Source organism: Drosophila suzukii, chromosome X (genome assembly GCF_043229965.1).
Source record: "Drosophila suzukii chromosome X, CBGP_Dsuzu_IsoJpt1.0, whole genome shotgun sequence".
Lineage (NCBI taxonomy): Eukaryota > Metazoa > Arthropoda > Insecta > Diptera > Drosophilidae > Drosophila > Drosophila suzukii.
The window spans coordinates 5,566,067-5,809,859 of NC_092084.1; the positions used below are offsets into that span (position 1 = coordinate 5,566,067).

Genomic DNA, 243,793 nt, shown 5'->3' on the forward strand with positions numbered 1-243,793 from the left:
AGGGGTCAAGGTGTGAAACCATTGGCTAACATTTAAATTTGGTCCCATTTTTACTTTGTATTATAAACTTATTATACTAATGTGACTAAAGTGCAACTAAGTAAGTGCTTCAATTTATTAAAGCCTTTGAAAAAGTCTACAATCAGGTTTTTGTTTACATTGAGCTGTATCTAAACTGTGATGCATCGATCCTGCAATCATTTCTCGTTTATGGGATTATGACGGACCCAGAAATCGAGTGGCCGGCATTATCGCTTGGCCATTTAGCGGCGATTTCATACTTAATCCGCCGACTATTGCGGCTAAAGCGACTTTCTGTCAGTTATCTCATCGTATGGTATCTCATGTTATCGTATCGGATCGGTTGGCAAATTTAGCACTCGAATGGCCAACTGGGTAAGTGGGCCGTTTGGCGCGGATTTGTCCGTTTGTCAAGCACGAGGTGCGACTGTACCCGAAATCGATTGCATAAGGCCCGCGGGCGCTTTTAATTGCCAACTAAACCAACCGGGTTGCATGCCTCACGGAATTGCGGGGCCAATTAAGATGCAGTTATTAAAATGCCCGCAAAAACCGAAAAACTTAAAATAAAAAAACCCAAAAGCAAAGAAAAAAAAACAATAAGAAAAAACGAAAAATAAAGAAAACTTCCGCGAATTTGAAATTGAAACGTTTTTGCAGTCACTGAGGCACAAGAGCAGCTGGCAGCGATTACAAATTACGCATACGCCGCTTTGTACCCACCGCTTAACCCCCTACAGCCCCCACAGCCCCCACCATCATCGCCACTCACTTGCTGTTAATTGTAAAATTGTAAAATTGCAAACGCTCGCAATAGCTGGCAAAATGCACTTAGACGGAGCGCCGCAGACAGAGACACGCTCGGCCAAGCACAAAACATTAATAAATACCTGCGGTTTAATTCGAAATAATTTGTTTAAACATTTCCTTTTGTTTCGCTTCCATCTTCTCGGCCAACTCATTCTCACCCAATCCCGATTTTTAATTGCATGCGGCAAACGGCGGCCAGCGAAATAGGAAAAAACAAATATTTAGTACAGTTTGCCGGCCTAAATGCACAGTGAGAAAATGCAGCCAAATTCTTTGGTCGGTCTAGAACAAGTGGTCAATTAATTTGTCATTACTCTGTATTTATTTATTTTACTTATTCCATTATTTATTAAATGGCAATGTTATTTATTACTTATATTCCTCTAGTTTTTATAATTATTTTAAATGCAGTTAGCCATAAGTCAATACCTTTTATTTATTTATTTTATTCATCTTTTCTAACCCTTTATTCATTAAATTACAAGTATTATTCATACTTATATCCATTTATTTGTAATCATTATTTAAAATGTATTTATTTACTACTTAAAATGATGCTGTGAGACTCTACATTTTATATTTAGAGTTTTGTATCGGATGTTTATGGTTACCTATTTTTCTCTCAGTGCAGGTCGTAGTCGCGTGTGTGTGGCTCAGTCCCCGCCCCCTTTTCCACTCCCCCGCGTGGGTAATCAAGGGAAATGAATTGCATTCGCAATACAATACATAAATTGCAAATTATATTGGAAATTTTTGTTCTCCACGCGGCTAATAATATTCGGGGGGAGTGGGGCTAATCTAGAGATCACCGCATCGAATTGCAAATTGATTGAGGTTTGGTGGGGGCGGTGCAGTGGGGGCGTGGCAGCTGCATGGGATACAAATCAAGGTCGCAATACATTGTTTTTCTTTTTCAACGGCAATGGGGGAAAATGTGGAAAATCGTGCAGGCCACAGAAAGTATTAACAAGATTATAAAGAAAATATACATTCGACTTAGAGTTTTGTCAATTAAGAACCGAATAAAGTTTTTATAATATTATTATAAATTATAAACACATATTTAAGAAGCCAGTAGTCTGACCTCTAGTTCGTAAGTAGTGAGTATTATTTTCGACTGCAAGGACTTTCCCACACGAAATACATGTGAAGTAAGTCCCACTGCCAAGGCAAACGCATTTAAAGTCATTTAGAATGATATAATATTAATCGCATGTCCGATTTAATGACTCTTAGCACAGCGCCGACAAACGACAAGATTTGTGGGTACAACTTTACGAATTTATATTTAATTTCAGTAATAATCGTAGGGGGAAGGCAGGAATGAGAGCGAAAAACTTTAATTAAATTGCTGAGCGCATTGAAATCGAATTGAAAATCGTTTTTGTTCTGCTTTTTTATGTCATGATTATGGCCGCAACGAAATCTGTTTTGACTCTGCGCAAATAAGCATTAAATCTCACAGTTTTCGTAGCGATCGTAGCGATCGTAGCGATCCGATTCCGATTCCGACTCCGATCCCAAACGATCCCATATCCCAGGTCCCAGGTCCCACTCCCTGAGATCCCGCTTTGATCTTGCCCCGTCTCCTGTCGCTGTCTCTGTCTCTGTCTCTGTCTCTCCGGATCGCCCCCTCTCTTTCGCCCGATTCTGATTTCTGATTTGAATTTTTATGCATTTTGACAAGGCTTCGGTGTCGCTTTTTACTTGATTTTTTTTAGTTGTCGGCGGCGTGTGGCCAAAGTTGTTGGGGCCTCGTTATTTGTCTGTTTATAGAACGTTTCATTTGTCTCAATCAGCAATCAAAATAAATGTTGTTGTTGCCCTCGCGTGGATTAACATGGTTTTTCAATTTTCGAGCATAACTTTTTACGGCTCTATTCATTTGTCGAACGGTGTGTTGTCCGCCGGTCGCTCTAGTTTATGAGTTTGAAAATAATTAAGTGTGCAAATTAATCTGCCATTCCCACGAAAGTCGCAGCCCCATTGGTTGCTGTCTCTTTCGCACTCTATCAGGCCGTCTCTTTCACTGTCTCTGTCTCTTTGGCAATCCCATCAAGAGTCACGAGTGTCACATTTAAACCTCGGACTCAACATTAAAGACGACAAAAAGCCAACAAGTTCGCTTTGCACTTAAGAAATCTGATAAAATGAAGAGCGGCGCAGAAGCGGCGGGAACACTGCGAGAAAAATCCATGATTTAAAGGAATCGAGAAACACTAGAAATTAATAGAAGCTCTAAGCTAACACAGAGGTGGGCTACATTTAAGGAACCGGTAAAAATTATAGGAACTAAAAAAATCAAACTATATTATTACCTATTGCAAAATAACCTTTGTAAAGTTTTTAGAAAATTCTTCAATAATAACAAATGTTAAATTTTTTTGTCAGTGCAAGAGACTGCAAACCTTTCTCAGCTTCGTCGTCGCTGCACTCGTCACGTGAGTTTTAGCGCAAAACAATTTGAACGATTGAATGCATCGGGCGATGCGATGGGACGCACCTCAGGACCTTAACCCCCCTGTGGCCTAACCCTTTTAACCCCCTCCCCCGGCGCAGGCGCCGTAATTTACCTTTTTTAGCCGCTCTTCAGAAGTGTCACACACAATCCGCTTGCATTTTGGCATTTGTCAACTTTTCCATGCGCTGCGCATGCGCAGCAGCAGAATGGAAGAAAAAAGGCACTTTTAAGCCGCTCGGCTGCTCACTTTACCCGCTCTTTGTTGGCCATTTCGCTTTGGTTTTTCGTCCTTTATCTAAAATGCTTTTTGCGTAAATTGCGTATTGAGTTTAAATTAAATTTGCCAAGATTAAGATAAGGAAATGCAGTTTTTTCGCAGCAGCAGCACCTGGCGACTGCAGCGATCGCTGCGCATCGATGCGTAACCAAAAAGGTGTCTTAAACGTTTCCCGCTCTTCGTTTTGGGAGTGGGGGAATCCTGGACAGGTAAAGATACTTTGGCATGAGATACTTGCTCGTGAGATACTGGCTTCTAAGATACTTGCGCTTAAATGCAAATGAAAGCGAACTGGACAACGAAGATATGGAAAATGGGTACAAGGTGAATATAAATATGAAAGTAGTCATGGATCGACAGATATTCAATCTAATCAGATATTCATAAGTTATTACCAAAGCTGAAATTTTGCAATATTACAATTAATTTATAGGTTTTTGTAATGCCTTTGATAATACATTTTCTAAGATTCATTATCTAAACTGTATTTTTCATTTAGTAAACCAGTTTCATCATCCCATATTATAATTGGTTCTAGATCGGTTCTCTGGTTATTATTAGGATTCTTGTTTCAGTTTATTCTGTTACTCATCTTGGATTATACATTTGGAATAATCTCATAAGAGGGTGGAACAAAATATGATGGTAGGCATTCTTATGAAAGTACTGTGCATTTGAAGGACTCGTATCTGCAATGACTTAAGTGAATATGATTTTAGCCACCTTATAGAAGCCATGTTGCTTTTTTGGGCAAAGGTTGCGAAAGTTCGTAAATTGTTGTATGTTACTGTTTTACGCGATCATAGTAAGTTTGGTCTACTTTCAATAACCCCAAGCGATCCTACTTGAGAAAATACACACGAAAGGGTATTCCCCGTTTCAGTTTTTTCGTTTCGTTTATTTTTTCGGCCTGCTCACTCAGGAACGCACTTCCTCTGCAGCGGCGAGTATTTAGTGGGGCAAGTTTACCTTACTCAAATGTTTATTTTTATATAGACCACTGCCCCTGCCCCTTTCCCCTTTCCCCTCCCCCTGCCCACCCCGTACCCTTCGTAACGTTAACGTGTCAAATGTCTGAAAACACTAATCCCCTAAGCAGCTTAAAGATCGCGATGCGTTGCGTCTTAAGGGCCCCGAGCGAGATGGTAGCGCTGTCTGCTTGACCGGACGAGAGTTCGATATATAAGTATACCCCATGTATATATTTATGGGTTTTCTTTTTCTCCATTGACTGCGGACTCACACACGTTCATTCATCGGTTCGCGCTTGCCGTACACATCACCCCTGCGCCCTGCCTTTTTTGGGCCTTTCTTCTGGCTTTCTCCCAACTGTTTTCCGTTTTTTGTTTACTTTTTTTTTGGATCGATATGGTGGTGCTACTTCTGGTTGATCTCTTCATTGATATCACTTTTGATTTTTGTCGTTTTAATTTGATAAGTTGTCAGGAAATCATAAGTAGCCCGTCGTCTTGGTAATTGAAAAATGATTTCTAATATGCAAGAAATTAATCACATTTTGGATTTTGCTCTGCCCGCGATCACGCCACATTTGATCGCCAGTTTGAGCGACAGCTAACACAGTAGCCACTGTATCGATTGGTCGGGGGAATATTTTACTAGAGGGAAGGGGTTCGGATCGGTTGGGGAATGACTTTACGTACGAACAACAAACTGGCACTTATCATCACACAGAAAAATCGATAAAATAGCGTTCTGGAATAGTAAGATTACGGAAAAGTACATATTCTTTCTTAACTTTATTTTATAGTATAAATTATAAATTAATTTATCCCTAACAAGTATTTGTTAGAAATATTTTATTGAACAAGTTATCACTTTCGAGATTTAATACATGAAAAAAGATATACCTTTTTTGGGGCATCACACCAGAATCACACTTTTCGTAGGCACTGTAACGCAATGGATTTACTTTTGGCTTTGGAGCTGTGAAGCTGGAACTGTGGTGCTGGAAAATTAACTCGCTCATTGGTGTCTGTCAATTGAAATGTCAGAAACGATTTATAATTTCTGTCGCTCACCGTTGCCGTGGCTTTGGCAACAAGTTTATTAAGCACTTTTGGGGCCTGATCCCGAAGTCGCCGAGCCCCAGGTCTCCAGATTCGAGATTCGCTGGGACTAAGCCAACTTTAGCAAAAACATAATGCTGTTAATTGAAAAAGAGAGAAAATGTCAAATTGATTTGCGTATTGATGATTTATGTATGGCCAGGAGGCTTCTTAGCCGAAGATTGTGCACTAAGAGGAAAAAACTGATATAAGCAAATTCGTTAACTAAAATCGGATAATGAAGGCCAAGGTTTTTTGAGTTTTGTACCTACTACTACTATTACTACTACTATTAATTAATAGCTTTTAAAAACACTATTTGCATTGAAAAGTAACGTTAACGATCGTAAATGTCTAGTAGGCCCATCAATGCCATCATATATGATTCCATCCAGGTATCCCCGATTATCGCTCTGTGTATAACTCATTTAACGCAATCTCGGTGCAGTTTTCGCGACTTCTGGCTAAGATCATTAAGCAAATGTCCCGGCTGTTGTCAGGTTTGACACTTTAGCCGGTGGACGAGCTTAACGAATACTGACAGCCAGCCTAAAAGTTCGCCATTTGTCGGAGGTGCGATCGCCGATCGTCGATTTTGAGGAGTCAAGATGTGTCTGAAAGAGATATGGAGGAGGATGAGAGGGGGGCTTGCAATCAGGCGGCTTAAAGAGAGATGCAGGCGATCATGAACGGGTGATCAGGTGATCAAGCGATCGTTGGATTGGGCACACAAAATGTGTTAGCGTGTTAATGCCGGTGCTCAATTAATGCGATCGATAAAATCGATTGGCCGCAGAACTGCAGCATTAATAAATCGATAAGTTGCTAACGATCTCGAAGCGGATCAGTCATAAAAAAGATTGCAGCTTATAGCGAACAATGAAATGGGTTGATCAGTTGGTTCGTTGATGATGATGATCAGAACATCCTTAACAACTAACCTAACGATTAACCTTGCATAAAAATCGATCATTTTTATCTCACGATCATGGGCGATTTCATCTTGATCACACAAAGTACAGTTGCCCCAGCCATTCACGGATTTAGCATAATTATGACTTTCCACCTCTCATGGAAGCAAAGTGGTGTAAAATGTTATGCAAACAATTCGCAAAGCGGGGCAACTGAATGCAGCGATATGTAAATACATTTCAGCGAGTGATGCGAAAACCGCAAGCTTGAAAATTAACTGCAAATTAAGCGCTTTTCTTGCTCTTTTCCCGCTCCCCCACTCCCAGCTTAATTAGTTACAATAGATTAAATTTCAAAGGAGATCTGCAACCGCAGCAGCCTCGCTTTGGATTAGAGATGGAAGTACTGTTCTTGAATCTGAACAAAAAAATATTTCTAATACTATTATTACATCAGTTTATTTTGTATTTGTTACTTCTTTTAATCCAAGTTTCCTCTGAAGATCTATATACTTATAGATATAGAAAGGATCGTGTCACGTGGCCATCGCCAGCTGATTTTGTTGCCGGCAAGGCCGCCTCAGCTGCTACTAAGTATGACTATGACTAATTATGAGCGAGTCCCAGAACCATTCGACGCTCATTAGCGCGGGCCGAAGGAGGATCGAGGAGCGAAGAATGGTGAAGAAAGAGCGAAGACTGAAGAACGAGTGTGCACTGGGCAGAAAAGAGTGTTCTTCTATGAGAAAATTTACATTTGCCCTAGGTTACTCATTTTAAAATGGTGTCTTAAAACCTTAAGACTTAAGAACCTTTCTTAGAGGCTTACTATTTTTATTTTAAAGATGAATTTAAGTTTTTTATTCGATCACTATTGTGTCTTCTTAAGGCCAATCAACACTTTAAATTTGTATATAAAATCACCTACTTTTTCCCAGTGCCTTAACCGGAGGCCCAGTGCAGTTTTGCATCGCTGCCAGAGTCCATGGTCATGGGCTTCCTCCTCTGGGAGTCCGGATCCCGTCCCCCTGCCACTTGCCACTTGCCACTCGGATTCCCATTGCCAGTTCCAGTTTGAGGCCGAGCGGAGAGTGAATTAAATTGCGGTGGCGTCAGTTCATTACAGGTGGTTGACTTTAATGCCGCACTGTTCTAGCGAACTGCCCCTGGAGTTCTTCACTCCGATCTCCGATCTACGATCTCCGATCTCAGGTTATTTTGTTCGTCACTCTGTTGTTTCGCTATGTATTTCTTCTTGGCTGTATTTTTTTTGTGAAAAATTTACGAAGCGTTAACGAAGCATTAAAGCGCGCATTTAACAAATTTACTTAAAACTGCATAAATTTCCAGTCTCAGTCTCAGTCTCAGTCTGCGTCTCCGTCTCCGGCTTTAAGTCTCAGTTAAAGTCAGAGTATTCAAGCGGAAGTCGTCGGAGTTGCGCATGCGCAGACATCGCAGCCTGGAAAATGCTTACCATTTTCATTTTCCTGCGCTCGTTTGCTCCGCTTTTCGCCTGCTTTGTTGTCGGTGCTCAGTCAGCCGATCCGGCGACATTTTCACGTCTTGTTAGCTTAAAAGCCCAGCGAGGAAGTGCTTCCAAAGAGGCCATGGTAAGTGTAGATTTCCCCCGTCTTCTGGCGGGAGAAAGGGCACTTAGAATATATTTTGTAAGCCGAAGAAGTAGCATCAAAAAATTATGTTCATTTTTAGATTTTCGTCAAAAATGCGAAACGTTTTTTTCGCATTTTCCATCGTAGCTTAGCCAATTTAAGGCGTACAGCTAAAAGACCGACTGTTTTGAGCAGCTTGCTAGATATCCTAACGATCACTATCACTTTAAGGAAAATTAATTTTTTGGCCAATTTTCGCATTTTTTGTATTTTTGCGAAAAATGAAAAAAATAAAGAATTTCCAGGTTTGAATGTCAATCGATTGGAAATTAAACAACGAGCTCAACGAGATATGACATTCCTCATTCTGACTTTTATTTATATTTTGGCAGCCCGAAAACTGAGTTTTTATGGCAAAAAATAGGGTTACAATTTTTGTGAAAAATAGAGATTCAGATTTTTGTCAAAAATTCGAATTTTTTTTCGGTTTTTCAATCGTAGTTTAGCCAAATCAAGACGTACAGCTAAAAGATCGACTGTTTTGAGCAGCTTGCTTAAAATGCTAACGATCCTCATCACTTTTAGGAAAATTTATTTTTGAACAATTTTTTCAATTTTTGCAGGGGTTGCATCACTTTTTTTTTTTCGAAAAATGGCAAAAAATTAAAATTTTCAGGTTAGAATGCCAATCGATTGGAAATTAAGCAACGAGCTCATCGAGGTATGACATTCCGCATTCTGACAAATACTTCTGTTTTGGCATCAAAAAAACTGAATTTTTATGTCGAAAAAAGGGGTTCAAAATTTGTCAAAAATACAAAATTCAGATTTTCGACAAAAATGCGAAATTTTATTCGCTTTTTCCATCGTAGCTTAGCCAATTTAAAGCGTACAGCTAAAAGACCGACTGTTTTGAGCAGCTTGCTTAAAATGCTAACGATCCTCATCACTTTTAGGAAAATTTATTTTTTGAACAATTTTTTCATTTTTTGCAGGGGTTGCATCACTTTTTTTCGAAAAATGGCAAAAAATTAAAAATTTTCAGGTTAGAATGCCAATTGATTGGAAATTAAGCAACGAGCTCAGCGAGGTATGACATTCCGCATTCTGACAAATACTTTTGTTTTGACAGCCAAAAAACTGAATTTTTATGTCGAAAAAAGGGGTTCAAAATTTGTCAAAAATACAAAATTCAGATTTTCGTCAAAAATGCGAAACTTTTTTTTCGCATTTTCAATCGTAGCTTGGTCAATTTAAATCGTACAGCTAAAAGACCGACTGTTTTGAGCAGCTTGCTTAAAATGCTAACGATCCTCATCACTTTTAGGAAAATTTATTTTTTGAACAATTTTTTCATTTTTTGCAGGGGTTGCATCACTTTTTTTCGAAAAATTGCAAAAAATGAAAAATTTTCAGGTTAGAATGCCAATCGATTGGAAATTAAGCAACGAGCTCAGCGAGGTATGACATTCCTCATTCTGACAAATACTTTTGTTTTGGCAGCCAAAAAACTGAATTTTTATGTCGAAAAAAGGGGTTCAAAATTTGTCAAAAATACAAAATTCAGATTTTCGTCAAAAATGCGAAACTTTTTTTTCGCATTTTCAATCGTAGCTTGGTCAATTTAAAGCGTACAGCTAAAAGACCGACTGTTTTGAGCAGCTTGCTTAAAATGCTAACGATCCTCATCACTTTTAGGAAAATTTATTTTTTGAACAATCTTTTCATTTTTTGCAGGGGTTGCAACACTTTTCTTCGAAAAATGGCAAAAATATAATATAAGGTAGAATTCTAGGAACCCAATACATTGTAACTATAATGTGTTTTAAGCATTTAATAATACAAACATATAACATAATACTTAAATAAAAACTGTTAACTTTCTGTTTGCTTAAGCTTTTTTTCTGAAAGGTTTGTAATCTGCAGAATTAGAAGTTAAAATATTTTTAAAATGCTTGCTTATGAAATATAATATTTCATTCATCCCAACTGTCCCTTACCATATCTCTACCGATCTGGTAGGACATGGTCCCGTTTAGATAAGTCCCTAACCTAATATGCATATCAAATATTTATGGCTGCTCATCATCTAATAATGCGTACTTGGTCCGTGTGATTAATTAAGGCCGGAAAGTCGCTGGACCGTAAAAGACTTGGAAAATTCGGCTAACTAAAGGAAAATAATTCGCTGGGTCAAACAGAACTAGCTGCCTAATTTATGGGGATGTTCTGGACCCGGCGAACAAGTGTTACCCCCCGCCCGGTAAAGTCGAGACCCCGAAAAGTCGAAACACCAAGTCGGTCATTACACCAACTGAAGCGCGTCTATTATTACCGCATTATTTAAATTTTGCCCCGCTGTTGTTGGACTGCTTGGTTCGCTGCCCAGATGGGAGGTCCATCCCAGAGAAGGTGAAAAGTGGAATTTTCGAATGATTTATAGTAATTTGGTTTAAGAGTTATGTTCACACTAGACCCGAGCTTCGGCCGAGCATTGCATTTAATCTAATCTTCTTCCATTCTCGATTTTTTCACTGGGTGTTTTATTCTTCTTCTATTTTGTGGGTTTCTTTAGTGCGAGGGTGAACGGCGGGCACTGAGAGAAATTGTTTAGCTGTTGCTTATAGGGAAGTTGTAAAAACAAAATTAATGCTTACATGCATTAAGAATTATTAAATATTGTTAAAGCGCAACTCCAGATATTATTAAAAACTTGGAGATACAAAACATCTTTTTTTAGTCTTAAACAAACGTATCCATTATTTTTCTTGAAGCATTTACAGGAACTTCTTTATAATTTAACTACACATGTTTAATTTTAGAAACCCATATGATTAGTAGGATCTTTTCTCCCAGCGTATAGATCGTCTTCGGTCCATTTCCATTTTTTGGGGTGGGTCCCGGCTCCTTGGTCGTATGCAAATTAATGACAAATTAAGGTGTGTGTTTTGCAGTCTCGAATCCGTGGCGCGTTAATGAGCCACAAGTTGTGGGGACGTAGAAAGGGAGGGGTATAGTCGGCTAGAGAGAGATAGAGTGGCTGAGGTGGCTGTTATCTGCTGGCTGGGCTCAAATTGGGTGTGAGAATAAATTTCTCAGTTTTATGAGCCGCTCGCTTCTCGCTTTAATAATGGCCACTCAATTGGTTTTTAAGCCCTTTAAATACGGACTGAAAATCAAGAAGAAAACCGCCTCGAAAAAAAGGGAACGAGAGATATAGGCGTATAGAGAGATCTCTCTGAACTTAAGGGCCGTTAGATTTTTCATTCAAGATTAATTGTTAATTTTTTATTGCCTGCCTCAAAGAAATTAAGTTGAGTTTAAGTAGGCCTCCGACTCGCCCCGCGAACGGAAATGTTATCGCCGAAGCAAAGTACCATAATTTGTAGCCATAAATCTTTTAATCTAAACACCAAATAAAATACAATTTCGGAGCTTCAGATGGTTCAGATGGTTCAGATGCCTCGATGATGGCTGGAGATACTTGGCCATAATCCCAGCCCCTTGCGTGGGCGTGGTCTTGGCCAGGTGTGGAAAGTGTTGTGATGTGATGTGTTTTATGTGGCCACTTGAAGTGCGTTGAACAGTTTTTATTTGGTTGGAAATTAGTTGGATGCCTTTTGGTTGGGTTCAAATGGGTTTAATTCGTAATGCGACTTAATGGATGGAACTGGGGAAAATTGTTGCGGTTTCAGAGTTCCAATTTAATTCCAAACTTTCTTGTTTAACTAAGAACAACTAAAATCAAATGTTGCCTAAACATAAAATTATTTAAACCATTACTCCATTTATAAAACAACTGTAAGTTAGGAGAAAAATGAAGTAAGTGTACTAATCATACATTGTTTTAACGAAAAGCAAAAAACTAAAGGTGGAAGTGGGACTTGGAATTCGTAACGCTAATCCAAAATCGCATGCCAATGAAATCCAAAAACGGGGAGGAGCAAAAGGGAGTTCGGTGCAAACCATCAAATTAAATTCAAGAAAAAACGGAGCGATTAAAAAAGTTTTTAATTGTTGTATGTCGTGTTGAGATTGCGCCAGCCGCAAACAGCAACAACACGCATGCCATGCCAAAAGGGGGGCGTGGCAAGGGGGCGTAGAGGGGGCGGTATGGGGGGGGGGGGGGTGGAAGGGTGGAAGGGGGCTACATACCACCTTGGACGGTCCGAACATTTTTGTGTTAAATGCGATTAATTGCGATATTATATTCTTATGTAATCGTAAACGTAATCGTGGTTGTAAAAAACGCTACACAAAATATTATAGTTGGCCCCGAAACAGAAATGGAAAAAAGAAAAGAGGGGGGGGGGGGGGTCTTAGTGGGTGGCAGATGGTATATAAAAGGGGAGCAGGTGGGTTTTTAAGTGGGTGGTGCAGCGGCAGGAATGCATTTGGACTCATAAATGGGAAGCCAAGTGCAGTGGAGCTTGCTTTTTGTGTTTTTAAATGGACTAAATCGCACATTCAATGCACTTTTAATTCAATGTTATTAAGATATAGATTTAGTTTTAAAGGTGGTGGATAGAAATTTATAAAGGGGAACTGAAAGGTAAGTGGGGTTTAAATGAAGTGCTTAGATATATGTTGTATAGTATTAACAATATATCTATATTAAAAAAAATGTTTTGAATAAATTATATGACTGACTATATTGTGTTATATCATAGTTATAATTATATTAGTCTTGGATAGGGTATAGGCACCATTCCCAATTTATTCCGACCCACAAAACAATCCACAAAAACTGCTCCACTTCCGCCTTTATGTGCTTATATTTACCATTTTTTGTTTGTTCGTTTTTGTTTTTTTTAATTTCTAATTTAGTTTTAAGCCCGGCTCTTTGGAGACGTGCTACCGTGGATGTTGCTGTGGCCCGCGGACATGCAACTCTGCTTTATGACTCATGACAACATGCAACATGACGTTCGCAGCTGATTCTCTGATTTTCTATGTTTTTTGTATTTTTGTGTTTTTTGTATTTTTGTGGCCTTCTGTGGTGTGTGTGGCTTTTAATGCTCCTCTAACGAGCATAAATGGCAGATAGAGAACAGAACAGTTAGGCATTTTGTCTCCCACCCGCCGGCAGTTCGTTGACTCCGCTCGCGGCCCCCGATAATTGCCACTAAAAATGTCAGGTGCTAAACGCTATCAGCCAACTAGAACCAGCTTGCTGGCAACACCGGGAACACAAATTATAATGACAATAAAAACAAATTTACAGATTTCCATTTCCATTTCCCCCCCGCTTTGGCCCGGGGTAAATTAAGTGTAGGCACCAAAAATTAGTATCGCATTCTACAATCGCAGAATCGTACCGTACAGTCGCACAATCGGGGGAGGATCTGTGCTTCTAGCCAGATAGATAGACGACGCATTTTTATGGCCCTGTTCTGTTTTTTACCAGCGGGGATGGAGGTGCCACAGACCCCATTTGATACACCCGACTAACCGCGGGCCAGTTTTGGTCGGGTTTTTAAGCTGGGCTCGAGTTTGAGCTCGAGTTCGGGCCAAGAGCAACTTCAACGCCAGACCGGAAGCGATGCTTATCGGGCCCATTCCCTGGCCAAGTCCGCTTCCACCCCACCCCTTGTGTATATATTTTTTTCCCAGTGCAGGCCACTCGGGATTTGCCAAAAACCCACGGGTAACTGGGCTTTTCCCCCGGCGATGGTGATCTACTCTGAAAGGTGAGGTAATTGTCCGATCTTGAAAACTACCCATGCGCAAGTATTTGCACTCTTAAATAATATATTTAAAAATATAGAAGTCCATAATAAGTAAAAAACTACATGAATGAAAGATACTTTCATAAATAGGTAAATAAAACTATGCCTTCTTTTCATTTTTAAGGGGAATGAGTGATAATAACATCTTTTTAGCACTAAATTTTAGAGCGTTTCAACTTCGTTTCGATCTTCCTCTCCGCTGACTCACTTTTTAATTACTTTAATGTACTTTTTTTTTGTGGGCCGCCACTAAACAAACCGATTAAAATATTTAAATTTCGTTTGTCGAGTGCGAGAACAATTTCGTTTCACTCCGGATTCGTTTATTTTGTGCGCCTGCGCGCCTGATAAATGAGACAATTTCCCTGCGCCGCGGCATTAACATATCCACACCGTATATAGGCACATATAGAGCTGGACAACTGAACAGTTGGGGTTGGGGAGTCATGGTCGGCTGCTCGTTTAATTGTTCCTGTCGCGCGAATTTCGGTTCCTGGCCTGGGCACTGTGAAAAGCGTCAATTCACCGCGGAATTTCCCGCCTTCGCCCCGGATCGGAGTTTTCCCCCGATCACACAGCTTGCGTGCGTCGTCAGCTGCCTGCAATTATTTAAATCATTAAACAGAACTTAACCAACTGTTAAAATATGAACTAAAATGCATTTAACTGTTTTCGAGCTGTTTTGTCAACAAAGCGCTGTCATCATCATCATCATCGTTCATCCAAGTTCCCCGTTTCCTGTCACTGATTCTCGACTCTTCGTTTTCGTGTCGTTCGTTCTGTCAGCACGTTCAACGCAATTACCTGGCCACACTAAACGCACTCCCACACACACTCAGGCACACTGTAATTGTCATAATCGCATTTTGAATGCCATTTCATGGGGCAGGAAGTGCGGCCGGTCCTCCACAACAAAAGCCGAGCCACACTAATGCCATCGATCGAGTTCTATATTATTTTTGAGTAAAAAATAAGTTAGGAAAAAACAGTAGAGAAACCATAAAGTGTGTAAAAAATACATTACCTTAAAGATAAATATAAATTTAACCATGTGAAATTTATTTATACACTGCAACCTTAATTCTTTTAACTTTGCCATAAAAGGTTATCAAATTATTTGTCCTATTTCAAAATTTGAAAAAAACATCTTGTTGCAAGTATCAATACATTAATTAAAATATATAACTCCTGATTAATTATATCAGTTTGGAAAGTATCAAATACAAATAACACTGTTTTAAGTAAAAACCAATATTTTAAAGGACTTTTCCCATCGAAAAATAACATATATTTTTAGCAACCCCTTTCCCACATCAGCTACAATTTATTAGCATTAGTAATTCCAAATAAAACTGCCTTAGCTGTGGAAAGTCTGTTTTTTTCTTTGTTAAGATACATTGTGGTCGTGTGATAAATCTATTTTAATATTTATACACATTTCCAACTTGTGCACACTTAAAAGTGAATTTAAATAAATTTCACGCTTGGTTAAGTCCGACAGATACAGATACAGATACAGATGGGGACTCAGATGCGGAGATACAATTGCAATTATAATAATCATTTACATTTGACATTGGCCGGTCGGCTGAGTGACTGGGGGAGTGGATAATTTATCATTTAATTTTTATACATTTTTTGTCGAGCGCTGACTTTTGAGCTGCGGAATCGAATTAGCGGCGAAAGAGCATGCTAATGATCCTGGCAGGACCTGCATTTGCATAAAAAACGCATAAAACCAATCGCGGGGCACTCGAGTGGAAGATAGAACGAGAGCCGGAATGACATCTTCCCTCCTCATTTGCTGGCAATTAATTAGGAGCAACAAAAAGGGGTTACAATTGTTGCATTAACTGCCTTTTCAGAGATCTCAGGGTCCGGCGCTTTGATTCGCCCCGTAATTGCCACCGGAGCTTGTTAGACGCGTTTTGCGGTCTGTACTACAACGCTTCTCGTTTTTTCCCCATTTATTTCCCTATTTTTTTCGACGGTTCGTGGTAGTAGCGTAATTATAATTATATCAAATTTTGAAACCATTTAAAACGCATTAAACGCGCCACAAAAGCCGGCTCCACTTTGGCCAAGACAATGGCTAACCACAAAGAGTTGAGCGGGAAATGTATATCCTACACTGAGAGAAAATGTTGTCAAAGTACAAATTACAAAATAAATTTTAACAATATAAAAACCTTGGTTACTTAATAATGGAGCTCTTAGACATTAAAGTTGTATTATTAAATAAATACGAGATTTCTATAAATAGTAATATTGAATTTCTTGGCATTTTGGATACTGATGTCCAGTAAATTAAGTATTTTTTCAGTGTCTGGACCGAGGAAAAGGCAAAAGACAAAAGACCTAGAGTCTGTAGCGTAATTACGCCAACTCTTTTCCGTTCGAGTTCAATTATTTATGGGCTAGTTTATTGGGGAGCTGCGAAGGAGAGAACCAAATTAACTGAAAATAGATGTAATGGGGCCCCCGAACAACCCCCACTCCAAAAACCCCTTCTTTTTCATTCATAAGAGCTGTTAATCGATGATGAATGGCGTAGATGTGATATGAAAGAAGGGGGAAATAATTTATATATCTTAAATCTTGTGGTAGGGATAAGCATAGTACAAGACAATGGCTCAGTACTATTAAAAACTCTACTTTCTTGAATCTTACACAACTTACTAGAAGCATATTTGAAGAATTTGACACTTTACTTAAGGAGAACATTATCCAAAGAAAAGATTTGTGAAATATTTCTCAATTTTTGGTTAGGATCATTTTAAGGTCTTTGGGGAAAAGGTATAAAAACGAAATGAAACTGCGACATCGGTTCGCCTCGGTGATTCCCATGACATTTGGAACAGTCGGTAAGCCGGAAACGTTGGCCACTTAAGTGATAGCTGCTCTTAAGACCCCTCTAGATCCCCAACCCCTGCTCGAAAACCCACCCATTTTTCTGGGAGGTGAACAAACAAAATGAAGAACAAAGGGTCAGGGAAGGGAAGGGAAAAAAAAACTTCATTAAAAACCGGCGCAGAGATTGCTTATGAAAAGCCTTAAAACGTTTTCGTTTACGAGAGGAGTTGGCCAAATGATGTGTGGCTCAAACACAAGGCCTCCATTACAGAAAGAGACGGGGATAGACTGGGGTAGCCACTAGGGAAAGAGACGGCTGCTTTTGGCAGCCATCATGGCCAATTACAATAACAATTGCGAAATATAGTATGCAAACGAAACGAGTCGAAACGAAACGAGTCGAAGCGATCGAAACACTATATAATTAGGCTAACGACTTTTGGTGAGTAAATGCAGCTGCGTGATTGTGATTGGATTAAAAGCTGAAAACGAAGCTGAAAACCGAGCCGAAAACCGAAAACAGAAAACCGATTTCAATCCCACATCGATCTTCGGCATTGCGATCGCTAATTTTTCGCGTTTATCTCATTATTCCACAGTTTTTGAGCATTTATCTGGCGGATCGGGGCAAATGCATCCAATTAGGGCTAAGATCAGCCCAAGATCTCTTTGGGGAAGTGATCGTGCTAAACTTCATTAAATCTTTGGGCTTTCCTTTCTCGTGGAGCATTCTGCAGCCCGTTGATTATTGGTTTGTGAAAACGGCTTCCTCTCTCACTCTGTGATTTCTCTGGCTACTCTGGCTGCAAATTTATGCAAAATTTTTCGAAAAATGGTTCCCCCTTTGGCCACAGGCTTATTTTCTCTTCGTTTACTTTTATTTCTTTATGTCTAAATGCTGGCTACTGGTTTTCCTTTCTTTTTTTGTGCGTGTCTTAAGGGTTATTATCAAACAAAGCCCTATAATTATTCAGTTTTTATGGCAGTTCAATGATCAAAAATTATTTAAATACGTTAAAAAGCAATATTGGTGAAGATTTGATGGATTGTTTTGCGTCCAGTAGCTGAAAGTCTTTTGATGAGTTAACGGTGTCACGGTGTCATTTATAGAAATTGTGGCATTATTTTAAATAATAGCAGGAAATCTATTAAAATAGACAAGATCTGCATATTGTTTCTTGTAGAAAGGCGGCTTGAATCATCAGTTACCGATGCCTAAGACGGCATGCCTCTTAAAGCATTTCGTTACAAGAACGTTAATCAGCCAATTGATTGGCTCACTGATCACATTGATCTCGAGACCCCAGATTGATCCTTTCGACATTCCTTCGCTACGAACCAACCCATCCATCTTTCCATTGAATCGGCGATCATACATTTTTCGCACCTTTATAATAGGCAGCCGAATAAAAGCTCCGCGCAATTAACAATCCGCATCATTATGGGAACAGGCTTTTGAAGTTTCCCAGAAGCGATCCCTCAACGGGTAAATGTTCCAACAAAAAACAACTAACGAGGTGTTATAATTATCACAGAGATATGATGGTGGTACCTATAAGTACGTATAGCAATACGTGTCGTTAATCTGTTACAAGGGTTCGAGACCAGGGATCCCAGGCGCTTGTCATTAGAATACATTGTTCCCCAGCGATCTGTTGACTTTGTGGATGTGTCTAATAGTCGCGTTCGGGTATTTTGCCATTTCATTGATCGCCTTTTTCATGAATGAACCGAGAGTTTTCATTGATCGCAACGTCGATGGAACGTTTCAATTCGTCTCGACATTTTGCTGCGTAATTTGTGTTAAGTGGTTTCGGCCCACTTCAGATCCGAAGACTCTCTTCCAGCACCATCTTCTCGGATTCAGATTCAGATTGGGATTCGGATTCGGGGCTACTGCCTCAGCTTCCGCATGGACTTTACCTCTCTTCGTTTAATTTTCTTTGATGGTTAGAAAATAAACCACAACAAGAGGTGAGTAAGTGCACTTAAAGAAAGGGGTTGATATATTTTAAAACAATGCCTTGAAGAAAAAAGGCATATGTATTACCCAACACCAAAATAATCATATGAAATATGTTACATTTTTATTTTGAGGTATATATTATATTGTTTATCCGAAACATCAAGATATTTCTCATGGTGTAGCCGAGGAAATTAAAATGCGGCAAACTGTGCATTTATCCCGTCATGCCACGCCCCCAATCCGGCTCCCGAACAGATTGTAGCTTGACCAAAGTGGAGAGATCACTTTGATCTATGCCGTACGATTTTGTTTATTTTTGTTCATAATCGACCCCGCGCCCCCACCGACTATATAGATGATCTTTCGTTTGGGGATCGGCTGTCTTTTGATCAGGCGCGAAAATTGTGCGGAGACTTTGGGATGGGGGATCTCGAATGGGGTGTGGGGCATCGGGAATCGAATTCGGAGGCAAGATCGGTGGTTGCTACCGACAATGACGCACACTATTTTGGCCACGATGACGACGATGACGCAGTCGTTTGTGCAGGAGGCGAGACAGTAACCGACATGGGCATATATCCACACAATGGCCAATCGCCAAAAGTGGGCAGAGATCAGCGAAAGATCAGCGCACACCGATCACAGATGATGATGAGTTGGGGATTCTGATTCGGACTCTGGCGGCGGAACGGTTCATTAGCCTAAATGGTAAGCTGGAATGTGTGAAATCTAGTTTGGCGGTAATCGATTCATTTAGAGATCGTGGAACGGAACTCGAACAGAAGTTACACAAATGACTTTTGAATGATTGGTGATTTCGGATCATCAAGATTTGGGATAATGAGATTTAATCATCTATCTCATTCTGGGTGGGTTTTTACTTAGTTATCGTTATTTTAAACAACATATGTATTGACTGAATAATATTACAAAATGGGTATATGACAACTGAAATTTGAGTCTTTAGAATACATGCTTTGAAAATTAACAAATAGTGAGAAAGCTCTATTATAGCAGTTTTCATAAGCCACAATTTGCCTAAGCAGCTTTAACAGTTACCCAGTGACTTCCCATAGACACCTGCGTTGATGAAACCGCAGAATTCCCTGCCTTGCGACTCTGAAACTATGTCAGTTGTCCCATTCCGATCACCATATATATAATTTGCTACGCACAGTGTTCCACCGACCACAATGCCGTGGGTGGGTGCATTGCCACGCTTCACTGTGCCCAGAAATTGCAGCACTTTGGAAAATGTTTAGGCATTTTTTCCACTGAATTTCTGCCCGATCTATTGCTCGTAACTATTTTCTATACCCTGCGAAAGCGAAACGGAAACTGGCAATTTGCTAAAAAGAATGCCGAACCATATAGTTCCCGGGCTTTAAATAGAGGGGGGTGTGCGATATGATATGATGCGATATGGTGCATAATGGAGGGGTAGAAATCGGTGCATTGACATTATGCGTTTAGTTACGCACACGCATTCTGCCGGCATTTATTGCACGCAATGCGCAATTTTGATGCCTAAACTGGACAATTTAGACTCTGTCTCCGATTTCCCCCCTTTCTCGCCAGCTTTCTGTGACTGAGGAATGCGAATGTCCCTAATGTAGTCATTTTAAGCAGAGACAATCCCAAGTAATTTGCTAAATAAGCAGCTTAGGCCCCCACATTGTTTTCGCAATGCGTCACTGCGTTTTCATTTAAGTGTCGTCTTTGGTTTGTTTATGATACATTTTTATATAGCGGGAAAACCTGGGTTTCAGGGGTAGAAAAAAAAATCATTTTCGAAATTTAATATATAATATATATACTGATCTTAACCTTTTCATAAAGAATACATTTTATATATTAACAGTAAATTATTAACAGTAAATTTATAAAATTTAAATACCTCCCAGAAAGCCATAAAACGGTTCGAAAGACTGCGCACCGCCAGCATCCCATGTTAATTTCTCTTTAAATATTATGTAGACAGTCCGTGATTATCTGCCGGCTGGTTATTTATATATCTCCCTGTTTATGCACATTTCTGCCTTGTGCGCCTGAGATATTTAAATGAGCTTTTAAAAATGGTTAGCTACTGTTTGACGCACTCGGCAGAGAGACGAAACCCGAGACGGAGATTGAAAACACGCCGAAAAGACCCAAAAAGAGTCGAGATCTGTCTCTATCGCCCGAAGGGGCCTTTCAAAACGAGGGATATGGCGCGCGGGGGGACCTCGGTTCTCTCTATACGAAATTATGAAATTGCTATTATTAATGATTATAAACGTTTTTTGTACACTTTACTGGAAATTGACAAGCGTTTATTAACGATTTTATAATAGCCGCCGAACGACTGATCGAATGACCTCCATTGTCCTCCAATATACATACTATATATGTTCGAAAAACGTGACGTGACTTCAGGGCAGCTTGACGTTTGACTTTGAAAACGCCAGCAGGCCGAAATCGAGGCAGATATAGGAGGGGATATACATATATCATATAAATATGCATTTATATTTATGGAAAACGAGACAATAGAAAACTTTGAAATATTTTGCTCAAGACAGGAAGCCTCTTTACATAATTAATCAGTTTATAAATGCTTTCTGTTTTCGTAAAGTCATTGACTTTACACTGAGAGACAAAGTTGGGTAGTTGCACTTGACAGAGTTTTTGTATGAATAGAAAAATAAAAAACATTTGAATTTCCAATGATACCATTCTTGGGTTTGTAAAAATATATATGTTTATTTTAAAACTTGATCTTAACTTTTTATTTAGAAAAAATTGTAAATGATTTTTGTGTTATATTACCAATACCAAATCAAAACCAGAATGTTTTTTATAGTTTGGGATATTGTTTTGGTATTTTTCTGGTAAGGACCTGATCCGATCATATTCCACATAGAGATCACAAAACCGTTTAACACGTCCAAAATCCGCATCCCAGAGGTACTCAAACCTGTAGAGGGAGTCGGGGCAGCGGATCAATGAACCTGAGCGGCTCAAGGCGTTGCTGTCGGCGAAGTATAAAGTAGAAGGTAAAAAGGAGGGAATACGAGGTCCGAGGTTTGTGTTTTCCAGTAGTCCGGCAATGCGATGCGATGCCAGGGCGCCCATTTAAAAACCTTTTAAGTCATCAGGCACGCCCACTTTTTTCAAAGGCCAAACCAACTTTGCGCAGGCGCCACCCTGACGCCGTCCGGAAATAGAAAGAGAGGGCAGGAGGTAGATGGAAAGAGACGGGGCGACGACGTGCTGGAAAATGTGTAAAAACCGAAATCTAATACGAGTACGGGAAAAATGCCGAGGGGAAAGTCGCTGAGCTCCTTGACTAATTCGATTGCAATTAGTTTCATGGCAAGGGGGCCTGCGACGGTGACAGGATTTGGCTTATAATCCAATTAAATGGACGGCACTAGTCTCACTCCCCCGATCCGAAAAATTCCCAAATTCGCTTCCTGCTCGCACCTGTGCGGCCTTTGGTTTTTAATTTTCTCTGGGGATTTTCGGTTTAGTTTTTTTATTTTCGTTGTTTTTATTTTTTTTTGGCACGGCAAGCGGCGGCTATTGATCGATCGACCAATGATTTTGCATAAATTACGCTGGCCCCTGAAATGAAAACGTAAACTTCGATGGCCTACAACAATGCCAACAGAAATGCCGACCCCAGCAAATAAATATGAATTCATAAAGATTAAAAACTCATATAAGGGAGATGGTGAACGGAAGAATATTGTAAAATAATCGAAGCATTAATGCACTATTTTTTATCAGAGATACAAGTATTTGGGGTTCTTTTAGGTGCCTGTTTTATATTATTACTACATAATGACTCCACTTTTAAGATATTTTTTTAGTTCGACAGATTACTATTATTATTTTGAAAATATTATAAAATTTGATTTTGACATTCTTCAGCCCCAGAATATTTGTAAATTAATTTCAATAGAGCACGCTCTACTTTCAACCGCTTTTCTTTCGAATCATTCGATTCGATACAGTTCGATTCGCTCCGAACTGGCTGATGAAGTTGTTAAGCTCTTTCGGCCGGGAAGAGTCGTACAAAACAGTTTATATTTTTCGGTGGATGCCACACAAGCGGAGCTATTAGATATAGATACAATGTTACGCCGCGATACAGATACAAACTGGTGGGGATACAGATACAGATACCGATGCGTGGGCCTTTATTTGGAACTGGGCTTCTATGGCGTTGCTAATTCGCATTTTTGCATGCGACAAACCCATTGAGAAATTATTATTCAATTGTGCGTCATCGTGAGTCAGCGGCAGATGGATGTGGTATATAGGTGTATACAGATGTATGTGGCACGGATATATTCCCGATTCAGCACCCGATTGTTAACAAGCGGCTATCTGGCAGTGCAGATCTCCGGCTTTTGTGGCCTTAATTACAATCTTTTGAATACATTTGGCGCTTAATCACGAGGCCGTCCTCTGAGCTCATCTCTCACCTGCCCGGCAATTTCATTTGTGGACTTACTCGTATTCTTTTTATTTATTTTTTTCGATTTTTGTATTTTACTCTTTTTTTTTGGCATCCCCGAGCTGCAATCATCAATCAAAGAGTCGCTCGGCTTTCGGCTTTCAACACATTTAGCCGCGCTCCAGCGGTTTGAAATTTCAACTGGCGACGTCTCCTTTTTGGCCGCGTCTAAATGCTTGACCACTGGCCATAATAGTTGAAGTTGTTGCCGTTTTATGGGCCCGGGCCCAGCGTCTTCGCTTTTGTGGCTTCATCTTGGCCAGGTTCTTCGCCAGCTCCTTTTGCTCTCCTTCTTGGCTTTGTCAAGTGGAAAATGCTGTAGAAATGCGTGGTACTTAAGTCCGGCACCACCGCAAAAACCGCACAATTTAATACCAAACAAGAAATTAACAAAACTCAAGAAAAAACGGTCACTCAGATGAAATAATGACACGAATTCGAAATTCGAAAGGATATTTACTATATGCATTCGGAAATTAATATTTATTTACTCAGTTTAAAATAATTTCTATGGTTTTACTGATTTAATATTAAATTTTATAAAACTATTTTTGGAAAATTAGACTAAGACTTGTAAAGTAGTTTTCACTATTTTTTTTGACAGTGCATGTGAGGCGCAAAAAATGTGAAACGAAAATTTGTAACTAACTGCGAGTTATTGTATCTGGCAGATACATTTTGAACGACACCCGATGAGTATCTTCTGACACGTCTGCGGGTGGTTGAGGAACAGGTTGAGGGTGGTTCGGACTCGGATTCGGATTCGCCGTGGATACTCTGTTCGGAAACCCGATCGCCCGATGGCCGCCCTGAGGTATTGTCCGTCAATCAATGCGCCAATTGAGCAATATCCACCCGGGGGTGAACGTATCTAGATTGCTGCCAAGTGGCTGCAATCAGCGTCTCACAATGGGGCATATGTTCGGGATATCGCCTATAATAATAAGCCATTCACTTCAAAATTGACGATGTTTATCTGGAAATATTCGTTAATCAATTGGTTTATTTTTGAGTAATGGGGATTTTTAAAGTGTATTCTGGGGCAAATGTATTTTCTTTTATGTTGCTTGTCCTTTTTTTTTAAATTGCAGCATTATATATACTTTTTTTGTTAAAAAAAACGATGTATTATTTGATATTTTAATAATAACTTTCTTCAGTAGCTTGCTAGGCAAAGGTGCAATCATAAGCCGACAAATCGCCAATGGTCCCCTCTCAGTGTTTTTTTTATCACCAGCCCCTGGAAACCCTCGCTTCCAAAGCTTGGTGTTGTCGTCACCACAAAAACCACACATCATCGACTTCAAGAGTCGGACAGTGGCCAGTTACCCCCCTGTCCGCATTGCGACCCTGATCCTCACTAAATTGGTAACTAAATACTTAAACTAATTTTAAGGTTTAACAAAGTCCAAGAGAAGTGGTCGAGGGGTGAAGTGAGGCGGTTGACCGCAAGCGATGAACTGTGTGTGACTATCGGTGTGTGTGTTAGCCCTAACAATACCCATACTAGAGCATGCCTGTGGTCAAACTTCGAGACTTGGGCTTTGAAAATGTTTAAAAAAATATAAATCAACACAAATGTATTAATCCAAATTACAGAATTTAAAAACTAAAAGAAACCTTAATATTGTGAAAATATATTTTAAATTGTTAATTGTTAATATTCATCATAATATCGACATGTATCGAAACTTCTAGCCACCACTAGTGCGCATTCTTAGTTTTCTTAGGGTGAGAGGTGACTTCTAAAGAATGGGCAACACTTAAGTATCTACTAACAGTTATTTACATTGCGTAGTAATTTTCCATACGAAATACGCTTATTTCTATGGTTTCGCGAACACACGAAAAAAGTGAGGAACGAAAATTCCGAATATGAAATCCAATAGGGCGGCCAAAAAAGCGCAGAACAGCGTGAAAAATGCAGAAATCCAAGGGAGTGAGGGGTGTGAAAAAATCAGTGGAGGGTTTGGCTGACCAAAACCCACAGAAAGTAATAAAATAAGACCCTAACTGAAAAGTTTAAAAAGTCTCTTTACAATAATTAAAATATATGGCCTTATTAAGTAATAAGCCCATTTCACATGGAGCTCAAGAATTCGCTGTTTTGAAAATAGAACGTTCCCAGTCACAGTTTTCACAACGATCTCCCGTGATCGCTGTGATTAATGGCAAGTCACTGTTGGCGCTATAACTATGGCCCGATATCAGCGTATATACATCTGGTTGGCTCTGCTAATTATTCATCGGGTTCATCACATCGTGTGAACTCGGTTTGTAGGTTTTTGTTATAAGTTGTTCGTTTTTATAATGTATTTTTCCATTTTTTCCCCGAAGCTTTTTACCGCAAAATGTCTAATGAAGTTGGCCCGCTTTGATTGAGTGGGTGCAATTAAGACGGGCATGGAGATGGAAATGGGGAGGTGGATGCATTTGCGACAGATACAGATACACGTAGCATGTATCTGGCAGATACAGTTGCTCGCCGCGCATATTTCTCACTCATAATTAAGTCGTTTTGAGCGCGTTTAGAAATTGTTTTCGCTGCGTGTTTTGCAGCCAGTCAGCCAGCCATCCGACTTCTTGTTTGTAAAGCGACCAGCTAATTGCAACAGATTTTCCCATGGAATCCCATGGAACAGCCGGCAAAACAAGCGATCCCAGGCGAAAGTCAGGGGCCGAAGGGGCCCCACCAAATTGGGTTATTATGTGCATAGTTATGGCCACGATGCCAACGCCTCCAACGCTTCTCGCATGCGACACTTAATTGCAATGGAAAATGGAAAAATGAAAAATGGAAAATGGAAAATGCACCATCCCATCCCATCCAGTTTGCTAGCCAAGATTAGGGTCAGAAACTGGCACAAATCTCAGCGCAAATTTCCTTGTTTAATTACTGCCGTCAGAAGACAGAAGAAGCGAGCAGATAGTGGTAAATTCCTATGCTAATTGGCAAGTGAGTGAGTCTTCCAAATAAATAATGGTAGGCGTTCTGTAGGTCAGTACTTGTGGGAACCCTTCGTTTTTCCACTTCCACGCGAAGGGTTTTATAGAAAGTAATGGCGGAAATATTTTAACTATTTCGAAAACTTTATGTTTTTATTGTGCTACAACTACTAAACCATATAATATGCTCTTATAAAAAATATTTGTAAATTGAAATATCATATAATATATTAAAATCACTCTCTCAGTGTTGTCTGTTTTTAATTTTCGTGGGTTGTATCCGGTACATAGCATAAACATACTTCTAAATTCTTATAAAATAATTCTCAAAAAACGCCATTTAAAACAGTGGCTTTCAGCCATTTTTGTACGCCATTGGGCTGACCATAAATTAGTACGCATACGACATGTGTGCCGCGCATAATTACGCCCAAAGTTATTACGTCGCTTTTGGTCGGTGGTTATTTTGTTATTTCGAAAATTGGCCCATGAGACTGAGCACGCACAAAAGATTGGCGATTTTAATGTCATGATCAGAAGCGGAAATCCATGTTGAAATTTCCATTTAATTTCTGTTAGCGTTGGACTATGGGATATGGTATATGGTATATGGTATATGGTATACGAGTGGTATTTGCAGATCGGCCATACAATTCAACCCCGAAAAGTGGCAACTGAAAATCGGTCCAACGCATAAATTGTTATGCCTCATAAAGAATACAAAAACCGGAGCCAAAAGCCAAAAGCGTTTCGTGACCAAATATGCTAAACAGTGACAATTTCACAAATGCCCATTGTTGTTGTTTCTGTTGCTGTGCGAGCTGTAATTATAAGCGGCAGATACAGATACAAAAAGTATCTGTAGAGTTTGCCAATTAATTTGTGAAAAGCGTCGGGCGTTGGGCGTCGCGAGACAAAGGAGAAATAAAAAGGGGTTGGCGGCTGGGGGTGGTACATGAATCTAATTGAGTTGGACGACTCCAAGCCGAGACTCAACTCAACTAAAACCGATCTGAACTCTACTCAAACTCAAACTGAAACCCAGTCCCAATTATGCATGCACCCCCTAGTCTTATTTTATCTATTGTTTTAATGCGACTCTTTATCTGCTTTAATTAGTTTGTGCGCTACCTTAATTCCCATTGTGATGCAGATGCTGCCAACGCAAAAGCAAATGCAAACGCTTCCCCTTCCCGTTTCATCTCGTTTTTCTATTTTTTTTCCCTATTTTTTCCATTTTTTTTATTTCGAAAGCAAATTAGTTTGGAAATTATCGTGTTACACTACTTACGGAAAAAATGATTTCATTATTCACGGCCCGAAAATGACTTCCGTTTAGGTTCGACTTTTGTTTTAATTTGGGCAACGGCAGCCCGAAAGCGGAAATCTTGTAATCACCCGCGGATCGGAAATACCACAGGGTAAGGAGAGATTCGGAGCAAGGGTTAATCGCATTTTGATGGCTTTATAAAGTTCCGTTTTTCGGCAGACTTTGTCGGCCACATGTGTGCACAGGAAAAAATTCGGGGAATTAGCATAGTAACTATTAATTAATCGCAAAAAATATATATTTTTAAAATTCTAACAATTTTAAAAGATATTTTTAAAAGTTTTCAAAATAAATACCAGATCTGTAGAACAGTATAAAAATAAAATACTACTTATACTTATAATACTACTACTGTATGTCCTTAAAAATTTTTATTTTTATACTCAATTTTTACAATTTTAAAATATATTTTAAAAAAGTTTTAAAAATAAATAACAGATTTACAAAAAAATACCACTTACTTGCAGATTCTTTATTCTTAAGTACAATGCATTTAAAACTGTAAGTACTTAGACATTTTAAGTTTTAAATTCAATTTTCTTTAAGGTTCTTTAGATTTTTCCCATTTTTTCTCTGCTGGTTGCTGTGACAAAGTTTCTGTGTGCTGTTCGCCACCCTCCTCATGGAATATTGACAAAATCCCACATGAATTGCTGCTAAAATACTCCACTCTCTCTGCTTTGCCAAGCACTTAACCAGAAATTGTATTTTGAATGTTACTCTAATGTTCGATAAATCACAACCGATGCAAACACACATATCTACACGAATAGTTGACTGGGCACTTCCGTTTCGCCCTCACCCGAATTTTCCACAACCTATATCTATGGCACATCAATTGAATTTTAATGGAAATCGACGAGGAATAAAAGAGACTAAAATGCTGTAAAAAGAAAATCCATCGGAAAAAAGAGAACATTAAAGGAGCTGGGCGAATTGGTAGGGGGAAACTGTTGGAAAAAAGGGAAAATTGTACGTGAAATTAAAATGAAAATGGCAATGAGCAAACGGTTTTTAAAAGTGCAACGGCTCGTGAATTTGTCTAAAATGATGTTTTACTAAGGGTCAATGAGACTAGGACGAATTGGGGAAGATATACTTAATATTATTATTATTATTAAAAAAGTCTAAGCTTTTGGATTATGTAAATTCAGCCGTACAAAATTAACAGTTTCAAGCATTCTAAATATAATACTACAAATAAAATACTTATACTTGACAACTTTTAAAAATATCTTATGTTATTTATTTTTTATATGTTTTAAAATGTTACTACGTAAATGAATCTTAGTATTATTGTCTATATGTATTTATAACCTGTAATTAGTTATGATGTTTCTTGAAAATTAGAATATTTATTTTCCAAAGTATTACCCATTTCCGTTTCCTTTTTCCGGTAAGTATTATACTTCCCTTGGGTACAATTACAGGGTATCGCCAAAAAGCGTCTCGTTCGATTCGTTCATTTGCCAACGATTTTTTCCAGCCGCTCAGCGGCTACGTTCTGCTTCAATGCAGTCAAATTCTGTTATAGAGAGAATCCCCAGGCAGCCAGAAATGCCCCCCGAAAATAGTCTAGCCAATCGGCAGGATATACCAGGACACCCCCCTCACCCCGCGAATCATCAGCCATTGCCCAGCGTAACCAAAAAGCTAAAATGGCCAATTTTACAATTTCAAGTCTCGCCGATGACAATTTTTCTACACAATCCTGCTCCTTTTTTGGCGAGGACATTTCGTGGGGTGGGTTGTTCCGCTTTATTTTCGCCTTTTTTCTCGATGTTTCCCTCTTTTTGCCGTTTTTAAATGGGCTTTTTATGCGCGGCAGATCAATAATATATATAAAAGATAGCGCTTCGGGGGAGGATGGGTCGGTCGAGGAAGCGTGGACAGGATATGCGCGCCAAGCGGAAATGTGCACATTTATTTATCCTGTTTCGATTTCGCTTTGATTTCGTTTTATATTTTCTTTTTTTTTTCTTGTTGTTTTTGTTATTTGCCTTGTTTGTCCTGGCGACGCTAAACGAAATTTTCAAATGGTTTTGCCCATGGGGAATTGGCATTGGATGGGCGCTGTTTAGTGGCTTGTGACCGACTGGGTTTCGGATCTCCTTTTCATCCCCCCCCTCAAAAAACACACACGTGCTGCTGGACTGGCTCTATATAGGCCCGATTTTTTGAGAGGGGTGCAGACGAGAAGGACTCTGGTCCATGTTTAGGCAGGCACAAAAAATGCTGTGTAAAATATTTGAAAACGAGATTTTTCACGGCTGGTAGTTTGCATGTTCAGCACCGTTACTGTCGGCACCGGAGACGATGGCGCTGGGCATTTGCATAAAGGAATATCTACGGAATATGCGGGACCGCCTCTGGTTTTGGGTGGATATGGATGGGGATATGAGTCCGTATCCAATACCCGAAGTCCCCCCTCCATGTTGCACCTTTGAGCGGGGCTCATGCAATTATGCGGCTGCAAAATACAATCAGAATCGGCAATGTCGACCGCTAATTGGGTTTCGAAAGGTTGCGAATGCAAATCCCGGGGTGTTATGATTTCAAAGCGGCTGCTGTAGGTGAAGGCAAGGTCAGTGGCGGATCTAGGGTTTTTGTTGTCGGGATACAGATTTTAGACAAAACTACTTTATTTTTATTTATTTGTTCACGAATTCAAGGCATACAGCTAAGAGACCGACTGTTTCGAGCAGCTAACGTCGTAAGCTATCGATTTCCATCACTTTCCGCAAAATTAATTTTTTGGCCAACTTTCGCATTTTTTGTAAGGGGTTACATCATCTATTTTTCCGAAAAATGGAAAAAATAAAAAATCCAGGTTTGAATGTCAATCGATTGGAAATTAAACAACGAGCTCAACGAGATATGACATTCCTCATTCTGACTTATATTTTTATTATGGCAGCCAAAAAACTGAGATTTTATGGCAAAAAATAGGGTTAAAATTTTTGTGAAAAATGGAGATTCAGATTTTTGTCAAAAATGCGAACTTTTTTTTCGGTTTTTCAATCGTAGTTTAGCCAAATCAAGGCGTACAGCTAAAAGACCGACTGTTTTGAGCAGCTTGCTAGATATCCTAACGATCACTATCACTTTAAGGAAAATTTATTTTTTGGCCAATTTTCGCATTTTTCGTAAGGGGTTACATCATCTATTTTTGCAAAAAAAGGAAAAAATAAAAAATTTCCAGGCTTTAATGTCAATCGATTGGAAATTAAACAACGAGCTCAACGAGATATGACATTCCTCATTCTGACTTTTATTTATATTTTAGCAGCCCAAAAACCGAGTTTTTATGGCAAAAAATAGGGTTAAAATTTTTGTGAAAAATGAAGATTCAGATTTTTGTCAAAAATGCGAATTTTTTTTTCGGTTTTTCAATCGTAGTTTAGCCAAATCAAGGCGTACAGCTAAAAGACCGACTGTTTTGAGCAGCTTGCTAGATATCCTAACGATCACTATCACTTTAAGGAAAATTTATTTTTTGGCCAATTTTCGCATTTTTTGTAAGGGGTTACATCATCTATTTTTGCGAAAAATGGAAAAAATAAAAAATTTCCAGGTTTTAATGTCAATCGATTGGAAATTAAACAACGAGCTCAACGAGATATGACATTCCTCATTCTGACTTTTATTTTTATTTTGGCAGCCCAAAAACTGAGTTTTTATGGCAAAAAATAGGGTTAAAACTTTTGTGAAAAATGGAGATTCAGATTTTTGTCAAAAATGCGAACTTTTTTTTCGGTTTTTCAATCGTAGTTTAGCCAAATCAAGGCGTACAGCTAAAAGACCGACTGTTTTGAGCAGCTTGCTAGATATCCTAACGATCACTATCACTTTAAGGAAAATTTTTTTTTTGGCCAATTTTCGCATTTTTTGTAAGGGGTTACACAATCTATTTTTGCGAAAAATGGAAAAAATAAAAAATTTCCAGGTTTTAATGTCAATTGATTGGAAATTAAACAACGAGCTCAACGAGATATGACATTCCTCATTCTGACTTTTATTTATATTTTGGCAGCACAAAAACCGAGTTTTTATGGCAAAAAATAGGGTTACAATTTTTGTGAAAAATGGAGATTCAGATTTTTGTCAAAAATGCGAATTTTTTTTTCGGTTTTTCAATCGTAGTTTAGCCAAATCAAGGCGAAAAGCTAAAAGACCGACTGTTTTGAGCAGCTTGCTAGATATCCTAACGATCACTATCACTTTAAGGAAAATTTATTTTTTGGCCAATTTTCGCATTTTTTGTAAGGGGTTAAATCATCTATTTTTGGGAAAAATGGAAAAAATAAAAAATTTCCAGGTTTTAATGTCAATTGATTGGAAATTAAACAACGAGCTCAACGAGATATGACATTCCTCATTCTGACTTTTATTTATATTTTGGCAGCCCAAAAACCGAGTTTTTATGGCAAAAAATAGGGTTACAATTTTTGTGAAAAATGGAGATTCAGATTTTTGTCAAAAATGCGAATTTTTTTTTCGGTTTTTCAATCGTAGTTTAGCCAAATCAAGGCGTAAAGCTAAAAGACCGACTGTTTTGAGCAGCTTGCTAGATATCCTAACGATCACTATCACTTTAAGGAAAATTTATTTTTTGGCCAATTTTTGCATTTTTTGTAAGGGGTTACATCATCTATTTTTGCGAAAAATGGAAAAAATAAAAAATTTCCAGGTTTTAATGTCAATTGATTGGAAATTAAACAACGAGCTCAACGAGATATGACATTCCTCATTCTGACTTTTATTTTTATTTTGGCAGCCCAAAAACTGAGTTTTTATGGCAAAAAATAGGGTTAAAACTTTTGTGAAAAATGGAGATTCAGATTTTTGTCAAAAATGCGAACTTTTTTTTCGGTTTTTCAATCGTAGTTTAGCCAAATCAAGGCGTACAGCTAAAAGACCGACTGTTTCGAGCAGCTAACAACGAAAGGTATCGATTTCCATCACTTTCCGCAATATTAATTTTTTCACCCATTTTCGCATTTTTTGTTTTTTTGAAAAATATGTCAAAAATTAAAAATTTCCAGGTTTGAATGCCAATGTATTGTAATTGAAATAACGAGCTCAACGAGGTATGGCATTCCTCATTGTGACAATTTTTCTCGATTTGCCAGCCAAAACACTGATCTTCTATGGCTCAAAATCAGGACTTAGATCAGTTTTGCTGTGATATTTTTTGTATGGCTATAAAAGTATGGCTACTTTTCATAATTTCCCCTCCACTAATTGAACGCAATCGCTCTGCGCCATCGGCTTGGGCTCGTGCCCTCCCCCCAAATGCAATTGCACACATTTTGTACCATCGACGGCTACTGGCCTTAACTCTTAACCCTCAACTTCTTGGCCAAGAGCATAGCGCAGTGGTCCGTGTGCTGGGCGACGATTAATGAATCGTGGTGAAATTAATGATCAATGCAAGAGTTATTAATGAAGAGGGGCATCTCTCCGTTTGGCCGGGCATCTGGAATCGACTTCGAGTTCGACTTCGGCAGCTGCCGGCCTGCGTTTGTTTTTTATCAGAATCTTTTAGCCGAATGTGGCTACTGTGCATTCGTGGCTTCGCTGGCTTTGTTGGCCGCAGTTCTGGGAGTTATTGGAGTTCCTCTGGCACTCCGATAGCATCTCTTTTCCTGGGCCTGGCCGCCAACGCAGCTTAGCCATGAATAATGTTGGCATGTATGCATTTGGGCCACTGCCACAGAGGCTGCCACCCTGAAGCTGCCACAGATCTATGATCAATCCGAATCAAAATGCAATTAGTTGGGCGTTGGGTGGCATGGTTGGCCGGCAAAAGTCAAAGGAAACAGCCGCAAAGTGTGAGGTAAATGCAGTAGGTCCAAGACAATTAATATAGCGGATAAATGGATTTGAGGCCTAGCCTGTAATTTCGGTATTTTCGCGCTTTAATGGAAGTGTACAGTTTTTGGAGCTTATCCAGCTTTGCTCTTGGGCATAAATGCGAGTTTTTGTTCTTCCATAACAACATTTTAAAACCTAAATGGTGTTATCATTACATTTTAATTTAAAACTTTGAGCAATCCAAACAATTTTATATACAATTTATTTACTTTGCGATAAGAAAATACTCAATGACTCATATCACCATAAAGCCAAAACAAGTACAGTTGCGCCCAAAGCAGCCACCAGTAATTGCAATTGATATACAGGCAGCACATATAACTTGCCCAACCAAGCCATTTAGCTCGATTGCCTAGCCGCAGTTCCCAACGAAACCAACCCAACCAACCCAACCAAACCGAACAACCCAAGCCGCCCTCACTAGATCATCATCATCGATCCTAACGCTCTCCGATTTCCCTCATTGGCGGCCGCAAAATGTTATAATTTATTGTAAATTTGTTAATAGTAAATGTTTAAGCGCTTGATTACATAAAAATTCGCAATTCCCGCCAGACCGCAGAGCCCTTCGTTCGATTGCCAAGTGTCTAATGAGCTGCGATCGATTTACACGGGGAGCTCGAGATCATTATGAAAGCCGAACCGCCGATAACATAACCCAAGCGATCTGGAAGCCGCAACAACAATTACAACAATGAGATTTGTTCGTGTTGTAAGTAGCTGGAAACAGTTTTGCGGCCTAAACTGTTAAGGATACACTGGGGAAAACTAATATTAATTTGTGGATTAATGCTATTCACTTCACAAAATGTTTACCACTTTCAGATTCTCATAGTTATACGCCAGAAAAACAAATTTGGGTAACCAATTTAAATGTGAATGACAACATATAGAGCAAAGATTAAGGAATACTTAATAATATCTGTCTTTAAAATGGTCTAAAAATATAAAAGCAAACGTTTTGATCCTGATAACTTAAGAATTTTTGTTTAAAAGTGAAGTCTGGACCCTTTCTGCGATATTTTCTTACTTTAAAGGGTTTTCTCTGCCATTTTTCGAGTGTACTTTTGGTGATCCACTCCCAACTCCATTCGCCGACTCTGGATGATTAATGCCAGGCAATCAGGGCCCTTACTACTGCGCTGCCGCCTCCAACTTGGGCAGCTCCATCCGCAGATCCATCGGCGGCTCAGGATCCCAGTGGATCCGCGGATGGAGCTGGAGATGGAGATGGAGATGGAGATCCATTACAAATGAAGCCAGTTGACTTGTTTTGTTTGGCGACTGATGAATGCAGATAAAGCGACTGGCCAGTGGAATGCCTTTGAAGGCTGCGCCGTCGGCGATCGTAGGACAAAATGCAACAATGAGCCCGAAAAACCACTTGACGAGCGGCTGTTAATGAAACCGCTTCTTGGATCTGTATATCTGTGGATCCGCTGGATATGAAACTGGAGTCGGGGACGGCGATGGAAATGGGAGCTAAATGATTGATGGACTCGCAACTCGCAACTGGCAACTGGCAACTGAGGAGCGGAATGAAATGGAAGCGCAAATTAAATCGAAATTAAATTAACGCATCTTGGGCGCAGTCGTGGAAATGCGATCAAAGTGTGAAATTAACATTTTGCGCTAATCAGACGGGGCACGCGTTCTGCATCCAAAGGATCGCCCGCTGGGCGAGATCACACCTTTGTGGCCACCAGCCGTGTTACTGGATACCTCCGGTCCTCAGGAGTTCCCCAGGTTCTCCAGTTGATTTGAGCGGCTGCTAGAACAAATCCGCCGCTTGATAGGCATCTGCCATCTGGTGTGTGTACTTATATATGGTATATGGTATATGTTGTGTGATATCTGGTGTCCCTCACCCCTTCGACGTCGAAATCGAAACAGAAATCCCCTGCCTGCAATTGCACTTTTTGTGGTAATTTACATTTCGCTGGGCGATCTTATCGCAGCGATTGTATCTCAACATGAAAAACTAACTGAGAAAAAAAAAACATTCAGGTCAGGGTCGATGGGTTGGTAATTGCTAGGGGTTGTCGCCAGTTTGCGTACACCCTAAAAAATGTCATCTAAATCTAAATAGAATCTCTGTATACCTTTTTGTAAATATGATGATTGTAAGGTTTAAAATAAGCTTTTCCTTAATATTTATTTTGCATTGAAATAATATAACAGTTAAGTTAAATGATGAATATTTTAACATTTTTTCCAGTGTATCTAGCCACCCCAATTGAAGGTTGGCGGATTTGTTGCGGCGCTTCTTTAACGGTTCGTCGCTTGGGAGCGGGTTATTTGGCTGATTGAAAGGGTGACTGAGTGAGCGATTGAGGCGGCAAATGAGTGAATGAGTGAGTACTTGAATGTTTAAATAAATGAGTGATTATTCAAGTGGTTGCAGTGGGAGTTTCAAGTGGCCAAATGGGTTATTTTTAAGGGCCCAATGAAGCAGCAAGTGAATTACTAGCCAACACAATAAGTGCATGGATTATACAATTCCAGCTCAATTTCCAAATAAATATAAATTTCACAAAACTTGTTCAAAGCAAACTTGTGCGAGTAAGTGAGTGATTGCGCTGGCACTCATTCGCTTATTCGTTCACTGGCATTGTCTCCGAGGTTTTCACACAATTAAATTCATTTAAGTGCTTCATTACGATCATCTCCACCTGCTGCTCCACTAAGTAAATCTCGTTTGCAACTAGCAACTAGCAACATCAACCAGCAACCAGCAACTAGCAACCTGCAACCTGCAACTTGCAACGCGGGTTGCTGCTAATTGTTGCACAAAGTTTCACCAAACAATCCACGACTGAGTCTCATCTGCTGCAGCGTCATCGTCTTGGCCGATATTCCAGTCTTTGCGGTTTTCAATACCCTGCAGTTCTAGTTGGGGGATATATTGCTCAAAAGCAGAACAAATATTATAAATATTACTCATAACTTGGGATTTTACGTTACCAAAATAAAATACCATTCTATTATTCCTATTTTAATCAGTACATATTATTTTACACTTCATATGTTTCTATAATAACTTACTATAATGTTAATAATAAATTAATTTTAAGTATTTTTGTTCATCATTTTAGTTCTAGTTCTACATAACAAGGCTAATCAACATGGGTAAAGATGGCTAAAATCTGTAAACTAGGTATCTTCTGGCCCAGAAAGGTGGCCTAACCAGCATAATTGTTGTTTTGGCTGTTTGCATTTTCAATTAGAGTGCCGAGCATCCATCGCAGCAACCTCCGCGTGCAGATCTCCCATTCATAATTAATTTTTATCGGGCGCAGATCTGGCCGCGATTAGACCTAGACTCCATGGCAATGGGAAACGATGTCAGAGCAGATGGAAAAACCAAAGTGCAGGAACTGCAGGGACGGGGAAGGGGGTCAAAATAATGCCCGATCGCCAATTGGCAATTGGCGATTCCCCCCAGCAATTTGGGCCATTTAATTTTCGCATAAATTCCTCATCGTAGTCCGGTAATCGCTGCCCAGAGCCCCGAAACATGTCCGGCCAATTTATGTTTTGCTAAGTTTTCTCATATAAAAATGGTCGAAAAATATGGAAAATTACAGGGCTGCTAACGCCAAACTATGGTCTGTCTGGCCTTTTATTTCATTTCATTCGATTCAATTCGAGTTTCGAGTTGGGGAACGATGGTTTGATGGTTTGATGGTTTGATTGTCTGATTGATGGCGGAGGCATTTAATTTGCAGCATTACAACCGATAATCAATACAATGAAGAAATATTGCAGCGGTCCTCCATCCTCCAACCTCCATCCTCAATCCTCGACCAATTCATAACTCCAAACTCCAACCTCCGTTGGCAGCATTTCAAAATTGTTGCATTTGCAGCGTTGATGGCCGAAACGTGATTTCTATGTTTCCCACTCGCTGACGAGCGGTTAGCAGTGCCATCGACATCGACATCCATCCACCATCACCATCACCATCACCATCACCATCCAAGTCCACATCGCGTTCCAGACCCAGCGATCTGGGTTATAGCAGGTTTGCCTCTTTATAGGGGTTGTCAGCCCCAAGACATTGGCCACAACGAACTGAAAATGAGCTACCATATCCCAAAAAATATATTGAAAATCTCTTGAAATTCAATATTATTGGATTTAATGCGTTTGTGGAACAATACCGAATTTAATAGTTACAAACTATATATAGTTTATAAAATGTATTTTAATAAATGATATACTTCATTTATTATTCCAATTTATTTAATTCCAATATCTTACCTCATTAAAATGTTAATAAATAATTTTTAAGACTTATGCCCTATAACAAGGGTAATTTTATGAGATTCAACATTTCCAAGCAATTTAAAAAATTGTTAGACAATAATTTTAAGTGAATTAAATATTTTTAAGTTACAAAAAGTTTTTAAAAGAGGGTGCTTTAAATAAAAAATGAACTTTCTTACATAAATAGGGAACCAGAAAATATTTGTATATTTCTTGATTTTTGTTTTCATGTATTTTCTTGTTTTGCGATTCCCTTTATTTCTCTAAATTGCAATTTGTGCAAATTATATGGCAGACAAAAGGCCACAAATGCTGCCCAGCCAGGGGCGTTCGGCAAGGGGGGTGTGAGGGGATCGGACGTGCTGCAGAAATGCATTTTATTTGGCCAACTCCTCAAAAACAATTGGCCCGTCGCTGCAAATTATAGACGGGCCAAAAGAAAAATGTCTGCAAAACGTGGGCCAAACTGCCCGGGGTTCAAACTTCCAGGACGGGGCTATCGATCGATCGACCATTATCCGATCTCAGTTGTCGAAATGGGGGATATGTCCAGGGGCGTAGTGGGGGGGGGGGGGATATACAATATACAATATGCGATCCGCACTGCGGGCCAACTGCAATTGCCAATTGGCAATTTGGGGCCAAAACGTTGGAGGACCATAATGCGATTGGTGCATTTACTTCTTCCAGCTTGGTTGGTGGACCCCCACTCGGTTGGTGGACCCCAACTTCCACTTCCAGTCCGTTCGGGTCACGCTTTGTCCGCGAGGCGGCCATTTTGGAAGCGCCGGCAGCTGGAAATGGAGTTGGAGATGGAGTTTGATATGGAGATGGCGATGGAAATGGCCCTGGAAATGGGACTTCAGGATGCGGGGAAGCTGCGGATATGGCTGGCCGTAAAATTAACAATTTCCGCGCATTTAAAAAAAAGAAAAAATGTAATAATAAAGCAGGAACAAGGGGGCATCATAACCCTTTCAGGAAAAAACATGAAAAGGGAAGGGAAGTCAATTCGTTTCTAAACCAAATTTTATGCGAGTTTTGGCAGATAGTCAAGCTTAGCTAAAAGAAAAAAATGAAATTTGAAAATATATTACAATATTTTGAAAGTCAATTTAAATATATATTCCAAACAAGACCAAGTGGTATTAAAAAATATTGTTTATCGTTATATTTCCAAATAAGCGAACTTGGAAAAAAATATTAAATACACATGGTACAAATAGTTGTAGGAAAATATCACAGCATTTTGAAATCACTATTTTCCAAGACTCCTCTTCAGAACTATACCACGAGGCCCCACTGTACCATCTCCTCCGATTATATATGCCGGGATTATGTGTGCCAAAAAACGCCAGAAATATCAATTTCCCGTCGACGACATTTTGTGCCCCATAAAAAGAGACAGAGACGGCAAAGGGCGAAAGAGAGCGTAAATGTTTAGCTTTGAAATGGCAGTAAATTGTATGTGAAAGGAGGCTAAAAGCCCTCAGAAAGAGAGGGGCATAGCGGGCGGGAAAGAGACGGTCTTAGGCACTAGATGGTGGCCAAGAAAGTGGCGAGGGGGGGGGGGCTAAAAGCAGCAGACTTTGGCCAAATGCCGGAAATGTGCGCTAAAGCGAGATGGCGCTCTCATTGTTGACGGTGGCAAAAAGGACGAAAAGTGGGAGGGCGGTGGGTGAAGGCCGGTGGGTGGTTGGTGGGCTCAGTGGGCTCAGTGGGTGGTTGCTGCGTGCGTGAAAATCCCCCGAACATCCACGATAAACTTTTGCCAGCCCGCATTTACATATTTCTGGCACATAAGTGTTATTTTTCTGCGCTAGAAAATCGGAATAATAAACGTAAATGACGACAAAGACGTAAAAACAAACTGGCAAAGTCTGCCTCAACCCGTCTCTTTCTCTCACTCTCTCTCTCTGTCTCTTTCCTTCTTTTTGGCCCCATTCTATGAAACTAAATCAGCGGCACTTTGTGCAATTTATATGTTAATATAATTTGGCTTTGTTGTCAAATTTGCGCTCGTAATTGGCAGGATATAAGCTGATATATATATATGTATTTGCATGGCAAGGATATGGCTCGAAAAGTTGATGAGCTAGAAGATTTCGATGCGACAAAGTTGCGACACCGAAAATTCAGTTAGCTGCCAAATTCAATTAAAAAAGAACATCCCAGGCAAAACATCTAAGGAAAAAGGATATCCAACAGACATTTAGATAAAAGGAAAGGCATGGCTCACATGTGGGCCTTATGTTTATTTTATGAGCCTGAATAAATTGCGAGTAACCCGCAATTAATGAAGTGTGCAGAAATAAGAAGAGCACACATAAAATAATATTAAGATAACTTAATAAGAAATCAGTGGGTAAAAGTAACTATTGGATAGGATAAACAAATAAAAACGTAAGAAAATAACGAACGAATAGAGATTTCAATTGGTTTGTTTATTTTGTACATAATAATTTGCTAAGCCTTTATGAAATTAAATGTTTTTTTTATTTATTTTATTCAAAATGTATAGCACATACCATTTTATTGTACTTAACAAAGTCCTTACAATCGAATTACTCAATAACTAGGTCTAAATAAGTTAAGAAAGTATTGAAAAATAAATTAAATTGGCTTAACCATTACAAAATATTTTACTTTGTTTATCTAATATTCTTATTGTACTCAAAGTCCTTACAATCGAATTACCCAATAAATAAGTCTATATTGCCTGCACCCGCTAGCTAAACACCATAAAGCCCGGCTAATTGCATACTAAACAAACAAAGGTATTAAATAAACAGTCGGTAAAATATGTCCGGAAGTTGCGTATGCGCCGTGTGGGACTAGCAAATAGTAACTAATAACCAGTAGGCAGTGGGAAAGTAAACCATTGGCATGGGCAACTATAAATACTGATGACGAGACGTTGGCTCCGGAGACACACGACTGGGGGCTGCAGGGGGTTAAGGGCTGGGGCAGATGAGGAGCTGAGGGGTTAAGGGTGACAGGGTGCCAGGGGGTCGAGAACGTGCGGGGCATAAAATGTCGCACACACACACACACGTGGCAGGAAGTCAAGTGGTTGGTCATAATGCGGCTGACACTCATAAATCTAAACAAATGCCAGGGCAAACAAACGCCGGCTCGGGCGAGGGGGGGTTAAGGCGGCCCAGCCGAGGGTTAAGGGCGGGGGTGCGTTTGCATATGCGTTGGCCATGACTAATTTGCATTATGAGAGGCAGCACATAATCTGCCTCAAATCGTTTTTATTGTTCGCACTTAAGTTGCGTAAAATAAAAATCATGTTTCTAACGCCAGGCTCCAGGACGCCTTAACCCATGTGTGCCAGGGACAGGGACAGGGCTTCGGCTTCTTCATCCTAAGCCCCATTTGGCTTGAATGCCATAATTTTTATGTGAAAGCATCACGCATGGGTCCTGCAACCTCAGCTCCCCCCAGCTTTATCAGACTTAGTTGCCCTTTGTTTGGGCCAAGAAAATCTGCGAAAGAGCGTCGGGATTTTCTGTGCGGCGGTGAGAGGCCATGGGTTAAGGTTTTGGGGGGTTAAGGGCTCTAAAAGGGAGTGGTCGCCCCCGCCTACTCTTTATGACCATGTTTGTGTGTTATTTTGCTTCTTTTTTTTGCTCTTTTCGGGCACAAAGTATTTTTATAGCTCAATTAGCATATGCAACGGCGGTTGGGGGTTAAAGGGGGCTGCTCTTTGGCTGCCCTACCCTTAACCCTTTCGCCAGAGCCACGCACACAAATTCGGGCGGTCTATTAATCAAAGAAATATCTTGTTTTGGATTTCGGCTAGGGAATTTAGTCACGGTTATTAGAGGTATTAGGACAAGTTGGTTTCTTTTTTAAAATTTAAAGTAATTTATCTGAGCCAAAATATATGAATATATAACATTTAAAAACCAAATGCACTATTTCCAACAAATTTAAGACACTAAGATTAAAATTACCATGGTGGTAATAAAAAATGTACTTTTTAAAATGAAGAAAATTGTTATAAAATGCTTTATTACACATATTAATAAGTTCTTAACTATGATTTATAAATATCATTTCCTTTTTTGGCTTTTCCTTGTTTCGAGCCCAACTTCGATCACTAATTTTGAGACCCATTAGGACCAAAACTTGGACGGTGGGAACAGTGTGTCCTTAACCCCCCGAATGCCCACGAACTATGACTCACATTGCCTACATTTGTGCGCAATTAGAAATTAATTTCAGACCGCCTCGTGCGCGCAGAGTGGGTTAAATGACTTTAATCACTTCCCATGGCACTCCGATTTGCACCACACGAGCCACTTGAGCCGCCAAAAATCCACCAAGACCAACCAAAACCACCACCACCACCACCACCACCGAGAGTCAAGTGGTCCCGGGTCCTGAAACCACGGAGTCCGTACTGCTGGGTGTACTATATAGATGATTTATGCTCGGCTGTGGCAACAATAACAAATCAACGACAAGCGACGGCGACGTCAGAGAAAAAGTACAAACGGAAACAAAATACCGTTGGAAAGCACTTAAGGACCTTTTCATTAAGTGCCCGCCGTGCGAGCGGGAAAACTTGGGAAACCTCGGACATGAACGCTGAACGCTGGCGTAAAATTTACTTTGAGGCTGATTTGACATGTTCACAGGCAAATTAGTGTCGCCCTGGCCGGCGGCACATTAATTTCAACGCCCAGCAAAGGCGGAATACACTCGAAAAAAATGGTATGATTTTATCCATACAAGATCTAAATGTCTTAGAAAAATTCTCGGCACTCATTAAACTTTTAAGAGAGGAATGCAAATGTTATTTAGTATTGGTTATGAAAATTTTAAATAGGAATCTTAAAAAAAAATTGACATGCCATTGAGATTTTATTATCCACAAAAAATATAAATATTTTAGAATCGCTGCAATCAATAAACTTTCAAAATATGAACAACCATATGCTAATAAAAATCTTGTTTTACTAATATAATCGTTTATTCAAAATATTTTCTTTCTTCAAAATATCTGGTAATTTCTCTCTGTGCAGCTTGTACACCCCCGCAGTTTCCTGTTGGGGACCAGCCTAAAAATGTTATTTAGCGCATGTTTTAGCGTTATTTATTAAAGCGAAATTATTGTTAATGAGGTGAGTCGCGACTGAAGTTAACTTCGGACGCCTTTTCGACGTCCACAACAATAACAAACTAATTGCGTGAATTTCCCCGGGACCGCAGGTCCTTTTCGAAGGCATTTGCCTTATCGCTCGTTTAAACGAAGGCATTTGATTTTTGTGCCGATAGTGCCACGGAATGATTTAAGCGAATGCCTTCAACGCGGCCACACAACGTTGCAGGACTCACCGAAAAAAATACGAAAAAAGAAAAACAATAATCATAACTATGGCTGGCCGGGGTCGGGGGTCAGCCTATAAGAACTGGAACAAAAGGAAACTCATTTAAGATATTTATGAAGTACTTAAGCGAAAGATTTGTAACAACTTCGGGCAAAGTTTCTCTCCCCTAATATATGTTTACCGATAAATAGGGTGTGGGCAAATCGATTGGGTTATGGTTTTGGATAAGTGGGTCTGGCGAAAATTTTATAATATCATAACTTTCGCTGGTAAATTATTTTCTAATAATTTTCTCATTATTAAAATAAATTAAATAAGAAGATCTCAAGATGTCACATTATCTAAAATGTATTGTTATACATTTGTAAACTATACATTTAGCTTTTTTATCTCTCATCTCTCTTCGTAATATGTTATCTATTGACTTAAGTGAAACTAACATTTCCTTTTGCGTTTTCCCGGTTTTTTAGGGTCTTTTGTTCGGCCTGATATTGCGTGCTGGTGGGGAAGAGCTTCCCACACGACTGGCCACGCCCACCAATCAACATTGAGCCTATAGCCAGATATCTGCATAAGTACTCCTATCTTTCTTCGTATAACCAAGATGGCAGCGTATTTCCGCGCCCAAAGACAATGGCACTCCAAAGAGATGCAAAGATACATAGATACACAGATAGATCTCGGGGAAAACCACACACGGAGCTTGTAAAAGCGACGGAAAAAGAGATGGGTAGTCGAAAAGTGAAAGAGAGGGGCAATTAAAAAACCGCCGTCGAACAAGCAGGAAGATGAGAGGCCCTAATGGCCATGGCAAAAATGAAAATAGCAGTAAAAATTGCCGCATCATTTGAAATTCATTAGTTGGCCGATGAGAAAGGGCGTGATGTGGCCCTTGAATTGCTTCCTTTTTCGGTATGGTATGCTTATGGTTTCTATATTTTCCGTTGCCAGCTTACTTTTTTCCCGATTCGCCTTGTGGAAGGGCATAAATAAATCAACAGCCTCGCGTGCTCGTCAAAGAGAGGGCGACATCGTCAATCATGACAGCGAGATGTGTCAACAAACGTCAAACAACAGCCATGGCCACAACTCACTCGGGTCCCGAAAAAAAGAGCTGGGACTTGAAGCCCAGATCCCAGATCCCAGATCCCAAATCCCAGAACTGGGAACCCAGAACCCGATGCCTGGACCACAGCTTCATCAGCTGTCACAGGACATCGCGCACAGGACCTCCGTCAGAGCCGCAAACTTTTGACTGATGATCCGGCGATGATTTGTCACAATTTTCGGGGCATCAAATGTTGCGCTGAGTGGAATCATTTAATAGTCGTTACTCCCCTTAAATAATGTCGTAATTACAGAGTAATCTACAGTAAGTATTATCTTCATTTATCCACTAGGCTGAAGTTGTTCATCACCGGAATAACTTTTTTTTTTTTGCTAATTGTTTTATTTATGTTTTGAAATATGTATTTTATTATATTTTTTTAATTTATAAAGTATATAGGTTATAGGTATAGTATAATATGTTTTAAGCAATTTCTGCTTTATCTTAAATTAATATTAAATAGCTTGTAATTGTTTTTGTATTTTAATCAATTTATTTAAAAGTAATGTTAAAGTTACTAAATATACTTGCCTGCTTATAAATGCCATAACATATCACTTAAATAAATAGGTACAAATATGTACATTAAATAAATCCACTTAACACTTGTCTGGCCCGTCAGGTGGCACTCATAAAAACCCAACTATTGCTGCATAATATATTTGAAATAAATATTATTATAATATATGCAGTTTACACGTTCCTCCAGATAACAGGTGCCACTTTTCGCTGCCCTCGAGTTACACTCTGCGGATCCGTCGTTCTTATCGCCATGGTTCGTGTTTCGTTCTATTGATATCCATCCGTCTGTGCTTTTCCGGCTGCATTTGCAGTGGAAAACTGCTAATACCGGGAAAACTGGGAAAACAGGCGAGCTCACAATGAAACGAATTTAATGCGTTTTATGCGTGCCGCTGAAAATGCTAATCAGACAAATTAAATGCCACGCAGACGCGACTCCCTTCTTCAGGGTCCACTAAACGCCGGTTTGTTGTTGTGCACCTCGCACTCACCCCATCCCGCTCCCTCTCTCCTCTCTCCTCTCTCTCTTTCTGGCTTACAAGGCAAAGTAATGCAAATTGCGATAAAGATAACACTCGGCGAAAATTCGCAAGATACTACTAATAATCTAAGAGCTACTAACTTTAAAGCAACCTTCTAGATAATTTGGAAAAATAAACATCTTATAGATAGCTTTTTAAAAAATTATAAAATAGGAAATATATATTTTTGAAAAAACATAAATAAAATATAAAATATAAATACTTGGACTTAAGATTTCCTAATTTTATAGAATGGACTCACTTACGATAAAGATGGGAAGACAGCACATAAAAAACAAACTACAAACTTTAAAGCGACCTTTTAGAATTTTGCAAAAATAAACATCTTACTGATAGCTATATATTCTTGTTGTTGTTTAAAAATATATATATATTTATTAAAAGAGACTATCTTAAATATAAATAAAAATAAAAAATTATTTTGAGTACATGCTATAATTGTTAGATCTGTTCTTTCATTCAAGAGCTATATTTTCTATATTTATATTGATATTTACTTTTTAGCTCCCTAATATTCCCATTTTTTTCAGTGCAAAGGTGAGGGGTCGAGATCGGCTTTTGCATGACCAGCAAACCGTTTGTTTTGCTGCTGCTGTTGCTGCCGGGGTGTGTGAATTATTTTATGTACATTTGATTGCGAGCGTTTATGGCGGAAAACGCCAGAGAACCGCAAAACAAACTAAAACCGAAATGAAAATACGGCCAGGAGAAGCGTTTCTTTCCTTCATTAACTTGGCTTTTATTTTTTATTTTTTGGCAGCCACTAACACGAACTTTTGCTTCCGAATGCAGTCCCCTATTTTTCAGGTTTCTTTGTTTTTTTATTTTTTTCATTTTTCGTTTCAGCTTTTTCCCCCGTCTGTATTAATCATAATTATGCAAATTTGCGGCTAGGCGGGCTGGCCGTTGGTTTGTTTGCACAATTTTCCACCTTTTATAGTACAGTTAATTTTCGTGCTCGTTTTCGTTTTCCTTTTCTGCCTTTTGCACTTTTCTTGGCTTTTCTGCAAAGAATTTCCCCATTTACCGCCAACGTTCGGAAAACGTTTTTATGCAATTTATTCAAGTTGCGATTAGCGTCGTCTGCGATATTTGTTAGCTTAATTGCTTTGGCAGACGAGGAAAATTCGTTAAGAGTGGGGGAGGAACTCAAACTCAAAGTGCGTGAAATGCGTTTGTAAAAAAGAGGTGAGCTTCTTTTCCCCGGCGATGATAGACAAAATATCTGAGCTGCATTCCGATATCGTGCGGAATGGGGTGTATATATGCCAGTACTTCAACAGCAAATGGACAGGCACGCGAGCCACTTTCAACAAGTTTATTAGGTAAGTTGGGGAAGTAAACCGAGTTGGATGAAGGAAAGTAGGATGCCAGAACTATGTTAGCTTCAGGGCCTTACAAAAAAAAATGTAATTCTAATAATCGATTGAGGAGTACATGGTCCTTCTGAAATGTAAATGCTTTGTCAATTTTAAGAGATACGAAAATATAAAATAAAATTTAACAAGGAAAGTAGGATACTAAAATTATGGTAGCCAGTCTTGAGCCTTAACAATAAAAATTTGTAATGCTGATAATCGATTAAGGAATACATGATCCTTCTGAAATGTACATATTTTTTTTTTATTTTTAAGAAATAAATTATTTTTATATATTTAATAGTTATACTTTAATACATACATTGTTAATTTAAAGAAATAAAATATATATACATATGCCTTGTCATAAATTTGTTATTATTCAAAGGTTTTCCATCGATTTGATTGGTTTTCCTATATATATAGGTAATATTACCTATTCGCTCTCTTCCTGATTCCACTCAAAGTTTTTCACATCTTTTCCTTGAATTTTCCGCTTTTTCCAGCTTTTGCCGCCCCGTCAAAACTGCTTCAAATTGCCTTAGTTAGCGCTCGAAAAATAACACAAGCAATAATCGCAAATAGTAATTAACTAATTAAAACCCAAACGGGGGGAAGTGGGCGGCTGTAATGGCAAATTATGGACTGAGCTTTTCCCGCAACGGGCAAACAATGTGTGGCAATATTTTAGGAGGGAAAAACATTCGGCTGTGAATAACCACAGTGATTTTCACACAATTTGCAATGCGAACACGATGAACTCAGACTCACAGTTTTCCCCTATCTCCGTCTCATTTGCTCGGAATTAAGCTTAACTTATGAAAGTTAATTTATCTGATTTCACCCTAGGATCCCCTTCATTTTATATAATTTGGTCTGTGTTTATTCTGCAGAAAAAGTAGGTATGTCTTGCGTTTATTTAATTCGACTCTCAATTCAATTATTTCGTTGTATTTTAAGCCAACCTGTGTAAAAACTTAAAACTCCTAATGGAATAAATGTTTGACCCTGGAGCCTGCCACTTAGCCACACATTAATCATCCCGCCCGAGGGGTCAAGGGGTCATGGAAATGGAAATTCCATTGGCCACCTTCCCGCTGATTGATTGACTCATTGCACTTGGCCACGGGTCGCCTAATGCGATTCCGTCATTAATCACCGGGGTCCAATACGGGAATTCCTATCGGCTGCAATCCGCCCTTAACCCACGACCACCCCCTTAACCCCTAACCCCCTGACCACTCGTTGCCCCCGAGGAAATGCAAAGCGCAACTAAACAGCGCTAAAGAGTACAAAGTTGAGTGCCTGTGAGCGTTTGTGTGTGTGTGCTTGGAAATTTGCACGCGGTCACGTTAAACGCTTGAAATTAAAAGGAAAAAAATAAGCCCCAAACGACCCCCATCCACAATTACCGCCCCCTGGCGGCCGTAACAATCCACTGACGTGACACCAAAAGGCCGAACCGTACTTAGGCTAACAACGCAGCGACAATCAGCGCAGCAAACTCGGCTCTAAAATGCCTATTTTGTAGTGCAACAACAGCGCGAAAAGGGTACGCGAGGGCACTGAGAAAAACAGGGGGAGTGTCCTTGAAGACCTCTTGTTGTCAGATTTTGGGGTACGTTTTGGAGCAGAGCACTACGGCCTGAAATCTTATTTTAAAATAAAGTTAAAATATAAAAGTATTTCTTATTAATAATATATAGCAACACATGTATCGAAATACATCGGAACATATCGGAATATATCGGAATACATCGGCATATATCAGAATATATCGGAAATGTTTTATTTTTATCAGATTTTGGGGTACGTTTTGGAGCAGAGCACTACGGCCTGAAATCTTATTTTTAAATAAAGTATATATAGCAACACATGTATCGAAATACATCGGAACATATCGGAATATATCGGAATACATCGGCATATATCGGAATATATCGGAAATGTTTTATTTTGGTATTTGTACGTGGGTTTCATTTCCATAGTTTTGTATTTTTATTTTTAAAAAATAATACATTTCCACGTATACTATTTTTTCGATTTCTCTCAGTTGCAGTCCTGGCACTTCCCCTTAAGCCAGTGCCCCTGCTTTTTTTTTACCCGTATACCCCTTTGAACAATTATGAAGCTTGCATGCTAACATTATAATTGATTGCCTAAGCTGGCGGGGAATGGGGATTTCTGGGGGACTTGACTGCCGAGGGTGCCTGGTAATTTGATTGCGCAATTTGCGCGCATTGTGTTGCATAGTTTTTGGCGCGCGAACTTGCCCCCAACCGCTTCTCCTTGGGAAAATCCTTTAGAACGCACGAAACAGAAAACAGGCAACGAACATGACATGCATTTATGTCACGTCACATGTGCAACACGAACACCCATACCAACACCCCTCCCCCCGTTCATCTGACTGTGTGTGTGTGTGTGTGTGTGTGTGCAACAATTTTAATTGGCGACATTCCGCAATTTTATGACTTTTAAAATTCTACATATATTTCACATGCCCCTCACACATGCAACGTTGCCGCACTTCAATTGGCCTCCTCGAAGGACCTACACTCGAAGAAAAGGCGGCGAGCAAGGACATGCCTGGCTGCCACTTGCCCGTTTGTTAGTGGTTGTTGTAATTAGCGCACTGCATTTCTTTGCCACTTTCGGCCATGGCAATTAAGCCCCGACTCTGCGTTCCTTAGGTTCCTTTGGGGGGCAAAGGTGTTCCTTGTTCGGGGCTCGGCAAATGAACAAAGGCCGAAATGGGGGGAAAACCAAGAAACCGAATATGAAATTATGCAATTAAGCAGCTAGTTCGGGGGGGTCCGGGGCAAATTCTGCACCCAGGCCAAGGACAAATGGGCGTTAACAATTTTCATGGGCTGTAGGCCGTAGAAGGCTGTCAAAATAGTTTCAGGTGCTAGAGGACTTGACCCACAGTCATTATCAAAACTACATTCTCAATACTCAATTATTTTAGATATTTTGAAATTGTCAAGCGATAAATAAAATATTTTAGGATGCCTAGATAATCATAACTATATAATCTTTTCAAAACAGTTGTTCTTTTAGCTGTACGCCTTGATTTAACCAAACTACGATTGAAAAACTGGAAAAATATCGAATTTTTGACTAAGATCGGAATCCAATTTTTTCGCCCTAAAAATTCAGTTTCTTGGCTGCTACAAAGAAAATAAACGTCAGATTGAGGTATGTCATACCTCGTTGAGCTCGTTATTTAAATTCCAATCCACTGGCATTCAAACCTGAAAATTCTTCATTTTTGCTATTTTTCGCAAAAATAGATGATGTAACCCCTTACAAAAAATGCGAAAATTGGCCAAAAAATAAATTTTCCTTAAAGTGATAGTGATCGTTAGGATATCTAGCAAGCTGCTCAAAACAGTCGGTCTTTTAGCTGTACGCCTTGATTTGGCTAAACTACGATTGAAAAACCGAAAAAAAAATTCGCATTTTTGACAAAAATCTGAATCTCCATTTTTCACAAAAATTTTAACCCTATTTTTAGCCATAAAAACTCAGTTTTTTGGCTGCCATAATAAAAATATAAGTCAGAATGAGGAATGTCATATCTCGTTGAGCTCGTTGTTTAATTTCCAATCGATTAACATTCAAACATGGAAATTTTTTATTTTTTCCATTTTTTGCAAAAATAGGTGATGTAACCCCTTACAAAAAATGCGAAAATTGGCCAAAAAATAAATTTTCCTTAAAGTGATAGTGATCGTTAGGATATCTAGCAAGCTGCTCAAAACAGTCGGTCTTTTAGCTGTACGCCTTGATTTGGCTAAACTACGATTGAAAAACCGAAAAAAAAATTCGCATTTTTGACAAAAATCTGAATCTCCATTTTTCACAAAAATTTTAACCCTATTTTTAGCCATAAAAACTCAGTTTTTTGGCTGCCATAATAAAAATATAAGTCAGAATGAGGAATGTCATATCTCGTTGAGCTCGTTGTTTAATTTCCAATCGATTAACATTCAAACATGGAAATTTTTTATTTTTTCCATTTTTCGCAAAAATAGATGATGTAACCCCTTACAAAAAATGCGAAAATTGGCCTAAAAATAAATTTTCCGTAAAGTTATTGGGATCGTTAGCATAGGTAACAAGCTGTTCAAAACAGTCGGTCTTTTGGTTGTACGCCTTGGTTTGGCGAAACTACGATTGAAGAACTGGAAAGAAAAATCGAATTTTTGGCTAAAATGTGAATCTCGAATTTTTGACGAAGAGGTAGATACCAACATACGTCTTAAAATGATATTTGATTTTAAAATGTTTATTCAATAAATGGTACTGCTGTTCGGATATAGTTCTTAAAATAAAGCAAACCTTTTAAAAATATATTTAAAAAAAAACAAAAAGCTTCCTCATCCGAGGAAAGCCATCAAAATAAGTGAAGGTGTTTTCCTGGCTCGCTGCTTCCACATTTATGGCTAATTGCTTTGCCAGTTAATCCAACCGTTCCCAGCTGGCCCACATATAACCCAATATCTTCCGCTTTCGCCAGCCTATCGGCCTAAGCGGCTAAGCAGCGGGAAGTCCGAGGCATCTGCATCCGCGTATCACGAGGTATACGAGATCTGGAGTTCTGGGGCTCCAGATGGGTCAGTTTTGGATGGGAATTGGGGTTGGGGTTCAGCGCTAACCCTTTGGATCGCTGACAATGAGCGATCAGCAGCTGGCCCCGACTTCAACACCTTGCCCACTTTTATGGCCCGTCAGCGGGGCACTCTTTTCGGTATTCTTTCCGTATTCACAATTTTTCCCCACATTGTTGCCTTCCTGCTGCCGTTTTTTTATGGCCTGCCTGCGAAGATGCATTTTGCATTTCACTTTAATTCGAAACGACTTAATTTCTTTTTCGACCCGGCGAGTGGTAATCCCAAGAAGGGGTCCCACACTTGCCTTGGTCAGTTACTCTGGTTGGAGGCTCTGTTGGTGCGAGAAATGCTTATAAATGCTCAATGGCGTAGCCGATTAATTGCACATAAAAATTAACAACAATCAGCCGAGCGGCACAATAACTATCGAACTGCAGTTGCCCCAACCACCTGAAGAAGTTATGGGATCTCTAAGGATGGTAGCGTGATTTGGTTGGGATATTTACATATTTCTTGCTTAAATATATCTTATGTTGGTTTAAATATTTTATTTTAAGAATTAGGATACTTTTCTATGCAAACAAAATATATGGGATCTCTAGAGATGGTATCGTAATTGGGTTGGGGATATTTTGTTACATCTTGCTTAAATATTTCTAATGTAAGTTTAAATATGGGGAATTTTCAGAATTAAAGACTTGGAACATTAATCTATGCATATTTGGAAATTCTACTGGTTTTTAGTTCTTCAATCACGTTGCCATCGCTAGAGATCACACCTTTGGCATCGTTATATCGTTATCGTTTCTGGGGGAACCCAGACAATGTTGCACTTTGTATGGCTTAGGCCACAAAAATACCCCTCCCTCTCGTTTTTTCCCGTGGTTCGTTTTATGTGCACCAAATTGAGTCATAAAATACATATTCACTTCGTCGCCAGTTTCGAGCCATCGGAATCGGGCATTTAAGTGGTTGCATTTGGAAATGCTTTAAGCATATTTTTATGGCCAATGCAAATGTGGCAAATGTCGCCTGGCCGTCGTTTAGCCAACTTGCGCTCCTAATTAAGAGGCCCATCCGGAGATAAGAGAAGTATGCGAGAAAACCATTAGTTTATCTACAAATTGGACACGAAAATTTCAAAGATACACAGAAAATTGGAGATGGGGCATTTAGGCTTTGACACGAGCGAAAGATAGAAGTGGAAGTGCGAATACTATCTCAAAATATTGATAAAAAATACAGTACAATATTTATTTTAATTAAAATAAAATAGTAGTGATAATATAATAAAATATGTAATATATGATTATAATAAATAATAAACTCAAGATTGGTCTTACTTAAAAAGTGTTCCATCAATCGGATGAAGTCATCAGAAATCCTCTGAGGAACTTTTTTATAGTCATCCCCCTCAAAAGGATTACCTTTCCCGCTCGCATTGAGATATCAAATCAAATCAAAGTGCGATCGCAGCGAGGTGTTGATTAGTCGGCCGGGCTAAGCTGGGCCATAAAAAGTGAAAAAGGCCCGAATCCGGGCAGGTGCCAAAAGGGGGAGGGCCGATCGAAGTTGGATTTAACTCTTTGAGATCCTATAGGATCTCCACATCAAAACCTCCAATGGATTTATAGGTGCCGGCAGGCAGTAAAAATTTAAATAGCATCCATTTAGTGGGGGACCCGGGCGACATCAATTTTCAAAACGAGCGCCGCCTCGGAAAATGGACAGGGGCGGGGGGCAGAAGGGGTAGACTTGGAATTGGAATCAGGGTTTATGTTTATCCTGCAGTTGTTGCTATTGTTGCCCTTGTAGCTGGCATGCTGACTGATCTGGAGCAGCGATAAATCGCGGGTAAGCAGGGGGTTAAGGGGGCTCCAGAGGGTTAAGAGGCAGGGGCAGGGGCAGGGGCAGGAGAACACCTTTGTTGGCCACGTTGTTGACAAATCAGTTGGCAACAACGCTGGCCATCGACGGCACACGCGACCAACACAAACAAGAGCCAAATAAAACAAGGCAAACAAACTAAAAACAAGCCAACAAGTCGAAAATCGAAAGTTTTGATACCCTTTGTTAGAAAAGTATTAAAAATAACATGATAATATGATATAATAAAATATATTATATAATATAATATTTTTTAGTTTTCTAGCGTTTTGATAAAACCTAAAAATGTGAATTTATACAGACTTTTTCTTTACATTTAAACTTTTTTTTTCAATTTCAGTGTATGCATAAGGAATTTTTATTGATAGGTTTTTGAAAGCTTTTCATTTTTTTAAGGAAACTTGCAAAGAAGTATAGCTCTGACAAAATAAAAACGAATATATTTTTAAGGAAATCGCAGTGCTCCAATTTAAATAAACCCACACTAAAGGGTATCGGGGAATCAAAAGAAATAAACCGTGGCAAGTCAGAGCCGCGATCTTGGAGCAGAGGCCTTGTTTCGGGGCCCCATATTCGAGGCCCGGTCCAGCGAGAACCTTTGTCACCTCCGAGGTCCGAGCCCATTTACCCCCACGTTGCAAGATCGCTGGATCTGGATCTCGAGGGTTCGGCGAGGGCAGCACATTAAAAGTAAATTAACTTATCAGCGACAACGATCAGTTATTTTATTACGTTTGTCCACGCAGTAACACGAACATTATAATATCAAAGATGCCGATTAAGATTCCACAGGCCCCGCAAAGTCCACGGAAACAGATCAGAAATGGGAATGGAAATGGACGTACTTTGGGATCAGCTTGGACAGGAGTTGTGCCCCGGAGGTGCATGTGGGTTGCAGTTGTACATATGAGTGTATACCACCGGAAAACTACACATTTGTATAAGCACATTTCAAAAATCGCAGTAAAAAGGGATGGTTTTCTTGTACTATTCTACCATTTGATAACTATTATCGAATTCAAACCTTTAATCTAAAACTACAAGTAACATTTTTCTAACAACTTTCTGAGGATATTTGCAGTGCAAACAGAGTAACTGAGTGAGTGGACATTAGGCCAATTAAGGTAACTTTCAGATGGCGAGATACGCAGATAGGTAGATCGAAAGATAGATAGATAGATGGCTAGATATCCGAGAGATAGAAGGCTGCATATGGACAGCCGCTAAGCAGTTCGCAGAAGAGACCGGAAAAACGCTGCCAACTGTCCAAGTTCGCTGGCAACTGTCCAGTAATCGAGGGGAAAGGGGGTGTGGCATTGGGACAACTGCGCATTGCGGTTTCTGCATTCGTACATTTCTTTTTCATAATTTCTCGCAGTTGCACTGAAAAAAATATCATTTTCTTAGGTTCACACTTACATTTGCATTTCCATTTCATATACCTGAAAAATAGGGTTCAAAATTAATTTTTAGAATGATACCTCTATATAGTAAAATTGTACATGGAATATTTATGCCAAATGTATGTTAATTGTAGTATATCGAGTATTTGTGTTCTTAGTATTCTTAGCATTCTTAGTATTTTTAGCATTCTTAGTATTCTAAGTGTTCTTAAAATTCTTAATACTCTTAGAATTCGTAGTATGTTTAGTATTCTTAGTATTTTCCGCAAGTATAGTATAATTACAAATACAATGTTTCTTTATATTTATATTTCTTAGTATTCTTATTCCTCGCATTATTTTTAGCATATATAATATAAGTACAAATACAATTTTTTATCTATAAATATTTATGGCTTACAAAATAAAACTAAAGTAGTTATTTTTTTCAGTGCTGGCATTGCTGCTCGAGTGCAATTATTTTAAGCATTCAATTGGCATTGGCAGTTCGAACTCGAATCGACCGCAGACCGCAGGATATGCGACTGGGCTGGCAATTATATGCATTTAAGTGCAATAACCGTCATCAGGACGAAGGACTCGGACTCGGACTCGGTTGACTTTTCCTCGCATTTGATGCTCCGGCAGACGCTAATTATTTTAATGCGCTCCGCAATTGAAGCGCGCGCTTGAGTCCGCTTTCCCCGCCCCCCGGCGCCCTAATTTCCCCGCCACTAATGACCTTTGCAGGTCACCTGACCTTTTCCCCCCTCCCCGTTCCGTGTTCTCAGTTCTCAGTTCTTAGTTCCTCGACCGGAATCAATATCAATCAAACGGAAACCGCCGCTCTCGACAAATTGCATTCGTTCATCCCGCTCCGCTTCCCTTCCTGCAATTAGTCCTTGGCTAACATGTGGCCACCGAAAACCCGAAAACCAAATGGTGACCCTAACCGGGCTATTGGCGTGAAATTTTAATTGCCATCTTGTTGTCTGGGAGCGTGGAATCGGAATCGGAATCGAACAGAGAGACGCCCATTTGTCGGGGGTTCAAATGTCTTCAAGTCGACCAACAGAAAAATCGAGCACTTGACTGTTGACTGTGGTGCCAACAAATATGGCAATAAAATTATATAGTATAATAGAACAATGTAAAAATTGTATCATATTTAGGAGGAAAACTATTTTTTAGAGAAGTAATATTTTTAGATTGCTAAGGTTATCCGAATTAAGATCATTTTGGTATCCCTCTTAAAAGAAATATGCCATATTACATTTTTTAATTTTATGGAATGGTAAATACTTAAATTTAATTTGTTGTGTCAAATAAAATGTTTATTAACTGACTACCTTATATTTTTTAAATAGAAACATCAATATACCCTTTAACATTGAACAAACAAATTTTTAAATGTAGCTAATTTTACCATAATTCAAAAGAAAAATGTTGATTATTTGTATTATAACTTAAAAAATAATATATATAATATATTTTCAATGCAGTGTTATTAGTTCTTTGCTGTGAACATAAAACTGTTTTACATTTTAGTTCCTGGTGATTCAAAATATGAAAAATATTTTTTTTTGGATTTGTTTCCAGGGTCTGAAGACTCGCCTCCACCCTACAAGTCCACCGACTTCCCCGTAGCGCCATTTTGGGCCACTTTCAAGGCCCCGAAGAGCCCAAAGAGCCAAAGAGAGCGAACCGAAAAAGCCATTTGACCGACATTTGGTGCTATAAAACGCGGCGAGAGACTGCAGTTCACCACGGCGTGGTGGATTCACCACACCGCCGGCAACATGGCGCTGCGTGCGAGCAGGACGGCTGATGAGATGGCGATAGCCGGAGAGCGAGAGCCGGCGACGGGGCGCGACTGGCCGTCCTTCTCTGGCTTTCGGGGGTTAAGGCGGCCCAACCACCGCCTATGACAAAGTGGCAAATTTGTTGCCCGCCGCCGCCGCCGCAGCCTCAGTCGCCGTTGACGCCGGCAGAGGCGTCGGCAGCGGCGGCTCGGGCAGGTGCGTTTCATAAACGCTCAGTCTCGTTTTGGCAGCCAAGTCGCTCACGACGTCGCTGGGTTTTGAAACTAAGATAAGGCCAAAGAAAAAAGATACAATAGCTAAGAGAACCTGACATCCTAGAGACAGAGAACTTCCAGTGACTGTGCATTTTTTTAGTGAAGTGTTAAATAAATATTAAAAATATACATATTTAAAAAAGCTATAAGTAAGGGAAGAGAGAACCCTTAACCCTTTGGGGCTGGCTATGAAAGACTCGATGAGCATACTCACCCAAACGCCCAGCGAGCCCAACGCAGCGCATAACCAGCTGCTGCAGCAGCACCACCAGCTCCACCACCACCACCACTACGGCCTGCAGCCCCCGCCGGTGGCTTCCATTGGCATCCACATCCACGGCGGCACCACCACCATGTCCTCCGGCGGCGGCGGCGGCAGCACCACAACGGCAGCGGGCCTCAAGCCCAATCGATCCCGCTTCATGATCAACGACATTCTGGCGGGCAGTGCGGCGGCCGCCTTCTACAAGCAGCAGCAACAGCAGCAGCACCACCAACAGCAGTTGCACCACCACCACCACAACAACAACAACAACAACAACAATTCGGGCTCCAGCGGCGGCAGCAGTCCCGCTCACAACAACAACAATAATGGCGAAAGCTTCGAGGCACCCACTGCCACCGGTGGTGGGGCGGCCTTGCCACCTGCCCTGCACCACCCACAGCCACATCCGCATCCGCCACATCCACATCCGCACCAGCTGATGCATCCGCACGGCAAGCTGGGGCACTTCCCACCCACCGCCGGCGGCAATGGGTTAAATGTGGCCCAATATGCGGCGGCCATGCAGCAGCACTATGCCGCTGCCGCTGCTGCGGCTGCTGCGCGCAACAATGCAGCTGCGGCTGCTGCTGCTGCGGCCGCTGCTGCTGCGGCTGCCGTCGGCGGGGGACCGCCCGGATTGGGTGGCGGCGAGGTGGGCGGAGTGGGCGGAGTGGTGGCGCCACCGAAGAGCGGCGATCTGGACGACAGCAGCGATTACCACGAGGAGAACGAGGACTGCGACAGCGACGAGGCGGGTGGCAGCGGCCACATGGACGATCACAGCGTTTGTAGCAATGGTGAGGTGAGCCTCTGTACTATGCGGGGGGAGGGGGAGGTAGGGTTTAAGGGTCGGGAAAGCCCCTCTGTTCCTGCCTCAATTCAAATCACATTTCTTGACAAATCTGCATAATCAAAAACAGCAGATCAATTAGAGAATCCATAACAATTACGATTCTCTCTAACTCACAAATCTCAAATTGTTCCAATAAGTTTTGACAGTCTTGTAAAATCTATTTAAGACTTAAGTCCCTTTAATATATTTTTAACAGCCAAAAATAAGTGAAAGAAACTAGTGTGTAGGCAAATTAAAGTTCTGAAATGAATCTATAAAAGACCATACTCAAAAAGTGTGCCCAATCAAAAAGTTTTCAAAATTGGCCTGTTTTTAAAATGGCTTACTTAAAATGAAATTTGTTTATTCTTTCAAGATTTGGAATTTAACAAGTTCATAAAATAAGAGTTAGTTAAACTAGGTAATACCAAAAATAAAAGTTAGATTAAATTAGCTTTGTTGAACTAACAGAAATTTAATTATAATCAGAACGGTTAACATGACCGACTGTCTCTTTTTATCTATTAGATGCAATTGTAACAAAACGAAAAGTATACCTAATTAATACTGTTGCCTAAATTATAAATCGATACAACTTAATTGTTTTGTAATTTCCCTTTCAAAACATTTTGATAGAAAGAACTCAAAACTTTAACGTTTAGGTTATATTGAATATCATAATTGAGCGTTCCAATAATTCTTCAGCAAGCTCTTGAGCAGAATAACTCGAATTCTCCTTTAATTCGTGCTAATGCTTTTGTTGTGAAACGCATTTCCCCATAGCCAATTAAAAGCCTAATTGAATTAAGTCAAAAACCAAGTAAGTCCGAAGTGCTGCAGCCAAGTTCGTTGCCTAAGTCTTTTGTTTTGGAGCGTGCGCCTGAAAATGGGGGAGGAGCGGGGGTGCGGCGTTGGCGGCCCTCGTCGATGTCGCTTTGCAAAACAAACTGTAAAAATTATTGCATGACCATTTTACATTCTCGTTCTTGCTGTTTTTGCTTTTGTTGTGGTTTAGTTGTATAGTAAACAAAAAAAAATGCATTTTCACGCTTTGTTTGCGTCATTGCGAAGCTTCTAAAGACCCCCCGCCCACTGCTCCCCTCTCCTCAAACTGGGGGGCATGCACCTGCGGATCTGCGAGCTATTATGGCAGTATGGGGGGCGTGGCACTGGCCTGGGGGCGGGGCGGGGGGAGCTGCCTGAAATGCAGCAACAAAATGCAGTTTAAAAACGGCCACAGCCGCAGAATAAAAAAAATCTCAAATAATTACACACATCTCACTCGCGTCTCGCCCCCTCTTCTCCCCCTGTTATCTCACGCACCGGCCCCCCCTCGCAATCATTTAATTGTGGAAATTGTTATAAAAATGCATTTAACCCCCTTTAATAGACGCCCCACGGCAATGGCAGCCGGGCAACAGAAAAAAATGTTGCAGTCTGTTTGCTCATCTCATCACTGCTCTGTTCGCTTTTGGCCAGGTTTCCTTGAGCTCCGGCTCCAGCTCCATATCCACATCCATCACTCCATCTGGGCCCTGTTTTGAGCCATTTATTGCGGCAATTTCCTGTTGCCAATTGCACTTTTATAAACGGTAGTCGCGTCGGCCTGCTCCTTTGGGAAGATGGCCAGCGGGCAGGGAAGGCGGCAATCCGCCAATTCATCGGAATTTCGCAATTGCCCTGAACTTCAGTTGCAAAAAAACCAAACGATTATCGACCACTAGCATTTGATTTAAAAATATCCAAGCGAACTGTAGTAGAAAATGTCATACATACATTTGCTTTGATTAAATATTTAATGAGAGCTTCAATTACAAGAGTTTAATTTTTACAACACGTTTCTCCATTTTATTTGGCCTTTATTTATGGCTTTCCAGTATTGCCTTTTTCAAAAATGTTCCACAAATTATCGCCCGCAAATCGATAATTCACTAAGTCGGCGCCAACATTCGTGAGTAATTTACTTTAATTGAAAATTAATTTTATTCAATTGCGGCATTATCGCTCATTTATCGCTGCCATTAATCATTTATCGTTTTCGTTTTATATGGTAAGCGACTTTCGCCTTGGCGGCAGCTCTTGATTAAGCTCTTGATTAGCGATGATATGTAGAAATAATTAACATGTATTCTTATTTGTTTCATATTTCAAAGTTCAATACTAGGGGCAGTTGTTAAACAAATACTAAAATGTTGTTTACTTTCGATTTGGGATGACAAACACTTTATGAACTACTACTGCTTCTACTGTTTTAAAGCCTAAAGGTAGTAAAAAAGTTATTAAGACTATAGTTGTTTTCAATCAATTTAAAATTACCTCCAAATGCTGTTGAATTTTTGGGGTAAACAATGGCCACTTCCCCCTTTCTATTCTAAGCCAATTCACCTCCACTTTGCAGACCAATTTTAAATGCGGCACTTGGCAAATTTTCGCTTTAAATAATTTAACGCTTAAGAGTTTACTTAACCCCCTTGAGCCCCTTAACCCCCTGCTGACCATGGGCCAAAAACTGGCTCTCGCTTATCGGGTAACCACAATCGGTTGAATTTACATAAATTTTATGTACTAAAAGGCCGCTTTTCCACCTTTTCTGGCCAAGAACACTGCTCGCCGAAAAGGGGGTGAGTTGGCCGGCGTGGCTATCTCTCGTGCGCCTTTTTGTGGCAAGTTTAGACATTTTGCCATACGGTTTTATTACACTTACACACACGAACCGCTTTGTGAGCGGAAGCGGCAATTGCGTGGCCATAAACGAGCCTCTAACTGTTTCTGCAACTGTTTTAACAGATCTGAATCGAATTAGCCGTACTTTGGCAGATGGCCTTTCAAAAGTCGCGGTTTTCTTTATTTAACATTTACTTTTTAAATAACGTAGTAGACTTATAAGCCTCTAGATAGTTTTTAGCAATGTAAGGAGCTATTACCTTTAAACTATTAATATTTATTATCAATTTATTAATAATAATTATAATTCTTATTTCTTCCAGGCGGCAAGGACGACGACGGCAACAGCGTGAAGAGCGGTTCCGCCAGCGACATCAGCGGCCTGAGCAAGAAGCAGCGGAAGGCGCGTACCGCCTTCACGGACCACCAACTGCAGACGCTGGAGAAGTCCTTCGAGCGGCAGAAGTACCTCAGCGTCCAGGAGCGGCAGGAGCTGGCCCACAAGCTGGACCTCAGCGACTGCCAGGTGAAAACCTGGTACCAGAACCGCAGGTGGGTGTCACGAAAGCAAAGATTAATTGTTTTTCTAAGGTAGTTAAAAATAAATAGTTTATAAATTGGTTTTTATAAATGTCTAATTTACACTGCCCTAAAAACTGAACAAATTAAACACTAATAATATTTGGAATATATGGAAATAAATCATATATATATAATATAAATTAGAAATATTATCTACTCCCAAAAAAAAGAAAGTACATTTACTAAATTATGTTTATTTTTTAAAGTTTAAAATTCCTGAAATCCAAGTCAAATACTTTTTGAAGTGTATAAGAGGAAATTCCAAACAGCTTTGAATTTGTTAAATTTTAATTCTTTCCAAAATGTTTTTATATTTTTTCTGAATAACTTTAAGCTTGTAAAATATGATTTATAACTTAAACAACTAATTATTTACTCAAGTTTTGCAAAGTAAAAAATCTAGTAAATAATATTGGTATGTTTTTTTTTGCAGAACCAAATGGAAGCGGCAGACCGCCGTGGGCCTGGAACTGCTGGCGGAGGCCGGCAACTTCGCGGCCTTCCAGCGGCTGTACGGCGGATCGCCTTACCTGGGCGCCTGGCCGTATGCGGCCGCCGCCGGAGCCGCCCATGGGGCCACGCCCCACACGAACATCGACATCTACTACCGCCAAGCAGCCGCCGCAGCCGCCATGCAGAAGCCGCTGCCCTACAACCTGTACGCCGGCGTTCCGTCCGTCGGCGTGGGCGTTGGGGTGGGCGTGGGCCCAGCTCCGTTCTCCCACCTGTCCGCCTCCAGTTCGCTGTCCTCGCTGAGCAGCTACTACCAGAGTGCGGCGGCCGCTGCTGCCGCGAATCCGGGCGGACCGCATTCGGTGCCGCCGCCGCCGCCTTCAGTGGGCGGTGGGGGATCGCCGCCGAGCGGAATGGTCAAACCGCTTCCGGGTCGCTCCGACCCCGCCTCCGCCTCCCCACCGCCAAGGCCGCCGTCGACGCCCAGTCCGACGCTCAACCCAGGCAGTCCGCCCGGGCGGTCCGTCGACAGCTGTTCGCAGTCAGACGACGAGGACCAGATTCAGGTGTGAGCGGTACGGAGGTTGCAGTCCGGCGATCGTGTGTGTGTCCATCATCATTGGGCTTGTGCTGTCTCAAAAACGTGATATTTAAGGGGATACCAACTACATTTCAATCTAATACCTATCAAAAACTAAGAAATCAAGAGATTATATTGGGGGCTTTCAGTTTGGAATTTAGCTGGCTACATATCATGTTTTTTCTGTTTTTGAATTGTCTTTTTATACTAGTTGATTGATATTTAGTTAAATTGTTCACAAATTGTATTGATCAAACACCATATCATTCATGCTTTTCATGGTTCCAACTTAAGTACAAAAATATTTGGTTTAAATTTATTAGAAATATAATTCAAGGCATTTATAAACTTAAGATCAAAATCACAAAAGCTTATATTTGTATAGCTTATTTATAGGTCAAAGGTGGCACAAAAATGTTCAGTATTGAAGCGAGATGGTATGGATGACAAAAATATATTCTTCGAAACACCATATCCCCAAGAATTCACGTTTTTGAGAATGTGCCAAAACCCCGCTTGTCTGTGTGTGTGCTTGTGTGTGTATATAATCATATATCTGTGTGTGTGCTTGCTTAATTTATTTGATTTGCTTTTAGTAACTTATTCAAAATGTTTTTTACACCTTTTTTTAACATAAGATAATGGAATAAAATTAAAACGAAAATATTTATTTGAATGTTGTAAAAACTAGCAGCCAAAAAAGCAAAAGAATTTTGTATAGTTAAGCCTAACCACGAAATGTATTATCGAATAAACCTTTTTTTTTGGTAGCCTAGACCCATAAACGTTGTAACTGTAAAATGTAAAGTATATTTAACCGCATATTTTTTTGTCTTAATAAAAAATAACAATACTATGAAAATAGAGCAATCGTTCTGTTGGACTTCACTGGGGGATGGAAAGGGGGGACCTAGGTTGGACGTGTCCCGGGGCAATTAAAATAATGACCAACAGAAACAATTTACAAACGATGTGAGGGCGAGGGTGGGGGATATACGACGACGTGCGAGCCAACCCCTAATGATAATAATTGCATGCAAAATGCATTTAACCGCAATTAGTGCATTTATTAGGCCAAAAGTTGATATATTGAATAACTGCCACCGTTGGCCACCAGTTGGCCAAAAGCAGGGGCGTCGTTCGGCGGGGGGCAGGCGTCGAGCGGTTATGGCCATGTTCGGCATTGCGTGCTCGCATGCAAGCGGCGCTGCAGGCCAGTCCCAGCAAACGATCCTTGAAGTCCGATTCCGAGTTCGAGTCCAAGGACCAGGCATTCGCTGAGGGACCCACCGACCAGCTGACTGAATCCAAGGGGTTTACGAGTACTCCAAGGTGATAAAGTTCTGGGCCTTCTTTGTATACATCTTTTGGGGAATTTTCAAAACTGACATCCTGAATTATTTATTTTTTCAGGTAAGTTAAAGAAACATTTTTTAGCACCCATTTGATTTTTATTTTCAATTTTCTTAGTTAGTTTATGGATATACAAATTGATTGGATTTATACTATATTTAATAAATTTAGTTTTTTTCATATTTTTAATAATTCAAAAAATGTTTAGGTCCACCCTTTCCAGTACGGTGTCCCAGGGTGGACCATGTTTCTACCCTACTTCAGAACTCTTCTGCTCTGCGTTTTTGTTGGCAGCACGCGTGTTCTGGGTTCCCAGCCCGGAGTTTCGGGTTTCGAGTTTCTTGTGCTCGTGTTTTTGCGCCTTCATCGACAAATTGGCCGCAATGTTCAAATTGCTGTTGGCCTAAAACAAAAGAAACGCTTGGCAGGACAATGAAATGACAACAAAAACACGTCGCTGGCCAGCGGGCAACCGTTCATTAAAGACAAATGACACAAGACAGAAACGGCACGTACTCTCTCTCTTTCGCTCCGCTATCGCCGTCCCACTCAATTAAACACGACCGTTGTTTCAGTTTCAGTTTACTCAGATGCTTGCTAATTATGGTCAGCAATGAAAATGAAAACCATTTTGCAGAGGCATTGGAAAAGTGGTAAGAAAAGCGATGTATAATACGAAATTTCCACTAAGTATTTTACAAATTCAGTTTGGTATTTATCAGCTGTAATATGTTAGTAATATAAAAATTATAACGAAATTCCTACTAAGAATTAAAAATGTATATCTTATTTATCATCTGAAATATGCATGAATTTTAACCACTTCAGGGAATTCTTTTTTCGTATTCGCACTCTTTTCATTTATAAATTTCGTAAGTAAACACGAAATTGGCTGCGGATTCATGTATACATTAAAGACACATCATCAGGCGTTTGATATGCAAACTCATGGAATCCAAAGAGCTGGAAGTCAGCCATTGGGGAATTGAGGACTGGAGGACTGGAGGAGTCGACCCCGGACGCATTTATGAAATGAAGCAGAAATATTGCCTGCTTACTGTGCTGTAACCAATTTGCATGGAAATCAGGCGCCGACTGTCAAAGTACCTGCCACACATGGCCGCCATCCCCGCACACAGACATCCAATTAGCCGCACATTTTTGTGGGTGGACCAGCATCGCCGGCATCGGGATCACCCTGCTCCATCACCATACCATCATCATCACCATCGTCCTCATCTGCAGCCACCACAATCCGCTTAAGCAGCCAATCAGCCAACAGGGTGGATAAATCAAAAGGAAGGAGATTTATCATGGAACTGGGATTTATAGCAAAGATTCTTATAAAATGTATACAAATCGTGTAGCTTATATGGACTTTATACTTATTGTAATTAAATTCTATATAAAATAATATAGATAAGCTAATTACTAGCTAATAATATGGATATTTCAGTATATTCAACAATAATTCAAAGCTAATGTAAATATTATTATATTATAATACATTATTACTATTACTATATTTGTTATAATAAGTAGGTATACATACTTACTTAAATACCCAAACTATACTCTGCTGTTGAATGAAAATGGTCAAGATATAGTATGGTTTGTTGAACTTGGGCTATATTCAAACTAAAGAACCTGATTTACAAAATGCCTTTCATGCTTATATAATTTAAATTTGAATGAATACTTTTCTTAAGCATCCAAACATTGGTTAGTTCCCTCCCATTTCCATTCCTGTATTGATTTTTATAATTATTTCGCCACGGTTTTTCCTGAAAACTCTGATAAACACAGGGCAGAAAGCGGGGGCTGGACGAGCGGACCGGAAGAACGCCCACGATTCGCGGATTTTCCCCCAAAAATTGCGAACGGATGTGGCCAACCGACCAACCGACCAACCGACCAACCCTCAACCACCCACTCACCTGCACTTTCCACCTGCAATTTTCGTTCAGCGAAATGTGTAATTTACAAATAAAAGGGAAAACGAAATTAAAAGTTTATGCTCGCAGGAATGGGAAATCAACTTTGTTTGCATTTAATTTGCACTCTGGTTTTTTACCTTTGATTCCTTGCTGTTTTTTCTGTTTAATTTCATTTTTTTTGCATTTTGTTGATTTCTGTGCGAGTGACACTGGACATATGCCATTAATAAGTGGCTTGTTTTTACTGCTTATTTAATTTAATTCTGATTTTTTTCCCGATTTCGATCCCGATCCCGATTCTTGTAACAAATAGTTCGGGCGAGTTAATCTCCGTTCTGTATAATTTGTCACATTTTGCCATGGCTGCATTAACTATTTACCCTCGCCCACCCCGATTTATATACATATGTATCCCATAGATTGCATTTTAAATAATCATTTGACAGGGAACGGAAATTGCGCTTAATTGCCAGCAAGTTGGGTTTTTCATTTGATTTTTACCCTGTTTTATCTGTCGTTTGCTTTTTTTCCAACTCGTGTTGAGATAATTGCGCTTAAATAAATATTTGCCCGATAATTGCAAAATGTTTGTTATTCTCTGCACTCTACCAATCGCTTTGTTGGGATAATTGAACTTGGTCATGGAGTTGCCGAAACGGAGGATGTGAAAACCTGTTAATTAATTCTATAATCTGAAGATTCTTAAAAAACATAAATAGATCTTAGTTGTTATTATTAACTTATATTAAAAAATATGATCGATTTAATCCCATATAATATGATCGATATAAAGCGATATAATGAAAACCACATTTTTTTCTCTTTGCCAATTTTTTTAATTTCCCGAAATTAGGGCATTCTACTGGCGGTAATTTTGCGAATTTCCCTCGTTTTGCGAAGCGCAGGAACGCCTAAAAGGCGGCATGCAAAAATTGTACGTGTTTGTTTTCGCTCCCCTGGCTTTCGGCCTCGGCTTTCGCCTCTTCTGGCGGCGATTATATTCAATAATTGTGTGCATTTAGATAAGTTACAAGCCTCGAGGGCCGCAGACAACCGGGCCGGCCACTCTGGGCCACTTTCCCGGGCTTTTGGGCCAAATGGAGGCCAGTCACGCCATCGCAGTGCAACTGGGCCCGGCAGCCACTGGTGTGTAGGTGTTGAAAGCGGCTGCAGGCCAGGGAATCCAGGGAATCCGGGCGATCCAGGGAGTATTCAGGGGATCCAGGGAATCCGGGGAACCGCCTGGCAAATTGGCCGGCGCAGAAATGTGTCGGAAGTCTTTAGTAAAAGTTAAATAGAAAGCATATAAGAGATTTATATGCCCTCGCCGGCTGTAGTTATGCAAATTATTCCCCGAGGGCCTCTCCAGATGCTTAAAGACTTGGCTATTTCTTCGAATTTAATCATTCAAGTGGATCTGAGCTTGGGCTACATATCAGTTAAAAGCCTATAGATCATCATTGCCAAAGTATTGTAGTAGTAGTAAATAATGAAATAAATGCTAGAACCATTAAAACCTTTATAGTACAATTTAATAGTTAACAAATAAGGAAATGAGGCAAATCCCAAGTTACATTTAACAAATTTATTAATTTTAATTTCAATTTATCCGCTCAAAAATATTAGGCAAATTAACTTCTCCACTATGAAAAGTATTTATAGTAACAGGAAACTATTCAATGAAACAAACCAGTTCTAAGATAATAATACATACATGATTGGCAGTCGACAATTGAATGACCTTAAGCTTGGAATAAAATGTAGGAAATTAAAATGAACACAATCTGTGACAAATATGAGCCATTTATCTCTGCGGTGGCAAATTGAATGGGTTTCCGAGAGGTGTAACCTCCGTTGTCCCTTTCAAAGACCATAAATCTCGGTTACTTCCGGTGGCTCGCACACCCGAAGTGCCCGAAAGTCCTTGGCTTCCTCTCTAATGGCTTCCTTGGGCCGCTCTAAACTGCATATCCTTTGGCCCTGAAAGTGCATTGGGTGGATGGTAGACCCCATTTCTCTACTGCCAACATTTTCCGCGGACTGTCATCGTCTTTGTCCATTCGGCAGCCGTTGCTTTGATTTATGTGCATTATCCTGGCCACGTGTGCGCACAAATTGATCCTTTATGAGCATTTTGCGGTTGATAATGCAGCGGCACGTGCCGAAATGCCGAGCGTTAAGTGTAAATGATAAGCTCGTCCTTGGGTCCTTGAGTGGGCGGATAAAGTGGGTGTACATAGGGCCCTTCTTGGGGTTAAGTGTTAGTTTGTTTTCGGGCCGCTTCCGAGTGACTCGGAGTGCTTGACATGTGACACCTTTTGTGCGTCCTGCTCGCTGTTAGTTTTTCCTTCTCGATTTTAAAGCGCTTAGTGCCCGGGATAAATCCCAAATGCCACTTCACACTTAATTTGCTCATAATGCCCGGCGTAATCCCTTGACTGGGCCGCAGGACAACCCCTGTTAATATCCTGCCAATTACGCCGGCAACAACAATATTTTCCCTGCCATTTTCCACCACCACGGCAACACAATCACCACCGAAAAGCAGTAGCGAAGTCTTAAGAGATTTTACAAAAACACAGTGAGGATCGTATCGGATCGGATCGGATAGTATCGGATCAGATGGGTTGGATCTTATCACTCCGCTGGCCCGTTCACATATGCCGGGCCTAATGTGACAAATTCATCGAGTCCCAGTCGCCGATGTCCTTTTTCCAGCAGCAGCATCGCTGATAGGGCGCCAAATCCCCGTTTGTGTATACTTTTTTTGCCGCACTCTAATTCCCCGGAACCATTGACAAATTGAGATGGCTGGCCGCCGATAGAAAATGGCAACAAATGTTTTAATTTGGAATTTAGAATTCTTCCTCCTCGCAGGATTAGGACAGAAGTGGCGGAAAAAGGACACGGGCAGTTGTTCAGCTGTGAAAAGCGTTTGCCAGTCCATCTGATCAGTTAAATATGATCTCAAACTTTGAGTATTAGTCGATAGCAATCGGTTGCCACAAGGTCTTATACAGAGAAAATATTCAAATTGGCTTGGGGTTTTTTGTTTTAAAATATATGTAATGGTCTGGTGGACTTTACAATTGTATCACTGATAAAAAACTTGGTAAGTATGAGACTATTATATTTGGCAATTATAATTCATTTAGGGACTTTAAACTTCTGCTTTATTTTTTGGCGAAAATGCGATATTTTTCATTGTCCTTTTTTGATGTAACTTGGCCAAAAATGGTATGAAATCGAAGAGGCATACTGTTTTGGAAAGCTAACAAGCCGGATAATAAATCGCAGTAATTTTCTGGCCGATTATGAAGACTTTAAAATTTTCGAAATTTTCCCTTTTTTTGTAAGGGGTAGCATCATCATTTTTTGCGAAAATTGGTCAAAATTAAAATTTTTAAGGTGTAAATGCCAATTGATTGAAAATTTTATTACGAGTTCAACGAGGTATGACATTCCATTTTTGGACCAATACTTTTATTGTTTCGCCCAAAATACTGAATATTTTTGGGTTGAAAAAAGATCTTATTTTTTTGGCGAAAATGCGATATTTTTCATTGTCCTTTTTTGATGTAACTTGGCCAAAAATGGTATGAAATCGAAGAGGCATACTGTTTTGGAAAGCTAACAAGCCGGATAATAAATCGCAGTAATTTTCTGGCCGATTATGAAGACTTTAAAATTTTCGAAATTTTCCCTTTTTTTTTCATCATTTTTTGCGAAAATTGGTCAAAATTAAAATTTTTAAGGTGTAAATGCCAATTGATTGGAAATTTTATTACGAGTTCAACGAGGTATGACATTCCATTTTTGGACCAATACTTTTATTGTTTCGCCCAAAATACTGAATATTTTTGGGTTGAAAAAAGGATCTTATTTTTTTGGCGAAAATTCGATATTTTTCATTGTCCTTTTTTGATGTAACTTGGCCAAAAATGGTATGAAATCGAAGAGGCATACTGTTTTGGAAAGCTAACAAGCCGGATAATAAATCGCAGTAATTTTCTGGCCGATTATGAAGACTTTAAAATTTTCGAAATTTTCCCTTTTTTTGTAAGGGGTAGCATCATCATTTTTTGCGAAAATTGGTCAAAATTAAAATTTTTAAGGTGTAAATGCCAATTGATTGGAAATTTTATTACGAGTTCAACGAGGTATGACATTCCATTTTTGGACCAATAATTTTATTGTTTCGCCCAAAATACTGAATATTTTTGGGTTGAAAAAAAAGATCTTATTTTTTTTGGCGAAAATGCGATATTTTTCATTGTCCTTTTTTGATGTAACTTGGCCAAAAATGGTATGAAATCGAAGAGGCATACTGTTTTGGAAAGCTAACAAGCCGGATAATAGATCGCAGTAATTTTCTGGCCGATTATAAAGACTTTAAAATTTTCGAAATTTTCACTTTTTTTGTAAGGGGTAGCATCATCATTTTTTGCGAAAATTGGTCAAAATTAAAATTTTTAAGGTGTAAATGCCAATTGATTGGAAATTTTATTACGAGTTCAACGAGGTATGACATTCCATTTTTGGACCAATAATTTTATTGTTTCGCCCAAAATACTTAATATTTTTGGGTTGAAAAAAAAGATCTTATTTTTTTTGGCGAAAATGCGATATTTTTCATTGTCCTTTTTTGATGTAACTTGGCCAAAAATGGTATGAAATCGAAGAGGCATACTGTTTTGGAAAGCTAACAAGCCGGATAATAGATCGCAGTAATTTTCTGGCCGATTATAAAGACTTTAAAATTTTCGAAATTTTCACTTTTTTTGTAAGGGGTAGCATCATCATTTTTTGCGAAAATTGGTCAAAATTAAAATTTTTAAGGTGTAAATGCCAATTGATTGGAAATTTTATTACGAGTTCAACGAGGTATGACATTCCATTTTTGGACCAATACTTTTATTGTTTCGCCCAAAATACTGAATATTTTTGGGTTGAAAAAAAGGATCTTATTTTTTGGCGAAAATGCGATATTTTTCATTGTCCTTTTATGATGTAACTTGGCCAAAAATGGTATGAAATCAAAGAGGCATACTGTTTTGGAAAGCTAACAAGCCGGATAATAGATCGCAGTAATTTTCTGGCCGATTATAAAGACTTTAAATTTTCGAAATTTTCACTTTTCATCATTTTTTGCGAAAATTGGTCAAAATTAAAATTTTTAAGGTGTAAATGCCAATTGATTGGACATTTTATTACGAGTTCAACGAGGTATGACATTCCATTTTTGGACCACTACTTTTATTATTTCGCCCAAAATACTGATTTTTTTGGGTGGATTAATATGAACGTTTTACAGCTTGTTTGTAATAAATATATAAAATAAATTCTAAATCTAATTTCCCATACTGAGAAATATTTTTTATTAATCGTGCACCTTTATTTTTCACCTGATCACGATTCCCATGCGAGTTAATAGAGTTCACAAGGCCGGTTAGAGCGAAACGGCAAGTCAGAGCCAATGATGCCTTTTAATATTTGATTTGCTTTTTTTCTTTTTATACCATTGCCATTTTATGGCAATTTCCAATTTCCAATTATAACGCAATGCGATTGCGTGCTACAAATGACAAGCTCTTATGAATTCGCGAGACGTTGCCCCGGAATTATGATTTCCTATGCCGCAGCCTTGACTGTGGGAAGCCCTTGAAAGGATCGCTCCTTCGGGGGAGGCACCCACACATTGGACGGGAAAGGACAGGAAACCGGCCAAAAGGATGAGCTCGAATTATGCCCATCGACATCGACTTCGACCACATCCTAACCAATTATGGTCATTAAATTGGCATTTGAAATGCTGAAAGGCTGGCGGGCCAAGGAATACCGAAACTATTTAATTCTGATTTAATTCTTTGGCGGCGGTCAGCGGTGCAGAATGCAGAATGCCAACCGTACGGTGAACAACTGTCATAAAAATCACGCAGCGGAAATTATTTTGTCACCATTTATAATTGCATTGTCACAGCGCCAGTCAATAGTGCTCGGCGCTGCTGTTATTATTGTGATTGGAGGGTGTTGAAAGTAACACCCCGCACATTAAATCAAGTGCCACCCCAGCCACCCAGCCACCCATCGTCATACATAAATTATTGAAAAATCATTCTACAAATAAACCCGGCGGAGCCAACAAGGACTCGCCAGACAAGTAAATAAAAGCCACCACCTTTTGGGCCACGGGCAAGAAAAGGACACGCTCTGCCTGTGTTGATTGCTTTGACAAGACCGCAAATAAAGCAGTAAATAACTGGCAAGTGGGTGGATGGGTGGATGGGTGGATTTTACTGGGTGGCTTCGTGGGATTTCGGGTGACACCGGACCCGGTTACATTGCGCATACGCCGCGTGGTAGAAAGCAGCGGCAGAAACCGTAGATCCACTAGCAGATTCAGGGGAATCTTCATAAGTGCACAAATAGCTACTCCATTTTGGTAATATTTTCTTTTCGTTCACAGATATATAAAATATTATAGGAGTATGGATTATATTAACTTTAGAGGGTTTCTAGATCTATACAATATTCAACACCAATTTTAAGTATTTTATCCTTGGTATGGTAAAATTGTTTTTAATATAGAATGCCTATACTAAGTATAAACATTAATAATCAAAGATATAAAAAATATATTAAAATTTATAGAAGTATGCACAGTTTTATTTGGATTATATTAAATTAAGAAGGTTTCTAGATCTATATCATGGCATGGAAAAACTAGCTATTAAATGCAGAATGCAAATACTAGATATAGACATCAGTTTTTAAAGAGCTACAAATTTAAAATAATTAATCTTTATATTTAAAATACATTACTGCAAAAATGTAACATTTTTTTTTGTTATGCTATCAGTTTACTTTTCAATTGATTTTGTCCCACTGTGCACGGTTGGCCTCGCCACAGGCAAATCCAATTAATTTCATAGCGCCTAAAAACTTTAAGCGCAAGCGTCGAAGCAGAGCTAACGCAGCCTCCTTGCGGCGCTTGAAACCCCCTTTTCCCAGCCACTGCCCTCGCCCACTCCACCCCCCTTGGCAATTGCCAGGATTCGTGGGTCGTCAGCTTCCGTTTCCGTTTGAACGAGTGCCCGTCTATTTATTTGCAAATGCAACTTGTCCAATTTGACAGTTGTCGCTTGCGAATGTCACCCAGTAAATCCCAATCCCAATCCCAGTCCCAATGCCAATCCCAATTCCAAGCCTCCTCCTCCTTCAGTGAAGCGGAAAGTGTGAAGGCCTGTAACGAGGCATATTGCGATTGGATTTGTGTAAATTTATTTATGTTAATTAGTTTCAATTTGATTTAATTTGCCCGGCGAGGCAAGCCGAAAGGGGAAAAGGGGAAAAGGGGCAGGGGGCCTGCCTGGCAATTAAAAGCACGTTAAAAACGCATTTAGCAAGCCATACGGATGCGGGGTGGCTATATCTTGGGACCCGTTTAGGCCGAAAACGAAATCGGCTAATGACAGCCGCATCAATCCGCTGCGCTAACAAACCGTTGAAGAAATCACTTTACCAGCGGCGTCCCATAAAACGCAGCTCGCCGGCTGAGAAATGGGCCCCGAAAAGGATCTGAACGATCCATGGATCGTGGATTGTGTATCCCAGTTCTTAGTTCCCAGTTCCCAGTTCCCCGTTCTCAGTTCCCCAATCCCCGATCCCAAGACGAAATGACAACGAGACATGCGAGCAAATGAAATCAAATCAAAAGCAAATGACTCGGGACCCGCGAGCCCGGCTCCTTCGACGAAAACTCTAATTTGTTGATAATTTGCGAGCGCAGCTGAGTTTGGATACTCGGATACTCGGATACCGACTTCGACTTGGGTATATATCAGAGGTCCGCTGACCGCCAACGATGCCCCACGGGTGACTCTCGGGATCAGGCTGACCGTATGCTATAGAATGCTATATGTTCTGGCGGATCGGCCGGCGGCTGGGCAAACTCACCAAGCGGTACTTCCGCTGGTTGGCCAAAATAAAAAGGAAACTTGGTGGAAACGCAAGTCAAGACTAGGAAATACCCAGCAAAAAATATATTTAGGTGTTGCAAAAGGTTACAAAGACGTATTCTTTGGAAAAAAAATAAAAACAAACATTATAATCTATCTATATATTATGTAGTTTCTTTAAATTAGCAAAATAACATTCTGTTTAAGTCCACCAATACATTATATTGTTTCCTTAGACTACTTTTTGTTACGACATCTTGAAGATATTTTGGGATTTGAAGAGCATTTCCATTATAACGATAATACAAAAATAAAAGAATCATAAGATAAGAAAATTATAAAAAATTATTTAACATTTTCTTCAAGATGACACCATTAATAAATGATAGAAAATGCAGTGTTTTTAAATTATTTAAAGTTACCAAGGTGCCCAAGGAAGAAATATACTCCAAATGCATATTTCCCAGGGTAGCAATACTTCTCGAATCCCAATAAGATGGGGCTAAAAAGCCAGAAAGAGACGCGGACTGGTGCTGCTTGGATTTATGGCGCACAGCGCCAACTGCCAATTTAAAGACAATTTGGCCAAGAGGCGCGATTTCAGCTAAATTGCAACACAAATGCAAACAATTAGGGACTTCTCTTTTTGCCGCAGCAGTGCAGTTGCAGCGGTTGCAGCGGTTGCAGCCGCCCCAAACTGGAAGGTCACCAGAACTCGGAGAGATCCCACAGATGACAGATGATCTTTCAGTACCCTCGAAATATCGCCCCAGTTGAGCGTCGAAATTAATTGGTTTTTAACGCGGGGCGACGATGGATAAAAATGGGAATAAGATGGTTTGGCTTCGGGTTGGCTGGTTAACTGCTCAGGTTGCGTAAGAACAGAAGCAGAAATGGATTAAAGTTGAAGAAGCTTCTTTGGGGGAGAACACCCACGGATCTAGGCCTTTTTATGGCCATACTAAAGATGTAAAATTATGTTATAGAACGGAAATAAATATGAAACTTACTAGTCAAGAGCAAAGTATACGTTTATTGTTATATTGAAAATAAAAAAAACAATAGCTCAAGCAGACGATACATTATAAATCTATACAAAGTCGGCTAACAGCCAACATCTGTTGGTAATCCCCTTTCAGCCTTCCGATTGATTTAAGCCCAGTGTTCGCATGTGTGATTAGGACCGATCTAATTGGATCAACTCCTGCTGCCAGGATCGCCCCCGAGGAAAGTGCCTTTTCACCACCCTCTCACCCGGCAAAAGGGTTGGCCGCGGAAAATTGCTAATGTGATTGCACTAATGGCTCGAATTATAGACGCATTAGGGTAAATTAAAATCCTCCACTCGACGGGACGGCTGTGTCCAAAAGGGGGTGGTAATAAAGTTGTAGTGGCGCCCTAACAATGCCCTTTGTTGGTTGGTCAGGTGCAAATGTTGCATGTTTTTTTTCTCGGACCTTCCCCCAGTTTTCCTCTACTTTTCCAGCTCCTTTTCATCGAAATAAAAAGGGGGCAGGGGTGTGGGGAATTTTCCGTCATTGAGTACGACCCAAAACAGCTGTCAGCTTTTTTGTCGCTCGGAAAAGGGAAAACTCTAATGTGGCCCACGGCGTTGACAACTGGGTGGAGCTGAAAATAGGGAGGGTTTTCCATGGGTGTGGGGAAGGGGGGCTGTGAAGGGATTGCCCCCTGCTAAGTGACAATTATTCGTGCTAGTTGTTGGTTCGGTTCCCCAAAGTATTGGTTACGTTACGCGATTGGTTAGCGCTAAGTGGACGCCAATCGCATTTGGGGATCAGAGCGGAGTAACTATCCGTTTTCCAATCTGTTTTTTTTTACACTACGCTAATAAATTATTTATTTTACGTTTCGAATAAAAATATACTTAGAATATCTGTAAAACTGTGTTCTTATTTTTCTTTCCCTATATGTTGGTAATAAAAAATAAATTTGATCTTAAACAACTAATAATTGAACAATATTTTATACGTTATGTACTATTTGAAAAAAAAAAAATATATTTATTTTTGTTCTCATTTTTCTTTCCATATAATTAATAAAAATATAAAAAAAATTGTGAGAGCTAAAAAAATAAATGACACTTTAAAAATTAAAAAAAGTTATATCTATAGATTGGCAGAGTATTTTGATTATACTTAAGCAAAATCTCGATTAACAGATCAAAGCATATAAGCCACCACACTCACCCTTCCGGAAACGCCTGACCACAAGTCCTCGAACCCAGTACGCCCCACTTCTTCTATGGCCAACCCCTGTAAAAGGGGTTTGGGGGACTGGTTCCTTTTAATGGACGCATTTATACCAAAATATTATTTCATATGTTGACACTCGCACGTAATTAGGAATCGACTGCGGCCCGATGGTTCATGCCTGATTGACTTTGACTTTGAGTGACATATAGACGTGGGCGTGGGCCAGTGGCCTAATTAAAAATCAATCGCTGACCGTCTAATTAGGGGCCTTTTCAGTCCCATCGAGAATCGAGAGGCCGCAATTAAGGGCCATAATACTTCTGATATCACGCCCCCCCGCATTCCCCATTTGCCACGTGTCCTGGCCGGGGAAAGAACAAAAAATCGTTTGTACAGTGCTTATATGTATCCGATATTTATTTATGCCTTGTCCAACAAATTATGCGCTTCAGTTGCATAAAAAGGCAACACGTGCCGACCTCTGACCCCCGCCGCCGCCGCTTGTGACATTTTCAAAACTGAATGAATCTGCAGTGAGCGGAAAATGGATTTCTAATATTTTCCACACAAAAAATGAACGAACATATTACGGCGAGTAATCAAAAACAAAAAAAAAAAGGAAAAACAGTTGGAAAAAAATCTAAAAGGAAGCTTAAAATATGCTGGCGGGCGGCCACAACTTTTCCCGCAGGACGTCCGGGCTTAAAAGTTGAGAAAAATGAAACTTTTATGAGCGCATCTCCTTGGGTTTTCTTAGATTTTCACTCGGCTATATATATAATATATATGGAGCAATTTTCTTTTCGATTAAATGCTTGAGCAGGCACAGCGGACAGGCAAAATGGCGCGCATAAAGTGCCGCAAAGTGCTCCGAGCTGCGAGCTCCATCCGGACCGTGCTGCTCCTCCATCTCCTCCTCGTGGTCCTCCTCCTCCTCCGCCTCCAAGTCCTTCTAATATTTCCAACTAACATCCTCCTCCTACGCCTGCTTGCGTCGCTTGGCGGGTCCCTCGGCCGGCAGTCCGCTGTCGAACTCGGACATGTTCAGGGCCCTCGATTTGCCCAGGCTCTTCATGAAGCTGACGCGGCCCACACCGCCTCCCATGAAGCCTCCTCTGGAACCTGGCGGTCCTGGCTTCCGGCGATCGCCCTCCGGCGCTCCTCCGTCCCGCTGCTGCAGCTGACGCACTTCCCCGGTGACCGTCGTCGTGAAGCGCCGCTTGGCCCGCTTCTGCGCCTGAATCTTCTCGGGATCTCTGCAAGAAAGCAAAAGGATGGATATGAGATTCAATTTATGGGATAACAAAAGGAAATATATGACCTCCCTTTAAATATATTGAAATACTCCCGCTTGGGTGTTTTCTAAAAAATAATGGAACCCTAAGATCGTTTAAGGGAACACTATGTCTTTCAAAATATCATTAAGCACCAACTTGAATAAAAAGCTAAAAGACTTTGATTCCCATAAAACTATTTGATATTAATTCAAAATTTGTTATAAAATCCTAAAATATTATATGCTGTTGCATCTAGCTTAAACTTTAAAGACCTTTAGCTCCCTAAGTTTAAAAAAATAATTTTATAATTGCAAATAGATATTTTAAAATTCCTTAAATGATATAGTATATCTTTGGATCCCCGATCCGGATCTCGAGTAGTATCTTACCTCTCCGTGTAGGTCAGTCGGTTGGTGGGCGGGGCCGCCTTGGGGGCGGCGTGCTGGGCGGCGAACTTGGAGGGCGCCTCCTTGAGGGCGAAGCTCTTGGCGAAGTGGCCCATGTGGGCGATGCGCACGTTGAAGATGGGCTTCAGCTCCTTGGGAAACGTCGAGTAGAACTTCATCCAGGACACAAAGGCTGCGAGGGCGGGGCGGGGAAAAAAGCGGAGATGTTAATGCCTTTAGAATTAATTGATGTCTTGGCTTAAGTGCCATGTGTGTGTGTGTGAGCCGCATTCATTACAAAATAAATTTGTTAAAATGACAAATGAGCAATGTCAGCAAAGGATTTCACATCGCATCCACAATAGACCCGGGCATTGTGCACAGCACATACCCTGTGTGTATGCGATTGTGGTTCGCTGTTGTGGGCATGTCCTTGCTAATTACGCAGCACTTATGCCAGGCAATCCAAATTATACAACAATGATATCAAATTACCAACGGAGCAGCCACTCAGGACCGCAATTGTTACCCCGATAAGCATCTCGCCTGGCGGAGTTGGAGGATTGGGACTGGGATATGTAAATGTGATGTGATGTGAAATGAAAAATGCAATGCAAATGCTCAAAGAACGACACTTTCCAAACGAAACGAGACAGATGCGAGTGAGAGTCGCGGGGCGAGTCGAATCCCGAATCCTTTCTAAGGATGTCCCAGAATATCAAAGATTTCGGAAGACTAATGAGCATCAGCAGAAATTGATACAGGTCTCGAATAAGATGAAAAGGATAGTTTTGTAAAACCTATTTCGTTTTCCTATACCAATCTTAGTTGGAATATGAAATATAATGCAATTTTGTACTTAATATAATACATTTTACCATTTGAATTTAATTATAAGAATTAAAATATTTCCATTATAAAACTTGCAAGCTTAAGTGTTATAAAAACACCATTCTAATAAAAACTTCTCACTATTAATAAATAAAAATAAATATACATCATTTATAAATTATCTTTATTACTGATCAATTAAAATTTGAAAAAATCATTCTAAGGGTTTCGAATAACAGATTTTTCATAAAATGCTTTTCCAAGCCAGCAAGCCTGCATTATTCATCACATAGTAGGCCACTAAATTGGCTTTAATAAACTAGTCGCCCTTCCGTTAGCAGGAGTTCGTAATTGACTACCGAAGAGCCACATTTCCCGGCCACACACACCGAAACCTCCAGCTCCAGGACGATTCCGGGATGACTCCCAGATGAACTGCAGATCCCAAGAGCAGGAAACAGAGGAGGAGGATGGATGAGGAGGAGGCATACCCAGCCGAGATGGATGCGAAGACGTTCCTGCCCCGGCAATTAACTCACAGCAGTCCATTCTGCATTCCGCATCCCTCATCCCAGTTTCAGTTCCACTTCCATTTCCACTTCCAGTTGCCGTGTCCTTTTTTGGGGACCAAAGTCTCGAAGTCAAGCCCTGGTCTTGGGCTTTCTGGCTCTGGCTTAATTGCCGCAAATGCGATTACGGCCAAGTGGCAGACATTAGGCAAACAAAAAGTATGACGGCAGCGGATGTTTAGAGACGTCTGCCAGCCGGAAGTGGCGAATAAAATAAATGTCATTCGGGGGAGGACGACGTCGGCTGGAGAGTTCGGAATCCACCGCAGAAGCCGCACAAAATGGCTTTTTATGCCATTGTCTCGGTGGTTTTTGCTTTTCTCTGGATTCTCTGGATCCTGGAGTGGGGTCTTTTGGGTGTGGATGTGCCTTCCCCGGATTTTGTGGTTGTTTCTTCAGCGCGTGTCCATGCGGTTTGTGTGTAGGCGTGGCAAATTGTTGTGATTGTTTTTCAGTCCACCCATTCGCAGTTCCATTGCCATTGCCATATCCCAACCCCCATCCTCTGTGGGTTTTTCTCACCCAAAACCCACACCGCAGAGCTAATCGGGGGTGTCGCCCGAATGCGGGGGTCTTAAGGGCCATCAGGGGCTTAGTTGTGCAGGGCATTAGCAGAACCCTTTTGCAGCGGGATAGGGCCAAACAATGGCTGGAACAGCCAGCGAAAATATACCTTTAAATACGCCAAAAATGATTGTAAGTCAAAAGGGAACTATGAGGATCAGCGTGGATGTCAAAGGATTATCCTGCATTTAAAAACAGATGTTTTTGAAGAGAGTTAATTCAGAAACGGAGAGGCCCCAATCGAACTTAGTTAATAATAATTAGACCCAATATCATAATAAATAATGTATCATCTGCAATCACTCCACAAGCTCGAATATACTTCACACAGATTCTGGTCAACTGGCTGTAAGCCCCTAGCTCATGAATTTTAGCTAGAACAAATTGGGAATTATAAGTACCCATAGATATCATTTTATTTTATCAAAATTATCTATGACGTGGCCAATTGTAAAATTAATTATTATTACAATAACATTAATTTAGTATTATCAAAGAAAGTTAGTTCCGCCCCAATAAGGTAAACTAAGTATTTTATAACGGACAAGAAAGAAGCTAGCTAGAGCTTAGTTATTTCGCCTGTACCATTGTCTTACTGCCTTGAAACGCACTGTAGCACGAGCTACTGAAACTTTAAAAAGCCGGCTGAAGACAAAAAGTGAATTCTGAGTTGAAAATTGTTTCAATTACCGATGCAATGCAAGTCGCAGATGTTCTTCCCTCTCTTTCCGAGCGCGCTTGTCTCCGCACTACCCGTCTCTTTCTGCCGCCCCGATGCGCTGTCCCTTTCTGGCTTTCTGGTCTTTTATCTGCTGCTTTGTACAGTTTTGTTCAAGCGTAATACTTTTTAATGGCTTTTTGATTGGACGCAGCAGAGCAGGAGCAGTAGAAAACTGCATCCTCCAGGATACTTTTCCCCCCTCCAATTCCGGGCATTCCGTATCGCCCGTCTCTTTCGTCCCGGCTATTGCCGTCTCTTTCGGCCATTTTGGCTGTTTGGCATTTTGGCTGCTCTGCTCTTAAGTTTTGCCAAGTGGCTTCCTGTCTTGACGCTTGACTCGGCGCTTAAGTGCAATTTGCGTTGCCATTTTGACCGACCCGCCCGCCCCGTGCGTCTATATGTGGGTAGATACATCCTTTATCCTTTATTTATCTTGCTGTTTTGCCATTGTTTTGCGATATTTCGCTCAGTTTCCGTTTCCTGTTTCGAGTCGCCATCTCAGCCATCAAAGGAGCTCCCGCCACCCCATTCAACCATTCAAACTGCCATCCTTTTGGGTGCCTTTCACCCCATTTATGATTCATTTTGGGTGCCTCTTTTCGATTAGAATCGTTTCCACTTGCCTGCCCCACCCCCCCTCGAAGGTTCTTTATGTTTCAATCGCAGGAAAATGGGGAAAACCCTCGCCAGTACTTTCTCAACCCTTCACACGCGCCTTGGTAACATCTAATTAACTTTTTTTCTAGTCTTTCCAACGCTGCAATTACAATTTCAGCAGGATAGTAAGGGAATTACTAGCAGGCAGACAGGGAATTACCTTATAGAGAGATTTTATTGTAAATATAAGGGGATACCCTTTTAATTCGATAGGTAGACTGGGTTAGCACTTCTTCTTTTAGAATAATAACTGATTTATCAAAAAAGGTCAGTTTGAACGAAGGTTATTATTAAGTATTGCTCGAAAAATGATATCATATCAAATTATTAGTTCGCTTTTTATATTAGTCAGTAAGTTTGATTATTTCATGCTTATAAATATGTTTTCTAATAAAATAATATTGTACTTTTAAGCAAGGGAAATATTATTTCAATTGGTACTTATTATCTTAAAAGTGATATACCCCCTTTGAGATTTTCCTAGGGTAGCTATACCCCATCCCCGTTTTGAAAAGCAAATAAAATAAAATGTGGAAATAACTGAAGGCAGAAAAAAGGATCGGGCGATGAAAGAAGTCGCTGGTGGTCACTTGCCGCGTTGAAGGATGGGGGTGGTGGGAGATTGGGGGTGAAAGAGGGTGCTTCTGGGGTGGTGGGTGGTTGGAGGTCGGCGAGGGAGGCAGAAGTGGGGGACCACTCAGTTGACACGCAATCGAAATTAACTTCAAATATGAAATAATTTTTGTGTTTTTAACGCGCGCTGCCCCGTGGATGATAACTGGGCCTGGGGGGCGGTCAAAAGAGCGGGGGCGTGGCTCGGGCTACCAACTTATAATTGGAAAAATAGCCGAGCGTTTGTGTGTTTGTTTCCCCCTCTTTTTTTCCAGCCACCCGAGTGTTGTAAAAAATCGTAATTACAAAGTTAATGTTCTTTGGTGAAAGGATTAAATTGCTAGTTTGTCCAGGGATCGGAGTTGGGGCAATTGGAAAAGTAAGCGCCATGGGAACTCGTCCAATGGCACGGGATTCAAAAGGGGTCTGGGTCCCTGGATATTCTAAATATGACAAATCAGACAGGGTCCTAGTGGTAATCGAACGATTAAATGGTATTGATTGAATTGAAAATAAATAGGGGGCATTTAAAACACACAAGTATTCTAAACTCATATATTTAACTTAATAACATTAAGTTAATTGAATATATTTAACGGATATTCAACAAATGCTTTGTAGTTTTCTTTTAATTTTTAACCAATTGATTTGTTAATCAGACAGGGTCCTTTTTCTTTGGGTAAAAGTAAGAAAAAGCGCATTTAAGCCGCCTAAATATTCTTAACTCTTATATTACAAATAAGTGAAATATATAAAACGGACACCTAACAAATACTTTTGTAATGAACCTTGAGTATAGGAATAGCTTGAATAGCACCTACCTTTGCAGGACTTGTCGTGCAGCTCGCGATCATCCTCGAGCAGCGTCTGGAACTTGTGCTGCAGGTTGGAGGCCGCCTCCTGGACCGTCCTGGCCTCATCGTCCTTGGGCAGCAGGGTCTGCAGGTAGGCGTACATGTCGCCCTGCTGGATGCGAATGCGCTTCTTCTCCAGATGCCGCACGAACTGCGCCTCGCTGGGCGCCAGGAAGAGCACGGCCCTGCCCTTGCGCCCCGCCCTCGCCGTTCGACCCACGCGGTGGACGAAATCGGCAGTGGTCTGCGGCGGTGTGTACTGCACCACCAGCTTTACGTCGGGCACATCGATGCCGCGACCCACCACATCGGTGGCCAAGAGGACGCAGCTGGGGCAATCGCGGAAGCCACGGAAAACGCCTTGTCGTTCCGTCTGCGTCATGGAGCCATGCAATCTAGGGCGAAATACCAAAGGATTAGGAGGAATAAGTCACTGGGAGATCCACAACCAACTCACTTGAAGAAGCGCAGACCCTGGAGCAGTGGTGTATCCCCGTCGCCTTCCGAATCTCCCTCCTCCTGCTCGTCCTCCTCGTCGAGAACTCGCCTTGTCAACGCCTCGTTCAACATGTCGTGATGGAAGTTCACCATTTCGGTGGTGCTCATGAACACAATCGCCTTGAACTGCTTGGGACTGGCGTCCACTTCCTTGGCCAGCAGCGAGGAGAGGGCCACTAGGCGCAGCTTGGGCGGCACCACCACATAGCTGAGCTGCAGGTTCTCGGGGATACTCAGCACACCTGTCACATCCTCCTGGTACTCGCCCAGTCCGTCGTCCACCTCCAGCAGGGTCTCGATGGTCTCCTTCTGGTAGCCATCCTTCGTTTTAAGGGCCACACTTGCCGCCTCATCGCTGTTGTCTATGTACAAGGGATTCTTGAGGGTCAGACCAGCCAGCTGCTGGACCTGCGAGGTCAAAGTAGCACTCAGCAGCATACGTTGCAGTTGCGGCAGCTCCTTGTCCTCGCTCTCGGCACGCTGCTTGTCGATGGCCTCCACCAGCTGCTTGACATCGCGCTCGTAGCCCAGTTCCAGCAGGCGATCGGCCTCGTCCAGGATCAGGAACTGCAGTTTGGTTAGCTTGAAGGAGGCCGTGTGCAGCAGGTGATCCACCAGGCGACCAGGTGTGCCTATCAGTATGTTAATGCCCTTCCGGAGCCGGGCCTTTTCGCTCTTCCTGCTCTCGCCACCCAGCAGGGAGCCGGGCACAATCCAAGTGTAGGGCTTGACCAGCTTCTGGATGAGTTCGTATGTCTGCATCACCAGTTCCCTGGTGGGCACAATGACCAGCGCCAGCACGCCGTCTTTCCGCTGAATCCTGGGCTGCTGTTTCTGCAGCAGTTCCACTAGGGGTAGAGCATAAGCCAGGGTTTTTCCCGAACCCGTTTGCGAGCGAACCAGCACATCTTTGCCCTGCAGCACCTCGGGTATCGTCTTCTGCTGCACGCTGGTCAGCTCACGTATGCTGAGCAGGTCTTCCAGGTTCTTTACGGCATGTGGATGCAGTCCCAAGGTGGATATCTTGGAGCCCGAAAAGATGGTCTCCTTGACGGGCTTCACAGCTCTCTGTCCGAGTTGCTTGAGTGCCTCGACATCGCTTTGGTCGAAGAGGCCTATCTTCTTGGTGCGAAACCGGTTTCCCGAGGTTTCCTCAGCTTTTGATGGCGTTTTCGTAGGTTTTTTGACGGTCTTTTGAGGTTCTTCTGCCTCCGGTGAGCTTTCCTCATCGGACTCTGCTGAGTCTTTGTCGGATTCGGCTGAATCTTCACCGGATTCTTCTCCAGATTGTGGGGCTTGCCTTACTGATGTCTTTTCAGGTCTTTTTCCCGCGGTAGCTCTGGTTTTTGCCGGCAAATCTGACCCGTACTCCGCCTCCTCCTCGTCTCCATTCGATTCCTGATCTTCTCCTCCCTCCTCCTGCCTCTTTTTCCGCCTCTCCTCCTCCATTTGAGCCCGGAATAGGTCGCCTGCCCTTGGCATTTGATTGGGATTCTGGGGTTTTCGGTGGTTTTTCAAGGCCCGCGTGAGCTGCTCATCGCTGAGCTTCGCCAGGGGCTTTCCCGGCCTCTGTTTCTTGCCCAATCTCTCGGCTCTGGTGATTTTTGGCTTGGCTTTTTGGATGACCACCGGTTTTGTGGTCACATTCAGCATGAAATCATCGCCCAAAGGGCTCTTAGCAGGTGGTTTTGAAGAGCTGACATTGAACATGAGATCTCCGTGGGATACATCATCTTTTTTAGAGGAAAAAAGGGCGGAAAGTGAAGAATTCGCAGAAGAAACTGGAGGAGTAGAAGGCACTTTGTTTGAAGAACTTGTCGAGGGATTTCGAGGGCCAGAGTTTGTGGCTGCTCTCGCTAAAGGCGCCTTTCTTCGCAGCACAATTGCCTTTACCTTGGGTTTGTCCACATTGAATTGGAAGTCGAAAGCCTCAGAATTTTGTGCACGTTTTTTAACCGATTGCACTGGTCCCTGCTGAAATATAATAAACAATAAATGAAATCCTTAATTTATTACTGAGACATTCACTTACCTGTTGTTTTTTCTGGGCCGCCGGCTTTACGTTTACATTCAGCGATATATTATCCACCATTTTTGCGCATTTGTGTCACAAAGTCAAGGAAAACTAATGAAATTTTTGTAAATAAAATAAAACGTGCGCGTCTTTTCTTCTTTTTTTGCCAGTCACAACGAAGCGTAACCACACAGCTGTTCGCGAGCCAATGCGGCCCATAAAAAGTGGCACGGCGCTGCCAGACTAATGGGAAAAGGTGCGAGGGCGCCGAAATTTGAATTTGCACGTTACAAGAAAGTACAAATAAATACATTTTCATTGGGTGCCCTTTGTTTCAGTTTATATAATTTTGTAATATTTATTATGTGTCTTTTAAGAGTTGTATCTTTCAGTATTGCCTTCTATATCAAACTGGCAAATTAAACAAATATTATTTTTATATTTTTAGGGTATTTGTATCACAACCCATTTAAAATAACAACCTTGCACCTCGTTTTTAATATTGTATATTAATATATTTTATATTTTGGCAAATTCAGTAACATGGTTTGTTATTAAAGTAACTTTCTCTAAATATAATATGCTTACAACGAGTTTCGCAGGCGACACAAAAAAAATTCAACGCATTCAACTGCCTTGGGCAGCGAAGTGGGTTCCATGGTAATTGTGGTTGTGGTTGTGGTGGGTGGTTGTGGGTGGTGGTGGGTGGAATGGGGTGCTGCTGTGGTCTTGTGGGTGGGTGGCCTTGGTGGTTCGGGTCTTCCTTATCATTCAGTTGCGTCAGCCCCAGCTGCGTGCGCCACAGATGTCAACCACAGTCCAATGCATGACGGTGACGTCGCCTCGTGATCCTGACGGCGCTCCTGCGGGATTTCCACGGGGTGGCACAGGTCCATCTTCCCCGCCCGACTTCCCAGCACCCTCCTCCATTGCGATGACCTGGTCCGGGGGAGTCCCCTGCTCCTGCTGCTCCTCCTGCTCCTCCGTCGTTTGGCAGGCCGCGTACAACAACTATGCGGTCACGTAGTACTCCCGCTGCCGCTTCTGGCACTTCTCGCGGGCAATGTAGCACAGGGCGATCGTGATCAGGAGCACTATGGTCACGCCCATCCCGATGCTCACCCACATGATCTCCTCGTTGATGCCCACGTACGAGCGTCCTGCCAAAAATACATTCATTTTAATAAATATTGTAGTAATCAATATTTAATATTACTTATGACTTTTAACTTATAGAAAAAAGTAGTAAGTCCATAAATATCATTGTCAATTTAAAAAGCTGCTTTTATTTATTTTAAATATGCAAATATTAAGCTAAATAGCTTGATAATATTCTTCTTGAGTAAAATATTTTAAAACAAATTGTTTTCTTTTTGAAATATCCTTTTGAATTTAAATTAAATATTAAAAACGACATTTTTGATTCATTGTGTGGATATTTATTTTTACCATTCCATTTTTTATCAGTGTTGCTACAATTATATGCTATATGACCATAAAAAATATTCTGAGAAAATAAAACAAAATGAAAATTGATTTCAGCTGTTATCGCTTTGTGTGCACTTGGTTGGGTTCAATTAAATTATTCAAATAGAATGGGCTGTGATAATGGTGATGTATTGAGGGCATCAAGGGATAAAACAAATGAATTGAAGAACTCACCATTGTAGTAGTGATTGGAGTAGCCGGCTTTGCCAGCCACTCGACCCGCTGGCATTTTGCGAAAAGTTCGGCCAACTAATAAATAAAAATGTGCGTTCCTTTTTTTTTCTCTTTTTTTCTTGGCTCGCTGGCCTAGAAAGTTTTACGAGTTATTTGTTGCTTTTGCAGCTTTTTCAAATAGTTCTACTTGTTTCCTCCTTCTGCTTCTTTTTCAATTTGTTTGCCCTTTTTTAATTACAATTTATGTGCTTTTGCCTGCATTCCGCATTTGTCAAGGTCGTTGGGTGGCGCCAGTTTCCTGCCATAAGGAAAGAAGGAAAATGAATAGGGGGTTATACCATTAATAAGACTTTTCCCAGATTTTTCCAAGCAATTTAAATTTGAATTCTCGCGGTTAACTTAGTGTTTTGCAACACTGCAGCGGTCAAGTCCCATTTTACCGTTTGAAATATTTTTGGTATATTTGACTCTGCGGTCACACTGGATAGTCAGCTGCTTGCAAACATAAATAATACATTTTGTCAATTTTTTGCCGGTGAATTCTTTGTTTTCCGGCTCAAAATTAATTGTTTAAAACAAAGAAATGGATAATTTAGAGTCTTAAAAAGTGGAAAGCACCAGCAAAGTGATGGAAAACAAGGAAATAGAGAGTGAAATCAACAAAACTACCGGCGTCGTCACTGAAGAAGAAGAAGAAGTGGAAGCGTCTCCCCATAAGAAGAAGAAGGTGGAGGAGGAGGAAGATGATAAAGCTGTGGTTGGGAGAGAGAAGAAAGACGAAGAGTGCGCCAGAGAGAAAGAGACAGCGAAACAACAAAAGTGCCAGGACAAAAACACCTGTAGCTGCCGTAAGTCCATCTCTCTCACACCCACACTTCACAATCGCATTACTTTTTTAAGATTAAATAGAAGAGATAAGAACCTTATCTTAAAAATTTCCTATTACTCAGTCTGTAATTAAGTTTATTGAATCTATTCAGTATTTACTTTTTATCGATTGAAATTAGAAAATTCTTTAGTTTTGAAGGTTGGAAATTTTTACTCACCTACAAACATGGAAGTTTTCTCTATAAACTAAGAATCAATCCCATACCATCTATAAATTTTATGACAAGCTGATTTACTAAGATTTTTAACGATCACCAGAAATCAAAAATTTGAAATTATTGCTATTTTATTATTACCACCAATGGTATGATACAGTTTGTAGTTTGTATATCTTGTTTAGTACCTTGGACCTACTTTGAAGAGAATTTGTAAGAAATGATTGAAGTGGATAGGATTGTGATATTTGAAAGATGCAGTTCTTTGAAGAGAAAATACATGCATTTCAACTATTTTAGTTTTTTTCGCATTCGAAATTCGCAATTCTATTCAAACTCATTTCACAAGGATAAATGCAATTTGGGGGCTACCACATCTTCTATTGATAGTGTCAATCAAGAATCGTTTAGGCAGACACCTTTCATTTCTCTCTTGCGGCACATCTGACCGAAGATAGTGTCCAAACATGTGGCTCATTCGTATGCAACGATTGTTCCTGGCCAGAATCCATATCCTGGCATCCGTGATAGATTAAAGTTACGCCCAGGCACAAATTGCATGAAAACGCCACGCCCTCCGCCCATTTCCCCCTGCCAACACTGCTTCAGTTGCAAAAAGTTTTGCCCAAACACACTGAGAAAAGCATTCTATCTCGTCCTAGTACTAGAATTCCATCTTCTTATTACTTATTCCTGTTTGAAATTTCATATTTGTCTGAGTTTACTGGTAGAGACTGAGCAGAGCTATTCCCTATGCTGCCGGCCGCTGTTTTAAATTGTAGTTAAATATATAGAACTTCAAAATTGCAGCCTCAAAAAGTCATGCATTTTTGCTCAAAGTTTAATACGTTTAATAACTCAAGGATGGCCTATTTTCTCGCAGTGCAGCAGCAAACACAACAGGAAGCGGTGCGTCCTTCCGCTTTCATTGCTGCACATTCACCGACTGCAACTGCAATCGAAATGAGTGCGAAGGTCGCTTTTGACCAGGCCCAAAGCCCAAAACCCGTTAGTGAAGTGGCTCTAACTCGGTCTCGACTTGAATAATTCATGCCCCAAAAATGGCAGACAACGAATGTAACGTACCAAAAATTGTGCAAAAAAGTTTCGAGTTTGTAAACTCATCTGCGATAAGGGCGATAACTGAGTCATTTTTCCAATTTTGCCGGGAAAACTTTAAAGGCAACTCCTAACTGCCTGGTAATGAAAATAAAGCGTTTGGTTTGGCCATTATTTAACCGCGCATTAAGTGCAGTTGACGTTGCCGTCGGCGATGGCTAATTGAAAAGCGCCAGCTGCAGCGAACGTGGGTTATCTTGACCCCCTTAACCCCCCAACGCCCCTGATTAACCGTCTGCTCAGGGGTATTCATCCTCATAGAGCCCCCTTCCTTTCTGGTGAGTTGCCGCTGTACAAGCTCATTAAGATTGCTAATTTTCCCCACTGTCTTCTGCCTGCAGGAAAATCGGAAAACGTGTGAATTACGTTCTGCTGACTGCAGAGTTTCCATATTTGTATAGGTTATTGATTTTGAAATTATTGCTTAATTAGGATCCTTGTGCCTGCTGTTTATTATGAGTTTCTATAGTTATGTAGTTTTGGGATTTAATCATCAACTCTTAATACTGGTTTAAAACTTTCAAAAGGGCCACTTATGTAGATAAATTAAATATTTTTATAAACATTTAAAAATAGTTTTAAACCTACTTTATGTATCCCTAAGTACATTGCATTTTATTAGTAGGAAACAAATGCATAACAGCTGCATGTAATCGCCATGGAATTTATCTGGCGGAAATAAAAACCAGCTCGAGAGCTTGACCATGACACATTCAGCGGGTTAAGTGCCGAGTGCGAAAATTGAAAAACTCTAAGTGTCCATCCGGAAAATTGTCAAAGGAAATGGGTGAAAATTGGCTGCCAAACAAAGACAAAAATGTTGAAGTATTTTTAAGCGGCACGGAAAGTCTGCCATTAATTATAAAGAGCTTAAACATACAATTTTAGTTTGCTTAAATATTATAAAAAAAGACTATGTTTATGGTATGTGGAATTTTTAAAAGTAAAGGGTAAGTTACATGAAATAACCGTTTCGGGTAACCAAATTAATTTGCAAATTAACAGCATATTTTTTTCTGTGTGGCTGGGCCTTCAGCCCACTCACTCCCACCCACCCATTGCCATTTGATAGCGAATTATCGGGAAAAACTAAACAAGAACACTTTGGGATTGTTGTAGAGTCGCACATTCTCATCCTCCATTCTCAACGGAACCCTCGAGCGGTTCGCATCCGCGGAAAGATCGTTAAAATAATGTCCGGACGGCGTCGGCTTTATATATCCCCCTCACTTGCAGCCCAACTGGAGGCGGAGGCCATCAAGGACAACCGCCAGCTGCTGGAGTTCCGGGTGCGGAGCAGGGACATCGACTGGCGCCACTATGTCCAGCCCCTGGACACCAAGATTCGATCGGGAGCGGTATACTTGGAGCGCCAGGCGGATTTCGTGGGCAGCCATCGGCGACCGGTGACCGAGGACAATCGCAGGGAACTGCTCGTCTGCCACGATATGATGGGCAACTACCTCGAGGATCGGTGAGTTATGAATCGGAAAAGTTACACAAAAATATAGGGATTACTTGGTATTCAAATAGATGGGTATACGCTAGCTTTACGTCTTTTGCCAAAGTAAAAACAAGAAGAAGTAGGAGTAGAAAAAAATATCTGCATTTATTAAAGACATAACATTAAATTCAGTTGACTTCTTTAATAAATGGCAATACCTATGTTATTAAGGAAGGTTACTTGATTTAATTGCAATGTTACCACCAAATGTCCTCTTCGACAATATCTAAAAAGGCAAAAAAAGCTTAAAACCCATAGCACAAACATTGTTTTTCAATCAATGTGGTTAAAGTTGGGATAATTAAGTTTCTAATTGTTTTTATCCTTTGCAGGCACTTTCACAGCTCGGAAAAGTACGACGACTATCGATTCGTGCACTGGTCAGCCGTGGATTACTTCTGTTACTTCAGCCACCAGTACGTGACCATTCCGCCCAGCGGTTGGCTGAACGCCGCCCATCGTCACGGTGTTCCCGTGGTGGGCACGTTCATCGTGGAGGCTCCGGGACTGCTGAACGAGGTCCTGGCCACCGAGGAAACCGTTTCGAGGACCGTGGAAGCCCTAACCCGCCTCTGCGAGCACTTCGGCTTCGAGGGATGGCTGGTCAACGTGGAGGTGACCGTTCCCCAGCGCAATATGCCCAATCTCTAGTGAGTACTTAAGGGCACTCCATCCCTAAAAGGGTGTTTTGTAGCCTTCTAAAAGTCCACAGCCAGCAGCTGTCAGTAAAAGTTGCAGGAAACAAATGTTTACATGAAATATTACTAGCTTGAAAACCCCATCATCTCTTTCGTAACAAATTTGGCTCAAAAGCGAACTTAAGTCGCATATCAACTGTCCAATTTATCAACAGCTTTTCCATTCATTCGATCACGAGCTGTCAAATATAAAACTGGCTTTTCCATTTTCACGCCGGATTGAAGTTGACTTATTGCACTTTGCCCAAGTCTAAGAGCCAATAACCTTTTTTGCACACAAATACTTTTGAATTTTATACAGACTTTAGAATACCTTTCCTATGACGAATAATCCAATTTGTAATATTTCTTAAATGAGCTTAGGAATATTATCCCTTTAAATTAATCATGAAGAAATACCCCACGACCACTTTCTGCCAATCCCATTAACCCGTTTCCATTTTCCCCAGCCGCTTTGTCCGGGAACTGACCGCCGCCACGGAGGCACGTGTGCCCCACGGACGTGTCTTTTGGTACGACAGCGTTTTGGAGAGCGGCGAACTGCTGTGGCAGAACGAGCTCAACTCCCGCAACGTGGAGTTTTTTCGGCGCAGTCACGGAACCCTGATAAACTACGCCTGGAACGAGGGCCACTTGGAGCGGAGTGCCGAGCACGCCAAGAGGGAGCAATCGCCCCGGCATCGCGTCTTCATGGGATTGGATGTGTTCGGAAGGAGTCGCAAAGGCGGTTTCCAGAGTCTGGAGACCATGGAGCACATAGCGAACAATGGCTTCTCGGCGGGCATCTTTGCACCTGGCTGGTCCTTTGAAACCCTCAGTCGCTTTGGGTACAATATCAAAAATCCACGCGGCGATGAGCAGGTGAACTCGGCCTTCTTGGCCAGAAACGAGGCGTGGTGGGCTCGCATTTGGCCCACTTTGGCCACACATCCGTACAGTTCGCTGCCGTTTTTCACGGACTTTTGCGTGGGTTCCGGGCGGGCGAGCTACGAGCGAGGATTCAGGATTGCTGGCGAGGATATGCCCTTCCTCAACCTGTCGCGGCAGTCGCTGCAGCCTTCGGTGCCGCTGGATAAGAATGCAGTGCATCATTTCGACGAGGCCTTCTCGGGCGGATGCTCTCTTCTGGTGACCAACTACGAACGGGCCTTCCGGCTCTTTGTCACGGATTTCGAACTGACCCGCGGTGTTCTGCTCCTGGGCTATGCCTATAAAATCAATGGCGATGACGTGGCCACCAACTTTGATTTGCTGGTGCGAGTGACTGCACTGAATAGGAACGATGCGGAGCTTTATCTGTTCTGCGGGAAATATGGCGGGTCAATTGTGGCTCCACAACGCTGCTATCTATCACCCTCACCCACCGATGGTGTTCTGCCCCGCGTCCATGCCAAACTGCCGCAGGACACCAGACTCCTGGCATCGGGCTGGCAGGTGCGTTACTACCTGGTCAAGTTCGATGGGCCCGTTAGGGTCCAGGATATTGGTGTGAAGTGCCAGCGGCCGGCGGAATCGAAAACGGAGGCTCAGTTGGGCGCCGTTTTTGTGGAGGCTCTGCCGCTGGAGGCTTTGACGGACACGCGGACAGACATCCCGGTCTACGGCAGGAACATGTGGGATGAGCAGCGCACTTAAAGCCCCAGTTGGTTAAATCAATTACCTTTTTTTTTTGATAATTTATAAGTGTATAAATGTTACACAAAAAACTTATTTCTTAATACGTAAATGTGTTCAAAGTAAAACCATATCAAAGCTGGAAATTCGTGTTTTCTTGTATGATAACTTTCTGAAACACAAGATATTTCGCATATCACCCTTTCAATGACTTACATTATTGATAGATAATACACTTTTCTTTGCTATTTTCATATCTGTAGAAAATATTTAAATCATCTTTGCACATTATGTTCGGCAGATTCCATTTTTTTTGGTGGCTCCATCGAGAGTCATTTATCAAGACCCATTCTTCCATTTGTGACGAGCTCGGGCGGGTGACTCACGCATCCTGTACCTTTTTCGGCCCCCTGTTTGTCAGAAATTGACTTTAATCGTTTAGTCACCGCTCCTGGCACTTGGCCACATCATTCAACTACACTTCACTTCACTTGGCTCCGCATCAGTTTCCCTCAAACTGGGCTTGGCTGGCTGCCAAGCTGTCTGGCCTTTAAAACGTGACTTTGAAACTGTGCCTTCTGACGGCTTTTCCTTTATTTTCATGGATATCAAAAATAATTTTGAAGGATATTATTTAAGGATTATTTACCTAAAATCCTATTTAGAAATCTTGTTTTCCTGATGTCTACATATCATTCTATTTTGTTGTATGTTTTGGTTTTCCAATAATATGTTTATTGTACTCATTGAATATGGTTTAATGAAAAGCTAATTAAGAGTGGTTTGTGTAGCCTGCATATGTATATTCAGTTTAATTTTAGCATTGTTGGCCAGTCTCCTATTAACAATTAATCGTACCAATTAGCATTTTTTTCAGATTCATGGTGATGCATTTAAAATGGTCTAATTTTTGTGGAGGCTTTGAATAAACAAGGCTGGGTACCAACTGTTATACTTTGTAAAAGGTTTTCAATTTAAAATGTATATTTATTCTGGAGCAGTACGTGACCAACTGACCGCAAAATTTGCATTTAAATTTGCTGCAATTTGAGCTCTAACACCTTTGGGGGACCCCGCACCCTCTTAACCTCTTAACCTTGGCTGGCAAATTTTTTGACACATTTAATGCAGATTTTCAGACGGCACACGCTGTTGACATCATTTGTGTTTGCATGACAGCATCTGCAATCCCCGACTTTTTCCCCAGTTTTATGCCATTTTATTTGTTTAGTTCTCCGCTTTCTGTTTAACTTTGGCTTTGGCCTTCCTCTTCAGCGAGGCTGCTTTGAATTTCCGCGCCTTTTTGGGGGCGCCGAAGCGGAAGTTAAAAAAAGGGGGGCATTTCCGGCCGAGCGGGGTGCCAAGTCATCGTGCTTGCTCCCTTTCATTGCGAACATTAGCCCCGTCGCTGTCGCTCCTGCAATCGCTATTTTGCCTCTCTTTCTCGGCCTGTCAGCTTATTGCAGAATTTATGTTCCAATGTCGCAATTAGCCACGCCCCCTCCGGCCCACGCCCATGGCAGGCGGGATAAAACCCTGCTACTGACCGCATTTCAAAGTGATTAGCGTCATCAGGCGGAATGCATTGATTTAGCTGCAGAACTTGCAGATGGCAATATGATGCGAAATGGGAGAGATGAAATCCAGATTAAACCCAGAAATCAGTGAAATGAGTGAGGTGCACTTTGAAAAAATAATCATTACGATCAGAGGGATCAGAGCCTAAAAATATTAATATTGATATTGTTATTATTTGTTAATTGAATGTATACAGTTAAATGTATATACCATACTCATTTATCTCATTTGAAAAGAAAACTCCCAAAAATTGTACTATTCATAACATATTCACATACATTTTTTACACAACAATATTGATTATTATTTAATTTGCTTAAAAGTTAACAACTAGGAAAAAAGGGTACCAAAAAATAAATGGTTATACAAAATATTTGATTAGCTAAAAAGGAAGAGTGGTGCTCAGTTGATTTTGCTTCTCGTGCATTTCAAAAGCCCTTTCAGTTGCAAAGCCAGATTCATCACTTCAAGCCCCTCAAAAATGACCCTTCCTCTTAAATTCTCCCAGTGGTTAGGGGCTCATATTTAAGCAATTTATTGCAACACAAACCCAGAAAAAATGGGGGAAAACCCAAACAAGCTCGGGGGCCTGACCTAGATACGGATTTTTGGTCCGAAAATTCCAGAACAGGTTGCCCAGCTGCCCTTTAATGTGGATTTTTTGGGCTGGCATTTTATGCATTTAAATGGAAATGTAAAATGTAAATGTAAATGGGAATTGAAATTGAAATTGAATATGCCAGCAGGTCGAGATGTGAATGTATCTGTCGGCCATTGTAACTCGAAAATGCAATTTGCGGTGGCCCAGGGGTCTCCGGCTTTTTGCCTTCTGATTTCTGATTTAACCCGAATTGCAAATGAGCCGGAATGAAAGATCACCATCGGTGTTAAAATATGCAAGCTCGCAAAATATTTTTAAACACACTTAACCTTGATTTGTTTTCACATTTGCAGAGGTTTTTTGGTGTAGAAACATACAGTTTTTAAAGTGATTTCAATTGTTGACAAGACTTACAATGTGCATTTATTTATGCTATATTAAATGGTTTCTACAGCTTTTTAAGACCAATAAAATCGATAAAAACGCAAAAGCAAAAAATTGGCCATCCTTGAAACAATAAAATATCCCATATACTTTTTTAATTCACTACGATTTCTGCAGATTTTAAGATGAATAAAATCGAACAAAAAAGGAAAAAGCAAACACTTGGCCATGCATGAAATAATAAAATATCCCTTATTCGCCATTTAAGTTTGTTTTTTGCCCGTGGGAAATGTCCCACCCTTTTTTCCCCCATTTGGCCAACAGTTTGAGCCACATTTCTCGGCGGAGCGTTTCAGCCTAATTGCCGTATCCGGTTGCAGATTGGCGGAAATGGAATTGTCGCTGGGCGAAATCAAATTAAAATCAAGTGTGTGGCGATATGCAATTTTAAATTACCTTCACGCACAGGAGATACCCCACCCGCCCCGTTTTTCATCGTGGGCGTGGCAGGCCTTCATTAATGTGGCCAGCACGGACACACACACACACTAATGAGTTTCCTCCGCAGCAGCAGCAGCATCAGCATAATTGAAAGCTTTAATTACGCCCACCGCCCCGCGACAAAGTGATCGAAACCACAGCCAAAACCCAAGCGAAACCCTGTCACTTCGTCCTTGAAACCCATCAAATTCCAATAATAATAGATGAGCCAATGTGTTAAGAATGTGTTAAGTTTAAGGGCGAAAATACCCTTTAAGCGGGAACATAATGCTCAAAAAATAAGTAAATAACCATATATTAAAAGTAAAGGGTTTTAATACCAACGCAGTAATTGATTAAATAATAGTTTATACAAACATAATAATTTATTTATGAATTTTTATACTTATATGTTGTGACTTAATGAGTACAAATTTATGATAAGCCCATGATTTATAATTTCCTTTTATAATTATCTCCAGCTTTACTATTTATTTACCTATTGCTTTATATGTCTTTCTTTATATGCTTTGTTTAAGATAATAATATTTTTTCTCTCCTTAATTTCCAGATTACCTGCAATTTGCATAATATTCTCAACTTGAGGTGAGTACAATATAATAGATTTCTGCTTTCGGAATGGGGATGTCGAGCTCAGCACATAAACCCTTCTGGCTGAAAGCCCGGCTGAAAACCAGCTAAACAATCGCTGCTAAATTTGCTCCCGGCTTTGGTTAATGGCTTTCAATTTGGCCACAACACCACTGCCACTCGGCTCAACATAATTTGGGTCAAAATGGTTTTTGCGTTTTGGCTTCTGGCCTTCTGGCGTTCTGGCGTTCTGGCCTTTGGAGCCATGCATCAAGTGTTGGACAGCACACAATGAATAGGAATTTATGTATACATATGTGTGTTCATTTATTGCCATGTTCGCCAACACGGTCTTCAATTTTCATTAGGCAGCACTGATTAAAGTCCTCAGCTTTAGATTCAGATCCATATCCATTTCAATCGGTGATGGCGGAGCGTGTAATAGATTTCCGCTGTGGCCACAAATCCACTGGCGAATTTATTAGGAAATTGGGTGAAAATGCGATTTAATGCAAGGCCGTCGCTCAGCCCATTTCTCCCGATTTTTCTCCTTTTCGTAGGCAGCAGAGCGTCAAATCCTTGAGGCCCGAGCTCCTTTTTTCCTCAGGATGTGTGCTTGGCTCTCGCGGCGCCTCATAACTTTTCCACATGGCCAACAAAAAAAGGGGGAAAAACAAACAAAACCGCACGAGACCAAAAAATATTTCGTCCCTTTATTTGGTTTTTACCATTTACTTCTCGAGTTTCTTCTTTTTTGCCTTTGCTAAATGGGGCTAAAATAGGGGAAAATGTGTGAGAATGCATTTGTGACTGGCTTAGATCTCCACATACTCTCTATACAGCAGTGGAAAAGTTCCGATTCGTTGGTAAATTAATTTAAGGAGAACGAGAAAAATTAATGTATGTAACAAAAGTCCAAAGAAATAAACACAGAATAAATACGGGAAGGTCTGGAAACAAAACAGCCCGTCAATAGGAACAATAACAGGATATTGAAAAGGATTTCTGGAGCATTTCCCTGTACACAGAAACTCATTTCTCTTGTTTGTCGTCGCCGCTTTGGCTAAACATTCATTATTTCGCCTCTGGTGAGACGACCATCCGTCCCGCATCCATCCGTTCTATCCGTATATCCGTATCTTCCGGATCTGCCGACTATATCTCGGCTATTGGGCAGCATACTTTCCTGACGCTGAGCAATTGTTTGCGTTTTCGCCTCCCACTCGGCAATCAGTTGGGCAAACAGCAAACAGCAGCAGGGGGTTATTATGGCTGGGCAAACAGATGGAAAATGCAACAGGCATAGCACCTTGGATTTGGAAGACTTTGTGATTGTGTTTGCTGAAATGGAATGCAAGTTCTCAAGTTGGATGCTTGGAAAACCATTAGGAAACCATTCGATCCTATGCCAGCTAGACCTTCAAATGAAACGTTTCCTATATGTTGCTGGGATATCTCCCTTAATCAAAGATATTTCTAGAACTAACCATGCAAATAAATATTGCAAGAAGAGCACATTTTTAGTCTAAACTTCTCCCCAGTTCCTTTCAAACTCTCCACAATGCATTCGCTTTTCCAGTCCAACTCAAACCGATTGCAAGCAGCTCAACGTCACTCAATAACATGTCATTTATCAGGCTGACAAAGAGTCTTAACTGCAGGGGAAATCAACCCCCTTCGCCAACCAACCCCTCGCCGCCCATGAATCACAGACTCTGCCGTCAAGATTTTCTTTTCACTCCTTTGCAATTTTTTCTCCTTCCTTAAATTGCTTCAGTTGATTACCAAATACCCTCACCCCATTAAAAGTAATTAATTGCGTTCGTTTAAAAGTATTTTACTGGCTGGAGAAAAGTTCTCGACCCTATAGGTTCTATATTTAGTCTTGAAAAATAATATTTATTCTGTGGCAGTGAGTAGCGAGATTGTCACAGTGGAAATACCCCTTTCTTAATTTTTAATGGCCCCATCAATTAATTTAACCATTTTAACTGGGGACAAACTTGGCTAAGATGGAGCTTGTTGGCCAAGTGATTTGCAGCCGTCGCACAGTTTGAGCAGCACTTTGACGTCAGTCGCTGTCCTTGTTGTTTGGCCATAAAAAGAAAACATCATCGGGGCAAGTTTCGCCAGCGCGAAAATGATGTGAAGTTTCCCCCACACAGCTTTTCCACTTTTCCGACTTTGTGTTGATGAGAAAAGGCAGGGAGAACACACATATACACAGGGATAAAAATAGGACAATATGTGCTGGGATTTTACAATCTGTTTAGTTCATAAATATTCTATCTTAATTTTATACCTTAGGGATCGGTTTTTAGCAATTTCATTTGATAATAGCTAGGTAGAAATATATCAACATTTTGAAGTACAAATATTCAAATAAAAATATTTACATCTTTTAGGCTTATAAAATTGAAGGAAAGAAGTCATAGTAAAAGTATCTTTAAGATTATTTTATAGAGTGCCCCATAAATACCAATTGAATAATTTTTTGAATATATTTTTCAACTATTTCTTTACTTTCTGTGCACATTGTGGAGCGGCGCGTGGAGTTGGTTTATTATAATGGGTTTGTTGTTTACGAGACACGCACTTTTTCATAATAGAAAACTAAAGTTGGCTGCTGTTATTTTTTGGGGAAGAGGCTGAGACCGTAACTGAAACGTTGCCATAAATACGGTCTCAAAGCGGCCAACTGCCAGATGTCTGGTCGGCTGGCCTATCTGTGTTTACGTATGTGTATATCCTGTATCCTGTCCTGGCAGCGGTTCCGACGTGACCGAGAGTCCTTCCATGTGGCAGCGACATATGCAAAGGCCGCATAAATCAAAGGATCTTTGGGCCCGAAAGGGCGGGGGCCGCGGGAATCACGCCCTGACACTGACTAACTGTCAGGAACCGATGCCAGGACATTGTTGCCAGGACGCCCCGATAGCAGCCACTTGCCGACTGCCAACTGCCAACTGGCTGTCCTGGACAAGGTCAAAGGGGTCTTTGCCAGCTGGTTTCTCCAGAAAAGCCGGTTAAAATGGGGCTAGCCGGAACTCAGGCGTTGAAGTTGAAGGCCATCGAGAATGCAACCGGAAGGATGATCCTGCATTTATGCTTAATCCGCTGGGACTTGCAGAAGGACCTCTTAGTTTAACTTAAGCACTTAATATTAAGCTGAAATTTTGGATTTATGTATGGGAACTTCCCGTGAATATTCCGTATTATTCCTCACTACGCTTAAGGACTTAATTCCTAATATTAAGCAGAAATTTCGGATTTATCTATGGGAATTTTTCGTGATATATATATTAATTCTCACTGCGCTTTAGGATTTAAATTCCTAACATTAAGAAGAATTTTCGGATTTATATAAGGGAATTTCCCGAGATATATATTCCCGCTTAGCTTAATCTACTGGAGATAGAAAAATTAGCTCTTAAGTTAATTTAAATAGTTAATATTAAGCAGAAATTTTGGATTTGTATAGGTGAAATTTCCGATTTATATATATTATTTCTCACTAAAGTTATTTGGCCAGTTCAATGTGGAAAACTCATTCTTTATTGGTTGTTTTCACCTGCAATTTGTAAAGATTTCTCACCTGAAGGCAAAGAAATTAGGCCAAATTGATGTCGCAGACAAACAACTTGTGTTGGCCAGCTATTGTTGACGGTTTACGCCTGACTGCTGGTGTCTATATCAATCGCAATTAAACAATAAGTAAGATGGTTTGGGTGCTGAGGCGTGTTTCCCGGTCTAAGCACTTTTCCGACTGCCAATCACCTGTTCAATGTGTCATCTCGAGTGACATTTTGCGGGTATGTGCGTTGAATAAAATATATTTGGCCAACGCCCATATTTACTGGCGACAATGCAGTTTTCCGCACTTTTCCCTCCGCTGTCTGTTTCAATTAAAATTTCCCTGCGGAACCCTGAAAAGTAGGCTATGTGGCGGCCAAGAGAGATAAAAAAAATTCATTTTCGCCAGCCAAAAATGAAACAAAACTTTTTAAGTGACATTTGCCAGCTCAGCGCCTTATTTTCTTAAAATATTTGCAACTTTTTGGCAAAAGTTTCACCCTTTGCCTTGGAACTTGCCAAGCGAACCTCGCTGCCTGCCGAAAAATAGAAAATGCGCTGAGATTTCCCATAAGAATGGACGCAAATCTCCAGCCCTTTCTTCGGAGCCGTTGTTACACTCCCCTAAATAATTTGAAGGGCTAACCCATATCAATTTCCTTTCCGAAATTTTGAAAATGCGCATTGTGTTTTAATTAACTTTCCAACTCGCACACACGCATATGTACACATGTGTTTGTTTGTGGGAAAATTGCATTTCCCTATTCCCCTTTCGCCATTTTCAACCTCTAAACAGTGATGCCAGAAAATAAGCTGGTTAACTTGCAAACTCTCTTCAAAGTTCTTTGAAATGACTTTTTGTTTTCAATTGTATTCCAAAATAAAGAGGTTGTATCACAAAATGGAAAAGTCATATCATATCATAGTCGTCAAATACAAAGAACAAAACTTTTAAAACAGAAAATTACCTTTTTTGGAAACTCTAATGTATTATTAATATAACTAATGTCCAATGCTATCTTATAGTTAAGACTTTAAGCAAAGAAAGGGATTACTATAGAGCAGCAATGGGCCTTAATAGATTTCTATAGGAACACCATAATAGACCATATAGGCATCTGAAATATGTTAACTATACCTATGGTAAATGCTAGAGGAGTTATGATATCTAGATTTTTTTATAATCACCCTTCGATTGGGAAGGTATAAGATATTAGGATACTTCAGATCTGCTACAGTCGGTTGTCATATTTATTTTGCGGTGAGGGATGTATAATATATTAGGACACTAAGGATCTGCTCGAATCGGCATCCCTGCCAAGGACCACGAAAATCGTTTTATTTCATTCCGGACTTGTGTACCGAAGTCGGTAATTACATTTATGCCCGCTGCGTGGACATCGTCCATGCCGGCTTATGATAACTGGACAGTAAGTTCCCAGCGGGACTGGATAATAATGCCCGTTGGCTGGGGGTTGGGAAGGGCTGGGAAGAACCCGAAATTAATTAGACAGATCCAGCAATGAATGTGGCAGTGAGCCGCTGCAGCTGCACTGCGAACTTTGGAAGTTCCGGCAGGGAACTTGGCCAAAACCAACAGCAAACTAACGGCCAGCGAAAGTTGCAAATGTCGCACCAACAATTCCACTGAATTATGCGGTAGTTTGGCAAGTGAATTATGAATTCTGAATGCAAAACTTCGACAAGAGCTTAACTATTTTTGGGGATTACTTGCGAAACGACAATAATTCCTAGAGACGTGTACGGAAAGTTAACAAACAAGTACTATGGATGATACACTGTGTGTTTTTCCATCTTCGCAAATACTATTCCTTAAAATGGAATTGATTTTGTAATAGTGCATAAATGAAATCTCCAGGAATGTGACTCTTGACAAATGATATACGTTATCTGCAAGTGGCCAACAATTTACAAATTTGAAAATAAATGCTTGTTTTAAGGACTGCGATTTGTTAGCTGTTACTGAGATCCCTGAAATGAATGCTTTCCCCTTTTTCTGGGGGGAGTTGAGTAATGAACTCCGCTCGAAAATCTAGCTAAAGAACTGCCGAAAGACGGTCGACAAACAATTAGCAGCCAAATGAATTGTAAGACTTGGATGGCAGGGTGAAAGTTTCGTTGGGAAGGGAACTTTTTGCGGCATTTTCAGCTTTTTCCGACACTTTGCAGGGGATTTGTGAAGAAAGCAGGTCTGTTGACGGCAAAACCAAGTACCTGCCACATTTTATGCATGTAAGCAGGTGACACCACCAGCAGTATAAACAAATTGCCAAGTTTTACACGAGTGGCGACAGGAACTTTGTGGTGCTACCCAAAAGGAGGTGAATTCTTTGACCTTTTGCATCGAGATTAGCTAATAAATATTCTATGTGAATTACTCCACAGTTGTATGAGAGTTTTGGAAAAAAACGTTGGATCCATTTACTTTATTTAAACGTTTAAAACCCAATAAGCGTGGCATAATTTATGTCTACAATTACCGAGTAACAGCAAACAAGCGCATATAAAATATATGTGGCTCGTTGGCTGACTGACCCAAATTTATTGGTAAGGGCTGAACAATTTGTGGGGTCAAATAAAAATGCCACTTAGTTTCCTGGGCACCCGAAAAATGCGAAACAAGTGTGTCCTTGTTTGGTCAGGACATATTTGGGATTTTCGGGACGATAAACAGGGGGCGTGGCAGTCGACAGATGTCATAATGAATAAATATTATTGCCAATTAATGTTTTGGCCAGCCTGATTTATGTCCCAATTAGCCAATAAAAGGGCCAAAGAGCAAATATGAATACAAATATATCTACATGTGTGGTGTACAAATTAGATATCTTTGTGAGTAATCTGTTGGCCAGGGTCAAAGGTTGCGATAAGCGTCTCAAGAGGTTTTCACTTTGTCTCACTTGGCTTTATTCCATTCGAGAACGACTGTATTTGTATCTCCCATCTTCCATAGCCACCTCCCCATCTAAATTCTCTGTCTGCACGGGGTCTTAACTGCTCGGCAATTGGGTCAAAATGTCGTTGGCTTACACACACACACACACACACACTTGGGTGTTCGTAATCTGCGTCTTTATCTGTTGGCTCGAAGGATACTGTTTGCTTTGAGATTCATACCGTTTGCCGACTCCTTCACAACTTTTTAGCCCACTTTCTGCAAATGATTCGCTTTTATTTCTGCCCGCTCTAAGCCCTCTCACTTGTGAATCTTTTATGGGTGCACTCTAAGATGAATTCATTCATTCATTGTTTCTATTAAATACTATGTAAGTTAAAACGAAAATATTTCGAATTCGGCCCACTTTCTGCAAATTATTCGCTTTTATTCCTCCCAGCTTTAGGCCCTCTCCCTTGTCGTGAATCTTTTATGGGTGCATTCTAAGTTATATTCATTCATTCACTGTTTATATTTGATACTACGTAAGCTATAAACGAAAATAGCTGGTATATTTACCAGAAATCCTTGTTTATTCTCCTGCCTTCCATCATTTTTACCCGTTTTGGCTTACACTTTTATTTTTTCTGAGAACTTAAAAGATATACCTTCCGCCGCTTTCAGACTCGACTATTATGCGTACTGTTGCTTTGGCCGCTGTCTAACGACGTCTCAAGTGCTAACAAAGCTGTCTAGAATCGCTGTCTGTCTCCCAAGCCAAGCCATTGTCAACGAACCTCCGGCAGCACTTTTCCATTTTCCACTTTCCATTTCCCGACCGCAGGTCCGCCCCCTGTTTATATTGTTCTGTTTTGCATTATCTGCAGGTTTCTGCACAGATGCCTCCGAATGCACGACTCAAACCCCATTATCCCCTCTTTTAATGTCGTATTTTCAGAGGCGTTGTTAGCAGGGGGCATTACAAATGAGGTACAAATATTTTCTTTTGTTCTTTATAATAATTAATTTTACAGAAATAAGCATTTTACAATTTCAACACTTAAGACATTAAATTAAAACCCCCTTCAGGCCCGACTCCCAAATCTAAACACCCCTTCGATGTCGTACGCGACATCCTTTTTATTGTTGCAACTGTTTACAAAGCGAAAAAGTTGCGGGCGAAATAAATTGCGGCTCGATAATAAAAGCTGGAAAATTGAGAAAATGGGAAAACCCAACACGTGTCGATTCGCAAAATCGCAAACTGTGAAAATTCGTCCGCCCCGAAAACCTTGACAACCCAAAACAGGGGCCTAGATACAAAAAAATACATAAAAAGGGGGAAACGATGTAAAGTTTGCCAAGCCGGTCCGAAGTTTTCTTTACGCAATCATCATAAATTAACGGCTCTCAACAAGTGGCAACAGAAATTGTGGAAAAAGGCGTGGAAAGTGTGGAAAAGAAAACTGAGTAGGTGAAACTTTTCCGAGAGCAGGGAAAAACACAACAGGCGGGGAAATCTCCACAGGCTGGTTTTCAGTCCTGAATCTTTGTATCCTTGTTCTTCACAGAGTTCCCTGCTCATGGAGCATATATGTGTGTGATCCTAACGACTGGCCACTTTTCGCAATTTTGTTTGACCATTTATGGATTAGGCTAGAATTTACAATGGTCCATGTTGACAATACACTGTGAAAAACATAAACGAAAAAATGGCTTATGATATATATAGAAGAGTTCATTTTTAGAGTACAATGTCTATGGAATTTAAATGCTCCATGTTAGAAAAACACTGTCAAAAACTTTTAATGAAAAAAATGTACAAATTGCTCATTATATATAATAATAGAGTATATTTTTAGAGAAGAATGTATTATAGGATACAGGATTATTGCTTAAAAAACTAATGATTTTAGACTTTTGATTTTTTTTAATGCTAAGACCAATTTCTTAATAACAAGTAGATCAATAGTCTTAGATTAAACATTTTAAAATGCATTTATGACCTGTATTGTGCAGCTTCTCTGGGTTATTCTGTGTGTGAAATTCGCTTTCAATTAAGGGACAGGACAGCAGCTTGTCCTCGCCGGCAGTTGCACGGCCAAATTATGTTCATGCATATTTAAAATACTTAATGAATTTCATGAAACTCGACGTTGTCTGTTCGAGTTTGACGAGTTACAGAATGTTTCGGCCAAAGAGGAGGGGGCATGGGCATGGGCGTGGGCGTGGGAAAGGGGACGAATAGTGGGGCAAGGACGCCCCACGCCTGTTGCTGTGGCGATGGCATAATTGAGGAAGCATGTACTCCACTTTGGGGAGTCTCTGGTGGTGAAAGTAATACAAATGGAGGGGAAGAAAGGGTAAACATTCTATAGTTCGCCTGCGATGGGAGAGCACTTTGGCCAACTATCTCCCAGGGCTCTTACATCCTTACATCCTTCGCTGATTGGGAAACAATCCACGAATGGCACACAATTAAGCGCAGGCAAAATGTAGTCTAATTTTGGGGGATCTCCCAGGGAAAAGCTCACTTTTTAGTTTCGGTTTTCCGCTGAATTTTCACGGCTCGCAATTAAAGCGGGGCGAAAGTGCGAACTACTTTCTGGGAAAAACGTGAGCAGTTTCTGTGTTAAATTACCTAAAAGGTAGATTTATTTTTGGGTTTCAAAAACCTATATTTCCAACGAAATTTTTACCATGGAAAAACAACTTTAAGCCACACAAAGGCAACGTTAACGTTAAAATCGCATGATAGACGTCGAGAAAAATCCGCCAAGGAATGGGAAGCATGCGACATTTAACCGTGAAAAGAGCGTAGGAAAAGCGAGGGAAATTCCTTGGTGGGGGCTTTTCCCTGCAAAGAATGGAATGAAGTCGCCCTTTGAGAAAAGCCCACCTTAGAGGGAAGAAAACAAAAAAAAAAGAATTGAGAAGAAGCGGAACAGGATAACTTGCCCCGCGGAAACTTCAATCAACTGAAGATTTCCCCCAGAAACTTTCAAATGACTGAAATGTGTCACCCTAGGGAGCCTAATTTTTTGCTCTTTTAAAAGGCAGTTGGAAAATTCAAACTAAAATTGCAATCAATCCACAGGGGAATGCAGAAAGTTTCCCAAAAAGGCATGCCATTTTTACATCCCAAAGGATTTTAGAGATTTCCATTTTCTATGGCATGATAAATATGTAAAATGCAGAATGATGACCACAAAACAATTAATAAATGTTCGCCACGTGGCAGTTCAATTTAATAATTGATTAAATAATGCTGCTTTTGAACTGCCAATATTTTCCCAAACCCCTCGAAAGCCCCCTTCACCCAAAAATAAATTGATTACCACCTGGCGAGCCCGACTGTCAGAAATTAAAAACGAATTGTTTTATTTTAATCCGCGATGTCGGGGAATTCGCCAGGCAATTGGCTGTGACTGGATCACCCCCCCAATCGCTTAACCCCCATTCTTAACCCATGATTCCCCAGAGAAGCCCCCAAAGATATGCAACAGTTAACAGTCCGACGTCTAATTTAATTGGCTTAGCCTGAGCTCCGGGCTTAGGGCTCTCGTCTTTGGGCTTTGGTCTTTGGACCCGGGGCTTTGGGGCTCCTCCACTTTACAGCGCTGACAACCGACTCGGGGCATTAACCTCCTGACGGCCAAGGGGGTTGCCATGCGCCTGGGTCGCCGGGAGCATCGTAAAACGCTGCGTATCAAATTATCGTTAGATTTATTGCCAGCCAGCCAGGCAGTTGCTCTCACTTTACATTTCTTTTTTATGACAGCAACCGAACAACAGAGAAAGTTGTTAGAAAAGTGTATGTTCTTGTATGGAAGGAGTGGCCGAATGACAGTTGGATTGCATAGCCCTCGATTTATGCGTTCTGGGGTTCGTGTTTATCCCACAGATACAGTTACTATATATCCGATAGCCGACAAGAGGTTTGTTGTCAATTCACTTCCCAACTGAACCAGAGATTTATTGAATCAGCAATTTTATATGCATAACTATGGAAAAAACGGATTCAAAAAGCCCGCACAAATTAATTAATGTACAACTAATTTAGTTCACATAAAATGTGTATTTTGAAAATGTAAACATTAATATTGTACACATTATCCTGCCACACTTTGATGAGATAGTTTTCATAGTTATATGCCAGTTAAAACAAAAGTTAATTGCTTGCAATTTAACTATGAAGTTGAGAGGTTGTGATTTTAAGAATGTTTTCTTTAACTCGACTTTGTTTAAGAGAACAGTAACAAGCTATGGTGGGTTTTAATTAAAGTTGATAATTATTTTCAATGAAGGGGTTTTAGCCCTGCAATAGGGACGAGATTCCATCGAATGATGGCCATTTTGCAGCCGATGCCATTGCAGTTTTCAATTATGCATGCGTTTCGACAGGTGGCGCCCTGAAACACTCGGCACGCGTCATGAATTTTTCATGATGTGGGCAACGCCTCTTCCTGCGATTTTCTGAATTTTCACCCAGCATTTTCCCCCTGAATTTCCCTTTACCATTGGCACACACGTTTAGCTGGCTGATACGGATGATTGGATCGACATTATGCAGTTCTTTCAATCCGGCATTGAAGCCAATCAGTCGACGGGGGCGGTGGGAGGCGTAATGGGCCGCGGGGGCGTGGCAGTTGCATTGTCAGCTGCATTGCAATTCACCTGGCTGATTACCAAAACGCTGACGGAGCCCCGACAGTTGTGAGCGGGAAATATGGGAAATATGAGAAAATGCAGCCATGTGGCTCAAATATTAAGTATACGACGTATGGGCCGCATGCCATTGTCTGTTCTGCATTATGGGAAGTGACAATGGAAATGGCATAGCTGGCATTCACAGATACTATATACCATTTGTTGTTCTTTGTACTCCTCTAAAATGCCAAGAATTCTTCATCATTTGTTCCTTTAATCCTTCATCGAGCACTTGTACTTCTCAAGTAAAATGCAGAACCTATTTATAGATATTTCACAGAGACAAAAACAAGCGACGTGTCTTTGCATAAATATTTAAACGGCTAGAACTTTCATATCAACTAGAAAATTGAATTGGAAAACAGTGTTCAATGTTCAGATTTATATTTAATTTCAATTTTATAACTTAAATTACTAACAGGTTTTGTGTTTGGAAAAATATTTAAAAATATGGGTAAATTCCCAGAAACTTTTTCTATTTATGTATTTATTCTCTGGTTAAAAGGCAATTATTAAATTCCCAGAAACTATTTCTGTTGTCGATGAGGCCCTGTTAGCATATTCATACGTCTGTTTCCTTGGGTTCTCCAATTCATTTACGTTTAATACCCCTTACTTAGTTACCAAACACTCAGCATTTTATGGCCCCGTTTTAGGTTTGGTTAGTAAATCCCGATTTTTGATTTGTGGTCACAAAAACTAGGCCCCAAATCCCCCGAACATATATCAAATGGCACTGTAATGACTGTGCCGGGCGTGTGCTGGCATAAGCCGAAGGCATTGCCACGATTAACCCACGCGCGATGGTAAAGTCCACAAAACTAAGACAGAACAGGCTAGGAAAATCATAAAAACGCCATATGCCGAGTGGAAATCTGTGTTGCAATAGTCCTTGTTTTTGGCTTTTTGTGCCCCACCGGGCAAATGGAGTGTAATGAAATGAAAGATTTATGTTAATGGCTTGCGGCAAGTGGGCCTAACCAAAACTATGTATGCTAAGCAGAGAGGCAATGTTTATAAATAATAAATCGAACGGGGATGACAATCGCTCACCTCCGAAGAGGCCAGACAACGCCTATCCTTCCGCACTTTCAAATTTTAAGCCCAAAGTTGGCGCACTTTCCGTACTTTCTGAGCTTTCCGTACTTTCCGTACCGGGCCGACGGGGCGTATGAGCGACGGCAGAGCGCAGATAACAGATATCAGGTACCAGAGGTGGGATATCAAGTAGCCGACTGCGGAGGCGACCTGCCACAAGGCGACACAAAAGCGAACTGAGGCGCCCATCCGGCGACTGTTGGCCGCCACGGCCACATGGCAGTGGAAATGATGCTGCCCGCACGAAGCCATGGAGCTCGGCTCCGGATGGCTCGGCATTTTGGATCTCCGAGCTGCAAAGGATGAGGGGGGGGGGGGTTCAAAGGAGCACACAGTCGCTGCAGGATATCCACCGGTTTGGCCACACATTCGCGGACGGAATATTCGAGCAGGTCCAAGGTAGCTCCTACAAAACGAGGGATTCAGGATTAAATTATAAATTAAATTTTGAGCCTCCTTAGGTTAAGAATTTAATGTTATTAAATCAAAGAAAAATGTAAAAAAAAGCTAGGCCCCTTCAAATTTCTTCCGAAATACTTAAACATCTCTTAAATAAATAAGTATAAAGGGAAGATACTTAATTTCAATTATAAAAACAACAATAGTTAGACGATAAGCTTTATCAAATAAACTTGTATAACCAAAAGATATAAAAAACAGTACAAAAATAGTTGTATATACAGTTTATTATTTAGCAAATTATTTAATATTTGTTTAATAATAAATTAACGATGAAAAAATCTTGCTATTGCTATTTATATATTACATTTGGTTTGACAACTTGAGCTGAAACTTCGTCTTAGACGTGAAAAGTGAAGAAGCTGAGACCCTTATTTAATTAATATATCTTCTACTTAATTCCTAAAGAAGCTTATATTGTAATCTTTCGGGATATATATTTTTAGATACCGTAGTTCGAATTTTTTTATCGGTACAGTAAGCCCCCCCTTTTAACCTGTACCACTTTTACGAGCACCTCTGTTCAAAGGCGTTGACTTGAGGCCTGTCTTTGGGCCAAGTCGACACCTGACCACAGCTCTTTCCTGGCAAAGTCCGGCTAATTACCCCGGTGTCCGGCCGTATTCGGTGGCACTTGGCGGCACGTTGGCCGTGTTCTTGTGGTCCTTTGGCCCCAGGAAAGCCACCATCTGCCGACCTTTCCCCCCGTTTGTTATCATTTGACACAAAGTCAACTTTCAGAGCCAGGCGAACTCAATTTGCACCTGGACAGGCCAGACACCTGTGCATATGAGTTTTTTACGTACTTACACTGGAAGAAAACCGGCTTAGGTTTTTATATTACAAAAAATAAATGTTGAAAATATTAAACGTAATGATATGCCACATTTTCATTTATTCACATGGGATTTTTAAGTTTTTAATCAAATGTGTTTTGATACAAAATCAGATAAATATAAATTCTATTTTTAATGAACCTGTATGAAACCCTTAAATGAAACTTGAAATATAATTTGAAAAATTGGTAAGTCAAGAATTTGACTGCCTTTTTTCGCGATGTATTTCTGGGTATACGTGTGAGCTTAAGCCGCAGAATGTTGCTGTTTCTGCTGCTTTTTCTTCGCCCCTCGACTCGACGTTGATTTGGAGTGCTGTTTATGCATGCAACAGGGCGTATGAGTGCTGGCTAATTGGCCCGAAGTGGCAGCGCAGGTCACAGGTCACACAGCAACAAGTGCGGCTCACACTGCTGAAAGCAAGGCGGTTTTGGCGGCACTGACTCACCTTTACTAAGTGGTTGATTTTAAAAAACACAAATGAAATGTATTTATCAATTGATCACAAACAAATGGTAAATAACTCACGTATTTACATTTAACAAATTTACAAGTTCCGAAATGCAGTTGACTTTGAATTCATATAGCAGATTGAAACACTGAATTCCCTATTACCTTATTTGGAAATTTCTGTAAATTATTATGTTCAGTTAAGAATGTTTTCTTAATATTTTGTATTACTCACGCTTTATAACTTTGTTTAGCAGTGGGTTATACTACACAGAAAAAAAAATTGATATGATATGATGGTCAATTTGATGAAATCCAGTATCAATTCGGCCTAGATACGGCACATATCAATTTGATATGTTCGAAATTGTAAAAACGATATTTCGGTAATATCATTTTTACATTATAGCGTATCAATTTTTTGAAATGTTTTGGTTGTAAATTTGATATTATTGTAAATTTGATATTGTAATTTCAAAGGTACATTGTAGTATAATGGATATTAAAAATATCAAATTGATATTATTGTAAATTTGATATTATAATTTCAAATCTACATTGTAGTAGATTGGATATTAAAAATACCAAAATGATATTATTGTAAATTTGATATTATAATGTCAAACACAAATTTAAATAAATAATAATATGCCAAATCTTTTTGATTATACGTTTTTATTACCTATTACAGTTTTTACAAAGAATTTGTATTTCATATTTACACCTCTTTTATATTTACATTGAGTCTTTATTTTTGTACTTAAATATATATTTCATATCTACACTTTTTTTTATATTTACGTTGAATCTTTATTTTTGTACTTATATATACTTATTAACTAAAATTTCTTTATTCTTATTAGCTTATTACTAGAGTTTATGTACAAATGAATCGGCGGGCCCTCAAAGTTTTCTATATTATCAATCTTATAATTTTCCAATTCAGCACCCACCACATAAGCTTGATAATGCTCGCTAAAATTGGAAACTTCAATTAACTGGGTAATAACAAAAATTGTTTTTCAAAAACTTTCCAGAATATCCAGAATCCCGCACTGCTCTCTTTTTGGGAATATATGCAGCAAGTCGCTATCGTTTATATATTTGAGCCTTTGGAAAGTAAAACAACAATCTGAAAACCAAAATTGTAAATTAATACACTATATTTGTTTTATATTTACCAATAAGACAGTCGTAACAGGACATTGGTAGGTCCTGATCAGTCAAGAAACTTAATAGTCCTTCCTTTTCAGACTCCGTCATTTTTTCTAAAAAAAAAAGGGCCAATATTTACATTTGTGTGTACGTGTTTGAGCGCAAAAACACTGTAAATTTTTATTCATACGAATGAATGTGCGTGTGAGAAACTAAAAATGCGCAAGTGAAACTAACTAAATTTTCGCTAAATCAAGACACACATTGTCATACACACATAGTTACGCATGCACATACATATGTATGTATGGACAGATGCACGTGCTTTTCATTGTCGTAAGAATGTGCGTGTGAGAAGCAAAAAAATGCACAAGTGAAATTAAATAAACTCTCGATATATAAATTTCACTTATGCATTTTTTTAAACTACCCACACGCACATTCTTACGACAATGAAAAGAACGTGCATCTGTCCATACATACATATGTATGTGCATGCGTAACTATGTGTGTATGACAATGTGTGTCTTGATTTAGCGAAAATTTAGTTAGTTTCACTTGCGCATTTTTAGTTTCTCACACGCACATTCATTCTTACGGCAATGAAAAGTACGTGCATCTGTCCATACATACATAAGTGTGTATGAGAAGCGACTTTGCAGGACGGCGTAGAAATAAAAATTAATTTTTAAATGCAATTATGTTATGTTACTTGTTAAATTTGTTTTCACGCCGGCGCAGCCTCTACAGATACGCACGCTTACATACGTTCGTATGTATGTATGTACACACATAGTTGCACGTGTTTTTCTTGTCGTAGGGCAGTCGTATAGTAAAAGCCACTCAGAAAACCGCACACCATTTTATTTTTTTCCACTTATTATGTTCTTATAACACTTTATACGTATACACATTATATATGAAGTTTACTTACCTGTTTTTTTCAACTTGGAGAAACACTACACTGACCATGAACGTCCGACCTGCATCAAAATAAAATTCAAGTGGCAAAAAATCCACTAAAACGCATCCTAGTGCAAGCGAGACAACATGTTCGAATTAGCCCAATTCGAATTTCGAATATATCCTTTTCGCTTCCACTCACGTGATTGATGTCGCCATATTGCTACATCCTCTCTTTTTCGATGTCAAGAAATTTCCGAAAAGAGAGAAATCGACAATTTGACATTTTTTGGTATCAATTTGACATTATTTGATGGTAAAAATGATATGTGTCTAAAAAACACAAATTTACCATGCGCATATCAAATTGATCCTGGCTCGGTTTTTTTTCTGTGTACTTTTTCAGTTTTTATTCAGTTAGAAAATTTGTTTTGTATTTTTTAACTGAGGGGTAATTTTATTTTTTGTTGACATTTTAAATGTATCTTAAATTTGCTAGTTTTACCCATGGAGGCCACTGTTGAATTGTTTAGAATTCTCCCTCTACGTTGCCATTTCTCCCACAGCCCGCACAGTTTTGGAAGCACTGGCTGGAAATTCAATTGAAATGCAGCTGGTCGCTCGGTTTTTTGCTCGACTTTGCTGGCTTCGCGCTTATTTATGGTTTTCGGTCGCATTTCGGCGACACTTCGCATGGCTTGTTGCGCTATTGCCAAAAACGATAAAGCGGCAAAAGCAAAACATTTAATTGGCGGCTGCCCCTTGTCCATCTCACATTTTTTGTCGGGTAACTTTCTTTCCGCAAAAAAAGCGAAATAAAAAGCGGACACCCACACTCCCGCTGGCATACAAATGAAGAGTAATGGTCGAGGCCCCCTCGAAAAACCCCGCCCCTGCTGCGTTGCTTATGCAAAGTTTTGGAATAAACGAATAAAACGAAAAAATAACCGAAAGCACACGAAAAAACAAAAGACATTTGCGGCTGATGTGAAAAATAAAAGCAATTAAAAATATATATAAATATTGTAATAATTGTCGTAAAGTCGCGGTCGAAAGAGGTAGACACTAAAAAGAAGACATAATTAAATATTTCCAGTGGCTCTGGCTGTTGGCATTTAAGTGTTATATAATATTGCCCGATTATGGGGGGATATTGTTTTTCACGGCCCTAATGGCCCCCCTTTCTTTGTATTTCTCTCTTTGGGCCATTTTTTGTTACGCTATTTTTTCCCGCGCTTCGCTCAATAATTTAGCTATTGCAACATTTTGGGCCAACGCTAAATGCGGTGAAAATCCAACACTTTTGTGTCGAAGTGTTAGCGTGGGAGAATTCGCATTTAACCCATTTTTGGTGAAGAAAACTTATTTTAAATGTTAGTATACTGTTTTTTACTGTTTATTTCGATTCCAGTGATTTAAAATGAGATAAAATAACTGTAATAGTTGTTGAGTAACCCCAGCATACAAATAATATTTAAAACTATACATTTTTATTTACAAATCAAAATGAAATACATCGCATCGAATGGTAAAAACAAGTTACATTTTATGGCTTATGATTTTAAATCTTTGAGGTACGCCAAACTAGAAGCTCTTAGCTTTATGTTTCAGAGACAAAAGGGAAACACAAAGCTAAGAGCTAGGGGTTCGGTATCTGATATTACTAAAGATTACTACTACTAGAGCCCTGGGAACTAACCGAAGTTGTGCTAACGGGACTGCGTTTTCGAACTTTCCGTATTGTTATTTCCGTCTGGCGCATCTTCCGCTTGGCCAGTTCATAGTTGTTGACGTTAATGCAAATGCCTATGTAGGCCACCAGTTTGGGGGCCTTCAGATCGCTGGCCAACTGACTGGCCTTGGCCAGGGTCTCCTTCAGCCTCTCGAAGCGATTGAGCACGGCGTGCACTTGGCAGGCGAGGAAGATGCAGTTGAACCGCCAGATCAGGCAGTTGCAGCTGCGGGCCTCTGGGGGGTTAAGTGGGTTTAGAGGGTTAAGGGAAAGGAGCTAGGCTTAACCCACCGTTGAAAGCCTTGCGGGCCACCACCAGGCACTTCTCGAATCGCGACTCCTTGAAGTGACAGCGCGCCATCTCGAACAAAAGGTAGGATCGCTCGATCGGGTAGCGGGAGTGACGCAGACGACTCTCCAAAAGCTCCAGCTTTTGGCTGCAAAAATAAATAAATATAATTAAAAGCTTTTAACTTTGGATATAAAAAATGAATAATTTCAATAGTTAATAAGACTTAAGGGGAAAAAGACGCAATATTTGTAATACAACATAGTTCAACACATACATATGTTTCATAATCTCTTAATGGAACAGAATGAAAACGTCTTTCAAAATAATACTAAAAGTAAAATACTAAATACTAAGTTTACAATATTTATAAGATTTGTTATCTTATATCAAAAATGGTCTTAAGTAACTTAATATTAAAGGGACATAATCAAAATTCTTTTAAAAAAATATATGGTATTTTAATCTAAAATGTGATAAAATATGAATATACCTTGAATTATCTTCATGATTTTAATAATATAGTTTATAAGAAAGTTTCTTAAGTTTGGAATAGGCTTCCTTAAAGACACAATGCACTCGCCCACTCACTTGATTCGACTGTGCCGCTCCTCCTCCCGCTGAATCTCCAGGTAGATGTTGGGCCCCCCCAGCCTCACACTAATGTCGCGCAGCTTCTCCGACCGCAGAAGGTATAGAACGGGTCGATTCTCGGGCTCTAGGAAGTCGACATTGGCGGGAACGGAGCAGCGATCGCAGTAGGCCATTGCCACGGTGTTGTAGACATCGTTGAGCAGCTCCCACTTCCAGGGCAGCGTGCGCTGGGTCTTCAGTCCTATGAACCCCGACATTATGTGCTCCACGTAGTCGGACAGCCTGTCCACATCCCCCTCCCGGCGGAATCGGTGCACCTCCTGCAACATCCGCATACAGTCGCGTCTCGTCTGGTACTGCTTGTGGAACAGGTGCATCTCTTTGCGTCGCCGCCGCTCCTGCTCGCAAATCGCCCCCTTCCGTTGCCTTACGTACCGCCAATTGTACAGTGGGTTCCGGGCTTGCAACATTTTCTAATTTGGTAGGATGAAAACGGGTATGGTTAATTCCTTTTGGATTACTAAAACCAGAGTATTACAAATTTTAAAGAAGGAATGTTTCTCAATTAAAAATCCCTATTTTACGGACTCACCATGAACCGCCGGATAATAGCGTACTGCCCCTCGCTCAGCTGGCGCATGGAGGGCGTGGTCCAGATCCTGAGGGGATCGAGGAAGTTGCGGTCGCTGCGCAGTTGACGCAAGAGCGCAATGTCGACTGCATTGCGACCCATGTAGTTGTGGTTGTACAGACTCTGGCTCGCCCGCTGACGGGCCTTTTCCAGGGGAGTGCACTGTACAGGCTCCCGGACAAGGACGCTCTGCACGTCGCACTGCTGCCCGTCCCGCAGCGTCTTCCAAGGGGGGCTGGAGTCGCGGGCGGACAGCTTCTTCTGCCGGCGGCTGACCTCCTCGAGGACGTCACTGTGCTGATGCATGAAGGGAAGCAGGGACTCGCCCAAGGTGTCTTCGAAAACGTCGAGGGTCTTAGGGCGGTATAAGGAGTGAAATATTATATTAATGTTGTTACGAGGAATGAAACTATATTATTACACCAATCCGTTTTGGTTTCTTTTTCAATTTTTTTTAATATTAATAGCTATAGTTAGTTCAGAGTTTACCAAAGGGGCACGCCACTTGATTCAATGGGGAAAAAACTATATCATTATTTATATAATTCCAGTTTCTCTAAATCATTGGTCTAATGCTTTTTGTTTTATATATATGAAAAGAAAGAGGAAACTGAACTCACCTTTTCCTTGATCATACGAAATCGCCCTTGGGCGAACTGTCCGCCGAAGGTTCGTCCCTCGGTGAGGAGTGTGGTGAGGGCGTTCTCGAATTTGTTGGCCTCGAAGAGGTTGTCGCACTTCTCGGCAATGAGCTGGGCAGAGCCCGGAACACTTGACCTGGTCAGCTGCAAGGCCCTCTGGGCCCGCTGGACATCGAGAAGGGCGAGATCGGGGCGGGCCAGCGATCGCTGGCAGCGACCCCGTAGAAACAGGGACTTGTAGTCCCTGCGACAGACGCCCGTCTCCGCCACGCCCCCATCCGAATAGCTGCCTACGCCCACGGGATCAGGGGCGGCAGTGGGTGACATCAGGCTGGGGCGTGACGTCTCGTCCTTGCAGACCGCAACCGCCCTGCCAAAACTCTCCAGAGCCTCGCGATTCAGGAGCCGACGGGTGTAGTAGACGCCCCAATCCCGGTAGATCTGCGACTGCATGGAAGAGCGCCACTCGAACCGCTGCCAGGGGCGGAGCTGCGGGAGTAGGACGCACTTGCCCGCATTGTTCAGGCCGCTCGACCAGGACATATTGGTACTACGCTAGAATTTTCAAGGACACACTAAATTTGGCCAACCAGAATTTGGCAAGGAAACAGAAACACTAGACACTAGGCACAAAAAAGGAACTTCAACTACTATAGCAAAGCCAAAATGATGGGAAATATTATCGAGACTCTTAATTTATTTATCCCCATAGTAGATATCTTCATCAGATGGCTTATCTTATTTCCAAACAATTTGTTGTTGTTTTATAAACAAAGGTTTTTCTATGGTTATTGTATTTTTAAAAAATAATGTGTTGTTCATAAATATACATAAATATTCACATTAAAAATCTATTGCAGATAAAAAATATGAAAGGATTTTTCTAGACTTGAAAATTGGTCATTAAAAATTATTATCAGCAGCTTTCGAAAGCGAATTTAGCCCCAGGTTATTTAAATCAGAAAATCCAGAGTGCCCTGGGCAAAAGTAAATTTTTTCTGAAACCAAGTTTCACTTTGAGCTAATATTTTCCCAGGGCATCCACAGCACTGCATTTACCTGGCCTCGAAAAACCACCGATATTAACTCGAAATTTCAGTTGTTAAACTACAATTATCATTTATTTCGCTTGATTTGGCTTTGAGTTGGTTTCAATAAATACAATAAATACGTATTAATTAACAGGCTTCAACGTTTAGCATTAACAATTCATTAACAATTACGAATTACAATAAATTAAGTTAAGGAGGGGTTAATGGAGTCTCCTCAGGGGGCGTGGCAGTCGGTGGGAAGGGGGGCGGTTGCGCAGACGTCGACGTCGGGACAACGACTTCGCTGCCGGCGTCGCATTTTCATTTGCATTTGCATATGCATTTTGATAGCCATAGCTATTTTCCTCAATTTCCACAGCGCTTTCCTCGGGCTTTGCTGCTTCGGTGGATTCTTCTGCATCCTCTTCTTCTTCCTCGGCATCGTCCTCCTCCTTCTCCTCTTCATCGTCTTCTCCTTCGTTTTTCTCTCCTTCTTCATTATCATCTTCGACTGCCTCCTCCCCTTCTTCCCCTTTTTCTTCTTCTTCAGCAGCTGTGTCGTCTGGCTTGACCTTTTCTTCATGACCTGTCTTCACCTCTTTCTCCGGCTCTTTCTCCCCCTTCTTGGCTACCTCTTCGGGCTTTTCTTCCGCCCCCTCTTCCTTTTTCTTCTCCCCCTTTATAACCTGGCTGGAGGGTTCCTTCACCTGGTCTTTTTTCTCTACCTCATCATCATCATCGTCAACGTTTATCTCATTATCGCTATCGTTTTCCATTTCAACAGCCAGTGTTGTCGCCTCTTCATCGACTTCTTCCTCTTCTTCGGTCCCCTCTTCTTCAGCCGTCTCCCTGTCTTTCTTCGAATCGTCTACTATCTTCTCACCCTCGTCTTCTGCTGCTGTCTTCTCCCCATTGTTCGTGTCATCAATAACAACATTGTCTGGCTTGTTAAATGTTGTAGCTGTTGTTGGTATTTTGGTCGGTATTTTAGTTGTTGTCGGTATTTTCGTTGTTGTCGATGTTGTTGTTGCTGCGGGCGCCTCAGTGGCTTTTATTGAATTTGTAATTGTTTCAATTACCTGACTTGGCCTCGGGCCGCTCTCGCCATAACCATTGTCATTGTCAGGTGTCACTTGCTCAGACTCTGCCCCCGTGTCTTTTTCTTCCTCTTTCTCTTTTTCTACTTCTTTCTCTTTCTCTTTCTCTTTCTCATTCTCTACCTCTTTCTCCGCCTCTGTTTCCGTCTCTTTCGCGTCTTCAGCTGGCGTTTCTTCTTCTTCGTCTTCTTCGAGAGGTGATTCTTCTGCCTGATCGCTGGCCATTAGCATTTCACTTTCGATTGGCGAAGGCTCCACCTCATCGAATTCTTCGACCTCCTGATGATCTTCACTCTCTTTATTGTCCTCTTTTTCATTTTCTTGTTGATCCTCTGAAAGATGTTGTTCTGGTTGATCTTTGTGGGAGTCCATCGCAATCAGGGGCTGATAACCCATCGGTTGATCTTCTTCCAAAGGATCGTCGTTGTGTATATCTGGTATATCTGTATGAATCTTCTCTGGTTGTTTATTCTCTGGTTGACTCTCCTGTGGTTGATTTTCCAAAGGCTGATAATCCATTGGTTCTTCTTCATTATGGTCACCTTCATTCAGATGATCGATTTGACCCATTGGCTGATAACCGATATCTTCACTTGGTAGATCCTCATCCTTTTCGAGCTGATCGATTATAAGCGGATGGACCAGTGTTTGATTCTTCTGAGGCTGTTCTTCCTTGAGTTGATCCTCCTTTTGCTGATCGATCTGTGGCTGATTCTCCTGAGGCTGAGTCTTCTGCGCTTGGTTGTTTATCAGTGGTGGATAGTCCAACGGCTCGTTCTCCTCTTGATCCTCTTCCTGGTGCTCAGGATTCTTCTGGGGCTGAATTTTATCTGGTTCGTCCTTGACTTCCTCCTGCGAGGGATACTCCTCCGGCTGATCCTCCAGCTCCGCGTACTCGTACTCCTCCGGATCGTCGCTCTGGCCACCTCCGGCTGGCAGCACGGGCTTCCCGTTCTTGTCCACATACTGCAGCCCGTCCAGGCCCATCCGCATGCACTGGAAATGCATCTCGAAGAGATCCGTGGTGGCCAGCCGCACCACGAAGTCCATGCACATGTTCAGGTTGTTGCCCACCATGGTGACCTCGGTCATTTGGACGCACATGGCCATGGGCACGCCCATCATGACGGGAATGCAGAAGGGTGCCGGATCCCGCACCGAGATCCCGTACTTGGAGGAGGGCTTGCCGTTCAGGAAGACCTCCAGTTGGGCCTCCTCCAGCTGCGGCACAAAGCTCACGTTGGCGCACACTGCAAAAAGAGGCAGAGTGGAAAGAAAACGTTGAATGAAAATTACAGACAGGCTGGGCGGGCACAACAATGAAACGATTCCATTCAATGAATGAAAGTGGCGGGTGGCAAACTGTCGGCGGATCCCAGGCGGATGGTTGGTGGATCAGCGGATGAGGGGGTGGCCACCGCTGGAAGCGCCAACAATTTGTGGCATTTTGATTGGCAAGTGCTGGCATGTCACGAAGCGAAGCGGAGCGAAATGGAAACCACCGCTCGCATTGTAGTCTCCGGCCAAGATCGGTTTCTTGGCCAAGGAAATCGGCCTGGAATCCAGCCCAAGTCGCAGCCAAATATATGGCCACCACCCGCAGGCCAGGAGCCACGATTCCGATTTCGATCGCCGGCTAAGCGATCTCAATTTATCCACAGCCACATGGCCATCGGGCCAATCCGAAGGGGGCTTACTAAACTGGTGCTCATTACTGGATATTAAGATATTAGGGCTGAACAGCATATCAAAAAAGAAATACCTTCTAATCATATTTTCTCCAACTAAATTAAAGTCACACTGGAAAAAATAATCATAGCAAGAACTAAAATGTAATCTACAATTTTCATTCAAACTCTATAAACATTATCCATGCTTTTCCTAATTATATCAAGTTATTTGTTCAATGTAAAGAATTTTTAACAATCATTGTACAGTAAATGTCATTCACAAAAGCTAATATTTTTCTACATTTTTAATTAAATTTCAATATAAAAAAAACTTAAAAATTCAACATTTTAACTGGTTTTTTTTATCCCAAAATGTTATTAGTACTTAGTGCAATTTTACAATACCCTTCTACCTCAAAAGTAAAAAATGATATTTATAGGTATAAGCTACTAAAGTAGTATATGTCCTTTAATATATCACCCTGACCTACTTTGGTAAACTCTTCTTCAAGATCAAATTAAAATATCGTATTTAAAGATGCAGTTTATTGGTGAACCCTGCTAAAAGGGCCTGAAAAAGTGCCTTAAAATTCCCTTATGCGTCCATAATTTTCTCACCTTTCTGATCGAATCGGTACTGATCGACCTTGAGACCCGCACAGCATCCGCAGGTGGGTCCGCTGCACTCGCAGGGCTGTCCGAAGGTGGACCAGATGGAGCCCTTCTCCGAGTACTTCACGCTGGCCAGGTTGCGACCCCTGGACACACTGACCGTGGGCGGCAGGTAGGGTCGGTGGGTCTTCAGTTCGTAGAAGATCAGGCCGTTGCTGTAGCTCCGCGAGGATATATGTTGGGGATATATGCACAGGACGAGCACAAGGGCCAGACAAAGACCGATCCAGGGAGTCATGGCCAGGGTTCAAAAGATAAACTCCACACTGAACAAAAAACAGAAGGTCACTGAACAAAAATGCTACTGATGCTATGCGACTCGAGTATTTTGCGATTCTCTTGAAGAATTCCCGGATCGGATCACTCGATCACTGCACGATTAACGGTATCGGTATGGCCGTGGCAATCCAAATGGCAATACCACTATTTCAGAGCTATTCGCACTGGAGCAATGACAACCGTTCGCGATCGACGACAATTAAATATTAAAACGCTGAGCGCGACGAGCGTTAGCTTAAAAATGAAATGGAAACCGCCGCCCGAAGAAGTCAGCAGAGGCAGAGGCAGAGGCAGCAACTGCGGCAGAGACAGAGGCCAAAATGTTGCTGCTTGGAGACACGGCAGCAACAGCAGCAGCAGCAACACCAAGCAGCAGCAACAACTGCAACATCCAACGGCAGCAGCAACCTCGTTAAATTGTCGCTCGTTGCGGCTGTTTGCTGTTTTTGTTTTTGCGAGTAAACCATTTGTACACTATCACAAAATGGGGTATCATAAGTAAATGAATACCTCTGGTATTTCAAGATTCCCTCAAGAATATGTTCTGACATTTTTTAACTTTAAAATAGTTTCCATTTTATTTGCGGGTTTTACAGTTAGTTTTCAAAAATCTTTTTCCCAAGACTTGTTCACCATCGCCTTTCGGCTTAAAAAGGTTCTAACAAAATAAAAATAAATTTTTTTGCTATCATCATACTTATATCATTATACACCTTTACACCATTTTGAGTATGAAATGTATTTTCTAGTAATGCCGCAACTTAATTTTCCACTTGGGAGTTATGTTTAACTATTATAAATTTTTACAATTTAACTAATTAAAAAAAAAACAATCCCTGAGTAGAGTATTTCGCATTCACCGTGAATTTGCCATCCGTTTTTTTTCTTATCAGCAGCGGCAAATCGCCAGTTGCTGTTGCTGCTGCAACATTTTTTTATTTTTGCTATTGTTGTTACTGTTTCTGTTACTGTTAGTGCTGCCGTTCGTGTTGTTGGAGTTTTTACTGTGACCGCCGCTTTGTTTATTTGTCTTTTAGGCCGATGTTGCTGCTGTGTCTGCAGCAGTTGCTGTTGCTGTTGCTGCTGCTGCTGCTGCTGTTGCTGTTGCTACTTTGCTTTGTTGCGTGTGCCGAGCGGTTTTTATTTTTCTTCTTTTTTTCGGGTGACAGTGACAAGAAAATTGCGGCGATCGTGACTGGCTGGGAAAGCCAAAAACAACAAAAGTCCACACTCCCTACCGCTTTTCTTGGTGTTGTTGCTGTTGTTACGCAAATCACTTGGGTCAGGTCATGGCCTCATGGGCAAACTATCAGCTCGGCGATTTTCGAACTGGGAACCATTACCACCAGCGGGAGTTACGGTTATGGCCGCTGCTGTTGCCATAAACAAGCCTGATTTATCGATGCAATTGTCGCATCTGCAATTGTCACCCGCTTATTCTCCGGTACGCCCTTTCCCCAAATGGCCATTTTTACATGTATCACTAAGCTTGTAAACAAACCCAATGGTCGTCCTTTTTATTCAATTTTTTTGTGAATAAAAAGGTACACATTTTATAAGAAATGGCCTTGAGAGGTATATTCTATAGGTTCCTGCACTTCCAAATTCCACAGCTTGAGTAATTGGCTTCCGATTTTTAAGTGGGACACCTCAATGAACTCGTGGTTTAATTCTCTAATAATCTGCATTAAAATTAATTATTTAAGAGAGGGTCACAATTTCAACCCATTTTCATGTTCGATTTTTGCGTATTTCCAATGGATTTCAGATTGGGAACCAAAAACTGGACTTCTAAAATCCATAACTTGATCTATTGGTTACCGATCTTAAAGTGGGATACCTCTATGAATTCGTGGTTAAATTCTCTAATAATCTGCATTAAAATTTATTCCTTAAGAGAGGGTTCAAATTTCAGCCCATTTTCATGTTCGATTTTTCCGTATTTCCAATGGATTTCAGAGTGGGAACCAAAAACCGGACTTCTAAATTCCACAACTTGATCAATTGGTTACCGATCTTAAAGTGGGATACCTCTATGAATTCGTGAGGAAATTCTCTAATAATCTGCATTAAAATTTATCATTTAAGAGGGGGTCAAAATTTCAGCCCATTTTCATGTTCGATTTTTCCGTATTTCCAATGGACTTCAGCATGGACACCAAAAACTGGACTTTTAAATTCCATAACTTGATCTATTGCTAACCGATCTTAAAGTGGGATATCTCTATGAATTCGTGGTTAAATTCTCTAATAATCTGCATTTAAATTTATTATTTAAGAGAGGGTCAAAATTTCAGTCCATTTTCATGTTCGATTTTTCAGTATTCCCAATGGATTTCAGAATGGGAACCATAAACTGGACTTCTAAATTCCATAACTTGATCTGTCGGTTACCGATCTTAAAGTGGGATGCCTCTTTGAATTCGTGGTTAAATTATCTAATAACCTGCATTAAAATTTATTATTTAAGGGAGGGTCAAAATTTCAGCCCATTTTCATGTTCAATTTTTCCGTATTTCCAATGGATTTCAGAATGTGAGCCAAACTCTGAACTTCTAAATTCCATAACTTGATCTGTCGGTTACCGATTTGTGGGATACTTCTTTGAATTGGTGGTTGAATTCTTGAATAATCTACATTAAACTTTTTCTTTTAAAAGATGGATTATAACCCATTTTTAGTTTGATCTTTTCGGATTTCCAATGCCTTTCAGAGTGGGAGCCCAAAACTGCACTTCCAGATTCCAAAAAAAAGTTACTTCGCCATAAATTTAAGTCTTAAACGATATCATTTGATTATTTTGTAATGCCTTTCTTTCTCACTTCAGGTTGGCAGAATCAACTATAAGTTTTCGGACTCTTTGGACACCATATCTTTTGGATGGCGGCGTATCTCGGTGGCTATTTCGGGTACCGGTCCCAATCGCCTTAGGGCCCTAGTATTGCATAAGGTCTGGCCCAGACTCATCTGTCAGCCGGTGGCCAATGGCCGGCGGATGGGATGACCAAGCTGCCATCAAGCTGCAATCTCGTTAAGCGTTAAAGGGGACAGACACACTTGCCAAGTTCGACGATTCAAAGGCGAGCGGTGGAATAAAGCGAAATGGAAATGAAAATGAAATTGAAATTGAAAATGGAAATAATAGTGTCGCCACAATTAACACTAATAAGCTGGAGACTGAGATGGAGCTGCGGTGCAATGTGCCGGCGTTTATGTAATGGACCATCTCGTCATTATCAGCGGACTCGCTTATTGGGCATTATAATTCATTACTGATAGCATCAATTTGGCACGCCTGCGACTCTTTCTCCGTGACTGGCTAGTCGGCCCTTACGCAAAACATGAATAACTCATTGCTCTATGTGGGTCAATACACGAACTGGAGCTTCCAACGATTTTCAAACGCCCAATTTCCCGGCTCCGGCTCAGAACATTCCAAAAGCTCTCTACTCAAATAGAGCGAAAATAGACTAAGCTAAACTTTAAGCACAGACAGAAAGTAAGGTACAGGTAGCATTTCTTGCTAAGTTCTTGTTGAAAAAAGCTTATAACTCATACACAAAAGTTATTTAAACTTACTAAAGCTTAAAGATGAGATGAGTTCTACAAAAAATATGTTTTAAACCAATTTATATAACTAAACCTTTCTTGTATTCTTAAAACAAAATTCAATCACAATCTCTTTATAAGATCATTAAAGTTCCCTCGAAACTTTCTGTATCCCTAGAGAATCTGCAATTTCAAATGTATCCAATGCTCTGAACGTATTTCCCTTTTAGCTCTGCTTAGTCGCAATATTATAAATGCATTCACAAACTTTCGCTTTTTTGCCCTGCTATGTGCATTGTCATTTAGGGTTACATAAAATGCAGAAATGCAACTAAAAGGTTTGGCTGTGCATAAAATAATAAGCAAAGTGAAAGCCTAGCTTCCGGAAGATGTTAATAATAAAATATTAAAATAGCAATTACAATAATACTGTTTAAGACTACCATTCGTGTAAACATGTTGTGTTTTGATTACTTTAACTATAATTATTATTATATAATATGTTTTAATGTACTTGTTTACGTACAAAACACGACTAAGAATCAAGAAAATTGGTGAATTGTGATTCCAGGCTGTTGGCATTGGTTGTAGCTGTCCAAAACAGTCGGTCTTTTTGCTGTACGCCTTGATTTGTCCAATCTACGATGGGAAAACCGAAACCAATATGAATCTGAACTTTTCAAAATGAGCCAGAAAGTGACGCTATCTTTACAGCTCATTTTCCTTGCAAAATTTGTGCCTGTTTGTGACGATATCTTGACATACAGTACATTTTTAAAAATGAGCCCGAAAATGACGCTATCTTGACACCAGAATTTTTAGCAAAATTTGTGCCTATTTGTGACGATATCTTGACATCCAAGCAATTTTTGAAATGAGCCCGAAAATGACGCTATCTTGACACCCTATTTTTCCACAAAATTTGTGCCTGTTTGTGACGATATCTTGACATCCAAGCAATTTTGAAATGAGCCCTAAGGTGACGCTATCTTGACAGCAAAAAGTTTGATTCGCAATTTTGCGCCTGAACGTGACGCTATCTTGACATTGCGGTGCATTTAAAACTGTAAATGGAACTTAGCGTCAGGCAGTGACTCTCAAACTGTATTCACTTTTCTCGAGCATATCTTTGAACAGTGCTTGTCAAACTGTAGCATATTATTGGCAGCCCTAAAAGTATGCTGTAAATTCTTTTAATTGCAGCCTGAAAGTATGCTCTAAAAGTATTAAAACTAAAGCCGCTCATTTGAAATATAAGGCTATTCATTTTTTTCAAGAACCCAAGAAATCTAATATGATAAAATATAAACACACAATAAAAATATTTTTTTTTGTAATATTTTAATACATTTTCTTTGTTCTTGAATACATACAATGCTCTTGTTTTTGTTTTCATCTTTTTTTTGTTGTATAACACCGACAAAGCAACTGGTTTCGCTGTGGATAGATAATTCACAAACGATGCCGAATATTATGCCATCCAAGTACATGTACATGTGGGTTCCCCGGGGAACCCGTAAATATGTGTAGATATATAGGTAAATATATTATTTTCATATATGTAGATGAGTGCGTTAACGCGTATGTGTGTGTGTATGTGTTTCGTGTGTGTAAATATGCACAATGATATAAAAAGTTACATAATTGCATTATGCCTGACTTCTATATGTGTATCCAAAAGATATCGTTCACAAAAAATATCTTCGATAAAACATTTTGTTTCTTTTTCATTATTTTTAGCTAAATATTCTTGTTGTACACACGCACATGTATATTTTTATAAATGTAAATCGTATATAAGTATGTTTTTGTGTATATATAAGATGTTCCTTGTTCGCTTCATTACTCTTGTATATATATATATCAATTTACGTGACAGACAAAAAAAAACGATTTGTTTTTTATTTCTTGAATGCTTGTTGTAAATGTTCACAAATACAGGCATTAGAGTACTAGAAATTGGGGTTTTCCGCAAATGGGGAGTACGTTTAAGTCTAATTTCGTTATAATACATACATAAGGAAAGTGCTGCCAGCTGCTTCAGAGTTTTCACCTCCGAAAGGTCTACAAAAACCCGAAAAGGAAGTGCCCTTCATGGTCGCAGAATGGGGCCAAATAGCCATCTGTATAACCATGTTATACACCATCCACAAAGTCCTGCTCTTTCGACAGATTCCCGGATACTTTAACAATGCTCTTTCGTTTTGTTTTAAATCTTATTGTACAGACAACATCATTCCCCTTAGCTTGTTGGCTTGGCCGCTCTCTTGTGTGTGTGCTCTACCGCTTATCGAAATACTAAATACTTATATCCTAAGTAACATAATGTGCTTACACAACTATCGAAAAAAAAAACCACTTGTATATTTGGATATTCAGTTATGAACTACATACGAAAAAAAAAAACATTTCCCTAGGTCTAAGTTTCACTTCTTACGCGAGAATCAAGAACGAAAAGAGATAGTTGGCTGTTCAAGTTTGAGAAAAAGCTGACTAAACACTAGGTTTCTCCAGAAACATTCGCTATATATACACCCCGGTGGCCGCTTCCGCTTCCAAATCGGAATCAAGCCTAGCTTTTCCCAAAAGCTATCGATCGATTTTGACATCGGTTTTGAAAAAGTAATGGTAAATATGATTACAAAATTAAGAAAATGTAAGTTTGAGTTTTAAATGTGGTTTGGAAACTATCACAAATGATTTTCCAACGAAGAGCTATTTTAGTTTATAAAAAATTAAGCATTACTTGCAAGAATATTTGGTCTAGAGATTTTTGAAGAATCTAAATGCTTTTAACAAGAAAATGTAATTTGAATCACTTAAAAATAAATATTGATGATTTGATAGAATACATTTGATATGAAATCAGTACAGTTTATCCATAAATCTGTACATTTTGGAATACTTGGGTGTTTCGGGGCTGACTATCCGATTTGGATGGGAAACGCAAAAACGAGGGCCGCTAATAAATATATTCGATATTCCCGCTTGCAGCAAACGCAAAAAGAATTCCACGGTTTTTGTGCCTAAACGTAAGCCTACGAGCTACAAACTAAATTTCGAAAACAATGTACACGCGAATCTAGAACTCCTTGAGGCTGCCGCCGCGCTTCAGTTTGGTCAGTCGCTTCAGACTGGCACCCAGCATGCCCCCCGATCCTCCAGCTGCTCCTGATCCTCCTACTCCATCGTTGCCGGCACTGCGATCGCGCTGAATGAAGGATCCGCGGAAGCGGACTCGTCCGCGCCCACGGCGCTGACCCTGCTGCAGCTGCTGTTGCTGCTGCTGGTGCTGCTCGCCCACGCGGCGCCACAGCTCGGTGAGCGGCGGATGGTGCTGGTGGGGATGCTGCTGAAGGGTGCAGCAGCACACCAGCTCCTGCGATTATAACTTTTTCTCCCACACCACGATGTGGGCGTCATTGGAGTTGGCCGTGAGTGGCGAGCAGCTGGGGTTGCCCGACTGCATGGCCTGGCCCCCGGAGCCGGAGGAACCACTGCCTCCGCTGCCGCCACCAGAGCTGCTGTTCTTATGGCTGGGCGAGCCACCCGCCCCGTTGTACCACATCTGGCGCCAGTAGCCGCGTCCGCCCATCAGGGTGATCACCGTCCTCGGTCCGTCGGCGCTCTGCTGCTGCTGCTGCTTGGTGTTCTGCTTCTGCTTCCGCTTCAGGGTGGCCACCGCGGCGGCGGGCTTGTCCAGTGAGCCTGGGTTTACTGCACCCAGTCTGCTCATTTCCTCCGGCTTGGCCGAGCTGCTCAGCTGCAGCTGCTGCTGCTGCTGTTGCTGGTGGTGGTGATGGATGTCCGCCGTGGTCATCAGCCCGTTCTCGGATATGTTGCCCAGATCGCTGCCTGTGCCGGAGGTCTTGTGGCTGGCACTGCTGCTGTTGCGGGACACGGATCGTCCGCCAAAGTGCCGGATGCCCATGCTCTCCTCGCTGCCCGACGAGGTGTACAGGCTGGAGGACTTGGAGTCCACGGACCAGTTGGACAGGTCCAGCGACCTCGGCCGCGAGGCCTTCATGCGCAATCGCCTGTCCAGGGTGCACACCTTGCCCGGTATGGCCGCCAATTCTGGGTCGGAGCGCCGCATTCCCTCGTACATCATGTCCATCAGGTTGCCCTGGTTGCCCTCCTCCGCATCGTAGTCCTCCTTCACGAATATCAACTTGCCATACAGGCCGTAAACATCGCAGATGCCATGCTCGCCGTGCTGCGAAGTGTTTCCACTGCCAGTGCCCGAGCCCGATGCACTTCCTCCTCCACCTCCACTTCCTCCTCCGCCACCGCCACCGGCTGCAGTGGCTCCCAGGCCACGGGGCAAGGTCTTGGACATCCGGCTCGGATCATCGCGGAATCGCTTGCGGTGGAACGCCGGCGAGTTAGCCAGCGAGGCGCGTATTTTGGCCGAGAAGCTCTGGTCCAGCGAGTTCTGCTTGTCCAGCTTGGAGCTGCGCGGCGATGAGGCCGCCGAGTCCGCTCCGGGGGTGCTGGGCACCACCGCCTCCTCCGTCTTGACCAGATCCCGTCGCAGCACCACCGCACCGTCGTCCAGCTCCTGGACGATCTTGGGATCCGCATCGATGGCCGGCAGCTGGAGATCGTCGCCCATGCTGGGCACCAGTGGAGCTGCTCCCACCGGCGGTGGCTTGTAGGCGGGATAGACCTTCGGAATCAGTGGCAACAAAAAGGTGATCGGTCCGAAGTGCGCGTGGCAGGACATGTTGATGCCACCGCTAATGATGGGCACGCCCTCCAGTCGGGGCAGCGGTATGGTCACCGCGATGCCCACATTGGTGCCCACCCAGAGCAGTCCCTTGCAGGCCATCAAGGCGGTGACATACACGGAGCTGTTGTTCAGCGGCTGCTCCTTCTTGCCATCGTGTCGCAGGACACTGGAGGCTATGTTGATGTCCTGCAGGTGCTTGAATGTCTCCGTGTGGTACAAGCACAGCATCGTCGAGTTCTTCAGCGAGATCCATAGGCCGATGCCCGAGTGGGCCATCAGGTTCACCTGCTGACTCGCCCCATGCTGCACCTCGAAGCTCCGCTGGATCTCGCCATTCAGGGCGTTTAGCACATACACCCGATTAGCGCACGAAGCGTAGATGCACATGTTGATGGGCAGCAGGCTGGGCACCACCAGGTCGGAGTCGCCCAGCCGAATGGTCTGCGGATCGCGCAACTGCCAGACGCCGTCGTTCCCGCGGCGGAAGATCAGCACCGTGGCCCCCGACAGGGCCACATAGACCGCATCAAAGTGGTAGAGGATCCGCTGCACGGCTCCCGGCACCGAATAGCTGCCCAGCTGCTCCTCCTGCTCCGGATTCCTGGCCGAGTAGACCAGAATCTTGCGGCTATCGGTGCCGAGCCAAACCAGGTCGCCCAGCAGGCTGGCCGGCTCGTCACGTGTCCTTAGCTGATCCAATCCCTTGACGAACTCCAGGGCAGAGACCTGCGTCTCGAAGAGATCGAAGGCCCCCGCCTCGCGGAGATTACCCGCCTGCTGGGGGTGCTGGGCCAGAACGGTAATGTGCGAGGAGGTGCCATCGCTGCTGCACATCCACAGGTAGTTTAGCTGCTTGTGCCGGCGTCGCGCGTTTCCGCTCTGCTTGGTGTCATTGGCGATGCTATAGTAGCATCCACAGCGCACCTGGAAACAAAGATTGAAGTTATAGCTGGGAATCAAAAGGTTAGGACAAGGAAACCCACCTCGGTTTGATGCTGTGACTTGTAAACTGGCATCGCCTTGACAAAGAGTGGCATTTTGCGCGACTGCTTCTGCTGAACAGCCTCCTGCAGCTGCTGTTGCTCCTGCGTCTGGCGGGGATCGCCCGCTCCCGCGTGCGCATGCTGTAGCGGATGGTGGTGATGAAGGTGATGGGCCGGCTGCGGATGGGAGCCGCCACGCTCCCAGGCCGGCGAGTTGTTCGGATCGAGGGCCAGCTGGGCCAGACGCAGCTCCGTGATCCACTCCTTCTTCACCGCCGGCGTCTGCGTCTGGAATGTGAAGGTCTCCTCCTTGCCGGACTTGTGGCGTCCGGTGAGCTGCAGGCAGCAGGAGTCCACCCAGGCCATCTCCTCGTCCTTGCGCTGGATGGAGCCCTGGATGAGGTTGAGCACGTTGCGCGTGGTGTTGGCGTTCAGCTCCTTGTAGCTGCCCTTCAGACTGCACACCAGGTCCTGGATGCGGGAGATCACCTCGTAGTCGTACATCAGCGTGCTCATCTCGCTGCACAGGTTGTCCGCCCCGTTGGTCAGCTGGGCGGCCGGCGAGCTGTGCGGGTCCCCGAAGCCGGGGAAGCTCGAGGAGCCGCCTCCATGTCCCGGCAGGGTGCTGGTGGCATACGGACTGCCGTTGGCGCCACTGCTGCCGTTGGACTTCAGGCTGCCGCCGCGGTTGAGACCTGGAAAATAAATAAATAATGAAATAAAGATATCTTAAGCCGAAGAGTGCTAGTAGATGGGCAATCCTTACCGGCTGTGAGAATCCTCGAGAGCGTGGCCGATGTGCTGTTGTCCACGATCTCGACGTCGTTGACCGGGAACATCCACTTGAAGGTGAGCTTCTCGGTGGCCCCGAAGTCGTGCGACTGCTTGGGCGCCACCGACACGCAGATGACCTTGTCGTTAAGCAGGAGCAGGCGGCGCTGCTTGCACTTGACAATGAACCCGGCCTGGTTGAACTCCATGTGTGTGACGTTGTCCTCGCGGAGTAAGTACCTCGGCCGGTGGCCGCCGGCGGAGTCGCTGACGCTCACGCTGCTCAGGCTGAGGGAGCGGGCATTGAAGGTGCCCGAGATGTGGCCGAGCATCTCCTTGAAGGCCTGGTACTGCTCCGCCTCCCGCTTGCTCTCGTTGAGCAGCTCGGCCAGGAGTTCCAGCTGCGACAGGGCCAGCTGCAGCGACATCCGATCATGGTGGCCCTGCGGGGTGTACTTCAGCAGATCCTGCAGGAAGAGGATGAACTGGGGGAAACGCTGCACCGGCTTTACCATCAGCCCGAAGAACGACAACCGGTCGTGGGCGCTGATCTGCTTGACCTTGAAGAAGTCGGCCAGCGCCGATTTGCGCTTCTCCTCCATCTTGGCCAGCTCCATGGCCGCCGAGAAGTTGTTAATGAAGCCCGAGTAGATCTCGAGTAGCTGCGGCTTGCCGAAGGCGCTGACGAAACAATCGCCAATCTTCTCGTCGCGATCCCAATTCCGGACGCACTCCGCCAGCGAGATCCGGAACAGCTTGTGCGAGTGCAGGATGTCCGGCAGGCAATGGAACAGGGTGGCTATCTTCACCGGGTTCAGCACCGGCGGACTGCACTCCTCCAGCGGTTTCTTGTAATCCTGCGGGGTTAGAACGGCACAAAGTGATTAGTTGGGTGATTTTGGGATATCATTTCAAGGAGTTACACCAGCCTGCAGATTCTTAAAATCCAATTCGCTGTTATTATTATGTTAAGGGTCTATAATTCCTGAGAAATAGTACAGAAGTCGATACAAGAATATTATACTTAATTGATTTTTGTATATCATCTTTTTTTCGTTTGTTTAGGATAGAAAACAAAATCTATCTTAAAGTATATTTACACCTAAGCTTTGAACTTGATATCAAGTTGCAATGTATTTTGAAAATATAAGGATCATATTTAAATGGATTTAATATATGCATATATTTTTTTCAGGATTGGTGCAACACCTTTCATTTGTCCTTTTACCAAGCTCTTTGCGTCGGATTTTCTATCGGTTTCTCACAGTTTTGCTTAGATCTTAATCGGGTTTTTGTTTAGCGAGTATTTACTTGTCTTGGTTTTTCTAATTTTGTAACTACATGTGGGTGAAATATGATTTTGGGTTCAAATTTGGGTGTGTATGTTAATTGGTTAGTGGGCGAGTTAGTGAGTGTGATTAGTTGGTTAGTTGGTTGTTTTATGACGGTGAAATCGGCAGTTATGGCATTTGGGAAGAGGATGGCATGTAAAGAGATCAAATGATTTGACATGAGATTAACATTAGTCGGTGGTTAAGTGGGGAAACTAAGGTTGTCTAACTACAAAGGCATGCAGTGGCATTACGTAACCTACAATAATTAAATGTTATAAACTTTTTGAAAAAGTCTTTCACTTGGTTTTCAGTTCTGTGAAGGCCCCATCAGGTGTTATATCTTTTTCCAGCTGCCACTCTCATTTTTACTCACCATCTAGTTAGTCCCTCTCCGAACTTCATCCCCATCATATCCCAACGTTACCCAGTTATATCCACAACCTATATATATTTGAGTTTCATGATCATACATAGTTTCATGATCATACATAACCATGTTGACCCTTAAGGATCTCAATCTGACGAAGGACCAGATCCAAAAGCTTCAGCAGATGCTGAAGGAGGAGAGCAAGGATGCTCCACAGCAGGATTCCAAGGAGCCATCGCCCAAGGACGACGATCCGCAGCGAAGTCCATCGAAAGGTGAGGCCATAGCCCAGGCCCTGGGGAATGTGCAGGTCTATGTGGAGGCCGGAAAGCCAGAGGCCTTCGTTCAGCTGAAGCAGCCCCTGCTTCACAAGTTCGAGGTGACGCCCCAGGGAGTGGCCACCGGATGCCCGGAATCGGACAAATTCAATCGGGCGGACTCGGAGGAAATCGCTCGCTGGCAGACGGACAAGGCGATCAACTTGGATCTTGTTACAAGAAAGGATGCCGAGCAATTTGGCAAGATTCAAACCGACGATCGCACCGGGGAAACGTACATGATAGTGCCCATGGACATAAACATACTGGTCGATAAGACCACCCTAACGCCCGATGTGGCCACGAAGACCATCAGCGAGTACGATGCCTACAAGGAGGAGACGGGACCGGGACAGACCTTCTACCTCTACCACGAACTCGAGGGGCATCCGTGCAAGCTGCCACAAGCTGCCCTGGATCAGAATCCCCACACCAGCCAGGTTGAGCCCGTTCCACCGGAGAACCGGATCGACTGGGACTACCACATGCACGATTTCGAGGTGCCCCCCCTCAGTTTTCCCTTCGAACTCTCCTTTGACCCGGATATGGATCGCTTGGTGGGCGGCGAAACGGAAACGGAACTGGACATTGAGGAGAATAGAACGGACGAGGATTCGGAAAGTCCAGATCAAGACATGCAACTAGTATCTGAGGATATCAATGATCTCGAGGAGTTCCTTGAGGATATGGAGATCTGAAAGGCAGACTCCATCTCAGAAAATGTTATTACTAACCAAATTAGATCTCAAGCACCTCCCTTTAAAACCCCTCGATTACTAAGTTCGGTCCAACGCTGTAACTAAATCTTTGCCTTAAATTTGCCATGTTCCAAATTAAATTAAATTATATAGTTAAAAGTTAAGATCATAATGATTTTTCTAGATCTAGTATATATCTAATAGTTGCAATGTATTATCTAAGCATGCAGTGATATCAGATTTTGTAACCGATTGAATAGGTACCATCCACTCACATTGACTAGTCGCTGCAGGGTGGCCACATACGAGTTCTCACTGTGGACAATGGCCGCCACGATGTGGCGCCTCTTCAGCTGCTGCTGGGACAATCCGGCGGGGGCGGGCGGCAACATGGGGACAATCAGCCGGTTGTGGGCGGTACGAGCGGTACCGTTGGCCCGGCTGCCCGGCGCCATCATCAGGTCCATGTCGAAGCGATTGGCGGTCGCCTCATCATCCTCCGACTGCAAGAAGATACACAGGGAAAAATATTGATAAGATATGATGATCTTTTTGATGAAATTCAGTATAGATAGTATCTAGAGATCACTTTGATATATATATTGCTGTCTCGCTCTTACTCAGAGTAATTTTAGACGCTATCTCTTTCGATTTCAGAGAATTTTCTAAGAGAAAAAATTGGAACATACCATCCGAACAAGCATTCATTATCTGTCTAGTTAGGTTAAGTTAAAAATTGAAAGGTATAACGAAGTTAGGATGCAATTGAAATTTATTTTTTATCTATTTATTTTATATTTTTGTTTTCTATAGTAGATACTGATCACAGAGACTTTGACTATGATAGTGATTCTAAGTTATCTTACTACCAAAATAAATAAAGTGTTAATGGTTGATTGAACATTTTTTATACTTGCTTATTTATAATAAAAAACAAAAATAAATATATTATTTTTAGACATTACTTAATACATGAATGCTTCAATGTTTGATTTTCAATATTTCTTTTTAATTAGTTTAATTAGTTCGAAAAATGACTCACCTCTGGCACTCCGGGCATCATTTTACTCGCTCCCAAGTTGGCCAGCTTCTGTGGCGAAGCGGCGTCCAGCGCTGCTCCTTGGGCCACTCCGCCAGTGGATCCAGCTGCCGATCCGGAGCCACCTTTTCCCGTGACCGGCGAGTTTCCCGATCCGGAGTCGGGGGTGTCGAAACTGGAGGCCGTCGAGTGGCGTCCATCGCGGCCACCCACGTCGTACTGATGCGAGGAGCCGCGCCTGATGGAGAACCAGCGGGACAGGCGTCCGCCGGGCGACTCACCCGGCGTGGTGGCCTCCTCCCTCTGGGAGGATCCACCCGATCCGCCAACGCCTCCTCCTCCTCCGCCACTCGATGGCATGGTGCAGGCACTGGCCCTGCGCAAAATCATGTTGCTCGTGGCGTTGTTGTTCTCAGTGGTTGATGATCCTGGTCCGGATGCGGATGTGGATGCAGATGCGGAACCTGTTGCGCTTCCGGTTGCGGCCGTGCGCCATTTGTCAAACGACAAATGCTGCTTGGCCTTGTTGAAGGTTGAACGCAATTGCGAATTGCGTTGGTTGCCGGCACTTAGCGAACTCACGCTGCTGCTGGTCTGCTCCTCCTCGGTGAGTACGTCCTCCTCCTCCCTAGCACCTCCCTGCTCCTCCTTGTCCCGCTCCCTGTCCCGCTCGAGATTCCTGTCCCGCTCACGGCAGGGCGATTTGGTGTCCCGTTCGCTGCTGCTGCCGCAGCTGCTGCTACTGCCAACGCCGACACCAACGGCAGCCTGGCCACCGTTGGCGCTGAAGCTTCCGCCGGCAATTGTGGCTGCGGTGCAGCCCGCTCCGTCCCGCTGCTCCCGCTGATCCCGCTCCCGCTGCTCGGCGATCCTCCGGCTAAACGCGCTGTGCAACTGGGCGGTGGTGATGCTCGCACTGGATGGCGGTGATCCAATGAACGAGGTCTGCTGCTGGTGCCGCTGGCCGAGGTGCGAGTGGTGCTGCTGGTGCTGCTGGTGCTGGTGGTGCTGGTGGTGTTGGTGGTGCGAGTGGTGCGCTTGGTGGTGGTGCGGCTCGTCCAAGGTGTCCTCCCATGAGCCGGAGTTCAGTTTGTGTTCATCTGGAAGGGGGAAAAAGTATATATTAAATTATTGTAAAACATAAATATCGGTGCAATATACAAGATAAAAGACTCTTGTTTATATAATTATAAAAATTTATCCCTAAGTTACTAATTATAAAAAATAATTTAAGCAATCTTTTCGAGAAATAATAACTTCATAGAACAGTGCCAAGGGAAATACAAGTCTTAGCTATGTATAAACACCCTTAAAAAATAGATGACATGACATTCAATATTCGGTAGATCTCTGGGTGACGTCATTCCCCTTGAGCATTACCAATTATGCGGCGTTGGCCAAGTGAGTTAATTGCCAGCAATTGTGGGCCATATGCAGATGAAGTCGGCCGAAACGGCAGCACAAACAGGATTTGGCCATGGCCGTCATGTCTCTGTTCGCGATTACCGCCAATTTTTGCGGCGTGGGACTGGGATTGCGACTGGAAATCAGGGGACTGCAAAGGGACAGGAGGGGGCTCGCATCAAAGCCAGAAAGCCGCCAATTCTGGCCAAGACTCATTCTGGCATCGTGTGGGTTACTTGCCAAGTGGCCATGGCCAGAAAGCCAGCAGCAACTCCCACACTGGGGCCACGTACTCCGGCACTTAGACTCAACAGAGCCATAACAACCACTCCGCCAGAGCCCCCAGAACCACCAGAACGGCATTAGAGAGACAACTGTCAGGCCCATGGAATACACTGAGAGAAACAGAGCCACACCTCTTGGCCATGTTATAGGTTTTCATGTGCTTTATACCAATCTGGCCTTAAATAAGTAAGCTATCATGCACGCAAAGTTTCCTGCACTTAGCATGGCCACACTGCACTTAAAGTTATTTCATTAGTGTGTCCAAATACACAAAAGAAGCTAATTTATTTATTTAGTATTTGAAACTATTATTTTTATGTTTTTCTTGCAGTGCACCTAGAAGCCTAGCTCTAAACAAACATTAGGATGGCGATTTCGATTCCGACTCCGATTGAGATTCAGAATCAGATGGAGAAACACAACTACGGGCGCAGAAACAAAACAGATTCGAGACAAACTCGATGTCATGTTCACGACCATTAATCATCCAGTGGACGACGGCGTAGGAATGGGTATGTGGTAACAAGTCGGGTTCAGTTAGCTGTGATAATTGCAAATTCAGCTCAGTCCATCGCCCCCTCCACGTTCCCCGCCCCTTACGCCCCTTACGCCCCTTTTAATCCCCTTTCAAATGTGTGGAAAAAGGAAAAACCAAAATAACAAACCAGAAGATAAAAAAAGGGAAGAGAAAATTGTGTAAATATTTTGCGCAAAATGTGAAAACATCTTCAAAATTACATTATATATACGGCCCAAAAAAGGGAGACAAATTTCGCTTTTACAAAATTGAGTTTGTGTAACTTTTTGGGGGAGGCAGGAGGTGGGAAACTCGCTTTTCACATATTGAAAAGAGCAGTGGAAAAAGGAGGGCGGGGGCGTGGTAAGGCAGCGTTTAAGTTGATTGTTGGCAAACATATTTTCCTTCGTTTTTTGTTTTTTTTTTTGGCATACACTTGGTTTAACATAATCTGTAAGCACGCAAATGCGGTCGAGGGAGAGTTTATTAATTAATCTTAAATAACTTTCAAGGCGGGGATGGGGTGCTGGGGTAGAAATGGGAAGTATGAATTTGAATGCACAGGGAAAAATGTACATATATTAAATAATAATGCAACCTTTTACACTTTATGATGGTTTTTGGGTCTATAAATTATGTAAATAAATCAATTTTAACATATTCCTTTCAAAACAAATTATATGGGACCCTGACACACATTTCGTGAGATTTTCCAAACCATTTTCCGATCCTTATTTTCGACACCCCCACGCATGCGCTTGGAAATCTGTAGTTGCCGTTTATATAATTTATTTACCCGGCTTTCGGATTTCGATTTTGTTTGGCCTGTTACGACATCACGTATACGCACCGCTGGCTCATTAATTATCATCAAGGCGAAATGTGCAACAGTTAACGGAAACCGAAAAACAAACTCCTGCCACGGCACGCAAATAGCAAAGTAGAGACCCCTTTGGATGCATCTGAGCCACCTCCGCGACTTTTTGCATAATGGGAAATGATTGTGAAAAATTAATCATACGCCATGTGAGCCCGCGGGGGAGTCTCCCGAAAAAATCGCGATTCTCCCATGCAATATTTTGTTTACCTTACTTTGGCACAACTATTGCCTGTTTCGTCCATCAGTCAGTCAGCCAGTCAGCCAGTCAGTCACCGAGCTATTCATTCGCATTCGTATTCGCATTCGCTCACTTATTCATTCCATTCGGTACCAATTGCCGCGAGTGATTAATGAGCCACTCATTAATGCCAATGCAGAATGCTCGAGCAACAAAGAAAAATCTCTGCAAATGCTAATGCTCACTTAAATTATACAAATTACACACATCCACACGTTGCCATATCTGTTTGTTCTTTATTGTTTTATTGTTTTGCCAACTCATTTCACGCCCACAGGGGCTCAAAAACCAAACCAGAATCAGAAACAGACCCCAAACAGTCATAGAAACCAAGTCGGGCGGAGTCGAGTCCATTGCTAATTGAAATGACAGCCACAAAGATTGTGTAGCCACTTTAGAGGCACAAATGGCACAGCCTCGATGGGTCAAAGTCTCCGAATACCCTGGCCAAAGCGAAGCAAAAGCCACAAAATTAAACGTTCTTGTCTATATTGTGGCAAGTCAAAGGTAACTTTAAGCAATTATGGCATCCTTTAGCCAATATAATAACCAAATTAAATGTTTTGGTCCACATTTGGCAAGTGAAAATTTGATTTGAAACACATAAGCCTGCTGCTCTGAAACAGTTTATCCACTCAACGAAATTCTGAAAAGTTTCTCACCTGAAACTTTATAGAAAAACATTCGCTAGGTGCAAGACAAAGTTTACACATTTTAATAAAATTATTTTAAGCCTTTACTAATATAATCAAGGACTATGTAAATATTAAAATTATACAAGTTTGGTGATGTAATCGGAACTGGAAATGGATTGGTTTAATATTCAACATAGTTTTGCTTATGATTGATAATAAATTAGCAATGAAAAATAAATTCCTATCACTCACTATCCTTTCTAAGCTAAAAATTACATCTAGATCTCTGGAGGCTACGAAACTTTTGGCCAAAATGGAGAGCCCCCATGTCGAGGGTATTACAACTGCAACTAAAAACTCGAGTCACACTTTGCGCTGCATTTGATGTGCCCTTCTTCTGCCCCGAGATGGTTCATAAATATTTCAGTCCAGCGCAGAATGCAGGCCAGAATGGTTAAGTAGCTGGAAACTAGTCACCTGCTGTTACGCCTCCTGTTCTCCCGCCTCCCCCCGATTCTCTGATTCTCCATTTCTCCAGAGGGGTTCTAATGAGGCCACAAGGCTTCGTGCGACTCTCAGCCACGAGTTGTAAAGTAATTTCGTGTGTGTCTGAAATTGAGCAGCGGGCAGCCAACGCCCCCCTTTTTCCCCCGCCCCTGTCCCCTCAGCAATTTCTTCCCACCGTCCCACTCTTTTCTCTGACTCAGAGGCAGAAATTCAGCAAAGTTAGCAAGTTTCCTAAGCCAGCTGCAGGGAAAAGCTGGTAGCCAAAGGAGTTTAAAGAGAGGCGAAGGAGGAGGAGGCGAAAGGGGTTACACAAAAAGAAATATATCAGAAAGAAGTCAATATATCAACTATAAACTCTAGCTGATAACTAAAAATATAAAATCAAGAGCCTTAGCTATTTTATTAGCAGCCTGCAAGGTCACACTGTACATTTTCTATAAAAAAAGGTGTGACCAGCTGCCAGAAAAAAGCAAATCCAAGTGGATAATTATATTATTATCTATCCTTAAAAATGCTTTAACCCCTTCTCCCTGTGTAAAAGTGGAAGCTTGCGGAAGCTCATTACGCGCACCGCCAAAAAGGAAAAACCCAAAATCGTAGGAGACAAGGCAAGGGAATCTCACCCATGGATATATGGCAGAAACCCCTTTGCTTTTCCCCCACACGTGGCCATAATAAGTGTGGAGATTGCTTTCTATTTGCAATTTTGATGGCCAGGACCAAGACGAAATCGAGAATTAGCTGAGTGAAAAGTAAGACGGGGAAAATAGAGGAGAACTCGGGAGGGAAAGTCAAAGTAGCGCGTGCCTTTGTCATAAACTAATTATTATAATGTAAATCATACACGCAGAGCCCACTTCTAACGGCGAAAACCAGCCTCCAATCCGAAAACATCGGCCGGATGATAATGAGCTAATCCTGCATATTCATGAGCGGAAGCAGGTGATAATGAGGGGGCGGGACAGGCGGAAGTGCCACAGAAGTGCTGAATTAAGTTGGAAAATTCTTCAGGTGCACTGCGCGAAACTGCACACAAAATGGGTCATATATTTTTAAAAAATATTTTTTTAATTTTTTCAACTCGACGAATAGTTTTTTAACTTTCTATTTCTTTTTAATGCTACCAAAAATTAATTACCGACTCTCAAAATTAAGTTATTAGTTTTTTGGCGAGAGTTGTAAAATCATTTTTAAAGTTTTATTTTTGGGGACGGATTAAATATCTCTGCCTGCTTTGATCACGCTCGATTCTTGGCCAAAACCATGCTGATGAGGAGAAACCCCAACCGATCGATCTATAGTCCCCCCAACACTTTCTTTCCCCTTTTTCCCAGTTCTCATTTCGTTGGAGGATTGCGTGTTTGGGCCAAAAACAAAAACCGGGCCAAAAGAAACTGCAAACGCGGAATGGAAATGAAAATGGAAATGTAGGAAATGGAGATGGTCAAAATTAATGACATCAAAATTAGGCAGGCAGACAACAGAGACAGCGAAAGAAGAAAAAGATCGCGAAATCCCTGGGTCTTTTTGGCTTTATCGGGCGAACCTGGCCAACAGCTGCACAAAATCGCAGCCGAGTGATAAACTTTGGCAACTTTACGACTTCATTAATAAAATTGAAAACTGTTAACTGGGCAACTGTCTGTACGCTGGCAATTAAAATTGCTCGAAAATTGGGTTAAAATGCCAAGTAGTCGGGGCAATTTTGGCCAAATGTTGTTGACTCAATCGCCGGTGAGCGGCGGAAAATGCGGTGGAAAATTGTTAGCTGTCTGTCTGTCTGTTGGCCATAATAGATTTGCACTCACTCAACTAAAATTCAACTCACATCGAAGTGGAATTCTTTTCGGTGATTTGGTGTGAAAATTTAGTTTCCAGCAAAGTGTTTCTTAAGTTCTTACAAATGAAAATACGAAACAAAGCTGAAAACTTGCCAGAGATTTTCGGAAAGGTGTTAATGTGCGAAGTTGTGGAAAAAATAAGGAAAATGGGCCAAACAGGCGAGGCGGTGGGCGGCGGTATGAGGTAAGACTTTCCCGGAAAAGCTGATGAAAAGCTGCAAAAAAAAAGAGCTGATGACCAGGTGATGCCAAAGAAAAAATCTCAGGTTCGGAAAAGTTTAAAATTATTTTTCATTTCCTTAAGGCAGAACCCTTTGCACAGTGAAGCATGTGGTAAATATTTTACAGAACTCTTTCCCAAAAAAAATGTGGGGAGCCACATTTTAATACTTCACAAAACAAAAAACCTTTTCATTGTTTTTACATATACTTTGGACTTAGGAAAACAATTTTGACTCACAATTTATAAAAATTTCAAACTATAAAAATCACTTAAAAAAATTGTTCACCACATTTAATGAAGTAAAAAAAATATATACAATAATTTTTCAGATATAAATTCAGGCAAATTAATGATTTCCTCACACTTTTTTTGTCTTAACTGATTTTCAAAGCGCACCTGGTTTTTTCTGCATTTCCGCACCGGTTAGAAAATCAAGACAGAATGCCAAGAAATTTGAGCACAACGCGTCGGAGGCAATCGTTTACGAGCTGACCACATCTTCATTAATAATAACCACAGTTTGGTTATAGAAATTCGATTGCTAATTGCCCCCTTGCGATGGCCTTGCCAATGTCACTCAAAAGTTTACCGATTTCCCGACTTCCCGACTTCCCGATTTCCGATTTCCCAGTGTGATTAACAATGGGCCCCTTGAGTTGCGAACTAGTTTCCCATTTCTCCGCATGCGAGTATTTGCACCGTTAGCCGTTGCTCGTTAGACAGGTGGAAATGGCAGTCAGTCAGTCAGTCAAGAAGTCGCTGTACAGATATTCATTGTCCCACATGAATTATTTAGCTGCTGCCCTGATTGGATACACTCGTTCCTATACTCGAACCCGTGGCCCTGCGAAAGACGCCAGATCCAAATTAAACCCAACGCGTGGCATGTAATTTTGTTGCCATTCCATGGCCTTTTGCGCGACTGCATCGAGTGCACTGGGAGAAAAGGAATTCGAGTTCTCTATTAGAACTATGAATACAAAAACTAGTAATGGCAGTCTTGGCTTAAGAATATGGCATTGATTTACCATCTTTAAATCATTTCGTTGAAACAAAAATGTGATCCATATATATCCTATTGTGGAATGTTTGACTAGATATACTTAAATACCATTTTCCTATTAATTTTCAATAGTTAAGCCCTCTTGAACCCTTTTATTTTTGGTGATTACAAGTATTCCAATAAATTATAAATATTATTAGCTAACTATCGCAAGGTATTTTGGATCTATTATTAGTTAAATGTGCCGCGGTATTGTGGAACTATTATCTAAGTGCGAGTGCTTTCTTTCTAAATGTGGATCTGGGTTGGGGTCCGATGGGTCAGGCCATGGCCGAGGGTCTGGTGAGGGCTCTGCAAAAGTCTGGATGAGGGGTCTGGGTCTGGGTCTGGATAAGGGGTCTGAGTCGATTCAAGTGGGCTATACCTAGCCCCTCCATTTTCCGCAGCCCCCTTGGGCGAAGTCAACTCGAGTCAACTCAACTCAATTGCTTTGGCAACTTGACGCAGGGCCGTGCACTTGACGATGACGACGATGAAGCCCTGGGATGCCTACCAGGGTCCAAAATGGTGCGGGGAAAATATATGGAAAAGCCAGAAGAAAACTTCTCCCTCTCTCTTTCGCACACGGTCGCCCCGTCCCTGTCGCTCCACCTTTTGTTGCCTATTTTAAGGCATTTCCTTGCAGGCCGCTTTGAAAAAGGAAACTCGTCGCGTCATTGTGCGATGTCTTTTTATTTTGTTCGCATACCCATTAATTGGGCTTAGAATTTACGGGGTATGTTGGACGAGGCATTGACTTAGCTGGGAAGATTCTCAGTTAACAAAATTTTAACATTAGATTAACAAGCTGAAGTTGGTTTAATTAAAAAATACTGAATTTGCTTGGATACTAAAAAAACAAAGGGTTTCTGGCGCCTAGAACTTTATAGATTTGAAGAAAAACAAAAAAAAAAATTTTAAGGTTACCAAGGCTTAAAATAAAATTTGTAAAAGTTTAAAATGAGTTTTTCTATCCTTTCCTAATGTATTTTTAAAATAAGTGCGTAATCACTTTTTGAGGCTATCTCCAAACTATAAAAATTTTTTTTTGCTGGGTATCTTATAAGTGCTTTCTTCTGGCTGACCATTTTTTGTTAGTTATAATTACCAGAGTTAAACATGTATTTTAAAAATGTTTAAAATATGTTTTTAAATAAGCCTTCTCTAATATTTCGTAAGTAAAGTGCGTTGAGCAGGATAACTATTTTATTAAAAATAATCGTTTTCCTGGGCCCCTTTTACAGATTACTGGGTATCTAATGAGTGCTTCCTTCTGGTTGACAGTTTTCCCTGTGTGTATTTTTTGTCGCTGGAGATGCCTTTGCCTTTGCCTGTGGCAGAGAGCTGCTGGTCTTTTTTCGATGCAGCCGCAAATGCAGATGCAGATGGAGGGCACATGCCTTTGACTATTTTTAGCGGGCGCTGAGCTGAAAACAATGCTGGCGACTTCAAGTGGCCCACACCCCTGACAAAAACCAAAAAAAAAAAAATATAAAAAAATAAGATCGAATACAAAAACGAAGGAAAACCAGGAGCTAGTGGAGCATCGGCACAAGCGATTGCCCCCAGAGCTCCGACTTAATTACATTGGCCAATGTCAGTGGGGGTTACTCAAAACGGGGGATTAAACTTTGGATTTGCAGGGAGGAATTTGAAAGGCTTTTTCACTCGGAAATTTAATTTCCAGAGCAGGATGGCTGTTCCATTGAATTAACAGCTGAGTGCAGGCATCCCTAAAAAAAAAAAATAAAGCTGGAAGCAAAAATGGGATAAAAGATGCAAAGCGGCAGATGCGTTGAAAGGCCAAAAAAAAAAAATGGAAAATTTCAGCAAACTACAAATGTTTTTCTTGCTTCCCCATAACAGGCTTCATCAGGTGGCATTAATATAAATTGCCTCGCTCAGTGATTCAGTTCGACAATGGCTGTCAAAAAATTGGTGACCTCGCGCGCACAATGGCGCCCTCTGCCGGCGAGCGCTATTCATTGAATTATTCAATTAACAATAGTTGTTGACACTTTTCATTGATTTGGCACTTTTCGACATTTTATTCGCTATTATTTTCTCTGACAGCATTGCGGATTTCGCTTCTTTAAAGGGATGGCTTTTTAGACTCTGGTGACCTCATTTTATTAGACATTTTATTATAACCTTTCATAATCAATTTTTTTTTTTAGAATTTAATTAAATGTCAATTACAATATAAATGGGTACCGTAATATTTCCCTCCCCCTTTATTAAAACATCTATAAAATACTTATTAGAAGTATATTGAGTTGTAAGAACTATATTTTTTCTGACATATTTTTCATATTTTAACACTTATTTTTTTATCACAACCTTTTGTTATCAAACTTTTTTTAGAATTTAATTAAATGTCAATTACAATATAAATGGGTACCATAATATTTCCCTCCCCCTTTATAAAAAAAATCTATAAAATACTTATTAGAAGTATATTGAGTTGTAAGACCTTTTGTTATCAAACTTTTTTTTAGAATTAAATTGAATATCATAAACAATAAAAATGGGTGCCCCAATTTCCCTAAATCCATATCTTTCCCTCCCCCTTATTAAAAAAAAAAACCCATAGAATACCTATTAGAAGCCAAATTGAGCTGAAAGAGCCATAAATTATGACCAACTCGTCGCTGCACTTTTAATAACGCCCTTATCGCGATGATATTCCGTGATATATCAACACCTCGCCGCGGGTAAAGATATTTCTTAGATGTCTTATCGCCAAAACGTTTTGTAAACTGTTTGCTGTTTGCTGTTTGCATTCGAAACCAAGTAGAAATAGAAGCAGATAAAGGCGGCAATCGTTTTGTTTAATTTGCGGGAGGAGGAAGTGCAACAATTGCGAAATGCGAGTTTTCCTCGCTTTTCATGGGTTTCCATCGCCTTACAACTGGCGTTTCGATTTCCATTTCCATTTCCATTCAGTTGGGTGTTGTTTTTATGGCTTTTATGGCTGTTATTTCTGTTGGTTTCTTTTCGTTTTATCGGGGCTGCATTTGGTCTCTTTGTGGCTATTTTTTCTTCACGTTTTTTTTCAGTTTCAGTTTATTTATTTATGATATTTACACAGAGCAAACACAGCAACGCCACAACAACTGTTCAATCTGTGACATGGTTTCACTTTCATTGGCTCGCTTATCAGCCGAACGAGTTTTCCTTTCTGGATATTGTTGGCGGCACTCTTTTGTATATATTTTGTACATTATTTCTCTGCTTTTTTTGCCGACAAAGTGGCGTAAATGCAGTGGCAGATGAGTTTTTGAGCTTTGGGTGTCGTTCCCAATTGGCAATTGCAATTTGCATAAATTGTCCGTTCGTTGTCAGCTGTCGTCGCTGCAATTTGTGGACATTTTTATTTAAAACAAAAAAATGCCGGCAAGAAAAAGTCCAAAAACAACTGATTTTTTTTGTTTGCTGCGCTATAATTATGGCCAACAACATAATTTATGTGGCAGCTGAGAGATGATGAGCCGACGAGAAAAAACTACAAAAGCCAATATGGCTTTAATAAAATAATAAGACACAGTAATAATTGATCATAAACGTTGCGAAGAATGCAGTACACGGAAAGAAATGATAGTGAACTTTTTATAATTTTAAAGGAAAATGTTTAATATTTTTGGATGGTATGTTTAATATCTGAGATGTGGAAATATGTAAGTTAGAGTTTCATTAATTGAAAGACATGATCTGAAAAGACATTTTAAGATATTTTTCTCAGTGCACCAAGTGGCAGCTGAAAGTCGAGTGCTTTATTGGCCGTGGTTGTTGTCAATTTGCGGATGGCCAGTGGCCAAGAATGCGCCGCAGTTCAAAGTGAAAGTCGTCGTGTCTCACAGGTGTCTGCCCCCCTCGTTCCCCTTTAGGCCCACGCCCCTGGGCCACCTGTTAAAGGCCAAACAAAAAAGGGCGCCCAAAATGCAGCCGAATCTGTGACTCATTTCTAAGGCACACTTTCACAGCCGTCGCGATGGATAAGCCAAAGACAGAACAGTAAATTCTTTGAAATATAATCGGTAAAAATGCATAAAAGGTAAAAGCGTATTTCCCTTTACAGTAAAAATTCCCAAAAAAAAGAAACTTAACTTAACGGCTGCTGTGTAGAAACATAATTACTGAAGATAATGAATGCAGCCGCTAATGGATTTATGTGAAACACAAAAAAGATTATCCCATAATAGAATTATCAGCTAATTAATATAACTTTATTTTACTTTATAGTTTTTCCCACATTTAACATACGCCTTATGTACAACTTGAACTTCCATGTGTGTAAATCGAAACCCATCGGAAGTTGGGTCTTTGATCTGCTTCGGTTTGGTTTTCCATTTCCCCATATCTATCTATATTTTCCTTCTTTTTTCTGTATTTTTGCAGTGCGTGAAGGCGGCGGTGACTTCCCTGTTATTATATAACAATGACAGAGGGCAGGGGCGCAGACAACAAACGGATCGTAAAAGGCATCATCGAAATGCATTTCCATTCCCAGCATTTTCCCCCGTTTTCCCCCACTTTTCAGCGCTTTTCCGATGCGGTTACTTGGGTGGTTCCGAACCAATCTCAACCGATCCCATCCGATCCCATCCGATCCAATCCGATCCGATTCGAGACACGCAGTCTGCTGTCGTCTTCCAAGCCATCTAGTTTCTTGTACTCTTTCAGTACTTTTCACTTGGCCTGCCAATGCCCTTTACTCCCCTTTGTTTGCCCAGTTTGATTTGCTTACTCTACACACGCCGGTTTCCTCGACTTCACAGATTGTGCATAATTCCCTCGATGGAAAGTGGCACCCACAACATAACATCATAACATATTGGGTTTCACGTTTTGCATCTCCAAGTTTAAGTTTAACACCGAGTTTAGCTCTATGGCATTTCCATATCCATTTCTCTGTTTTGATTTTGATTTCAATTTCCTTGATTTGAGTGCGTTAGCCTCTTATAAATGGTTGAAGTACCATTTATATAAGAAATATTAACTACTATATCATATTAAGGCATCATATATATTGTTTTCCGATCTATACTTTATTTTTTTAACGAAAATATATGATATATAAGCCGGTAGTTTTGATTTACATTTTTATAATACCTCAAAAGCCTTGATACACGGTATAGTTTTTAAATGTAAACACATATAAACCATAATTCTCTCTGGCAACTTCCTTTAATTTCATTTCGATCACCGCCCGATCGATCGATGTGATCACTGATCAGCATCCACAGCTCGGGGCTACCTCGTTTCTCTTAATTAGCAAAATCGTTCTCACATTTCCGGAAGAACGAGGGTATTCGGGGAGCTGGAGGGGTAGAATGACAAACCCCAATCCGAAATCGCTTTAAGCACATTTAATAGGGGCAAAATGCTGGGTAAGAACTAATACCATAAATATTGTTTCATTTTTTCCCCATTTGTTTATTATTTATTTTTCCATTTTGGCAACAGGTTAAGCGAGCGGCGAATGGAGCAAACTCGTTTGAGATCTATTAAAAGATGCCGAGTAAGACCAACAAAAAATGGAGTAAAAAAAGTAAACGAATACAATGTATTGCTAATATTCATTAATGGCTTTTGAGCGACTGCGACACATTTGCCGAACTTTTGTCGTTAATGTGCACAGATGATACCGATTGATGGTGCTTTTGACACAGAGTGGGGTATTTTGGGCCTATTGTAAATACAACCAAGTTCCAAAAGACCTTTTTGAAGGATCGTTAATCTTGAAAACATTAAGAAATCATTTTTAATGTTTGGATAATAATTTACATTGTATATATAACATGAATATAATAAAACAATGTTAGAAATATTCAATTTTGACAAATGTAAAAAGGAATTATAAAAACATATGAAAAACCTTGAACCTAGTCTATTGTATTTTAAATATATTCAAAAATTGTAGGGGATACAAGAGGGAATTTTCTACGTCGCTTCTATATTCAATTCCGAGGCTAATCCTATCTTACAGTTTGATGACTTTGCGTGGATGCTGCTGACGGTAAGAACGGGAACAATAAACCAGAAATTTTATGATTGATTCCCCATCTCTTTCGCCGCCTTTGGGCCCTCTCGCTCGCACTGTCTGGCGACATGTGGCGGTGGCAATCAAAAGATTGCAACACGCACCGCCGATGACGATTACGATTACGACGATGATGGCGATGATGATTATGATGATGGCACGCACAGGCGACAAACTTGACCTTAATTCGCTGCCTATCGCTTGCCTATCGACTCGACAAACACTAAAAAAATAATAATAATAATACTGCGTGTGGGGGCTGCCAAAAAAAAAACACACACAGGGGAAAAGAAGCGAGGAAAATAGGGGCAACAATGAAGAAATTGCCACATTAGTGGGCCACTTAACCTTTATGGCTCGTGCAGAAGACACCTGTGTGCCACCCAAAAAGCACCTGAAACCACTGAAAACCACCTGAAAACCACCTGAACCACCTCCATCTGCAATTGCTGTCAACGTCAAAGTCTCTCGAGAGATTTTAAGAGGAAAATTCAGACGGTTTAGCTGCCAGCATGTGGTCAAATGCAATAAAAGAAGTATATATATATATTGCCCAGAGAACTATGTAAACAAATGCAAAGTGTAACACACAACCTTGAACGAAAAAAAAAGATATACTTGTTGTGCAATCCACAAATAAAACGAAGTCGAGGAAAAGGTAACAGTGGGTGGTGGCCGATTTTGTAAAAAGAATTTCGTTTGGCGATAAAAACATAAACAAATACCCGAGTGGCGCCACTAATAAACAAAAATAAACCGATGTGAAACTAATAGGAGAAGAGCAACAAAGCAGTGATAATTCAAAGTGTCAGTATCTGAGTATCTATGAGATACAGTGCGTTTTGAGGGCATAAATTAGACAAGGTGTGAGGCATATGAAATATAATAGGGCCGGGGAATCGGTTTTGATTTGATCTTCAGCTGAGATTATTAATTCATAAGTTAATCAACCACTGCTTTAGATGACTACCGAACTTATTGGAACTTTACTTCTTTTATTTCTCAATTTTTTTTTAATCATATCATATATGTTTATACACCGCAATGGAGCAGATGTTTCTGGCTAAAGGCGAAACGATTATCCGGCGCTGGCTGAGCAAACAAACCATTCAGAAATTCAACAATTCAATGCAATTACTTAACATTCGTCATTCGTCGACTCGGATACTCAGAGACTCGACAACAAGTTGCAGCAACCGTTTACTTTTCTCATTTCAATCTGGTTGTTGACTTTGAAAGTTGCCGCCACTTGGGAGACGAATTTCGAGGCAGGAGGGTGACTACCTGGCTTTACCTGGCTGCCATTTCACCAAACATGTCGAGTCAACAATGCAACAAATCGTTTATCGATCAACAATCATCGATGCTGCAGGTGCGTGAGCAGATTGAACAATAGAAATGCAATTGGCATTGATCGCAAATCGATTGGGAGAGTCCCCGTCGCCTTTCAACATCAATAAACAAAAATGGGGAATAGCAAATAAATAGCCAAGATTCGACTGCACGATTTCGAACAAATAGCTTCGAATAGGGGGTGTGAAAAGCACCGAGGTATTTATTATTTATCGATTGGATCAATAAATCGGATATAACTCTTAGCTATTCAAACCCTATTTGATAATTTGGCTTTAAGAAATAGTCCTTAGTATTAATTGTAAAATTTAAATTCCATTCTATTTACTCTTTACAATAGAACTTGAATAGTATCAAATAGGGGGCGTTAAAAGCACCGAGATATTTATTGTTTATCGAGTGGAACAATAAATCGGGTATAACTTTTGGCCTCTCAGACCTATTAAGTAAGCTTGTAATATTGAAATTCCATTCTTTTTACATTCTTCCACACGAACTCTTTATTTAACATTTGATATCACAACATATGCATTGTTTTTCTCCAGTGTAAACCACATTCTTCACAATCAGTGGGGCTAATTGAATTGGTAAACGCTTTGGCAAAGAGTTCACAACTCCAACGGGTTTAACACAGCCCCCAGATAATTAGCATAATTTTCCAACTTCTTGCAACCGAACTTGTTGAATCGATGCGCTAAATGAGCAAACAAACTGTTTTAACTTGGCTTTTGGCCTGGACTTTAGGCCAGGTCATTGGTAATGGCGGGGGAATGGCTTCATTAGCCGGCTTAGCCCCATGAAATATGCAAATGCGACATTTTCCACATCAGATGATCCGACGACTAGCTTCTCCTCTCCGGGATTCGCTTACATAAGTCCGAGAGGCCCCAAAAAACTCGACAAGATCATGACATAATTTACAATTAATGAGCGCGCGTAGGCTCGAATAATAGGTGTGCGAGCCAAGAAATCATGTCAATTTCTAGGTCCACAGAAACTATTTCACTCCAGGTGGTTAGGGAAATAAATAATAATATGCAAATTATCAAAATATTTACACGGGGCGAGGGGTGAACTCATTTCCATTAACAAGGGCAGTTAGTGTAACTGTATCGCCAGGCCTAATAAACAGAATAGCAGATTTCTAGTAGCTGGTAAACATTTGTTAATGGCTTCATGGGAAATGGGCCAAATGAGAATGTTTGAATAAATTCCAAAGGTAAATAAAGAAGTATTATATTTGTGAACACATTTTCTTTAATTTCCAACTTCAACACTTTATTGAATAATGTTTATATAATGGTTATTTAAATCACTTCGCCTGAAATGAACTCGCCTTCATTTGGCCAACTAGCAAGTGCCTTAAGACAAAGGAAACTTAATTTGTGTGGTCCAAAAATAGCAACAGAGAAACAACTAATTAGATTGAGCCGCCTCAGCACTTTGGTTTGGGCTCTTTGGGTTTTCTGGTTTTCTGGCCAGGATGGGATGATGGGATGATGGGATGATGGGATGATAGTCCACGTCTGTCAGTGTCAGTCGCCGGAGATTGGAGGTTTGAGTTGCGGTGCCCCAACTGCTTAGGCATGTAAATGGGATAAATATTTGAGTTTGGGATCAGGCCCCGAAAAACAGGACGAAAGGACCAAGGTCACGGCGCTGGGTTAAGAGCACAAAAGTACAATGGGGTCAATCAGTGTGAGGGATGGCGACAGGATAAGCCAGTTCATGTTGCCTTCCAAGAAGAACAGGGATTTAAAAGAGTTTTAAAAAACCGGAGGTGCTAGAAGATATATGGAAAATTTACAATATTATTTAAAAATGAATTTTATAAAATTTATTTTCTGTTCAATTTTATTTTTCCCAAATCAAAGTTCTTAATAAAAAACTTTCAACATACCCTCATACAAAACCCTCAATAGATAGTTGGGAAAAACCCTAAATCACATTTCCCCCTTCGATTTTTACGACCGACAACCATTATCTCCATGTGAAACCGCCTCAATCATCTGCCATCGCCAGCGATTTTGAGTGGAGAACCCTTTGGGCTAATTAGTCTCATTATAAGTCAATTTCTCAGCGATTTAGCTGAAACTAATTTCCACTGGGTTGGCTGACTTACAAGACCTCAAAAGCGGCAACAAGCGAGCAAACACAAACACAAACACAAAAACACACTGGGTAGTAAAACCAAAAGCAAAAGCCGACCGAGTTTCCCTGCGGCTGTAAAATGTAAAATAATTTTAAATTACGCCTAATATAGAATTGTGCGCTCCGCGGAGAACTGGGCTTGTAATTTTGGAAAATTGTTACAGCATCTCTGGTCTCTGGTCCCTAACCCGCCATTAAATAACACAAAATTATTATTGCAAACGGAGAAAAAGTCTAGGCAAAAGTAAAGGGAAATCCTTTAAGCTTTTCGCGGAGGGTTGGCAAAAAAGGTAAATTTAGCAGGCGAAATTACTGTCGGGCGGCTGCCTCTCTCGATTGTGTTCTGCAAATTAGCCAAGGAAAGTCGAGCCTGGTTTTTTTTGGGGGGGGGGGGGGGGGGGGAGGTGGTCTCTCTATAAGACCCGGCTTAGTTGGGTCGCCTTTTTCCCGCTTTTCAGGCGTGGCTCGTAATTGAATTTCCCTCCAGTCCCCATTGGTTTTCCCCCCAAGTGCGTGGCTCGCGACAAACAATTAAAACATTGCGCCAAACGCACCCACAGAAAACCCAAAAAAAAAAAAACGGGAGGAATGTTCTTGGAACCCCCAGGAATGACAAACGTTGAGCGAATGAAACATCCGAAATTAATGAGAATGGCACACATGGAACAATGTTGGGATGGAGCAGGAGAAATACCCAAAGTTTTTCAGCAGAAGGTGAGGAGATTCCGTGGCGAGCTGAAACTTGGGTCACGAGCTCAATTAAATACCGAGAGAAAATTGTGGGAGCCTTTCTTTTGATATGATAATATGCACGCGTGACAGGGCCTAAGATTATAAAGATCAAGGTATAAAAAATATTCTAAGATTCATTATTTAATGATAATCTTTATTTAATTCCATCTGTTTTTATACAGTATTGCTTACATCATTGAATTTCCTTTACAACACATTTTATTTACAGTGTTGGGAATACCAGGTTGTACGAAAAAAAAAGAAACAGAAAAACAAAACCCAAAAGCCAAATAGACCATGACAATGTTGTCTCAATGTTGTAAAGGAAAAACGAGAAAATAACGCGTATGTTGTTCTTTTTTTTGGGTGTGTTCTGTTCTATAAAACCGAACCCAAGCCCAAAGCGAACCCGAAACCCCCTTGCCACTGCCTCGAAAACCAACACACATGACTTTGGGTAGTTAACTAAAACTTATCCAAGTCCATGCAAATGCGTAGAAAGAAGACCAAATGGAGGGGGCTGCCCCGAAGAAGGTCTTTAATGTGTGTCACAAGTGCGGGGATTACAAGGGGGGTAACGACGAATGGGGACTTACTGATATCAGAGGGGGGTTACGAGGCGGGAGGTCAGGCAAGTTCGGGGGAAATATCAGTTTTCAAATGCGCAAACATTTAAACGAGCCAAACGACAGCGAAACGTGGCTAATGCGTTGGGTCAAAAATGCGGAGAGTTACGGGGATTGGGTTAAATAGAGTGGGTGGGGAGTTAACGCAGGTGCGTAATGCGGTCGCTGCTATAACTACAGGTACAGGTTTAGCTACGGGTCATGATCATTAAAATGTTCTTATAAAAAAATATAATTTTTATATAAAGACCATAGGAAAATTAAATATTTGAAATACAATGCTTAAATTTTAAATATTTTTATAAAGATATCCTATTCCCCATGGCTAAAAAATATTAATTGATATTGATATAAAATATTTTAAAGTCCCCATTTATTCCTAGTAATTTATAATAGACTCATACACAACACTTGGTATATGGATTCCTGTTAGCCAGGTTCCTCTGTAGTTGGCCACTTTTCGTGGGCTTGGCTGCAACAAGTGAAAAGTGGGAGATACAGATAGAGAAAGAGAAAGGGGAAACGGAGCCATGGACATGGAGATGGAGATGGAACTAGGGGCTACAGACAACTGTTGACACACGTTGCAGTTTGGCTTAATTAAGATAACCCCGGTGTTTACTCAACTCGGTCGGATTAGCCGTGTGGCGCCATCTGGCGGCGTCGTTAGAAGAAGAGGGAAAGTCGACAATAAAATTAATTACCTGCTCAAAAAACTGATCAGTTATGGTTTATGTCAAGATTCCATTAGCTGAAATACTCTTCCTAATTTAATAGGAGACTTTAGAAGGATTTGAGTATGTTAGATTTGTTCAAAGCTATACAATAACTGGTATGGTACGAAGAAAAAGTAATCATAAATACAATACCAACATAATTGACAATAAATATTTTAGACAAATTTTATCATCTTGTTGCAGACCAAGTAACACTTTTCTTTGTCACTCAGCTAAGTCCCTTTAAATGGCCATAGAGTAACAGGCAATTTCCCATCGCGGCCTTGACTCACCTGCAATGACACAAACAGAAGAAAGATTTTTAATTAGTTTCCCGCAAAACAGGTAAATTGGTATTTAAAATGCAAGGTCTAGTCAAAGGTGAGACACTCAATTATCCTTCCCCCAACAACTTGCCAATTATGGCAATTCCGCCCCCGCATTTTCCACTTCAGTTTTTACTCAACGCCGCCCACGAAAGATGCGTAGAAATCAGTGGGGAAAAACGCGCGAAACGAAGTCACAAAGATACAATATATACAATATACAAAATACAAGATACAAATAAAATATAAACTCGACAAAACGAAAGCGAAATTTTTCTTCTTTTGTTCGGCGATTCACTTTTTTCGGTTAATAAGATTAATTTGCAGTCGTCATCGAAGTCGGTTTGCCTAAGGCGCTTACAAAAAAATATCTTATGCTTTTCCCACATCTCAGACCCGAAAAAAAAATAAAAAAAAAAACAGAGAGGAAAAGAAAAACGTGGGCGACATGCAAATTGAATTGAATGGCATTGTTGTAAGGCGCAACATATGTCATGTCCAGATGTTTAAACAATTTGGTAGATACTTTGCATACACAGTGCGTTTCGCAACTGCAGTTCCAGTTTCAAATGTCCCCAAAGATAAACAAGCATTTGTGGAAAGTGTGCTGTGGACAAACAGTCATCGAAGGCTGTTCAAAGCACGACTGGAATTGTGTGAAATTCCTGGTAATCTAATAAATGTAAATATTGAAATATTTCATATTGAAAGCGATACCAAAGAAGTGTATGTATTCGTCTAATAAAATTGGCATTATTCTTTCTGAGACATAAAATATTTTTTAATTTTATTTTTACATACAAAAAGTAGCTTGTTTTCCCGACTCTGGTTTCTCAACAACTTAATCCTAGCGGCTTTGCACTTTCGGCACGCACTGTTCGTTGACGGCCACCGGCTTCACATAAATAAATATAAAAAACTAACCAAAAATTAATGACTTTGCGGCGGTGTCTCTTCGCTCTTTATTTATTATTTAACTATGCAGCGTTGACAAATTGCATTTCGTTTGGGATTTTCGTGCGTTTTGTGAGATTCGTTTCGCTTCCAATTTTTTTTACAACTCGAACGTTGTAAAGAATTAATTAAAAACAAAGCAATATGGTTGAAATTGGACAAAAAAAAGCGGTGGAAATAAAAATGCAAGTCGTTCGAGTGACTCCCACGACTGAAAGCGCGGCTCAAGAACGGAAGAAATGTTGTATTTAAAGCTACGCCCCCGACATTGACATTGGAAGTTTGTCATAAACACGACACAAGATCGAACACAGATAAAACAAATTGCAAAAACATGAAAAAGCGCAACTAACTTGACTTTGAATGGCCAGAAAGACAGAAAAAATACAAAACAAACACCGACAAACGAGCTGCAATTGAATTGAGTATTTGATATTGATTGATCTCGGCTTAATTGTGGAAAAACGTTGCAGGAAATGTTTTATAGTTTCAGCGGAACTGAGCAAAGGCAGTCAAATGGTCACGTGTTCTCATCGATTTCATATTTGGCTAGACATTTTTAGTAGCTTAACTTAATAGCTTAAGGTATATTAAAATTAGTTTCTTTATTTAACAAAAAACTTAAAGTATCTTATACGGTATGTATCTTTGAAGTACACATATCCAACCGCATTTACAGCTACAAGTATATACCAAGGGGGATATTGAGATACAACATTAATAACAATTATGCGGCAATTTCAATGGCGCGGGCGGGACTAACGAAGCCAAAGACAATATTTAAATTAAATTCTAATTTAGTAGCTACTAAAGGTCGCCTCAAGTTGAAAGTGAATTTTAAGCGTTTTCGGTTTATTTCACCCAGACGTCGACGTCGACGGCGACGTCGGCAGTGGCGGTGGCAGCAAATTAAACGCTCATTAGCATATTCCAAAGTCGGGGCACCAAAGCGATGGGCGGCGGAAAAGGGGCGGGGCGGACTGGGAATGGGAATGGGAATTTGGGTATGGGAACGGGATCCAAAAGGAGCCCAAGCATGCGAGCACGCACGGAATCACCTCTCAAAGGCAAGTACAGGCAGCACTTCCTGCAGCGAACCGTAAAAGTGTCGCAAGGAAAATGTAATCATAACTCAAAAGTTTAAAAGCTCAAATATGGTTTTTAAAAAAGGTTCCTTACTGAAAGCTATTAAACCTACACCTTAATGTTCTTCAAAATTGTTGGTAATTACCCCCATAAAAATGTAGAACAAATAGTTTGAGAACGAAAGTTCTTAAAAAGTTTTAAAACTAACAGTTCGCTTTTAAATAAAGAATGTTTCGTACTCAAATAAAGAATTATTTCGTTCTTAAAACAATCTTGTGTCTACTTATGGCGTTCGTTCTCAAATCCATAATTTCAGTTTAGAAATTTTCGTTCTTGAATAAAAAAATTGCGCGGCTATCGAACTTTCAATATCGCACGTTGATATCGAATTTTTCTACTTTTTCCCCTAGTGTATAATACTGTAATATTTTTTACAGTGCAAGGAACACATAAATGGACGTCCTAAAGCATCAGTAAGAGATAGATAGCTGCGACAGGAAGTGGTTTCCGCTTTGAGAACGAAAGAGAGGGCTGTTGACAATAACTAGTGGAAGAGGGAGACGGGGCGAGGCGGCAAAATAAATTAATTTGCTTCAACCGCTTACCTATATAAAAATATATATAGAAATATACATACATAACCCTCCTTTCCATATGGCATAATTTTTTTTTGAACAGGATGAAAGGGAAAGGTAGTGGGTGCTCTTTCTCCCTCTCCCGAGTGCTTTTGCGGCCCCATTGCGTGTCATTCAATTTACATTAATTTAGTTGATGTTACACTCGCGGCAAACCAAAAAGGGGGCGGCAGGCGGCGGTCGGCGAGTGGGGGCGTGGCCGCGTCAAAAGCAATTTGATTAGCCCAAGCTCAAGGAGGCGGTGGAAGTCAAAGTGAGTCAAGCGGATTGAAGACAGTTTGTCAATCACTCAAATCCAACCGCCAGGAAGAAAAGGGGCAAGGCGGAAAAGGTCGAGGAAAATGAGAAAAAAAAACTGGGTTTAGTTGGGAAAATTTGTTCATCAAAAACGGTAGGCGCCTGATGGGCATTAATAAAATGTAACCAAAGGACAAAAAACTATCAAGAATCTTCTCTTTAACCCTATCGCACTTCAGAAACCAAAGTATTTAATGGCAACCCAAATGATATCCTCCTTTTTTTTTAGATCTGTGTTCACACAACATAACACAGATTAAAATCTCAATAAAAATCCGTTAGTCACTTGAAATACTTTATTTATTTACTCCAGTTTAAATATGATCGTGTTCTAAATGTTGTTTATTTTCAGCTGAGTTATTGGCAGATTTAGGCAGAGATATCAGTATCGAAATATCTATAGGGTCAATGGCTGACCCCCACCCCTCTTAACCCCATGTCGCAATTATCTGATTCAGCTAAATAAATAAAACCAAAAATTCTGCGAAAATAGTGGGGGGAAATCGAGGGAGCATTAAAGAGAAAGAGAGAGAGAGAGAGAGCCCCAGAAAAGGGGGAGTTGTAGATAGTCTTCTGAAAAATTCGAGGGAACTCATTCGGGTTCTTCAGAAATCCGTTGTTAAATCGGCTGGAGCGAGAACTCGCGGATATCGCGATTTCGTCAATGAATATATACCCATAGAGTGAGTCATATGGTCAGTCCCCCCTGGACTAACGGTAAAGCGGATAAGAAAAACAAAAGGAAAGTGTGATAAGGGAAGACTGAAATATGTAGAATTGCAAAGGCAAGCGAAAAGAAATCCTAAAAAGTAAGACAAATGAGTGACAAAAAGTGGAGACAATCCAGCTGATGGATATGATAAGAGAATTGAACGGAGAACAAGATAAGCAAATCTTCGAGAAATATGGAGAAAGGGTATTCCCCTTCCTTGAGCTTATTTTTCACCGTTTTGGAAAATGTTTTCCAAGGCATCAAGCAATTAGTTGTGTATTTGTCGTTTGGACTAAAAATATTATGGATACTTTTCCCCCCTTTAAAAAAATAAATCCACTAATTAACACAAACTTTTAATTGAGCTCTACAAAAAAGTTTAATCCACAAAGTTTCAGGTGCAATAGTTTTACCTGCATGAAAAACAAATCCACAAATTAGCACGAGCTTTTGTTCTATGAGTAGCATAACAAACTTTAATACCCACATTTAAATAAGCCCTAGAAAACTAAAGGTCATTTAAAGAGTGTGTTTGTTTCATGACATACATAAGTCAAATCTACTTAAAGTGTGCCGAAAATATACCCAATTTTTACTTAACCCCAAAAGCACTTAGTTGCCGAGAATTTGTGCATGCTGAAAGGCTTACTGCCACTTGAACTCTGCCCAAATGTTAATTTTTTCACATTATTTGCCGTTGTTTAACTTTTATATATTATTTTTCTTATACATTTTTTTCGTATTTCTTTGTCGCTGCGAGAGAGCTGCGAACAGATTTGAGTCAAGGACGTGACTTTTATAGCAAGTTTGCCCTTCGGCAGTTCAACCTGCGATTATTATGATGATGATGTAGCTACTTCTCCGGCTTCCTCTGCCTCTTCCTCGACCACCTACTCAATGGGTTAACAGTTGAAGAGTTGAGGTTTGTTTATACACCGATAATTGAAGGGGGGTCTCCAGCCATCCATTCAAGTTCAAGTCGAAATTGAAACCAGTCGCAATATTCCTTTTTTTGCACCTGTTGGAGTGACGACGACTCCCCATTGAAATTGATTGCGAACTTATCAAAAAATTCAAATTGCATTTCATGGGGTTCGGTCTTTAATTGCTGCTTTTTTTTCGTCACTTTTCTGGTATTACATGTGTGTTTTTGTGTTAAATTGCTGGGCTTTGTATTTCATACGTACATACGTACAACATTTTTCTTGTTTCGACATTCATTTATACGTTTTTGTTTTGGAATGTGATTTTGTCGACCTGTATTTTTTAAGGTTTTTTATTTGATTGGCTTTGCTTAGTCTTATATACATTTTTATTGAACGTTTTCTGTATCAAATTGCTTTGTATTATATTCTGCAGCATTTGAAGCTTTTGTATTATATTGCATTGTACCACTTCACCTGGTTTTTTTGGGGCAGGTTCAAGTGATGGGTGCAGCTATTATTTGTTGTGGAAAGGGAGTGTTTTTTGGAAAGGGTGCGGAGGTGAGGGCCTGCCCTCTCTTTTTCGCCATTATGTGCCTCTCTGTCGCACGGCTTTTCCACTTTCCACATCCATCACCATCATCATCATCATCATCGATAGCGGAACTCCGCTTCAAAGGATGTTCTGGAATGGAATGAAAACTAGCCAAGCGTGGTCACCACAGCAGCCCGTCTCTTTCACTCGCACAACACCCCTCTCTTTTCAACCTTATGGAGCCAATTATATGCACATTTACTCGCTTTGGGGTACAAAATTCTCGATTACACATAAAACACAAGTCGAAAGCCTTTCAAAGAATCTTGCTAAATGCGGAGGTATAGAAAAAGGGATTTATTTGTATTTTAGATGGACTGCACAGTGTTTTAAGAGGAAAACTTTTGCACTTTTCATAATGATTTCGCCAAAACACATTGTGCCTATTTTTTCCACAGCTAATTAGTTGCCCATTGCAAATTGGGCATTTTTTAAACTTTTTGTTTTTAGGTCAGCCCAAGAAAGTCGATCAATCATCACAAAAAGGGGAAACGAAAAATACAAACAAAGCTCGGGAAAAAAGAAATGTTTCCCAATGCGTAGAGAGCAATAAGTTAGTGGGCCTAATTAAGATCAGGCCTGAAATATATGGAAATAAAATAAAAGGCGGCAGTTGCCAAAGCAGGAAAATATTTCGAAATGGGATTAATTGGCTCACCATATAAAATCGAAACTAATAATTGGGATACGTAAGCAGAAATGCGTAACTGAGGTTAGCACACCTCATTAAATGCGAGCTAGTACGGTATTTTAAAAGATGTTTTAAAAACAAAACATTTCAGCCTGTTTGCTGGGCAATTTTCAAGAATTCACAACAGATCTCTACCTTCTGAGCTGATAAGAATATTCTCGATGACCAATCAACTCATCAGCTGGAACTTCCGCATAGCCAACTCCGTATTTTTAAACAAAATCAACGCCGACTGTTCATTGCACTTCGAAAGTCCATATAGATAAAGTAAAACCACCTTGGCGAGGCCCAGAAAACCTTCGGCCCAAATTAGTGGGGGTCACGAGTACACCCATTAGATGATGCGAGGAAATGGGGGGAATCGACATTAGTCCTTCGCTTAGTTCCCAAGAAAAAAGCACAAATAATAATCATAATGAGTGTGGGCACAAAAAATACAACAACAAAGTCAAGAGAAAAACCCGAGAACTGAGAAAAGCAAAAGCGAAAAAAGCAAGAACTTAATACGCTTTAAATGAGTCGCAAACTGTCATAAAGTCGAGTGTCAAATGGGTTATCTGCCGATGTCTGGGGGCATAAAGAACCGACGGACGGCCAACGCAGAGTTCTCAAGATCGCAGATCGCGGATCGCGGATCGGATCGGCAGAGGAAAACTTAAGAAGGGAAACACATCACATCATACATCTATATACATATACATATGTGTACATCCCCCCCCCCGTGAAGCTTAAAACGCTCCGCGTTCAAGGTTAATTGTGCAATAATTTATGAAACTTTATGAAATGGCAAATGCGACAAAACAAAGCAAACAAATTAACATACACAGCTGGCTGCTTGGCCATATAGAGTCGCGATACAGATACGTACCCAGATGTAGATACAGATACATTTACAGACGCGAATGTCCAGATACAGACACTTAAATCATAGATGCAAAACACAAAAATTATAGTTCTTTTTCATTTAGTGCGCCTTCATTGTTTCGCATGGCAAGCATTTAACAACAATTATCGCCATTACGAACATTCATTTAAAACACCAAGATACGGGCACGTTTGCCAGTTTGTATGACCATTAAATAGGGTGAGATATTATAATGAGAACAGTGCGTCACATTTGATAATTACTATCGAATTTAGCGTGTAATTGAACCATGTAAGCATCATAAACATGTCGTCGTGTTGAAGCTCGACTGTAATTCGATCAAAACATCAAAGATATACGAATATTTGTTGACACCAGATACATTTTGAATGCAATATCTAAATTATTTAAAAATTTATTTAAATTTACACTCCCGAAACGGACTGTAACGCGTGCGGCATCTGCATACAAAACATTTTAAGCATTTTGAGTCACTTGTCGATTATTGCAGGCAAATGAAAAGCGCCAGCGCCAATTAATTACAATAACATTTTCGTTTTTATTTCGAAAGAAAAACCATAAACAATGCGAAAAAAACAAAAATAACACTTATAGATTCGTTTGCATATATTTGTATAATCATCACAATTTTTGCACCATTTAAAAAGCTATGAAATAACCGTCACAACAGTAACAACAACAAGTTTTGGCTAAACTTCCGGATCGGAAAGAGATGGGTGATCTGTGGGCCAAAAAAAGATGGCAATAGCTGCCAACAAACTTTTTGAAGGTTCAAGGCAACATTTTTCGTACATTTTTCTTCGCTTTGGCATTAAATGATATTTAATTTGCATTTACCGCGGGAAATCAGGGGGTGGGCGAGTGGATTGTGGATTGTGGGTGGTGGTGCGGTGGTGCGGTGGTGCGGTGGCTGCCGAATGCCCAATTAAGTTTGACGAGCAGAGAACGAGGCGCAAGATGACATCCGTCCGAGTTCAAGAAACCGCCGACAGCTGACGGCAACGAAATCGCCACTGACGCATTGACATTGGGTCCAAATAATGTCGGTAGTTAAATATACGATCTCATAATGGTATTTACTTGGTGGGTATGCTTAAAAACTAATATTTAAAATGTTATTTTTGGAATAAATAACTTTCAAAATTACTTTGGATACCCATAGATTTTTTTAAGAATAAGAAAAAATGTCGTATTTATTTGTTGGGTATGTTTAAAAAGAAAGTAGTTTTTAAGATGATACTTGTGGGATTAATAATTTTTTAAAATTAGTTATGGTTCCCATAGATTTTTATAAGCATGAGAAAACACATTTGCTAAGCCTAAGAATCATTTTTGAACCACTGTACAGGAATTTCGAAAAATAATAATATTCCCATATAAACATCTCTTTCGTCACAGCCACAAAGATAAATAAACAATTAAATTAGCCTTTAAAAATTAAATGGAAACAAAAATATGGTATATTTAAGAAAGAAACAATTTAAGGGGGCATAAATTATGTAAATTGTAGATGGAGAATTTTACAGTACATGTATATATAAAAAGATACCTTGTGCAGTTCCTCAAAGCTGAAATATTTTCTATTTTTCTTTACATTTATTTTACCTTTATGGTTAATAATGCATAAGGAAATCAATTTACTTTAAATGTTTTGTTTACTTGTGATCTTTTTAAGACCTAGAAACTATTGCTACTTAAAAGTTTCCTCTTATCAATAACCTTTGTTCCACTGTGGCTTTGTGTCATGTCATAGGCATCTTCACATTGTTTTTTGACAAATTATGAACACGTTTCGTGCGTGTTTCTTCGACGGACAGTGGATTGTAGATTTGGCATTTCAGATTTCGGATTGTGGGGCATCGAACCACTGGGCAGTTGATAAGATCGATGGGAACAGAGTGGAGGGGGGGCAATAGATAGCACTCGGGGACCTTCAACCCAAATCGCTGCGGATGGTCAGAGGTCAGTGAACTGGGAACTGGGAACTGGGATTACCCAACAGCGGATCGGCTGGCTATAGCCATTAATGCGAACGAACCGAATCTGTATCTGCATTTCCTCCAATTGTAGCCATGACTGATAAAAGTGAAAGGCAATTTGTGAACTTTTCAATGCTTTTGTCTATTTTATGTGGTACCCCCGATTTTTTTTGGCTGATATATTTTGTTGTTGTGGGTGACCCGGCGGCGCCGAGGGCGGGGTCGCAAGGTTACCCTTAAAAAACCGAAAATGGTTTTTAATTAAAAAATGAAGAGAGCAGAGGAAGAGGGAGGTCGGTCAGTCGTTCAGTCGTTCAGTCCCTTGTACACTCATCGCATCGCATCGCATCCATCGCTCCACTAATGTCAGCTGCATCTCCCCATCTCTAGCGGATGAGTCAGTCGGCCAGTGTATCTGTATCCGAGAGATATACATTTGTTTTGGTCTTTGCCAAGTTCTTTTCAGACCGGCAATAAATGGCCAAAAGCAGCAGAAAGCCAGAAATACAAAACAAACCGAGAATCGCACAGTACAGCTGAGGGCAAATGAATAGTGGGTGTATGATCTTAAAGGTAGATGATCTATCGAGGCATAAAAAATGATTTTAAGGTTTCAATTGTTTGCTTTCGTTAGCTATAAAAATATTATTCATGTAGCATTCCATTTTGTATGCCATGAATTGATTATTATTTGGAAAATACTTGGTATAGGTAATAAAATCATACATTACTTAACCATTTAAAAACATATTAATTTTTCATATTTCTAGAAGATAATTTTACAATTATTTTTAAAGAAAGAAAAGGAGTAGTCATTTGAGAATATAGTTCTGCAAAATGTTTTTTTTTTCCCTGGAACTATTTCTGCCCCCCAGCTGTACGCACTTATAAATGTGTGTGTGAGTCATGCAGGGACTGCAGTTAGACAAAGATGAAAGGAAGTGCGGAAACGAGAGGGAGAATCGAATTGAATGTTCTACCATGAGTCACTTTTTTGGGGAATGGAATGGAATCAAGGAGGAACTCTTGCCGAGATTAATGGATGTGCTTCATTCCCTCGAAAACCGTTACCAAAACCCACTTACCAAAAGATCGGCGAATCGAGATTAGCGAAATGATGGAATTACTCACCTGAAAAGAAAGAGAAGACGGCAATTAGCACAAAATATTCGCAATACAAAATGCAGGCAGCAAATACAGTTTTTTAAGTAAAAGTAAAAGCGCAACAAGTTGCGTGTGGGCGTGGCAAGGAGGGAAAATAAATAGAAAAACCAAGAAAATAAACCAAGGAAAGACTAAAATCAAAAGTGAAAAGCAGCTTCAAGTCCAACGAAAGAGACGGGGCACACTTAGGTGGAACCAAAAGTTAATAACTTAGACCCAAATGAAAGTGAAAAGGGCAAATAAAAGTAAAAATAGAAATGCAAATGGGGAAAATAGTAAGGCCAGGCGAGTGGTTAAATGGGAAAAGCGCCGAAATGGGAAAATGGCCATCGAAATGAGGCCGACTGACTAAATTACAAATCAATACGCAAATACAATATGCACGGTCAGACAGTGCGTTTCACTGTCATAAGTCTGTGCGGCACGCAAGCGGCGGAGTCGTAAAAAATATTTGATTACTTCCCAAAACAATAATATCGATTGTTGTCAAAGTGAGGTGGTAAATGTCGATGATCGATGAACATCATAAAGTTTGATATGTTTAAATTTTACAGTCATTTTAATACTCCTTTTATAAGTCTAATTGGACCCACTTAATCTCATGACCACAACTTTTCGATAATTTCGATAACTCACAGTCGAAACCTTTTAAATCGATAATTTCGATTACATTTAAGCGATTACTTTCGTAAGGCTTAAAATACAAAAAAGTGCAAAAACATATTATTGCTTAATAGTTTTAATTATGCCGTAAACAAACAATGTGGCAAAGGACTTCGAATGAAAAGCTCATAAAATCAATTGGAAATCCGGAAAAGATGTGTACTTAATGCCCTGTCAGTGGGACAGTGGAAGTACGACCTTTACGGGTCGTAAACCTACACACCGCCCTCGACTTGCGGCTTCGATTTTGGTTTATGTGACGCAGACAAATAGTAAAAATAGTTGTCAACTTTTCTCCCACTTGTGATGGACTATTCTGAAGTCAAGGGCCGCGACGCGATGACAGAATGGAATGCAAGCCTTTAAGGGAAAAACTGCCATCAAGGCTGGAGATGGCCAAAGGAAATTCATTTTGCACTGGCATTTTTCCATCAGCCAAGTGTCAACTACCAAACTTCCCAGCATCCCAACTTCCCCGGGCTGGTGATGATTAAGATGACAATCCCAGAAACGAGAAACGAGGAGTAAGTATTCGCTGTGGACGGTGTGGATGAGCGGAAAAAGTCGAGACAAAATGGCAAATCCAAAGAGTTTTGACGCCGACAATGCGCGCATGATAAAAATAATCATAATGCAAACACCGAAAGGTTGTCCCCGCGAAAAGATTCAAAGATACAAAGATACATAGATACCGGGATACAGAAGAAAAGCAACATTGCCGAGACAGATGGATGGATAGATGGTATAGATGGCGGAGAATCGGTGGGAAAATGGATATGCGGAATACGTGAATAGAATTTGTCATCATCCATTGAGATGATGCAACGTAAATGGCATCACAGGAACCAGTTTTCACCAAAGAGGAGAGCTAAATCAACTTGGCCGAGTCAACAAACCGGGGTTTTCAGAAATCATTTCACCTTAGAAATATCTACCATATTTCTAGTTTTAGAGGTTGAGAAAAAATGCTATATATATCTGTATTATATCAATATATTACTAATTTCACTTCTGCTTCGTCTCTCAAAGGGTCCATTTTACTTTACTTGCTTCACCACCCCAATAAATATTTGGGGTTAATTAATCCAGCACAAGTTCAACTTGAAAGTCAATTCCTTGGAAATTTTCGCCAGGGAAACTTAATAACAGATGAGCTGCAAAAGTGCCCTCAGATCTTGGGGCATTAACTTAAGGCGATAGATGCATTCATGTGAATAACTTATCAATTTGTTAATTAATTCCGGGCTAAGAGCAACGAAACAACGAAACGAGCAGTCTGAATTGGTTGTCAAGTGCAAAAAAAAACACTTAATTGTCGTTTTGCATTTTACAATTTTCCCTTTTTGTTTTTTGGTTTAGCGGGCGAAAAGAGCCTTGTTTTTGTTTTTGTCTTACAATGGCTGTAAAAAGTGCCACCCAAGTGGAAAACAAAAGGCGAGCAGCACAAAGGCGTTGAGAGCCAATTAATGGGACCGCCTCAATAACCGACTGTCGGAATCAGTAATTGACAAAACGACTGATTGACTGACTGACTGACTGAGTGACTGAGTGACTGAGTGAGTGACTGACTGAGTGACTGACTGAGTGACTGAATGACCGCCGACGAGTGCGTCAATTGGCATCATCGTTAAAATGATAGAGAGCGGCAATTCTATCAGCGCGTGCAATTGTCAATTAAAATGCGAGCTGCAAGTAATTAATGGCAAGCGAACAGAGTCCAAACACCAGCCACACTATCAAACTGGGAGATTTCATCCGTACTATGGGAACTCAAATGCATTTAAATATCGGCCTACCCTAAGCAGTGTGTCAAAACTAAAAATGAATAAGAAGTAATACTTATTTTTTATGTATGTACTTCTTATGTCTTATTATGATACTGTTAAATAATAGTTCTCCCCATTTTTATTTGATCAGAGAAAATGGCTCATGTTTTTACGATTGCAGTTATCACTATTCAAATGTACACAAAACAAGTAATCATTAACAACTTCGTTGAGCAGTACTCTACCCCATGAAACCCATTTTTAATATTTTCCCTTGCGGGGTTCTTTTCCTGATGGCTTTTCTACATGAAGAAATGTTTATTGGAGATTAACTTTTTTAGTCAAAGGTTTGTAACTATATTTTTAGAATAATTCCCAATCAGCAGCTGTGACAGCTGTGCACAGTTCCGTGAAATAAATAATAAATTGAACATCGGATTCATTGCAGGGCAGATGCTGAAGGGAAGTTGGCACTTTGTCCGTGACTTTTCAATTGCTTTCTCCGCTGCACTTTCTTCCCCATTTCCTAGCCAGCCATCTTCGAGTTTTCCCGAGTTGTTTATGTTGTCGCTGGCATTGATAATGAACAACTGTGGGTGGGTTTGTATTTATACGTCTGTACATAAGTATTGCCCCTTATCGCCCGTCATTACAAGACAACTTACAAAGTCAAGCGCAGGGCAGGAAAAATAAGGGGAGCGAAATCTGGGGTTTCGCGCTATGAAAAGGTTCTTTGGGCTCTGAGGCACCAGCAAAAATTGCGCGCAACTAGTTGCAATTAGAATCGGTTGTGGGCAATCTATTCACCATCTGCAGCTGCTTTTCCTGTAAACACCACCCTCAAATTGTCCAGCCAGCGAAAAAAATTGTCATTAGAGATTTAGATTAAATATCAGCAAAGCGTTCGACAGGTTTTGTTCGCAATCAAATAAATACATATACCTATTATAATCGCTCTCGAAGCAGAATGGATTCCATACCTACAGCACACTACTTATATTTCTTGATAAAATATGTATTTTCAATCAATATTTTTAAAAAATACTTTACTTCCATTAATGAATTATAATATTATTCAAACAAAGTTATGGGTAGACAGTGCGAGTATTTAAAAATATAGAAAAACGGTTTCGTATCAAAAAAATTTGAATACTATTTCTACTCTTTCTTTACATCTTAAACGGTAATACTTTTCATGGTGAAATAAGTCCAAGAAAGTATAACAAAATGACAAGTGAATGGTTTAATATCTACTCATTTTCAATCTCCTTGCACTATTATTTTACCCTTGGGTGTACGTGTGTGTGCCGCCCCTCTTCCTCTTCACACACCCCGTTTGCAGGCACATTCGCATTGGAATTGTTCTCATTGTTGTTTTTATTGCTGTTGATGCGTGTCAAGCAGTTGGCTCTGTATCATAGACCCCATACCCCTCAGAACCTCCCTCTGAGCACCCTCTCCCTCCACCCATGTACTTACATATCACCATATATCTCCATTCCACTTCTCAACTCCCTTCAATTTCCAGGCATTAGTATGATAAATGATATCGGAGGGATATCGGTAGGAGGTTCTCCGCAATTCTCTACCATTCTCCCCCTCATTTCCCTCAGTTCTCGGTTTCCCTTTTCGGTTTTTGGGTCTATTGTGCACACTGTTCCATGTTTCCTCTTTTTCAGTATCACTTTAGCTATCCCCCTCTTTTGCTGCTGATAGCCAAAATCGAGGGTGGCATCTATAGTACTGCAACAAATTTTACAGCTCATATGTGTAGCTTAAATATAAGTTGGGCGCTTCTCTAAAATGTATACTACAAAATGTATACTATACTATATTCTTGTTATAAATTTCAACCCTTCTATCATTTACAAATATTATTTTGTTGTTTATTATTCGAGCTGCAAATTTCTCCCAGTGCCTGAAGGGGTAACGCGGAATTCTCTACTTTATGATCCATGAAACTATCTACATAGCATATCTTTATGGCTTCTTACACGCTCTTCGCTATTGGAATTGTAATAAATTTCGATTCCCGGTAGGCATTTTAATATTTCCGTATTTTCGAAAAGTCAACTTCTGCTGAAATTAATTCAAAGAATACACAAAGCTAATGATTCTTAAACGTTAATAAATGCAGATAAGGGTTAAGGCTATGATTTGGGTGCGAGTTTGGGTTCGCTTAGTTTGAGGGGCTTAGTTCAAAGGCCACCGATTAAAAGGTATTTAGGAAGGTCGCAGTGGGCAAATGCTTTATGTTTAGCCAACAAAACAGATATTATGCAAATTCCACTCGAACAACGCCCCGAAAAATAAATAACTAACCATTTTTGTGTTTGATGAGCGATTCAAAAATTTCAATTAGCGGACTTAATTATTTTCCTATTACAGCGATGATTTATGCAGATGGGAGGGGCGCGGCCAAAGGTCGACAAACAAATCTTTAAAGTCCAGAAGCACTCGGAGCCAGAAAAAAGTAAAAAACAAACCCTAAATAAAATAAAACCCAAACGAATTCAATTCAATTCGATTCAATCAACAAAGGAACAACACCGAAACAAAGTTCAAGGGCATTTACAACTAAGAAACGATAGGAAACAATTTGTTGGCGCTTGTTATTATCTGGCAAGGCCACCGAAAATCATATAAATCAATAAAAATAAAGGGATTTGGTATTAAATATTGATTGAAAAGTTTGCTTTCCAGAAATCGCACCAAAGTGACATGGGCCCACATGGGAAAGTATAGAATGGAGAACAACGTGGGTAAGGAAAATTGATTTACACCAAATTTCCCCCCGGTCGAACTTTTCTGTTTTGAACTATGTACTCGAGAAACGGAGGAAATCGAAGGGAATTGGCCGGGAAATTGGAAGGGAGACAGGGAGACGGGGAGACAAGTGGGCGTGGCACTCGAGTCGATTACTGTCCAGCTCATTTGGCAGCCAATTAAGAGTAAATCTAAGCTCCCAACTCCGAACCCACCTATCCACCTAGCCACTTTTCCCTTCTCCCAGAAGACGAGGACAACCGGGGAGAATAAGATGTGTGAGAATGACGAGATTAATGAGAGGATGCAAGTAAAGGCAACTGGGGGAGAATTAAGTCCTTACTACCTAAGACTCTACTTAAAGAGCCATTGAAATCGACCTAAAGCTATACTATGTTCAGAATTCCCTTCAATTAGGCAATCTTTATTTTAAAACCAAAGAATACTAGTTGTTTATTCATTTACTTCTTATATCTTGTTAAGATTTTCGGAAAGATTTCCTAAGACTCTGTTTAAAAACAACAAAAAATTTATAAAAGTGTTTAAAATTCAAGTTATAAGTATAAATAAGAAAAATAGTACAGTAGCATAATACATTATTACATCAACCATTCCTTTAAAAACCTTTAAACCAAGTACCATTTTTCTAGACAACTCAAGTAATAAACTACCATTTAAGGCCCCAAATGCGTTTTTAATATGCAGTAAATCATCCCTGGCATTTTCAATTACACCAACACCTATTCGAAATTATGAAATGTCGTGATGGGGGGGAACTGGGCAACTGAGGACCAGGGCCAAAATTTGAGGCTCAGTTAGAATGACAGGAATCCCGGTTGCATGTCACAAAAGACTCGCACTCGGCACTTGTTGGCACCACCGAGCCAACTTGGCTTCTCGGGAAAATTCCCGCTTTGACATACATTTCCCAGAAGCGAGATGGAAAACGGCCTGGGGTTTCGGGTGTGTTGCCAAGCCAACCTATTAGCCCACTCCATCAGGCTCATCAGAATCGCTCGTCATTAGCATGGGCCGCTCATGGGGGGCTGACTGCCTGTTGTTGTGTGGCGTAATTAATGGCTTTTCCACCAACCACCCAACCACCCAACCACCCATCCACCCACCGCCTAGGTGGTAACAGGTTACCAGAACGAGCTAACGGTAGTACTTCTTGGTAACCGCACTCAGTGGCGTCTAATTGGTTGCAGGGGAAAAATTGCATTCATCAGATGAAATGATGGCTCAGATGAAATGATGGAGCAGTCGATATCATATATACTTATGTGCCTGTATGCATCTATATATCCCATATGCACTTACATGTATATGCCTGAATTCCCCCGATATATTTAGATCACCCGTCAATCGATTACCCTGACCCAAATTACTATTATTTTTTTGGCCTCTGACGATAATTGAATTATGGCGATTTGTGAATGAAAGCCTTGCAAAGACAACGGAATATTCAAGAATTTTGCAAATACATTTTTACAAGCGGAAAGCGGAGATTTGCTCAATTATTTTCGCTGCATGGCAAGCGGTACGCATCATTTAAGTGAAAATTTTATTTATTGTTCAAAAATTCTGAACAATTTTTCATGTTCTTGAGAACGGTCTTAATATTTTCTATTTATTTTAAAACATTAAAGTCACAAAGTTAATAATATCTTACTAGTTAAATTTTGTTTAATAAAAAGAAGATTGATATTTCCCATCTCAGAGCTAATGGAAACCTGATTAATTGACGATGCAAATCGTGGACTTTGCTTGTGGGTGAATGACTGTCAAAAGGCAGTCGACGAGGCTGTTAATTACGTGCGACTTGTGGAAAAGGTTAATGTTAACATTTGTTTAACATTTCGCAGCCCCTTCGACGGGCATTTGTCAAACATTATTTCTCGGGCTCTATCCCCCACTTTTGAGCCAGGTTTTCGCTTGGCATTTGCGCCTGCGCTATCGCATGATTGATGATGCCAAAAGGAGCAGGCCCGGCGACAAAAAAGCAACAAAACCAAAATAAAATACCCGTTGAAAAACAAAAGTTCACAGGCCCCCCAGCTGATGAGGAAAATACCCAAAACAAAAAAAAAATAAACACAAAATTAAATGAAAAACGACTTTTGATGACTAAGGAAGGGGATGGGGGAGTGTGTGTGCCGGAGTGTGTGAACTGTAGCAAAGTGTCAACGACAAAAAATAATAAATAAACAGCTAGGGTCGGAAAATTAGTAACTCTGTCAGCAGATTTTTAATTGGAAAGATTTATGGTGCACAAATAGATAGGGATTTACATGGCATTTGAAGGGTTTCTCTAACTTTTTGTGTTCAAGTATACAGTTTTTGTATTTAATTATTTTCCTGTAATATTTTATCTGTTTTCAATGAATATTACCCTCTGGTTTTAGTATCTTGTAAATGTTTTTCAAATCATTTAATATATATTTTAAAATATACAAGTAGAGTCCAGGCATTTCTTTCAACACTATTATTGCCACCGCAGCTGTATCCCGAAATTTATGTACTCGCATGTAATGCACTTAACTCTTTGTTGACAGATATTTTCGTATTGTTTTTATTGCTGGCCACCATTAACCCATCGACCAACTGACTTTTAGCCGAAAAATACCTTTGTATATATGTATGTATGGTACGTACATTTGTATGTTGTATATATATGGAAACAAGACAAAAACACAGCTGAAAATTTGTCGTACGTGGTTGCCCAGTTGGTGACTCTCCGCCCCCTAAGACTGCCCTTCCACTCCAACTCCCCCTTTTTCCGCCTCACGATATGCAAAATCACGTAGTGAGTGAGTGTGTGTGCAAAAGAAACTGTCATAAAAATGAGATAAAAATCTCATGGAAATGCGACAGCGACTTGAGCTGATCTGAGAGTTGGAGCCTGAGACAGAGATTGAGATTGAGCTGAGAAAAGGAGCAGATAAAAGCTGAGCAGTAAATAAAAAAAATCTATTAGCAAAAGGCCATTAGAAAAAGCATTGCATTTAAATTTATTAAATTAATCTATTCATTTGTTTAGAAACGTGCTTTTTATAGAATCCCACTTTTATCATCGCATGGTCACACTAGAAAAATAACCTATTTTAGACCTAAATACTCCGTGCATGGTCGCACAAGTAAAAAACCTTCAACGCCTTAAAAAACTAAATTTAAATTTTAGCTTTTAATTACAATTATATAAGTAATATTTTCTCCCAGTGCATACATCAGCGTAGACGGTGGCAGCCAAGAAGATTTACGTCTGTGTGTGTCTTTGGGGCCGGGCAATAAAAAATAGTTGAAAACAATTTATAAGCAGCAGCCACAAAAAGTGCCGCCGACGACCGTACTCTTAATTTTTTATGCTTTCCTTGATGTTTTTAATGCGCGAAACATGCAAAAATTCGGCGCTATAATGGGTAAAAAATAAAGTGTATTACATTAGCGGCAGCGACAGCTGGTGGTCAAGAGTTCAAGCACCCTCCCACCTCCCACCTACTATTTACTGTTTAACTGTACCGCCCCGCCTTTTCAGCCTATCTGAATAATAATCAAAACGACGCAAATGTGGGCGAAAATTGCGCCTGAATTATTTCTGTTTTTTCGCCTCAGCTAATGCAAATAACATGGACGAGCTGGCCAGCCTACTAAATAGTATTATGACTTAATTAGCGCTTAACTTGAATCGATCAAATATTAAATCAGTCAATCAATTATGCAATTTTCCAGCTATACAAGCATGAAATCTGCGGTCGTTTTTTCTTTGGTAAAGTAGATTTACACTAAATGGTGCAATTGTAATGAATATTAATTGAAATTATGGCATAGTTATTGGATTTGTTTGTGTGATTTGCATGAATTGTTTAAAGTTGCACTTTCTAATTAATCTATCAGAAACTTAAAAGGTCCTAATTTCAACTCGTTTTTGTCGTGCATGGTCACACTGCGCTTTTTGTAGAAAACATATATAAATCAAATATATCAAAATCAAATTTATGAGCGTGTTTATGGACTTATTGGGATTCCTAAACAAGTTTCTATTACAATCTGACGACTCCCACAACCAATGGATTGTCCACATGGGAATTCTTTGGCTGTGGTCCGACATCTATGGGCACACACTGTAGTTGGAGAATAGGATTTGTCACCATTGTCCTCTCCTCCCGGAAAAATCTACACCCATGTGTTGGGTTGATTTACGATCTGGACCCACTGACTCAACAGGCTTCCTCCGGCGCCACAGTCACATACATATATAGATATAAGAGCTGGATTCTAATGCAGACTCGGCTTAAATACAAACACAATCCTGACCCCTGGCCCCGGCGACCCCCACAATTGAACAATTGAACGTGGGAATATTGAGCTTCCCCACATCTCCCATCTTCCATCTCCATCATCATCAGCGTCATCTTTTGTGCGGCACTTCTTCCATCGTAAATTACAATTTGTTGGCCAATTTTGGTCGATCTGAGCCGAAGATTTATCGGCCAAATGACATTAAATTCAAGTTTTCCTGAGAACTTTTTCACTCTCTTCCAGTTTACTGCTTGCCAACTTGGATTTAATTTGGGTTTTATCGTTCATCTTGGCTTTATTTATTTATTTCTGTTGCCGTTTCTGTTCGAGCCAAAGGCTTTCAATAAACAGAAAACAGTTAAATAATTGTCAAGCAATTATAACATTAAAAATCGATCAGAAGCAATGAAGAATAAACTGAAAAAAGCTTAGCTAATATTTCTTCTTTTTAATGCACAGTTTATTAACTTAAGACCCGCAGCATTTTGTCCAAATATCGGGGGAGTGATGTACATACACATTTATATATATATAAATGGAAAGTTAATGAGCTCAAGTGATGGAAATGTGGGCGTGGCGGGGAGAAAACAAGGCGAAGGGAGCAAAGACAATAATAAAATCAAATGAAACTAAATTAGTTGTGAAAATAATGTTGGAGAAGATTCCGTCGATCCTCCATTTTTCTCCGCCCGCATGCATGCAACAAAAATATAAAATTTAACTGGACATGCACTGGGGGAAAATTCGGGTCGTATAGAAAATGCACATATGAATAATTTTATGTGAAATAATAATTTCGGGGTTTGTGAACAAACATTGCAATTGGTATTGCATACTTAAATGGATACAAATCGAATATTTAATACTTCATAAATTTAGATATTTATTGTCCTAGAATTATAAAAAACACACTGATTTTATGAAAAGTAATCAATAAATCTTTTTAAAAAAATATAAAATTTGAAAAATATTAATTTTTAGTTATTTTATTTCAATAACTCTATGCCCTTTGCTTTGGACCGAAAAATAAATATTTTGTAAGCGATTTTTTTTCTGTGTAGAGCTAAAGGGAAGGCCATAGACCTAGACCTGGTAGCATTTCCCATCAATTAAACTGACAGCAGCATGAGACCATTACACGCTCATCAAAACACTTAACACACACACACACACACACCCTGAGTGGGTGGGGGTGGTGTGGTTGGGTGGGGGTGGTTATGGGTGGTTGTGGGTGGGCAGAGAGGTGGTGGCGCTGCATTTGCCGCTGCAAGTTAAGCAGCGTTGACCTTTCAACTAAACAAACACCCCGATGACCAGCAGCACGCACACAAAATTATATGAACTGCTTCACCTTTAGCAGCAAAAAAGAGAGTAACTCACCAAGAAAGGTACCAAGAAGCTAGGAAACCCGAACTTTAGTTGAAGGTCGACCCAAGATATCATTAAGAGTTTTGCGATTTGTTCTTTTAGTTCGAAAAGATCAAATTAAGGGTAACAAGCAGAGAAATCATCTTTATCAAAGCTTCTCGGTGGTTTGGTGTATTTATAAGTTTTTAATAAAATGCAATCAATATAGGAAGGCAAGGAAATCCGAACTCCAGTCGAAGGTCGCCCAAAGGTATAGTTTTGAATTTCCTTATTTTTATAGTTGGTTCATAAAGATCAAATAAGGGAAACAAATAGAAAAAACGTCTTCATTTCAATCAGAGCTTCTCGGTAGTTTTATGTATTCCCTTCTTTAAAATTCAAGTTCAGTTTTTCAACCATTTCAAGAGCAATCCAACTAATTAATACCCATTTTCCCATTTCCACCTCTTTAACGATTTTTTTTACCCTTAAACTCGGCAGCGTTCACTTAATTGAAAATAATCAAATTCTAAAACGATGATTGGCAGGCATTTGTGCGATTTCCTCCTCCACTTTTCCCGACAACTTGCAATTGAAAATGGCCAGGCGAATGTGAATAGGAAAACTTTGACCGTTTTGCCACTTGAACTGCACTTGTTGGGGCAGTCGCGCGTGCCAGATAAGCCTACAGAAAAACTAGCTCCCCTTATCATCCCATTACAGACTTATAAGTATGGTATTTTTCAATGGGAATGTGTGAGTCGTGAGTCCCTTTGTGTCACAGTACAAAGTTCCCAAAGCGGATTAATAACGCTAAGAGAAAAGTTTGCCAGCGAGTGGAAAGCAAGAAACCGGAAAGGAAGCATGATATTAAGGAGCACAACTTCGGAGCTTTAGCTTAAAAGCCTTTGGATAATGCTTTCGATTGAATTAAAATCCATTTGTTTATGGAAAATTCTAAAAAGAGACACAAATTAAATTACTCACCTTTTCCGAACATAAGCTCAGGTCCAATGGAAAACATATTAAAGCCACAGCTTTCTGGGGAATTGTAGATTTCAATTAACTTAATGCCCCACACAAATTAAGTAAAAGAAATTCCCAAAAACAACAGCGACAACTCTAATTTTTTCCAGTTTTGTTTTCTTTTTTTTTTTTGGTTGCTAATGCATTTCCACACGCAAATGAAATCGAAACCTAAAAATCGGGTTAAAGCAAACAAACCAAACCAAAAATCCAAAAAAAAAAGATGCAATCTGGGGGGATGGGACCCTACACATGTTTCCACATTCTGTCGAATGCCGGGGAAAATTGAAAATTGTCAAAATTCGAAGACAACGAAAAATAGATGCAGCAACGGCGACAAAAAAAAAAAAAAAGAAAGACGACGGCGTGAAAAACAAATTAATCAATGTTAAAGGTATCGAAGGGGGCGGGCGGAAAAGTGGGCGGGGTGAAGGATGAGATCGGGAAATGGGTATGGGCATGCGATTCAATTCCATTTGTTGCGCTTCAATTTCAAAAACTAGAAAACCCAAACATGAACAAAATCAACAAACGACCGAGAAACTACAAAAACAAAAAACAACTTTCGTTTTCCTGCGCTTAGTTGAAATCATTAAAAAATAATCATCTTTCTGCTGGGTTTTCGTTTAATGTATTTTCTGCGTTTTCCACACACTTGTGCACTGACTTTTCCAGCCCACTGTGTGACCAAGTTTCGGTTCGTGCTAGAAAAGCAAATCACTTTCTCTGGTTGCTCGGTTGTAGATCATTGGGCCTGGATTGCCCCCATGTTTTTTCTGTTTTTGTTTCTGCTACCTGTGATTCAATTACTTCTAAGATTCGGTGACACACCAGAGATGACGCAACTTTCTATCGCTCTATCGCTCTATCTAACCCCATTCTGTCCGATTTTTTTTTCGCTCAGTGCATCACATTGCACGACTTTGTTTTGTTTTGATTTCGGTTTCGGTTTTCTATTTCTGTTTGTCGCTCAATTTCCTATTTTTCAGGTGCCGAGATGCTTCGGTTTTTTGTGATTTCGATACCTGGTATTCGTGGAATGAATGGGTATATGGGGTTCGTAATGATGGATCTACGATATACTTCCGGGTTAAGCAAAGCCCTTTATATCTGCTTTTTAGTACATGTTATGTATTTGTGTTTCCAGTCTGATATATATTATTTTAATCTCAGGATAAAACTAAGACCAAAATTAAAATTAAAATTATTTATGCTATCATCTTAGGAACTGTAAAGGCATATGTATGTATGTATATCTACATATCTTATATGTTCCCAACACAACGCAAAACCATTTACCACAAATATTTCAGCAACAATGTGATAATAATCTGGAATATATCTTTGATCTCAGGAAATACATAATACCATAACTTTCAAAATTATTTATTTGACCATCTTAGGGACTGTACAATGGCTTATCTATCTTTTACTTATAACTTGTATCTAATATGTTACCAACACAACGCTACAACGTTTTTCGAAAATATAATTCTTCCACATCCAATTCTCGATCACTGAGTATCCCCAAGTCGTTCTGGGCGCCTGTATCTTTTTTTAAATAACTCAATTTGTTGCCCAGCCCTGTCAAACGTCTTTTCCTCTACTCTTTGAGTTCCTTTTACCTCACTGCGCTACGTAAACACCCAAGATACATGTATGTATGTAGCTATAGATACATATACACACTCCCGGTTTCTTCCTGTTTACGTATGTTTGTAGCTGCGTATTCGGTTCGACAACAAATGCCAAACATGTGTGGCAAACGTGCGACATATTGAGCATTCCTCGGAAACTGAATCTGAATCTGAATCTGTAGCTGAATCCGAATCTGAATCGGAATCCAAATCGCTTGTCCCGCTGTGCCAGGATGGATGGATGGATGGATGGATGGATGGGCGGTGAAAAACAAAAACAAAAAACACAAGGGGAGGAGGGCACATTCAGTGGGTTAAGGAATCGCCGAAACAGCGGGCGTTTAACTGCACGTTTCCTGCCATTTAATTTGATTAAAGCCTGGCGAACAAAATTCAGCCACGAGGCAAATAAGAAATATGACGTCCAAGAATCCACGGAGGGTTGAAATAAAAACACAAAACAGAAACCTCCGATCGAAGGCCTCAATCTTGAGCTCTTTGACTTAAAAAAAAAAATGGTAAAAACCTTAACCTTCAAAGACGGGCGACAACAAACGAATCCAATTGCAATTCTTAGACTCAGATTTTGGTTTGCGTTTCTATTCGTAGCCTCCAGTCAGAGTCGAGCCGAGACGAAAAGCTGCACTATGAAGTACAGTGATCGGAGATCATACCCTACCTATGAAGAGTTCCTAAGATTTAAGACCATGTTTTATCAGGATTTCATTCTTTTAGTGCTTCTCTCATTAGCTCTTTCCTGGTTCATTTGATTATCCCCTGTCCATCTGAAAAAATCTTTGCAATGCCAACTTTCCTTTGAAAGCAACTCATTAGGTCCCAAACACAAAGTTCAATCAACTAAGAGCCATGCGCTGTGATTAATCAGATATTTTAGCTAATGGAAGTGTATTTTACAAACAAAAGACCACTGTGCATCCCCCTGTAGGAAATATAGAGGGAATATCGGGAGGGTTACGGGAATGGGAATGGGTACCAATTGCAGGTCTTTGGATGCGTTGCATTTAGTTTTGTTGGTTTAGCCGGAGGCCAAAATTGAAAGCGGCACGAAGTGCACTTGATACGTTATGGTCATCGGGTTGCGGCTAAATTTCTGCCCATTGCTTTTATTTGGTGTGTTTTTGCTGCACATTAATATACCCTTGATAGGGGTATAACGTCATGTATATCTTTTAAGGATAGAACTATCTGTACAATGGATTACAACTTTGTCGTGTCTGAATTTAATTATGATGGAACTTGGTATATTCCAGCTTTATAAGAATTTTAGATATCCTATGAAAGATAAATCAGGACCGTTTAAGTACAATAGTACAACTGATCAGTTCGTGGTACAAATTTAAGTAGAAAATTATTTATAAGAATAATACAGCTTGTTTTTTAGCTTATCCTATAGATGTAATAGGAGCAATTGGAAAAATGATACCAAAACATAAGGTAATGATGATACTAACATAAGGTAAAGATAGCTAAAATTCCAATAGGGTATTTAAGCCATCGATTTCCGAACAGAGCGTCACTTTCCTTCCCCATTTTCGGGTTTATCCCTGGGGCTATCTGATTTTTCGCTTACCCCTTTAATGGAGAAAAGGGTTTTTTATTCAGTGGGGGGCAATTGCAGCCACACACACACACACGATGATTTTGATTTCTTTATCGCTTTCGTTTGTTTTTTATATCTACCTTTTTCACGTTCTTTCTTTCTGGCAAGAATAGTTCCAGGAAAAAATTAAAATGCAACTGCGTGTTGAATTTTTAAATATGCAACTTGGATTTCGGGCGTTTTTTCGAGGGCCAAGAAAAATTACAACAATAAATAAGGGTAAGGGTCTCGAGAAAAGAGGCGGAAGATGGGGCAAAAAGGGTTAAGTGCAGGAAGCTCTCTTTCGATCGTTGGATCGTAAATTAAGCGAAGAGAGGGGGAGCAGAAGGACTGGAGCAATTATCAATAAGAAAGGGAAGAGGCAATGAAATAAACCAAGTTTAATTGCACACAAATACACAGAGTGTAACACTGGCTTACAAACAAATTAGTCACAGTTCGATTTTTAATCTCAGATCGGATCGTAATCTCCCATGCACTTTTCTCTCCTTCTCTTTCTCTTTCTCTATTGGGATTTGTTTTTACCTTTTTTGAGCCGACGATGATGAGTTGTTCTTGTTTCTGTTCTGTTCTGTTCTGTTCTGTTCTTTTCTGTTCTCTTCACTTCTTTTATTTTTTTGTTCTCCTTTCTTTTATTGTATTTTACTCTCTCCTTTTTTCTATTCTAGACGATCGCTTCGTTTTTTTCAAGTCACTGCACTTTTGTTTTGCTGCCTTTTTACATTTATTGACAGCTGTGTGTTGTTGCGACAAAAAAACCGCATAAAAACAATAATAATTTGCAGCACGTTTCGGGCTGTTTCTTCGGTTCGCACTTGTTGCTTGCCACAAAAAATAATACGAATTCTTGAGCACTCGCGCAAGGCAAAAAAAAGGTTTCGTTTTTCGGTGATTCGAATCAGCAGATTTTCGAATTCGATTCCAGTATTATTCTCAGCGATTTAGCACGAATGCAGATGCATTTTCACACAATCGTTTTTCAAAAATATTCAAACGCAGGCGCGCGAACGAACCGCTCACGACGAAAGTTCGAAAGCAACAGAAAACGCAAAACAGAAACCAACGGTCTCACGCCGCACGCTCTCTCTCTGCGGGCGAGCGCTCTCTCGCGCCAGAGATGCCCGCTGGCGGCGGCAACAAGTAGCTAGGATTCTGGGAGGGCAGCTAGAAAGTAGCTAGGCAGAAGTGGTTGGACCAACAGAAAACTGAAGAGTTTCCATGGTGGTGAAAATGGGATTTACATATATTTATTGTTCATGGTGTTGTACCATTAAGACAAACAGAGACTCTACTTAGTTTGTGTGGTGAAATACGGCATACATTTTCAATTAACATTTCATAGGAATGGCAATTTCTAGGAACAAAACGCCGATTCTGAATTTCTCACAATATATTTGTTAAAACCGTTTCTTCTGTAACCCTCTAATTTTCTATTTAGATGTTGTTAGTTATTTTGTTTCGTTTCCGGTACTTATTAAATTTTTATTTATAACAATTCAAGCGGATTTTTAAAATTAAAGCAAGATACATATAAGCTTTCAGTACTAAGTATGCCAAATCAATCTTTGCATTTAAAAAAATTGTTGAGAGATTATGGTTAAGGAACTGCTATTATTATTAAATAGCTTGCCATAATATAGCCGAACAGACAGCACTGCGACGTTCTCTCTCGCGCTCGTCAAATACAGTGGGCGCCAGTAAATTGGTACTGCCAGCAATGGGCATGAATATTCCACTATTGAGTATTTTGCGCACTTTTGAAATAATACGTCATCCACAACTGATGCATTTGCTTAAATAAAACCAACGAGATTTATTGATGGACAAATGGTTTGCCGATTTTCCCTGAATTATTTACGCGGTTCAGCTACACTGGCCGCCACTGTAGGTGCCGGATTTTATGAATGAAATTGTTCTTGGGAAGGATGGTAAAGGGGTGGGTGGTAATTAGATAATGGTTAGTTTCGGGGAATCGCCAGAAAACCACCAATTTAATTCGCATTGTGTGACTTCAATATACTTTTTCTGCATTTCACTCGAATCTCGCCACTTTTGCCGAAAGTTAAGGATTTCTGATAGGTTTATTAGCTACCTTTTCATTAACGATTTGAATGGGTTTTCTCGTGATACAGTGAGCCCATTAAAACCAAGTGTATTTACCATATTTTAGATAATTTAAATGATTTTCTAAACACTAATTTTTGGCCAGAGAAATTATGTTTCCTAAAGTCATTAAAATCAGTGAGGCTCTCATTTAAAATGGTGTATAAAAGGTGAAATATTTTACAATTCAAATTAATGGTTCAACGTTACAAAAGATTATTTGAAAACCTAAAGAATGAACAGTGTTTAACCTACAATTTTTGCCGATTCCCCCTTCTTATTTTGATATTTTTAACGACGCAGACGCAGCCGCTGCACTTCGTGTGAGAGAAAGGGAGAGGGAGAATGAGAGAAGTGCACCGCACCCGCATGTGAAAGAAGAAGAGACCACAGAACAGTCGCGTCTGCGCAAAAAAAAACTCCACCGACAGAGACGGAGATAGAAAAGAGAGACAATGAGGCGGGCAACGCGGCAGAGGGAAAGGGAGAGGAGATGGCGTTAGCCGATTGAGAACAATAGCACCGGAAATTGCTGCATCTGTTGTTGTTTTGTCGCCGTCGCCTCTTCTTCTTGTTCCACTCTTTTCGCTCTTCTTCTTCTTCATCATCGGTTTACCACACCCCCCGCCTTCTATTTTTTTATTTTTACTTTTTGGCTTTGTTTTCTTTGCTAAACTGTCGCTGCACTTGAAGTTCGCTCCATCCCTTTCTCGCCCATTGTTCCTGTTCTTATTTTCCACAGAAATTCTCAATTGCGGCCAGTATAAAACCAAAATAAACAAACAAAGCCACAAAAAATATATACATACGGACGTACACATAAGGAGCAGGAACAAAAAAAAAATAATAGCGAAAAGGCGTTGACAGACGAGGCAATTGGAAAATCAAGTGCAAAGTGCAACAGTTGCGTACAGTCACGTCGCGAATTATTGCCTCACACTCACTGCCCACAGCCACCCACACATGCAAAGATGCACTGCGGAAAACAAGGCAAAGTTCCCAAAATCAATGTTGTTGAAATTTAAATATGGTATTAATGTTGTTAAAATTTAAAATAATAATTATAATCCTATGTAAAAGGATTTTTTTCTAATTGTAATCATTTATTTATGTAAAAGTATTTTTTCCTGTGTACTTGAATAAGGAAGGCCCCCAATTTCACTTCCGTTAATGTTCTGCGCATGTTTGCCAATAATTTTGGCAGTTACGTTTCCGAATATCGTTACATTGAGGATGCTGTTTGCCGATGCTGAGCGCCTGTTATTAAAATTTTGGAACATGTTCCCTTTGATGTGTTGGATTTATGGAACTCGTTATCCTTTGAAGTGAAATCTAACATTAGATCGGCAAAATGGATTTCAAACTATTCAGTTGATTTTCTATAGCTTATGGAATTATTAACAACTTTAAGGTGCAGATATTTATATATATTTAAGGAACTACGTTAAATTTTCTATCATTAATATATAATATACATTAAATAGTTATCATTATAGATTCAATGAAAATATGAGATTTCAAATTTAATGACTTCAGTTACTCAAGTCATTTACTCATTATCACTCGTTTTATCACTTATATCAACTATAGGTTTAATATAACTATTATTATCCAATTGTATACCCTCCATTTAGCCAACTGCTTATTGGTTCAGTTACCCTGTAGTTCCTTTAACTATTCCCTGTAAACTGGGCCCCAAGTTCTTTGTCTTCGAGTGCAAACAGTTGGGACCACGGGGCGTATGTTTGCTGTGTGCGCAGTGATAACATGATTAGAGCTTTCAGCCCGGCAATGAATGCACCTGCATTGTCCGGCCCCAGAGATCCAGGTAAATATGTATTTAGCAAGTGCTGCTGCTTCTACGGATTCACCTGACGGACTGAGACAGAAATCATGGAGATAACTCTCGCACACATCTCTGCATCTCTGTTCGTTCATTCATGTAATTTCGCTTTTAGTTTTTCCTTTTTCCTATAGTTTGATCTACACGTCTCGTCCACCCCTCAGCTGGCTGTTAAAAATTAAAGATAATTATGATTACCAACAGACAGAAGCAGCAGCAGCAGCAGAAGCAGTCGCACTTGAAGTTGCCAAGCAGAAATCATTCATGCAGGCAGCCCCACACAGATACGAATACGAGTATCTTTGAGATACAGATACGCATCGGACAGCAGAGGGCCAAAATAAGGGAAAAGGCTGGCATTCGGACTACAAGATACCCATTGTACTGCAAAATGTTTAATTTAGAGGCCTACAAATACCAGAAGAAACCTTAAATCTTCAAGAAAAAAAGCTTTTGGCAAAAAAACATCAAATAGTTGTTAATGTTTGTATATAAATATATTTTGAAATTTTATAAAGAAGTAAATCAAAGATCAATAAGAAGTCCTGAAAACTGCATAATATATCTAAGTTTAAATGTCATGATATGCAAGGCTATGAATAGCTAATATACCCCAAGCTGGGTACAATTGCTGGGTGCAAAAACGACGGCCGACTGAGAGACAGCCTCAGTTCACAAATGATTATGATAAAAAACACAGCCACAGGAACGACAACTCTGGAACAGGTAAAGAACATCCATCGTTGTGTTTTATATGTTTTGTTGTGCCCTGTGTTGTTGCGTGGTTTTTCTTGTCTTTTTTGTTATTTAGTACTATACGCATATAAATAAATTGAAAACAAGAGAGAATATGGAGAGATATACCCTGGAAAGTGGGAATTTCGGGAGATTTAGTTTTTGAATTTAAAGGTAAACTTGATCAACCTATAAAATTACTCACATAGCTTCTAGAAAATGATGTTTTCAAGTATAATTTTAGGAAGAAACCAAGATGATGTCTAGTTTAAGGTATAGTTTATTAAATAAATAAAATATAATACCCTTGAAATTTATCCTACAGGGCAGCAGACAGTTGAAAGGCCGAAGGAGGGGCGGGATAAAGGGATCCGAGGGTAAAGAGGCTTAGACAGGCTCACATGCTGATGAACCGGCGCTGATAGCGAACCCCCGACGAAACAGGGGCGTGGCCCAGTAAGGGCGCTCTCATAAAGTGCACAGAGAAAAATGTATAGACTTAGTATAGGGCTTTTTTTAAACTATTATCATATTATTTCCGAAATGGTACAAATGATTGTAGTATTTTTACATAAGGTTGTACTTAATCAGCGTAAATAATATTACGTAGCCCCAATTTTTTGACTCAGTGTACCCAAATACATATACTATAACGCCACAGGCGCAATGAAATTTTTGGCTGGTGGAAGAAATTAAGACAAATCAAACAGGTTTCTCGCCGGTCCTGTTTCCCCGCTCCTCAGTCCCTTTTTTTGGATCCAGCTCTTCAAACGGCGCACCGCCAAAAGGTAGAAGGTAGTATATACTATACATCAGGTAGGAGACGATGTTTCCAACGACGACGACGGGGAAGGAAAATGATTTCGTAATTAGAAAATTAACAAGTCATTTCTCAATTGCGGAGGGGAGGGAAAAACCCGTGTGAAAATGAGTGTAAAGGAAAACGACCCTTGGGATCCGACATTATAGAGCCGGGATAAACCCCTTTTTCCGGGTAACCGCAGATAAATCAAGGCAAAAACAAAGCTCCGGTGACAGGACGCCGAACCCACAGATAGCACTCGAAATGCGTCACAATCCCACTGCATTCAGGCGCAAAAAGCGCACGTGTTAGGGACCCGGGACCGGGGACCTCCTGATTTACTACGATTAAAATATCGACAGGGTAAACAGCAAAACAACTGGTGCACCAGGAATACAAAAAAATGAGGTGGGGAAAATAAAATGAAAACTAGAAACAAAACTAGGAAAAGCGCCGGGGAAAATTTCAATGGAAATCGCAGTGAATATAGAGCTGAAAGGAACTGCAGATGCTATCGGGCTAAAGGGGCCTTGACATTGACCAGCTGACGTCTTGGGGAAAATAATTACTAATCCGAGGCAAACAGCTTTTCATACGCAAACAGATGAGAGATTAACTTGTTTACTTTCAGTAAGCATTTACTTAAAGGGGATCTTAAGTCAGACCTATTCTAACTTAAATTCAAACACAAAATAGCTAAATATAAGGCATACTCGCTATATTATTATTATTAATATTATTATTTCAATCACGTATTTCTTCAGTTTTATTTATTAACTTGGTTCAGGAAACTTCGATCTGTGTTGCTATTTCAATCAGTCCTTTCTGCTGACCCTTTTATTCATTTCCTATAATTTAGTCTCGAGCTTCGACCAAAAACGTGCAACATCAAAGCGGATTCCTTTCGGTTGTGATTAATGATCCGCACCGCATCAGCTGTCAATTGGCCATCAAATGGCCCACCGAGAGCCAGAAAAAAAAGGCGGCCCACTTGTCAACCCATTTCAGAGTTCCCCTCCAAAGTCCGCTGATGCATCCAACATAAATATGCATTAAATCTTCGCAAAAAAGCAAAAACAAAACGGAAAAAAGACGCCCAAGAAATGTTCTCTGGTTCTCTTGGCCCGAGGTCTGCATTAATGCAATATTCCCCACTCTATCGCTTATTTTATTTTCCATCTCATTTTTTCCGCCTCAAAACTTGACAAAGGTCCCGAGACAGACGAGGATCCCTATATTTCAGGAATGACCACACACACAGGTTGGCCATGGACATGGGACAGGGTTCTGTAAGCGGTATTTTCGCCCTCGGTCAAAGGTTTATGCGGGCTCGTAATCGATGGATGGATGGAGTGATCCATTCTCTCGAAGACCCCGCCCCAAAACTTTCAACACGACTATCAAGTGGGCCATAAAAAATGCTTCTAGACTCACGCATAAAATTTTCAATTAATTGGCCTCGGGTAGCTGGAGAAAAAGTCTGGGAGAGATGTCACCTTACTTTTCGAATCGAACGCTAATTAAAAACCCATGAAAACTGAGATCTAAGGTGGTAGGGGGACTGAGATGCCCACTTATTAACTCGGTTAGGCCCCGAATGATTTTCTCTCATTTTAAACGGGGTAATATTCGAGGTATAAAGGGTTTTCATATTTGGTGACCCAGAACTACACTCGATTTTAAAGTGGTATATCTCCAAATTTTTGTGGCATAAAGCCTAAAGACTTCAGCCATTATTCTTTCTATTCAATTCCAGAAGAGAACGGGAGGCGCCCTGTCATAATTATGGCCACCACTTTGGGGAATGAAATGATTGAAGTGCCGGGCCTGCATTTGCATAATGAAGTCGTTGGGGTCACCACTTCACTTCAGATCACTCTGGATCACTTTGGATCACTTTGGGTCACTTCACGACGCCACACAGAGCGATGTTCTTATCGATGCTCCACTCCACAAAAGTGTGTTCTATACCCGAGCTCAAAAAAGATCTGGCCCTATTATGATCATTGTTATTACTATTACTCTTCAAATGCTAAGTTGTCCCAGAATGTTTGATTTGGTTTTATGCATTTTTAACGGGGTTTTCCCAGAAAACGTCTCTGTTTTTACAATCCATATGCGGCCCCAATGAAAGTGTTATAAATATGTATGGATGGTGGAAAAAGAGGATGGGACAGATCGATCGGCTTTCCAAGTCGTGAGCGAAAGTGAAAATATTCGTTAATTGATAGTGGCGCTCCGATGAAGTCTTCGGAATGGAAAAATCATGACTTAAATTTGAGAATGGTTCATTAAAGAACGAAGGAAGTTAAGATTAAGGGAGTATCTATAAAATCTTGCCTAAAATATACTACTTAGCTATTAATGTTTCTCATTTGACGATATTTAAACAAACTAGCAGTAATTAGAAAACTATTGTCCAGTTTAAAACTTGCATATTTTTTGAAGGTTCTTTTTCTGTAGCCCTGTTCTTAGAACGATCAATCGAGAATAAAGATGATCGGCTGATCGCATCAACAGGAAATCGAATGCAATTAAATGGGAATCGATGGAAAAGTCTCGCATCCACTCGACCAAAATAAGTTCGCGTTGCACGAGCTGAAATCGATGCACAGAGAGAATAAATAGTTAAAACGTACTTCCAGATTCTTTAACATGAGTTATTATATCCCGATTTTGAAGTGGGATGCCTCTATGAATTTGTTGTTAAATGCTCTAACAATCAATATTAAAATTTGTCTTTTAAGAGAGGGTCAAAATTTTTGGCCTATTTTCAGGTTAGATTTTTCCGTATTTCCAATGGATTTCAGAATGGGAACCAAAAACTGGACTTCTAAAATCCATAACTTGATCTATTGGTTACCGATCTTAAAGTGGGATACCTCTATGAATTCGTGGTTAAATTCTCTAATAACCTGCATTAAAATTTATTATTTAAGGGAGGGTCAAAATTTCAGCCCATTTTCATGTTCGATTTTTCCGTATTTCCAATGGATTTCAGATTGGGAACCAAAAACTGGACTTCTAAAATCCATAACTTGATCTATTGGTTACCGATCTTAAAGTGGGATACCTCTATGAATTCGTGGTTAAATTCTCTAATAACCTGCATTAAAATTTATTATTTAAGGGAGGGTCAAAATTTCAGCCCATTTTCATGTTCGATTTTTTCGTATTTCCAATGGATTTCAGATTGGGAACCAAAAACTGGACTTCTAAATTCCACAACTTGATCAATTGGTTACCGATCTTAAAGTGGGATACCTCTATGAACTCGTGGTTAAATTCTCTAATAATCTGCATTAAAATTTATTCCTTAAGAGAGGGTCAAAATTTCACCCCATTTTCATGTTCGATTTTTCCGTATTTCCAATGGAGTTCAGAGTGGGAACCAAAAACTGGACTTCTAAATTCCACAACTTGATCAATTGGTTACCGATCTTAAAGTGGGATACCTCTATGAATTCGTGGTTAAATTCTCTAATAATCTGCATTAAAATTTATTCCTTAAGAGAGGGTCAAAATTTCACCCCATTTTCATGTTCGATTTTTCCGTATTTCCAATGGAGTTCAGAGTGGGAACCAAAAACTGGACTTCTAAATTTCACAACTTGATCAATTGGTGACCGATCTTAAAGTGGGATACCTCTATGAATTCGTGGTTAAATTCTCTAATTATCTGCATTAAAATTTATTATTTAAGAGAGGGTCCAAATTTTAGCCCATTTTCATGTTCGATTTTTCCGTATTTCCAATGGAGTTCAGAGTGGGAACCAAAAACTGGACTTCTAAATTCCACAACTTGATCAATTGGTTACCGATCTTAAAGTGGATTACCTTTATGAATTCGTGGTTAAAGTCTCTAATAGTCTGCATTAAAATGTATTATTTAAGAGGGGGTCAAAATTTCAGGCCATTTTCATGTTTGATTTTTCCGTATTTCCAATGGATTTCAGAATGAGAACCCAAAACTGCACTTCTATAATCCATAACTTGAGTTACTTTTTCCCGATTTCAAAATGGGATACCACTATGAATTCGTGGTTGAATCCTCTAACAATCTACATTAACATTTTGCTTTTAAAAGTGGGAACGAAATATAACCTGTTTGCCAGTTAGATTTTTCCGTATTTCCAACAGCTTTCAGAGTGGGAATGGGACTAACATATTTTCTCGCTGTGTAAAATGCTTGGGAAAGAAGCGGAATGGAACGCGTTACCCATTGATAAGTTTTTGAAACGGAATTGCTTTTCTTGCTTTGCCTTCGCTTAATGAAAATTGGTTTTCGGTCGGGATTGTTTGTTTTCCCAACACAAAAACACACACCACAAATTGCCAGAAGCGCGAAGATCAGAACGGAACCGAAAAAAAGAAGGAAAACACAAAAATATTACAGAGACGGCCACTGAGCGTGGGGAAAATGCAATTCGAATTCCATTGGACATGGAGATGCAGCGATGGATCTAGATCTAATTCAATTAAGATCCGTAGATCCATAGACAATCCCCAATCCACAGCGTTAACTGGCGCCCTCAATGGGGTGGCCCGTTCTTTCCGGACTTCAAATGCGGCCGCATTTTAATTTCGTTTAATTATCATTAATAAAGCGTTGATGAAAGTTGAGTCGGGCAGAAATGGAGCTGCTCTATGGCTATATGGCTATGGGCAAGATCAGATATGGTTTGGCTTATAAGATTGCTGCAACTTTAAGTTAGAAATCAGGGTCAGAAGCTAGATACGGCAAAATACATTAGCCACAATGCAGCAATTATCTCATCATTTTTTTCTAGCTAATATTATCTCGGCTTCCAGAATAATATGACTAGATAAGCATATGGAAATCCAACTAGCTCTTATAAATGCATAATATTCAAGTGTCTCCCACCTGCATCCATGGCCATTTATTAGATGCTCCACAACCTCTGGCAGAACCCATTCATCTCTCTGCTTGATTCCCTCTTTTTTCCCCCGACTTGTAGGTGTTAATTCCCCCGAGTCCCTGACGAGGGCACACAGTACCTTCATTAGCGACCAGACCAGGTCTTCCACTCCCACTGCCACTGCCACAGCCACTCCACTCCACCTCCTCCTCGATTTGCCGGCATTGTCCTCGGCACGACTCTCTTTTCACACCTTTCCCGGGAATAATCCACATGGAGAATCAGAGAATCGGAGAACTAGAGAACTAGAGAGCCCGGAGAACCCAGAGACTAGAGCAGACAATGACAACAAATGAAATCCATACATAATCATAATACATAATACATAATAATAAGCACAATGCGGCCAGAAGTCCCCTTCCCACCAGACCTTTCCATTCATATTCTAATGGGCCACTTAAGATGCACAAGCGAAAAAAAAAAATAAATTTCTATATGCGATGGAAACCAATCCAGACAATGGAGATGGAGTAACCCAAATATTTTCCACATTAAGCTTAAGTAGCTTTGCTCATTAAGATAACACAAAAATCGGAAAGAGAGGGAAAAGTATCGGCGTTTAATTGCTACTCTCTGGATTATGTAATGTCTGGCCAATGGATCCCCCTGAAATCCCCGGGGAATCCCCATTCCCGACTTCCCTATTCCCGCGGGCAAGGTGTGCGAGTGCTCCACTTATTAAATGGGTCAGCCTGCCAGAAAATCTCATCCACAGAGCATCTGATCAATATCAGAAATCCCATTAAAAGTACTTGCGAAATCATTATCTCCAGCTCCAGCTCCAGAAAATTGGGAATGGAGTGTAGTTTTTGAAGTAGGTACATACGTATAAGTTATAGATATAGGGCATGGGGATCTGAAAAAACAGGCGCCGTCTGGGTGTTCGAAAATGTTGCAATATTTTTGGTAATTGCTGGCACATGAAATACTAAATGGATGGGTTAATGGAAATAAAGAGAAAAAAACTGGAAATGGGATTATGGGGAATAGGCACGGGTACTTTAAATATTATGCAAATGGGTCAGGAAGAAGGAAGGGAGATATTAAAATAGATCGGCAAGGAAAATGGAATTCTTTGCCAGAAGTTTTCCCTGAAAAGGACGAAGGCCACTGCCATTTATGCACTTAGAATGGAACAAAGCTCATTTTCCTTAGAATAGTTTTCCCCCATCCCATTTTCCAACTTAAGAGCTTAAGCTGCCTTGTGCATGCAGAACTTCGGTATCGCTTTTCCTGTCTGTGTGTTAACCTGTTGAGGCCTGACCATTTAAATGGCAAGTGGCTTAGACTAACGAGCTGTGGAAAAACCAGGGTGAAATGGAGAATTTTCCAGGCACGTGGACGCAGCTGAAGAAAAAACGGGAGCAGGAAGGCCGAAGACAAGACAGCGCTCGGCATTCACGTGTAAGTCTTCTTCTAAGCCGGAAAATCTCTGGATGTCTCCTTCGTTTCCTTCGCTTCCTGGAGGAAAACCCCCATGGCCACTAGCCTTGCTGCTCATTTTCCGAACCGAAAACGAACGGACAACGAGAAGTCAATTCAATTAAAAGCTCGTGTTTCATTTTAAGCACGCTCCCAGCGGTCGGTATCTTCCAAAAGTGGGCGGTGGGCGGTGGGCGGTTCAGTGGGCGGTTGTCCGTCGGGGACAATGCAAAAATCCAAACAAATATTGCGGCTTCTTTGGCAATGTCAATGGAATAATAAGCGTAGAATAAACAACGACAAATTGCTCTTTTACGCAATAAATGAACAACAACATTACACGGCAAGAAAAAATTGAGACTAGACCTCAGTTGTTCAACAAAATGGAAGGGAAAAGTACGAATATTGAATATAGATAATTAAACCCTTCTATAAATAATAACTTTGTCAACTTATTTAATTTTGTAACGCCAATTATTAATAGATAATATTTTTATATATTTCATAATCATTAGAAATTTATTGTTTATGTTCATTGAACACATCAATTAATTAAAAAGACAGCACTCTCCCATATAAAATAGGAAAATTAATTTTTTTACATTTCTACAGACTGCAAGGTCACACTGAGCCTTTGGCACTTATAAGGTGTGACCAATATATCAAACAACGCAATGTAAATTCCCATTATATAAATTTTTCAAGCATCTGTGATATATTTATTTAATTGATATTATCAATTGATTAAATTTTGAATATATTTTTTAATCATTATAATGGAACATGAAATACTCGTGTTTAAATGTTAAAATGTACCAGGGAAGGCTTCATCACATGTTTAGTATCTGTTAAACTATTATGTGCTAGACTGTTTCTCGCAGTGCATCGCCTTATCCGAATCGCATGGACACGAAGAGCACATACACGTTGTCGGGACACGTTTCATGCTGATTTCGCCCCATTCTCCCCCGATTTGCCCGGAATACAGAATCGAGCAAATGACGCAGGATTCAGTTCCTAGCACTGATAACAGCATTAAATTCATGCCAATTGGGACGCTTATTTGCTGCAAGCGTAGGATGATGATTCACGGTGGAGATATCGTGGAATATCGGCGGATGACACATGGTAGCCAATGGGGTAATTCATGGCGCACTAAACGATGGGGAATCCTGCTTAGTTATCGCCATCGGTTTTTATGGGTTATTTCTCAGCCAAACTCATTATTTCAATTAAAATTGCCAAACAATGCGAACATAATTTCAATGGCTAGGTCGGCCATCTGCATATAGTGAGAACAATTTTATAGCCCCGAAATATATCGCGTGGGCCTATAAAGTACTATGTGGCGCCAAGATAAACAAAACTAAAAAATTCAAGCATTCTTAAATCATAAAACTACCTTCAAAGAGTAGAATTGCTCTAAAATAGTATTTATTTATAAGTTACTATTCATGCAGAAATGATTTGTTTCCATAAATCAAAACACTAAGCTAGCGAGTTTAAAGTACATGCCGAGAAAATATTAAGGAAAACACTGGAATGCAGCACTTTCAAAAGTGCTGACAGCTCCTGGCGAGGGATTAACAATCCAGAGTCGCATCGAAAATAAAAATAATAATTATGGCAAAACAGGCGACATTAACAACAGCTCGATTCCATACCCTTCTCGCCACATATTTTCACATGCACAGAACAAATTACATGGTTATGCATAACATTAATTAATTATAATTAAATAGGACCAATTTTTATTTTAATTTCTGCAGGTTGCAAGGTCACACTGAGCCTTCGGCACTCATAAGGTGTGACCAATATATCAATGAACGCAATGTAAATTCCAATGACATCATATAATTTAGCAAAATAAAATAACATATATATTTTTTCTGCGTGTATGAATGTCTCTATATCTATATCCACATGCATAATAATGCACGCACCAAGTGGGACCGAGTTGGAAACAGCATTTGGCATTTGGCAGTGAAGACGGTGGATGGAGATTGCCGATCTGAGGATGGAGGTTGCAAGTATATGGGGATGGCAGTGACCGACCCGCAGACGGTCCGCAGATTTCTTCTTTTCTCGTCTTTGGCTCGCTTTGATTTTGCCTGCTGCTCGTTTTCAGCTAAAGTTCAATGCGCCCCCTGACAGACCCCTGCGCGCCCTTTTGCAATGCCTGTTCAGTTCCGCATAGTTATGCCGCGGTCGGGTGCCCATTGTGTGGATAGGACTGGGGTATATCGGTTTTGATCAAATCTAGTTTGGCTTTTATGTTGTTAAGTTATACATTTTTAGAAATCAATTCTATTAAATGAGTGAAAATGTGAATTTCTTGTTTCTTTCTGCAGACTGCAAGGTCACACTTGTACAAAACATGAAAAAAGTGTGACCAACTGGTGAAACAAAGCAAAATTGAACTGAATTCTAAGGATCGAGGATGAACTGTTGGGACACAGATTGAGTTTAATTAAACTAACTAAATGAAGAAAGATTTTTTAAATATTAAAACAGGGTACTCGGGCCGTCGATCCCCCTTCCCGACCCCCTTTTTCGCCGCTTTGTTTGCTCGGCGGTGTCACAGCAGGTTGGCTGGTGGCTCCGGCTTATCAGCTCTGCGATGTGGCTGCGGTCTGGATGATTTCTGATTTCTGTTCTCCGGAAGGGGGAGGTGGTGGCTCAGGGGCGGTAGGTGCCACATACAATTGTCGGCCGACACGCCTTGCGGTAATTATGTAAATTACCTATCAACAAGCCAAACAACAACAGCAACCAAGCCAATTGCCACAGCGACGACAACTTATCAAGCCGACTTCGCTTGCTTTTCATGGCCCGCGGTATCGAAAACTTAGATAAATCTTACTCTCGGCAAAATGAGAAAAACTAGTAAAACAAAAAAAAATTATGAGTTTGCATCGTTCATGTCCGAGAGTATCTGGCATTCAAATCGCCAAATTGGCAACAGCAACACCAACAACAGAAACAAAAAAAAAAAAAAAACTGGCCAAAACAAAAACATTTTCTTTGCCCAAGGCAGAAATAAAAGGTAAAAGAGAAGGTCGAGGAAAATCCAAAAACAGCAATGCACAAAATTTATAAGGCCAGACAGAGATGCGAGCAGATCATGTGGAAAAATATACATATATATATTTATAGGTGCCCATTATAATCCAAACAAATTCCTGGGGTCTGGGTCTGGAAAATCTTGAAAGTCTTCTTCGTATCGATAAACACAAAATATTCTAATAGCGAAAATTTCACTGAAAATGTTCGATTAATTAGACATCAAAGCGAAGGGGCCAGACCGAATTGGAAATGTCTCTAAGGCACGCAAGCCGAGCTCATCGAGCGATCCATTGACCAACTTAGACCCGTCTCTCCAGATCCCTCTTCACCCTCATCTGCCCCTTTCTCCGGCACTCTCCCCCTTTCATCTTGGTTTTTATCATCTCCTAACGAGCCGTGAAATTGTTCATGTTAACTAATTGGTCCTGACGGTCAACGGACAGTGTGAAGACCATTGATCGGCCACAGTGATCACAAGAAGTATGCAGACCATCTGGTGAATTTGCATACACTAAATCGATATATTATATCCTAACAAAGTGTATTGCATTTTTTGTATTTCAGAATTTTTTTAAATTTCTAAAGACAAATGGCAGGAACTATCCCTTACTTATATGGCAGATATAGCTTAGTTTTTTTCCACACACGTTAATTGGCGAAATCCAAAGTAAGCCGATTTTGATATACGACAATTTGGGTGGAGGAAATCACACTTAAATGTTGACAGCTGCCCGTAATACATTCATCGATTTGGAAAATCTGCTTCGCATTGAACAATGACAACTCTGTTTCAGTTTTTCCATTTCAATTATTTATGTTGTGCGTCCGTTGTTTTTTTAACGGAACTTGGCATAGGTTAAGATTGTTGGCCTGGCTAAGGTTACACATTCAGCCATCGAGGGTTAAGGTGCGGGCGATGGAAAGGTCGGAGGGGCTTAACACCTGGGTGGCCAACCTGAAATCAACGTGTGTGGCTGCCAACACAGGTAAAAGGAGACAACTAATTTCATCTTTCGATTGAAATTGAAATCAACTCGCCGCATCCATAAAAACCTTAAGCAGGAAAACGCTTGAAACTTGAGTGTGATCAGCTCAGTGGGTTCGATAGATAGATAGTGTCAGGAAAATGCTCGTACTCGTACTGTGAGAAAACTAAGAGGAGCTTTAGATAGTGGGGAAAAATATATAAAGCCAAGATTCATAAGGTGTGATAATAAAAGGAAAACCAAAACTAATAATCACCATAATTTGAAATAAAATATATAATTCCACAACTGAAATTAAAAATATATTTGTAATAACTCTGGACATATGCCTTGGTATCTTTCCAACAATTTAAAGTCTTCATGGCGTAAGATTTCATTTTTTGCCAGATGGTGATTCACGAGATGCTTATAAATCGAGAGGCTAATTCCCACGTAAAGAGATCCCAGTATCTGCTAGATTTTTGCCTATTCGTACTTTATGGGTGCCCAAACAATAACAATAACAATTTCCTGGTAAACACAAGTCCCGGGTCGGAAATCGTTAAATGTATTATTATTTATGGGCCATCGGTGGGATATCGATGTTTACAGTAGTGATATCAATATTTTGCACATATTTCGGGGGTGCGGTGTGCGGAGATCTGTTCAGTTGGAAAGATACGTATATACCGGGAAGCCAAACCGCAAGCTATATAGTTGGTAGATTTACCCTTTTTGACTTTTCCATCCCTCTCCTCAAAATTGCCGATGCAAATGCAACCCTCGTGCGGGTCCTGCAATAAAATTATTTCGTGTAATCCGGTGCGCGTGCTCTCAATTATTGTGAAGCGATTTCGTGAGTGAGGAGGGTTAAATCCCCGGGGGAGGGGGGTTTTTGAAAATTGAGTGGGGGGAGGTCCATCAGGTCCTAGAAACGCGTGCATTCTCGGAACAAGTAGGCCCATAGGTTTTAGTTTCATACTCTTTCCTGCTTAAGAGTTCTCTTGGTTTTCGTGAACAAGACTTTTTAAGATCTCTATAAGGAACAAAAATCATAAGCCCCAAATTACTCAAAAAATACGTTTCAAATCCTTGCTTAACACCCTACAAATACCCCTTAAAAATAGAAAAAGTTCTCTAGGTTTTTGTGAACATGACTTTTTAAGATCTCTATAAGGAATACAAATCATAAGACCCAAAAAACTCAAGAAAAGGTTTTTAATCCTTGCTTAGCACTCGACAAATACCCTTTAAAAATAAAAAATTATTATTCCGGTCCATTATTGTCAAACTTAAATTTCAAACGCTGTGAAAAATAATGTTATCTATCCAATAGAAAATAATAATCAAATTACAGGGAATTCCACTTAATGACCCTGTAAAAAATTGTTATCATTTAATAAATTCGGGGTCCTCTAGGTGTAGATAAATGTAGTCCGAGAGATTTTTGTATTATCCATAAATCAGATCTTAAAGTAAACCATTTTTCGAGTGATTAAACTAGATTTCTAAGTTTAAGGGCATCCAGTGGTCGGAAACCCCACACCTTGAACTTTGTGCTCGGATTATTGTTTTCCCTCTGCCATTCAGACACACACCCACACAGTTGCACTTTCTCTAACACACGGACAGACGGGCACTGGAAAATTCATATTTTCACATATATGTGAGATGTGAGCTGTGAGCTGGTGCATATATCATTCGTGTTGGTTGCACTTTGAGCTGCTTGAGCAGTCGGGAAATTCTATGGGCACTTTCAATGGAAACGCAAAAGTGAAATTTCCTGCTCTTAATTACGTTCTATTTTTGGACACCGAACGGAGCGGAGCAAACAAAACAATTCAGACAGGACAAAGGGCGAAATTCTCCTTTTGCAAATCGCATTTCATGCCATCTGATTACGCCTTTCGATTCCATACACTCTCGTATACATCATATATGGGTATATTTTTGGATTTTTCTGTGGGTTCTGTGCTTTATTCAGTGGCCAGCTTTTCGGCTTTTAAGCCCCCAACAACATGTGAGCTGGATGTTAAGTCGCTGTTCGGAAATTAATTTTCCCGTTTTGGCCCTCTCTGATTTTAGCCGCGATTTCGTATGCCTGAGTATTTGACAAACACTTGACACTCAACATGCTCCAAAAATACAACCGAAAATCAGCTAAGGAACTGTTTGTTGGAGTGAAATTTCTGAGCGACTTGACAGATAAAAGGATTCATAATGCAAAAGGTACATGGGCGGAAGCGAGATCAAGGTTAAATTTCTTACTCTGTCGTTATTTTTGGGGCTGCAAGTTATCTAGGATGATAAGTGTCCTGGATGGAAATCACAGGTAAAGTGACGAGAACACTCTGAGAAATCATTATCATTGGATTTTATTCTATTGAAGGGATAATTTCTGATAAGTTAAGATACAAGAAAGGTATAGAAAAATCAGTTCCCATAGTTATTATTTCAAAAGTCTACCATCAGTCATGTCAAAACCACTCTTTCAAACCCCACAAAGTCTGCACAGTAGCAGCTGTCTGGGTCTGGACTTAAATCTGGATCTGGATCTGGATCTGGATCTGAATCACTGGCACAAGTGGGCACAGCTTTCAAGAACAGCGAACCCCGAAAAGAAAGAAAAAAACGAAATCCCTGACACCGATCCACCTCCTCTCGATTCAGAAAAGATCGTGTTACAGGCGTGCTTTTGACGCGTTTCAAAAACAAGAACCAGCAAAAAAAGCAAAACTCTGAAGAGGGAAGCAAAACTTGAGTGACTAAAAAGGGGTTCGGATGGAATACCACGTTCAGGCTCAAAGGCATAGATCTGGTAATATATCTCGGGCAGCTGGAATACATCGTCGATTGGCTTGAATATCGATTAAGCGAAGCGGAGGAAAACAAATACAGCCAACTGAATTAAACAAAAAAGAATTTAATGAGTTTTGAGAACAGTGTTTTGTAAACAATAACTGCAGGGCAAATGGTTCATAATATTTGCAGGTCAAAGGACATTAAACTCTCGAAACGTGGGCAACAAGATTTCCTGTGTAAATATACAAATGTTCATTCATATTCTATGGAGAACAAAAGAATAAAGGGTGTCTTATAGGATGTTTTCAATATACCCTTTTTACAACTATGCTTCTTAAATTATCTAAGCTTTTTGAAACTAGAAATATCCATAAACATGGAAAACAATTTCGTATTTTAATACAGCCTTAATTGCATTTTCATCGCTTTTCCCTTTGTTCTGAGAACATTTTCTATTTTCTGGTTTTACTATTTCCATGATATCTCTCTGCTCTAGTGAATCGTTAACTTCATTGTGCTTCAGCTATTCCTCAAATTTCTTTTCTTTTTTTGGAGATCCTTTCCACTTTGTGTTCGTACTTGTTTGTTTGTATTCCTTTGTTGTTTGAGCTTTCTGCATTTGGTTTTACTTGCCCATGGCTTCTGTTCGTTTTTTTTTGCCATGACGCACAAACAAAACAAAAAATGGGAAAAATAAGTAGGGAAGGTTAGACCCGAAACTGGACAATGTACTGAGTACCCTTTCTCAAATAAATATTCCAGCACTATCATCTTTGTACTTAACAGATTTTGTAAGCCATTGAAATTTTTAACCGGAGGTTAAACTAATTATGCAAGTCACTTAAAACAATCTGAGATTAAAATGTTCGACTTGACAACACTGAAAGTAAACTACCTATCTTTTCCTTAAAGATGTAAAATGGATCTTTGGATAACTTTTTCTACTGCCTGCCAAAACTACGGTTAAAGTGACGGTTAAAATGCCGGTTGAAATGACCCAAAACTGGACGATGTCTTGAGTACCTTTTGTCATAGAAGTAGTTCAGCCCAAAAATCTTTCTACTTAAAATATTTGTTGCCCTTGTTTATCCTTTTTTTGGGCTACAGAAATATTTAACCGGAGCTTAAACTAACTATGCATGTAGCTCAAGCCAACTTAAGATTAAAATGGTCGTCTTCACAACATCTAAAGTAAGCATCCTATCTACTTTTTTTAAGGATGTAAAATGGATTTTTGGGTACGTTTTTTCTACTGCCTGTCAAACCCCCGGTTAAAATGACGCCCAATTCTTTGAAGGGTATGTGATTGGTATAGTAAGGGAACCAAAGTGGAACCGACTGCAAAACTGCTGTCGGGAGCTGCTGTTTCTGTTGTTAATTCATGGAAATTTATGTTTTAATGGCAACCACAACTGCGAACTGCAAGCGCAGGCAAATTGCGAGCGTCGGCGGCTGCGCTTTTTGGTTTCTCATTAAAAGCGAATTTGCCTGGGCGACAATAATAGCCACTCGTGCAACAACAAAGTCGCACTGACCAGCCGAACAACCCAACAACTGAGCAACTGAACAACTAAACTGTGTTAAATAAGCACCCAGGTTGTTGTGGTTGCCTTAGTTGTCGTCTGAGAATGCGGGCGGAAGAGTGAGGGTCTCGAAAAGGAGGAAGTGGGGCGGGAGGACCCAAGTGCGTGGGCAGCGATACCGAAACCGACACCGAAACCGAAAGTGCAACTTGCAACTTGCCACCACAAAAAAATAACCGACTTTGATACATATACCTACTCGACTACAGCTTTACTTCTTTAAAAGGCATTTTAAAAGTCAGATTTGGTAATAAATTCGAAATAAAATACAACATTTACTGGCCAGTTGGTAAAATAAAATAACCTCTAGTTATATTGCAAACATTACTCGACTGCAGGCAGATTTTTTCCTTTAGCAAATACTTTAGATTGGAAATATTTTAAATAAAAATCATTATATTACATCCCTTAAAGCACAAAAAATACTGTCCAACGGTTAAAATGTAAGTAACCTCTAGTTATAAGTTGGCCTATCTACAAAGTTAATGGTTTTCTTTGCCAAAATTGTGAAATTCCAAAGAAACATCCTAGTAAACTATGTATTTTCTTGAGACAAAAGAAAAAATGTTCATAAATTGACGTAGTTATTGGACAGTTGGCCCAGCTTATGGAGGCCCCACTGTATGTAGTTTTTTGGCTCAGTGATGTGGCCTGGGCGGGCCAGCAGCACAAATTGCAAAGAGCTTTATGACACCTGCATGCAATTACATGGACATTCCATTCTCGTCCCCCCACAACGAGCCGCAATCAATTATGCAATACGTATGTACGGACATACATTTATGTACCACACACTCTCGATAAATGGGATGTGTGTGCATAGGTGTACTCATATTCCATCCGGTGGTAAATTCACTAGAGTCACTACTAAATAATGTTCTCGACAAGGATAGCAAAGTGGAATCGAGATTAGATCGGGGCGTTCATCGATTAATCAGGTTGGATGTATTTATTATAATTGCCTGCCTTTGATCTTGTAAAATATTAAACCATTTTGCAGTTTAATTTTTATTTTTGTTATTATCTCGCAGTATCTAATACTTTTTCCAAGTTTGCCTTGGATAATACTTGTAGATTAATGGTTATAACTCTAAAGAGTGTCTTAAATGGTTTAGGACTGAAGGGCTCTTTGTTTTTTATTCTTGCTGCTGACAATTTACCAGGAGACCCTGACTAAAGTTATTATCTCTACCTTCAGCTCTTCAGGGAGCAGCATTCGCTGCGCTGCAACAAAGTAAACCAAAGTAAGAACCAGAACCTAGCAGCTCGGTTCTAATAAGCAGGAAATAGTCGCCTGTCTTTGGCTTTCTTCTTATTATCCTACATCTGCTGCTGATTTTCAATGCACTTGGAACATTTTCACAGAACTTGGTAGGCAACAATGCATCATCTTATCTATCTAACTAATTTTTTTTGGATGGGGAATACTATGTTTTGAATATCAATGATATGAATGTTATACTTTTGGTTATAATATTTTTTTCCCATTAATGTTCTATACCCTGCTCTTGATAGTAATGTGATGATTCTCATTTTTTGGCCGTGTGATATTGCTGCGGGATCTCGTCTGGAGGCTGTCTGTCATCGTTGGCCGCTGCTGACCAGCTATCCATCTGTCCAGTTGTCCAATTGTCCAGTTGTCCAGCTGTCCGGCGCTCGTCTGCTTCCGGCTCAAATGCTCTCCAGGCCACGCCCAGGCTCACGGCTCGGACATAAATCATGTTGTTGACCAACAACGGCAGCCGCGGCCCACTGTCATCAGCACTCAGCTTTTGGCCACGTTAGGAGATCGAGAAAAAGCAGCAACAGCAACACCAACAGCAACAACAGATGCGTGCCAAAAACGTTTTGTGCCACAAAATGCTGGCCATACGCTTTTTGGTTAGACACATTCGTCGCGCACAGCCACATTATTTTTTTGCACATTTTTGCTTATAGTTTATTTGCAACTATTTCAAGTCAATCCAGTTGCTGACAGTCGAACACAAAAACTTAATTAAGCCCCAGAGTGGGGCAAACAAAATAAAGTCGAGTAAACAAAATGGGGAAGCGGCCAGGAGGAGGAGCGGGGATCATCGATCTGCACTTGCTTGGCCCAGTTTGCCGCTCGGATTCTAATTCCAATTTCGATTCTGAGCGAAAGTAATGCGGCTGGGTCAACGGTGCGTATGCGCAATGCGGCTAAACTGACTGGCCGTCGGCCAATTGGTGGAACTTGGTGGGGGGTGTGGGTTAAGTGGGCCACTGGTGGGTTAAAGGGGGGGGGGTGTACTTGGAGGGAGTATCTGACGCATACTTGCCGCCCTAATCTCAGGCAACTGATCAGCAGCAGCATGCAACCGGCGACGACAGAAGACTTTGCCACAACTTAATTTAATTTTTTCATTTTGTTGGCTTTTTTTGCCTTTGCATCACGTAAAGTGGAACAACTAAATGAGGTGATGATGGTAGGGAGAAGGGGCCAAGACAATTGGCCAACTATTTGGCGGCTTTAATTGGCTTGCACAATGCCACCGAAAAAGTCACACGACACCAAAAGTGATGCTTCAAAGAGCTACAAACTATTTGGAATATCAAACACTAAATAAATATATGTATAAAGTTCAAACTAAATAGCCCAATACAAAAGGTAACTTATAACCCATGTATAAAATGAATTGTATTCATTAGACGAAACTTTAAAAAGTTAAAAGAATCAATTTGTATGGTGCTGCAAACTGCTAAATAATTGATTACAACTTAACATTGGTATAAAACTAATAAAAAACCAACAAATCTAAACAAAATTGTACTTCTGAGATACTTAAAAACCAAAAATAAATAGTACAAGCCTTTCCAAGCTCCACTGTGTCGCGCAGCATTCGTAAATCTCGTGGCAGCCACAAGTTGCAGCCTGGCTTAATGGTGTCAACACCGAAATCCAATTGGCAAATGTGGATCTCGTGGCGCCCGGCCACGCCCCCCGCCCCGCGCCCCAGCGACAATTGTCCAAGAAGAGTGGAAAAAAAGAGCCGGGCTAAAAATTTATGGCTTTCAATTGGCATTGACAGCGATAATTGGCCGCGTGTGCCGAACTAAGCCAAGTCAACACGGAGCCAGAAAAGAGGGTTACCAGATGCAAAACGATGGTGGCTAACTAGCCGGGGGCGAGGGGACGGGGGTCTTAACGGGGCCCAGAGTGCCGACATATTGACAGCACGCGGGCAGAAGCAACAGCGGCAGCTAAATAATGTCCAATATATATTCGGCCATTAATCATCTTGGCCATGGCCTACAAAAGTAATGTATTTAAAACAGCCACAAACAGCGGCGGCCACTTTCCTTGCAGCCCCAAAGAATCGCTGGCGAAATTTATGGCTGCAGATAATTGATTCGCGACTTTTAATCTAAACGCGAATGGCTAAGAAAATCACAACCTCAGATGTGTAAAATAATAATACAATATAATATAATATAACATAGTATAATATGATATAATATAATATAATATAGAATTACAAAGACATCGTTAAGTTTATTTCGTCTACAGATTGTAAAATGTTGTATAAATATTTACAGAAAACCGCAAGACAAACTACTTTTCAAGCAGAACCCACAAATGCACCCAAAAAAGTATATTAAAAACATATCTTATTTTGAAACTACTTCTTCTGAAACCACCCACGTAACCCGCGAAATATGCAATCAATCTTAAGTGGCGTTTTCAATCACTTTTCTCATATCTCATCATGTAAATTAACCGATGGCACTTTTTCGGGTTTTTTTCGCCTGATATTTTTTGTTTGTTTTCCGTTTTCGATGGCAGTTGTTTTTTGCTTCCCCCAAAGTAAGTACAACAGTACGTATGAGCATTGTCTGCGTTGTTTGTTATAATTTCAGATAAGTTGAGATTGCCGATTGTCGGTTACATTGTTTTCTTGTTGCGGTTGTTATTATGCAAATTTTGGCTAACAACCGCTTACAAAAAAAGCGACCATAGTTGGGGGGGGGGGGGGGGGGGGTTTGAATTTTAATTAACGTTGCGCATACGCCGCGTGGTACACCCTGCAACTGCCATCCGAGGTGTGTTCGATGCCGTTGGGCAAAAAGTATGCCAAGTAAATACTGTTTTCAAAACGAAATAATGAGCACACTTTTTTTGGGGTTTTCTGTTTGTTACTTGGCCATTTTTTTCCTTTTTTTCGAATGCTGCCTTTTTTGTGTGCTTAGATGCAGGCAAAGTCTAAACACTTTCACTAAAAATCCACCAAAGGCTACACGAATTTCGTGTCGTACATGACAAACTCTCAACGCGATTTGGTGGGGGGGGGGAGGGGGTGTAGAGGGGGTGGTGGAGTGGGTGGGAGGACAGCTAAGTGGCTCAAACCGCCGATGGCTCATCCTCGAGTTTTGGGACAAGTACTGTGAAAATGGCTGTAAGACTAGGATAAATGTGTTTATTTTTTAAATTTTTAGAACCGGTCATACAGACTTCTAAAATTTTAAATTTTATATATATATATTTGTTATCAAATTAGTAGTTCAAGTACTTCAAAACATTTTAAAGAAAACCAAAAACATTTTAAATCATGCCATCTTAATGTTTTTAACTCGGATTTGTATATTTCTGAAACTAGAAACAAATAATCGTTTAATAAATATTACTTAGACTTAATTAACCGTTTAAGAACTCATCTTAGTTAGTATTTCTTTATGCATTTTTGATAGCTTTAACCTTAATGAAGGTTTATATTTATTTGTATGAATGGAGAGAGATCAACCATGTTAAACAGACATATTCCGATAATATTAATTAATATTAAGTATTCAGATATCAGGCTGCGTCATTAGAAGTAAGCCCCGCTGACACAGATCACTTATTGCCCAATTTCGCTAGCCCCAAAGTACTTAACCCCACAAAATGCCGACCAACTTGACACCCCCAATACCACATAATTCCGCCGCAGACCAGCGATATCCACTGTAAAATATCGACAACGATAACCGAAGAAATGGCTGTGGATGTTAAAGTGGAAGTGGAAAAAAGAGACTCTCCGGCGACATTGATTAACGAGTGCTTAGTTAAAGCGGCACTCAAACACGCGCGGCTAATGCCGCAGATGCCAGCAATAATAGTTGCAGATACACCAGCAACACCAGCACAGCGGCAACATCGAGCACAGCAGCAACACCAGCAACACCAGCAACATCGGCAAACAAAAAGCAAACAAAAGTCAACAACAATCGCGCACAATGACGGGGAAATAAGCGACTACAAAAGTGCAATAATAATTCTCTCCGTTTTTATTCGTCTTCATATTTTTATGATGAATAATTGAATGGAATCTAGGAGTAAGTTTGAAGGAGGGCGCACTATTTATTGCCATTGCCATGCATCTGTGCAAATACTTTGAAATATGTTTATTAATTGCCAAGTGAACACCCTTCAACCCGCCGTTAATTTCAAGTTAGTCTGTTGCTCCGGCGGTACGTATATAATTATTATTAAATATATATATTCGTGGGGCATATGCGACTGGGCATTGACCTGCACTGCCCCAAAGTACGGATATACAGCTGTTTTAGAGTTATTTGAATTAATTCACAAAGGTTCTTATAAACAGATAAGTGTTTGGAAAACATTTAAAATAAATTTAACTTGCTTTGCATAGTTTTTATGATTTATTGCTGTTGCATTTGTGGCCACTTAAGTCAACAATGCTCTTGAAGTTGTTTAACTTCTGCTGAAGTTGGCTTTAAATATTATTGCTTATTTTATGGCTGCTGCACATGTGGCTTCTATTTTGTTATTTTTGGCAGGAACTGTTGATATTGTCTCTGGGAAATTGTGTGCCCAAATGCTATGTGTTTGGTTCAAAATCATATTTGTTCAATTAAATTGTAAAGGCTTCAGTGAGTTGTAAAATAATCTCACAATTTGTTTCCTCGTAAATGAGCTCTTGATAATGCTTTCCATTGTTGAGCAATCAAATATTTTCACCCGCTGTTAACCTATTTATTTACATTTCAAAACAAAATGCCACTTGCCGAACTTTGATCTTGTCACATTACTTAATTAAATCAAATGAATCGGTTATTTATTTTCGGTTCAGATTTTTCTATCAGCATTGCCCTTTTTCACTGCGGTTTAATCTCATATAAAAATAGAACTTGATGCGTTTATTTTTGGCAGTCGCTTTTTATTTGTATTGTTCTTGTCAAGAGCAACTACAAATCACTCTATTAGTGAGTCATGCTGGCCAACAAAAAAATTACGCACAGAAATAGCTAAAACATTTTGTGGAATATAGGGGGTATATTCTGGCATGATTCATCTGGCCAACAGCTGGTATAAAATTGTAAAAGTGTTTCAGATTCGATTTGGTCGAGAGAACAGTCATATCTTACCAAATAATTCACTTGTGCATTTTGGGAATTTTTTTCAAAATATTTTTAGTGCACTTAGCGAAATGTTTTTGAAATTGTTAACCTATTTTTTGGTGTTACTAATATTAGTATTAGTTTTTATATAATTTTTGAATAAGAAAAGTGATACTGGAGAGAAGCACCAATTAAATTCTCAACTATACAATACTCAAAAGAATCTGATTTTATACTTTTTTTCAAGCACCTTTTTGGCCCAACCATTTGCATAATTAATCAGGTGTCCTTTGTCTTAAATGTTTTTGAGTTTACCCACATTTTAGTAGCACAACTCCTGCGGCATGTTGATGGGGCAAGCCCAAATTGCTGTGTCGTCTGAGCAAATGTTGCTGCTGCTGCGGCGGGTTATCCAAAGCGGATTTAATCAGTTGAAAGGCCATTATTGAAACGAAAAACGCACTTGATTCCTGGCCTAAATTTCACAATAACATCACAATTTTCCCCGGCGATATGTCTTACTTTTCAATCACATTACTCGAGTCTGAGGCTCCTTTTTTTGTGCTCCCCCAAAAACATCAGGCCCAAAATGAGGTGATCGTATTGTATTTCGGGGCGAAAGAGAACACAAAGCCCGCGTTTTTGGCACACACGAAAAAAAAAGCATGCGGCATCCACGACAAGATCGATTCTACTGAAACCGCATCCATGAATCCACCGCCGTGGCGAACGTGAATGGAACGTGGAGCCCGAAGCGCAGCGCAACCGAAGTGGGCAAAAAGCCGAAAAAGCGGTGGAAAAAAAAAAACAAAATCGAATTCAAACAAAACGAGACTGCAAACTGTGGGCTCTACGTAGCCCCTCTGTAGAGTCTGTAGACTCTGGAGCGGAGCTAAAAAGCGGACTCATGGATCGTATCGCTGGGGCCGAATTGAATGGAAATGGGAACGGGAATGGGGTTCGCTCGTCGTTCGATGATATGGTGATGTGATGCCCGCTCTGCATGCAAAGCCGCTGATAAAAATATATAGAAAAGCTGCGGAAAAAGGGGGGCGTTGCTTTCAGTCCAGGGGAGCGATAAGCTAAATGGTTAAAAATGGAAAAAATTGGAAAAAGCAATGGAAAATGTGTTCGGTCTTCAGATGGGCTCCATCTGTGGGCAGGCTTGGAAAGCTGTGAGGCGCCACCTAGCGACGTTCACAAGTCTATTATGCCGCCACCTATTGTCGTTTGTATGGGTTGTGGAAGAAATATGTGCAGTTCATTTTAATGGACTTTAATAAAAGCTATGTTCATAGTTTAATTATTACTAAGGAGCATCAGTTAAAAAAAAAACAAAACAGTTTTTAATAATCTCTACCATTTCAAATATTTAAAGCTTTTAAATAAATAATGAGAAACGTTTTAAGGTATTTAGTACATATTTAGAACACAGGGAAATTAGTTCGGTTTATAGGATAGCTCCCCCTGTGGGCAGGATGTAAAAGCTGAAACGCACCACCTACTGGAAGTTGGCTGAACTTTTGAGCTGGCCACCTATAGAGTTTTCGGAGTAATTGGTATTCCACGTATTCCCAACAGATGGAGCCACTGCTAATGTTCCCTATTACTTCAAAAACATTATGTTTAAAAGGAATGGAAAATAGTACAGTTTTCTTTCTCTTTATCTCAAAAGTATCTAAAAGAAATTTCAAAAAAGGGGGAAAACAAACTGTTATACCCGTTGAATTAAAATGTGTTATACAAACATTTTAGCACAGCAATGATGTTAATGTTTGTATAACACATTTTAGATCAAAGGTTAAAGCAAGCTATCTTTCCTAACTAAAGGGAAATTTAATAAACTTAAGGAACCATTTTCTCAGCTTTTATCGCGTCCTTATAGCGAATAATATCGTACGATTTTTATTCTGGTTTTGAAACAGAGTCACTCACCTGATAAACCTGTGTCGTTGATGCTGGACGTTGAGGTGGAGAAACCTGGTAGCTTTCGCCAGCCCTTGCGACTCCAGAAGCTCCTCGCCTTCGATTCCGTGGCGGTGTTCTGCACCGTTTGAACTCCATGGCCACTTGGCATCCGGTGATTGGGTCCCGGATCCTCGGCCGCCCGTATCCTGGCGCAACTGAGGATCCTGCGGCCACAGGAGGCGCGGGTGAGGAAGCTGCTGCCACTGCCACTTTGGCCACCACCGCCACCCACACCAGTCATCCCAGCCTCGTCGTATACAGTGGCCGCTCGCTGGAACGAACGACAGCTCTGGGTGCCCACTGTGGGCGTTTGCCGGGCGCACTTGATGTGCTGCGTTTTGCTCAGCCGCAGGCTGCCAATGTAGCTGGCCCCACTGCTGCCGCTGAAGCCGCTGTCCAGATCGCCGCAAGTGGAGGTCAGCAGCTGCTCCACGCCTGGAGCACCTTTGGTCCTCTTCACCCCGTCGCCCCCGCCGCCGCCGCCGCCGCTATCACAGATATTGTCCGCCGAGGCGGAGGTCAGACGGGCCAGAATCGTGGGCGGTTGTCCACTGGCTGCCGTCACACTCACACTCGGCTGCGGTGGAATGATCTCGGATCCCGATATCGATCCCGATGCTGATCCTCCAGATCCTCCAGATCCTGCCGCCCCTGGCGGCTGCTCCATGGACTTGGGCGGACTCTCTGGCATCAGCATGGCCTCCACACTCAAGTTGAGCTCCCCCAGTATCTTGTGATGCCGATTCTGCACTCGACGCAGCTCCTCCTCCACCAGCGTTTGGTTCAGCGAGCCAGCCGAATGGGAACCCACCGTGCCGCGCAGTTGATGGCCACTGCTGGTCTGCAGGGCAGCCGCATTGATCTCCTCGTAGAAGTTCTCGCTCTGACCCAGACCCGCCTTGGTGGTCATCTTGTGGTAGCGCGTCTGGTAGGACTGCAGGGTGGCCGGACTCACCAGCTGTTTGTTCTTCTTGCCCTTGGAGAGCAGGGCCCTTATGGAGTTGGGCGGTGGGTCGGCGGACGAGGAGGAGGAGGATGAGGCGGTGGCCGCCACTGACGAGCCTCCAGCTCCGCCGCTTCCGGCTGAGGAAACGGCTCCCGGCACATTGGAGTGCCTCATGGCGGCACCGGGCTCGTAGTAGGCATACGAGTAGTCATGATGCAGGTGAACTGAAAAATAAATAACAGGGGTTATTATCTTATTGTATCTTTCCCATTTTAAAATATTTAAATAATTTAATATTTTATATATCTAAATTAGAAAGAATTACTTTTATTTTACTTTATAAAATACATATTTGTAATACTATTTTTTACCAGTGTGGTGGTGGTGCTGCTGCTGCTGGTGACCCAGGTTCCTGCCCAGGGTCTTACTGTGCCGCGCCGCCAGCTGCTTGAGATGATGTGGCGATGTCTCCAAGGTCGCAGACTCATTGCAGATCTCTATGGCATCCGGATCTGGATCGGGATATCGGGGCAACAGCTGTCGTCTTCCGGGAGTATTGCCCGGGGAACCACCACCGGTGGGTGGTGGATAATCCGGCGGTGGTGGGAACTGCAGGCAGTGCTTAGCCACGCCCCCGTGCACCGCCTCCAATTGGTGTTGCTGTTGCTGCTGTTGCTGTTGCAACTTTTGCTGCTGTTGCTTCAGTCGCTGCAGTTGCGTCTGCTGCTGCGTGTAGTAATTCTGATTCGAGTGCTGTTGCTGTTGTTGCTTTAGTTTCGTGTGGACCAAAACCTTGCCGACCACGCCCCCGCCCCCGACCACGCCCCCCTGGCCCGTCGTGGGGGCGGCCGTCGAGTTGCTGCCATTGTTGCGTCTGCTGCCCAGGCCCAGGCTCTCCATGGCACATGGTGTGGCTGCTGCCCCAAAAGCTTCGATCTGCAAGGAAATTAAAAGCAGAAAATCAATTAGGAAAATTTAGAAGAACAAGAAGGGTGAACATAGAGCAAAGCCAATAATAACAAAGTAACAACCCTTCTCTGGCTACGTCATTCAATTGAGACGCGAATTCTTGAGGATCACTTTTCTATTTTTCCAGTAAGTGCATGAGGATTTTTTGCGAAAATTGGTCAACAAAATGGGACCATTGCTTTTATTGTTTCGCCCAAAATATTAATTTTTTTTAGGTGGAAAATAAGGATTTTAGTTTTTAGGCGAAAATGTAATATTTTTCATAGAGCATTTTTGCTGTAACTTGGTCAAAAATGGTCCAAAATCTAAAAGGCGCACTGTTATGGACGCTAACAAGCTAGATAATTGATCGAAGTTAGTTACTGACTGATTCTAAAAACTTTAAATTTTTTCAAATTTTCACTTTTTTTACAAGGGGTAGCATCACCTTTTTTTGTGAAAATTGGTAAAAAATAAAATTTTTTAGGTGTGAATGCGAATGGATTGGAAATTTTATTACGAGTTCAACAAGGTATGACATTCCAGTTTTGGGCTATTACTTTTTTGGTTGCGCCCAAAATACTGATTTTTTTTGAGAGGAAAAAAGGATTTTATTTTTTTGCGGAAAACCGATATTCTTCATGGACCATTTTTGCCGTAACTTTGTCAAAAATGGTCCAAAATCTAAAAGGCGCACAGCTAGCAAGCTCGATAATTAATTGCAGTTATTTTCTGGCTGATTCTAAAAACTAAAAAAAATTTCAAATTTTCACATTCTTTACAAGGGGTAGTATCATCTATTTTTGTGAAAATGGGTCAAAAATAAAATTTTTTAGGTGTGAATGCGAATTTATTGGAAATTTTGTTACGAGTTCAACAAGGTATGACATTCCATTTTTGGACCATTACTTTTCTTGTTTCGGCCGAAATACTGATTTTTTTTGGGTTGAAAAAAAGGATCTTATTTTTTTGGCGAAAATGCGATATTTTTCATTGTCCTTTTTTGATGTAACTTGGCCAAAAATGGTATGAAATCTAAGAGGCATACTGTTTTGGAAAGCTAGCAAGCTGGATAATATTTCGCAGTAATTTTCTGGCCGATTTTAAAGACTTTAAAATTTTCGAAATTTTCACTTTTTTTGTAAGGGGCAACATCATCATTTTTTGCGAAAATTGGTCAAATTTAAAATTTTTTAGGTGTGAATGCGAATGGATTGGAAATTTTATTACGAGTTCAACAAGGTATGGCATTCAATTTTTGGGCTATTATTTTTTTTGATTCGCCCAAAATACTGATTTTTTTGGGTGGATCTTATTTTCTTCCCTTGCATTTTTCATCATTACAAATGTTAACGCTTGAGCCTAATTAAAAAGTGACATATTAATGAGCAGTTAAATGGAATTACAAATTGCAGCAGCTGTTCCTGGCCGTCGGGTGTCAATAAAAAAGAAAATAAATAAGTTCCTGGAACTTTGACCGCTGAACCGGCTCGGTAAATGTGGTATTTGGCATTCGCGCTTCAAGATGCGAGTTCAGAGAGCCATTCCCTGCCGCAATCCACATGTCGCCGTGATTAATTGCCGCTAATTCAGCAAAGTCTCTACTTTCGATGGCCAAAGGGTTGCAGACGCTTTTTTGTGGACTCTCTTCAAAGGCCTAGCCGAGCGGTAATTGAAAAACCAGGCTAAACGAGAAATGAGCCTGGCCACAAATGAGTCAGGTGGAGTCGAGAGCCTGATGATGGATCCGCAGCTGTCACAGGTGAGTATGCCACAAATAAATGGGCTAAGAGCCCCGATGCGGAGGTTAAATCAAAGCTCGAGTCGAGGGACTTTGCTTATGAAATCAAATCAATCATGGAGTGAGTACTTCGAAATACAAAGTATTTCAAGGGGTTACTTTTCACAAGGGGTGTTTTGAAAATGCAAATATCTTAAGCTGATTAAAAAATATAATTTAAATTATTTCGCAGTGATTGGGTTCGAGGAATGCGAAACCTTTGGCATTGCCAATAATTTCAGCTATTTAACTACGAAACCAGGCAGCTTTCCTTCCCATCGTATTCCCCTCCTGACAAATGATAATGTCAGTTGTTGGGCAAGATTATGATCAAGATAAAGGACAGAAGTGCAGGGAATGCCAGGGAGTTGGAGGAGGAGGTCCCATAATGTGCAGGGGAACATAATAAAGTTGACGATGATAATGCCACCAAGTTATGAGTGGATATCCCAGGCCAAGGATTGTTCGTGGTAGCAGACAGAGATTCAATTGGTAATTTGAGTAGAGGTCCATCCCGGTTCTGGTTCTTGTTCTCGTTCTTCTTCTCCCGTCTCTCTCTTTCTCCCGGGATCTCCCCGTCTCTCTCTCTCTCTCTCTCTTTCTCTCTGTCTTTCGTCTCCTTCTCTCTGTGTAACCTGAGACAAGTCTGAGAACTGGACACGATCTCGTTGGCACAGCAGGTCCCCAAATTAGCGTCTAAATTTAGCTACTCAACAAATTGAATTGGGCCCAGCGAGGGGCATCCGAGGCTCTCTCTTTCTCTTTCTCTCCAGCACATCCCCCTCTCTTTCCCTTCAGCATATCCCTGTCTCTTTCTCTTGCATATTTTTTAATTCTTTTTTTCAGAGCTCTTCCCTGGGTTTTAAAGCTCTGCGTGCACTTGAAGTCTCGCAAGGGTAAAGGTGGGTATTAGGGGGATTAAGGGCTTCCAACTTCACGGGGGAAAACATCAAAAAACCCTAACGCATGCCATTGTCAACAGTCAGATACAACAACAATAAAAGGGGGGCTTGGGGGAGGGGGTTTTAGCAGGGTTGGGTCAGTAGATATAATGCAAAAGTGGGAGTTTGCCAGGGAGTAAACCACTCGAAACGCAGGGCAAGGATTCCCCTGGAACCTCTTGAGCTCCCCTGAAGTCACCACCCACCTCGCCAGAAACAAGGAAAAACCCCTCTGATATTCTCCTACATATATAATATAAGTATATATCCTATGAGGGAGCCTTAAAGCTCCTGGCTACCCGGGTAAACTTTGTGTTTGCCGACGCTTCAACCCACTTACAAGGATTCATATATGCGTGGCTGTTATTTTTTATACGCTGTATGCTCTCTCGTTAGTTTGCTTGCTTTTGTTTTGTCTTTTCCTGTTTTCTCAACTGTTTCACAATTTTAACATGTACCCCGTAACCGAAGGTTAAAAAGGGTATATGGCACCCTTTTACAATAAAGATAAAGTATGCGATTCTTCTCTTTAAATATAACAATTTTTAAATTCCTTCATCATCTATTCATAAATCAATCTTGCATTATTTACACTCATCCATTAATAGATTCTAAGGGGAAGGATATATTATGTTATAACTACTTTGAATGTTTCTTATTACACCGTCTTTACAATGGGTATCTGTACGTCTAGTCTTCGGCTTGCCCACCCCTGTTTACTTTAGCCTTGTTTTTTCATAATTTTCCTTCGACCCTCGAGCGCATTTTCCATGCTTTCCCGAGGAAAGTGAAGCGAGTGGCAGTGATGCGAGCGAGGAAAAGCGAACAAAAGCCATCAAGCTGCGTCTTCCGCAGATGCGTTAAGGAAGTCTCGACTTCCTTTGCCAATATTGCCGTTGCTCAAGTGACTTTCGCTGATTGATTGGATGGTGACCCCGATGGAGCACTTAATTAGAAGCACACGCATACGCGTTAACCGAAAAAAGGAGTTGCTGCAGCTGCGGCAGTACTTTAATGGGGGAAACGAAGGCCCCCAGAAGGCACTCGAAAAAATGATTTCTTCTTGCAGAATGTTTTTGTTGCAGGGAAATTTAATGGTATTGTCTCATTAAAAAAATGTTGGAAATGAATTTATTGATAACAGTATTAAATTCAAAACATTTTTTATATCCAGAACTAATTTAACTAGTAAAGTGAGAACCTTTTCTATATAATAATAATGTTTGTGTATATTTATAAAACACGATTATTTATAATAAAAAACCATTATAAAAAGATTTTTAAATTTTTGCACTGTTTATCCAAGCAATTATTGTTAAAAAATAGTAAAAACATTAATACTAATAATCTATGTTTAAACAGCATGTATTAAAATAGTAGTGGTAAAGTAGTAGTAGTAAAAATAGTAGTACTGAAATAGTAGCAGTGAAAAAGTAGTAGTGAAATTTAGTAGTAGTAATAGTAGTAGATACTAAAAATTTTAGAAAAATGTAGAAAATACGTTTTAAATTCTTCGATTTCATTGACATTTTTTCGCGAGTGTACACCTCCCCTTGGGCGTCCTTCGAGTGGCTGCGTGGCGCGTGTTTTCTGCCACAAGGGGCCGGGCAACAACAGCAAACAGAACAGCACAGAACCGAACCGAACAGAAACGCATTGCAATAATTATATGCCGAGGCAGAGGCAACAACTGCAGCATTTGCAGCAACTGCAGCATCAACCCCAGCAGGCTGGCCCCTGCAAAAAGTGTTGCATGTTCTTCTATCATATTTGCAATTTATGTGTCGCCAATTCACTCAGACTCCTCCTCCAGCCACTGCCCCCCAGAGTCCTCCGGATTCTGCAGCGGATTCCCCCTCCGTTTATGGCATGTTGATGCCCGAGTGCGAACAAGTAATTAGAAAACATATTTCGAAATTGTTTCGCCATCCGTTTGTGCAACTTGGCGGCTCGCAGCTGTGCTGAATTCAAGGGGCAAGAGATTCCACGCAGACATCTCGTCTTAAAGTTTCCCGGGATTCCACGTAGAGCCTCCTATTTGATTTCTAAGAAATTCACCTTTTGATCTTGCCATTGAGAATGTCAAAATTTATTCGGTTAAAAATTGGGAAAGAATTCTAAAGAAATATTCAAAAAGCTAATTTTGATTTAATTGTTACTTTAGGAATTCAAAGATGGTTACAAAGCTTAAACTTTTAAACTCATCCCAATTGCTCAATCAATTTCGTTTTAATTTTCCCCTGACTACAAGTCTTTTTTATTGGAGATTTTAATACCATTTAAATGAATAGTGTTTTTTTCCTTCCAAAACGATGACCCTTTTAAATCCTTTCAGAGTATTTCCTTTGAAACTGAACGTTCCATTCGAGCGTTTGCCCGATATTAAATTGATATTCCTCTTTTAAGTTGACCAATTAAAGGGATGAACCCCCCTGTTCCGCCAGGGGCGCAGCATCAGCCCCCTTTTCGTACATGTGCTGCGTTTCCAGGCATCAAAAAGCTGGCTTTGGGTGGTTTTCCTGCGCTGTTGTCACTCGCTTTCGTTGATTGTTTGACTGGGTGCATTGACTTGCCTGTGAACCCCCTTGCTCCCCTTTTGGGGGGGGGGGGAGATCCCCTTCGAAAGCCCGCCCCTGATCACCCACTTTTCCCCCGCATTGCGTGCTGCATTGTCAACAAGTGCGAGTGGAATAAAATCCCGGGACAAAAAAAGCGGACAGGCAAAGTGAAAGGAGAAAAATTGTTAAAGGGAGTTGTAGAGAACACAGAATACGGAATACGGACTACGGGAGTTTTTTCCTTTATTTTTTTTTGAGCGGAAAAGGAAAATGGGGTAGAGCTAGTTTCCCCTAAGTTGCATCTTTACATCCTTCAACATGATTTCCCCCCATTTTCCGCATTTTTCACCGTGTGTGTGCAAGAAAGTAAAATGAAAGCATCCGAAGGGAGTTGAGTTGAATTAATGGTAATGATGATGTCAGTGATGTGAGAATAGCTACGTACCTTTTCAAGGAATTGTATTTTACCTAAGTTTTATAATAATTTTAATAAAAACCTCTGTTATTTGTATTCCTATATGAAGTAAATTCGTTTTGTAAATATTTTATAGTCTTTGATAAATTTGAATCCGTATACCAAAATATTTCAAATTCCCTTATTAATGATAATGATGATGTAAGAATAACAACGTACTTTTTCGAGGTTTTGTATCTTACTTATATTGACTGAAATCCTAATATTTATAAAACCCTCTGCTATTTGTATTGCCATACAAAGTAAATATTTTTATAGATATTGTTTAATTTAAATCCATTTAGTAATATGTTTTCACCTCATTTTTTATATACACCATCACTGAAGACGATGATGATTTTGTTTTCGGTCTGTTTTCCCCGCTTAGATGCAGTGGGGATAGGAATAGATAATGGCAGCCCCGATGTGCGCTATCTCTGGTTAGCAACTTACCCCCTCTACGTCCATGTGGGTTCCCCTTTGAAACTCCCCACTTCATTCATTCTCTTCATTGGCCAATAAACTGCATTGGCTTTTGGCGTGTGCAACTTTTCCTGCTCGGGATTTTATTCCTCTTTTTTTTAGACCTGATTTGGCTTTCGGCTTTATCTACGGCATTAGCCCGCTTACCCCAACCCCACTTTTTTGGTGGATTCTGGGCATGCTAAAGTGTCGTTTTCGTTGGAACATTTTGTCAATTGCTTCGCTTTCACTTTTGCCCAGAGTTTCCATTGAAGTGGCCTTCGATTTTGTGGAGAGTTTGGCGTTTGCTTAAAGCTGCACTTCAAGTTTAAGTCAGCGAATGTGCAACAGAATTGAACACAAAAGAAAGTGGGTTTAAAATATGTAATATAACTCATGGGAATTTTGGAAGCTGAAATAGCTTTATAGTTTCTAAAATGGCCTGTAAATATAATCTAACTTTAGGTAGTATTTTGAAGAAGTTAAATTAGAAATAAGAATAGATGGTTTTATTTTGAAGACAGTTTTAAGGAAAGTATTTAAAGACTAAGCTCAACCTCTTCTTCCTTAATAACTTCCTTTGAGGAGCCTAGGTGATGCTTATCATTGCCCCATCTTCCTAGGGATTCAGGGTCAAAGATCTGTGTTTCCCCTTGGTTTTTCCCTTGGCGTATATACACTTGACAACAAATTATGCAAAATGTGAGTTTCCTCAGAGGGGTTTCTTCGCCTTTTCCCCGGGAAGGATTTTGCGCCGTGTTTCGTAATTTTGTAAAGAGAAAACTACACATGCTCCACATAATTACACGGCTGGGGGACGGAGTTTCGGGGTTGGGGACTTCGTCCATTGTTTCCACCACGAAACAATGCCACATGCCACATGCCACGCATGGGATTGGGCATGGGTCACCTTCGCTCCTCATCATCTGGCTATGAATATGAATCTGAATCTGAAACTGAATCCGAGTTTTTGCATCTGCATCTGCATCTGCCGACGTCGCCAGCTTCATCTTCTTTATTTTGTGCACTCAAGCGCCTTTTACTTTGTGCATAATTTCTTGAGCCCATGTGGGGGTGGCGTGGGTGGAGTTTTTCGAGGGGTTGGCGAAGGTCATTGGCCCGAGATTTCCCGGCATTAGATCTTGGGATGTGCCAGTGGTCAGCGGATGTGAATTATGCATAGCCCATTTCTTCGTCTTTGGGGCTTTCTTCCAGGAGTAATTAAACTTGGCAAATTACAGGGACAGCAGTTCTCCACTCTGTTATTTCTTAGAAAGGAATCTTAAGAGTAATATCAATAATTAAGATACCCATTTATCCTTGTATTTGTCAATTTATGAGTAATTTCTTTAATATCTTAGTGATACTTTTTGTATATATTATTTTTTATAGCTCTGATATTTTTGATAATAATAGTTCCATTCTCTAAGTTTCATTATTCATAGGATATTAATAAAAGGGTTTAGCACGATACATTATACAAAACCATATGTTACCCCCAGACCCATTCGTTCTGGTTTTATTGTGCTCATCCATCTCCACGTATTCCAACACCCGTGTTTGTGTGTTCCATTAAGAGTAGCTCTTGGGCATGAATGAATGTCATCATGCTCGTCATCTCCATCGTCAGTATCCCACTTCCATTCCCCTTGATAAGGACAAGTGCTATGCGAACCGGGGACTCACATGGGACTCCGAGCCCAACCGAAACCCTTTTGCGGAAAAGCCAACAACGCTGGGGTGAAAGTAAAAATTACACTTGCAGCGGGTGGCAATCCCCCCCCGTATTTTTTGTTTTTTTTTCCGTTTGTTGGGATTTTTTATAATTTTTTTTGCAAAACGTCAAAGCGAGAAACGTTGACGTTTGTGGTCCTCGCATCCGAATGACAGGGGAGATGCCCCGCGAGTTCGTTAAACCTTCAAGCATCGAAGTTTTCACATTTCTTCGCCAACCAGGAGCAACTAAATCCTTGCTAGCTGGTTTCTCCTTGTTTTCGTATTTTTTTTTTCCAGCCTGCGGCGGGTCGCGACTCCCTTACAGATACTTTGATGCCAAGTGCTGGGTAGCAGCTCCCTCCCGAATCCATGGTAACACTCGAAAAGTTAGTGGCGCTGACAAAGCTCACACGACAAAAGTCAATGACTGTTGTCCAGGGGGAGCGGGTCCTGGCTCCTGGATCCACATCTATGGACCCCATGGACCCATGGACGGGGGCACCTCCGCCTGGGGGTTAAACAACCCGGCGAGTGCGTTGCGTTAAAATTTAATTAACAACCGACAACACACGCACTTTTCCAGAGACGCGGGAAAAGCTGACAGCACTTGACACCTCCACCTCGCCAATTGATATGCACCGGATCCGCCATTTTCTAATTGCAACCAACACCTTTCACAGACCTCCCAACCGTTCACAGATCAATTAAAGTCTTACAAATAGTTTTAGCTCTGCATTTCCAAACCCAACCGACGAAAGGGCTTATAATGCAGTTAAGAGGATTATTAGCAGGAAAGTTTTCGAAGAAAAAATTTCAGTTCAAGATTCCCTAGCCTAACCTCCAAATATTTCCTGATTTAATTTTCTAATAAAGTGTTACAGAGATTTTTAACTTAGCATTTTTATACCCAGCCAACCAAAGATCATTATCAGGAAAGTTTTTGATGGTTCGATAAGAAGGTGACCCAAAATTGCAGTTCAAGACGAAGCAGCCTTAACCTAACCTCTAAATATTTGTGATTTCTGTTTCTAATAATTAAAATATTCATTTAAATATTGGGAAATTTTTTAACACATTTTTATCTTAGCTATTAGCTAGGTTCGAAGGTTCCCTAAAAATGGTTAAAAGACTTTCTTCACATTTTCTTCACACGCACTCAAGTGTGAAGCCATTCGCACTCCATCGCCAAGCTCTCTGTCTTCTCTTTCTGAAGATCCCAAAGACTTGTCTACTAATTGTAGCTTGTAGAGTCGGATTGCAGGGTTAGATGGGTTTATCTAACACCTGTCAATTGATTGTCAATCTGACACGCGATCGAGGGAAGTGTCATTAAAAATACTTTTCAAGTTTCCAGATTGTCGGCCAACGCTTGCGAGTTTCTCAGTCTCTCTGATTCTCTTAGCAAGTTGGCTGAATCTTTGGTCGGTGAGAAAAATATCACATAAAAAGGGGCTTTTTTTTGTTCTGCTGATATAAAATATATTCATGTAATATTATATTCGCTACTAGCAAACAAAAATTCAGTCAAAGAGTATATATATAAACAACATAAGCCCCAAGGGCATCAAGGCTAAGATCAAACTTTCTATAAGTAAATAAAAATATAAAAAGAAGCACCTGATTATTTTTGTATCCATCACACTGGAACCCATTGCAAGAGAGTAAATATTTATCAGAAGACTGTGCGCATCATCACCCTACCCCATAATTACGTATAGTTTCGTGGATGGCATGCCAACCGGGCATCGGCTCACTTGACACCTCCTAAATGATGTCCTGCCCCGGGGCCAGGGTCCCAGTATCGGATCGCACACGAGGATCCCAGTCCCGAAACTCATCTCGGACATTGTCCGCTAATTGATTTTGCCGCTTAAGTTTACAACGCGTAAATTTCCCGCTGAAATGCAACCGAAACCGCATCGAATGCAGTCAACTGGATGGAATCGGATGGAATGGTATGGGATCGGATGGGATGGGATGGGTTGGGGTGGGATGGTAGGGATGTGATGCAGCTGACCTCGAGTGTCCACTGTCCACTGTCCACTGTCCATTGCTCAGTTGATGGTAATCGGCTTATGACCGCCTGGTTATTGTGGTTCCTCCACCCCAGAGTTTCCCCCTTTTCAGCTGGACTTTTGGTTTTGTTTTCCCCCGCTTTTTTCTTTATTTTCTCTCTTTTTTTTTTGTAAATGATATGCGTGCAAAAGTGACAGCGCTAATGGGCAGCAAAGACTGTCCTACAGTTGGGATCCATCTCAAAGCACACTGGAAAAAACAGCCAACCATTTCTAGGCACCAGTTTCTCGCTTCAATAAGCTGATTGGAAAGAAAATCAAAAGAATCTGCGTTCAAAAAAAAAAATGTAGTTTGAATAATATAAAATCTATTTATCTGTATCTATGCTTTCCGAAATTAAATCCAAATAACTCATTTGGATATGCATGTTTTACATGTTATTAAGAATATTTTTTTTAAAAGAACCCGAATTTTTAAAAACACTCTGGCATAGTCTTTGTTTAGAGGCAGCTTATGGAACTGCAAGAATTTTCTTTCAGTGCACGCTCGCCGTGGTCCATCTGCCGCATCCTAGAGCTTGATGAGACCGAGGATGATGCGCTCAATCAGATGCGCCCAATAAACTTTGCGGCTACTTGGCATTGTTCGAATGCCGCAACGGCAGTTCGGCGGCTCCAGGAGCGGATCGGGGGGCGGATTGGGGGGGCAGGAGCTGGAGCAGGAGCGGATCGGGCCGGCCGGAATCCCTCACTAAGTGGCCAAGTGGTGTCCCACCAGTTGTTTGTCGGTTGATTGCTGTTATGTGCTGGTATGCAGCGCTTAACACGCCAAGTCAATTAAATGTTCGCTTCCGCAACTTGGCGACTTGGCCGAAAGGAAAGTGTAGCAGCCAGCGGTCGTCAGGAGGACTTCAGTTGAAACCAGTGCACTGAGCGAAAACACAGTCACCACAGGCATTGCAATTGTGACACTCAAAAACCAAAGTTAGTTTTATTAGTTATTATGAAAATGTATTTAACATTAATTAGCCCAATCTTTTGCAATCATAAAATTTAAATGACCATTAAAAATGCCAAATCCTTCAGTTGGAATTTTTAAACATTAATTCTCTTTCAAAAAAGAAAACAAAAGAATTTCTTTAATTAGTACTATTTATTTTCTGGAATTCAACCTATTGCCTGTTGGTTTTCTGCCAGTGTACAACTGGCTTGCCACTGGCAACTCAAAGCAGCAACAATGAGCTCCGTGTGCAACTCATGTTTGATGTATCACACACTTGGACGTGGAATTGGATGAGGATGAGGATGGAGAACCGAAGCCAAGGATATGGATATGGATGTGGATGTGGATGTGGATGGATGTGGACGCTGGGCAAAGTGTCGATGAAGTGTTTATGGCCAAACAGCAAATATTCGCGGAGCAGGAGAACAAGGTGCCTGCGTTCCTTTATGGCCGGCCATTGTTTTTAGCAATGGAAACATGTATCGCATCGGCCTTTTAAGCTCAACACTGGGTTGTGTATTGTGGTTGTGGATATTGATCTGGATCTGGGTGAAAGTGATACACTTAAGTGTGTGCCGGGCTAATTGATTGACCAGCAAAATGGTTGGCATTCCCGTTGGGTGAGAGTGCATCAGGCTTTGGCTACAGCCTCATTTAAATGGATTTTCGCTTTATAATAAAATATGTAAAATATACAGATACAAAAATATTACATTTTACAACACTTCTAGACATTTAATTTTTCCCTCGAAAAGGTTAAGGAACTATAAACCATAAATATAAAATATAAGTGCTAACTGAAATATTTAAGTATTTCGGCCATTTTCGAAATGAGTTTATTTGGTGGGCAAAAAGAGGGAATATCCCCAGATGAGGCAGTGACTCGGCAATTACCGCACTCAACATTGGACATTCAATTCGCGCCGCGTCATCGTTTGCAGCCATTAGAAGCCGTGGAAATCGCCGAGGAAATCGCGGTGGAAATCGCAGTGGAAATGCAGCTGAAGTCATCGCAGCGGCATTAACAATTAATGTGCCACAGCTACTGCTGCTCCACTTGGCTTCACTCCGCTGCACTTCAATCTCGGACAGCTTTCGGCCAACTCTCCACACAGAAAAAAAAGTAAGGCGATTCTCCCTAAGTCTTGCCAAAAAAAAGTCAATACTTTTTGTTTTTAATATTAACTGTTCAGATTTAAAGCTTTAGCTTTTCCAAATTAAATAAAAATCAAATAAAAGTGGTGTGTATGCCCATTTCAGTGAATTGTTCTCAGTGCATTAACCCTCCTTCTGCCAGACGTTCATTAAAAACGTTTAAGGCGGCGGGTAAATTATAGTAATTGCGCATACGCCGCGTTAGATGGGCATGACAATAGCAAATTGTTTGGCATATGACAAAATGACACCACTCCCGGGGATTCTTGGGTTGGCCAGAAGAAGCTGCCATCATCTGGTTGTGTCTGGGGAAAATGGAAAGTCAGGAAAAGAAGAGTAGAAGACTCAGCAAGGATTTAACAGATAAAAGTCCCTTACTCCATAAATAAAATACAATATATATATATCTTATAATGTGAGTTATATTTGTGGTCTTAAAATATTCAACTAAAACATTGGGTTACCAGAGCAGATATTATACATATATCTCAAAAAAGAAAATCAATTTTCGCCCCAGACTCCATCCCGCTGAGCGCAGCAACTAAATTTTCCCACATTACAATTTACACAAAAATCCCCATTTATTTGCCTAGTAACGAACGCCCCTACGCGGCCCTTTTTTTTGTTTTGTTGGAATGGCCTGTGGCACACATAAATTAGCCGGCACTAAAGCGAGTCAATTTCGCTGCACATTATGGCTCAAATTATCAATGCCCATAAAGTATTTCCTCTTTGGCCCAGGGGAGGGAAAAGTTGGTCCACCAAAAAGCTGAAGAAAAAGACAGCCTCCACACAAAATGCGTTCATCACGTTTCCTCTTTGCCGCTTTTCCTTGTGTTTTTTTCCGCCCGTTTAGTACGAAATAAATTTAAGGAAAGAGTTTCGTCCTCTGCGCGAAGAATCTTCGGGACGGGAAATGGGGGCGGAAGACTGCAAGCTGAGACGCCCACAAATGCTAACAAGTGAGCGAGACGGCGAGATGGCTAGAAAGAGAGAGAGAGAGAGCGCGGAAGATGCAGCGAATCTTCTGGCTTCACGCTTAAAAACTTTACCTTCCTTTGCACTTAAAAAAAGTTTGGGTATCAGACAAAAACCTTTTAAAATCCTTATAAAAAGTACCAACTCTTTTAATTGGATCTAAAGGCCTTTAAAAGAAAACAGGCAATACTGCTTATACAATCCATTATCAAGTTTTAAAACTGCTTATGCAATCAAAGTCTGGACCCAAACAAAGCTGCTTAAATACTTTAAAAAATTATAAGCAATTGCGGATTGATTTATTTTTGTGTAGCTATCTTTGTTTCCATGCTTTTCTCCCGCAACACCGTTATAAATAAATGCACGTATTGCCATTACATTTCATTGTTCAGCCAACAGCTGCCAGCGAGCCCCGAGAAAAATCCAGTCCAGAGAGTTTGTAACCCCAGTCCCCCGGTTTTTTGGTCGAAAACCCCCTCTTGGGCCCCGTGGGCATCCCCATCCTGTTGCCTAAATGGCGTTAAATATGGCATTGATGATCATTATCAGTGAACCGACTGAGTCCGCATCCCGTGTTTCCCCCTTTTGCCATTTTTTGGTGTAATCCAATAGCCCCATCACGTCCAGAGCTTTATGTTGAGGTGTTAAAAATGTTTTCTTTGGTTTTAAAAAATTTTTCATTGCTTTTTTTTTTGACCTTTTTTTTGTTGTTTCTTTGCAGGCGCTAATGAAGTCGGGCGGCTGGCAATTCAAATCGTAAAAAAGAAAAGAACGTTTCTCGTCACGAATTAATATTTGCCATTGCCTTGGCTACACCTCTGGTCGCCAGGGGCGGGGTTTCTATATGGGGACTCTGACTCTCCCCTTCGCGAAGTGGCAGCTCGTCTAATGAATGCTCCTCCAACGCCTGTTGCGGCTGCTGCTTCATTTCCCGATATCGGGAAACGCCTACCCAGAGGCTCATTTATAATTTTACGCGAATTGCCAGAGATATGCCCCCTCGGGATCCCGATCCCGATCCTGATCCCCCCTCGAGTCCACAGACCTGGCAGTTGCAAGTTCACGATCGTGCTGCACGTTTTGTGGTGTTATTTACGGATACTCTGCGAGTGCAGAGGTACACAGAGAGAAAAGGTGGTAGGGTTAGTTGCTATATAGTTGCAAAATTAAATATGTCATCTTTCCCCGAACTTTAAAATATAAACTGCATGCAATGCCTCTGATGCAATATAGAGCTGACAATTTTACGATAGATTTATCGAAAATATCGATTGGGGTTCTTTTGTTACCTTTTCTACAATATATCCTTAAAAAGCACTTACACAAAGTAACTTACTATAAATTGAATACAATGCCTCTGACAATGCAACAAATATTTTATCGAAAATATCGATTAAGGTTCTCTTGTGACCATTCCTTAAATCTAGAAGCACCTTACTACAATGTGAATTTTACTTTTAAATATTATTGTGGATCTTTGTTATTGGTTTGAAATATTATCCAGCATTTTTAATCTATATCTCTTAATTTTAATGAAAAATCCCGAAAACTATCATATGTTTTCGATTTTTTTTCTGTGCAGATACTCGAACTCGCACTCGAACTCCTTGCTCGCCTAACAAGTTGCCGATTGGCCTGCTCCCGCTCTTAACCCGCCCTTAACCCCCTGCCGCCGTTCTTCTTGCACATTAACTCCTCTGCCAATAATCATAATAATTTACGACCACCCAACAGCGGATTTCGCATTGCCAAGTGGGAGAAGCCTTTTTGTAGTCACTTTGTTGCCGTTGCCGTTGCTCGAGCTGCAAAAGGGGGCGTGGCTCATCTGCATGGAGCAGACACATCTCGAAATGGATTCACAGTAAATTTAAATGCGGATCACAGTGGGCACACACAGTGGAACACATAAAGGGCCCAACAATTACAAAAAAATGTATTTAATAATTTAATACAGAAAGTTTGCCATTTTTTATTGGGTCGAGTGCCCTTTTAACCCAAGCGTGATCCATCCTCAAGTGCCCTACGCACGAAAAACTAAAACCAAACTTTGGCCAACTTTAGTTTGGCACTCGATCGACGTCTAGACACATTGGTCCATTGAGAGTTGGCGAGCGGAAGTAAACAAATACAATGCACTGCAAGAAATTTCTTATACATGATGGTGGATTTTAAAATAATAGTAATATTTAAATATTTTTAAAGGCAGGGAATTTTACAAAATAGTTATTAAACCAATAGTTTAGCTAATAATGTATGTATTTATTTATTTTCTAAGTGTGCTAATTTTTCTATTCCAATTTAAAATGGTTTTCCAGTGCATTTATAAAAGTTTTCCGATTGATTCCGGCACAGCTTTAGTGGGAATAATGGTTTGTGGTTTTTGGATTGAGCGTTTTTGTTGAAAGAATGGCTGGCTTCATTAGAGCTCAACTTTTCACATATTTGTTTGTCTGCAGCTGCCGTTTTTATGCTGTTTTTTCTTTATTTTAATATTTGTTTAATTGCGCATAATTAATTGATTTATAAGGCATTGTTTGCTCTGCCATCTCTCTTTTCTCTTCCTTTTTTTTATAGCTTTTCCCCTGCCATTTCAGTTCCCTTTGACTGCGCATAACCGCAAAATTCATTTCAATTTGCGGTTTAAGTGGATGCCCAGCAAGCGCCAGGCACCTGACCCAAACCGAAACCCGAGCCCGACCCCCGAACCCAGACCATAACCCATGCCTTGGCTACCTTCCCATCTCATTTGATTGTGCGGTTAGTTTTGGGCCCGTAATTAATACAATTATGTACCGGCAACAAATTGAAATCAATTTCGTCTGATGGGACCAGCATCAGGCAGCTGGAATTCCCCATTCAGCGGAATCCCTGTTCTTGTACTCCGACTCTCCGGCCGGCGGGGAAAGCAATTTTCATAAAAGTTCCTCATCTCGGCTGTCAAAGGATCCAAGTGCCGCGGGAATCGCTGCCTCCATGAGTGAGAAAATGATATTTAAGTGAATTTTTAGCGAACCTTTAATCGCTCGAATGTGGAACACCCTTTAAATGATAAATTAAATATAATATGAACAAAAAAGTAAACATAAAATAATATTATGTATGCCTATGATGAAATTTTAATTAAAAACGAAGAAGTATTTAATATTCCTTACCTAAGCCCAGCTTAACAACCTTTTTGTAACCTACCCACAAAAATAGATTCGTTTTAATATTTAATCACTGTGTTTTTAGATGAGATGTTTCATATATATTTTTAACCACAGGTTATATTTCGTATATAAGAATTATAGTATGACCTTGCACCTTATTTTGCATCCAAAAATAGTACGTATCATTTCTAGTATTTAATCACAGTTTCTATATAAGGTATTTTAAGGTGCAGGTTACATTTTCTACCGAAGGCTTAAAATAGAACAGCATTTGTTGCACGTTTTTCTCATTTTTCTTATTTATTTTTTGACCAACCCGACAATGAACAAACGTTGACGGCCAAAGCTCCTGTCTGCCAGTTTTTCAATTCTCATTTCCGAGCGCCACCAGCAAAGTCAACAAACCAAATTGCCAGAGTGTATGAAAAGTGTTGACAAACACGCGGATGCCGATGGGCGAGTGTGGGAAAGGGGTGTTTGAAACACCCGAACAAACAAAAGACCGGCTGCCAGTCCGTGCAGCAGAGCAGCGGGAAAAAATGATTTAAACAAATGAAAGGAGAAGAAAATAAAAACAAGAGCAAAACGAAGCGATTACATAAATTCATTAAAATTAAAATGTTTGCCAAATGGAAGTCATGCAAACAGCAGCCACAAACAAGCAAACAGAAGGCACACAGATAGACGGAAAAGGACTGGGCAACTGGACACCAAGGATGCAGGATGCAGGATGCAGGATGCAGGACGTAGGACGCGGGAGTTGCAGTTGGAGCTGGAGTTGGAATTGGAGATACAGATGGAGCTGGACCATCTATATATAGATGGGGACCGGCATATGCCAGATGTCAGTTGTCGAGGACCCAACGAGTCGAGACGAAATGGAACGCATGCAGAAAAGGAGTCGCATCTCAACTGAAATTAAGCAAAATGCAAACGAGTGAGCTCAAGCAAAAATAACCTTCAAAAACAATCGACCAACAGATACCTGCTACTCTGATTCAATGATATTATTTTTGAATATTACAAATCTGGCAGATTTCCTCAGAAATCGCAGAAAGTGCCAAGTTTTTCCAAAACTTAAAACATAATAGCCTTTGATAAGCCAATAATAAATTTATTTTTTAATGAATACCTACCATCAAATAAAATTTCTACATTAACTAGGTGTCACTTACATCAAAGGGCAATCAAGTTAAGATTCACAAATAAGCCCTCTTTCGAAGATTATTTAAAGATACGCTTAGGAAAGTCGAAAAAATGTCTTAAATATCCAAAGAACCATGTAAAAATATTAGGACCAACTAAATTAATTGAACTAAACAAGTGGTTAAACCTGAGAAATCAAGACCAGTCATTCGGCCCGAATTGGAGAATCCATCCGAGGCTGTTGGCCGACTCTGTTGCCAGACAATTCTAGGCCTAGATCCACCGTTCTTGTTGCCATCCCGTAAATCCCCCTGCCTTCTCCATATTGGCAACAATAAAACACTGTGAATGACAGACAGAGGAGTTCACAAGTTCAAATGCAGACGCGGCTTAGACAACAGTCCGAATGTCCAACGGGGCACGATGGGGTTGGATTTTGAGATTGAAGTACAGTGGTTCCTCACGAACTAGAATGGGTCTTAAATGTTTTTCGTTTTTTAATATTTTGTATAATTTATTAAAATTTCTAGTCGAACAAGCCTAAAAATTACAGCATTAGCCACATAAACAGATAAATCAATAAGAGTGAAAAGTGTTTAAAGCATGGTTTAAGTCTTCGCCTAAAAAAGGTTCGATTTCAAATGATTGGCTTTATGTTAAAACTTTTTTTTAGAATAATTGATTTTAAATTTAAAAAAGAACACTCAAACTCCTGTAACATTTGAAAAATATCATTATTTCACTTTTTTGGGGACCACTGTTCTACTGGGCATATGTATGTTATGTAATTGTTTGTTTGTACGTGGGCCAAATTGCAATGCCATTTACAGGAACAACTACAACTGCAACAGCAAACTTCTTTTCAAACTCCTTCTCCTTTTTTTAAGCTTGTTCTTCATTCGCACAAAATGATGCGTATAAAATGCGCATAAATAAAACGGTTGGTAGCCCACAAGGAGAGCCGGAATAAAATGGAAAACAGCCAAAACCCGCTGCGAACTCAAAATGCTCTACCGTTTAAAAAATATATGACAAATAAGATTAAATCGGTTTAAAAGAAGGGTAACATTTTCTAGTTTTTAAAGGTTAAAATTGCAATTAAGATCCTAAATACGGCTTAAAAATAAATCAATAAAACAACTGTGATCTGTAAAATAAACCCTAAGATAGTGTTCATATATAACAAGAGAAGGATAGAAAATACTCTTAATCAGTGAGAATGTTTTAATGGTATAGGATAGGTAAAAAATTCCTTGGCAAAAGGACTTTACTGGCAGAAGAGTATAGGGGGCTTAAGCTAAACGGTACTTCTTCAAAATACCCTAAACAAAAAAGGCCGCGAGGAGTAGCGGATGAAAAAATGCCTGCGAAGGCTGCGCATGCGTGGAGCTTAAATGCTTTTGGCATACGTCAAGTGCCAAGCGTTTCTGTCTCCCTCTGATGGCATCTCCCCGTCTCTCTCTCTGCCGCCTATGCCCCTCTCTCTCTATCTCTGTTCCTGTCCCTGTCCCTGTCCTTGTCTCTTTTTCCTGTCCAAAGTCGCATCCGTGTCTGGGACTTTGGCCCGTGAGCCGAAGTGACGTCTCGTTTTCGATGTTGCCACGGCAACAAAATGTCATTCGTTGCGCCCGTTGCACGCATTCCTGCACCCATCCCCATACTCCCCATTCAAGTCCTTGCACTGCAAACAATTTTTGGTAGTTATATATATTTCTAATATTTTTTTTTCTATTTTTTAAAATTAGGAATGGAAAAAACAACTTCACATTTCAGTTTTAGAACTGTCTTCTTTTAATGTCTGGAAAAAACATTTCCAGTGTTAAGCAGTACTGTACTAACTATCTATATAGAACAAGTAAAAATTTCTAATGTTTGTCGTTTTTTGTTTTAGCTGGAATTTTTCTCAGTGTGCATATATCCTCATGCGTTTGGCGTTTCGCATTTTTCTTTCCGTTGTCTCCGGTTTTATTTTTTTTCACCGCTTCAATTAGAAATTCATGATTCGTGGCGATTTCTTCATGCCCGTAACGGGCTGATGAGGCAACTCTGCTGTTTATTTTCACTGCATTAGGGTTGCCAGGTCGCCGGGAGGGCGGTGCAGGAAATCGCACCTCTGCCGGGATATTGGATAAATTGGGTATTTGGTTTTTGGGGAGTGGCTCAATGGAAATTTATACCAGTCGCCATCATTATAAAGTTTAATTTCCCCTGTCCGTTAGTTGGAAGTTAGCGTTTTTTTAGGTTCTTTACTGTGCGGGCTCTCAAGGGATTAGTTCTTTGAGTTGGTCAAATACTTATCTTTCTTTTAGGACTTTAAAGTCGAAACGAGTTCGGTAACAAAAGCAATTTAAATTTAATTCGTGTGTTTTAATATTTAAGCATTTAATATGATAGGCACTAGTTTAATTTCGATCGCCAACAATCAGAGCAACTAGGCTGGCAAATTGCATTTAATTAACACACAGACTCTGGCTGTCATCGCTCATTATTATCGTCATTATCGCTTGCATTTTGCACTTTGCATTTTGCATTCGAAATGAAGTCATTACAACGCGGAGTCCTCCGACACTCATTACATAATGCTGATAATTTCATTAAATCCGCAATCGCTCAATTCCTCAACGCCAATAAAAATGCAGCACAGACACTTGATTTTCTCATTTATTGCTGATGAAGTGGAAATGAAAAAGCCGGGCCAATTTGTCGTTTCAGTTTAATGGCGGAAATTGTTGATTAATTTTTTATGTTGCAAACTCGAAAATGTGGAAAATGAGAATTAGATCGTTAAGAAGCGCTAACATTGTAGTCCACTTGCATTGGGAAATATTAAATTTATGGTACAAGAACGGATCAAAACATGGTAGGGACCCCAAAGAATTTGAAAAAGATGATTAGTGGTGCCATAAATTATTGTTGGCACAGCTTGACACTTTTAATTTCTTTCCAGAGTATGTAAGTTCAAGTTGAAGAATCTTCACTGTAGCCGGCTTTGGGGGAGGGGGAAGTTGTTTAGAGCAGGACTAGAAGCCGGCAAAGTCCCCTCAAAAGAGAGCGGCAATAAAAAGCCATTGAAGTCAACTCTAGTGCAAAAGTCAATGAAACTTTTATTACCAACATGCCACACACACACACACACCCCGCACACCCCACTTAGCGGCAGGATTAAGGGGGCAACCCCTCCCCACAAAAGAAGTGCAACAAACGACTTTTGTTTCAGGCAAAAGTTGCGTAAAGGAAAATATGTAAAAAAAAAACATGGCGCAGTGCATCACACTCAGTCCTTCGCCTCTAGGATTTCAAATCCTCCCTAACCAGGAATGTCAACTCTGAACTTTTTGCAATTAACCCACGAGAAGTGGCCTACATAACCACTAAGCTTATTTTCCGCCCCCTTTTTCAAAGGGCTCCCATTGACTGAAACTCTAAGGAAGACCGGAATATTACCGGGATATTAATAAAGCTGTAAACGATTTAAATTTTAGAAATATTTCAAGTCGAGAAAGTACCAGATAAATTCTATATAAACTATGAATAACACTTTTTGTTTTATAAGCTAAAAACTAACTAATTAGCATTAAGTCCCTATTCAGCTATCAAATTCAGCTATTCAGCGATAAGTTTCCAAAACACTTTTTTTTATTAGCCAAAAAGAAATAGCCCTTTTTTACTAATAAAACAGATTTTCAAGCCAAAAAATTAGTATTAATTACAACCTAATAGATTAGCATTATGTCCCTATTCATCAGTTTATGCTTTTAAATTCAGCTATTCAGCTAAATCGCATAAGACGCTTCCCAAGCTTAGGGTGCTATAATTTTTCAATAACATTCAATAAAAAATCATTAATTTAATTATAAGTGCGTTGAGTGACCGCTGTTTCGCCCCAAAGGTCTATAAACTGGATATAAAACTCACCAGAAATTATGAAGTTATCTCCCGCTGTTTTGCATTAGATTCCTATGGGGTCTCTGAACTCTCCTGGCTCCAAATGGCACTCAAAATATATAATTTAATTGCGTAATTAAGCCGCCGGCCTCGACTGCAAATCGAACTGCAATTTAAACTCTAGGGAGTGCTGTTTATTTTTCTTTTTTATCCATATATTTATTTATCTTTTTTCGTCTTCGCTGCGGGTGCACTTGCAGGCTACTAGTTTACTGACAGTTGGCAGTTTTTGATGTCGTTTTACTCATGTTGCTGTCGATCTCATTGAATGCCCACTGGTGTCTGTCGGTTTCTTTAGGTTTCTTTGCATTTTATCATTTTTTTTTCTTACACAGAATTTTTGCAGCTTTCAAAATAAGCCTTAAATGCGAATTTGGCTTAATTGGCATTACATTGAAATGGTTAAAGACATTTTTCTGTGGCACATTAATTTTTGCGGTATTCCGGTTGCACAGCTTTTTTCTATTTAATTGTGGCTTTTGTTGTACACATTTGTGGTATTTTGATATTTTTCATTTTCCAGTTTTTATTGTTATATATACTCTTGTGCTTAACTAAAATCTCTACTTGTTAAAAATAGTTTTATTGTATTTACTCTAGGTAATTGTGCTGTGATGTTTAAGTGCAGTGCAAGTAAGAAGCGTCCATATTTTAATTTATTTAACTTTCTTTTTAGTTTTGATATTTTTTTGTTGAAGTTTTAGAGTTATCATCACAATTCTTAAGTTTTTATACATATGGTTTTAATTTTTTTATAGCCATCACGTTGATTTATGGGTGCTTTATTATTGTAAGGACTTGCATTTAATAAATTTTGATTTTTATTTTGTAATTTTTATTTGATCAAATTTATTTAAAAACCGATTTGAGTTTTTGGTCTTTAAAGTTATCATCACAATTTTATATTTATATTTTATCGTTCTTTCATTGTTTTAATCTGCATTTTTTAATTGTGGCTGCAAAAACCTAAAACGGACAGAAAAAATAGATTATTATGAGTCCTTTATACATGTCTTCTTGCATTTTTCCCCAACCTTTCTGTCCCCATCCATTATTTATCCTCTGCCCTATAACGTCGATCAAGTCAACTTGGGGGGACCATTAGAGTGGACCGCGAAACACTTAAAGGCCACTTAAGCCGCGGACAACCCACACCACCCCTCCCATCTCCATTACCTTTTGCTCTTAACTTATCAGCATGGCAATTTTTTGCCTTTCCCCCAGACGCCCATATTCCTCGTGTTTGAAAAGTTCTAGGTCGAAATTTTAGTTGCCAAAGGAACCCGCCGTAAAAAAAAACCAAAAACAAAATAGAAAGAAAAGTTTTCAAACGGGCCAAGAGAAGGAAGAGCAGCTTAAGATGAAATAAAAAGCGGCAGAAAATAACGATGTTGAAATCACTTTACTTACAAAATGCAATAATATGTACAACTTCCCCACCTTCACTCCACTCCAGACTATAAACATACACGGAAAAAATTGCATTATTTGAGATCTTACAAATCACTCGTTTACTTTAGGTATATATAGCTTTATATTTACTTATTTGAAATTCTTGAATCAAACTTATCATTTCTTTATATCCGATTAAAATAGCAATTAATCATTCTCAAATTCATTTATTATTAGCACCAACATATATATTATATATTAGTTATATTTAGATTTGATTGGTAAACACATTATTTCTATTATAATGTAATGATCTATTATAATGTAGTATCAATATATCGATATATTGTTTGTGGTATTGCAATAGTGACTACATTTTAGAATGAAATTCTATAGGGTATTGGGTTTTCCGAGTGCAGCTTCTTGCCACTCCCACTCCACTCCCCCATCAGTGCAACATTAGTAACGTTTACAGGCTTTTGTTGCGCCTCCCCCTCAAACTTCGAACTTTAAACTAGAGATGGGCGCGTGATGAGCATCTGAACGTGTCACGAGCTTATCCTAAAACTTTTTTATAAGTATTACTAACATCTTACATTATTAAGCAGATATCTTTTTAGGGACACCCATGTTTATTTTAATAGAATACATTTTGTAACGCGACCATCTCTAAGTAAGCCCCATTCTCGCAGCTAGTTCTTCTGCTTTATCTGGCTGTTGGTATGAAAAAAGCCAAAGGGCATATGTACAAGATATGCAAAATAGGAGAAAGGGAGATGGCAGACGGGCAGGGGCGGAGAAAGGGGGGCGAAAGGGGGTGGGAGAGAGCGTGGAGAGGAGCAAATTGAAAGCCAAAGCGGATTGCCATTACTTAGAAGCGCGTTTCAAGCTTCATTGAGCGCTCTGGAAAAGCGTGGGAGGAAAAGTGGGCGGAAGGGGGGCGCTGGATAGGGGGTGGGAAAAGGGGTGATGCCATTGCAGTTGTAATAAGCAATTCTTGCAACTAAAAGCCGACAGGCAATGTGTCTAGCTAGCAAAACCACCAGCCGCATTCTCCGCAGTGAGGCACTGAAAAGTGCCTAAAAGCTACAGTCTTTGTACTTCTTAATGTAAAACAATTTTTATATTTAATGAGGGAAATTTGAAACTATATTTAATCCTTATGTAAAATAAAAAAACCATATCATATGATCATACATAAAATGCAAACAAATTGTATTTCACTTGGAAGCTGTTCCTAAAAATTGTAAAGATAATATTCCCCTGGCAAGGTGCTCTGCTGTCTAACTGAAATTTATATGGGGGGGGAGGGGGCCTGTTAGCCCCCCAACCAAAACCCCCTTTTACCACTAGTTGTCAACCAACTTTGCGTTGTGCAAAAGTCAAATGCGCTTATAACACTACACAATACCAAAGCCGCAGTTTGAGTTCGAGCTGCTGGTGCTGCCAACTTCCAGTTTCAGTGATGACAACTGTAGATTTTCAAAATAGGCTAGCCAAGGAATTGTTAGAAACATAACTTTTGAGATTAACTTTATGAAAACTATATGTACCAGCAATAAGGGAAAGGAAAATTAAAAGAATATAAAACTATCCACTTCATAAGAATGTATATTATGTGCCCCTCTTAACCGACCTTTTAAGACATTACCCAAAAATGCCAGCCAACTTGGCAACTCTGGCCAACAGTGGAGGTTGGCCACCATGGGCGGCGGGGGGTCAGCAGGGGGTCAAGGGGGTTACAGTACGCCTGGCAGTGACAGCGATGGCGACAGTTGCACTGCAGACTGAGCTTACGACTGCCGGTCGACTAATTGGTTTACTTATGGCCTTTATTTTTTTTGCAGTTGCAGTGGTTGGACCCGAAATGCCAACAACACTTTTTAAGCCATAATTGCGGGGGCGGGGGAAGGGGGCCAAGGGGACTCCCCCGCATTTCCTGAGACTCAATTTGCCAGGGGAACCCACCAAGCAGTCAAAAAATGGCAAAAATTACGAACCACACACGAGTTAACAATCAATTAAGGTCCGAGTTTCCTGCGATTTTATTTATTTATTTTTTTGTGTTAACCCATGTTAGCCCGTATACTTGCGCGGGGGAGGCGCGGAGTCAAAGGGTTAAGGGGGCGGGGCAACGTCTGGGCTTATGTTTGCATTCGCCTTTAACCGTTAACCCGTCGCCTTTGCCTTTGACGAATCTCCTTGCCTGCCAACAACAGCGGGTGATTACTTATTTAAAAACTCCATTAGAACACGTTCAATTTCCAGGGGGCGTTGGGAGGTTAAGGCTTAGGCTAAGCCCGTAAGCTGTCGGCCTTGAATGTAATCCCAAAAATCAAAATTATCTTCAATTTTGAACTGCACTGTGAGCCCAAAGCCGCACTTCTATAATCCACAACTTGAGTTTTTGGACTCCGATTTTGAAGTGGGATACCTCTATGAGCATGTGGTTGAATGCCCTAATATTTTACGTTCCAATTTTTATTTTTAAAGAGGGTCAAAATTTTAACACATTTTCATGTTCAAATTTTCTCTATTTCCCATGGTTTCCGGAATAGAAACCCAAAAATTAGCTTTCAAATTCCATAACTTGGGTAATTGTATCCTGATTTTAAAGTGGGATACCTCTGTGAGTTTGTGGTTTAATTCTCTAATATACTACATTAAAATGTACCTTTTTTAAGGAGGTCTAAATTTTAACCCATTTTCATGTTCGATTTTTCCTTATTTCCAATGGTTTCCGGAATAGGAACCTAAAACTGAACTTCCAAATTCCATAACTTGGGTAATTGGATCCCGATCTTAAAGTGGAACACCTCTATGAATTCGTGGGTAAATTCTCTAATAATCTGCATTAAAATTTATTACTTAAAAGAGGGTCTAAATTTTAACCCATTTTCATGTTCGATTTTTCCCTATTTCCAATGGTTTCCGGAATAGAACCCCAAAAGTGAACTTCCAAATTCCATAACTTGGGTAATTGTATCCTGATTTTAAAGTGGGATACCTCTATAAATTCGTGGTGGAATTCTCTAACAATAAACAGTGCAATTTTTTTTTTAAAAGAGGGTTACAATTTTAGCCATTTCCATGTCCGATTTTTTCGTATTTCCCAATGTTTTCAGACTGGGATCCCAAAACTGAACTTCCAGATTCCATAACTTGGGTAATTTTATCCCGATTTTGAAGTGGGATACCTCCATTTACTCGTGGTTTAATTATCTAATAGTAAATGTTTCAAATTTTCTTTTCAAAGAAAGTTATAATTTTAGCTTATTTCCATGTTCGATTTTTCCGTATTTTCCATGGCCTTCAGAATGGAAACTCAAAACTGCACCATAGCTTGAGTTCCCCCTTGTTATTTCTTGCTTAAGTGTCTCCGATAGCAGACTTACACTTTTGCCAAGCGCTGTCCTTTCCACAGCCAGCTCATTTCTCATTTTCCCATTAACTTGAGCAAATACTATGTCATCATCAAACAAGCCAAGAACGAAGGAGAGCCAACTGGGAAGCAAGGCAGTTTCAAACTCAATTTGCTTGAATTTTGCCAATGAAGATTTTTGGCCTTACCACTTTTACGAGTGGCTGAGATTAATTTCAGTCTCGAACCAGCAATTAGTGTAAACTTAAATATATTAAACCAATAGTTGACAGTCCCTAGCTTAACTTTCTAGAGCCAAATGAAATCTAAAACCAAATTATTTAGACCTTCAAAAATTAGATTGCTTCTTCTTTGATCAATTATAAAATACAAAAGTGTTAAATTTTTTAAAATTGAGATAGGGCAGTACCAAAAATTCAATTAAGCCAAACATTAAATTGATATTTGATATCGTTTTTCCTCTGCTTCGTGGACTATCTTATAAATCGCCGTTGCCATTCTGATGCGTTCGGCTTCGTATTTTATGCTGCTCTTGGAGCTCTGAGTTTTCTATTTGGTTTTTTGGATGGGGGGATTTCGAGGGGGTTTTGGGGGGAGGAGGGGGGGGGGGAGGGCAAACAGCTTTAGACACTTTAACACATTCCTCTGGGAATGAATACTCTCTGGAAGAAGCCACTAGCGCACACACAGCCAGACATTTTAGTGGGCCTTCAGCATCGACATCGAAAAGTCTCGGACTTCGACTTGGCCGGGGATAAAGAGGTGCACCGAAAAAAAATATTAATCTAATGTAAATTTGCAAAAATACCAAGCAGGTTAAACACCACATACCAAAATAATACTTTTTTGCTTAAGTGTTATGTGAAAGCTCCCTAAAAACATTATTTAATATCAAAATAAATTAATTGAATCTAATGTAAATTTATAAAAAGACCTTTCCCATCATTACAGGTTAAGTAATAATATAAAATAAATATTATTTCAAACAAAATTTAATTAGTTTATGGATTCCTTTGATTAAACTTCCCTGAGTACAATATTTAATATCTATAGAATGGCTTGCAACTTTGCATTCGCTTTTCTCAGTGCCAAATGCCAAGAGAAACATTTAGACGACTTTCCAAGACCGGTTCTTTTGGCTCTATGAACTCGCCTTCGTCCGCCTCGTACTAACTAGAACTTGTGGCCAAAATAAAAGGCAAACATAAAGCAGCAGCAGCAAGGCAAAAAACAAAAAGCAAAACAGGGAAATGGTCAGCTAGTTGGCCAGTAGCACTTGGCCAACGGCCCTGTCCTTCTGCACCTTTCCGTTGGACGGATTTATTTTAGTTAATAAGCGAAATCAGCGGAAGGCCTCTCAAATTGCCTGCATTTTTCGGTGGCTTTAAGGTTTTATATTCGTTAAGCAAAGTAAAAGTACTCAGGATTGAGCTACTATTTTAATATTTAATAACATCATACTTCATTTAAGAATTCTTACTTAAAGTTCTTTCTTTAAAGTTTTATATTCGTTAAGCAAAGTAAAAGTACTCAGGATTGAGCTACTATTTGAATATTTAATAACATCATATTCTAATTTATATTCTGTTATTTTATTGAAGCTATGTATACATGCATGTTTTTCCTAAACTTCTTTATAAGACTTTACTTAAAAGTATTTTCCACATTTCTTATGCAATCGACTATAAGTAAAACATTTTTTGTTGTTCATATATTTTTTTATAAATATCAAATAGCAAATGCTTACTTATTTGATTTTTTGGCTCTACTTTGGAGGTTCCCTAAGCCCCTTTTTTACACCCCCTGCTGGAACTGCCAAAACATTTCGACAGTTTAACATTCGGCCTTAAACCGTCTGTTTTTTGGACTGATTTTTTCGTTTGTTGACTTTTTTGCAGCCTTTGTGCGTGGCGGTGGCTTCCTTTGATGATCGATCGCTTTTTAGGAGCAATCAGGCAGCCGGGAAATCACAGGACCCGTCACCTTGTTGGCCAACTAATTAGATTCGCTCAGAATTTCTGGCTAATTGAAAAGCGAGGAGTGCACTCAAACTCCTGTCAGAGGGCAAATTTCAGGAAATGCTCAGCAGCTAAAAAGAGAATTTCTAAACAAAAAATTTCTAGGAGTTTCGATGGTTAAAAGCATATGAGTAACTGGAGAAATTTCAAAAGATCAACCAATTAAATCAATATATAATTTGTTTTGAAATATTTTCTGATATCAGATTTCTGGTTTTCTGAAGCCTAGAACATTTTGTATTTCTAAGCCCTAAAAATATTGCATTCCCCAAGCTCTTTATCAAAACAATGGTCTTATCCCGAACAAAAACTGCACGTTCCTCATCTTAATTAAAGGAGATCCTAATGGCCAAGGACGAAACAAAGGATTCAGCTGACGGCGACGCGACATTTCGAGCCAATTGCTTGGGAGACAAAAGAGTCAAGTTATTGTTGTTAATATAAAAATAGTGGAGTGCGCACAAAGGAGTGAACTCCCACTCAAACATTCATAACTCTGACATTTATTTATATTTCATGAAAGTGTCTCAAAGAAAAAACGAGAGAAATGTAAAATGCAGGGTTAAAAGAACTAAATGTGTTTTCCTTTAAAAAGTTATATATACCGTAAAATTATATTAAGTTGTTTAAGCATTTTAAAAATTATTTTTGTTTAAGAACATTTTTTTTGAAAATAAGTAACGTAAGCACACTGATAAAAAAATGTAGTAAGTCCAAGAAATTCATTCCAACTTAAATATTTTTTTCTGTTTTTAATCCTTAGCGGTTTTTATTTACTTTTAATAGAAAAATTGTTATTTTAACGACTATACTTATTTTAAAAAATTTGAAATTTGCATATCATCATAGTGATTGCTTTTAATGACGTAATATATTTCAGAAAAATAAAATTTATATATTTATAGTTTTTATATTTTCAAATAAGATCACGAAATTCACTATGTTTTGTATTGAACATTATGTTTTTGCATTTAGTTCAGATGCAGATATTTATTTTTACTACACCATATTTTTATCAGTGCAATTAAGTACGAACAACTTGTGGGATATTTTTGGGTTATCTTTTTTCCGAACCACTTTTCCGGGAAGGTTCTAATTTTTGGCGGCTCTTCCGTTTTTTCGCAGGTGGCACCTGCCACGTGACCACAAATGTCCTGCGGCAGTCGCATCCTTGGCGACTGGAAAACCTGCACTTACGTTTTCAGCGGCGATCGGTTGACAACGGCAAAGTAAATTCAATTAACTGGAAACTAGTTTGGCACATAAACAAAAATCGCAAAAAAAAAAAGCAAAAGGAAACAACGAAATTAAAGGAGAACCGCACACACACGCACACACAAATTTCAAAATATTATATTTCACTTCGCTTTATTTTTCCATTGGCTCTTTGGGAAACTGGAAAGAATTGTTGTTGTTTCTGATCGCGGCTTAAAATCGACGCTCTTCGTGCGATTTGCGCTCTCCTCGAAGGGAGCGCCAGGCTGGGGATAAGGAGAGGAGACGTCCTCGCGCGAGCAGCACCAAAATCCAACTGCGGCCAAATCCCACGGACGCAGCGACGTCCCCACGACGACGACGCCGGCAGCGCCGCCAATGCAGTTCGCTCGCCACAGGCGCGGGCGCAAGAATAGTGCTTGAGCAACCGAAGCTCCGAGTGCGCATATTCATCCTATTAGTCGCTTTAATTCTGGATAAAAACTTAGTTATGACACAATACCATAAGAAGTGTTAAACTTTTAACTACATTTTCTATAAATCCATAAAAACAAACCATAAAAGTGGTAACATTTTAAAAAAATAAAAAATCAACAAGTTAATTCTACAATATGTTTGATATTCTAGTTTAGTCACTTTCAGCCAAAATACCTTATAGGGCAATTTTGGTGTTATTGATTTTATTTAAAATCTTGCAAATTTAAGATACCATTGCCTTGACCGCTGCTGTGAGCCCGAGTGTGTGTGCGAATGAAGTGCAGAAGGAAAGGAACAAGAACTGCCAGCTGAAACAAAAACAAAAAGCAGCAAAAGCAGTTGCAACAACAACAAGCTGATGCAGTGCAGTTGTAGTTGTAGTAGGAGTTGGAGCTTGAGTTGGAGTTTGGAGTTCCAATCAGACGAAAAGCAACTAGCGACGCGCGCGCTCTTTGTCGCCTACTCTATCTCTCTCTCTCTCTCTCTATGTCTCTCTGCCTTGCATTACGTATACGCCAAACAACGTAAAACTTAAACCGGCATTTTGTTAGGCGCACGTTTTGGGCCTACGAAGAGAGGGATCAAAGGGGGGAGAGAGGGAGAGAGAGCAGCAAAGGAGCGGATCAGCTTAAAGGGGGGCCATACACTTTCTTTATAAAAAAAAACGGGTTAGAATTGATGGGATATCATTTAAAGCCCGACTAAGTAGGCAATGGATTTTGAACCAAAGAATTATGAGGGCAATATTCAAAAAATTTTTTTATGCAAATCGATTGTTTTTATTTGTGTATTTATAAAAAAAATTAAATACAACAAAAAATCTTGTCTTAACAATCAGTTACCCAGCGCATAAAATGTTTGGCAATTTTCTTAACAAACAATATGTGTTTTAAGATATATTCACTTTTATAAAATTTAAACACACTATTACATTACATTTTGGCCACATCCAGCTGAATCCGCTCCTGCAATTTTAGCATTTTCGCGTGTGCAGGAGGCAGTGCAACAACAGCAACCCCATCGCCGCAGGAGAGTGCACCGGTGTGTGTGTGTGTGTGTGAGCTGCAGCTGGCAGCGAGCTTCCTACTTTATTACTGGTTTCCAACTTAATAAAATATGTGGAGCGCTTGATTTACTCCCAACAAGGATGCACAAGGGTTAAGCTAAAAAGAGGAGGGGGGGGGCTGAAAGAAAGAGCGGCTAAAGAGAGCGACTTTCTTCGCCAGCTGTTTCGCAGAGCTTCTCCCGTTGCTTTTTGTTTTTGCCAAGCATTCGCCGGCTGGGATCTCTCTCTCTCTTTCACCGTTCTCCGTCCCTCTTCCACCATCTGCCCTCTCACTCGCGCACCAGCTGTTGCTCCTTTAAGCGCCAGCGTGCCCGAATACACTGAAAATTGTAGTTTTCGAAGATCTATAAGCAATACTACAAGGAAAGTATTAGGAAACAGGAGGCATCTCAGAAAAATATATTTTTTATCCATCCACTAAAAATCTAGTAACATAAATCTAAAACATATTAAGTACAAAAGATGTATAACTTAGGAATCTTTTAAAAAATCTTTTTTAATTAAACAAGTTTTAAAATTGACAGAAAATACTTTGTAAATAATTTAAAATACTCTTGTAAAACATACTTAATGAAATATAGTTATACACTTTGAAAAAAATCTATTTCATTTCTTAAAATTAAAAAGTGTACCAGAAAATACTTTAGCTATGCATTTAAAGAAGTAAATATATATACATTGCTATTTGAAAATGAAAAAAAGTGGTCAAGGTATTCTTCCTATGTTGTCTAGTGTAACTAAAAGTCCGTAAACTGCCATTAAAATCCTTCAAGTGTAACAACGGATTGCAGTGTGAGCTGTGTGTCTTGTAGTTTATTGCAATTTCTTATTAATAAGCGCCTTTTATGTGGAGCCGGGCGTTAGTGCCGTCCCAGGGGCGACATTAACGTTAATAATAATAAAATGTGTAATTGCGCACAGGCTGGAAGAAGAAGAGCTGGCCAAGAAGAGGAAGAACGGCAGCTTCTTCTAACCAACCAGTTTCGCAGACGTCGCAAGGCCCATCCTTGCCCCGACTTCTTTTTTTCTGCAGCCAGAGGTGTAAATCATTTTCTAATCGCAGCCAGCAGATCACATGCACACGCATCAACAAGCCAGCGCACAAAGATACACACACACACACACACACAGATACTCTGGACACACAGATACGCACTCACACAGTGCAAGCAGTTGGACACTCGAGTGGACTTGACTTTTGTTTTTGGCACTGCATTTACTTTATGTTTACGTTGTCGGGCTAAAACTTTCCAGCTTTTTGGTTGCAACCAAAAAGACAATATTGTTGTTGTTTTTGAGGGGGTGGGGGGTGGGGGGTCGCAATGGGGTGAAAAGGACAAGAAGGGGGCTGAACTGCAGCCAAAAGTCGAATGCAATCAAAGACCCAGCGGAAACGGAGGCACTTGCCAGGCTGTCGGCGTCACCAGAAATGCAAAAGTTCTTTAAAGAGGTCGGAAAATCTAAAAGAATTTAATAAAAAACCTTCACAAAGAAAATTCTGGCGTTCTTATCTAAGTTTAAAATGTTCTTAAAAATAGAACGACAGTTTTGAAGTTCAGTCAGTAGTGTTTACTTATGAAAAAGTTCACAAATAAACTCAATTTAACTTTTCTCTTTTTACCATTTCGTTCTAATATTGAGAACATTGATACCGAAATGTACTTACACGGCTTTTAAGAACGAATGTTCTCAATTCAAGAGCAATGTACTTGAATAATTCTCTCTGTGTTGGTGACTTAAGGTACAACAACTTAAAATCCAAAGCTGAAAAAAAACTTTTAATTGTCAGTTCAAACGTCAATTAAATTGGAATAAATAAAAACCAGGGTTGTAAACATAAGGTTTATAAGTTAAGTTTTAAAATATTTTTAAATTTGAAACACAGAAAGTCGGTAGCAGGTAACCTTTAGTTATTTTCTCTGCTTTCTAATAGAATATCCAGGAAAACCATAAAACTAATGGTTGACATTTGTGTACAATGTGGCTGGAGATTTTATTCAATAAATTCATCGAATGCTTTGTGGTCTTGGCATTTCGCAATCGAAGTGGCTCGTAAAAATCCCTGAAAACAAGGTCTGATGTGTAGTTTCGTCTGGCTGGAAAAACTTTGGCGACTGCAAAACTTTTCCCTTCCTTCTCGTGGCATTTTGTGTCTTAATTTCTGCATTATCCTGGCCATCTTAATTAAGCTGGCTGTCAGAGGGCGCCGCCCAGCCACGCCCACCGCCGTCTGCTCATTTGTTTGCCGCCATGTTTCGTGGGGTGTTTGGCATTTTTTTTGTGTTTTTCGTTGAAGCTAGTACACGCTGTACAGAACTTCCGGTTCCGGTGCCCGTGGCACATTGCGTATCCACATTTCAACTATTGCCATTGTCCTCGCGAGTTTATTTGAAAGTATTATACTTCCTGTTGTTACTCAGCTTTTCGTTAAAGATTTAAGCAAATGCAGCAGGAATTATACAATTTTTTAATAGCTAACAAAAGAAATCATATTAAAACGCCTTTAAAATATACACATTTGTATGTACACTCAACAAAATTTTATGGGCAAAATTGACCAATAAAACTATATAAAAAGGGTACTATTGTGTTGGTTAAGTTGACAAATCGATGGATTGGGACCATTTAACTATTATATTGGATATTGGTAAAACCGCCAAGGATAAAATTACGTATGCGCCATGGCTAGCCACTTTACTTATCTGTAGTTTAGTTGTAAGGAAGTTACTTGGTAGGGAACCCAAACGAATCACCGGTGAGAAATGGCAATGGCCTTAACATTTAAGTGCCCACACCTTTCACCCAGCTAATTCTTAATTGTTTAATTAGCTTTTAACAACTTGGCAATGGCCATCAAACGAATCAAAGCGATTTCATTAGTTTTAGCACTTTTATGGGCCATTTTAGAAATGCAAATCGAAAACCCAGCACACAAGAGCTCTCAAACGGAATGCGGAAAAGAGTTTGTGTGTGTTTGTTTGTTTGTTTGTTTGTTCCTTTCCCCTTTCTCCACCATTTTCGGAAAAAGAAGGGGGAACGAGTGAAGGCAAAAGATTTGAAAATTCGTTTTCCTTTTTTAAGGGTATGCAAACAGCGCTCTCAACTCGCTTATTTCAATTAAGTTTGCCGAATTTATTTATGCATGCGATTGCACTGGCATTAAAAATTCAGAAAACAATGAACCTAAATGTAAGTCATTTTATTTCCTATTTTCTAACACTTTCTTTTCAAGTTAATGGTTTTTGTAACTTTATACATATATGTAAGTTTTATAACTAATCTTGATAGTAAAATAAAGCTGCGCAATAATTTACAATTACGTGAATACTCATACAATTATTTAAACATATTTTTTAACAAATTAAATTCTGTAGATAGCTCCTCTATGCTTTTTGGTATGTTTAAATACTTTTCCATAAGCCCAAAATTAAAATATTTTATAAATGCGAGAATATCAAGCAGGAGCTCCTAGCAAGACATAGCTTGACTTTATTTTTTTCAGTGCATCCATGTGTGTGCCCTTATTTATTTGTGGGCGTGTGTACATTGTCAACAAGCCCGTTAAACAGCTAACAGGCACTAATTGTTTTTTGTTTTTTTTTTTGGCTTACTTGGGCCAACTTCTTTTTATTTATGTTTTGATTGTTTATTTATTTTTGTTTAGTTCCCCCTTTAAATGGCGCGCTGGCTTTGAATCCTTGGCGGCGGGGTCATAAAGCGATCGTTGCATCTTAATCCTGGCCATGGAACCGCCTCCTTTTCGCCAGTCGGTAAAAAACACAAACTATGCGGCGGTTTCATTCACAGAAATATGCAAATGGTGGT

The 243,793-nt window shown here is 40.4% G+C and overlaps 8 protein-coding genes and 1 long non-coding RNA gene across 15 annotated transcripts; 3 read left to right on the forward strand and 6 right to left on the reverse strand.

Annotated features, from left to right (window-relative positions):
• The first annotated feature begins 56,433 nt into the window (after positions 1–56,433).
• B-H1 (homeobox protein BarH1) lies at positions 56,434–62,709 on the forward strand. 2 transcript variants are annotated; one of them, XM_036820753.3, is made up of 3 exons: positions 56,434–57,529; positions 60,552–60,780; positions 61,244–61,980. In XM_036820753.3, the coding sequence occupies exons 1-3, from the start codon at positions 56,656–56,658 to the stop codon at positions 61,833–61,835; spliced, it is 1,695 nt and encodes a 564-aa protein (XP_036676648.2). In that variant the 5' UTR covers positions 56,434–56,655; the 3' UTR covers positions 61,836–61,980. The 2 variants fall into 2 exon arrangements, with proteins under 2 accessions (XP_036676648.2, XP_036676649.3); XM_036820754.3 differs by having other exon boundaries at positions 57,268–57,534; positions 61,244–62,709.
• Positions 62,710–75,691: 12,982 nt separating this feature from the next.
• LOC108016520 (probable ATP-dependent RNA helicase CG8611) lies at positions 75,692–84,463 on the reverse strand. Of its 3 annotated transcripts, none has more exons than XM_036820597.3 (5): positions 84,306–84,463; positions 82,233–84,247; positions 81,743–82,170; positions 76,971–77,160; positions 75,692–76,560 (listed from the first exon to the last, which is right to left on the reverse strand). In XM_036820597.3, the coding sequence occupies exons 1-5, from the start codon at positions 84,363–84,365 to the stop codon at positions 76,284–76,286; spliced, it is 2,970 nt and encodes a 989-aa protein (XP_036676492.2). In that variant the 5' UTR covers positions 84,366–84,463; the 3' UTR covers positions 75,692–76,283. The 3 variants fall into 3 exon arrangements, with proteins under 3 accessions (XP_036676492.2, XP_036676493.2, XP_065723818.2); XM_036820598.3 differs by having other exon boundaries at positions 82,233–84,244; positions 84,306–84,459; XM_065867746.2 differs by having other exon boundaries at positions 82,233–84,202; positions 84,342–84,453.
• Positions 84,464–85,157: 694 nt separating this feature from the next.
• Positions 85,158–108,016, reverse strand: LOC108016957 (uncharacterized). Of its 3 annotated transcripts, none has more exons than XM_017083893.4 (3): positions 107,869–108,016; positions 85,950–86,247; positions 85,158–85,447 (listed from the first exon to the last, which is right to left on the reverse strand). In XM_017083893.4, exons 2-3 carry the CDS (start codon positions 86,002–86,004, stop codon positions 85,299–85,301), a joined length of 204 nt encoding a protein of 67 aa, XP_016939382.1. In that variant the 5' UTR covers positions 86,005–86,247; positions 107,869–108,016; the 3' UTR covers positions 85,158–85,298. The 3 variants fall into 3 exon arrangements, with proteins under 3 accessions (XP_016939382.1, XP_016939381.1, XP_065724267.1); XM_017083892.4 differs by having other exon boundaries at positions 107,794–108,015; XM_065868195.2 differs by having other exon boundaries at positions 107,896–107,983.
• On the forward strand, positions 86,411–92,073 carry ENGase (cytosolic endo-beta-N-acetylglucosaminidase). Its single transcript, XM_017083890.4, has 4 exons — positions 86,411–86,797; positions 89,348–89,585; positions 89,948–90,265; positions 90,763–92,073. Exons 1-4 carry the CDS (start codon positions 86,578–86,580, stop codon positions 91,946–91,948), a joined length of 1,962 nt encoding a protein of 653 aa, XP_016939379.2. The 5' UTR covers positions 86,411–86,577; the 3' UTR covers positions 91,949–92,073.
• A 1,863-nt stretch (positions 108,017–109,879) lies between the features above and the next one.
• LOC136117847 (uncharacterized) lies at positions 109,880–111,721 on the reverse strand. The gene is made up of 3 exons (XR_010655415.2): positions 111,673–111,721; positions 110,765–110,851; positions 109,880–110,715 (listed from the first exon to the last, which is right to left on the reverse strand). It is a non-coding gene; the product is annotated as an uncharacterized lncRNA (long non-coding RNA).
• A 1,419-nt stretch (positions 111,722–113,140) lies between these two features.
• On the reverse strand, positions 113,141–116,208 carry p-cup (presidents-cup). Its single transcript, XM_017083891.3, has 5 exons — positions 115,508–116,208; positions 114,849–115,241; positions 114,254–114,729; positions 113,665–113,810; positions 113,141–113,609 (listed from the first exon to the last, which is right to left on the reverse strand). Exons 1-5 carry the CDS (start codon positions 116,069–116,071, stop codon positions 113,305–113,307), a joined length of 1,884 nt encoding a protein of 627 aa, XP_016939380.2. The 5' UTR covers positions 116,072–116,208; the 3' UTR covers positions 113,141–113,304.
• A 449-nt stretch (positions 116,209–116,657) lies between these two features.
• On the reverse strand, positions 116,658–120,488 carry LOC108016523 (glutamic acid-rich protein). The gene is made up of 2 exons (XM_036820605.3): positions 119,945–120,488; positions 116,658–118,906 (listed from the first exon to the last, which is right to left on the reverse strand). Exons 1-2 carry the CDS (start codon positions 120,234–120,236, stop codon positions 116,781–116,783), a joined length of 2,418 nt encoding a protein of 805 aa, XP_036676500.2. The 5' UTR covers positions 120,237–120,488; the 3' UTR covers positions 116,658–116,780.
• A 5,205-nt stretch (positions 120,489–125,693) lies between these two features.
• Positions 125,694–231,137, reverse strand: LOC108016849 (rho guanine nucleotide exchange factor 10). 2 transcript variants are annotated; one of them, XM_036820192.3, is made up of 8 exons: positions 230,389–231,137; positions 208,540–209,104; positions 207,190–208,392; positions 134,071–135,167; positions 133,304–133,531; positions 130,308–131,169; positions 129,542–130,236; positions 125,694–129,482 (listed from the first exon to the last, which is right to left on the reverse strand). In XM_036820192.3, exons 2-8 carry the CDS (start codon positions 209,066–209,068, stop codon positions 127,212–127,214), a joined length of 6,885 nt encoding a protein of 2,294 aa, XP_036676087.2. In that variant the 5' UTR covers positions 209,069–209,104; positions 230,389–231,137; the 3' UTR covers positions 125,694–127,211. The 2 variants fall into 2 exon arrangements, with proteins under 2 accessions (XP_036676087.2, XP_016939198.3); XM_017083709.4 differs by lacking the exons at positions 207,190–208,392; positions 208,540–209,104; positions 230,389–231,137 and adding an exon at positions 205,574–205,712.
• LOC108016850 (uncharacterized) lies at positions 132,124–133,187 on the forward strand. The gene has a single exon (XM_017083710.4). It carries the CDS (start codon positions 132,141–132,143, stop codon positions 133,026–133,028), a length of 888 nt encoding a protein of 295 aa, XP_016939199.2. The 5' UTR covers positions 132,124–132,140; the 3' UTR covers positions 133,029–133,187.
• Positions 231,138–243,793: the final 12,656 nt, after the last annotated feature.

Excerpts from the sequence above, each read along its gene's own strand:
- B-H1 (XM_036820753.3), top strand. The coding sequence starts at position 56,656 with ATGAAAGACTCGATGAGCATACTCACCCAAACGCCCAGCGAGCCCAAC. Across the intron at positions 57,530-60,551 it reads TCACAGCGTTTGTAGCAATG|GCGGCAAGGACGACGACGGC; the intron begins GTGAGGTGAGCC and ends TATTTCTTCCAG. Across the intron at positions 60,781-61,243 it reads ACCTGGTACCAGAACCGCAG|AACCAAATGGAAGCGGCAGA; the intron begins GTGGGTGTCACG and ends TTTTTTTTGCAG.
- LOC108016520 (XM_036820597.3), bottom strand. The coding sequence starts at position 84,365 with ATGGTGGATAATATATCGCTGAATGTAAACGTAAAGCCGGCGGCCCAG. Across the intron at positions 84,248-84,305 it reads CGGCCCAGAAAAAACAACAG|CAGGGACCAGTGCAATCGGT; the intron begins GTAAGTGAATGT and ends ATTATATTTCAG. Across the intron at positions 77,161-81,742 it reads GCACGACAAGTCCTGCAAAG|CCTTTGTGTCCTGGATGAAG; the intron begins GTAGGTGCTATT and ends CCGCCCTCGCAG.
- LOC108016957 (XM_017083893.4), bottom strand. The coding sequence starts at position 86,004 with ATGCCAGCGGGTCGAGTGGCTGGCAAAGCCGGCTACTCCAATCACTAC. Across the intron at positions 85,448-85,949 it reads CTCCAATCACTACTACAATG|GACGCTCGTACGTGGGCATC; the intron begins GTGAGTTCTTCA and ends TATTTTTGGCAG.
- ENGase (XM_017083890.4), top strand. The coding sequence starts at position 86,578 with ATGGAAAACAAGGAAATAGAGAGTGAAATCAACAAAACTACCGGCGTC. Across the intron at positions 86,798-89,347 it reads CAAAAACACCTGTAGCTGCC|CCCAACTGGAGGCGGAGGCC; the intron begins GTAAGTCCATCT and ends CCTCACTTGCAG. Across the intron at positions 90,266-90,762 it reads CGCAATATGCCCAATCTCTA|CCGCTTTGTCCGGGAACTGA; the intron begins GTGAGTACTTAA and ends CATTTTCCCCAG.
- p-cup (XM_017083891.3), bottom strand. The coding sequence starts at position 116,071 with ATGTCCTGGTCGAGCGGCCTGAACAATGCGGGCAAGTGCGTCCTACTC. Across the intron at positions 113,811-114,253 it reads GAGCGGCACAGTCGAATCAA|CCAAAAGCTGGAGCTTTTGG; the intron begins GTGAGTGGGCGA and ends TTATTTTTGCAG. Across the intron at positions 113,610-113,664 it reads GGCCCGCAAGGCTTTCAACG|AGGCCCGCAGCTGCAACTGC; the intron begins GTGGGTTAAGCC and ends TTAACCCCCCAG.
- LOC108016523 (XM_036820605.3), bottom strand. The coding sequence starts at position 120,236 with ATGACTCCCTGGATCGGTCTTTGTCTGGCCCTTGTGCTCGTCCTGTGC. Across the intron at positions 118,907-119,944 it reads GTACCGATTCGATCAGAAAG|TGTGCGCCAACGTGAGCTTT; the intron begins GTGAGAAAATTA and ends CTCTTTTTGCAG.
- LOC108016850 (XM_017083710.4), top strand. The coding sequence starts at position 132,141 with ATGTTGACCCTTAAGGATCTCAATCTGACGAAGGACCAGATCCAAAAG.
- LOC108016849 (XM_036820192.3), bottom strand. The coding sequence starts at position 209,068 with ATGGAGAGCCTGGGCCTGGGCAGCAGACGCAACAATGGCAGCAACTCG. Across the intron at positions 133,532-134,070 it reads TGATGCCCGGAGTGCCAGAG|TCGGAGGATGATGAGGCGAC; the intron begins GTGAGTCATTTT and ends ATCTTCTTGCAG. Across the intron at positions 129,483-129,541 it reads AGTCACAGCATCAAACCGAG|GTGCGCTGTGGATGCTACTA; the intron begins GTGGGTTTCCTT and ends CTTTGTTTCCAG.